The following is a 288,358-nucleotide window of genomic DNA, read 5'->3' as shown; positions in this document are numbered from 1 at the left end:
ACTTTTCTCAAACCGTAAACCAACCAAGGCGTTTTTCTTATGGAAATGTTTTTCTTAAGCTGTGTTAATGAACTATGTATATACCTTAGACTCAGTCTTTCTTCAAGTCGGTTCTGCCTAAGACTCAGAACCAATAACAGCTCAACAGACCAGTACGTTTTACTCATGGAAATGTTCTCTTCAGCTATATTAATGAAGTTCTGTATTTGCTTGGAAATCTGCCTTTCTTCAAGATTCATGTCAATTATTTTATGACCCAGGATGACTCACCTTGTGCCAATGTTATTTCAAAATGCATGTTGTGAGTGAGGTGCCACTCTCTGAGTTTTGAGACATTTCCCTTTCTCTAATTAGCAGCTTGCTAATAGTATGTAACTTCTTGCTAAAAATTAGCGAGAGAGTACTCTTTCTGCCCCCATCTGATGTCTGTGTCAGAAGCGCCCCCGTCTGATGTCTGTGTCAGAAGCTTTCCCTATCTTTTTTATACTTTAATAAAGCTTTATTACACAAAAGTTCTGAGCAGTCAAGCCATGTCACTGGACCCAGATAGAATTCCTCTCTTCGGGAGGCCAAGAATCCCAGTATGATTCACAGCTCATAGTGGCAAATTTTCAATACATTATGAAAACTTGCAGTGAAACAGAATATATTCAGACAATATGACATATAATAAACATATTCAGATATGTGTTTCTATATATATGTATATTTGAAAGATTTGCTGTACACTTGAATATAACACATTTTAAATCAACCAGATTTCAATAAATATTTTAATTATAAATAAATAAAATTAATTTTTTAAATGTCATTAAATTTGATAGGGATTACATTGAATCTGTAGGTTGCTTTGGGTGGTACAGTGATTTTCAAAATATCCATTCATTCCAGTCTCACAATTGTGTCTCACTGTTTGTGACCTCATGGACTACTCCATGCCAGGCATCCCTGTCCAACATCAACTCCTGGAGCTTGCTCAAACTCATGTCCATTGAGTCGGTGATGCCATCCAACCATCTCATCCTCTGTCATCCCCTTCTCCTCCCACCTTCAATATTTTCTAGCATCAGGGTCTTGTCCAATGAGTCAGTTCCTCACATCAGGTGGTCAAAATATTGGAGTTTCAGCTTCAGCATCAGTACTTTCAATGAATATCCAGGACTGATTTCCTTTAGGATTGACTGGTTGGATCTCCTTGCAGTCCAAGGGACTCTCAAGAGTCTTCTCCAACATCAAAGTTCAAAGGTGTCAATTCCTTGGCGCTCAGCTTTCTTTATAGTCCAACTCTCACATACATGCATGACTACTGGAAAACCCATAGCTTTGACTAGTAATGTCTCTGCTTTTTAATATGGTGTCCAGGTTTGTCATAGTTTTTCTTCCAAGGAGCAAGCGTTCATTAATTACAAGTGGCTGCAGTCACCATGTGCAGTTACTTTGGAGACCCCCAAAATATAGCCTATCACTGTTTTCATTGTTTTCCCATCTATTTGACATGAAGTGATGGGACTGGATGCCATGATCTTCGTTTTCTGAATGTTGAGCTTTAACCCAACTTTTTCACTCTCCTCTTTTACTTTCATCAAGAGGCTTTTTTTTTCTGCCATAAGGGTGGTGTCATCTGCATATCTGAAGTTATTGATATTTCTCCTGGCAATCTTTTCTCCAGCTTCTGTTTCTTCCAGTCCAGCATTTCTCATGATGTACTCTGCATATATGGTAAATAAGCAGGGTGACCATATACAGCCTTGACGTACTCCTTTTCCTATTTGGAACCAGTCTGTTGTTCCATGTCCAGTTCTAACTGTTGCTTCCTGGCCTGAATACAAATTTCTCAAGAAGCAGGTCAGGTGGTCTGGTAAAACCATCTCTTTCAGAATTTTCCACAGTTTATTTTGATCCACAGAGTCAAAGGCTTTGGCATAGTCAATAAAGCAGAAATAGATGTTTTTTTCTGGAACTCTCTTGCTTTTTCGATGATCCAGCAGATGTTGGCAATTTGATCTCTGGTTCCTCTGCCTTTTCTAAAACAAGCTTGAACATCTGAAAGTTCACAGTTCACATATTGCTAAAGCCTAGCTTGGAGAATTTTAAGCATTACTTTACTAGCATGTGAGATGAGTGCAATTGTGTGGTAGTTTGAGCATTCTTTGGCATTGCCTTTCTTTGGGATTGGAATGAAAACTGACCTTTTCCAGTCCTGTGGCCACTGCTGAGTTTTCCAAATGTGCTGGCATATTGAGTGCAGCACTTTCACACCATCATCTTTCAGGATTTGAAGTAGTTCTACTGGAATTCCATCACCTCCACTAGCTTTGTTTGTAGTGATGCTTTCTAAGGCCCACTTGCCTTCACATTCCAAGATGTCTGGCTCTAGATGAGTGATCACACCATCGTGATTATCTGAGTCATGAAGATCCTTTTTGTACAGTTCTTCTGTGTATTCTTGCCATCTCTTCTTAATATCTTCTGCTTCTGTTAGGTCCATACCATTTCTGTCCTTTATGGAGCCCATCTTTGCATGAAATGTTCCCTTGGTATCTCTAATTTTCTTGAAGAGATCTCTAGTCTTTCCATTTTGTTGTTTTCCTCTATTTCTTTGCATTGATTGCTGAAGAAGGCTTTCTTATCTCTTCTTGCTATTCTTTGGAACTCTGCATTCAAATACTTATATCTTTCTTTTTCTACTTTGTTTTCGCTTCTCTTCTTTTCACATCTATTTGTAAGGCTTCCCCAGACAGCCATTTTGCTTTTTTGCATTTCTTTTCCATGGGGATGGTCTTGATCCCTGTCTCCTGTACAATGTCACGAATGGTCTGGTATTCCCATCTGTTTTAAGAATTTTCCACAGTTTGTTGTCATCCACACAGTCAAAGGCTTTAGCCTAGTCAATGAAACAGAAGTAGATGCAATTCTGGAATTCTCTTACTTTTTCTATGATTGAATGGATGTGGCAATTTGATCTCTAGCTCTTCCTTTTCTACATCCAGCTTGAACATCTTGAAGTTATTTGTTAATGCACTGTTAAAGTATAGCTCGGAGAATTTTGAGCATTACTTTGTTAGCATGTATCCATTCTTCTGCCTCAGTAATTCTGCTCTTGTTTTCTCTAGTATATTTTTAATTTCAGTAGTTTTGTTGTTTGTCCCTGTTTGCTTATTCTTTATTTCTGCTAGATCCTTGTTAAATGTGTTAAATGTTTCTTGCATTTCCCTCATTCTATTTTTGAGATTTTGTGTCATCTTTACTATCATTACTCTGAATTGTTTCTTGTGTAGTTTGCCTGTTTTCACCTCATCTATTTGGTCTTGTGAGTTTTTACCTTGTAACTTCATCTGTTTAATATTTATATTTATTTTCATTTTGTCTTCCTGTTTTTGAGGTCTCATTTCCTCAGGCTATAAGATCATAATTCCTCTTGCTTTTGGTCTCTATTCCTGGTGTGTGAGATTTGTTCTGTGGCTTGAGTAGGCTTCATATTGGGAGGGATTTGTGCTTGTGTTCTGGTTGGAGCAGTTGAGATTTTTCCCTCTGATGGCCAGGGCTATGTTAGGTTGTGTGTCTGGGGATGTATGTGGGCAACCTGTCTGCTGATTATTGTGTTTGTGGTCTTGCCTTGCTTGTTATTTGATTTTGGCATCCAGTGCTGGGTACTACAAGCAATTGGGTGGTTCTGGGTCCTGAAATCAGGTGGATGCTTTTCTGGGAGTTCTCACTGATTAATACTTCCTTGGGTAGGAATTCTCTGGCAGTCTAGTGTCCTGGACTCAGTGCTCCCACCCCAGAAGCTCAGGCCCAACTTCTGTTCAGGGAACCAAAACCCCACAAGATGTTTCATATGTCAATAAAGGGCATTAAAACAAATAAGCATACAAAAATTTTAAAAAAAGAACAAAAAACACAGAACACACACACATACACCAAAAAAGAAAAAACCCACAAGCTCCAGAAAAAAATTGTAAAATGAAAATTAGACAAATAGAAACAAAACAAAAAAACATACAAGCATGGCGAAAAAAACAACCAGAAAGGCAAAGTTAAATAGAAATATATAGAAAGATCTATGCATATTAAAGGAAACCTGCAAAAAGGAAAGAACCAAAAATCCCCCACGAAAGTGCAGAAAGCCAAGTTACAAGTAGAAATATATAAAAGAAATAAAAGTGTGATTTTTTAAAAAACCTTCCCAAAATCTTAAATAAAGATAATAATAAAACAACAACCACAACAGAGAAAAAAGAAGAGAAAAAAATCCAGAACCAACTACTGCAGGAGTCAAAATAGTAGAATAATGATAATGCTTCTCTCAGGTCTCTGCTGTCAGTGTCCTTTCCCTGCACTGTGCACCACAGTCCACTTCTGCCTCCCTAGTGTTCCCTCCAGTGCTAAAAAGGGATGGTTTCTGGGTCCCCTGTAATGACAGCTCAAACTCTGTTCTGGCCCTTCTCCTGCATGTGCTTGCCTCCATTATCCATTCCTGACAGAGCTAGAACATCGTCTTTTGTAGAAACTCTCATTTTTCAAATATATTCCTGAGTTTTCCTATTAAATTATGTGGGTTTAATTTGCAGCTGTATAGCTGGTGGAAAGTTTATTGATCCTTTTCTTTAGTCACTCTGCCCCTGTGACATCATGCTCAATTGTGGCATTATCCCCAGCTCTGCAAGTGAGTCATCCACAGGAGTTTGCTCCCAAGGCTGCCCTGGCATCTTGGGTCTGCCCCAGTAAGGACCAGGTGGAAGGTGGCATGGCAACTTGGATTACAGGGACCCTAGCAGTGACAGGTACACAGGGAAGCTGGCAGCCACAGGTGCAGGAGATATGACTCTATCAGGGTTCTGTTCTAGCTTTGACAGCTGGTGCTAAAAGGGCCTCCCTGACTGGCTACAGCAGGCACTCAAGGGATGACCCTGGCTGGCTATGCACATTAGGTCCTCAAATAGTCACCCTCACTGGGGTCTTTATTGGTCAGCTGCCACTGCCGGTGTATGGGGAGAGAGAGGCTACAGTGATGGCTCCCCCTTCTGTATATGATGCAGCAGTAGCTTTCTGTCCCTCCAACGGCATTCCTGGCTGTAGATTTCCTCCCTCCTGTCCCCTTGGGTTGTCTCCCCATAGTCAACAGCAGTCCTAACCTCAGGATTCCTCTCCAATCTTCACACTCCAGCTCCCAGCCACTGTTCATTCTGGTGGACTCACATTATTGTCCTGGGTACATAAGGCCATGGCATGGATCATCTGTGTGATTCTCACTCCATTCAGACTGTCAAAGATAAGCTATCTCAGAGAGCTTCAAATGTTTTCCTTCTGTCCTGAGCAGTTGTCATGGATGCAGGGATCTCTTTGCTACTTCAGTTCCCATACTCCTGGGTGCAGGTCAGATCCTGCTTGCTCTCCTCCTCCTTCTCCCTTTCTTTCATCCTACCAAGTTGTGCATGGATCTACTATATATTCCTTTCTGGTGGTCAGGAATGCCTGCCAGTACTCACCTGGTGCTCTGTGAGGACTTCTGCATCTGACAGTGTATTCCTGTACATCTATGCAGAGAGGTCCACTTACTCCTCCACCATCTTCTGTTGAGGCTGGTTTATATTTTTTAATTCATAAAATCTAATTTTATTTAGTTTTAAATATTTTTTCAGCTTTACTGAGATACAATTGACAGATAACATTTTGTAAGTTTAAGGTGTACAACAATGATGATTAGAAATGATTACCACAATGGAGTTATTAAACTTATCTATCAACTCACATAATTACAATTTGTTTATGTGTGACTAAAATATTTAAGATATATTCCCTTAGCAACTTTCAGCATATAATACAACATTGTTAACTATTGTCACCTTGCTTTACATTAGATCCCCAAAACATATTCATCTTATAATTGGAAATTTATATACTATGTCCAACATCTCCCCATTTCTCCCACCCTCCATACTCAGGCAATCAACATTCTACTCTCTGCTTCTGAGGTTTCTATTTCACATGTAAGTAGGATCACACAGTATTTGTCTTATCTGCTGATTTCATTCAACAACATGTCTTTAGTGTCCCTTCATATTTTCACAAATGACAAGCTTCCCATCTTTTATATGGCTAAATGATATTCCAAAGAATCTTCCCATTTTTACAGTGAATTATTTGTTTTTTGTTACTGAGTTGTAGAAATTTCTTACATATTTTACATATTTGCTTCTTATGAGATATAGGATTCTCAAATATTTTCTCCCTTTCCATAGGTTATCTTTTCATTGTGTTGATTATTTCCTTTCATTGCAGAAGCTATCTGGGTTTAGAAATTAAAGTCCTTGACTTCAAGTAGATGTCATGATAGGATGAGATTTAACTTGCCTGATAACTTTTGATTACTCCCTCTTGGAGGCATGAGTTTCCATTTTACAACTTTGACCACCTCACTGGACAGACATTGTCTACAATAGTCTTCTATCTAAATAAAGAAGGAGAGTCAAAAGAGCCTGACTGTTTTGCCATTCCTGGCAAGGCACATTTATATGAGTGAAGTCTTAGAAGCCCAACAGTCAGATGAATACCAGAGACTGAACTCAGTCCATGCCATGTGGAACAGAACTGTTAAGTCAAGTTGTATCTAGATTAATACACAGTCAGATACAAAACAGTTTATGGTGAGATATAGTCCTGTATGCAGACAAACAGGATTGTGTATCCTTTTTTAATATAAATTTATTTATTTTAATTGGAGGCTAATTACAATATTATATCTTCAAACATAGACCTGTATATAGCAAGATACAGCCCTGTGTGTACAGATACAGGCCCGTGTGTCATCATATGGAATACATATGCATATACATATACAAGTAGATCCATATAGGTAATCAGATACTGATTGATCCATGTGTTGTCAGACATAGACCTGTGTTCACATATGTGAAATTGAATACAGATTAACATATCATTGAATATATATATACATGTGGTCATACAGATCCACATGAGACTGTTTACAGATCTGAGCATGTGGTAGGATCACACTTGTTTACTGGCGAATACAGCTCTATTAATGTTTGGATACAGATGATTGCAGACATGAACATCACCAAATGGACATTAAAAGAATCATATTGATTACATTCTTTGAAGTCAAAGATAGATAAGCTCTATATAGTGAGCAAAAACAAGACCTGGAACTGACTGGCCCAGATCATCAGACTTATTGGAAAACTCAGGCTTAACTTGAAGAAAGTAGGGGAAACCACTAGGCCATACAGGTATGACCTAAATCAAGTCCCACATAGTGGAGGTGACAAATAGATTCAAGGGATTAAATCAGGTAGACAGAGTGCCTGAACTATAGACAGAGGTTAGTAACATTGCACAGGAGATGGTGACAAAAACCATCCTAAAGAAAAAGAAATGCAAAAAAAGCAAAAGGTTTCTCTGAGAAGGCTTTGCAAATAGCTGAGGAAAGAAGAGAAGCAAAAAGAAAGGGAGAAAGGGAAAGATATACTAAACTGAATGCAGAGTTCCAGAGAATAGCAAGGAGACATAAGAAGTACTTCTTAAATGAACCAAAGAAGTAGAGGAAAGCAGCAGAATGGGAAAAACTAGAGATCTCATCAAGAAAATTGGAGACATCAAGGGAACATTTTATGCAAGGATGGGTATGATAAAGGACAGAAATTGTAAAAACCTAACCAAAGCAGAAGAGGTTTAGAAGAGTTGACAAGAATGCACAGAAGAACTATACAAAAAAGTCTTAATGACTGGGATAATCATGATGATGTGGTCACTCATTTAGAACCAGACATCCTGGAGTGTGAAGCCAAGTGAGGCTAAGGAAGCATTACTACAACCAAAGCTAGTGAAAGTGATGGAATTCCAGCTGAGTTATTTCAAGTCCTAAAAGATGATGCTGTAGAAGTGCTTCACTCAATATGTCAGTAAACTTGGAAAACTCAGCAGTGGCCAAAGGACTGGAAAAGTCCAGCTTTTATTCCTATCCCAGAGAATGGCAGTGTCAATGAATGTTTGAACTACCGAGAAATTGCATTCATTTTGCATGACAGTAAAATTATTCTCACAATCCTTCAAGCTAGGCTCCAGCAGTATGTGAATCAAGAACTTCCAGATGTACAAGTAAGGTTTAGAAAAGGCAGAGAAACCAGAGATCAAATTGTCAACATCCATTGGCTAATAGAGAAAGCAAGAGAATTCCAGAAAAACAATTCTGCTTCATTGACTATGCAAAAATATTTGTGTGGATCACAACAAACTGTGGAAATTATTAAAGAGATGGGAATGCCAGACAACCTTACCTGACTCCTGATAATCCTGTATACAGGTCAAGAATCAACAGTTGGAACCAGACATGGAACAACCAATTGGTCTAAAATTGGGAAAGGTGTATTATAAGGCTGTATATTGTCCCCCTGATTACTTAATTTATAAGCAGAGTACATTATACAAAATGCCAGTCTGAATGAATCACAAGTTGGAATCAAGATTTCTGGGAGAAATATCAACAACTTCAGATATGCATATGATACCACAATAGCAGAATGTGAAGAGGTACTAAGAAATTTCTTGATGAGGGTGAAAGGAGAGTGAAAAAGCTGGCTTAAAATTCAGCATTCAGACGACAAAGATCCTAAGAAAATTTAGATCATTTCATGGCAAATAGAAAGGGAAAAAGTAGAAGCAGTGACAAATTTTCTTTTCTTAGGTTCCAAAATCACTATGGCCAGTGACTGCAGCCAAGCAATTAAAAGATGCTTTCTCCTTGGAAGTAATGACAAACCTAGACAGCATATTAAAAAACAGACATCACTTTGCTGACAAAGGTCGATATAGTCAAAGTTATAGTTTTTCCAGTAGTCAGGTACAGATGTGAGAATTGGACCATAAAGAAGGCTGAGTGAAGAATAATTGATGATTTGAATTGTGGTGTTGGAGAAGACTCTCAAGAATCCCTTGGACTGCAAGGAGATCAAACCAGTCAATCATAAAATAAATCTACTCTGAATATTTATTGAAAGGACTGATGCTGAAACTGAAACTCCAGGACATTGACCACCTCGTGTGAAGAACTGATTCCCTGGAAAGGACTGATGTTGGGAAAGATTGACAGCAAAAAGAAAAGTGGGCAGTAAACAATGAGATGGTTAGACAACATTACCAAATCAATGGCCATGAATTTGAGATAACTCTAGGAGATAGTGAAGATCACAAAAACCTGGTGTGCTTCAGTCCATGAGGTTGCAAATAGTCGGACACAACTTAGCAACTGAAAAACACAACACACATATATCCACGGTTTTGTGGACTGTGCTGTAATTTATGCCAGCAAAAGACAGTAGGCTCTTTCGGCCCAACTCGCTGAAAATGTTAATCTAATGTAAATAAGAGAATTCTTTCTTTATATAAGATAACGAAAATTCAGGACTTAAGTACAATTGATGGAGGTAATTACAAAATTTTATTGAGACATCAATCAATTCATCACAATATATTTTATTTTGGGTGGGAAACCAAGATATTAAAGCATGCAATTTTTCTGAAAAATATTTAGAATAATGATATTATAAATGTATTCATTTTGTTGATGAAAGAAATTGAAGATGTCACAAAGAAGATAAACTATGTTCTTGAACAGAAAGAATTAATATTGCGAACATAACCATGATATATATAACAATCTACAGATTCATTGCAATCCCTATCAAATTACCAAGGGCATTTTTCACAGAATTAGAACAAAAAAATTAAATTTGTATTGAAAATAAAAGACCCTTTCTCGCCAAAATAATCTTGAGAATGAAGAGGAGAACTGGAGGAATCATACTTCCTGGATGTAGACTATACTATAAATATACAATAATCAAAACAGTATAGTACTGGTACAAAAACAGACATACACACCAATGGAAAATTATCAAAAGCCAAGAAATAAATCCACCCACCTCTGGTCAAGTAATCTACAACAAAGGAAACAAGAATATACAATGGGTAGAAGACCATCTCTTCTGTGTGTATGCCCAGCAGTGGGATTGCTGGGTCATATGGCAATTGTATTTCCAGATTTTTAAGGAATCTCCACACTGTTCTCCATAGTGGTTGTACTAATTTGAACTCCCACCAACAGTTTAAGAGGGTTCCATTTTCTCCACACCCTCTCCAGCATTTATTGCTTGTAGACATTTGGATAGCAGCTATTCTGACTGGTGTGAAATGGTACCTCATTGTGGTTTTGATTTGCATTTCTCTTATAATGAGTGATGTTGAGCATCTTTTCATGTGTTTGTTAGCCATCTGTATGCTTTCTTGAACCGCCAGTCCAAGTTCGATTCATGATACAGTGTGCTTGGGGCTGGTGTGCTGGGATGACCCAGAGGGATGGTATGGGGAGGGAGGTGGGAGGGGAGTTCAGGATGGGGAACACGTGTACACCCGTGGCAGATTCATGTTGATGTATGGCAAAACCAATACAATATTGTAAAGTAATTAGCCTTTAGTTAAAATAAATGAATTTATATTTAAAAAAAGAAAATAAAAAGACCATCTCTGCCAACATCTGCTGGATCATGGAAAAAGGAAGAGACTTCCCAAAAAACATCTACTTCTGCATTATTGACTATGCCAAAGCCTTTGACTGTGTGGATCACCAGAAACTGGAAAATTCTAAAAGAGATTGGAATACCAGACCACATGACCTGCCTCTTGAGAAATCTATATGCAGGTCAGGAAGCAACAGTTAGAACTGGACGTGGAACAACAGACTAGTTCCAAACAGGAAAAGGAGTACATCAAGGCTGTATATTGTCACCCTGCTTATTTACCTTATATGCAGAGTACATCATAGGAAACGCTGGGCTGGATGAAGCACAAACAGGAGTCAAGATTGCTGGGAGAAATATCAATAACCTCAGATATGCAGATGACACCACCCTTATGGCAGAAAGTGAAGAGGAGCTAAAAAGCCTCTTGATGAAAGTGAAAGAGGAGAGTGAAAAAGCTAGCTTAAAGCTCAACATTCAGGAAACTAAGATCATGACATCTGGTCCCATCACTTCATGGGAAATAGATGGGGAAACAGTGGAAACAGTGGCAGACTTTATTTTGGGGGGCTCCAAAATCACTGCAGATGGTGATTGCAGCCATGAAATTAAAACACACTTACTCCTTGGAAGAAAAGTTATGACCAACCTAGATAGCATATTGAAAAGCAGAGACATTACTTTGCCAACAAAGGTCCGTCTAGTCAAGGCTATGGTTTTTCCAGTGGTCATGTATGGATGTGAGAATTGGACTGTGAAGAAAGCTGAGCACCGAAGAATTGATGCTTTCGATCTGTGGTATTGGAGAACACTCTTGAGAGTCCCTTGGACTGCAAGGAGATCCAACCAATCCATCCAAAAGGAGACCAGTCCTGGGTGTTCATTGGAGGGACTGATCCTGAGGCTGAAACTCCAATACTTTGGCCACCTCATGTGAAGAGTTGATTCATTGGAAAAGACCCTGATGTTGTGAGGGATTAGGAGCAGGAGGAGAAGGGGATGACAGAGAATGAGATGGCTGGATGGCATCACCAACTTGATGGACATAAGTTTGGGTGAACTCCAGAAGTTGGTGATGGACAGGGAGGTCCGGCGTGTTGCAATTCATGGGGTCACAAAGAGTTGGACACGACTGAGTGACTGAACTGAACTTCAGTTATTGGTCCTTGGAAAATTGGACAGTTTCATGCAAAAGAATAAATTTAGAACATTCTCTAACTCCACAGAAAATAATAAGCCCAAAATAGATTAAATACCCCCATGTAGGACTAGATACTATAAAACTTCTAGGAGAAAACATAGCTAGAACACTCTTTGACATAAATTGCAGCAAAAAGATTTGGATCTGTCTCCTAGAGTAACGGAAATAAAAACAAACATGAACAAAATGGTCCTAACAAAATTAGAAAGCTTTTCTCCAGCAAAGGAAACCATAAACAAAACAAAAACAAACGAACAAACAAACAAAAAACAATCTACGGACTGCGAGAATATATTTGCAAAAAATGCCACAAAAAATGAATTAATTTTTAAAATATACAAATATATACATCAGTACCAAAAAAAACCTAGACCAATGAAAAAAGTGGACAAAATACCAGTGGGCAGACAGAAGAAGCTAGAACTACAAACCTGCAGTCTGCTGAACAAAAACCACAATCATAGAAAGTTAGACAAATGGAAAGGCAAAGACTTATGTCTCAGACGAAGAAACAAGATGAATCCTCAGAAAAACTTAAAAAGGTGGAGATAGGCAAGCTTCCAGCAAAAGAACTCTGAATAATGATAGTGAAGCTGATCCACTATAGAGGCAAAGATTGAAAAGATGCAAGAAATTGTTAACAAATATATAAAAGAACTAAAGAACAAACAAACAGAGATGAATAATATAATAACAAATTTAAAAATACACTCTAAGGAATCAGTAGAATAACTGAGGCAGAAGAACTGATAAGTGACCTGGAGGGAAGAATGGTGGAGATCACTACAGTGTAACAGAATAAATAAAAACAAGAATTAAAAGAAATAAAGACAGCATAAGAGACTTTGGGACAGCTTTAAATGCACCAACATTCACATTATATGTGTCTCAGAAGGAGAAGAGGGAGATAAATATCTTGAAAAAATATTTGAAGTGATAATAGCTGAAAAATTCCCTAAAATGGGAAAGGAAAACAGTCTGCAAAATCCTAGAAGTGCAGAGGGTCCCATGCAGGGTAAAGCCAAGGAGGAACATGCTGAGACACATAGTAATCAAACTGACAAAAATACTAAGAAAAAATATTAAAAGCAACAAGGGGAAACTGACAAATAACATACAAGGAAACTCCCATAAAGATATAAGCTGATTTTTCAACAGAAACTACCCAAGCCAGAAGGAAATGAGAGGGTAACAGGCAGGAAGGCTAGGGATCTCCAAATGGAGGAAATAGGCTGCAAGTGTCAGACATTTTTATCTCTCTTAAGCAGCAGGAGGAAACAAACTAGTGACATTTTTTTTTTCCTCCTCTATACAAATTTAAAAGGAGGTGTCTCTTAAAATACTGTGTTGCCATAATGACACCTGGTTTCACCTGAAGTTAACTATTCTCAAACCTTGAGTTAACCAATGCATTTTTCTTATGGAAACGTTTGTCTTAAGCTATGTTAATGTACTATGCATTTACCCCGGACTCTGTCTTCAAGTCGGTTCTGCCTCATGGCTCAGAACCTACTTGACACACCAGTGTGTTATACTCAGACATTGTTCCCCTAATCTATGTAAACCAAACTATTTCTATGGTAATCTGCCCTTCTACAAGATTCAAGTCAATCATTTTATGGCCCAGGATGAATCATCTGGTGCCAAGATTATGCCAAAATATATCTTTTGGATGAGGGTCCTGGTGCCATTCTGTTTTAAGATATTCCTTTCTTTCATTAACAGACTGCTAGCGACTATTTAACATCCACCTGAAGACTAGCAGGGGGGGTACTCTTTCTGCCCCCTTCTGATGCCTATGTCAGAAGTTTTCTCTATCTCTTTTATACTTTAATAAAACTTTAATACACAAAATCTCTTCATGATCAAGCCTCATCTCTGGCCCCAGATTGAATTCTTCTCCACCAGAGGCCAAGAATCCCGGCATCTTTTCACTCAGCAACAATCTTTCAGAAACATTACAATATGTTTAAAGTGATGAAAGGGAAGAACCTACAAGAAAGCATAACTTACCCAGCAATGAGCTCATTAAGATTTGACAGATAAAAGTCAAAAGCTTTACAAAGAAACAAAATCTAAGATATTCAGCAACACCAGGCCAACCTTGGAACAAATGACAAATGAACTCCTATAGACGGGAAAGAGATTGGTAACTTAAAAAATTAGAGAAACCAAGGGAACATTTCATGCAAAGATGGGCTCGATAAAGGACAGAAATGGTATGGACCTAACAGAAGCAGAAGATATTAAGAGGTGGCAAGAATACACAGAAGAACTGTACCAAAAAAAAAAAACATCTTCATAACCAAGATAATCACGATGATGTGATCACTCATCTAGAGCCAGATATCCTGGAATGTGAAGTCAAGTGGGCCTTAGAAAGCATCACTACAAACAAAGCTAGTGGAGGTAACGGAATTCCAGTTGAGCTATTTCAAATCTTGAAAGACGATGCTGTGAAAGTGCTGCACTCAATATGCCAGCAAATTTGGAAAACTCAGCAGTGGCCACAGGACTGGAAAAGGTCAGTTTTCATTCCAATCCCAAAGAAAAGTAATGCCAAAGAATGCTCAAACTACCGCACACTTGCACTCATCTCACACTCTAGTAAGGTAATGCTCAAAATTCTCCAAGCCAGGCTTAAGCAATATGTGAACTATGAACTTTCAGAGGTTCAAGCTGGTTTTAGAAAAGGCAGAGGAACCAGAGATCAAATTGCCAACATCTACTGGATCATTGAAAAAGCAAGAGAGTTCCAGAAAAAAACATCTATTTCTGCTTTATTGACTATGCCAAAGCTTTTGATTCTGTGGATCACAATAAACTGTGGAAAATTCTGAAGGAGATGGGAATACCAGACCACCTGACCTGCTTCTTGAGAAATCTGTATGCAGGTCAGGAAGCAACAGTTAGAACTGGACAGGGAACAACAGATTGGTTTCAAATAGGAAAAGGAGTACATCAAGGCTTTATATTGTCACCCTGCTTATTTAACTTATATGCAGAGTACATCATGAGAAATGCTGGGCTGGATGAAGCACAAGCTGAAATCAGGATTGCCAGGAGAAATATCAATAACCTCAGATATGCAGTTCACACCAGCCTTATGGCAGAAAGTGAAGAAGAAATAAAAAGCCTTTTGATGAAAGTGAAAGAGGAGAGTGAAAATGTTGACTTAAGGCTCAACATTCAGAAAACTAAGATCATGGCATCTGGTCCAATTACTTCATGGCACATAGATGGGGAAACAGTGGAAACAGTGTCAGACTTTATTTTGGGGGGCTCCAAAATCACTGCAGATGGTGACTGCAGCCATGAAATTAAAAGACGCTTACTTCTTGGAAGGAAAGTTATGACCAACCTAGATAGCATATTGAAAAGCAAAGACATTACCTTGCCACCAAAGGTCCATCTAGTCAAGGTTATGGTTTTTCCAGTAGTCATGTATGGATGTGAGATTTGGACTATAAGGAAAGCTGAGCACAGAAGAATTGATGCTTTTGAACTGTGGTGTTGGAGAAGACTCTTGAGAGTCCCTTGGACCGCAAGGAGATCCAACCAGTCCATCTTAAAGGAGACCAGTCCTGGGTGTTCATCAGAAGGACTGATCCTGAGGCTGAAACTCCAATACTTTAGCCACCTCATGCGAAGAGTTGACTCATTGGAAAAGACCCTGATGCTGCAAGGGATTAGGGGCAGGAGGAGAAGGGGACGACAGAGGATGAGATGGCTGGATGGCATCACTAACTCGATGGACATGAGTTTGGGTGAACTCCAGGAGCTGGTGAGGACAGGACAGGGAGGCCTGGTGTGCTAACATTCATGGGGTCGCTAAAAGTCAGATACAACTGAGCGACTGAACTGAACTAAACTGAACCTTACATATGAAGCTACTAGAGAAAGAAGAACAAACAAAACCTAAAGTTAGTAGAAGTAAAGGATGAAAAATGAATAGAGCAGAAATAAATGAAATACAAACAAAAAGAAAACAATAGCAACAATCAACAAAACAAAAAACTGATCCTTCTAAAAGATAACCAATATATTTTTGGCCAGCCCCATCAAGAGAATCAAATCAATAAAATCAATAAAATTAGAAATGAAAAAGGAGAAGCAACAACTGACATGGAAATACACAGTATCATAACAGACTACTACAAGAAACTATATGCGAATAAAAAGGACAGCCTGGAAGATATGGACAAATTCTTAGAAAGGCACAGTCTCCTATGACTAAACTGGAAGAATAAAAGTATAAACAGTCCAATCATAAGCACTGAAATTGAGTTTGTGATTTAAAACTCCCAACAAACCAAATCCAAGGCCAGATGGCTTCACAGGCAAATTCTATTCAACATTTAGAGAAGAGATAACAGCTATTTTTTCAGTGTTTTAATGTGGGAGCATCCCATGTGTAGTGTGTCCAATAGTTTTAGTATAAGGACTGGTTTCGGTATGGATGCCAGCCACATCTTTCCGCAGAGTGTGCTGGCTGTTATTCCCTTGATAGGGATGTGGTTGCTGGTGTTGTGTCCAGAGCCTGTGCTGGATATGAAGCAGGGCTTCCTCTTTGCTTCGTGACTGTCACTGTCCCTATACCTTGTTGAATATAGTGTCTGTTCCCCACTTGTTAAAGTACAAACCCTGAGGGTTGGACTCCAGTAGGCTCCATTGTCCTTGAGTGCATGCCCTACCTTAAAGGAAGTGATTGCTGAAGCCAGTGAGGCAGGTAAAGTCACAGCAAACCTATGCACTGCCTGTGGATGTGTTTATGGTTCTGCTCAGAAGCAGTCCCAAATTAAATCCTTTCTCTGTTGTGTTTGCCCCAGATCTAGTGAAAGGCTGTTGGGTGGAAAGGTTGGGGTTTGGGATTGGGTGTTGTGTCTGTGGGAATTGAGGTAACTGTTCTGCTTTCTGAAATCTAGGCTGCCAAAGTTGCAATCTTCTCCCAGGAGCTGTCAGCCCCGGATCTAGGACTAAGTTCTGGCATGGAGTGGGCAGAGCCAAGGTGCTCTTGCTGGGAAAAGAAACACTACAATTCCTGTTCATGGCCTGTCCAATATTCGGTGCTTAGCACATTCTGGCACCAACCAATGAGTGCACTGACAGTGTCTAGATTCACCTCCCTGTGCAAAAGACTAACAATGTTTATCCAGTTAGATTTGCCACTCCAGAGCATGCACTGACAATGTAGTTCATGGCTCTGCCTAAATCACACCCAGACACCTGGGTCTGCCTCTTTGTAGCTAGACTGAATCTTTCCTTTTATCTTGTGCCAGGTTGTGATGTGGAATGAGCAGGGCTGGTGTGTTCACTCCTCCAGATTAGAAAATGTGATGAAGAGGCAGCAGTCAGTGCAAGGTTTCCCCCACCCTTATTATCAGGAAGGCAACATGCACATACTCCTCATGAATAGAATCTGTGTTTCATCAGCCATTCTATTTGTCTCAGTAGATTTCACAGCTGGCAAGAGAGCTTGTCTTCTCCGTGCAGGATCTCAGGACTGGGTTTCCCAGATTGTGAGTTGACCTACTCGCTCCCCAGAGTGATAGTCAACCTCCTTACAGATCTCTTCCAGGGTGACACATCCTGGCATGATGCCTTTACTTTTCTGTCCTATTTGGTTATTTAGAGATCTTTCTTGCAGCTTTGGTGTTATAGGAGGTCTTCTGCCAGTTTGCAGTTAGTTTTCCATAAGAATTGTTCCACATGTAGGTGTATTTTTGATGTATTTGTAGGGAGAGGTGAGCTCCACATCCTCCTATTCTGTAGTCTTGACCCCCCTCTCAGTAGTTATTTGAATAGTCATCTTCATTATGTGAATATACTGCAATGCACTTAAGTCTTTTCATTTAACATTCAGTTTTGTTCTTAATATTTGCTTTTGATTCACTTGATGAATATTTAATGAGTATCATATAGTAGATGTTTGTGTGTGCGTGCTCTACATAATGCTTCAATTAAAGCTATTATAAATAATGTAGCAGCAAAAAAAAACTCGAAGAACAATTCTATATCTGATTTTTCTCAGTATCTCTTTTGCATAAATTCTTAAGAGTTGAATTGCTAGTTTAGAGGATGTGAACATCACAAGGCTGTTAATATAAATTACCAAATATCTCATTGGAAACACATCATTTTATGAGTTGGTAAAAATTTTGCAGGCAGGATGGGTTTGATCCCTGGGTTGTGACGATACCATGGAGGTGGGCATGGCAACTCACTCCAGTATTCTTGCCTAAAGAAGAATCCATGGCTCAGATCACAAACTGCTTATTTCAAAATTCAGATTTAAGTATGACCTAAATCAAACCCTTTATGATTATACAATGGAAATGACAAATGATTCAAAAGATTAGATCTGATAGACAGAATGCTTGAAGAACTATGGATGGAGGTTCATAACACTGTACAGGAGATGGTGATCAAAACCATCCCCAAGAAAAAGAAATGCAAAAAGGCAAAACGGTTATCTGAAGAGGCCTTAAAAATAGCTGAGAAAGGAAGAGAAGTGAAAGACAAAGGAGAAAAGGAAAGATATACTCATCTGAATGCAGAGTTCCAAAAAATAGCAAGGAAAGAGAAGAAAGCCTTCTTAAGTGAACAATGCAAAGAAATAGAAGAGATCAATAAGATGAGAAAGACGGCAGATCTCTTCAAGAAAATTAGAGAAAGCAAGGGAATATTTCATGCAAAGATGGGCACAGTAAAGGACAGAAATGGTATGGACCTAACAGAAGCAGAAGATATTAAGAAGAGGTGGCAAGAATACACAGAAGAACTGTACAATAAGAGTCTCTTATGTCTCCTGATATGGCAGCATCAACTGGGAATCCAGACATATAGTAAGCACTCAATAAATGTTAACTCTATTATTACCTTTAAAAATTCTATACTGAAAGACTTAATTTGCCACTATAGTCTCTTATTGTTATAAGTGAATTCACTTGATCATGATTATATATACACATATGAGTTGTAAAGTTACTTTTATTGATTTGTATGCATTCTGAGTTTAAAAAAAAAGATAAGACAAGCAAACAAACAGACTCTTGAGTCGAATAGATCTTGTTTGAATTCTGATTCTGCCACTAACTTTGTGAACCTGAGTGAGGTAATTAACTTCTTTGTGCTTCCTTTATGTCATCTATATCATGAAGATAGCAAGAATGTCTATCTCAAAATGCTTGCTAAAGATTAAATGACTTATACCTACAAAGGACTTTTAAACTTCCAGATATATAGTAATGGCTCATTCAATGTTATTTTTTCCTACCTCTCACCAAGACTGTGACCCTCCTCTTATTTCAAATCACTTTCCATTCCTATTCCTTTTTCCGTACTACTTCTAGACTAGTCTTAGAAAGGACAGCATTGCTTGTAATATTTACCCATCTGTGATCAAAAATCTTCACTGCCTCCCCATACTTCTTAAACTAAGTCCAAACTTAGCCCACTGTTGTTAATCTTTCCACTCTCTGATTTCAAATTATCTTTGCAGCCTCTCTACATCAACACCTCTTCCCGATCCTGGACCCCTTGCTATTTTGTGAATCATCACTTTCACTTTGCCACATACTTACTGTGATGGACTGAGCATTTGTGTGCCCCCAAAATTCACATATTGAAGACCCAACCCCCAGTGTAATGGTATTAAGAGGTAGGGCTTTGGGGGAGGTAATTAAGTTTAATGTGGTAATGAAGATAGAATCCCCATGATGGTATTAGCACTCTCATGAGACGAGGAAGAGACATCAGAGCTTCTTATCTCTCACCATGTGGGATACAGCCATCTGAAAGCCATGAAAAAGGCTCTAACCAGGAACCAAAACTGACTGATACTTTAATCTTGGACTTCCAGAACTTCAGAACTGTAGAAATAAATGTCTATTTTTTAAGCCACCTAAGTCTATAGTATTTTGTTATGGCAACCCGAGCTGACCCAAGATATTTACTCATGCTAATCATTTTGCTTGACATGGCTTTTATTTCGTCCCTGTCTAGTAAAATTCATGCAATTCTGATTCAGATGCCATCTTTTCCAAGTAAGATTTCTTGTCCCCTGGATGAAAGGCTGTGTTTAGTGCCTCCCCTAAAGAGAAATTGCAGTACTTTTTATGTGGGCGTTATCCTCCATAGGACAATAAGCTGCCTAAAGCAGAGACCTTGTCTCCTTTATCCACCAGTGCTAAGCACACAATAGGTGCTCAATATCATCTTCAAAATTGAAATTCTGGTATTTATAACTGCAGTACTTAAAAGAAGACTGATTCCTGCTTGCTTTTCAGAATTCCAATATTAAGTTCCTTTCTTGGAAAGTAGGTGGCTATTGAAAATGTTTTAGGAAGAAAATAAAAAGATTATTGAGACTATTTTTAGAAATGAATTTATTTGGTTTAAAAAAGGTTTATGAAGAACCAACTGTTATAACTAAGGTGACTGTGTTGTAAGCATGGTCTTTGATCCTAAAAGCTTAAAGCTTCTCAGACTAACATATTTCAACTCATTTTCCAAGCAAGAGAGAAAGGGAGGCAGAGCAAGTATGCAGGCAAGAATGGGTTAAAAAAAATTGCCAAAAGTTTTATAAAGATTCAATAGAATTAGAGGGAGTAAAACAAACACAAAATGAAAACTTGAATGAGATAACCAAATATGGAGAAAAACACAGAATTTCTCCCTTCTTCCTACCTTGGTAGCCTAGCCTGAATCACTCATTCATCTTTTATTCATTCATTTATTCTGTTAAACAAACCTTCACTGAGTGACTACTGTGCTTGGCCTATAGGGGAGACAAGGGAGATCACAGTCTGGGAGCAGAGGTAACTACATAAATAACAATCATACTAGCCAGACAGCATAAAGAATGTGTTCTGAGAGATCAAGAGAACCAGGGGCCATTGGGCTGGAGTTAACTCACAGAGTGAAGCAAATAATACAAAGATTCTTCTTGCTGCTACCAGTTCACTGGCAGCTCCAGAAACCATGAAGAGTACCTCAGATTGGCATTTGTGGAATTTATGGCATTTGTGATCCTTTGACCGCATCTTTTCTTGTCAATTTTTCTTCAAACTGGTGCAAAAAGGATTGGGGATGGCATTTGGCATTTTACTTCTCTTTGTAGTCATTTTCATTCTTAAATTTGAATTAATTATAAGTGTTGTCCATTCTTTCTCTGAATATGGTTTCCAAAATTTAAAAATGAGTGTTGGTAGGAATAATACCTTGCCATATGTGTATGTGCTCAGTCGCTTTAGTCATATCCAACTCTTTGCGACCCCATGGACCATAGACTCCTCTATCCATGGGATTTTCCCAGCAAGAATACCGGAGTAGTTTGCCATTCCTTCCTCCAGGGGATCTTCCTGACCCTGGGATTACACTCGTGGCTCCTGTGTATCCTTCATTGCAAGTGGATTCTTTAGTGTTGAGCCACATGGGAAGCCCACAGTACCATATACTACACAGCTTTTGCTTTACTGCCAGTGCTTCTGACACAGTCTTGGATACCTTATTATAAAAGCCTATCTGTCCAGTTTTCCTGTACATCTGAGAGTTTGATTCATCTTAATAAGTTGCCAAATAAATTCTTATACAGTAATTCCTATTCAAAGAAGGTGTTTCATTTCTAAGAGTTTTATATCTTATGAGTCAGTCAATAGCATTTGTGGCACAGTTTCTAGGTGACTAATCATGTGTTGAGTGCATTGGGGAATTTTTGAAATGGTACATGCAGCCCATGTGCACAAACAGCAAACCTTCATTGCTGTATTCAGCCATAGGTTGCAAAAGATTCAGGATGAAGGGAGAAAGCAAGCTTGGTCAAGCTAATGGAACTACTAAGCTGATCACAGATCGCTATTTGGTGGGCACCAGTATCTCAGCACAAAGACAACTAAACTTTCAAGTTACATAGCTCTTCTCCTTCTCAAATCATTAGAACAAATAGTCTCCATTCCTTAAGCTCTTTGCTTCTAGAACATGGCCTGAAGAAAACAGCTCTGGTGTTGGAATCAGGCTGATGAAAATGTGAATCCTGGCTCTGCTATGTATTAGCTCTGTGACTATGAGTAACTAACTGATTTCCGTTCTCTCACCATGAGGAATGGAGATGATAATCACACCTGCTTTACATAATTATTTTGAAAATTCAATAAAATTATAAATACAAAGTGCATAGAAAAGAGTTTTATGCACCGAGTAAATGCAAGCTCTTTTCTTTCTGCCCTTTTCATGCGATGCAAAAAACACAGCATTTAGGAGTCAAAAGATATCAACTAGTTATGTGAATCTGGTCAAAAGATATCAACTAGTTATGTGAATCTGGTCAAGTCATCTAAACTTTCCAGGCCTCAGTTTTCTCACCTTCCAAAGTTTTTGGAAGTGTTCCAGATCAAAATAGACAGGAATATAAAAGCACTTTGCAAGACCATAATGTAATGGAAAATGTAAGGTGTTCTTATATTTTATTTTCAGGAGCACGTCTAGAACTATGAAGAAGATATCTGGTTATTGACACTCTGAAACTACCCTCACTCAATCTTCCTCCCTCCTAAATGTATTTTCTAATAGAATAAGTAAAACCTGCTAGTGTTGCTAATTAAAATGTTCTTATAGCTGAATGAATATATCAGCTGCTGTGTGTGCTTTGTGTGTGGTGTGTGAATAGGAGACTGAGGTGTGTGTGTGTGGCTGGTATATCAATCTACTGTTTTAAAAACTTCATTTCCTGGAATTTTTAATATTAGGCCACTTTTCCCTCTAAGGCTCAGAGTAAACTAATTAGATTTCTTTTATTCAGTGTGTGTGCATGTTTCTTTTTCTTATAAATGTATTTTATTGCATAAGAAACAGTACTACATTATAGAAAGTGAGAATGGATACATGTATATATATGGCTGAGTCCCTTCCCTGTTCACCTGAAACTATCACAATATTGTTAACTGGCTATATCCCAATACAAAATGGGCTTCCCTGTGGCTCAGATGGTAAAGAATCTGACTGCAATGGGGGAGACTCAGGTTCAATAGCTGGGTTGGGAGAAGAAGAAGGGAATGGCAAACCACTCCAGTATTCTTGCTTGGGAAATCCCATGGACAGAGGAGCATGGAGGGCTGCAGTCCATGGGGCAACAAAAATTTGGACATGACAGTGACTTTCACTTCAATGCAAAATAAAAAAATAAATAAATAAAAGAAATTCCTGTGGTTACTGTGGAGTTAGCAGTATATATGTAACTTCAAATTAGCACATTTGTAATTTGTCATTTATAATCTGTCTACAAGGAGGTTAATTTGGAATTTTCCATTAAACATCTGACTCCCTACATTTCACATGTGTGAACTAAACTATATGAGTTCATTTGGGCAGTATATTCTTAAAGATTTGGGAATATTTAATTCATTTTGGATCCATTTCATATTTCCAATCCCAGATATACTGCATATGCCTGCATTTAACAGTAGGTGTAAAACAAAGAATGACAGTATAATGATTATAAACATGAAGAAAAACAATTTGAATTATTTCAATACTGTCATTCTAAGCTATCAACTTCAGGTTGTATTTTTGTTTAAATGTTTTGACTGTGAAACAACTGAAACCTGCCTAAATATATTCTGAAGATAAAATGAGATGCACAATATTGCACTTCCTGGATTTTATTGTGTGAAATGTGATTTTATGAATTGTTGCCAGATTGATCTTTTAAGACTTCTTTCAACTATCTGTATATCTCTTGAAAATTTTGAAAGTTAAAATTAATTAAAAAGTTCTCTAAAAATGAAGAGACAGAACCAAAGCAAAAACAACACCCAACTGTGGATGTCACTGGTGATGGAAGCAAGATCCCATGCTGTAAAGAGTGATATTGCATAGGAACCTGGAATGTTAGGTCCATAAACCAAGGCAAATTGGAAGTGGTCAAACAGGAGATGGCAAGAGTGAACATTAACATTTTAGGAATCTGCAAAATAAAATGGACTGGAATGCATGAATTTAACTCAGATGACCATTATATCTACCACTGTGGACAAGAATCCCTTAGAAGAAATGGAGTTGCCATCATACTAAACAAAAGAGCTTGGAATGCAGTATTCGGATGCAATCTCAAAAATTACAGAATGATCTCTGTTTGTTAACCAGGCAAACCATTCAGTATCACGGTAATCCAAGTATGTGTCCCGACCAGTAATGCTGAAGAAGCTGAAGCTGAACAGTTCTATGAAGACCTACAAGATATTCTAGAACTAACACACACACAAAAAAGATGTCCTTTTCACCATAGGGGACTGGAATGGAAAAGTAGGAAGTCAAGAAAAACCTGAAGTAACAGGCAAATTTGGCCTTGGAGTACAGAATGAAGCAGGACAAAGGCTAATAGAGTTTTGCCAAGACAAGAGAATGCACTGGTCATAGCAAACACCCACTTCCAACAGCACAAGAGAAGACTGTACACATGGACATCACCAGATGGTCAACCCCAAAATCAGATTGATTATATTCTTTGCAGCCAAAGATAGAGAAGCTCTATACAGTCATCAAAAACAAGACTGGGAGCTGACTGTGGCTCAGATCATGAATTCCTTATAGCCAATTCAGACTTTAATTGACGAAAGTAGGGGAACCAATAGACCATTCAGGTATGACCTAAATCAAATCCCTTATGATTATGAAGAGGAAGTGACAAATAGATTTAAGGGACTAGATTTGATAGACAGAGTGACTGATGAACTTTGGATGGAGGTTCGTGATATTGTACAGGAGACAGGGATCAAGACCATCCCCAAGAAAAAAAATGCAGAAAGGAAAAATGGCTGCCTGAGGAGGCCTTACAAATAGCTGTGAAAAGAAGAAAAGTGAAAAGCAAAGGAGAAAAGGAAAGATATACCCATTTGAATGTAGAGTTCCAAAGAATAATAAGGAGAGATAAGAAAGCCTTCCTCAGTGATCAATGCAAAGAAATGGAGGAAAACAATAGAATGGGAAAGACTAGAGATCTCTTCAAGAAAATTAGAGATTGCAAGGGAATATTTCATGCAAAAATGGGCACAATGAAGAACAGAAATTGTATGGACCTAACAAACAGAAGATATTAAGAAGAGGTGGCAAGAATACACAAAAGAACTGTACAAAAAAGAACTTCATGACCCAGATAATCACGATGGTGTGATCACTCACCTAGAGCCAGACATCCTGGAAAGTGAAGTCAAGTGGGCTTTAGGAAGCATCATTACCAACAAAGCAAGTGGAGGTGATGGAATTCCAGTTGAGCTATTTCAAATCCTAAAAGATGATGCTGTGAAAGTGCTGCACTCAATATGCCATCAGATTTGGAAAACACAGCAGTGGCCACAAGACTGGAAAAAGGTCAGTTTTCATTCCAATCCCAAAGAAAGGCAATGTCAAAGAATGCTTAAACTACTGCACAATTGCACTCATCTCACATGCCAGTAAAGTAATACTCAAAATTCTCCAAGTCGGGCTTCGCTTCAACAATATGTGAACTGTGAACGTCCAGATGTTCAAGCTGGTTTTAGAAAAGGCAGAGGAATCAAAGATCCAATGGTCAACATTTGCTGGATCATTGAAAAAGCAATAGAGTTCCAGAAAAACATCTATTTCTGCTTTATTGATTATGCCATAGTGTTGTTTGAGTGTGTGGATCACCATAAACTGTGGGAAATTCTGGAAGAGATGGGAATACCAGATGCCCTGACCTACCTCCTGAGAAATTTGTATGCAGGTTAAGAAGCAACAGTTAGAACTGGGCATGAAACAACAGACTAGTTCCAAATAGGAAAAGAAGTATGTCAAGGCTGTATAGTGTCACCCTGCTTATTTAACTTATGTGCAGAGTACATCATGAGAAACGCTGGGCTGGAGGAAATACAAGCTGAAATCAAGATTGCCAGAAGAAATATCAATAACCTCAGATATGCAGATGACACTACGCTTATGGCAGAAAGAAAAGAAGAACTAAAGAGCCTCTTGGTGAAAGTGAAAGAGGAGAGTGAAAAAGTTGGCTTAAAGCTCAACATTCAGAAAACTAAGATCATGGCATCCGGTCCCATCACTTCATGGCAAATAGATGGGGAAACAATGGAAACAGTGACAGACTCTATTTTTCTGGGCTATGAAATCACTGCAAGTGGTGACTGCAGCCATGAAATTAAAAGGCACTTACTCCTTGGAGGAAAAGTTATGGCCAACCTAGACAGCATATTAAAAGTCAGAGACATTACTTTGTAGACAAATGTCCATCTTGTCAAGACCATGGTTTTCCCAGTGGTCATGTATGGATGTGAGAGTTGGACTATAAAGAAAGCTGAGCACCAAAAATTGATGGTTTTGAACTGTGGTGTTGGAGAAAACTCTTGAGAATCCCTTGGATTCTAAGGAGATCCAACCAGTCCATCCTAAAGGAAATTAGTCCTGAATATTCATTTGAAGGACTGAGGCTGAAGCTGAAACTTCAACACTTTGCCCACCTGATGAGAAAAACTGAGTCATTTAAAAAGACCCTGATGCTGGGAAAGATTGAGGGCAGGAGGAGAAGGGGACGACAGAGGATGAGATGGTTGGATGGCCTCAATGGACATGAGTTTGCATAAACTCAGGAGTTGGTGATGGACAGGGAGGCCTGGCATGCTGCAGTCCATGGAGTCACAAAAAGTCAGACACTACTGAGCGACTGACCTGAACTGAACTATGAGTGAAGCAATATTGACAAATCTACTGTACTGTCTATTAAACATGATTATGTGAATAAGATCAATTTTGATTTTGACAAATTTGCAGAATTAAGGCTCAGAAATAGAGACTATATTATTATCCATTACTTCAATAACCAATATTCAGGTATAGTTTTCTGCATTTTTATAAAATACATTACTACATTTTAGATATATGAAGCAATTCTTTTTTTCTCATAAACCTAATTTAATTTTAAATCATATATTATTTAATTCTAACATTACTTTGTAAATGCACAATTCAATAAAAACATTTTTCAGTGTTAAAAAAAAGAATAAATTAATGCATCCACTCTTGTTTTTGGCATCTTAGATGAATTTGCCAAATGTTTCTTTCCTTTGTGAGGATAGAAATAAAATTCAAAGGAAAGAACAATACACAACTTAATAAAAATTAACAGCCATTCAGGAATCTTTTTGCACCTTATCATGAATAGGAAAAGTTAAAATTTACTTTTTTTTCTTCCTGCTTGTTCTGCTTCTGTAATTTAGCTTGCTCCTTGTAATGTCTGGATCACATAGATCATATAGCCTTGGAAAATGGAGACAATGCTAGGAACTGAAACTTAACTCACTCACCCTTGCCCTGCTTTTGCAATTGCCTAGTCCCTGTAATCTTGTCCATGTAAAGTTCAGGCATTCACCCCCATCCTGACTGCTGTTCGCATGCATGTAAAACCCCTAGTTTAAACCAGCCTCGTAAAAGTTAGTGTTTCTCACTATAGTCTGACGTCATGCACTGTCTATAAAAACTTTGTAACCCCTTTGTTCGGGGCTCTGAGCTTGGAGTGTTAACTTCTCTGGGCCTGCTGGTGTAATAAACCTTGGTTCTCCAACTCTCCGAGTGTGGTGCCTAGTTTCTTGATTACTGGTTTCTGCAATAATCATTCTGCTCTATGCTCACAGGCAAAGACTCTTTTACAATCAGGATGTTCCTTAGAAATGCACTTCTCAAAGTCTGATCTTAGAACCCCGTGCATCAGAGTAATCTAAGAGCATATTTAAAATGGAATGCTACAGGCCCCACTCAAGACCTACTGAATTAGAGTCTCAAGCAGTGGTGTTGCCAAACTATACTTTATCAGGCTCCCAGATGATTCTATATATTTAATAATGAATGTCACAAATAATTAATAGAAAAAATTTTTAAATATGTGCAAACATAGTAAAAAATTCAGAGTATACAATGAAGAATAAATCTTCGTATATCTGTCATTCTACTCTGCTCTCTGACCTAGACACAACCATTTTTACTCATTTACTGAGTACCCTCCTAGAAGTATTTTTGGGCATATATAAGCATTACAACTATATATATATGTGTATGTGTATGTGTGTATATATATACACATATACATATGTTTGATAACCTTCCTATCAACCTTATGCTTGATAACTTTCCTATCAATAAACTTCCTAGGCAATTGTGATACACACTCCAGTTAGACAATCATAGATACTGCCTAGTATAGTGCTCAGCATGGAATAGCTTCCCTAAATACTTTTCAAACTGAGATATAATTATAATATCATACATTTCACCCATTTAAAGCATAAAATTCAGTGGATTTTAATATATTCACAACTGTTAACACTATCTAACTTGAGAACATTTTTATCATTCCCCCAAAGAAACACCATACTCATTAGCAGTCATTCTCCATTCTTCTTTTCCCTAGCCCCTGGCAACCACCAATCTACTTTCTGTCTCTATGGAATTGCTTATTCTTGACATTTCATGTAATTGAAAACATGCAATAAGTGACCTCTTGTGTCTGGCTATGTACACTTAGTTTTAAACATTAATCCTCATTGTACCATGTACTAGTACTTTATACTCACTTGCCTCAGCACCATTTGTTTAAATAAATTTGTCCCCTATCAAATTATTTTGGCATCCTAGTTGAAAATCATTTGACCAAAAATACATCATATTATTTCTAGACTCTCACTTTTATTCCACTAATCTACAAATTTATTTTTATGCCAGTACCACACTATATATATTACTGTGGCTTTGTAGCAAGTTTTGAAACCAAAAGGCATGAGTCTTCCAATTTTATTCCTATTTTTCAAGATTGTTTTGGCTATTCTGAGTCCCTTACATTTCATATATATGTATTTTTTTTCCCATTTAGGTAGGTCTTTAATTGACGTCAACAATATTTGCATCTTTTTCCTTAAAGTTTAGTTGATTTATAATGTTTCAGGTGCATAGTATTTTATATATATATATAAATATATATGTGTGTGTGTGTGTGTGTATCTATATTCTTTTTCAGATATTTTTAAATTGTAGATTATTACAAGACATTGAATAGTCTTTCTTAATCTATTCAACAAGTTCTTGTTTATCTATTTTATTTATAGTAGTGTGTATATGTTAATCTCAAATTCCCAATTTATCCCCCCCGCCTTTCTCCTTTGGTAAACCATAAGTTTGTTTTCTATGCCTGTGAGTCTTTCTGTTTTGTAAATAAGTTCATTTGTATAATTTTTAAGATTCCACATATAAGTGATATATGTTATTATTCTTTGACTTACTTCACTTAATATGATGATCTCTGGATTCATCCATATTGCTTCAAATTGCATTATTTCATTCTTCTTTATGGCTGAGTAATATTACATCCCTATTTACCACATCTTCTTTTTCCATGCATTTGTTGATGGACATTTAGGTTACTTCCATTCCTTTATATTGTAAATAATACTGCTATGAATATTAGAGTGTGTGTATTTTTTCTAATTAAAGTTTTAATTTTTTTTTCTAGTGTATGCCCTGGAGTCAGATTGCTGGATCATATGGTAGCTCTATTTTCAATTTTTTAGGGAACTTCCACACTGTTCTCCATAGTGGCCAAACCAACTTACATTCTCACCAACAATGTACCAGCCTTCATTTTTTTCCACATCCTCTCCAGTATTTATTGTTTGTAGACTTTTTGATGATGATTATTCTGACCAATGTAAGGTGGTACCTCATTGTAATTTTTGTTTGTATTTCTCTAATAATTAGCAATGTTGAACAACTTTTCATGTGTCTGTTAGCTATCTTTATGTCTTCTTTGGAGAAATGTCTATTTAGGTCTCCTGCCCATTTTTTGATTAGGGTGTTTTTTTCTTTGATACCAAGCTATATAAGCCACTTGTATATTTTGGAAATTAATCCCCTGTCAGTCTAATTGTTTGCGAACATTTTCTCCCATTCCATTGGTAGTCTTCATTTGGTTTATATCCTTTGCTGCACAAAAGCTTTTAAGTTTAATTACATTCCATTTGTTTATTTTTCTTAGTTTCTATTACTCTAGGAGGTTGATCCAAATAAATATTGCTGCAATTTTCTGTTTTCTGTGTACACATTTTGAAGTTCCTTTGCCTAATTTATCTCTGTATCTTTAATTATTTTTAAGTTACAGTAAATGTAGTTTTTCTTAATTTTGTGTTTGAATTGTGTATTCCTAGTGTATAGGAATATAATTGATTTTTGTATACTCATCTTGTATCTTTCTGCCCTGATGAACTCATTTATTAGCTCTAATAGTTGTTTAGTTAATCTCTATGATCTTTTTTATACTCAAGATCATGTCACCTGCAAATAGAGATAGTTTTACATCTTCCTTTCCAATCATGGATTAATTTTACTTTATTCTCCTTCCTAATTGTCCTAGTTAGAATCTCTAGTACAATGTTGAATAAAAGAGTGTTCATCCATGTCTTGTTTCTAATCTTACAGGGAAAGCATCTAGTCTTTACTATGAAATTTTATGTCAGGTGTGGGTTTTGTGTGCATGCACTCTATCAGTTTGAGGAAGTTTCCTTACATTCCTAGTATGTTGAAGGCTTTGATCATTAAAGGGTGCTGACTTTTGACAAATTTTTTTCTGTGTCTATTGAAACGATCATATTGCTTTTATCCATTATTATAATAATATGGTGCTTATTCTTAGTCGCTCAGTCATGTCCAACTCTCTGTGTTTCCATGGACTCTAGCCTGTCAGGCTCCTCTGTCCATGGGATTCTCCAGGCAAGAATACTGGAGTGGGTTGCCATGCCCTCCTCCAGGGTATCTTCCCAACCCAGAGACTGAATCCAGGTCTCCTGCATTGCAGGCAGATTCTTTACCATCTGACCCACCAGGAAAGTCCAATAATATGGTATATTACATTAATTGATTTTCATAGGTGGAACCAACCATGAAATCCAGGGATAAGTCCCACTGAGTTATAAATATAATCTTTGTATATTGCTGATATATTTGATGTGTTAGTGTTTTGTTGATAATTTGTGTCTACATTCAAAAGGAAATTGGTCTGTAGTTTTACTTTTTGATTGTTTTGATATCAGAATAATACTGTCCTTATAGAAAGAATTGAGCGTCATTCTCTTTTCTTCTATTTTTTTGAAGAATGTGTGAAAACTTGGTATTAATGATCCTGTTATTGATTTCTAGTATCATATCATTATGGTCTGGGAAGATATTTGGTATGATTCCAATCTTCATGAATTTGCTAAGAATTGTTTTGTGGCTTAACATGTGGATTATGCTAGAAAATATTCCATACGAAATTGAGAAGAATGTGTATGCTTCTGTTATCTGGTGGATTGTTCTATATATATCTGCTAATATTATTTGGTCTATAGTGTTTTTCAAATTTGCTGTCTCTTTATTGATTTTCTGTCTGGATGATCTATCCATTGTTAAGAATGGGGTATTAAAGTTCCTAACTATCACTGTATTATTGTTTATTCTTCTTTTGGCTCTGTTAGCTTCTGCATTATATATTTAGGTGCTTGATTTGGTGCATAAACATTTACAATTGTTATATCTTCTTGATGTATTGTTTCTTTACCATTATATGATCTTCTTTGTCCCTTTTTACAATTTTTAAGGTCTATTTGTCTGATATAAGAGTAGATACCTCCTCTTTATTTTTGGTTAACATTTGCTTAAGTATCTTTTTCCATCCCTCCACTCTTAGTCTATCTTTGTTTTTTTTTTTTTTAATTAATGTATTTATTATAATTGGAGGCTAATTACTTTACAATATTGTGGTGGGTTTTTGCCATATATTAACTTAAATCAGCCACAGGTGTATGTGTCTCCCATCTTGAAATCCCCACCTGCTTCCCTCCCCATTCCATCCCTCTGGGTTGTCCCAGTGCACTGACTTTGAATGCCTTGTTTCATGCATCAAACTTGGACTGGTCATCTACTTCACATATGGTAACATATATGTTTCAATGCTATTCTCTCAAATCATCCCACCCTCACCTTCTCCCACAGAGTCCAAAAGTCTGTTCTCTATATCTGTGTCTCTTTTGCTAGCTCTCATATAGGGTCATCATTACCATGTTTCTAAATTCCATATATATGTGTTACTATACTGTATTGGTGTTTTTCTTTTTATGACTTACTTCACTCTTCATACACCTCATTAGAATTGATTCAAATGCATTCTTTTAATAGCTGAGTAATATTCTATTGTGTATATGTACCACAACTTTCTTATTCATTCATCTGCCAATAGACATCTAAGTTACTTCCATGTCCCAGCTACTATAAACAATGCTGTGATGAACACTGGGGTACACGTGTCTCTTTCAGTTCTGGTTTCCTTGGTGTGTATGCCCAGCAGTGGGATTGCTGAGTCGTATGGCAGTTCTACTTCCAGTTTAATAAGGAATCTCCACACTGTTCTCCATAGTGGCTGGACTAGTTTGCATTCACACCAACAGTGTAAAAGGGTTCCCTTTACTCCACACCCTCTCCAGCATTTATTGTTTGTAGACTTTTTGATAGCAGGCATTCTGACCAGTGTGAGATTGTACCTCATTGTGGTTTTGATTTGCATTTCTCTGATAATGAGTGATGTTGACCATCTTTTCATGTGTTTGTTAGCTATCTTTGGCAAAATGCATTGACAAGCTTAGAATACTTGATTGATTAGTTTTCTAATATTTTGGATATATCATCTCATTTTCTCCTGACTTGAAACATTTGTCATAAAATCTACTGATAGTCTTATAGGTGTTCCTTTGTATGTACTATTTCTTTCCTCTTGTTGCTTTCAAATTATTTCTTTATCTTTGAATCCTAAATTTTAATTATAAAGTGTTCAATGTAACGTTATTCAGGTTCAATCTATCTGGCATCTTTTGGGCTTCATGGATTGAATGTCTTCTTCAGGTTTGGGAAAATTTTGGCTACTATTTCTTTAAATATACTTTCTGTCCTGTTCTCTTTTCCTTCTCCTTTGGGAATTCACATAATGTGGATATTGTTTCTTTTGTCTCCCATAAGTCCATAGGCTTTCTTTACTCTTTTTCATTCTTGTTTCTTTTTGTTCTAAGTAATTTCAAATGTCCTGTCTTCTGGGTTATAGATTCTTTCTTTGTAATGGTCAAGTCTGCTTTTGAATTCTTCACTCCAGTCATTGTATTTTTTCAACTCTGGAATTTCTATTTAAATTTTTTATTGTTTCCATTTCTTTGTGGAACTTCTCATTTTGCTCAGTTATTGTTTTCCTGATTTCATTTAATAGTCTGCCTGTGTATTCTTACAGTTTACCAAACATCTTTAAGAAAATTAGTCTGAATTCTTGGTCTGACAGTTCATAGGCCTCCATTAGGGTAAATTATTAAAGAGTCATTAACTTTCTTTTGTGCTATCATATTTATCTTATTTTTCATGATCTGTTATTTCTTAAATTGCTATCTGGGAATCTAAATAAGTGGCCTCCTCTTTCAGACTTCTGAATTTTGCTTTGGCAGAGACAGTTCTTCAGTAGACAGCTCAGTTTCTATACATATCTGCTGATAATGTCCTTGGGCAGGCGGGATTTGCTGTAAAGGACTATTTAATGGTGAGGCTACTGACCAGGCTCTGAGATACGGGGGAGGGAGCTCTGCTGACTGAAAACAGTTGCATAGGACTGCTGGATTGATTCTCTGTCCCAGTGAGGATGTAGGATGAGCTCCAGAGTTGCCTAGGTTCTCTCATTGGGTTTTCTATACTGTCAGAAGTGGATACTGTATTCAGAGGCAAGTAGGGCTATGAATTGTCTTTGGTACTATGGTATGGCAGCAGGACAGACCCCAGGGCCTGAACATGTTGTTTGGAGACCAGAATTAGGCAGGACTCTCCACTGAATTCTTTAGCTAGACAGGTCCACTAGTTCTTCTCTTCAGATGAGGAAAGCTACAGGTTGTGCTCTCTGTCCAAGTGCCATTGTAAGTAGTGTAGTTGAATGGGCTACACAGCTTTGGCTATTTTCCTGGTCAGGATGTAAAAGACTATTCAGTTATGGGAGGAGCTTGGGTGGAGGAGGAGAACCAGATCTAAGGCTGCCAAGATTTTGTTGTTGTTTTCCTGACGCAAGCAATCCTGTGCCCCAAGTAGCCTGGCCAAACAAGGATATTGACCTTGTTCTATAGATAATAAGCTCTGCCTACTGAACTTTCAGTGTCACTGAGCTACACAGCTTCCAGTTGTGCTGACCAGCCTTTTTGGTCTGGTAAAGCTGTAAGTTACATGCAGTAGTTGACCAGGCTATGACTCAGGTTCCCTGCCTAAGTGGGAATGGAAGGCTAGTTCTAGGCAACGTACCAGCTATTCCAGATCAGGCTCTTTGGTCAGGATGGGCCAGAAGCTATGCTCAGCAGTGGCAGGAATAAGAATTAGCCCCCCTGCCTGGATGGCATGGGAGGGCCCACAACAAGCAGACTCCCAGTTGTTCCAGATCAGACTTTCTGATCAGGAGGGGGCAAAAACCACTCAGCAGTACATGGGACAATGAATTAACTCCTGTTCCTGGGCAGAGCAAGTGAACTGACTCCAAGTCCAGCAAGATTCTTTGCTTGTGGTCTTGAATAAAGCCAATCTGATTCCCACATGCCCTGGCTGAACAGGGTACTGGCTTTACTCTGTGAATGATCAGTTCTGCCTGTTGTACTCTCTACTTGAAAGGTCAGTTTTCATTCCAGTCCCAAAGAAAGGCAATGCCAAAGAATGCTCAAATTACTGCACAATTGCACTCATCTCACAGGCTAGCAAAATAATGCTCAAAATTCTCCAAGCCAGGCTTCAACAGTATATGAACCATGAACTTCTAGATGTTCAAACTGGATTTAGAAAAGGCAGAGGAACCAGAGATCAAATTGTTAATATCTGTTGGATCATTGAAAAAACAAGAGAGTTTCAGAAAAACATATACTTCTTCTTTACTGACCATGCCAAAGCCTTTGAATGTGTGGATCACAACAAACTGTGGAAAATTCTTACAGAGATGGGAATACCAGACCATTGCCCCACCTCCTGAGAAATCTGTATGCAGGTCAAGAAGCAACAGTTAGAACTAGACATGGAACAACAGACTGGTTCCAAATAGGAAAAGGAGTAAGTCAAAGCTGTATATTGTCACCCTTCTTATTTAACGTATATGCAGAGTACATCATGAGATATGCTGGGCTGCATGAAGCACAAGCTGAAATCAAGATTGCTTGGAAAATATCAATAACCTCAGATATGCAGATGACACCACCCTTATGGCAGAAAGCGAAGAACTAAAGAGTCTCTTGATGAAAATGAAAGAGGAGAGTGAAAAAGTTGACTTAAAACTCAACATTCAGTATCATGCATCAAACCTGGACTGGCCATTCATTTCATATATGATATTAAACATGTTTCAATGCCATTCTCCCAAATCATCCCACCCTCTCCTTCTCCCACAGAGTCCAAAACACTATTCTATACATCTGTGTCTCTTTTGCTGTCTCGCATACAGGGTTATTGTTACCATCTTTCTAAATTCCATATATATGAGTTAGTATACTGTATTGGTGTTTTTCTTTCTGGCTTACTTCACTCTGTATATTAAGATCATGGCATCTGGTCCCATCAGTTCATGGCAAATAGGTGGGGAAACAATGGAAACTTTGAGAGACTTTATTTGAAAGGGGGGGGGGCTTCAAAATAATTGCAGATGGTGACTGCAGCCATGAAATTTAAAGATGCTGCTCCTTGGAAGAAAAGTTATGACCAACCTAGACAGCATATTAAAAAGCAGAAATATTACTTTTCCAACAAAGGTCCGTCTAGTCAAGGCTATGTTTTTTCCAGTAGTCATGTATGGATGTAAGAGTTGGAATATAAGGAAAGCTGAGCACCAAAGAATTGATGCATTTGAACTGTTGGAGTGGAGAAGACTGTTGAGAGTCCCTTGGACTGCAAGGAGCTCCAACCAGTCAGTCTTAAAGGAAATCAGTCTTTAACATTCATTGTAAAGACTGATGCTGAAGCTCCAATACTTTGGCCACCTGATGCGAAGAACTAACTCACTGGGAAAGACCCTGTTGCTGGGAAAAGTTGAAGATGGGAGGAGAAGGAGACGACAGAGGCTTAGATGGTAGGATGACATCACAGACTCAGTGGACATGAGTTTGAGTAAACTCCAGGAGTGGTGATAGACAAGGAGGCCTGGCATGCTGCAGTCCATGGGGTCACAAAAAGACACAACTGAGCGACTGAACTGAACTGAACTGAACTGAGGCTAAAAACTTCCAGGTGTTCTGGCATCTTTTCTCGGTCAGGTAGGGCTTATATTCAGTAAGTTGGTAACTCAGGGAGTTACACTCAATTGTTGATGAGGCTATGACTCCGTTCCCCTACCTTGATGGGGGCCAACTAGACTCCAACGTTGATAATATTCTTCTAAGGGCTTGAATCAAGCAGGCCTGCACCATGCCAAGCTCCCTGGTCAGACTGTGCCAACATCTTGACTTTGTAGATGAGCAAAGCTGCTGTTTGTGACTGCTACTTGGCTGCTGCAGGAAGGGACTTGATTTGCCAAAATTTGAAGTCTGGTTGTTTCAAGCACCCTCCACATTCTCTGTCACACATTCCTAGTTGTCAAATCCTGCAGATTCTGCCACACTCCCCATGGGGCAAGTCCAAAGTTGGAGCTCCCACTAGAAGTGACAAACACAATGCTGAGGGATATGGATGTCCACTTTGAGCTCTTTTTTTCCCACTGGAGGAACTGTAGGTTCAGGGAAGCCTTTCTCATTGCAGTGTTGCATAAGCCTGGGGGAGGAGAAAATATGTTAGCATGTAACCACTACTCTTAGCTTTTTAACTCAGTCTGTCTTGGTCTCTGTGGTGCATGAGGGTGCTTCAGCCTCACTGGAATGTTATAAAATTTTCTCAGTGGTGTCTTGTCCATGAATAGTTGTTAGTTTTTCTTCCTGTGAGGGGAAATGAAGTTGGGAACAGCCTATATTGCCAGGTTGGTGACATAATGCCAGTATTAATCTTTTTTAAACATTTGGCAGAACTCACTAGTGAAGCTCTCTGAGCCTGGGCTTTTCTTTGTAAGTAGTTGTTTTGATTAATAATTCAATATTTATACTTACTATAGTTCTATTCAGATTTTTTTATTTTTTCTTGAGTCAGTTTTAGTAGTGTGTTTTTCAAGGAATTTGTTCATTTTATCTATGTTATCTATTTCATCAACATGTAGATGTCCCTTATTATACTTTTTATTTTGTAAGACAAGAAATAATGTCTTCTTTTTCATTCCTGGTGTTAATAACTTGAATTTTCTTTTTTTTTAGTCAGTATAGCAAAGGTGTGCCAATTTTGTTCAACTTTCCAAGTACTAATTTTTTGTTTCTTTTATATTTCCCTATTACTTAAAAAATTTGCTACTTCACTTATTTCTGATCTCATCTTTATTGTTTCCTTCTTTCTACTTACTTTGGGGTTAGTAGCTTGCTCTGCTTCTTTTAGTGTCTTAAGATGGAAAATTAGGTTACTGATTAGGAAGCCTTCTTTTTAATACAGTTTCTTTAAAGCTATACATTTATTCCTAAGCCCTATTTTCACTGCATCCATAAGATTTGTTGTACTGTGTTTTTATTTTCATTCAGCTTAAAGTATTTTCAAATTTTCTTGATTAATTATTTACGTGTTATTTAACTTCCAGAATATTTTTGAATTTCCCAAACTTCCTCCTGTTGTTGAGTTCAAATGTCATTTTCGTGTGGTCCAAAATTATACATTGTATGACTGTAATCTTTAGAAATCTATTAAGACAGCATTGTTTAAAATAGCCAGGACATGGAAGCAACTTAGATGTTCATCAGCAGATTAATGGATAAGAAAGCTGTGGTACATATACACAATGGAGTATTACTCAGCCATTAAAAAGAATACATTTGAATCAGTTCTAATGAGGTGGGTGAAACTGGAGCCTATTATACAGAGTGAAGTAAGCCAGAAAGAAAAACACCAATACAGCATACTAATGCATATATATGGAATTTAGAAAGATGGTAACGATAACCCTGTATGCGAGACAGCAAAAGAGACACATATGTATAGAACAGTCTTTTGGACACTGAGGGAGAGGGAGAAGGAGAGGGTGGGATGATTTGGGAGAATGGCATTGAAACATGTATAATATCATATATGAAACCAGTTGCCAGTCCAGGTTTGATGCATGATACTGGATGTTTGGGGCTGGTGCACTGAGACGACCCAGAAGGATGGTACGGGGAGGGAGGAGGGAGAGGGGGTTCAGGATGGGGAACACGTGTATACCTATGGCAGATTTATGTTGATGTATGGCAAAACCAATACAATATTGTAAAGTAATTAACCTCCGATTAAAATAAATAAATTTATATTTAAAAAATCACTAAAAAAATGTTAAAAGCAAGTTCAGCTCAAAAATAAATAAATAAAAGAAACACATAACTTAAAAAAAAAAAGGTAAACTTTTTTAGCCTAATATATGGTGTATGATGGGAATGTTTCATGTGCACTTGAAAAGAATGTGCATTATGCACAAGTTATTGGGTAGAGTGTTCTATCAATATCTATTTGGTTAATTTAGATATAATGTTTTTCAAGTCTTCTCCAAGAAATTTTTTAAGCTGAATTTCTCATTAAATCTTTTACTAAACCTTTCACAATCATTTGCATTGACGTTTGATACTACTGGCAACAAGACACTTGATGGTAAGTTACCCTTTTTTTTATTTGTGTATGTTTTCTAAAGTGTAATAAGTCAGTTTTAGATATGGCTTCAGCCATATCTATCAATCAAACTAAACTAGAGAAACAAAGCTGAGAAAGAGCTATCCAATCTGGATATCAAAATTCAGAAGAGGTAATTTAAGCTTTGTAAAAATTCCTTCAGACCATTTCAGTGAAGAGAACTAGCTCTTTAGAAAATGAAGAAGGTAAGGGGCCTTTCCAATCTATGGCTATCATGTAAATTAGTGAGTTTAAAGGCCTATCAGTTCAGTTAAGTTCAGTCGCTCAGTCGTGTCCAGCTCTTTGCGATCCCATGAATCTCAGTACACCAGGCCTCCCTGTCCATCACCATCTCCCGGAGTTCACACAGACTCACATTCATCGAGTCTGTGATGTCATCCAGCCATCTCATCCTTGGTCGTCCCCTTCTCCTTCTGCCCCCAGCCTCTCCCAGCATCAGAGTCTTTTCCAATGAGTCAACTCTTCGTATGAGGTGGCCAAAGTACTGGAGCTTCAGCTTTAGCATCACTCCTTCCAAAGAAATCCCAGGGCTGATCTCCTTCAGAATGGACTAGTTGTATCTCCTTGCAGTCCAAGGGACTCTCAAGAGTCTTCTCCAACAACACAGTTCAAAAACATCAATTCTTCGGCACTCAGCCTTCTTCATAGTCCAACTCTGACATTCATATATGACCACTGGAAAAACCGTAGCCTTGACTAGACGGACCTTAGTCAGCAAAGTAATGTCTCTGCTTTTGAATATACTGTCTAGGTTGGTCATAACGTTTCTTCCAAGGAGTAAGCGTCTTTAAATTTCATGGCTGCAGTCACCATCTGCAGTGATTTTGGAGCCCCCTCAAAACAAAGTCTGACACTGTTTCCACTGTTTCCCCATCTATTTCCCATGAAGTGATGGGACCAGATGCCATGATCTTTGTTTTCTGAATGTTGAGCTTTAAGCCAACTTTTTCATTCTCCTCTTTTACTTTCATCAAGAGGCTTTTTAGCTCCTCTTCACTTTCTGCCATAAGGGTGGTGTCATCTGCATATTTGAGGTTATTGATATTTCTCCTGGCAATCTTGATTCCAGCTTGTGTTTCTTCCAGTCCAGCATTTCTCATGATGTACTCTGCATAGAAGTTAAATAAGCAGGGTGACAATATACAGCCTGACATACTCCTTTTCCTATTTGGAACCAGTCTGTTGTTCCATGTCCAGTTCTAACTGTTGCTTCCTGACCTGCATACAGATTTCTCAAGAGGCAGGTTAGGTGGTCTAGTATTCCCATCTCTTTCAGAATTTCCCACAGTTTATTGTGATCCACACAGTCAAAGGCTTTGGCATAGTCAATAAAGCAGAAATAGATGTTTCTCTGGAACTTTCTTGCTTTTTTGATGATCCAGAGGATGTTGGCAATTTGATCTCTGGTTCCTCTGACTTTTCTAAAACCAGCTTGAACATCAGGGAGTTCACGGTTCATGTATTGCTGAAGCCTGGCTTGGAGAATTTTGAGCATTCCTTTACTAGCATGTGAGATGAGTGCAATGGTTCAGTAGTTGGAGCATTCTTTGGCATTGCCTTTCTTTGGGATTGGAATGAAAACTGACCTTTTCCAGTCCTGTGGCCACTGCTGAGTTTTCCAAATTTGCTGGCATATTGAGTGCAGCACTTTCACAGCATCGTCTTTCAGGATTTGAAACAGCTCAACTGGAATGCCATCACCTCCCCTAGCTTTGCTCATAGTGATGCTTTCTAAGGCCCACTTGACTTCACATTCGCAGATGTCTGGCTCTAGATTAGTGATCACATTATCATGATTATCTGGATCATGAAGATCTTTTTTGTACAGTTTTTCCATTTATTCTTGCCACCTCTTCTTAATATCTTCTGCTTCTGTTAGGTCCAGACCATTTCTGTCCTTGATCGAGCCCATCTTCGCATGAAATGTTCCCTTTGTATCTCTAATTTTCTTGAAGAGATCTCTAGCCTTTCCCATTCTGTTGTTTTCCTTTATTTCTTTGCAATGATTGCTGAGGAAGGCTTTCTTATCTCTCCTTTCTATTCTTTAGATCTCTGCATTCAGATGCTTATATCTTTCCATTTCTCTTGCTTTTCACTTCTCTTCTTTTCACAGCTATTTGTAAGGCCTCCCCACACAGCCATTTTGCTTTTTTACATTTCTTTTCCATCAGGATTTTCTTGATCCCTGTCTCCTGTTCAATGTCACGACCCTCATTCCATAGTTCATAAGGCACTCTATCTATCAGATCTAGGCCCTTAAATCTATTTCTCACTTCCACTGTATAATTATAAGGGATTTGATTTAGATCATACCTGAATGGTCTAGCGGTTTTCCCTACTTTCTTCAATTTGAGTCTGAATTTGGTAATAAGGAGTTCATGATCTGAGCTACAGTCAACTTCTGGTCTTGCTTTTGCTGACTGTATAGAACTTCTCCATCTTTGGCTGCAAATAATATAGTCAATCTGATTTTGGTGTTGACCATCTGGTGATGTCCATGTGTAGAGTCTTCTCTTGTGTTGTTGGAAGAGGGTGTTTGCTATGACCAGTGCATTTTCTTGGCAAAACTCTATTAGTCTTTGCCCTGGTTCATTCCACATTCCAAGGCCAAATTTGCCTGTTACTCCAGGTGTTTCCTGACTTCCTACTTTTGAATTCCAGTCCCCTGTAATGAAAAGGACATCTTTTTTGGGTGTTATTTCTAAAATGTCTTGTAGGTCTTCATTAAACCGTTCAATTTCACTTTCTTCAGCCTTACTGGTTGGAGACGAACAGAGATCATTCTGTCGTTTTTGAGATTGCATCCAAGTACTGCATTTCAGACTCTTTTGTTGACCATGATGGCTACTCCATTTCTTCTGAGGGATTCCTGCCCACAGTAGTAGATATAATGGTCATCTGAGTTAAATTCACCCATTCCAGTCCATTTTAGTTCACTGATTCCTAGAATGTCGATGTTCACCCTTGCCATCTCTTGTTTGACCACTACCAATTTGCCTTGATTCATGGACCTGACATTCCAGGTTCCTATCCAATATTGCTCTTTATAGCATCGGATCTTACTTCTATCACCAGTCACATCCACAACTAGGTATTGTTTTTGCTTTGGCTCCATCCCTCCATTGTTTCTGGAGTTATTTCTCCATTGATCTCCAGTAGCATATTGGGCACCTAATGACCTGGGGAGTTCCTCTTTTGGTATCCTATCATTTTGCCTTTTCATACTATTCATGGGGTTCTCAAGGCAACAATACTGAAGTGGCTTTCCATTCCCTTCTCCTGTCGACCACATAGACTAGAATTCTAAGTGGACTTTAAGTCACAGTAGTTAATTAACTGAGTACATGAAAGAGAAAGAGACCAAGTTGATTTATTACAAATTTATGAAATCACAATTAAAAAACCTGCTTTCTTAATAAAAAATAGTTATTAATAGACTATGAATAAGCAAGAACATATTGTTATAAGTTAATTAGGGAAAATATGAAATCATATGTTGATACTTATCATTGTTTCTTTTGCTCTATAATAGCATTTTTTAGCATTTTTAATATCAGTTAAAAGTGAATGGTTTAATTGAGATTTTGACTGTACATTTTATTTTTTTTAACAGAGTCCCGATATAGTGAGAACCTGAAGTTTCTTTTAGCCCTAAACATCAACCTAAACAAGCTGTATCACTTATTAGCTTTAACTCTTTGCTAGTATAAACTTAAACAGAAGCTTTACTCACTTCTTGTGGAAGTAAAACAGAGAAAAGTCAGCATTTGCAGACTTTGAGAACTGTACTGCCAAAAGGGACTCACAACTATGACACTCAGAGAAAGAAATAAGGAAAATGTTCCCTTCTTCTCCATTATAAGCTAATATCTTTATAATTAGGCTAGTGAGAGATTTTTAGCTTTCAAAACTCTGTGTCCTGAATTTATCTCCACTATGCAAGGCTTCCTACTTTCACTGGTGCGTAAGAATAAATTTTATTACTTTCAAAGCTCAAGAAGAGGTTTGAATTTTTTGTCCTGTCAAATACTTTTCTTTCCTTAATTTCTTGAATTTTCTTCTTATTGTTTTGATTTTCCTCTGGTGAGGATAAAAGAAAAGTGTAGGTTTTTTTTTTTTTTTTTTTACTATAAGCCATAAATCATTCCTCTGCATTGACCATTGGATATTCTTAGTGAACCATAAGAGTAGTGTTTATGAGGTAGAAATACCTGGGTCATTTTTCATTATAACTTATGTAAAACTAATCCCTCTGTGGCCACAATACCCTAGGCATATAGGAGGTATTCTGATACATAATCTTAGAAGCTTGCTGCCATTTTTTCCTGCTTTGTTAATTGCTCTAAATGATTTACCTAGGATTTTCTAAGAAAGTTCTCAGTGGAAGGTCAATCCAATAATAATTCTCCAAGGATAATTACATTTATAAAAGTAACTTCTACTTTTGTTTTTATAAGATGTAGGAAGGGCACAACTGTAATAAAATCTCATGCATAAGTGGGCAACTCACAAACTGGAAGAGTATTATACCAAAGAAGTTCTCCCACAGGAGTGAAAGTTCTGATTGAGATCCATGTCAGGCTCCCCAGACTGGGAATCTGGCAATGGGAGGAGGAGCCACCAGAGAGTCAGGATTTTAAGGCCAGCAGAGTTTGAGCACAAAAATTCCACAGGAATGAGGAAAACAGAAACTCTGCTCTTGACATTTCTAACGGTAGGCCTAACAGTCTACCACTATTTTAATGACTGAAACAACTTACATCTGAAGCTCCAGGAGTGGAGCCCAGATATCTGAACTAAATCCCCTGACAACTTCCAGTGTCCAGATTCCTGTTTTGCTTCTGTGCCCTAAGCCTATCTGTCTTCAGTACTACCAGTGTGAGACTGTCTTTTTAAATGGGATACAGCAGAGTGAGAGCCGAATGCTGGCTGCAAAATTCATAGAAAAGAAAATAAAAAGAGGAGTGGTCCACAGGCTTGGAGATAATGTAAATATCAGACCCCTGTGGGGGAAGAAGATCCAACAAATAAAATATTTAGAGAAAACTTACACAGGCCACAATCCAGAAGCCAGTGTGTGCATGCATGCTAAGTCACTTCAGTTGTGTCCAACTTTTTGTGGTCCTATGGATTGAAGCCTGCCAGCCTCCTTTGTCCATTGGATTCTACAGGCAGGATTACTGGTGTGGGTTGCCATGTGCTCTTCCAGGGAATCTTTCTGACCCAAGGATTGAACCCATGTCTCCTGCAGCTCCGACACTGTAGGTGGATTCTTTACTGTTGAGCCACTGGGATAGTGCCTCTAGGAGTCAATGGAAAATCTTTAAATACTTGGCCTTTTCACCAAGACTTAGCTCAACTCAACAGCTTGCAAGCTCAAGTTCTGGATGCCTTAAACCAAACAACCAGAAAGATGGGACCACAGCTCCACTGAAAGTAGACAGGCTGCTTAAAGTCATATTAAACTCATAGACACCCCCAAATACAAATCTTGATAAGGACCTGCCCAACAGAGGAACAAGACCAGCTCCACCTATCAGAGCACAGGTGCAAGTCATTCCCACCAGGAAGCCTATTCAAGCCCCTGGACCAATCTCACTCACCAGGGAAGCAGATAACAAAAGCAAAAGGAACTACAGCCTTGCAGCCTGTGGCTGGAGACAAATGAACAAGATAAAAAGCTACAAGATCAATTAAATGAAGAGGTGATAAACTATCTGAAAAATAATTCAGAGTAATGATTGCAAAGATGAACCAAAATCTCAAAACAGAATGGGCACATGGATCAAGAAGATGAAAGAAATGTTTAATAAGGACCTGGAAGAACTAAAGAACAAGCAAACAATGGTGAATAGTACAATGACTGAAAAATACTCTAGAAGGAATCAATACCAAAATAACTGAGGCAAAAGAATGGATAAGAAGACATAATGGTGGAAATCATTGCAGCAGAACAGACTAAAGGAAAAATAATGAAAATAAAAGAAAACAGTATCAGAGACATCTAGGAAAACATTAAACACACCAACAGTCGAATTACAGGGGTCAGGAAGAAGAAAAGGCAAAATATCTGAGAAAATATTTGAAAAGATTATAGTTGAAAACTTCCACAACATAGGAAAGGAAATAGTAACCCAAGTATGGGAAGAGCAAAGAGTTCATTACAAAGTAAAGCCAGGAAGAAATGTGTTGAGACACATATTAATAAAACTAACAAAAATGAAATACAAAGAAAAATATTAAAAGCAGCAAGGGAAAACCAATAAGTAATATACAAGATAGCCATCATAAGTTAATCAGTTGAGTTTTCAGCAGAAACTCTGAAGGCCTGAAGGGCTAATTTAAAGTGCTGAAAAGGAAAAACCTATAACCAAGAATACTCTACCCAGCAAAGTTTTCATTCAGATTCAATGGAAAAGAAAAAGCTTTATAGACAAGCAAAAGTGAAGAAAATTTAACATCATTAAACCAGCTTTACACAAGAGAAGAAACAGGTCCACAAAACAAACACAAAACAATAGAGAAAATGGCAATAGTAACATACATATTAACAATTACCTTAAACATAAAATGAATAAGTGCTCCAATTAAAAGATACCAACTGGCTGAATGGACACACACACACACACACACACACACACACACACACACACACACACAAAGACCCATATATATGCTACCTACCGGATACCCACCTCAAACGAAGGGACACATAAAGACTGAAAATGAGAGGATGGAAGAAGACATTGCATGCCAATGGAAATTAAACCTGGAGTAGCAATAATCACATCAGAAAAACATAGACAAATAGATTTCAAGGAATTAGATCTGATCTGAATAGTCAGAGGTTCATAACACTGAACAAGAGGCAGTGAACTATACCATCTTCAAGAAAAAGAAATGCAAGAAGGCAAAACTGTTGTATGAGGAGGCATGACAAATAGCTGAGAAAAGAGAAGTGAAAGGTAAAAGAGAAAGACAAAGATATACTGAATTGAATGCAGAGTTCCAAAGAATAGGTAGGCGAGATAAGAAAGCCTTCTTAAGCATTACTATGAACAAAATTAATGGAGGTGATGGAATTCCAGCTGAGCTATTTCAAATCCTATTAAAAAAAAAAAAAAAAAAAGAAAAAAAGAACATCAACAACAACAAAAAACCCACTGTTAAACTGTTGCCAACACACTTGGAAAACTAAGCAGTGGGCACAGGACTGGAAAAGGTCCGTTTTCATTCCAGTCCCAAAGAAGGGCAATGTGAAAGAATGTTTAAACTACCACACAATTCTCTCATTTCATCTTGCCTGGCAAATCTCATCGATGGAGGAGCCTGATGGGCTGCAGTCCATGGGGTCACTAGGAGTCGGACACGACTGAGCGACTTCACTTTCACACATTGGAGGAGGAAATGACAACCCACTCCAGTGTTCTTGCCTGGAGAATCCCAGGGACGGGGGAGCCTGGTGGGCTGCCATCTATGGGGTCGCACAGAGTTGGACATGATTAAAGCGACTTAGCAGTAGCAAGCAGCAGCAGCAGATAATAATCAAAATCCTTTAAGTGAGGCTAAGGATTTATGTGAAATGAGAACTTCCAGATATACAAACTGGATTTAGAAAAGGGAGAGGAATCAGAGATCAAATTTCCAATATTTGATGGATCATAGAAAAAACAAGAGAATTCCAGAAAAATAACTACTTCTGCTTCATTGATATGCTAAAGCCTTTGACTCTGTAGATTACAACAAACTGTGGAAAGTTCTTAAAGAGATGGAATACCAGAGAATCTTACCTGACTCCTGAAAAACCTGTATGCAGGTCAAGAAGCAGAACTAGACATGGAAAGTGGTAAGGTTCAAAATTGGGAAAGGAGTATGTCAAGGCTATATATTGTCACCTTACATATTTACCTTATATGCAGAGTACATCATGTGAAATGCCAGGATGAATGAAACACAAACTGGAATCAAGATTGCCAGGAGAAATATCAATAACCTAGGATATGCAGATGACACCACCCTAATGGCAAAAAGTAAAGAGGAACTAAATAGCCTCGTGATGAAGGTGAAAGAGGAGAGTGAAAAAGCTGCCTTAGAACTCAACATTCCAAAAATGAAGATCATGGCATCTGGTCCATCATGGCAAATAGATGGGGAAACAATGGAAATAGTGACAGACTTTATTTTCTTGGGCTCAAAAATCACTGTGGATGGTGACTGCAGCCATGAAATTAAAAGCCTGCTCCTTGGAAGAAAAGCTTTGAGGAACCTAGACAGCATATTAAAAAGCAGAGACATCACTTTACATATAGTCAAGGCTATAGTTTTTTCCAGTAATCATGTATGGATATCAGAGTTGGACCATAAATAAGGCTGAGCACTGAAGAACTGATGCTTTCAAACTGTGATGCTGGAGAAGACTGTTAAGAGTCCCTTGGACAGCAAGGAGATCAAACCTGTTAATTCTAAGGAAAATCAACCCTGAATATTCATTGGAAGGACTGATTATCAAGTTGAAGCTCCAAGAGTTTGCCCACCTGATGGGAAGAGCCAACACATTGGAAAAGACTCTGATGTTGGGAAAGACTGAGGGCAGGAAGAAAAAGGGAGGACAGATGATCAGTTGGTTAGATGGCATCACCGACTCAACTCCAGGAGGAAGCCTGGCATGCTGCAGTTCATGTGGCTGCAGAGAGTCGGATACAACTGAGTGACTTAACAACAACAACAAAAATACTATTTCAAGAGACAAGGAAGGAAACTAAAGAATGATCAAGGGACAGATCCAAGAAGAAAACATAATAATTGTAAATATATACACACTTAACATAGTAGCACCTCAATATGTAAGGCAAATGTTAACAGCCATAAAAGGGGAAATCAGGAGTAACACAATAATAGTGGAGGATTTGAGCACCCAACATACATCAATGGACAGACCATTCAGACAGAAAATTAACACAGAAGCAGAATAGACACATAACACAATAGACCGGATATGCTTAATCAATATTTATAGGACATGCCATCCAAAATAACATAATAAACTTTCTTCCCAAATGCTCACGGAATATTCTTGAGGATGGATCACATCGTGGGTCACAAATTAAGCCTTGGTAAATTTAAGAAAATGGAAATCATATTAAGCATATTTCTGACCAAAACACTGTGAGATTAGATATGAATTAAGAAAAAAAATAATAAAAACAAATACATGCAGATTAAGCAATGTGTTACTAAATAATCAATGGATCACTGAGGTAATCTAAGAGGAAGTGAAAAATATCTACAGACAAATGACAATGAAAACACAACACAAAATCTATGTGCTGTTGTGCTGAGCTGTGCTAAGTTGCTTTAGTTGTGTCCAACTCTGGAACCCTATGGACAGAAGCCTGCCAGGCTTCTGTGTACATGGGATTCTCCAGGCAATAATAATGGAGTGGGTTGTCATGGCTTCCTCCAGGGGTTCTTCCTCACCCAGGGGTTAAACATGTATCTATTATGTCTACCTGCATTGGCAGGCAGGTTCCTTACCACCAGTGTCACCTGGGAAGCCCCCAAAAGCTATGGGACAGAGCAAACCAAGTTCAAAGAGAGAAGCTTATAGCAATAAAATCTTACTAAAGAAGCAAGAAAAATCTCAAATAAAGATCCTAGACTTACACCTAATGCAACTAAAGAAAGAAGAAAAACAAAACTGAAAATTAGAAGGAAGGAAATCATAAAGATCAGATCAGAAATAAATGATGAAGAAAACAATAGAAATTTGAAAGTAAAAGCTGATTCTTTGAGAAAATGAAATTGACAAACCTTTAGCTAGAATCATCAAGAAAAGAGAGAAAGGACTAAAAAAATAATAAAGCTAGAAATTAAAAAGGAGAACTTACAGTGGTTAAGAAAGAAAGAGAAAGTATCACAACAAGTACCTTGTTGCTTGTGGTATGCTTGTATTGCTATGAACTTTCCCCTTAGCACTGCTCTTACAGTGTCCCACAGGTTTTGGGTTGTTGTGTTTTCATTTTCATTCATTTCTATGCATATTTTGATTTCTTTTTTCATTTCTTCTGTGATTCATTGGTTATTCAGCAGCGTGTTGTTCAGCCTCCATATGTTGGAATTTTTAATAGTTTTTCTTCTGTAATTGAGATCTAATCTTACTGCATTGTGGTCAGAAAAGATGCTTGGAATGATTTCAATTTTTTTGACTTTACCAAGGCTAGATTTATGGCCCAGGATGTGATCTATCCTAGAGAAGTTTCTGTGTGCACTTGAGAAAAAGGTGAAATTCATTGTTTTTGTGTGAAATGTCCTATAGATATCAATTAGGTCTGAATGGTCTATTGTATCATTTAAAGTTTGTGTTTCTTTGTTAATTTTCTGTTTAGTTGATCTGTCCATAGGTGTGACTGGGCTATTAAAGTCTCCCACTATTATCGTGTTATTGTTAATTTCCCCTTTCATACTCATTACCATTTGTCTTACATATTGCAATGCTCCTATGTTGGATGCATATATATTTATAATTGTTATATCTTCTTCTTGGATTGACCCTTTGATCATTATGTAGTATCTTTCTTTGTCTCTTTTCACAGCCTTTGTTTTAAAGTCTATTTTATCTGATATGAGTATTGCTACTCCTGCCATCTTTTGGTCTCTATTTACATGGAATAAATTTTTCCAGCCCTTCACTTTCAGTTTGTATGTGTCCCTTCTTTTGAGGTGGGTCTCTTGCAGACAACATATATAAGGGTCTTGTTTTTGTGTCCATTCTTTTGGTTGGGGCATTCAGACCATTTAAGTTTAAGGTAATTATTGACAAGTATGATCCCATTGCCATTTACTTTATTGTTTTGGGTTCATGTTTATACACCCTTTTTGTGTTTCCTGTCTAGAGAGTATCCTTTAGCATTTGTTGGAGAGCTGGTTTGGTGGTGCTGAATTCTCTCACGTTTTTCTTGTCTGTAAAGCATTTGATTTCTCCTTCATATTTGAATGAGATCCTTGCTGGGTACAGTAATCTAGGCTGTAGGTTATTTTCTTTCATCACTTTAAGTATGTCTTGCCATTCCCTCCTGGCCTGAAGTGTTTCTATTGAAAGATCAGCTGTTATCCTTATGGGAATCCCCTTGTGTATTATTTGTTGTTTTTCCCTTGCTGCTTTTAATATTTATTCTTTGTGTTTGATCTTTGTTAATTTGATTAATATGTGTCTGGGGTGTTTCACCTGGGGTTTATCCTGTTTGGGACTCTCTGGGTTTCTTGGACTTGGGTGATTATTTCCTTCCCCATTTTAGGGAAGTTTTCAACTATTATTTCCTCATGTATTTTCTCATGGTCTTTCTTTTTGTCTTCTTCTTCTGGGACTCCTATGATTCGAATATTGGAGTGTTTAATATTGTCCCAGAGGTCTCTGAGATTCTCCTCATTTCTTTTAATTCGTTTTTCTTTTTTCCTCTCTGATTCATTTATTTCTACCATTCTATCTTCTATTTCACTAATCCTATCTTCTGCCTCCGTTATTCTTCTATTTTTTGCCTCCAGAGTATTTTTGATCTCATTTATTGCATTATTCATTATATTTCTTCTAGGTCCTTGTTTAACCTTTCTTGCATCTTCTTGATCCTATCTCCAGGCTATTTATCTGCGATTCCATTCTTATTTCAAGATTTTGGATCATTTTCACTATCATTATTCGGAATTCTTTATCAGGTCGATTCCCTATCTCTTCTTTGTTTGGTTTGGTGGGGATTTATCCTGTTCCTTTACCTGTTGGATATTCCTCTGTCTCTTCATCTTGTTTATATTGCTGCATTTGGGGTGGCCTTTCTGTATTCTGGCAGTTTGTGGAGTTCTCTTTATTGTGGAGTTTCCTCGCTGTGGGTGGGGTTATATGGGTGGCTTGTCAAGGTTTCTTGGTTAGGGAAGCTTGTGTCGTTGTTCTGGTGGGTGGAGCTGGATTTCTTCTCTCTGGAGTGCAATGAAGTGTCCAGTAATGAGTTATGAGATGTCAATGGTTTTGGGGTAACTTTGGACAGCCTGTATATTGAAGCTCAGGGCTGTGTTCCTGGAGAATTTGCGTAGTATGTCTTGCTGTGGAACTTGTTGGCCCTTGGGTGGTGCTTGGTTTCAGTGTAGGTATGGAGGCATTTGATGACCTCCTATTGATTAATGTTCCCTGGAGTCAGGAGTTCTCTGATGTTCTCAGGATTTAGACGTAAGCCTCCTGCTTCTGGTTTTCAGTCTTAGTTTTACAGTAGTCTCAAGACTTCTCCTATACAGCACCATTTATAAAACATCTAGGTTAAAAATGTAAAGTTTTTCCACAGGGAGTGACACCCAGAGAGGTTCACAGAGTTACATGGAGAAGAGAAGATGATGGAGGGAGTTAGAGGTGACCTGAATGAGATGAGGTGGAATCAAAAGAGGAGAGAATAAACTAGCCAGTAATCATTTCCTTATGTGTGCTCCAGAGTCAGGACCACTCAAAGATTTTCACGGAGTTATACAGAGAAGAGAAGAGGAACGAAGGAGACAGAGTTGGCCAGGAGGATAAAAGTGGGTAATGAAAAAGAGAGAGACAGATCCACCCAGTAATCAGTTCCCTAAGTGTTCTCCACCGTCTGGAACACACAGAGATTCACAGAGTTGGGTAGAGAAGAGAACGGGGAGGGAGGGGACAGGCGACCTGGTGGAGAAAAAGGAGAGTCCAAAGGAGGAGAGAGCAGTCAAGCCATTAATCTCACTCCCAAGTAAAAATGGGTACTTAATATTGGGTTTTTAAAGGTACAAAATTTACAACAACTACCAAAAAGCAAAGATTAAAAATCTAGAGTAGAGGTTGGATTTTCAAAAATACAACATTATAGAAAAGAAGAAGTAAAAAAAAGTCACAAAAATTATTAAATATATATATATGAAGTTTGCTTTAAAAATAGGGTCTTTTTTTGAAAAGTAAGTAGGTTATAAAAATGAAAATTAAAGGAGTAATAGAGGACTTAAATTTTTTTTTAAAAGTTAAAAGAAAAAAAGACAAAAAAAGAATGATCGTAAAAATAGTAAAGATATATCTAGGACTTTCTCTGGTATGGTTGTGGGCAGTGTGAGGTCAGTTTATTTTCGGATAGTTCCTTGGTCTGGCTTATATTTCTCAAGGTCTATAGGCCCCTTCCTATGTAGTCTGTACTAACGACAGGGTTTTAATCTATTGCACCTCTCACTTCCAAGGTGGTTCCCTCTGTTTTAGCTTCTTCTGTTTGCTGGTCTCTTCAGTGTCTAATTTCTGCCCTGGCACAAGGGGGCGGTGGTGGACACTTTTTTAGGCTCAGTGGTTCAGTAGTGCTGTGGGGAAGGAGGGACGCTACAAACAAATAACACTGGCATGTGCTGGCAGTGTCTCAGCCACACTGGGCCTGCCCCCGCTCATTGCACACACAGGTCAGGCTCTAGGTTGCTCTGCCAGGAACTGTCTGAGCCTGGCCCTGGGCTGCATGCACCTCCCAGGTCTAAGCCACTCAGGTTCAGGCACTCAGGTACTCCACAGAGGCGCAGACTTGGTTGGGCCTGCATTTTGTGCCCTTCCCAGGTCCGAGTAGCTCAGGTGTTTGGCGAGTGCAGTCACTGCGACTTATAACCTCTCCCATTCCTGCTGCTCGGTTTTCTGGGTGTACAACTGGCGCACCTGGATGATGACTGTGCAGAACCCCAAGAAGTCTTAGTTAGCAAAGGATCCTGCTTGCCATTTGGTAGATAATGTCTTTCTGGAGCTGCGATTGCCGCCTACCAGCCCTTCTGGCTCTGGCTGCCTGTCACCAGAGGGGGATGGTCTGCAGCTGGCTAATTATGTTCTGTCCTTTGTTCTGTGGGTGGTCTTGGTGGTGTCTTATTTTAGAGCTTTTCACTTGGTAGCTATCCCACAGTCTGGTTTGCTAGCCCAAGTTAGTTATCTCTGATTACGCATGGGGCATTTGGGCCCGATTCTTACTCTAAGCATTGCAGCCCGGGCCTCCCTGCCCAGCCACCACTGGGTGCAGTGGTGGGTGCAGGCGTCAGGCTGCTTCTCCACTGGGGGAGTTACCACTGGGCTCATAATCTGTGGGTTTTAATTATTTATTTATTTTCTCCTCCGTGTTATGTTGCCCTCTGCGCTTCCAAGGCTCACCCCAGACTCGGCAGTGAGAGTGTTTCCTGGTGTTTGGAAACTTCTCTCTTTTTAAGACTCCCTGGGACAGAGCTCCATCCCTAACTCTTTTGTCTCTTTTTTTGTCTTATATTTTTTCCTGCCTCTTTTTGAAGACAATGGGCTGCTTTTCTGGGTGCCTTATGTCCTCTGCCAGTATTCAGAAGTTGTTTTGTGGGATTTACTCAGCGTTTAAATGTTCTTTGGTGAATCTGTGGGGGAGAAAGTGGTCTCCCCGTCCTATTACTCCACCATCTTAGGACCGCCCCCCTCTGCCTTGGTAAGTTTAAACCAATTGAAATCATTTAGAGCATCCTTTAAAAACACTTGCTCTAAGATTAAATGCCAACTACAGGGGGGAAAAAGAAATTAAAAATACAAACATACAGAGGCTAAACAACATGCTTCTGAATAATCAACAGATCACAGAAGAAATCAAAAAGGAAATCAAAATATGCATAGAAACAAAAGAAAGTGAAAAAACGACAACTAAAAAATTACAGGATTCAGCAAAACAGTGCTAAGAGGGAGATTCATAGCAATACAAGCCTACCTCAAGAAACAAGAGAAACATCAAATAACAATCTAACTTTACACCTAAAGAAACTAGACAAAGGAGAACAGAAAAACGCAAATGTTAACAGAATAAAAGAAATCATAAAAATGAGAGCAGAAATAAAAGAAAAAGAAACAAAGGAGGCTATAGTAAAAATCAAAAAAAAAAAAAACTAAAAGCTGGTTCTTTGAGAAGTAAATAAAATAGACAAACCATTAGCCAGACTCATCAAGGAAAAAAAAAAAAAAAACGAGAATAATTAAATAAATAAAATTAAAATTGAAAATAGAGAAATCGCAAGAGACAACACAGAAATACAATGGATCATGAAACTAGTATGAGCAAATATATGACAAAAAATAGACAACTTGGAAGAAATTGAAAAATTCTTAGAAAAGTATTCATATCTGTTCAGTCGCTCAGTCATGTCCGACTCTTTGCGACCCCATGAATAGTGGCCAGGCCTCCCTGTCCAACACCAACTCCTGGAGCCCACCCAAACTCATATCCATTGAGTCGGTGATGCCATCCAAACATCTCATCCTCTGTCGTCCCCTTCTCCTCCTGCCCTCAAACTTTCCCAGCATCAGGGTCGTTTCAAGTGAGTGAGCTCATCCCATCATGTGGCCAAAGTATTGGAGTTTCAGCTTCAACATCAGTCCTTCCAATGAACATTGAGGACTGATCTCCTTTAGGATGGACTGGTTGGATCTCCTTACAGTGCAAGGGACTCTCAAGAGTCTTCTCCAACACCACAGTTCAAAAGTATCAATTCTTCAGCACTCAGCTTTCTTCACAGTCCAAAACTCACCTCCATACATGACCACTGGAAAAACCATAGCCCTGACTAGATGGACCTTTGTCAGCAAAGTATGTCTCTGGTTTTCAATATGCTGTCTAGGTTGGTCATAACTTTCCTTCCAAGGAGTAAGAGTCTTTAATTTCATGGCTGCAATCACCATCTGCAGTGATTTTGGAGCCCCCCAAAATAAAGCCTGACACTGTTTCCACTGTTTCCCCATCTATTTCCCATGAAGTGATGGGACTGGATGCCATGATCTTAGTTATTTGAATGTTGAGCTTTAAGCCAACTTTTTCACTCTCCTCTTTCACTTTCATCAAGAGGCTTTTTAGTTCCTCTTTGCTTTCTGCCATATGGATGGGACTGGATGCCATGATCTTAGTTATTTGAATGTTGAGCTTTAAGCCAACTTTTTCACTCTCCTCTTTCACTTTCATCAAGAGGCTTTTTAGTTCCTCTTTGCTTTCTGCCATAAGGATGGTGTCAACTGCATATCTGAGATTATTGAGATTTCTCCCAGCAATTTTGATTCCAGCTTGTGCTTCTTCCAGCCCAGCGCTTCTCATGATGTACTCTGCATATAAGTCAAATAGGCAGGGTAACAATATACAGCCTTGACGTACTCCTTTTCCTATTTGGAACCAGTCTGTTGTTCCATGTCCAGCTCTAACTGTGGTTCCTGACCTGCATACACGTTTCTCAAGAGGCAGGTCAGGTGGTCTGGTATTCCCATCTTTTTCAGAATTTTCCACAGTTTATTGTAATCCACACTGTCAAAGACTTTGGCACAGTCAATAAAGCAGAAATAGTTGTTTTTTCTGGAACTCTCTTGCTTTTTTGATGATGCAGCAGATGTTGGCAATTTGATCTCTGGTTCCTCTGCCTTTTCTAAAACCAGCTTGAACATCTGGAAGTTCACTGTTCATGTATTGCTGAAGGCTGGCTTGGAGAGTTTTGAGCATTACTTTACTAGCATGTGAGATGAGTGCAATTGTGTGGTAGTTTGAGCATTCTTTGGCATTGCCTTTCTTAAGGATTGGAATGATAACTGACTTTTCCAGTCCTGTGGCGACTGCTGAGTTTTCCAAATTTGCTGACATACTGATTGCAGCACTTTCACAGAATCATCTTTGAGGATTTGAAATAGCTCAACTGGAGTTCCATCCCCTCAACTAGCTTTGTAGTGATGATTCCTAAGGCCCACTTGACTTCACATTCCAGGATGATTTGCGTTAGTTGAGGGATCACACCATCGTGATCGACTGGGTCATGAAGATCCTTTTCATACAATTTTCTGTGTATTTTTGCCACCTCTTCTTAATATCTTCTGCTTCTGTCAGGTCCATATCATTTTGGTTCTCTATTGAGCCCATGTTTACATGAAATGTACCCTTGATATCTCTATTTTAAAAAAAATATATATATATATATTAATTATAGGCTAATTACTTTACATTATTGTACTCGTTTGCCATACATCAACATGAATCGACCACAGGTGTACACGTATTCCCCATCCTGAACCCCCTTCCACCTCCCTCCCCATATCATTCCTCTGGGTCATCCCAGTGTACCAGCCCCAAGCATCCTGTATCCTGCATCGAACCTGGACTGGCGATTTGCTTCTTATATGATATTATACATGTTTCAATGCCATTCTCCCAAATCATGCCACCCTCTCCCTCTCCCACAGAGTCCAAAAGACTGTGCTATACATCTGTGTCTCTTTTGCTATCTCACATACTGGGTTATCACTACTATCTTTCTAAATTCCATATATATGTGTTATTATACTGTATTGATGTTTTTCTTTCTAGCTTACTTCACTCTCTATAATCGGCTCCAGTTTCATCCACCTCATTAGAACTGATCCAAATGTATTATTTTTAATGGATGAGTAATACTCCATTGTGTATATGTATCACAGCTTTCTTATCCATTCATCTGTTTATGGGCTTCTAGGTTGCTTCCATGCCCTGGCTATTATATACAGTGCTGCTATGAACATTGGGGTGCACGTATCTCTTTCAATTCTGGTATCCTTGGTGTGTATGCCCAGCAGTGGGATTGCTGGGTCATATGGCAGTTCTATTTCCAGTTTTTAAAGCAATTTCTACACTGTTCTCCATAGTGTTTGGACTAGTTTGCATTCCCACCAACAGTGGAAGAGGGTTCCCTTTTCTCCACACCCTCTTCAGCATTTATTGCTTGTAAAGTTTTAGATCAGAGCCATTCTGACTGGCGTGAAATGGTACCTCACTGTGGTTTTGATTTGCATTTCTCTGATAATGAGTAATGTTGAGCATCTTTTCATGTGTTTGTTAGCCATCTGTAAGTCTTCTTTGGAGAAATGTCTATTTAGTTCTTTGGCCCATTTTTTGACTGGGTCGTTTATTTTTGTGGAATTGAGCTGCAGGATTTGCTTGTGTATTTTTAAGATTAGTTGTTTGTCAGTTGCTTCATTTGCTATTATGTTGTCCCATTCTGAAGGCTTTCTTTTCACCTTGCTTATAGTTTCCTTTGTTGTGAAGAAGCTTTTAATTTTAATTAGATCCCGTTTATTTCTTTTTATTTATTATTTATTATTATTATTATTTTACTTTACACCCATTTGTTTAATTTTGCTTTTATTTCTAATATTCTGGGAGGTGGGTCATAGAGGATCCTGCTGTGATTTATGTCAGAGAGTGTTTTGCCTATGTTCTCCTCTAGGAGTTTTATATTTTCTGGTCGTATGTTTCAATCTTTAATCCATTTTGAGTTTATTTTTGTGTATGGTGTTAGAAAGTGTTCTAGTTTCATTCTTTTACAACTGGTTGCCCAGTTTTCCCAGTACCACTTGTTAAAGAGACTGCCTTTTCTCCTTTGTATATTCTTGCCTCCTTTGATGAAGATAAGGTGTCCATAGGTATGTGGATTTATCTCTGGGATTTCTATTTTGTTTCATTGATCTATATTTCTGTCTTTGTACCCATACCATACTGTCTTGAATTAGATTTAATTGATATCTATAGGACATTTCACCCCAAAACAATGAATTTCACGTTTTTCTCAAGTGCACACAGAACCTTCTCCAGGATAGATCACATCTGGCCTTGCTAAATTCAAAAAAATTGAAATCATTCCAAGCATGTTTTCTGACCACAATGCAGTAAGATTATGTCTCAATTACATGAGAAAAACTATTAAAAATTGCAACATATGTAGCCTGAAAAACACGCTGATGAATAACCACCAAATCACAGAAGAAATCAAAAGAGAAATCAAAATATGTACAGAAATGAATGAAAATGAAAACACAACAACCCAAAACCTGTGGGACACTGTAAAAGCAGTGCTGAAGGGAAAGTTCATAGCAATACAGGCATACCTCAAGAAACAAGAAAAATTCAAATAAATAACCTAATTCTACACCTAAAGCAACTGGAAAAGGAAGAAATGAAGAACCGCAGGGTTAGTAGAAGGAAAGAAATCTTAAAAATTAGAGCAGAAATAAATGCAAAAGAAACAAAAGAGACCATAGCAAAAATCAACAAAACCAAAAGCTGGTTCTTTGAAAGGGTAAACAAAATTGACAACCATTAGCCAGACTCATCAGGAAACAAAGGGTGAAAAAATCAAATCAATAAAATTAGAAATGAAAATGGAGAGATCACAACAGACAACACAGAAATACAAAGGATCATAAGAGACTACTATCACCAATTATATGACAATAAAATGGACAATGTAGAAGAAATGGACAAATTCTTAGAAAAGTACAACTTTCCAAAACTGAACCTTTAATAGACCCATCACAAGCATGGAAATTGAAACTGTACCCAGAAATCTTCCAGCAAACAAAAGCCCAGGTCCAGATGGCTTCACAGCTGAATTCTACCAGAAATTTAGAGAAGAGCTAACACCTATCCTACACCTATCCTACTCAAACTCTTCCAGAAATTTGCAGAGGAAGGTAAACTTCCAAACTTATTCTATGAGGCCAGCATCACCCTAATACCAAAACCTGACCAAAATACCACAAAAAAAAAAAAAAAAAAGAAAAGAAAAGAAAACTGCAGGCCAATATCACTGATGTACATAGATGCAAAAATCCTTAACAAAATTCTAGCATTCGGAATCCAACAACGCTTTGAAAAGATCATACACCATGACCAAGTGGGCTTTATCCCACGGATGCAAGGATTCTTCAATATCCGCAAATCAATCAATGTAATACACCACATTAACAAACTGAAAAATAAAAGCCATATGATTATCTCAATAGATGCAGAGAAAGCCTTTGACAAAATTCAACATCCATTTATGATAAAAAGTCTCCAGAAAGCAGGAATAGAAGGAACATACCTCAACATAATAAAAGCTATATATGACAAACCCACAGCAAACATTATGCTCAATGGTGAAAAACTGAAAGCCTTTCCCCTAAAGTCAGGAACAAGACAAGGGAGCCTACTGTCACGACTACTATTCAACATAGTCCTGGAAGTTTTGGCCACAGCAATCAGAGCAGAAAAAGAATATAAGGAATCCTAATTGGAAAAGAAGTAAAACTCTCACTGTTTGCAGATGACATGATCCTCTATATAGAAAACCCTAAAGACTCCACCAGAAAATTACTAGAACTAGTCAGTGAAATAGTAAAGTTGAAGGATATAAAATCAACACGCAGAAATCCCTTGCATTTTTATACACTAATAATGAGAAAACAGAAAGTGAAATTAAGGAAACAATTCCAATCACCATAGCAATGAAAATAATAAAATACTTAGGAATATATCTACCTAAAGAAATTAAAGACCTATATATAGAAAACTATAAAACACTGGTGAAAGAAATCAAAGAGGACACTAATAGATGGAGAAATATACCATGTTCATGGATCGGAAGAATCAATATAGTGAAAATGAGTATACTACCCAAAGCAATTTATAGATTCAATGCAATCCCTATCAAGCTACCAACAGTATTTTTCACAGAGCTAGAACAAAGAATTTCACAATTTATATGGAGATACAAGAAACCTCGAATAGCCAAAGCAATCTTGAGAAAGAAGAATGGAACTGGAGGATTCAACCTGCCTGACTTCAGGCTCTACTACATAGTCTCTAATTTTCTTGAAGAGATCTCTAGTCTTTCCCATTCTATTGTTTTCCTCTATTTCTTTCCACTTATCGTTGAGGAAGGCTTTCTTATCTCTTCTTGCTACTCTTTGTAACTTTGCATTCAAATAGAAAAGTATAACCTTGCAAAACTGAACCAGGAAGAAAAGAAAATTTGAACAGACCCATCACAAGCACGGATATCAAAACTGTAATAAAAAATCTTCCAACAAGCAAAAGCCTAGGCCCAGGTGGCTTTGAAGTTGAATTCTACCAAAATTTTAGAGGAGAGCTAACACCTATCCTACTCAAACTCTTCCAGAAAATTGCAGACGAAGGTAAACTCCCAATCTCATTCAATGAGGCCACCATCACCCTAATACCAAAGACTGACAAAGATACTACAAAAAAAGAAAACTACAGGCCAATATCACTGATGAACATAGATGCAAAAATCCTTCACAAAATTCTAGGAAACAGAATCCAGCACCAAATTAAAAAGATCACAAATAATGACCAGGAGGGCTTTATCCCAGGGATGCAAGGAATCTTCAATATTTGCCAATCATCAATGTGAAACCATATTAACAAATTGAAAGATAAGAACCACATGATTATCTAAATATCTGTAGAGAAAGCCTTTGACAAAATACAATACCCATTTATGATAGAAACTCTCCAGAAAGCAGGAATAGAAGGAACATATATCAACATAATAAAAGCCATACATGAAAAACCCACAGCAAACATTATGCTCAATGTCAAAAAACTGAAAGCATTTCCTCTAAAATCAGGAATTAGATAAAGGTGCCCAGTCTCACCACTACAATGCAACATAGTTTCGGAAATCCTAGCTGCAGCAATTATAGACAAAAAAGAAATAAAAGGAATCCAGAATGGAAAATAAGTAAAACTCTCACTGTTTTCAGATGGCATGATCCTGTACATAGAAAACCCTAAAGACGGAACCAGAAAATTACTAAAGCCAATCAATGCATATAGTCCAGTTGCAGGATATAAAATTAATACACAGAAATCCCTTGCATTCCTAAACACTAACAGTGAGAAAACTGAAAGACAAATTAAAGAAAAAATCCCATTTACCATTGCAACAGAAAGAATAAGATAGTTAGGAATAAATTTAACTAAAGAAACAGAAGACCTACATATAGTAAGCTATGAAATACTAATGATGTAAATCAAAGATGGCACAAATAGATGGAGAAATATACCATGTTTGTGGATTGGAAGGATTAATATAGTGAAAATGAGTATACTACCCAAACTAATCTATAGATTCAAAGCAATCCCTATGAAGTGACCAACACTTTTCACAGAACTACAACAAATAATCTCACAATTTGTATGGAAACACAAAAAACCCTGAATAGCCAAAGTAAACATGAGAACGAAGAATGGAACTGGACTAATCAACCTGCCTGACTTCAGAGTATACTACAAAGCTACAGTCATCAAGACAGTATGGTACTGGCACAAAGACAGAAATATAGATCAATGGAACAAAATAGAAAGCCCAGAGATAAATCCACGCACCTATGGACACCTTATCTTTGACAAAGGAAGCGAAAATATACAATGGAGAAAAGATGATCTCTTTAACAAGAGGTTCTGGGAACACTGGTCAATCACCTGCAAAAAAAAAAAAAAAGAAGAAGAAGAAGAAGAAAGTAGATCACTTTCTAACACCATACACAAAAATAAACTCAAAATGGATTAAAGATCTAAATGGAAGACCAGAAACTATAAAATTCCTAGTGGAAAACAGAGGCGGAACAATCTGACATAAAACAGCAAGATACTCTATGATCCACCAGCTGGAGAAATGGAAATAGAAACAAAAATAAACAATGGGACCTAACTAAAATTAAAAGCTTTTTCATAATGAAGGAAACTATAGACAAAGTGAAAGGGCAGCCTTAGGAATGGAAGAAAATAATAACAAATGAAACAACCAACAAAGAATTAATCTCCAAAATATATAAGCAGCTCATGCAGTGTAATACCAGAAAAATAAATGATCCAATCAATAAATGGGCCAAAGAAATAAACAGACATTTCTCCAAAGAAGATATACAGAGGCTAACAAACACATGAAAATATGTTTAACATCACTCATTATTAGAGAAAAGCAACTGAAAACCACAATGAGGTACCATCTCACGCCAGTCAGAATGGCTACCATCAAAAGTCTACAAACAATAAATGCTGGAGAGGGTGTGGAGAAAAAGGAAGCCTCCTACACTGTTGGTGTGAATGCAAATTAGTACAGCCACTATGGAGAACACCATGGAGATTCCTCAAAAAAATGGAAATAGAACTGCCATAGGACCCAGCAAGCCCACTGCTTGGAATTCACACAGAGGAAACCAGAATTGAAAGAGACATGTGTACCCCAGTGTTCATTGCAGCACTGTTTACAGTAACTAGGACATGGTAGTAACCTAGATGTCCATTGGCAGACGAATGGATAAGGAAGTTGTGGTACATATACACAGTTGAATATTACTCATCTATGAAAAAGAACACATTTGAATCAGTTCTAATCAGTTCAGTTCTATATATATGCATGAAATTTGGAGAGATGGTAACAACGACCTTATATACAAGACAGCAAAAGAGACATAAAGAACAGACTTTTGGACTATGTGGGAGAAGGTGAGGGTGGGATGATATGAGAGAATAGCATTGAAACATGTATATTACCATATGTAAAATAGATGACCAGTACAAGTTTGATGAATGAAGCAGGGCACTCAGAGCTGGTGCTCTGGGACAACCAAGAGGGATGGGGTGGTGAGGGAGATGGGAGGATGGTACAGAATGGGTGGACACCTGTATACCCATGGTTGATTCATGTCAATGTATGGAAAACCACCACAATATTGTAAAGTATTTAACCTCCAATTATATTAAATAAATAAATTTAAAACATACTGGGAACTGACTGTGGCTTAGATCATGGACTCCTTATTGAAAATTCAGACTTAAAATTGAAGAATGTAGAGCAAACCACTAGGCAATTCTGGTAGGACCTAATCAAATCCCTTATGATTTTACAGTGTAAGTGACAAATAGAATCAAGGGATTATATATGATAGACGAGTACCTGCAAATCTATAGACAGAGGTTAGTAACATTGTACAGGAGACGGTGATCAAAATCATCTTCATGAAAAAGAAGTGCAAAAAGGTGAAAGGTTGTCTTAGGAGGCTTTACAAATAACTGAGAAAAGAAGAGAAGCTAAAGGCAAAGGAAAAAAGGGAAGATATACACATCTGAATGCAGAGAATAGCACGGGGGTTCTAAAAAGCCTTTTTAAAGTGAACAACGGAAGGAAATAGAGGAAAACAAAAGAATGGAATGACTAGAGATGTCTTTAAGAAAATTAGAGATACCCAGGGAGCATTTCATACAAAGATAGGCACATTAAAGGACAGAAAATGTATGGAGCTAACAGAAGCGTAAGATATTTAGAAGAGGTGGCAAGAATACACACAAGAACTATACAAAAAAATCTTAGTAACCCAGATAAACATGATGATGTGATCACTCACCTAGAGCCAGAAGAAAGCTAGTGGTGGTGATGGAATTCCAGCTGAGCTAATTTAAATCCTAAAAGTTAATGCTGTTAAAGTGCTAAACTCAATATGCCAGCAAATTTGGAAAATTCAGCAGTGGCCACAGGACTGGAAAAGGTCAGTTTTCATTCTAATCTCAAAAAAGGCAAGGCCAGAGAATGTTCAAACTACTGCACAGTTGCAGTCATCTCCCATGCTCGCAAAAGAATGTTCAAAATTCTCCAAGTGAGGTTTCAACAGTACGTGAACCAGGAACTTCCAGATGTTCAAGCTGGATTTAGAAAAGGCAGAGGAACCAGAGGTCAAACTGCCAACAACTGTTGGACACAAAAAAAGTAAGGGAATTCCAGAAAAACATCTAATTCTGCTTTATTGACTACAGCAAAGTCATTGACTCTATGGATCAGAACAAACTGTGGAACATTCTTTTTTTTGGGGGGGGGCGGTTAAAATTTATTTTTTATTGAAGGATAATTGCTTTACAGAATTTTGCTGTTTTCTGTCAAACCCAACATGAATCAACCATAGGTATACATATATCCCCTCCCCCCTTTATTTCTTTCCCTTAAAAAAAATTTAATTGGAGGCTAATTACTTTACAATATTGTGGTGGCTTTTGCCATACATTCACATGAATCAGCCATGGGTGTACATGTGTTCTCCATCCCTCAGGGTCATCCCAGTGCACCAGCCCTGAGCACCCTGCCTCATGCATTGAACCTGGACTGGTGATCTAAGGAACATTTTTCAAGAGATCAGAATACTAGACCACCTGACTTTCCTTCTGAGAAACCTGTATGCAGGTCAAGAAGCAACAGTTAGAACCAGACATGGAACAACAGACTGGTTCCTAAATTGGGAAAGGAGTATGGCAAGGCTGTATATTTTCACCCTGCTTATTTAACTTATATGTAGTATAAGTACATCATGAGAAATGCCAGGCTGGATGAAGCACAAGCTGGAATCAAGATTGCCAGGAGAAATATCAATAACCTCAGATATGCAGATGACACCACCCTTATGGCAGAAAGCAAAGAGAACTAAAGAGCCTCTTGATTAAAGCAGAACAGGAGAGTGAATAAGCTGGCTTAAAACTCAACATTCGAAAAACTTAAGATCATGGCATCTTGCCCCATCACTTCATGGTGAATAGATGGGGAAACAATGGAAACAGTGACAGACTTTATTTTCTTGGGGTCCACAATGCTGCAGATGGACTGTAGCCATGAAATTAAAGGACACTTCCTCCTTGGAAGAAAAGCTACAACCAACCTAGACAGCAAATTAAGAAGCAGACACATTACTTTGCCAATAAAAGTCCATATAGTCAAAGCTATGGTTTTCCCGTAGTCATATCTGGATGTGAGAGTTGGACCATAAAGAAACCTGAGCACCAAAGAATTGATGCTTTGAACTGTGAGAAGAACTTTTGAGGAGACTCTTGAGAGTCCCTTGGACTGCAAGGAGATTCAATCAGTCAATCAATCCTCAAGGAAATCAATCCTGAATATTCATTGGAAGGACTGATGCTGAAACTGAAGCTCCAGTACTTTGGCCACCTAAATGCAAGCCTAATGCACCTAACTGACTCTGATGCGAGGAAAAGACCCTGATGCTGGGAAAGATTGAAGGCAGAAGGGGACGACAGAGATTGAGTTGGTTGGATGGCATCACCGACTCAATGAACAGGAGTTTGAGCAAGCTCTGGAGCTGGTGATGGACAGGGAAACCTGGCGTGTTGCAGTCCATGGGGTCACAAAGGGTCAGATGTGACTGAGTGACTGTGTAGGGAGCAAGGTATAAGGAAGGTTGAGAAGTGCTTGCAAACGAGACTCTCAACCAGGGCTGAACATTCTTGCAAATGAGATGTTCAGCTAAGAATCCTCTGCTTGTTCCCGTGGGAAAAGAACATTTCTTGCACACAAGGATGTTTCTCTGATTCCTCAAAAGGAACAGACCCAGGGACAAACGGATTCTAAGTTGATAAAAAAGTTCCCCAAAACAAAGTCTTAGCTGCAGTAAATAAGTTAAGGTAAAGGTTATCTCACCCTGCACCTGCGCACTGTATAGTCTCTGAATCATAGTGCTTGGCAACTTGCCCTGTAGATTGTTGTGCAAGGGATATAAAATAAAACAGCTGTAAAAAGCGAGTGTTAAAATACAAGGATTCAAACCACTCTGCGGTGTTGTGTTTCATTCCGTCGCCAGCATCTGGCACCCAATGTGGAGCACGACAGAACCAAAAGGGTAAGCACCCCGGGGCAAAACGCTGAAAGGGGGACTTTCGGGAAATAGAGAAAAAAGAGAAAAAGAGAAAAGAAAAAAAGAAAAAAAATCGGAAAGGGTGAGCACCCTGGGGCTAAACGCTGAAAGGGGGACTTTCGAGAAAAAGAAAAATTATGGGGAATTCCCCGTCTTTAAAGTCACAATATATGGAGCTGGTTAAGGGGCTCCTGCATTCTATAGGAATTAAAATGTCTACTTGCCGCTTGAGTGAGTTCTGTCTTATAGAGCAGCATTGCTATTGGTTTCAATATCAAACAGAAGTACAGCTAAATTTAAAAAAAATGAAAAGTGGTGCAAAAGGAGTTAAAAAGGCAGCATCAAAAAGGAAATGTGATTCCTTTAAGGCTGTGAACTCTATGTAGCGCTATAACACAGGCTTTAAAATTAATGGCTGCTGACAGTGAGGCCGCCTCATGTTATCTTGAGAAGGGGGCTTCATCTCGGCCTCTGCCCAAACCCCCAGATGATAGTAAAGATTCATCCACCGAAACAGAGATGTGAGTTCTGGGGAGGATTCAGATTCTGTAGAGGCAATGACTGCTGACTTTCAAAGGGTTTTATTAAATAGAAAACAAACTTCTAAGGCTGTTAACCCTTCTGCACCACCTTACGCATCCCTATTTCCAGTAGCTGCCGACAAGGCTGAGGTAGGGAGAGAGAGTCATTTGAAAGTACGGGACAAAGTATATTTTAGAAAATGCTTATTAATGACTTTCGTCCTTTAATGTCACTGATTATTAAAGGTAAACAGTTTGAAGGATTAGTGGATACAGGAGCAGATGTTTCAGTTATTTCTCCCCAGCAGTGGCCTAATGACTAGAAAAAAAAAATTCCACTTGTTTTAACAGGCTTTAAGATCAATAGCAGATGTGTAGAAAAGCGCTCAACCTTTGTCATGCCAATTGTCTAATAAAAAAGAAGTATTTATTTCTTTTTACCTTGTTAATATACCTATTAATATCTGGGGAAGGGATCTTTTATTTTCTTTAGGAACAACGCTCACCATCTCGTTGGAAAACTTGTAGCCACTGCTCAGATTCCTCGAGCTCTCCCATTGAAATGGTTAACTGATGTCCCTAAATTGGTTGAGCAGTGGCTGCTTCCAAAAGTGAAGCTCGAGGCTTTAGAACAATTATAAGAACAGCTTCAAGTTGGCCATATCGAACCTTCCACGTCTCCGTGAAATTCCCATTTTTGTAATTAAAAAAAAAAATCTGAAATTTTGTAATTAAAAAAAAAATGAAAAATGTTGACTGATTTAAGGGAAGTTAACAAATGTATAAAACCTATGGGAGCTTTACAATTAGGTCTCCCTTCTCCTGCTTTGATTCCACAAAATTGGTCTTTGATGGTTTTAGATTTGAAAGATTGTTTTTTTAATATTCCTTTGCAAATAAAAGATAGAAATAAATTTGCTTTTACTATTCCAGTGTATAATCATGGGCAGCCCATAAAACGTTATCAATGGACAGTATTGCCTCAAGAAATGATTAATAGCCCTACACTTTGTCAGGAGTTTGTTGATCGTGCTCTTATTACTGTGAGACAACAATTTTCTAATTGTCTTCTCTATCATTATATGGATGATCGATCTTCTATTGGCAGCTCCTAGTAAAGAGGAAAGAGATAAATTTTTTATTCATGTAAAGGAAGTTTTAAGTGATTTTAATCTTCAAATTGCTCCTGAAAAAATTCAAACTGAATTTCCTATTTCATATTTAGGTGCTATTTTGGAACGACAAAAAATAAAACCTCAAAAAGTCCAAATTAGACAAGATAATTTGAAAACTCTTAATGACTTTCAGAAGCTTTTGGGTGATATTAACTGGTTACGTCCCATGTTAGGGATCCCTACACAACAATTGCATCATTTATTTTCTACTTTGGAGGGTGATGCTGCTCTTAACAGTCCTCGATCTCTTACTTCTCAAGCAAAAGAGGAATTACACTTTGTAGAGCAACAGTTAAATGAAGGGTTTACTTATCTACAACAGGATCAACCTATATATTTCATAGTGTTCCATACTCCCTATTCTCCTACTGGAGTTATTGCTCAATCTGCAGGGTTGATTGAGTTGGTATTTTTACCCAGTAACTATACAAAAAAGCTTACTACTTATATGGATAAAATTGCTTTCCTTATTTTGAAAGGTCGAGGCTGTATTACTGAGTTAATTGGAAGTGACCCTCAAACAATTATTACTCAACTTACTTCAACCCAAATTTCTAATTGCTTACAGTTTAATAAAAAATTGGCAGATAGCTCTTGCATCTTATTCAGGGACTTTTTCTAATCAATATCCTCAATCTAAAATGATAGATTTTCTTTGACATACATCAATGGTTTGTAAATCTCCTATATCTAATACTCCAGTTGAAGGAAAAACTATTTTTACAGATGCCAATAAAAATACTGCTGGCTATTAGACTGATACTATTTCTAAAGTTGTTCCACATTCCTTTTCTTCCGTGCAGCCTGCTGAACTTTGGGCCATTTGTTAGGCATTACAGGATTTTTTCATATTCCTATTAATATTGTTTCTGATTCTAAATATGCAGTCTTTTCATGTATTTATCTTCCTGAAGCCACACTACCGGTAACTTTAAAAACTAATATTGATAAATTATTTTTTCAGGTTCAACAGTTATTAATTAGGTGAACTAACCCTGTCTGTTTTACTCATATTCGAGCTCATTCTTCTCTCCCCAGACCATTATCTCAAGGAAATGCAAATATAGATGCCTTACTTTATCCTTTACAGTCTGCAACACAAAAACATTGCTTACATCATACTAATTCTAAAGGGTTACAAAAAACTTATTCGTTAACACGGAAACAAGCTCAACACATTGTTCATTCTTGTTCCATATGTGCACCATTTATTTTGCCCTTTGCCCCTCCTGGAGTAAATCCCAGATGATTACAATCTAACCAAATCTGGCAAATAGATGTTGTTTTTATTTCTTCATTCGGTAAACAAAAATATGTTCATCATACTATAGATACTTATTCTCATTTTCAATGGGCTACAGCTTTAAGTTCACAAAGGGCAGATTCTGTTATTACTCATTTACTATTTTGTTTTGCTATTATGGGCATACATATAAAATTAAAAACTGATAATGCTCCCGCATATCAATCCTCTAAATTATCTCAATTTTTAAAACAATATCATATTAAGCACACTTTTGGTATTCCTTATAATAGTCAAGGACAAGCTATAATTAAAAGAGCTAATCGGACTCTTCGAAAATACATTGAAAAAATAAGAAAGGGGAAGAAGGGTGTGATATCACCAAGGGATGTATTAAATAAAACACTATTAACTCTTAACTTTTTGAATGTCTGGGGAAAAAGTAAGATGACTCCAGCAGAACAGCATTTTGGCAATTAAGAAAAGACAAAAAGCTTTGAACATTCCCAGGTATGGTATAAGGATGAGATAAAGGGATGGATTCCAGGAGTACTTCACTTCTTGGGGCGAGGGTATGCTTTTATTTCTGTAAATAATTCCAGGATCCGGGTTCCATTGAGATTGGTGAAGCTGCAGGATGAGCGACCCGTTTGTGCGCCAGTTTCAGGAACTGTCAATGCAGAGGACTTTCACCTTTGCGACAAGAGAGGCAGGTCCACCGACATGGGGACAGTTGAAGAAACTGACTCAAGAAGCTGAGAAAACGTTGCAGAAAGCAGGACAACCATTGAATCCTACTAATCTTTTGTTGGCCATGATGGCGGTGGTAACTTGTCAGTCTACCTGCGCTGGCAAAAAGAAAAACAATTAAAAAAAAAAAAGCTTTGCATATTCAAGTGCTTATTCAGCATCTCCAAGAAAAGAAAGGGGGAGATGTAGGGAACAAGGTATAAGGAAGGTTGAGAAGTGCTTGCAAACGAGACTCTCAACCAGGGCTGAACATTCTTGCAAACATATGTTCTGGCCAGTGTAGGGAACTAGGTATAAGGAAGGTTGAGAAGTGCTTGCAAATGAGACTCTCAACCAGGGCTGAACATTCTTGCAAACGAGATATTCAGCTAAGAATCCTCTGTTTGTTCCCGTGGGAAAAGAACATTTCTTGCACACAAGGATGTTTCTCTGATTCCTCAAAAGGAACAGACCCAGGGACAAACGGATTCTAAGTTGATAAAAAAGTTCCCCAAAACAAAGTCTTAGCTGCAGTAAATAAGTCAAGGTAAAGGTTATCTCACCCTGCGCCTGTGCACTGTATAGTCTCTGAATCATAGTGCTTGGCAACTTGCCCTGTAGATTGTTGTGCAAGGGATATAAAATAAAACAGCTGTAAAAAGCGAGTGTTAAAATACAAAAATTCAAACCACTCTGCAGTGTTGGTGTTTCATTCTGTCGCCAGCAGACTGAACTGAATTGATTAAATTTTGAATTTCTGTATTGCAAAAATTATTGTTCTTTGTCTTTTACTTCATACTTCTAAGAACCTTATGACTGTAATTTTGGACTTACTACACCTTCAGCCGTTTGGAATCAAACTGAATTTTAGATCAAGCTTCATCATTTCATTAAGATTATATGATGGACTTCACTATATTTTAAAACTAAAACCTGGAACAATGCACCCATGAGTATAATGTATTTGAAAATAGTCACTATCAGTGACACTACACTCTTGCATAGGAAGGGAGATAGCACCACATTTCAGTAATCAGTCACTTTGTGATACATACCAAAAATACTTGAATATGCTTTGAAATGTAAAAAAAAAAATTTCTAAATATTTTAAAAGTAACCAATCTATATATACTTAATATAGTTTGCATTCTTCTTGAGGAATAACATTATGATAAATAGGTTTTCTGTGTCCTGACATCTATAACAAAGTATCTGGAGACTTGGCACTGATAGTTTGCATTTAATCTTTCTGTGCTCTTGCTTCGTTATCAATAAAATAGGAGTAGGGACTGGGGTCTGCAGGGAGACTACTTATATGTTATATGGACTATATAATATGAGTAATAAGAACATGGATAAATATAAGCTGAACAACTGTTTCCTCCACACCATTCTGTCATAGTTCATTGTGATGTTCACTTTGAGGAAAAAGCTTGGACGTTTTTAAGAGAAAACATAGACTGAGAAGCAGTAAGGAAGGAGCCATGCAAAAAAAATAAAACACATATACACACAAAAAACACTACTGTTTTAGTATAATCTGATACTAGGGGTACACTGTGCAAGTTCCTTGCTGTAAAATATCTTCCCTGATAATAACTGATTTAAAAATTATTATCATCGTTTTAGACTGCCTTAATATCCAGCAAGAAGAAACTCATTTGATTAATAGACATCTTCCTTGAAAATGCCAATAATTTATTAGTCACCAGAAAAATGAATTAATAAGATATCTTTCCTCTCACTTTTTTAGCTGAAAATAGCTACTCTGTGAGAATGCAATTTCTGATTCAGGGAAGGGAAAGGGTGAGAGGTCCTTTTAGAGCACAGAATCCTCCTGGAGTAAGCTTTAATCATGGAGTTCTGTGTGAGGTACTCAAGTAAGATTGCATGTGGAAGCTGGAAAGCCAGGAGAAAGAGAATGCAGAGAATGCCAAGGACATATTTTGCCTAGTTTAAAGCCTAAGTTGTCTAGTTGATCTTAAAGCCAAGGTAAGTGGTTCTTTTCCTTCATATACAAAGGGTCACTTATGTTAAGAAAACACAATTCAGACAGAATAAATATGTTTCTGCAGGAAGTACTATTTTAACATGATGTTGCAAAGAGGAGATATCAGAAACACCAAGCATCTGTTCTTAAAGTTTCCAGTTGCCTATACATATAAAATCCCTTTGGGCTAACCAGAGGTGCTATCAAAATGCTTTACTATGCTTAATTATCAATGGCAACAAATGACAACAAATGTTTAGCTATTCATGGATTTAAGAAAATAGGCTAAAGTTTGATTTTCATAAAAGAACTAAAATCATTTTTTTCCCACAAAATCACCAATACCAGCAACACATATTAACTTTCATACAATGGTTTCCTGAGTTTATTCATAATACTATGTGCTTTAGGACAATAGATTGTTCAATCTACCTGGGCAAATCTGGTGTTTTTTCTCTGAGAAAAAAATATTATTACAATAGCTTCTCTTTTTGACAATAAAACCCCCAACTTTATTATTAAATACTATCAAGAACCATCAACTAGAAAGAAAAGCAATATAAAATAATTGTTCATGAATCCATTAGAAATCAAAGTGTTAAGTCTCAAAGAAAGGATTTGCTTTTATTGGTTAAGAATTAATAGAAACCACATCAAAAAATGTTCCATTCACATCTGCTTTTGTTGTTCTAGAGTTCTAGCCAAAAAGGACATGATTATGCATCCCTACCTGGGTTCCTTTTGCAGAATGAAGGTGTAATGTATAGCTTTCCCTTATAATAAGGTTGCCCCCTACTACTGTTGTTAAGCCACCATGTTTGAATTTTCCAGAAGAAAACTCACAATTATTGGGATAATCCACTAACATCTACATCTTTTATACCTTTTCAACTTTCACTGAGTGATGAGAAATTGTGCTGTTTGTTGCTTATTTCTGACCATGTTCCTTTCATGAAAGGAGTGTGTGACACAACCTTTTTGAGCAAACTCATTGAAAAATTAAGATCATCTATTTAAAAACTATTGCTCATGTAAAGACAAAGTTATTTCGTGATCATTTTTCATTTTCCAACTTTACTTACTCTAATTCTACTACTACAAAAGCATATATAGAAATGGTATCTCTGTTCTGAAAAGTTACATACCAAAATCACATCTCTAAGTGTGTCATATCAATTTTGATAAGAAGGCATTACAACACAAACAAGAGGAAAATAAGTCAATATAATGACACAAGTACTTATAGTAATAAAGAAAAATGAGGAAAGAAAAAGCTGAACTGGGACAAAAAATCCACAAGATATGATCCCAGTGTCTTTCTAAATAATATATTCCATGTAATATTAAGACATTCTTTAATGTCTTTCAACTATTGCAAAAGACATCTCAAAATATGGACACATACTTTTAATAATATCACACAAATGAAACAGACCTTTGTGTGCGGAATATACATCACTTACATTATAAAGAGAATTATGTATAGTTTCTTTTATTAAATACTGAAGTTACAAGTCTTCTAGCCTAAACTGTACACTTCAGAGCTCAGTAATCACCCCTCTCTGAACTAAGCAAAATAAAATACACAGTAAACAGTAAAACAAGCACACATAAGTAGATCACTTATATTCAGTAAAGAAAAGTGTAATATCCTCAAGTTTACATTCATGAGTTCTATCTGTCAGTAGTTGTAGCAGCAGCAGTAGTAGTAATGCTATTTAAAGTAGTAGTAATGGTATTTTCTTCAACAGCACAAAAAGATTCTTTCAAATTCAATCATTTAGAGAAAACAATATATACTACGCAGTGGTTCTGAATCATAAAATTTAACAATAGGACCAATTTGGCCAGACCTTTTTATTATAAATATTAATTTAAAATGTGTTCAAATTTTATGCATATCATTAATATTACTTCCTATTTAAAAAGACAATTTATCTTATTGAAGTATAACTATTATGTAGTATTATCTAAAGTTTACTGAAATGCATTATAACTATATCATGTGTGCTAAGCTCACAAGTTCATTACAGTAATATTTCAACTATATAACCATAGGATTAAAGATAAATATGCTACACTGTAATTCAAAGCACAGGGTAATCAAAAAAACAAGAGTGTAGTTCATTATAAAAGGACAGATGATAATTAAATCCAATTGGTTAACCTCAAAGTTAGTTTACATAACATCAAGTTAGTGCCAACACCATATACTTTATTTTCAAAGGCTTAACTATGACATATTTAGTAGATTATAATACCAATATAAGACCTTTGGCTAAAATTTCTTCACTTTTACTATAATTCCATTCGACGTAAATTTTACAGAAGCCTTTATTTCTAGATGAGGCCATTTATGGACAATATACAGGTTTGTCGGCACACATTATCTATGATTTAATTCTTCTGTAAAAACTTTGGCATCAACCATATGAGGAATTCACATATGAGCACAAATGATTTTTGCTCTGGCCCCAAACTACTATGTTTACATTTTAGTAACTACAGAGAGTCAAATGAATGGAGTTTACACATAATGACAAGTTTCTACATTTTTTTTTTTCACTTTCCTTAAAAAAAAAAAAAAGACGTCTAACCTTTCAGGATCTAATGTTAAAAAATATTGACATTGCTTGGCATTATACTATTATACTTGCATCTTGACTGTTGGTAATGATTCCCCAAGCCATTATTTTACATAACTAGAAATCTGAAAGAAACTGTAAAAGTTAGTATGTAGAGAAGTTGGTAGGACTTTGTAGACACCAATTATATACTTAAATAAATACTTGGACAACATTGAAAAGCAACATAGTATGAAAATTGTGGACCTATATATGTTCTTTTTTTTAATCTTACTCCTCCTTAAAAAAAGGAAGCTTAATCAGAATATTCAAGTAATGTAGTAAAAAACAATGCCTTCGATATACGATTAGACAAAAAGCCACACATTTAATCTTTTCTTCATCCAGATTGGCTGAGGAGCCCTAAAACTTTCAAAGGCCAGTTGATGTTCGCTTTTTCATGCTTCGTCGCTGAGCTAAGCTTGAAGCAGCAACAGGCTCTAGGACTGGTTGAAAAGTCTTGTGAGTCAGGGCAGAATATGTGGTGACCACTGCTCCCTAAAATAATGAGAAATATTACAAACTGAATAACAATCTCTGAAGGTAAGAAAACTTCCACATTGTATCATGAAAAATTTAACTAGAATAGAACCTTTCCCCCCAGGAAAGTAATTGAGAATCCATAATATTTGTGTTGATGCTCCTTTGATTAACATCTGACTACTTATACATTTTTTATTTCAATAAATATATTTCTTACAAGTTTTTAAAACTAAAATGTATTATTTTTTCGGTCTTTCAAAACTCATAAAATTTGTTTTTTAATATCTTTTAAAAAATTTTTAAAATATAAATTTATTTAAGTTGTATATATTTAAGGCATACAACATGTTATCTTGATATACACAGTAAAATGACTACTATAGTCAAGCTAATTAACATATGTCCTCTTTGCATAGTTATCATTTTCATGTGTGATAAGAGTATCTGAAAAACTACTCTTAGCAAATTTCAAGCATTCAGTATAGTATTATTTATTACCTGTACTTAACATCAGACTTCACATTAGACCTCTAGGCTTACTCATCCTACATAACTGTAATTTTGTATACCTTGATCAATATCTCCCCATTTCGACCTTCTCCCTGTCTACTGGTAACCACTGCTCTACTCTCTGCTTTCATATATTAGGTTTTTTTTAGATTCCACATATAAGACAGATGATGCAGTTTTTTTTTTTTCTTTCTGTGTCTACATTATTTCACTTTGGGTTCATCTCTGTTGTGGCAAATGCAAAGATCTCCTTTTAAAAAGTTGAACAATATTCCATTGTATATAATATATTCCATATATACACACCCCCACAATTTATTCTCACATAAATTTTCACTCCCATGATCATTCTAACAATATTCAAAACAGCCAAGATATGAAAACACACCTTAGTATCCATCAACAGATAAATGGATAAACCACTAAACTTCAAAATCTAGGTTCAATGTCTATAAGTATGGAAACTTTCACCAATGGCTATTAATTCAGGAACCAATAGGCATCTTTTCTCTTTCCCATGTGAAACCTGAATTTAGTCTGCACCAAGCCCCAGTATCTCTTAAAGCAAACCAAATATAATCAAGAAAATTTTATGTATCATCAGTAAGGCTGTACATAAAGAAGGCTGTTATTTAAAAAAACACTCAAAACAAAAGAATCTATAAATATACTTACAAAAATAAAGACACTATAAAGTAATTATATGTGTCATCATTGAATGGCATGCAATGGCATGGCATTTAGAAGGTGCTTAAAAGTATGTTGGTTTTACCTTAACAACATGTGATGTACCATTTCTATTTGGCTGATCATCTGGCAACTGATCTCTGTGGGTTATCCATGAGTGTTTTAATACTTGCTCTGTAGTGTACCGCTGCTGTGGGTCCATATGTAGCATATGGGAAAGCAAATCCTAAATTAAAATGAAAAAGAAAAAAAATATATATATATATACATACATATATACAAAAAACTACATACTACATATCATTAAAGGTTTAAGTAAAATACATAATTTCCCATTTTCTCAAAACATGAAAGTATTGATAGTTTTGGAATCTGTTTAATTTGACCTGTCATTAGGGGAAAAAAATCCCATATACTGCATAGTTAACTGTTAAAAGAGAATGTTGAAACATACTTTTAAAAACATAGCATATACTTATTTATCATTCTAAAATCAAGAAATATCAATTTAGTGGAAGTGGAATGTCATCAGTAAGGGAGAAGGAAAAGGTAAAGCAGCAGGAGCTACACTGGACTTCACTAGACAGGCAAGCGGATAAAGGAACTATTGATCTTTGCTGGCAATCTGGGCCCCAAAGTATAAGGTTATCTGTATACAGACACAAATTCATAGAAGGGAGAGTCTCATGTTGATAATATACTCAGTAACTGATGGTTTCCTGTATAAAATACTAAAGAAAGCAAAATATAAACACAAGGTTAGCAGCTGACTGTTAGCACAGCAGTGGTCAGAATATCATAAGTTTTTCATCAACGTAAATGTGAATATGCTTATTTTCTCTATGCTGTAATATAAACTTCTGTAGTAAAATCTCATAGTAAAATAGAATTTTAAATCTATTAAAAGATATAACATTAAAATTAAACAATCTCTATCAAGCATCTTTTATAGAAAGGAGAATTAAACTCTCCTTAACAAGCACCCTCTAAAATAGAAACAAAAGCATTTGTTAAATTACTATCAATAGCAGAAGCAATGAGAAACTAAAGACTATATAGTAATACCAGAATATGAAGAACAGTGTAACTGATTGAAACTATGTAGAGAAGTAGAACAACCAATCAAAAAACTATTGGAAAAAGAATGTATGAACAGAAATAAATTAAAAATATTATATTAAAAAGAATACAATGGTGAATTATATAAATAAAACAGACAAATGAAAATCATAAAAATGATTAAAGTTCTAAGGACTTCTGATTCTGGCCAAGATGTAAAACTAGGAACTGAATTTACCCCCCCACCTCCACCTGAAACTCAGCTCCTCCAAAAAACTCCCATAAAATGTAAGAAACAACAGTTTTCAAGAGATCAGATATTAGGCAATGATGAAAAGTAATCCCTAAAAGATGGGAAACAAATCAACTAAGCCCTATGATTGCTCTAGCTTAGAACCATGAAAAGAGTTTTCAGGACGTCAGGTAGGTAAGGAAAACTCAGGTAAAGCCTGGCAGATTCCCTGTGTTAAAGAGACAGAAGTGAGAATCAGGGGCAGAGAGAACCCTTGTGGGGGTCTCTTTCAGGTGTTTCACCGCAAACCATATGTGGTTAAAAACAACAACAACAAAACAAAACAGAAGTAATGGGAAGAAGCACATGCAAGGATTAGAGGGAAATGGGAGTCCATGCAGGGTGAGGTATAGTACCTATTCCCACCAGTCAGACAGGAAAACCTCAAATTCATGACGTATTTGTTAGAGAAACTGAAAGAAACCTGCTTGAGTAGTAGTGACTATTCCTAGATTAAACACTGCTTTAGCCCTGCCTAAAATATCTTAAAAGGAAAACCCAGAAGTAACACATTGTTTCCCCTAATTTAACTGCGGTACAGAAAACAGTTAAAGATTAGTAATTCAAAAGCATTTAATACTCACTAAGGTAAAATTCACTATGTTGTGCTTCTTATCCAAAATTATAAGGCATATAAGAGAAGGAAAATAGAATGTGCAATGAAAAGAAAAAAATTAGTCAAAATTGACCCTCAGCTGACATATATGTTCAAAAGTTAAGTAGAGAGACACAGAAGATATAAAAACAAATAAAACAAATGAAAATTAAAATGTGAGACAAAAAAAAAAAAGGACCAAATAAGATTAATGGCAAATTTAATATGGCAGGTCAAAAGATTGGTAAAGACATAGCAATAGACACTATAAAAAAGTATAAAACAAAAAAGCAAAAGAGCGGAGCATCAGTGAGCTATGGGACAACAACTGAAAAAGTACACAAACACAACTGGAGTCTCAGAAAGTAAGAGAGAAGAAAAGAATACATGAAGAAATAATGCCACTAAAATTACCAAATTTTAGGAAAACTATGAACCCACAGATCTAAGAAGCTAAGTGAACCCCAAGTACAAGAAATAAGGAAAATTACATCAAGGAACATCAAACCAAATTGCTCAAAACAGAGAAAACTTTAAAAACTGAGTAAAGAAGGCTTGTTACATATAATGAAACAAAGATAAAAATAAAAGCCCAGTAGGCTGCCCTATGCATCAAGCTGCCCTGATATATGACCCTGCCCATCAGTGGTGGGGTGCCAGTCCTAGGTTTCCCCAGGTCCTGCAGACAGCCACTCTGGCCCCTGGTCCCACCCACTAGCAAGCCAGCAGCAGCTCTAGGACTATTGGGGCTGAACAGCCAGTCATGCCAGGACTGAGCTCTGCTCAACAGCAAGCCATCAACAACCACATGAGATGGCCTGGCAGCCAAATGGGCTGGAAGCCAGCCTGGTTACCAGTATGCCCAGAGTGGATGGTTTTATAATAAGAGAAGGACCTACACAGCACACATATGGGTCATGTGTAGGGTATATAGCTCTTGTGAATAGAGTGGAGTATGCTGATTGGCACCATAGGCTATCTGCTACGTAATTCCACTTTGTAAAGACGAACAAACATAATTGACCTACTTAACAAATACAAATAGATACAGAGAACTGGACAAAATGAGGACACAAAGGAATATGCTCCAAACCAAAGAACAAGATAAAACTCAGAACTAAACAGAGTAGAGGAGAGAAATCTATCCAACAAAGACTTCAAGGTAATGATCATAAAAATGCTCAGTGAACATGGGAGAGAATAATGGATGAACAGGGCAAGAAGTCTAACAAAGAGTTACAAAATACAAAGAACCAAATGGAACAGAAGAATACAATAACTGGAAAACATAAAACTAGAAGGAACCAAGAGTACATCACATGATACAGAGAAACAGATAAGTGAACTGAAAGATAGAATAATAGAAACCACCAAAGCTGAACAGAAAAAAGGAATTTAAGAAATGAGGATAACTTTTTGGAACAATACAAAGAGTAATAATATATGCATCATATGGATCCCAGAATGAGAAGAGAGAAAGGCACAGAGAATTTATTTGAAAAAATAATAGCTGAGAATGCCCCCTCTATGGAAATGGAAATGGACACCCAGGACCAGGAAGCAAGAGTCCAAAACAAGCTAAACAAAGAGAGACTTTCACCAAGCCTCACAATAACCAAAATGGCAAAATTATAGATGGAGAATCTTAAAAGTGGCAAGAGAAAAGCAACTAGTTATATACAAGCGAATTCACATAAGACTTTCAGTTGACTTTTCAGCAGACCCTGCAAACCAGGAGTGCCTTAAAGTGATGAAAGGACAAAACATACAACCAAGACTACTATACCCAGAAAGGCTATCTTCAGATCTGAACTGGAGAGAATGTTTTAGGTAGAAGCAAGCACTAAAAGAGTTCAGCACCACTAGACCAACAGCTCTCCAAGAAACGCTAAAGGGATTTCTCTAAGTAGAAAAGATAAGACCCAAACTAGAAATATAATAATCACAGAAGGTAAAATCTCACCAGCAAAGGAAAACATAAAGATCAGTCACTTATAAAACTACAAGGAAGGTTAAAAGATAAAACTGGTAAAATACACACACAAACTAAGAAATACAAAACACAGGCAAAATATGATGTTTAAAAACACTAAATGTAAGAGGAGTAAAAATGCAGAGTTTTTAGATGAGTTCAAACTTAAGAGATCATCAACTGAAAATAATCATATATATTATAAAATATAAATATCATGGTAAGAAAGCAAAAACGTGTAATAAATGACATAAACACTCACACAACGAGAGACAGAGATAGAAAGTAAGGAATCCAAATATAACACTAATTATAGTCATCAAACCTCAAGGGAAGAATGCAAAAGATGAAGATAAAAGGACAAAAACAACCAGAAAAAAATTGACATGATAGCAGTGAGTACATACCTACTGATAATTATTTAAAATGTAAGTGTTGCAATCAAAAGACATAGCAAGGGGCTGAACGACTAAAAAACAAGATCCACCTATATGCTGACTCTAAGAGACTCACTTCAGATGTAAACACTGACAAAAACTTAATGTGAAGGGATTTTTAAAAAGCATTTTATCCAATTGGGAACAAAAGAAAGCTGGAAATTCTGGAAAGATGGCAGAGGAGCAGGTGGATGTGGAGTACATCTCTATCCACAGATGCATCAGGAACACACCTTCAGATGCATATTTCACAGAACACCAGCTGAGAGCAGGCAGGAGTCCCTCACCCCTAGAAAGGAATACACAGATCCACACAAATCTTGGCAGGATGAAGGGGGGAAGGGAAAAAGAGGAGAGTGAGCAGGACGACCTATATCCAGGGGGTGAAGGAATTGAAGTAGGGGTCAGATCCCCACATCAGGGCAATTGTTTGGGACAGAGGAGAAACATTTGAGGCTGTGGGAGAGTGCAACAGCTGATCTGTGACAGTCTAAATGGAGTGAGAACCACACAGACAATCCTTGCTGCAACACTACATTCCCTGGAAAGGGACCCAAGTCCCCTGGAATGCATGGTAGCAGGGGACTGGGGCATAGGGATTGGAAACCAATCTCAGGGCAAAAGTTGCTGTTGATTGTGCTAAGAAGGCCTGAGGGGAAGTAAGGGAGGAGATCATAGTGGGGAATGCCTTTGGTGGAAAGCTGGGCAGCAATGGAGGCAAAGTGATACTGCTGAGTAATGTGCAGACAGTGAAGCCAACAATGTAGCCTCTCCCCCGCCCCCCACATGCCAGTGCTGGCAGCTGACCAACAAAGACCCCAGAGAGGGTGGCCCTTTAAGTATTTGACAAGCTGAGCAATAAAGATCCCAACCTAGGAGATCCTTGAGAGCCTGCTGCACCAAGCAACAGAGAAGGAACAACCAGGGAGGCCCTTGGAATGTCAGCTGCCAGAGGCTAGAAAAAGACTCTAATATTGCCACAGCTGCAGAACCTCAGGCTGCCAGTGTTCATGCATACTTGGCGCTAACAGGGTCCCTGTGATCCAAGCACTGTACCACCTCCACATCTGGTCCTCACTAGGCAAGTAAGTTCCAGCACAGCCTCAGGAACAAGCTACTGTGGATGACTCACATGCAGAGTTGGGGATAAAACCACATTGAACTCTGGGGGCAGTGTGGCTAAGGAAGAGGATCAAAAACCTTCCCACCAGCTGTACAAACTACAGATGAAATTCACACAATCAACTAGGACAATGTGAGTTCCCACAAAAGAAAACCACTAGCTCTAGCAGCTGTGGACACTGGAGGCAGTAACACAGAGTGGTAGGTCCAGATTAGAGTCTGAGCTGCCCCCACAGCAGGCCCAGAGACCAGCCCATTATCAGAGGATACTCTAAGGATGAGGAGGTGAACTTTGACTCAGTGAGGGAAAGGACAGTCAGCTGTGAAAAATATTTATTCTTCTTCTTATATTTTGATTTGTTCTATAGTTGGTTCTGGATTTTTTTTTCTTTTTTCTTCTCTTTTGCTGTGGCTGTTGATTCATTTTTACTATTAATTCTATTCAAGCTTTTGAAAACTTTTTTTAATCACACATTTTATTTCCTTTATATACTTCTACTGCTATGTGGATGTTGCACTTCTGTGGACATTTTTATTCTTTTAAAAATTTTTGTTCTTATAGTTTTTGTTTGCTTTTCTTATTGTTCTTGATGTAGTTATTCATTGATATATATATATATATATATATATATATAAATCTTTTTATACACTTCTATTTAACACAGACTTTCTACTGTTTTCTCTGTTTTCTTTTCTTTCTTTTCATTCTTTATTTCACCACATTTGTTAGTTTGTTTTGTTTTCTTTATTCCCCCGTTGGCACTCTGCTTTGGTTTTATTTTCTGGTTTGCATTTTAGCTTTATTTTTAATTGATCAATAACATTTTTGGTTTTCTTTGCTCAGCAGGTCACTCTCTTGTACTTTCTTTCCTTTGGACTGTTTTGGTTGGGTTTGTGTGTGTGTACATGTGTGTGTGTTCCTTTGTTTTTGTTATTATTTGTCTGATTTTGTATTTACCATTTGTCTGGGGTTTGTCTTCTATTTCTTGTTTTTGTGTGTTTGCTTTAATCCCCTTTAATGCCATAACAAACAGATTATGAAATTTTGGTTCCCTGGCCAGAGATCAAGCCTGAGCCTTTGGAGAGGGAGCACTATCCACTACACTAGACTGCCAGAGAACTCCTGACCCCAGGGAGTATTAATAAGTGAGAACTCCTATGAAGGTCTCCACCTGGTAAGACTCAGCATCACCCAAATGCTGGAAGCACACAGAGCAGGATGCCTCATGCAAACAAGGAAGACAAAAACACAAACTCAATCATCAGCAGACAGGCTTCCCACAAAAACCCCAAAACATAGCCCCTCACACAGCCTTGCTCATGAGAGGGGAAAAAAAAAAAAAGCATCTCTGCCCACCAGAATGCAGGCACAAGTTCCTCCCAACACAAAACCTACCCAAACTACTGGACCAACCTCACCCACTGAAGGCAGAGACCCAAAAGAAGAAGGAATATGACCCTAAAACTTGGGAAAAGGAGAACTCAGAAGAAGTTAAAAATAAAAATGAAAAGGCAGAGAAAACTGAAGGAACAAGGTAAAAACTCACAAGACCAAATAAACGAAGAGGAAACAGGCAAACTACCTGAAAAACAATCCAGAGTGATGATAGTAAAGATGTTCCAAAACCCTGAAAACAGAATGGAGAAAATGCAAAAAACAATTAACACACTTAAACAAGGACCTAGAAGAAATAAAGAATAAACAAACAGAGAGGGATAATAAAATTACTGAAATAAAAACTACTCTAGAAGGATCAATAGCAGAATAACTGAAACAGAAGAATGGATAAGTGAACTGGAAGACAGAATTGTGGAAGTAACTCTGCTGAACAGAAGAATAAAGGTAAAGGAATGAAAGAATCAAAAGAATTGAGGATAGTTTAAGAGACCTCTGTGACAATATTAAATGGACCAACATTCAAATTATAGAGTTCTCAGAAGAAGAAGAGAAAAAGAAAGGATCAGAAAAAATTTCTGGAGATTATAGTCAAAAAGTTCCTTAACATAAGAAAGGAAGAAATGGTCAATCAAATCCAAGAAACACAGAGTCCCATACAGGATAAACACAAGGAAAAACATGTTGAGAAATATATTAATCAAGCTAACAAAGACTAAACACAAAGAAATAATATTAAAGGCAGGAAGGGAAAAGCAACAAGCAACATGCAAGGGAAACCCCATAAGATTAACAGCTGATCTTTCAGCAGAAACTCTGGAGGCCAGAAGGAAATGGCAGAATATACTTAAAGTGAAAGTCACTCAGTCCTGTCCGAGTTTTTGTGACCCCTAGTCCATGGAATTCTCCAGGCCAGAATACAGGAATGGGTAGCCTTTCCCTTCTCCAGGGGATCTTCCCAACCCATGGATCTAAACCAGGTCTCCTGCATTGTAGGTGGATTCTTTACCAGCTGAGCCACGAGGGAAGTCCCTCGTGGGGCTTAAAGTACTGAAAGGGAAGAATCAACAGCAAGATTATCCAGCAAAGATCTAATTAAAAATTCATGGAAACACCAACAGTTTTACAGACAAGTAAGGGTTACGAGAAATTAGCACCACCAATCAGCTTTATAACAAATGTGAAAGGGACTTCTATAGGCAGGAAACACAAGAGAAGGAAAAGATATGCAAAAACAAACCAAAATCAATTAAGAAACAGCCAAGAGAAACATACATATCAGTAATTATTTTAAACGTAAATGGATTAAATACTCAACCCAAAAGACACTGACTGGCTGAATGGATATAAAAAAGACCCATATATATGCTGTCTACAAGAGACCCATTTCAGACCTAGAGACACATACAGACTGAAAGTGAGAGGATGGAAACAGACAGTCCATGCAAATGGAAATGAAAAGAAAATTGAAGTGGCAATTCTCATATCAGACACAATAGACTTTAAAATAAAGAATATTATAAGAGATAAGGAAGGACACTTCACAATAATCAAGATATCAATTCAAGAAGATGTAACAACTGCAAATATTTATGTACCCAACACAGGAGCATACACTCCTCAATACATAAGGAAAACACAAATAGACAAAAAAGGGGAGATTGACAGTACCACAATAATAGCCTAGTATTATAGTGGGACTTTAACGACCCACTTAAACCATTTTACAGATCTTCAGAACAGAAAAGTAACAAAGGAACACAAGCTTTAAATGACACATTAGACCAGATGGACTTACTGATTTCTTTAGGACATTTCATTTGAATGAAAAGAATATACTCTCTTTTCAAGTACAACTGGAACATTCTCCAGGATAGACATTTTGCATCACAAGTCAAGCATCAGCAAATTTAAGAAAATTGAAATTATATCAAGCATCTTTTCAGACCACAATGCTATGACACAAAATATTACAGGAAAAAAAGAACACTGAAAAAAAAGGACATAAGAGGTTAAGCAATACGTTTCTAAACAGTGAACAGGCTACTGAAAAAATTAAAAAGGGAAATCACAAATTTCCTAGAAACAAATTACAATGAAAACATGATGATTCAAAATCTATCAGTTCAGTTCAGTTTAGCCGCTCCATTGTGTCTGACTCTTTGTGACCCCATGGAGTGCAGCACACCAGGCCCTCCTGTCCATCATCAACTCCTAGAGTTTACTCAAACTCACGTCCATTGAGTTGGTGATACCATCCAACCATCTCATTCTCTGTCGTCTCCTTCTCTTGCCTTCAATCTTTCCCAGCATCAGGGTCTTTTCAAATGAGTCAGTTCTTCACATCAGGTGGCCAAAGTATTGGGGTTTCAGCTTCAGCATCAGTCTTTCCAATGTATATTCATGACTGATTTCCTTTAGGATGGACTGGTTGGATCTCCTTGCAGTCCAATGAATTCTCAAGAGTCTTCTCCAACACCACAGAGTTCAAAAGCTTCAATTCTTCAGTGCTCAGCTTTCTTTATAATCCAACTCTCACATCCATACATGACTACTGGAAAAACCATAGCTTTGACCAAACGGACCTTTGTTGGCAAAGTAATGTCTCTGCTATGCTCTCTACGTTGGTCATGAATTTTCTTCCAAGGAGCAAGTGTCTTTTACTTTCATGGCTGTAGTCACCATCTGCAGTGATTTTGGCCCCTCCAAAATAAAGTCTGTCACTGTTTCCATGGTTTCCCCATTTATTTGCCATGAAGTGATGGATGAAATGCCATGATCTTAGTTTTCCGAATGTTGGCTTTAAAAAAGATAACATTTTCACTCTCTTCTTTCACTTTCATCAAGAGACTCTAGTTCTTCGCTTTCTGCCATAAGGGTGGTGTTATATGCATATCTGAGGTTACTAATATTTCTCCTGGCAATCTTGATTCCAGTGTGTGCTTCATCCTTCCTGGTATTTCACATCTTGTACTCTGCATGTAAGGTAAAAAAGCAGGGTGACAATACACAGCCTTGACATACTCTTTTCCCAATATGGAACCAGTCTATTGTTCCATGTCCAGTTCTAACTGTTGCTTCCTGGCCTGCATACAGATTTCTCAAGAGGCAGGTCAGGTGGTCTGGTATTCCCATCTCTTTCAGAATTTTCCAGTTTGTGGTGATCCACACAGTCGAAGGCTTTGGCACAGTCAATAAAGCAAAAGTAAATGTTTTGCTGGAACTCTATTGCTTTTTCGATGATTCAGCAGACGTTGGCAATTTGATCTCTGGTTCCTCTGCCTTTTCTAAAACCAGCTTGAATATCTGGAAGTTCATGGTTCACATACTGTTGAAGCCTGGCTTGGAGAATTTTGAGCATTACTTCGCTAGCATGTGAGATGAGTGCAATTGTGCAGTAGTTTGAGCATTCTTTGGCATTTCCTTTCTTTGGGACTGGAATGAAAACTGACATTTTTCAGTCTTGTGGCCACTGCTGAGTTTCCCAGATTTGCTGGCATATTGAGTTTAGCACTTTAACAGCATCATCTTTTAGGATTTGAAATAGCTCAATGGGAATTCCATCACCTCTACTAGCTTTGTTTGTAGTAATGCTTCCTAAGGCGCACTTGACTTCGTTTTCCAGGATCTGGCTCTAGGTGAGTGATCATACCATTGTGATTATCTGGGTCATGATCATCTTTTTTGTATAGTTCTTCTGTGTATTCTTGGCACCTCTTCTTAATATCTTCTGCTTCTGTTAGGTCGATACCATTTCTGTCCTTTATTGAGCCCATGTTCGCATGAAATGTTTCTTTGGTATTTCTAATTTTCTTGAAGAGATCTCTAGTCTTCCCCATTCTATTGTTTTCCTCTATTTCTGTACACTGATCACTGAGGCAGCCTTTCTTATCTCTCCTTGCTATCCTTTGGAACTCTGCATTCAAGTGGGTATATCTTTCCTTTTTCTCCTTTGCTTCTCTTATTCTCACAGCTGTTTGTAAGGTATCCTCAGACAACTATTTTGCCTGTTTACATTTCTTTTTCTTGGGGATGGTCTTGATCTCTGCCTCCTTTTGCAATGTCATGAACCTCCATCCATAATTCTTCAGGTACTCTGTCTATCAGATCTAATCCCTTGAATCTATTTTTCACTTCCACTGTATAACTGTAATGGATTTGATTTTGGTCATATTGGAATGGTTTAGTGGTTTTCCCTACTTTCTTCAATTTAAGTCTGAATTGGGCAGTAAGGACCCAGGAATCAAGATCAAAAGCAACTGCTTCTTAGAATAAAATGACAAACCATTAGCTAGACTCATCAAGTAAAAGGGGAGAACAATCAAGTCAACAAAATTAGAGACAAAAAAGACGTTACATGAGACAATGCAGTCATATAAATGATAAGAAATTATTACAAACAAATATATGCCAATAACCTTTTATTTCTTATTCTTCTCTAATTGTCTTCTCTGATTGCCTGATTTCTTCCAGGTTGTTGGACAACCTGGAAGAAATGAAAAGATTCTTAGAAATGTTCAACTTTCCAAGACTGAACTGGGAAGAAACAGAAACTATGAATAAGCCAATCACAAGCACTGAATTTGAAACTGTGATAAATAAATCTTCCCCCCAAAAAAAGCCCAAGGCCTGATTACTTCACAGGTGATTTCTATCAAGCATTAAAGAAAAGCTATCACCTACTGTTCTGAAACTCTTTCAAAAAATTCCAGAGGAAGGCACACTTCCAAACTCATTCTACAAGACCACCATCACCCTGATACCAAAATCAGACAGAGACATCACATAAAAATAAAATTACAGGCCAATATCACTGATTAACATAGATGCAAAAGAGCTCAACAAAATTCTAGCAAAGAGAATTCAACAACACATTATAAAGATATTACACTATGATTAACTCAGGTTTATCCCAGGGATTCAAGGATTCTCCAAATACAAATCAATCAATGTGACACATCATATTAACAAACTGAAAGATAAAAGCCATAATATTATCCCAATAGATCCAGAAAAAGTTTTCAAGAAATTTCAGCACTCATTTATGATTAAAAACTCTTCAAAAATGGGCACAGAAGGAACCTACCTCAACATAATAAAGGCTGTATATGATAAACCCACAGGAAACATTATTCCCAATGGTGAAAAACTGAAACCATTTCCTCTAATATCAGGGGAAAGAAAAGGGTGCCACTCTCTCCAGTATTAATAACAAAGTTTTGGAAGTCCTCACTAAGGCAATCAGAGAAGAATAAGAAATAAAAGGAATCCAGACTGGAAAAGAAGATGTAGAACTCTCCCTGTTTGCAGATGATATAATACTATACATAGAAAACCCTAAAGATACTACCAGAAAATTACTAGAACTAATCAGTGAATTTAGTAAAGCCACAGGATACAAAAGCAATACATAGAAATCACTTGTATTCCTATACACAAACAATGAAAAGTCAGAAAGAGAAATTAAGAAATCAATTCCATTTACCACCACAACAAAAACAATAAAATACCTAGTAATAAACCTACCTAATGAGGCAAAAGAGCTCTACACAGATTATTACAAGACACTGATGAAAGAAATCAAAGATGACATAAACAGATGGAGAGATAGTCCATGTTCCTGAGTTGGATGAATAAATGTTGTGGAAATGACAATACTACCCCATGCGATCTACAGATTCAATGCAATCCCTATCAAACTACCAACAGCACTTTTCACAGAACTAGATGAAAATATTTCACAATTTGTATGGAAACACAAAGAACCCGAATAGCCAAAGGAATCTTAAGAAAGAAGAATGGAGCTGGAGGAATCAACTTTCCTTATTTCAGACTATACTACAAAGTTACAGTCATCAAGACAGTATGGTACTGGCACAAAAACAGAAATATAGACCAGAGGAACAAGATAGAATGCCAGGAGATAGACCCATGCACCTACAGACAACTTATCTTTGACAAGGGAGGCAAGAATATACAATGGATAAGGTAAGATCTCTTCAATACATGTTGCTGGGTAAACTGGACAGCCATGTGATATGAATGATATCAAAGTATTAAAAGAGTGATATCTGAATCCTTCCTAAGAAGATACACAAAGACAAACTGAAAATGGGTTAAAGACCTAAATAAATGTAAGACCAGCCTATTAGAAACTCTTAAAGGAGGACATTCTTTAAGGTAAAATAGTCTGTGACAGAAATCATAGCAAGATCTCCTATGATTTTTAGAGTAATGAAAATGACAACAAAAATAAACAAGTGGAACTGAATTAACCTTAAAAGCTTCAGCACAGCAAAAGAAACTAAACAAAGTGAAAAAAACCCCTCAAAATGGGAGAAAATAATTGCAAATGAAACAACTGACAGAGAATTAGTTTTCAAAATATACAAGCAGCTCATGCAATTCAATACCAGAAAAACAAGAAACCCAATTAAAAAGTGGGCAGAAGATCTATACAGACATTTTTCCAAAGAAGACATACAGATGGCTAATAAAGACACGAAATGATCCTTAACAACTCTCATTATTAAAGAAATGCAAATGAAAACTACAATGAGGTATCACCTCAGACCAGTCAAAATGGCCATCATCAAAAAATCTACAAGCAATAAATGCTGGGAAGAGTATGGAGAAAAGAGAACCCTCTTGCATTGTTGGTGGGAGTGCAAACTGATACAGCTGATAGAAAGGACAGTATGGAGATTCCTTAAAAAAACTAGGAATAAAATCACCACCTGACCCAACAATCCTACTATTGGGCATATACCCTGAGAAAACCACAATTGAAAATGACACATGTACCCCACTGTTCATTGCAGAACTATTTACAATAGCTAGGACATGGAAGCAACCCAGATGTCCATCAACAGATGAATGGATAAAGAAGCTGTATCATATATATACAAAGAAATACTACTCAGCCATAAAAAGGAATGCATTTGAGTCAGTTTTAATGAGGCAGATGAACCTAGAGCCTCTTATACAAAGTTAAGTAAGTCAGAAAGAGGAAAATTTTGTATACTAATGCATATATATGGAATTTAGAAAGATAGTACTGATTAACATATTTGCAAAGCAGCAATGGAGATGCAGACATATAGAAGAGACTTGTTGACACAGAGCAGGGAAGGAGAAGGTGGGACAAATGGAGAGAGTAGCAGGGAAACATATACATTATGATATGTAAAATAAATAACCAGTGGGAATTTGCTGTATGATTCAGGGAGCTCAAATTGGCACGCTGTGATAACCTAGAGGGGTGGGATGGAAGTTCAAGAGAGAGAGGACATATGTATATCTATGGCTGATTCATGTCAATTTATGGCAGAAACCAACACAATATTGTAAAGCAATTATTTAAATTGAAAATAATTAAAATGTCAAAATTTTAAAAAAAGACCTAAGTTCTAATAAGTGCAAAAACTGTACTATTGATGAATCTTTTGAAAATGAAATTAGAAATGTAAAATAACTAGTGCTATTAGCCTCTGAGGGCCTTGAAAATGTAAAAAAAAGTCTTTAAGAACAGGCTAGAGTCCATGGGGTCACAAAGAGTTGGACACAACTTAAACGACATAGCATACACACACAAGAAAACAACTATAAAAAAAAAACCCCATGTGGAGTCTAAACAACATGCACTAAACAACCAAGAGATCATTGAGGGAATAAAAACATAACTAGAGACAAAGGAAAACAAAAACACAATCAACAATTCATAATCTACAGGCTATAAGGAAGTAAGCAATAAAAATGGCAAACAATCTACCTTTACATTTAGAAGGATTAGAAAAGGAAGAAATGAACAAATTCTTAGAAAGGTACAACCTTCTGAGACTGAACCAGGAAGAAAAGGAAGAAATAGAAAATATGAAGAGATCAATTACATGTGTAGAATCTGTTATTTAAAAACTCTCAACAAAATAGCAGTGATATTTTCAAAGAACTAGAACAAATGATGGCAGCAGGGGTGTGCTCAGTGGTAGAGCACATGCTTAGTATACACAAGGCCCTAGGTTCAATTCCCACCATCTCCATTTAGGAGTTCTCCCTCAATGGGGGCCACTGGAAGAGACATTTAAAAATTCCCAACAAAATGTTCATGGTATTTTTCAAAGAACTAGAAAAAATGATACTACTAAAATTAATACGGAATCATAAAAGATCCAGAATTGCCAAAGCAACCCTAAGGAAAAAGAACAAAGCAGGAGGCATAATCAACCTTCTCAGACTTCAGACAATACTTCACAGCTACAATAATCAAAACTTTATGGTACTGGCACAAAAACAGACATACAGACCAGTAGGACAGGACAGAAAGCACAGAAACAAATCCATGTACCTATGGAAAATTAATCTTTGACAGAAGAGTTAAGAATATACAATGGGGAAAAGACAGTCTCCACAGCAAGTGATGTTGGGAAAGCTGGACAGTTGCACATGAATCAATGAAGTTAGAACACACCCTCACACCATACACATATATAAACTCAAAATGGCTTAAAGAATAAATATAAGACAAGACATCATAAAACTCCTGGATGAGAACATAAGCAAAACATTCTATGACATAAATTGTACCAGTGTTTTCATAGGTCAGTCTCCCAAGGCAACAGAAATAAAAGCAAAATTACATGCATATGACCTAATCAAACTTATAACCTTTTACACAGCAAAGGAAACCCTAAAAAATAAAAATAAATAAAAGACAACCTACAGACTGGAAGAAAATATTTGCAAATGATGTGGCCCAAAAGGCTTTAATTTCTAAAATATACAAACAGCTCCTACAATTTAGTAACAAAACAAATAACTCAAATGGAAAATGAGAAGAATGCCTAAATAGAGTGGTCCACAACATTTTTGGCACCAGGGATTGATTTCATGGAAGACAATTTTTCTACAGACCAGGGGTGGGAAGGATGGCTTGGGGATGATTCAAGTGCATTACATTTTTTTGTGCTTTATTTCTAATCTAATGCTGCAGATGATCTGACAGGAGGTACCAGTCTGAGGTCTGGAGGTTGGGCACTCTTGCCTAAATAGAAATTTCTCCGAAGAAGACATGAAGATGGCCAAAAGGCACATAAAAAGATGCTCATCATCACTAATTATTAGATAAATGCAAATCAAAACTATAATGAGGTGTCACTTCAAACCAGTCAGAATTAAAATGTCTAAAAATAATAAATCCTAGAGAGGGTGTGGAAAAAAGAGAACTCTTATGCTGCTAATGAGAATATAAATTGGTGTAGCCATGATAGAAAACAGTATAAAGGTACTCAAAAAACTAAAAATAGGGGTGCCATATGATTCAGCAATCCTGGGCATATACCCAAACAAAAGTATAACTCAAAAAGATACATTCACCTCTATGTTCATAATAGCACTATTTAAAATATCCAAGACAGGGAAGCAACCTAAGTGTCCATCAAGAGATGAGTGGGTAAAGAAATAGTGGTATATATACACAACAAAATATTACTCAGCCATAAAAGGAATGAAATATGCCAACTGCAGCAACATGGATGGTCCTAGAGATTATCATGCTGAGTGAACTAAAGAGAAAGACAAATATCACTTGATATCACTTATATGTGGAATTTAAAATAACAAATCCACAAAAAAAATATGACTCACAAATATAGAGACTTCTGGTTTCCAAAGTAGGTGGGGCAGGGGAGGGAAGGATTGGGAGTTTGGGATTAACAAATGCAAACTACTGTAAACAGAATGGAAAAAACAAGGTTCTACTATGAAGCACAGGGAACCTCCTAGGAACTTCCCTGGTGGTCCAGTGGTTGAGAATCTGCCTGCCAATGCATGGGAAATGGGTTCGATCTTTTCTCTGGGAAGATTCCACATGCCACAGAGCAACTTAATCAACATGCCACACCTACTGAGCCTACACACTCTAAAGCCTGTGCTCTGCAGCAAGAAAAGCCACTGCAAAGAGAAGCCCATGCACCACAACTGGAGAGTAGCCTCCACTCACTGCAACTAGAGAAAGCCTGCATGCAACAATGAAGATCCAGCAGAGCCATAAATAAATATTTTTAAAAATCCTAAAAAGGCTACCAGAAAACAACTAGACCTCATCAATGAATTTGGTAAAGCTGTATAATATAAAATTAATATAAAGAAATCTCTTGCATTCCTATATAACAACAACAGAATATCAGAAATAGAAATCAAGGAAATAATCTCACTGGCCATCACATGAAAAATAATAAATTATCTAGGAGTAAACCTACCTAAGGAGGCAAAACCTGTACTCAAATAACTACAAGAAACTGTTGAAAGAAATGGAAGATGATGCAAACGGATGGAAGTATATACAATATTCTTAGAATGAATCAATACTGTGAAAACAACTATACTACCCAAGTCAATCTGTAGAGTCAATGCAATCCATATCAAATTACCAATGGTATTTTTCACAGAACTAGAACAAAAAATTTTTAAATTTGTATGAAAACACAAAAGACCCCAAACAGCTCAAACCATCTTAATGGATCTGAAGCAATAACATGTCCTGACTTCAGGCTATACTACAATGCTATAATCTTCAAAAAACCATGGTATGGGCACAAAAGTGGACATATATTGGGTTTGCCAAAAAGTTCCTTGGGATTTGTCCGTAAGATGATTCTAGTTGCACTTAGTTGTTTTTAACCTCACTTGAAACAATTTTATTAGACTGTATTGCACAAGCTTTCATATTAGCAAGCATTAAAAAAAATGGTGAATTTTTCTATAGCCATTTTAATATTGAAGAGAAGAGAAAGAAAAAAAAAACATTTTTAACATATTAGGCTTTATACTTTCAAGAATGGTAAAAATGCAACAGAAACTCAAACAAAAGATTGGTGCAGTGTATGGAGATGGTAATATGACTGAACACATCCAAAGTGGCATGTGAAGTTTTGTGCTGGAGGTTTCTTGCTAGACGATGCCCCACAGTCAGGCAGACCAGTTTAAGTTGATGTCAAATTGAGACATTAATTGACAACGAGCAACATTATACCACATGTGAGAGAGCCAACACACTCAAAATATCCAAAATAAGTGTTGAAAATCACTTGCACAAGCTTGGTTATATTAATTGCTTGACGTTTGGGTTCCACATAAGTTAAATTAAAAACAAACAAACAAACAAAAAAAAACAAACCTTCCTGACCTTATTTCCACATGTGATTCTCTACTGAAACATAATGAAAATGTTGCATTTTAAAAATAAATTGTGACAGGTGATGAAAAGTGGACACTTTACAATAAAGTGGGACAGGAGACTGCGGGGCAAGTGAAATTACCCACCACCAACCATACCAAAGGCCCACTTTCATCCAAAGAAGGTGATGAAGGGAATCCTCTATTATGAGCTCCTTCCAGAAAACCAAATAATTAATTCCAATAAGTACTGTTTCCAATGAGGCCAACTGAAAAGCACCTGTAATCAATCAACAGAAAACGTGTAATCTTCCATCAGGATAATGCAAGATGCATGCTTTTTTGAGGACCAGGCAAAACCCATTACAGTTTGGCTGGGAAGTTCTGATTCATACCGGAGAAGGCAATGGCACCCCACTCCAGTACTCTTGCCTGGAAAATCCCATGGATGGAGGAGCCTGGTGGGCTGCAGTCCATGAGGTCGTGAAAAGTCAGACACGACTGAGTGACTTCACTTTCACTTTTCACTTTCATGCTTTGGAGAAGGAAATGGCAACCCACTCCAGTGTTCTTGCCTAGAGAATCCCAGGGACGGGGGAGCCTGGTGGGCTGCCGTCTATGGGGTAGCACAGAGTCGGACACAACTGAAGTGACTTAGCAGCAGCAGCAGCAGCAGCAGTGGAACAAAGCAATGAATATGTTGTTCAATAAAGTTCTTGGTGAAATTGAAAAAATATATCTTTTATTTTTACTTTAAAAATGAAGGAACTTTTTGGCCAATCCAATAATAGATCAATGGAATAAGATAGAAAGCCCAGGAATAAACATGCACATCTATGGTTAATTAATCTATGACAAGGGAAGTAAGAGTACAGAATGGAGAAAAGACAGTCTCTTTAATAAGTGGTGCTGAGAAAATGGGACAACTATATTCTTTTCATTTAAAAGAATAAAACTAGGGCATTTTCAAACAATATGCATAAAAATAAACACAAAATGGATGAAAGATCTAAATGTAAGACTGGATACCATAAAACTCTTTGAGGAAAACACACAGAACACTCTTTGACATAAATTGCAGTGATTTTTTTGGGATCTATCTACTAGAGTAATGGAAATAAAAACAAAAATAAACAAATGGGACCTAATGAAACTTAAAAGCTTTTGTACAGCAAAGGAATACATAAACAAAATAAGAAGACAAACAATGGACTGAGAATACAATATCTGCAAATGATGTGACCAACATAGGATTAATCGCCAAAATAAACAAACAGCTCAATATCAAAAAAAGCAAACAATGCAATCAGTAAATGGGTAGAATATCTATAGAGACATTTATCCAAAGCAGACATTCAGATGTCCAAAAGGCACATGAAAAGATGATCAATATTGCTAAGTAACAGAGGAAATAAACATCAAAATTATAATGAGGTATCACCTGACACCAGTCAGAATGGTCAACAAAAAGTCTACGAATAATAAATGCTGGAGAGGGTGTGGAGAAAAGGAAACCATTCTACACTGTTGTTGGGAATATAAACTGATGCAGCCATAATGGAGAAGAGTATGGAGGATTCTCATAAAAACTAAAAATTAGTATTGTCATATCATCCAGCAATCCCACTCCTGGGCATATATCAGGAGAGAACCATAATTTGAAAAGATACATTCACCCCAATGTTCACTACAGCATTATTTAATGTAATAGCCAAGATATGGGAATAACCTAAAGGTCCATTGACAGATGCATGGATATGGATGTTGTGATACACACACACACACGTGCACACACACACATGTATATATACATAATGAAATAGTACTCAGCCATGGAAAAGAATGAAATAATTCCATTTGCAGTAACACAGATGGAATGAGACATTATCATACTAAGTGAAGTAAATCAGACAGAGAAATACAAATACCATATTATATTATTTATGTGTGGAATCTAAAAAATACAAATGAATTTATTTACAAAACAGACTCACAAACATAGAAAACAAACATGGTTACCAAAGGAGAAAGGTTGGGGGGAGGGACCAACTGTGAGTTTTGGAGTAACATATATATACTACTAAATATATATGATTTTTCCATACACATCACATATGGATGTGAGAGTTGGACGATAAAGAAAGATGAGCACTGAAGAATTGATGCTTTTGAACTGTGGTGTTGGAGAATACTCTTGAGAGTCCCTTGGACTGCAAGGAGACTAAACCAGTCAATTCTAAGGGAAATCAGTCCTAAATGTTCATTGGAAGGACAGATGCTGAAGCTGAAACTCCGATACTTTGTCCACTTGATGTGAACAACTGACTCATTGGAAAATACACTGATGATGGTGAAGACTGAAGGCAGGAGGAGAAGGGGATGACAGAGGATGAGATGGTTGGATGGCACCACTGACTCGATGGATATGAGTTTGAGCAACCTCTGGGAGTTGGTGATGGACAGGGAGGCCTGGGGTGCTGCAGTCCATGGGGTTGCAAAGAGTCAGACATGACTGAGTGACACAACTGTGACCAAATGTGATTTCTGGAGTAACATATATATACTACTAAATATATATGATTTTTCCATCCACATCACATATGGATGTGAGAGTTGGACTGTGAAGATGGCTGAGCGCCAAAGAATTGATGCTTTTGAACTGTGGTGTTAGAGAAGACTCTTGAGAGTCCCTTGGACTGCAAGAAGATCCAACTAGTCCATTCTGAAGGAGATCAGCCCTGGGATTTCTTTGGAAGGAATGATGCTAAAGCTGAAATTCCAGTACTTTGGCCACATCTTGCGAAGTGCTGACTCATTGGAAAACACTCTGATGCTCGGAGAGATTGGGGGCAGGAGGAGAAGGGGACGACAGGATGAGATGGCTGGATGGCATCCCTGACTTGATGGACGTGAGTCTGAGTGAACTCCGGGAGTTGGTGATGGACAGGGAGGCCTGGCGTGCTGCGATTCATGGGGTCACAAAGATTTGGACACGACTGAGCGACTGAACTGAACTGAATGCATATATATGGAATTTAGAAAGATGGTAATGATAACCCTGTATGAAAGACAGTAAAAGAGTCACAGATGTATAGAACAGTCTTTTGGACTCTGTGGGAGAGGGAGAGGGTGGCATGATTTGGGAGAATGGCATTGAAACGTGTATAATATCATATGTGAAACTAATTGCCAGTCCAGGCTCGATGCATGATACAGAATGCTTGGGGCTGGTGCACTGTGATGCCCCAGAGGGATGGTATGGGGAGGCAGGTGGAAGTGGGGTTCAGCATGGGGAACACATGTACACTTGTGGTGGATTCATGTTGATGTATGGCAAAACCAATACAATATTGTAAAGTAATTAGCCTCCAATTAAAATAAATAAGTTTATATTAAAAAAATGAAGATATCCTTTATCCTTTAACTGAAAGAATTATTACTATTATAATTTCCATACTACCCAAAGTAATACCTTTAGTTAATACAATTCCTATATTCCTATCAAAATACCCATGACATTCCTAAGAGAACTAGAACAAATGACCCTAAAATTTGTATGACACTGGAAAAGATCTCCAACTGCCAAAGCAATCTTGAGAAAAAATAACAAAGCTGTCAATATCAGGCTCTGTGGTGCAAAGTTACACTACAAAACTACAATAATCAAAACATTACGGTATTGGCACAACAGACACACAGATCAATGGAAAAGAACATAGCCCAGAAATAAACTGATGCACATATAGTCAATTAATCTCCAATAAAGAAGGCAAGACAATACAGTGGGTGAAAGATAATTTCGTCAATAGAAGATGATGAGAAAACTAAATAATTACATGCACAAGCATCAAACTGGACTACCCTCACACCATATACAAAAATAAACTAAAAATGGATTATATAATTAAGACCTGAAACCATAAAATTTCTAGAAGAAAACATAAGCAGTAAACTCTTTGACATCAGACTTAGCAATATTTTTTGAACATGTCTTCCTCAGGAAAGGGAAACAAAACTAAAAATAAACAACTTGTAGGATATCAAACTAGAAAAAAAGCTTTTGCATAGCAAAGGAAACTATCAAGCAAACAAAAAGGAAGCCTAATGAATGGAAGAAGATATTTGTCAATAACATGACTGCTAAGGGGTTAATATCCAAAATAAACAAGTAAATCATGTACTCAACATCAAAATAACCCCAAACAACCTAATTAAGAAATGGACAGAGGACCTAAACAGACATTTTACCAAAGACCTACAGATGGCCAGCAGATGAATGAAAAGATGCTTAACATCACTAATGACCAAGGGAATGAAAATCAAACCAACTGAGATATCACTCCTCATCTATCAGAATGTCCATTAACAAAAAAGACAACAAACAATGTGCTGGCAAGAATGTAGAGAAGAGGGAATCCTCATGCAATGTTAGTGTGATTGTAAATTGGTATAGCCACAAAGGAAAACAGTATTAAGGTTCCTCAAAAAATTAAAAATAGAACTGCCACATGATCCAGCAATTTCATCTGTGTATTTACTTGAGGAGAACAAAAACACTAATTTAAAACCTATATGCATTCCAATGTTCTGTGCAGCAATTTTTATAATAACCAACATATGGAAACAACCTACATGTCCATCAATGACAAATGCATATAGATGTGTATCCCTAGAGGAGGGCATGACAATCCACTCCATACTCTTGTCAGGAAAATTCCATGGACAATGGAGCCTGACAGGCTATAGTCCATGAGGTTGCAAAGAGTCAGACATGACTGAAGTGATTGAGTACACAGATATGTTTGTGTGCATATACATATATTCGATGGAACATTAATATACCATTATAAAAACTTTGCCATTTGCAAAAATATGAGTGGATCTACAAGGTACTATGCAAAGTGGGATAAGTTAGGGAAAAACATACAACATGATCTCACTTTTATGTGGACTCTAAAACACAAAATAAATGAACACATATAACAAAACATAAATGGTACTACAGATACAAAGAACAAACAGGTATTTGTGAGAAAGGACGTGAGTACAGTGAATAAATAGGTAAGGGAGATTAACAGGCACAAACTTCCAGTTGTGAAATAAGTGAATCATGGGTATGAAATGTACAGTGTGGGGAATATAGTCAGTCTTTGGTTACATATTGTACCTAGACTTATCATGCTGATCAGTTTCAAGTGGATAGAAATATTGAATTACCATGTTGTGTAACAGGAACCAACACAGTTTTGCAGGTCAATTATATTTCAAAAATAAATTCATAGAAAAAGAGATCAGATTTGTGGTTACCAAAACCAGGATGTGGGAGAAATAGAATCAGATACAGCAGCCAAAAGTAAAACTTCTAGTTATAAGTAAGTACCAGAGATGCAATATTCAACATAAGTATAATTAAGACTCTGGAAGAAACACAAGCTGGAATCAAGATTGCCGGGAGAAATCTCAATAACCTCAGATATGAAGATGACACCACCCTTATGGCAGAAAGTGAAGAACTAAAAAGCCTCTTGATGAAAGTGAAAGAGGGGAGTGAAAAAGTTGGCTTAAAGCTCAACATTCAGAAAATGAAGATCATGGCATCTGGTCCCATCACTTCATAGCAAATAGATGGGGAAACAGTGGAAACAGTGTCAGATTTTATTTTTTGGGCTCCAAAATCACTGCAGATGGTGACTGCAGCCATGAAATTAAAAGACGCTTACTCCTTGGAAGAAAAGTTATGACCAACCTAGATAGCATGTTCTAAAGAAGAGACATTACTTTGCCGACTAAGGTCTGTCTAGTCAAGGCTATGGTTTTCCCAGTGGTCATGTATGGATGTGAGAGTTGGACTGTGAAGAAGGGTGAGCGCCGAAGAATTGATGCTTCTGAACTGTGGTGTTGGAGAAGACTCTTGAGAGTCCCTTGGACTGCAAGGTGATCCAACCAGTCCATCCTGAAGGAGATCAGCCCTGGGATTTCTTTGGAAGGAATGATGCTAAAGCTGAAACTCCAACTTTGGCCACCTCATGCAACGAGTTGACTCATTGGAAAAGACTCTGATGCTGGGAGGGATTGGGGGCAGGAGCAGAAGGGGACAACAGAGGATGAGATGGCTGGATGGCATCACTGACTTGATGGACGTGAGTCTGAGTGAACTCCGGGAGTTGGTGATGGACAGGGAGGCCTGGCATGCTGCGATTCATGGGGTCGCAAAGAGTTGGAAACGACTGAGCGATTGAACTGAACTGATGTCTTCTTCACAGAAATGTCTACTTATTGACTTACCTTTCACCCATTTTTTGATTTTTTGTTTAATATTGATTGGTTTATTTTTTTTTATGTTTGGCTGCATGAGCTGTTTGTATATTTTGGAGATAAATCACTTATCAGTTCCTTTGTTTGCAAACATTTTCTCCCCTCCTGAGGGTGGTCTTTTTTTTGCTTATGGTTTCCTTTGCTGTGTAAAAGTTTTTAAGTTTAATTAGATCCCATTTATTTGTTTTTATTTTCATTATTCTGGGAGGTGGATCAAAAAAATTTTTGTCGGAATTTATGTCAAAGTGTGTTCTGCCTAGGTTTTCCTCTAGGAGTTTTAAAGTGTCTGGTCTTATATTTCAATATAGTGTTTTAACTGCAAAGCTGCTATGCAATATAGATTAAGTAGAAGAAATGGAGTAGCCATCATGGTCAACAAAAGAGTCCAAAATACAGCACTTGAATGCAATCTCAAAAATGACAGAATGATCTCTGTTCGTTTCCAAGGCAAACCATTCAATATCACACTAATCCAAGTCTATGTCCCAACCAGTAACACTGAAGAAGCTGAGGTTAAACGGTTCTATGAAGACCTAGAAGACCTTTTAGAACTAACACCCTAGAAAGATGTCCTTTACATTATAGGGGACTAGAATGCAAAAGTAGGAAGTCAAGAAACACCTGGAGTAACGGGCAAATTTGGCCTTGGAGTATGGAATGAAGTAGGGCAAAGGCTAATAGAGTTCTGCTAAGAGAACACACTGGTCATAGCAAACACCCTCTTCCAACAACACAAGAGAAATCTCTACACATGGACATCACCAGATGGTCAACACTGAAATCAGATTGATTATATTCTTTGCAGTGAAAGATGGAGAAGCTCTACACAGTCAGCAAAAACAAGACCAGGAGCTGACTGTGGCTCAGATCATGAAGTCCTTATTGTCAAATTCAGACTTAAATTGAAGAAAGTAGGGAAAACCACTAAACCATTCAGGTATGACCTAACTCAAATCCCTTATGATTATACAGTAGAAGTGAGAAATAGATTTAAGGGCCTAGATCTGATAGAGTTCCTGATGAACTATGGATGAAGGTTTGTGACACTGTACAGGACACAGGGATCAAGACCATCCCCATGGAAAAGAAATGCAAAAAAGCAAAATGGCTGTCTGGGGAGGTCTTACAAGTAGCTGTGAAAAGAAGAGAAGCAAAAAGCAAAGGAGAAAAGGAAAGACATAAGCATCTGAATGCAGAGTTCTAAAGAAGAGCAAGGAGAGATAAGAAAGCCTTCCTCTGTGATCAATGCAAAGAAATAGAGGAAAAAAATAGAATGGGAAAGACTAGAGATTTCTTCAAGAAAATTAGAGATATCAAGGGAACATTTCCTCCAAAGATGGGCTGATAAAGGACAGAAATGGTATGGACCTAACAGAAGCAGAAGATATACAGAAGAGGTGGCAAGAATGCACAGAACTGTACAAAAAAGACCTTCATGACCCAGATAATCACGATGGTGTGATCACTTACCTAGAGCCAGACATCCTGGAATGTGAAGTCAACTGGGCCTTAGAAAGCATCACTATGAACAAAGCTAGTGGAGGTGATGCAATTCCAGTTAAGCGATTTCAAATCCTGAAAGATGATGATGTGAAAGTGCTGCACTCAATATGCCAGCAAATTTGGAAAACTCAGCAGTGGCCACAGGACTGGAAAAGGTCAGTTTTCATTCCATTCCCAAAGAAAGACAATGCCAAAGAATGCTCAGACTATTGCACAATTGCACTCATCTCACATGCTAGTAAAGTAATGCTCAAAATTCTGCAAGCCAGGCTTTAGCAATACGTGAACCATGAACTTCCACATGTTCAAGCTGGTTTTAGAAAAGGCAGAGGAACCAGAGATCAAATTGCCAACATCCTCTGGATCATGGAAAAAGGAAGAGAGTTCCAGAAAAACATCTATTTCTGCTTTATTGACTATGCCAAAGCCTTTGACTGTATGGATCAAAGTAAACTGTAGAAAATTCTGAAAGAGATGGGAATACCAGACCACCTGACCTGCCTCTTGAGAAATCTGTATGCAGGTCAGGAAGCAACAGTTAGAACTGGACATGGAACAACAGACTGGTTCCAAATAGGAAAAGGAGTATGTCAAGTCTGTATATTGTCACCTTGATTATTTAACTTATATGCAGAGTACATCATGAGAAACGCTGGGCTGCAAGAAGCACAAGCTGGAATCAAGATTGCTGGGAGAAATACCAAAAACCTCAGATATGCAGATGACACCACCCTTATGGCAGAAAGTGAAGAGGAACTAAAAAGTCTCTTGATGGAAGTGAAAGAGGAGGGTGAAAAAGTTGGCTTAAAGCTCAACATTCAGAAAACGAAGATCATGGCATCTGCTGCCATCATTTCATGGCAAATAGGTGGGGAAACAGTGTCAGACTTTTTTTGGGGGGGCCTCAAAATCACGGCAGATGGTGATTGCAGCCATGGAATTAAAAGATTCTTACTCCTTGGAAGGAAATTTATGACCAACCTAGATAGCATATTCAAAAGCAGAGACATTACTTTGCCAGCAAAGGCTATGGTTTTTCCAGTGATCATGCATGCATGTGAAAGTTGGACTGTGAAGAAAGCTGAGTGCCGATGTATTGATGTTTTTGAACTGTGGTGTTGGAGAAGACATCAGGCACCCAGAAAAGCAGCCCATTGTCTTTGAAAGCAGGTAGGATAAAACATAAAAGACAAAAAGAGAGACAAAAGAGGTAGGGACGGAGCTCCATGCCAGGAAGGGAGTCTTAAAAAAGAGAGAAGTTTCCAAACACCAGGAAACATTCTCACTGCCAAGTCTGTGGCAAGCCTTGGAACCACAGAGGGCAACAAACCGGGAGGAAAAATAAATGAATAATTAAAACCCACAGATTACATGCCCAATGGTAACTCGCCCAGCAGAGAAGCAGCGCAAATGCCTGCATTTGCCACTAGCAAGCCGGGGCTGGGTAGGGAAGCAGGGGCTGCATTACTTAGAGTAAGGACCCAGCCTGAATGCCCTGAGGGCAACAATCTAAGGGAACTAACTTGGGATAGCAAACGAGACTGTGGGATAACTACCACATGAACAGCCCTAACCTGAGACACCACCAAGCCTGCTCACAGAACAAAGGATTTAACAGAGGCAACTGGCTGCAGACTGGTCCATCCCCCTCTGGTGACAGGCAGACAAGGGCAGCCAGAGCCAGAAGGGAACAATCGCAGCCCCAGAGAGGCATTATCTACCAAAATGCAAGCAGGTTTCTTTGCTAACCAAGACTTGTAGGATTCTGGACAGTCAATATCCGCCTGAGAAGGTGCGCGGGTTGGTTGTACACCCAGAAAACTGAGTGGCAGGGACAGGGAAGGCAATAAATCGCAGTGACTGTGCTCGCCAAACACCTGGTCACCTGAGCTTCTTGGACCTGGGAAGGGCACAAAATGCAGGCCCAACCAAGCCTGCACCTCTGAGGACTACCCGAGTACCTGAATCTGAGTGGCTTAGACCTGTGAAGTGCATACAACTCAGGGTCGGCCTCAGACAGTTCCTGGCAGAGCAACTTACAGCCTAAGCAGTGTAGACTGGGAAAGCACACACGCTGTGAGCGGGGGAAAACCAGTGTGACTGAGACACTGCGAGCACACGCCAGTGTTATTTGTTTGCAGTGTCCCTCCTTCCCCATAGCACGACTGAATCAGTGAGCTTATAAAAGTGTCCACCACCGCCTCCTTGTGCCAGGGCAGAAATTAGACACTGAAGAGACCAGCAAATAGAAGAAGCTAAACCAGAGGGAACCTCCTTGGAAGTGACAGGTGCAATAGATTAAAACCCTGTAGTTAGCACCAACTACATAGGAAGGGGCTTATAGATCTTGAGAAATATAAACCGAATCAAGGAATTATCCAAAAATGAACTGACCTCACACTGCCCACAACACCAGAGAAAGTTCTAGATATATTTTTACTACCATTCTTTAATTTTTATTTTTTTTAAATTTTAAGTCCTCTATTACTCCTTTAATTTTCATTTTTATAACCTACTATTACTTTGCAAAAAAAACAACAAAAAGAGACCCTATTTTTTAAAGCAAACTTCATATATACATTTTATAATTTTTGTGATTTTTTTTCTTTTTCTTTAATATTGTATTTTTAAAAATCCAACCTCTACTCTAGATTTTTAATCTTGCTTTTTGGTATTTATTATCAATTTTGTACCTTTAAGAATCCAATCTTCAGTACCCATTTTTACTTGGCAGTGAGATTACTGGCTTGACCTCTCTCTCCCTCTTTGGACTTTCCTTTTTCTCCACCAGGTCGCCTCTATCTTCTCCCTACCCCTTCTCTTCTCTACCCAACTCTGTGAATCTCTTTGTGTGTTCCAGAGGGTGGAGAACACTTAGGGAACTGATTACTGGCTGGATCTGTCTCTCTCCTTTTGATCCCCCCCTTTATCCTCCTGGCCACCTCTATCTCCTTCCTACCTCTTCTCTTCTCTGTATAACTCCGTGAACAACTCTGAGCATTCCAGACTGTGGAGCACACATAAGGAAGTGATTGCTGGCTAGCTTGCTCTCTCCTCTTTTGATTCCACCTCATCTCACCCTGATCACCTCTATCTCCCTCCTCCCTCTTCTCTTCTCCACATAACTCTGTCAACCTCGCTGGGTGTCCCTCACTGTGGAGAAACTTTTCATCTTTAACCTAGATGTTTTATCAACAGTGCTGTATAGATGAAGAAGTCTTGAGGCTACTGTAAAAATAAGACTGAAAACCAGAAGCAGGAGGCTTGAGGCCAAATGCTGAGAACACCAGAGAACTTCTGACTCCAGGGAACATTAATCGACAGGAGCTCATCAAATGGCTCCATACCTACAGTGAAACCAAGCACCACCCAAGGGCCAACAACTTCCAGAGCAAGACATACTACGCAAATTCTCCAGCAACACAAGAACACAGCCCTGAGCTTCAAGATACAGGTTGCCCAAAGTCACTCCAAACCCACTGACATCTCATAACTCATTACTGGACACTTCATTGCACTCCAGTGAGAAGAAATCCAGCTCCACCCACCAGAACAACGACACAAGCTTCCCTAAGCAGGAAACCTTGACAAGTCACTGATACAACGCCACCCACAGCGAGGAAACTCTACAATAAAGAGAACTCCACAAACTGCCAGAATACAGAAAGGCTACCCCAAACACAGCAATATAAACAAGATGAAGACACAGAGGAATACCCAGCAAGTAAAAAATGCCCACCAAACCAAACAAAACAGGAAGATATAGGGAATCTACCTGATAAAGAATTCCAAATAATGATAGTGAAAATGATCAAAAATCTTGAAAACAAAATGCAATCACAGATAAATAGCCTGGAGACAAGGATTAAGAAGATGCAAGAAAGGTTTAACAAAGACTTAGAAGAAATTAAAAAGAGTCAATATATAATGAATAATGCAATAAATGAGATCAAAAACACTCTGGAAGGAACAAACAGTAGAATAAGGGAGGCAGAAGATAGGATTAGTGAGGTAAACATAGAATGTAGAAATAAATGAATCAGAGAGGAAAAAAGAAAAACGAATTAAAAGAAATGAGGACAATCTCATAAACCTCTGGGACAATGTTAAATGCCCCAACATTCAAATCATAGGAGTCCCAGAAGAAGAAGACAAAAGGAAAGACCATGAGAAAATACTTGCAGAGATAATAGTTGAAAACTTCCCTAAAATGGGGAAGGAAATAATCACCCAAGTCCAAGAAACCCAGAGAGTCCCAAACAGGATAAACCCAAGGCGAAACACCCCAAGACACATATTAATCAAATTAACAAAGATCAAACACAAAGAACAAATATTAAAAGCAGCAAGGAAAAAACAACAAATAACACACAAGGGGATTCCCATAAGGATAACAGCTGATCTTTCAATAGAAACTCTTCAGGCAAGGAGGGAATGGCAGGACATACTTAAAGTGATGAAAGAAAATAACCTACAGCCTAGATTACTGTACCCAGCAAGGATCTCATTCAAATATGAAGGAGAAATCAAAAGCTTTACCAACAAGCAAAAGCTGAGAGAATTCAGCACCACCAAACCAACTCTCCAACAAATGCTAAAGAATACTCTCTAGACAGGAAACACGGAAAGCATGTATAAACTTGAACCTAAAACAAAAAAGTAAATGACATCGGGATCATACTTATCAATAATTACCTTAAACGTAAATGGGTTGAATGCCCCAACCAAAAGACAAAGACTGGTTGAATGGATACAAAAACAAGACCCCTATATATGTTGTCTACAAGAGACCAACCTCAAAACAAAGGACACATACAAACTGAAAGTGAAGGGCTGGAAAAAGATATTCCACACAAATAGAGACCAAAAGAAAGTAGGAGTAGCAATATTCATATCAAATAAAATAGACTTTTTAAAAAGGCTGTGAAAAGAGACAAAGAAGGACACTACATAATGATCAAAGGTTTTATCCAAGAAGAAGATATAACAACTATAAATATATATGCACCCAACATAGGAACACCACAATATGTAAGACAAATGCTAGCAAGTATGAAAGGGGAAATTGACAATAACACAATAATAGTGGGAGACTTTAATACCCCACTCACACCTATGGATAGATCAACTAAACAGAAAATTAACAAGGAAGCACAAGCTTTAAATGATACAGTAAACCAGTTAGACCTAATTGATATCTATAGGACATTTTACCCTAAAACAATGAATTTCACCTTTTTCTCAAGTGCACATGGAACCTTCTCCAGGATAGATCACATCCTAGGCCATAAATCTAGCCTTGGTAAATTAAAAAAAATTGAAACCATTCCAAGCATCTTTTCTGACCACAATGCAGTAAGATTAGATCTCAATTACTGGAGAAAAGCTATTAAAAATTCCAACATATGGAGGCTGAACAACATGCTTCTGAATAACCAAAAATCACAGAAGAAAGAAAAAAATAAAACAAAATATGCAAAGAAATGAATGAAAATGAAAACACAACAACCCAAACTGTGGGACACTGTAAAAGCAGTGCTAAGGGGAAGGTTCATAGCAATACAGGCATACCTCAAGAAATAAGAAAAAACTCAAATAAATAACTTAACTCTACACCTAAAGCAACTAGAAAAGGAAGAAATGAAGAACTTCAGCGTTAGTAGAAGTAAATAAATATTAAAAATTAGGGTATATGATATTATACATGTTTCAATGCCATTCTCCCAAATCATCCCACCCTGGCCCTCTCCCACAGAGTCCAAAAGACTTTTATACATCTGTGTCTCTTTTGCTGTGTTGCATATAGGGTAATTGTTACCATCTTTCTAAATTCCATATATATGTGTACAGATTCATGGTGGCAGATTCATGCTGATATATGGCAAAAACAATACAATACTGTAATATAATTAGTCTCCAATTAAAATAAATAAATTAAAAAATTCCATATATATGTGTACAGCCATGGCGGATTCATGTTGATGTATGGCAAAACCAATACAATACAGTAATGTAATTAGCCTCCAATTAAAATAAATAAATTTAAAAATTAGGGTAGAAATAAATGCAAAAGAAACAAAAGAGACCATAGCAAAAATCAACAAAGCCAAAAGTGGTTCTTTGAGAGGATAAATAAAATTGACAAACCATTAGCCAGACTCATCAAAAAACAAAGGGAGAAAAATCAAATCAGTAAAATTAGAAATGATAATGGAGAGATTACAACAGACAACACAGAAAGACAAAGGATCATAAGAAACTACTAACAGCAATTATATGCCAACTAAAATGGACAACATGGAAGAAATGGACCAATTCTTAGAAAAGTACAACCTTCTAAAACTGAACCAGGAAGAAATAGAAAATCTTAACAGACCCATCAAAAGCATGGAAATTGAAACTGTAATCAGAAATCTTCCAGCAAACAAGAGCCCAGGTCCAGACGCCTTCACAGCTGAATTCTACCAAAAATTTAGAGAAGAGCTAACACCTATCCTACTCAAACTCTTTCAGAAAATTGCAGAGGAAGGTAAACTTCCAAACTCATTCTCTGAGGCCACCATCACCCTAATACCAAAACCTGACAAAGATGCCACACAAAAAAAGAAAACTACAGGCCAATATCACTCATGAACATAGATGCAAAAATCCTTAATAAAATTCTAGCAATCAGAATCCAACAACAGATTAAAAAGATCATGCATCATGACCAAGTAGGCTTTATCCCGGGGATGCAAGGATTCCTCAATATCTGCAAATCAAACAATGTAATATACCACATTAACAAATTAAAAAATAAAAGCCATATGATTATCTCAATAGATGCAGAGAAAGCCTTTGACAAAATTCAATATCCATTTATGATAAAAAACCTCCAGAAAGCAGGAATAGAAGGAACATACCTCAATATAATAAAAGCTATATATGACAAACCCACAGCAAACATTATCCTCAATGGTGAAAAATTGAAAGCATTTCCCCGAAAGTCAGGAACAAGAAAAGGGTGCCCACTCTGACCACTACTATTCAACATAGTTTTGGAAATTTTGGCCACAGAAATCAGAGCAGAAAAAGAAATAAAAGGAATCCAAATTGGAAAAAAAGAAAAACTCTCACTGTTTGCAGATGACATGATCCTCTACATAGAAAACTCTAAAGACTCTACCAGAAAATCACTAGAGCTAATCAATGAATATAGTAAAGCTGCAGGATATAAAATCAACACACAGAAATCCCTTGCATTCCTATACACTAATAATGAGAAAATGGAAAGAGAAATTAAGGAAACAATTCCAATCACCATTGCAACGAAAAGAATAAACTACTTAGGAATATATCTACCTAAAGAAACAAAAGACCTATATATAGAAAACTATAAAACACTGGTGAAAAAATCAAAGAGGACACTAACAGATGGAGAAATATACCATGATCATGGATCGGAAGAATCAATATAGTGAAAATGAGTATACTACCCAAAGCAATCTATAGATTCAATGCAATCCCTTTTAAACTACCAATGGCATTTTCCTCAGAGCTAGAAGAAATAATTTCACAATTTCTATGGAAATACAATAAACCTCAAATAGCGAAAGCAATCTTGAGAAAGAAGAATGGAACTGGAGGAATCAACCTGCCTGACTTCAGGCTCTACTACAAAGCCACCGTCATCAAGACAGAATGGTACTGGCACAAAAACAGAAATGTTGATCAATGAAACAAAATAGAGAGCCCAGAGATAAATCCACACACCTATGGACACCTTATCTTTGACAAAGGAGGCAAGAATGTACAATGGAGAAAAGACAATCTCTTTAACAAGTGGTGCTTGGAAAACTGGTCAACCACTAGTAAAAGAATGAAACTAGAACACTTTCTAACACCATGCACAAAAATAAACTCAAAATCGATTAAAGATCTAAACATAAGACCAGAAAGTATAAAACTCCTAGAGGAGAACATAGGCAAAACACTCTCTGTCATAACTCACAGCAGGATCCTCTATGATCCATTCCCAGAATATTGGAAATAAAAGCAAAAATAAACAAATGGGACCTAATTAAAATTAAAAGCTTCTGCACAACAAAGGCAACCATCAGCAAGGTGTAAAGACAGGCTTCAGAATGGGAGGAAATAATAGCAAATGAAGCAACTGACAAACAACTAATCTCAAAAATATACAAACAACTCCTGCAGCTCAATTCCAGAAAAATAAATGACCCAGTCAAAAAAACGGGCTGAAGAACTAAGCAGACATTTCTCCAAAGAAGACATACAGATGGCTAACAAACACATGAAAAGATGCTCAACATCACTCCTTATCAGAGAAATGCAAATCAAAACCACAATGAGATACCATTGCACGCCAGTCAGAATGGCTGCTATCCAAAAGTCTACAAGCAATAAATGCTGGAGAGGGTGTGGAGAAAAGGGAACCCTCTTACACTGTTGGTGGGAATGCAAACTAGTACAGTGACTATGGAGAACAGTGTGGAGATTCCTTAAAAAACTGGAAATAGAACTGCCATAAGACCCAGCAATTCCACTGCTGGGCATACACACCGAGGAAACCAGAATTGAAAGAGACACGTGTACCCCAATGTTCATCATAGCACTGTTTATAATAGTGAGAACATGGAAGCAACCTAGATGTCCATCAGCAGATGAATGGATAAGAAAGCTGTGGTACATATACATAATGGAATATTACTCAGCCATTAAAAAGAATACATTTGAATCAGTTCTAATGAGGTGCATGAAACTGGACCCTGTTATACAGAGTGAAGCAAGCCAGAAAGAAAAACACTAATACAGTATACTAATGCATATATATGGAATTTAGAAAGATGGTAATGATAACCCTGTATGTGAGACAGCAAAAGAGACACAGATGTATAGAACAGTCTTTTGGACTCTGTGGGAGAGGGCGAGGGTGGGATGATTTGGGGGAATGGCATTGAAATCTGTATAATATATGTGAAACCAATCGCCAGTCCAGGTCCGATGCATGATACAGGATGCTCGGTGCTGGTGCACTAGAATGATCCACAGGGATGATACGGGGAGGGAGGTAGAAGGGGGGTTCAGGATGGGGAACATGTGTACACCCATGGTGGACTCATGTTGATGTATGGCAAAACCAATACAATATTGTAAAGTAATTAGCCTCCAATTAAAATAAATAAATTTATATTCAAAAAAAAACAAATACAGACATAAAACACCATCTGATACTCTGCAAATGCAGACTAGGCTACAAACTTAAAATATTTTGGCAATTAACAGTTCAACAAAACAAAACGTATTTATAATTTATACCTTTGCTCCATCTGAAATACTGTCCCAGTTTCCACCACTCAAAGAGAACTTTCCATTGCCTATACGCAGCAATATCTCTTCAGGAGTATCATTGGGCCCATTAGCAAAGGGAGTGTAGCTATCAAAAAAAAGATTTAAATATACATGCGGCCTAAATACATATTAAATCTAATTGAAAATGATGAGTATAGAACTACAAGCATATTTACTGTAGCAAATTAAGAATATCACCTAAAATTTCCCTTTATTGTTCATATAAAATTTTACGTTTCAAACAATGAACTTAATGAGTTATATAATGAAATGAGTCTTGCCTACATCAATCTATTTTTTTTTACCTTTGATCTGTGAATCAATGTAAAATAAAGGTAGTTGCATGTAACTACATACTGAAAATCAACACAAATTTTGAATTCACATGCATAAGTTAGGAACCCAAATATACCTACTATGAAGAAAGTAATTTTATACATTTATTGAATAGGCTCAAATTTATCAATATTATCAGTGAAAACAAAGTAAATATTTTAAACTAATGTCTATGAAAAACTGGTTAAATATATCAATATAACAGAAAAATCCTTATAGCCATTAAAATTCGGAAAACAAATACATTGTTTGAAGTTAAAGTGGTTTAGAAAATTATTATAGAATGACAAAAAGTGGTCACTTTTGTACCATTTTAACAAATGGTACCATTTTAAAAATGGTATTCAGATTTGGGGATAGAAAGATTTATGGCTAAAAAGTATGAGAAAAATGCCTTAATATGTTAATTCCCTCTAGTTGAGATAACACTAAACACACATACCTATCACATACACACAAAATGCTTTGTTTAGTCATAAGTAAATATTTGGAAGTAGCTATCTAGAAATGATATCCAATGGTTTGAAACCAATACTGCTGACTGCTGTTCCCATGCAAACATTAGCTACTTTTAACTTTTAGCACTTCCTGTGGTATATGACTGGAGAAGGCAATGGCACCCCACTACAGTACTTTTGCCTGGAAAATCCCATGGATGGAGGAGGTAGGCTGCAGTCCATGGGGTCGCTAGAGTCAGACACGACTGAGTGACTTCACTTTCACTTTTCACTTTCACGCATTGGAGAAGGAAAGGGCAACCCACTCCAGTATTCTTGCCTGGAGAATCCCAGGGATGGAGGAGCCTGGTGGGCTGCCGTCTATGGGGTCGCACAAAGTTGGACACGACTGAAGTGACTTAGCAGCAGCAGCAGTGGTCTATGACTAAATGTTTTGCACATATTTAGAAGTACATGGAATATACTGACATATGTGATTATGATCAATCCAATAAATAACTTGGAGTCACTATTTTCATAACTTATCCTTATAAGTCTCCTGCTATGGCAAGCATATTTAATTATCAGTTCAGTTCAGTTCAGTCACTCAGTTCTGTCTGACTCTTTGTGACCCCATGTACCACAGCACGCCAGGCCTCCCTGTTCATCACCAACTCCCGGATTTCACCCAAACTCATGTGCATCGAGTTGGTGATGCCATCCAACCATCTAATCCTCTGTCATTCCATTCTGCTCCTGCCCTCAATCTTTATATTTAATTATACTAAATGCCTTTTTAAAGCTGGAGAAGGAAATGGCAACCCACTTCAGTATTCTTGCCTGGAAAACTCCATGCACCGAGGAGCCTAGTGGGCTAAAGTCCAAGGGGTCTCAAAGAGTCGACCACAACCGAGCACATCAGCACAGCCTTTTTAAAAAAGTTATACCTAAGGACATTTTGATTACATTAAAATTCTTCAAATTCTATTTTATGCATTATACTTTGCTAAACCTAGCCTTTATCTACAGTTATAAATGTTTACTTCTAAATAAAAGTGCTACTTATTATTAAGAATAAAATAGCACTTATATTATTTATAAACTAACAATATTCAACATAATCCAATGGCTACATTTTTTAGTATTTCTTTATTCTTTTAACACATCTGCATGTGTTTCTGTATTTTAATATTCTATTACTATTTTGTGTAGGTTTGTTATAAAGCTCAATCACACTGAATCTCTACTGCCAAGAAAACCAAAATTCAAGTACTTAAAAAAAAAAATCAGCAAGTGCAGTGGGTAAGCACCTGCTTAACTGTTAAATGATTTTATGCTAAGGTAAACATTTTGAAAGTATAATACACTTAAACATAAAATATCAAAATAAGAATATATGCTTTATTTTTATAAGTTTTTGTCCCAGTTGAACAATGTTTTAACTATGTGTCTAAATAATGCCTCATTAAACACCTTATTTTTTTTAAATTTTATAAGTATACAATATATAATATTTTAGAATAGTGATAGCATTTTCCTTAAGGTAATTTTCATCTGTCCTCTTTCTAGATGAAAATATACAAGTGAAATTAAAATAATGATGTGAATTAATTTGAATATATAAATTCCTTACCCAGCCAACATTGTATAAAAAAGGACTCCCAGACTCCAAATATCACAAGCAGCATCATAGCCTTGTTGCATAAGAACCTGAGAAAGGAAATACTCATTATCTGGTACTACTCAGTATAACTCAGTTTCATCATCTAAAAAAACGTTGTGTTTCTAATAATCTCACAGTGCTCACAATTAAAAAACTTAGCTCATTTTAATCTTTTCAAAATTAATTAACTTAAAGGCAAAGTTTTCTGCAATTAACAAACATCCAATAAGTGACTATTAATAAGGTGATTAAGCAATATGAATGATACAAAAAAATCCTTTTTTAAGATATGATTCCTGATCTCAATGAACTTTCACTCCATCTCTTAGGAAAATCAGACATATCACAATTTAAAACATGTACAGAGAGCTTCATATATTCTACACAGAATATTGAATTTTAACCCTGACACTGACTCTATGAGATAGATATTATTTCCATTTTGCAGATGAAAAAACTGGGGCAAATGTTAAGCAATTTGCCTGATATCACAAACCTAATGAGTGGTGGAGCAATTACTCTAGAGCCTGTGCCTTTAACATCTATGATAATTGTTTCTCTATTGCACAGGAGATGGTAAGATCATATATAATCTTATGAAAGCAAGATGAATTTATATTTTACAAAAAAGATTCATGTCTTTAAAAATTAGTATATTTCTGGATCAGAAACACACATCTGATAAATTCTGAATGGTTTTGTTAATTTTTGATATCATAATTTAGGTAGCTCTTTTTTCTCTTGAGGCTAGCATTAAATAAACACGTTAAATAAATAACATATTCATTATATATTCATGTGAATTTTCCCTGTGAATTTAATAGCTAGTGTGAGGTGAAATGAGGTCTTTTTATTAAATTTAGAAAAACAAACCCACTGATAAAGCCTTTGTAAATAGAAACAAAATAGAAACATTATTAATGCATTAATACTGGGGACTGCATAATCACCAGAATGGATATTTCATTTATAAAAGTCTAAACATATTAATACTTGGCTATGACAATGGCCAAACATGAATAATAAATATCTACCTTAAAATCCAAGGTAGATATTTATTATAATTTCTGTATTTATTCATATAAATATTTATATTTATAAAATTTATATATCATTAAATTTTATATAAAAATTAAATTTATATATTTTACTAAATTTCTATATTTATAAGTTTATATAAATTTATAAAATTTTAATATAAATTCATAAATATATAAATTTATTATAATATATATTTATATTTATAATGGTTTTTCTATGGTCAAAGTATATAAGAACACACATGTGTACAAACCTGAGAAGCTGAAGAGGTTATCAAAATACCTATATAACTGGCTAATATAAATAACACAAGTGGAGACTACAAAGGCCCTAAAAATAATAAGGTAGAGCTAAAACAGTTCACATCATAAGTCTAACCTGGCATCCTCTAGTGAAACATAAACCTCTTTTGCTTTATTCCCCTTCTATCTTTCCCTTTCTCATGACTGCTCACAGTTCTGGGCATCACCATGTTTTCTCTGGTTCCCTTAAGACAGTATTTTTAAAGGTTCCCAGATGATCCAGTGCACAACCAAGATTGAGGGACTGCTTAGGAACCTGTTGTACAGGCAAGGTTTAAACAGTGAGTCAGCACTAGGTATTGCATACTCCCATAACCTTCCAAGTTAATGAGACAAAAGGCACTGGAGGTGTCATATTGCTTAATGTAATTAAGGCCAACCATGAAAAACCTATTTCAGTTTTACCACACACAAACCCAGTTTGTCTGAGTAAAGAAGAGGTAGCCTACTTTTGTTCTAGAGCAGGTCTCAAAGTCCTATAATAATATACAGCCATAAAAGAAACAAGACATTGTGGCGGGATGAATGAAAGTGCTAAGTTGCTTCAGTCCTGTCCGACTCTGCAGCCTTATGGACATAGCCCGCCAGGTTCCTCTGTCCACTAGATTATTCAGGCAAGAATACTGGAGTGGGTTGCCATGCCCTTCTTCAGGGGACCTTCCTAACCCAGGGATCAAATCCAGATCTCTTATGCCTTCGGCATTGGCAGGCGGGTTCTTTACCACTAGAACCACCTGGGAAGCCCAAGAATGAAAGTACTGTGTAAAAAGTAACATGTTTCACACCTTCTTATTTGCATAAAGTTAAATACAAAGAAGATGGAAGTCACAATTAAAGTAGTTAATGACGTTACCTTCTCTCTCATTTGGCTTCCCAAATCAGCAAAATGTAACAGAGATTCTCATTCCCTTTGCTCTGAAGTTCAAATTAATTCATATTTGGAGCAAAATACATGAAAGCCCAAAGCCAGAGCAAGGCAGAGTAATTTCACATTGACTTTTTTTTTGGCTGTGTTGGGTCTTGGTTGCAGCATGTGGGATCTTCATTGCAGCAGGCAGGCTTTTGGTTGCAGCATGAGGGATCTCTAATTCCCTGACCATGCCCCCTGCATTAGGGAGCATGGAGCCTTAACCACTGAACCACCAGTGAAGTCCCTCACATTTACTTATGTAAAAGAGTTACAAGCACAGCATCCATCCAATGTATTGTAAATTCCTTAAGTTCAGGATTATTCTTAGACTTCAGTAGGCATTAAATATTGGTTGAATAATAAGATAGATTTGCTTTTTAAAAAAGAACAAAATATTTTTGAGATATACTAATTTTTGTGAAGTAGCCATAATAGAAAAGTACATCTATTAAGTAAGTAAGTCTTAGAAGGTGACTAAATTGATGCATATCAAAAAAGAAATGAATTTTTCCTTACTAAGCTGAAATTGTACTACTAATTTGTTTCTCTCTTAGTAAGTAAGGGCTTTTTATGCACTGTGATGAAATAATGAATTTATATTCTCACAAATGCTATTACTGAACTTCCCACATGGATCAGTAGTAAAGAATCCACCTGTCAATGCAGAAGGCGCAGGAGACAAAAGTTCAATCCCTGAGTCGGGAAGATCCCCTGGAGGATAAAACAGTAACTCACTCCAGTATTCTTGTATGGGAAATCCCATGGAGCCTGTCTGGCTACAGTCCATGGGTCCGCAAGGAGTTGGACATGACTGAGAAACTGCATATGCATGCACAAATGCTATTATTTATTCAAATATCTACATGGACATTTGAATCTTTCTGATTCTGGTTTAAAAGATGACACATTTCATACAATTCACTAATAATTTTTGAAAGAGTCTGAAATTTAAGAAACAAATCTTACCCCAAACCTCTGTTTTTTTATTCATAACCATCAATAAATATGCATTCATTGCTGGCAGAGACCTCAGACTTGATAATAAAACTTTTCAAAACATTTTGAAGATACAAGTAATATCCTAGCCAAAGGCACTTCAGACATTAGAGGCATTGGTTACAGAGAAGTGGTCTCTACTTGCCTAGACCTTCACTATTACAACGCTGAAAGTGTCTAACTACAATGGAAGTCTATTAGGATAAAAAACATCAGTGAGCTATATCCTACTCTGCAGACTTGCACTCACTTGAAAATGTTTATCTAACCATTAATCTAAACATAGACATGTATATTTTTCATTTTACTGTCTGTTTTTAAGATCTTTATTTGGGACACATTCATTCTTAACCTTTTCCAGGGAAAAGTACCCTTTATACCAAGGAATCTAGGTTCACAAGATTAAGTGAATATTAAAAAAATCAGCTATTAAAGTGCCTATTCTATACTCTACTGTTGTGTCTACTGCATAAATATTCTATAACATTTATGACAATATACTCTATATTTTATAGAAGAGCCTTATCCTCAATAGTCTATATTTCTATTCTATAAAAATATTAAAATGTCCTAGAAAAGCTAATTTTTTTAATGTCTAAGTTATATACCTTACACCTGAGGGCCTTACAATAACCCCTTCTTGGTTCATGCATCCATATCAATTTTCTATGAATATACTTAAAACAGATTAAAGCACATCCTCTGGACACATACATAATTTCTTATAGGGCAAATCTTATCATTAAAACCCTATAAAGCAGATGTTATATTTCTTCCTCAACATTAACATCTTAAAGGAAGATTAAATAAATTTTAACATGGGGATTTCTCATTATAAGAAAGTTACTTTCCCACTTTCTACATTTTTATTTTCAACACTAGAAATATTATTTTTCTAATAGCTACATTAAATACGGACTTATTGATATTTAAATATAAGAAATATGCTTATATTTTTATAGAAATATAAGAAGTATAAAAATATTTTATATCTGATGTGCAATATTTTCCAGAAGAGCTAGTATTTAGTGTAAAATAAATAAAAATATGCACATGAGATAAGAATTCATCCTCAAATTATTTTATTCTTCCTCTGACTTGATAAATTCTATTTTTCAAATCTGAGGATATCTGTGGACTTGAATTTATGTTAAACATATGATAATTCATGAGTGAGCATTGTTTGTAACATTTAAGAATAATTCTTGACTTTTAAGAGCAAAACTTATAAAGAATCTGTATAACCAATGCCATCCCTGATTCACTTTTTTATCAATCATACTTTTATTGCAGTGGGAACTGTTACCATCAAAGCTTCCATCCCCATTATCAGAACTGACAAGACTGCTGGAGCTTGCCAAATGTTGAACATGCACCCCTTGACTTCCTCAGCATCATCTTTCTGGACTCTATTCTTTAAGATCTACATATGAATGTTACCTGCCAAGAAAACCCCCCCCCCCTTTTTTATAAAAATCCCTGTAAAGCCATTTTCTTCACGAATTAGAAGACCTTACAGACAATCAGGGATGGCACTGCCCATGTTATGTATAATTCTAAACAATATAAACCATCTCGTTCAGCACAAACCAAAATATCTGAAAACCTATCCTAACTTTGTGAATGCTGGGTCTTGAAAAAATCATTTAAGTACTTTGAGTCTCAGTGTCCTCATTTAGAATATTTAATATGTTGAAGGTAGAGTTACCTCTACTCTCTGACCAGTTCTAAAATGGTATGATTCTGAAACCATTATAAAACCCAACAGAATAGAACAATGATTATTATATTCAGGTTGGTTGCAGATGCTAGTTATTAGTCTAAATATTTATATTGGGCATTATCAGAATTCAATGATTTAAAGAGCTTTATAGTTGGGAAAGGGCTTCTCTGGTGGCTCAGACAGTAAAGAAGCTGCCTGCAAGCAGGAGACTTGGGTTAGATCCCTGGGTTGTGAAGATCCCCTGGAGGAGAAAATGGCATCCCACTCCAGTATTCTGCCTGCAGAATTCCATGGACAGAGGAGCCTAGCGGGCTACAGTACATGGGGTCACAGAGTTGGACATGACTGAGTGACTAACACAAAGGACAAGATCACTTGGCTTTTACTACCTACCATAAAGCTGACATATAAGACACCAAATGCAGTCAACTAAAGGAAAAGAATAAAAGGCAAATACTGAAGTTTTAAAGAATACCTCAGGTGCTACAAAGTTTGCAGTATAGCATGGAGTTAACAGAAGTCCATTTTCTCCTCGAAGTTGTTTTGCAAACCCAAAATCACAGATCCTAATGGAGTCTGCATTGGCTGATTCATCCATGTATAAAATATTACTAGGTTTAAGATCACGATGAACAACCTTGAACATTAAAAAAAAAAAAAAGGATGACATTTCTATAGCTAACTATTATAAGTTAATATATTTCCAGGAAAAGAAACTCTCAATCATGAAATTTTGAAAATAACACTTTCTCCAACCTTGATAGCCTTGACAACCTGAAGTATATAGGTGAATTATCCCTATCAGATAGATGTGCCAGTTTTTATCAGGCCATCAGTTTTTTTAATCATTTTCAATCTCAAAGCTGAATTCTCAATTCCACTTGTAGATATAATGAACTAAGACCCTATTCAAACCTCCTCACTATGGTAACCAAATATGAAATCTGAGTTAAAAGAAAAAAAAAAAACTACCTTGAAGATATTGGAGAATGAGCAAAAGGAGATAAGATTCTGGTGGGGAATACATACTTGGCTGAAGGAGGGAGTTGCATGAGTAGGTTCCCATATCTGTGGCTTTTAGCAGAAAGCTATGTACAGTTCCTATGGCACACAGTGGTAGTGAAGGAATGCAGAAAAGCCCATGATCTTTCTGGCCTGAAGCACCAGAAAAGAAATGCTGGGAAACCATGAATGCTGAGTGGAGGAATACAGTAAGGTAAAGAGCCAAAATGGACCCTTGAATAAAAAATGTGTAAAGGAAGCTCAAATGACAAAAGATATAAACAGAAACCACAGCTGCTGCTGAAAGACCAGAGCTTTCAGTGCAAACCTTAAGAAAATCACCCACTGAAAACAAAAGAAAACTAAAATAATCATTGGAGAAAAAAATAACAGAATATAACAAATCTCCACAAGTTAAAATTCAAATGTGCAGTACACAATCCAAAATTTTCTGATATATGAAGAACACTCTTCCAAAAAAAGGACAGAGCTTCAAGAAAAAAGAACATCTATTCCAACTCCAAGATAAACCATGTTAGGCTTAACAGCAAGTGTCTTAAAGTGCCTATTATTATATGTGATATGATAGATATGCTAGCTAATGCTACGATGGTAATCATATTTTAGTATATACATGTCTCAAATCAACATGTATATCTTAAACTTACACAACGTTATCTGTCAGTTATAGGTCAACAAAATGTATTGTTCAAAACTGAGAAGACTAAATACTAAAAATTTTAAAAATAAAGTCACTATTATAACTATCTTCAATAAAGTAAAACAAAACATGCTTTCAATGCATGAAAAGTGAGCAGAAAAATAGAAACAATAAGAGCTAAATAAAATGCTAGACATACATAAATAAAATATTCCAAAATTCTTCATGTGGTGATTTTTCTACTGATACTATCCACTTCATTTCATTTAATCCTATATTTAATCAGCTGTTTACTACATTACAAGATCTTTCGAGACAAGGATCAAGACTTAAACTCATGGTTGAATCTGCAACACCTTTTGCATTGTCCAGCATGTAGAAATGCTCAATAAATGTCTGTCATTAATTTATTTAATTGATGCATTAATTTATTTCTAAAATAAAAGATACTTATCATCTTCTTCTCAAAAATTATGGCCATCCTTTATTTTAGAGAATGTTGATAAAGACAATCAAATAATTAATTATAGAACTATCATACAATTTATATTTCAAAGTGCTGAAAATATACTCTATAAAACCATAGTGAAAAATGAATACTCGCCCATGTAGAATTTTCACTAAGCCAATTCTGAGTTGCTCATTTTTTTAGTTTATACTTAAGTGGGTATGTGTCCACTAATACAACTGATTCAAACTTAAAATTTTAAGTTATTTGTGACTTTGTTTCCTTGTGTAGCTATATATATAATAGAAGTGACCTTTTTTGGTAATCCAATTAATTTGTTTTATGAAGAGATAGGAAACAAAATAACAGACCTGCTCTTTCAATAGAAATTTTAATGTATACTTCAAGTGTTTAGAATCAAAAATTCTTACTGTATTGGGGAAGGGATTGCTAACAATTAAAATAAACAGTTCTGCCAGAACTTTATGTGATAGGCATAGTATAATTTGCTAATTAGTCTGTGTTTCACTTTCAAGTCTGATGAGGTTTAATAAATTAAAAGGCAAGGTTAGATATTTATATAATTCAAACCACTTTAAAATTAACATGCTATTAAATTGGTGCCAACAGGTAGAGAGAAGAAAATTTATAATAAGGTATTACCCAATTTCCTAAACTTATAACCTTCACTACATAATGAATTTTATTAGGCTATTCCATATAAAAATATGTGATAGAAAAAGTAATTCATTTTAGGTATCATCTTCTATATAAAATTTTATGAAGATATAAGTCCCAGAATTAAAAGGAAGACTATAACTACAACTTACTCCTTGACAATGAAGATAGTCAACTGTCTTAGTTATTATAAACAGTACATCACTAGCTTCCCGTTCTGAAAAACATTTCTGTTTGAGAATACGGTCAAGTAGCTCTCCTCCTTTCATCAAATCCGTAACAAGGTAAACATATCTACCATCATCATAAACCTAAAAAAAGAACATATTTTTAAAATGTTATTGTTTATAATTCTGAAAAGTTTTCAATTATATTTACTTTGATTTTCGAATGAACCTCTACTGTTAAAAATACACTATTTAGTATTAATATAGTACAGACCCTACTGAAGATTAAACTGGCTAAACAGACTCAACACCATTCTATGAGACCATGTGAAACATCTAATTTTATTAACTTTTGAAGATATCTGTTATAATTCATCAAGGAGTATAAGTGGAAAAACAGAACTCTGTGACTCTCAAACAGCACCTATGACATTTCTGACTGTATTATAGCCACTTTCCTTCCTTAATAATGTAAGCTTCCTTTTGGCAGTAAATATGTTGTTTTTTAATATCCTCCTCACATTCTACTATCTGACCTGGCAACTTAAATATCTGTTGAATTCAAATGTTGTATCAAGGAGAACAAATAAACATGTATACCCTTTCACTCAAAGCACATGATATCTACATCTACACATATAAACACACACATGTAGACATATATCTACCTACATACACATATAGCATATATTTATATACATGTATAAAGTACTATATAAGGATTATAAATCAAAATGTATATCATATTATCTGAAACAAACTGATCAAGGAGATGGTTTGTCAGCATTCAGTAACATCTATTAATATGAGTTCACTTTAAAAAAAACTACAGAATAATATTTCACCCAAGCAACAATCCACAGTGCTACAGTCAACTGCTGTACAATCAAAGAAATAAAGTCTCCTAGAATTTGGCAGATTCGTAATCTCTTCTATCTTGTATATTTGTATTACTAGAGAATAATAAATGCTGCTGGTGATGTTGTCAACTAGTTAACCAGTTAGAATATATTCAAGTAATCAGGACACTCTCATTTGCCAACCATCATAGTTCCTTTCTGATATTCTACAAGGAGGGTAAGAGTGCAGAATCATAGGGATAAAAGAACTGAAGTGGAAAATTTAAGAGTCTTAATATTTTATGGCATGAAAGTAAAGATACCATGGATATGGAAAGTTCAAAGTCATAACTTCATTAGCTTAACAGATACGTAGATTTTTAAATACCTACATCCTTTAAAGTGATAATGTTGGGGTGTTGTCCATAGCGCATTAAAATTTCAATTTCTTCTGAAGGGTCTCTCTTAATTTTGTCAATGATCTAAGAAACAAGAAAAATCACAGAGGAAAATTATTTTCTTTGTCTAAAAATGACTTACATGATTTTAATTTGGTTGTATTTTCAAGCAAATAATAAAACTCAAGAGTGATACTTACCTCACATTATTTAATATTTAAAAATTTCCTATAACTGAAACTTAATAAAAAACAACATAGTACTTTCCTCAACATTATATTCCATCTAACTGAAAATATACAAACTGATAATTTGATCAAAATATGATAGTAATTGTCACAATTGCTCAATCTTAGCATACTATGTGACAACAAAATTATTCAAAAGCAAGACATTCAAAAAACATATTGCTTCTCCAAAATAACATCTTTTCTACTGAACAAAATAAAGTCTTCATAAGAAATTCAAAATGAAATTATTAAGTCAAGAGGTTTACTTCGTCATTTTATCTTTGCTTTCTCTATTTGCTCCACTGAAAAAATGTCAGTTGGCAATTTAACTTACACATATTAAACAAACAAAAAAATAATGTTAGCCTCAGAGACAATACCTTCACTGCAAATTCCATGTTGGTAGTGGTGTGTATGCATCGCTTGCAAACAGAATAGGAGCCAACACCAATATCCTCTTTCAATTCATACACTTCACCAAACTGTGCAGCATTTCCGTTTACCTGTTTTTGTTAAAAAGTAAAATACAAAACAACAATATGGTTTCACATTTTTTTCTTTTCTCCTAAGTATATGTTCATCTTAAATCTTTAAAAAATCAAGAGTAAGTCTAGAGAAATTTTATCAGTATTTATAAATGGCTTACACAGTTTCTAGGTGATCTGAGCATACAGATTCTGAAGGCCTTCTAGATTGCCAAAGCCAATATGATAAATCAACTAGCTAATGTATCACCCATTACATTTTCTTGACAAAAGACATCACATAAATACATAATTAAAAGTTACTACTGTCTGCATTTTTCCCAAAACATGGAAAGGTCTTTAATTCATCATACATAGATAAATGAAGAAGTTAAAAATCACTGTAAATCAATCAGCAATAATGGGAAGAAATAATTATCCCTAATCTGAATAATCTACGTGTAATTTACCTGAACAATTGGTAACACATTTGCACTTGTGATAGGAGTGATTTTATATTCTTCTGCAATAGAAGTTGCAACAAAGCTGAATCCTTTGAAGAGTTGATGAGCATTAGCACTGGCTGGCAAACCAGGAGAATCTAATGTCCAAATAATTAAATTTAATTAGAATTAACAATTTTATGATATGAAATACCAACATTTCTTTGAGTATAAAGGAAACTATTAAATGTTACCATCTGGCATACTATATTATGTATTTGATTTATTGTATATTATCTGTTTCCCAATCAATGGACATGAGTTTGAGAAAGCTCCAGGAGATGGTGAAAGACAGGGAAGCCTGCCATGCTGCAATCCATGGGGTCGCAGCATCGGACATGACTGAGAGACTGAACAACAACAATAATACTAGTATGCAAGCTCCATGTAGATTATGATTTTTGTCTGTTCAGTTCAGTTCTGCATCATCACTGCTTAGTATTTACATAGTAGGTATTCAATATTTGTTGAATGAATATATGAAACAGATGTCAATAAAAGTAAACCACATTAAATTCTGAACCATAAGAGTTAGAGAGATATATCTCATATCTTACTTCCTACTCACATTCTCTAATGCATTATCATGTCAAAAACATTCACCCTTTGCTCTAGTCCCTGCTTCCCTAATGAACATTAACCATATAAAACCTCTACTTGAAACGTGTCCAAGCAATGCTAAATAGGATCTACACTTCTACACAGGGCAAACTTAATTCTTTCAGTTTTTAATCTAAGAAGCTAGTTTATTTTTTTAACCATCTAAATGAATAAAAGCCCTGATTTTCACACATAAACATGCATTACCTTTAGGTGTTTTTGCAGTAAATTCAGGATCAAAACAAAAAGCATCATCTGGTTTTCCAGAAGCAGGTTTGAAAGGAGGCTGGATTTCTCTTTTATATAATTTCTAGAAGAAATGACAGAATGATACAAAAACTTATTAACACTTGAAAAACTACTAAAGCAGAATATGTTATTCACAGTCCTTAACAGAAGACTCACAATTTCTTAAATGAAATTTCAACAGGGTTCAGATACGTATAAACCAAACTCTAAATTCTACCCTATTAACCAAATTTTGTATATCATCTAAATTTGAGATATCAAATACAGAATCAAATGAGACCAAGGAACACAGCAGCAATGCCATAGGTTGTATCCACAAGGAAAAATGCAGTTCGGTTTTGGATTTCAAAAACTGACTTGGATTCTCACTGGTAAAATAATCATAAAGAATATCACAATGTTACCAAGAAGAAATAACAATGACATTCTAGGATTTTAAAATGAATTACTCTATCCCCAAGAAGTATGCATTCTACCTGAAGTAACTTGCTTTCACATAAACAATATGCATGTAAAAAGAATTCAAAAATTTAAACTTGTCTAATAATCTAACTTCCTAAAACTTATGTTTTTGAAAGACATATAAAATAGCTTAAAATATATGCAAGTCTACTTTTTTATGGAAGCATAGTTTTTCAAAAGCTCACAGTCCCACAGTGAGAGAAAATAAATAGAAGACTATTGTAAACTAATTTTCCTTTAAAGGCCATATATGACAAACCTATAGCAAACAACATTCTCAATGATGAAAAACTGAAAGCATTTCCTCTAAGATAAGGAATAAGACAAGGATGTCCACTCTCACCACTTTTATTCAATGTAGTTTTGAAGTCCTAGCTAAGATAATCAAAGAAAGAAAATTAAGGAATCCAAATTGGAAAAGAAAAGGTACAATTCTCACTGTTTGCAGATGATATGAAACTACACACAGAAAATCTTAAACAGGCCACCAGAAAACTACTTGAGCTAATTAATGAATTTAGTAAAGTGGCATGATACAAAATTAATGCACAGAAATCTCCTGCTATACACTAAGAACAAAAGATCAGAAAGAGAAATTAAGGAAACAATACTATCTACCATTGAAACTAAAATAATAAAATACCTAGGAATAAAAATACCTAATGAGAAAAAAGACCTGTACTCAGAAAACTATAAGATGCTGATGAACAAATAAAAAATGATGCAAATAGATGGAGATATACATCATGTTTTTGAATTGCAGAAATCAATATTGTGAAAATAAATGTACTACCCAAAATAATCTATAGATTCAATACAATCCATATCAAACTACCAAGGGCATTTTTCACAGAATTAGAACAAAATATTTTCTAATTTGTATGGAAAGAAATAAATACCAAGTATACAGTCAGAAAAAACAAGACCAGGAGCTGACTGTGGCCCAGGTCATGAATTTCTTATGGCAAAATTCAGACTTAAATTGAAGAAAGTAGGGAAAACCACTATACCATTCAGGTATGACCTAAAGCAAATCCCTTATGATTATACAGTGGAAGTGACAAGTGATTCAAGGGATTAGATCAGATACACAGACTGCCTAAAGTAATATGGACAGAGGTTCATGACACTGTACAGGAAACAGTGATCAAGACAATCCTCAAGAAAAAGAAATGCAAAAAGGAAAAATGGTGGTCTGAGAAGGCCTTACAAATAGCTGAGAAAAGAAGAGAAGCAAAAAGCAAAGGAAAAAAACAAAAGATATACCCATTTGAAAGCAGAGTTCCAAAGAACAGCAAGGAGAGATAAGAAAGCCTTCCTAAGTGATCGATGCAAAGAAGTAGAGGGAAAAAATAAAAGGGAAAATATTAGAGATCTCTTCAAGAAAATCAGTGATATGAAGGGAACATTTCACCCAAGGATGGGCACAATAAAGGACAGAAATGGCATGGACCTAACAGAAGGAGAAGATATTAAGAAGAGGTGGTAAGAATACATAGAAGAACTATAAAAAAGATCTTCATGACCCAGATAACCACAATGGTGTGATCACTTACCTAGAGCAAGACATCCTGGAAAAAAGTGGGCATTAGGAAGCATCACTATGAACAAAGCTAGCTGAGGTGATGGAATTCCAGTTGAGATACTTCAAATACTGAAAGATGATGCTGTGAAAGTGCTGCACTCAATATGCCAGCAAATTTGGAACACTCAGCAGTGGCCACAGGACTGGAAAAGGTCAGTTTTTGTTCCAATCCCAAAGAAAGTCAATGCCAAAGAATGTTGAAACTACCGCAATATTGCACTGATCTCAGTTCAGTTCAGTCACTTAGTCATGTCCGACTCTTTGCAACCCCATGAATCGCAGCACACCAGGCCTCCCTGTCCATCACCAACTCCCGCAGTTCACTCAGACTCATGTCCATCGAGTCCGTGATGCCATTCAGCCATCTCATCCTCTTTTGTCCCCTTCACCTCCTGCCCCCAATCCCTCCCAGCATCAGAGTCTTTTCAAATGAGTCAACACTTCGCATGAGGTGGCCAAAGTACTGGAATTTCAGCTTTAGCATCATTCCTTCCAAAGAAATCCCAGGGCTGATCTTCTTCAGAATGGATTGGTTGGATCTCCTTGCAGTCCAAGGGACTCTCAAGAGTCTTCTCCAACACCACAGTTCAAAAGCATCAATTCTTCAGTGCTCAGCTTTCTTCACAGTCCAACTCTCACATCCATACATGACCACAGGAAAAAACATAGCCTTGACTAGACAGACCTAGTCGGCAAAGTAATGTTTATGCTTTTGAATATGCTATCTAGGTTGGTGATAACTTTTCTTCCAAGGAGTAAGAGTCTTTTAATTTCATGACTGCAATCACCATCTGCAGTGATTTTGGAGCCCCAAAAATAAAGTCTGACACTGTTTCTCCATCTATTTCCCATGAAGTGATGGGACCGGATGCCATGATCTTCGTTTTCTGAATGTTGAGCTTTAAGCCAAAGTTTCACTCTCCACTTTCACTTTCAACAAGAGCCTTTTTAGTTCCTCTTCATTTTCTGCCATAAGGGTGGTGTCATCTGCATATCAGAGGTTATAGATATTTCTCCCGGCAATCTTCATTTCAGCTTGTGTTTCTTCCAGGCCAGCATTTCTTATGATGTACTCTGCATATAAGTTAAATAAGCAGGATGACAATATACAGACTTGATGTACTCCTTTGCCTATTTGGAACCAGTCTGTTGTTCCATGTCCAGTTCTAACTGTTGCTTCCTGACCTGCATACAGATTTCTCAAGAAGCAGGTCAGGTGGTCTGGTATTCCCATCTCTTTCAGAATTTTCCACAGTTTATTGTGATCCACACAGTCAAAGGCTTTGGCATAGTCAATAAAGCAGAAATAGATGTTTTTCTGGAACTCTCTTGCTTTTTCCATGATCCAGAGGATGTTGGGAATTTCATCTCTGGTTCCTCTGCCTTTTCTAAAACCAGCTTGAACATCTGGAGGTTCATGGTTCACATATTGCTGAAGCCTGGCTTGCAGAATTTTGAGTATTACTTCACTAGCATGTGAGATGAGTGCAATTGTGCGGTAGTTAGAGCATTCTTTGGCTTTGCCTTTCTTTGGGATTGGGATGAAAACTGACCTTTTCCAGTCCTGTGGCCACTGCTGAGTTTTCCAAATTTGCTGGCATATTGAGTGCAGCACTTTCACAGCATCACCTTCCAGGATTTGAAATATCTCAACTGGAATGCCATCACCTCCCCTAGCTTTGTTCATAGTGATGCTTCCTAAGGCCCACTTTTTTCACATTCCAGGATGTCTGGCTCTAGGTGAGTGATCACACCATCATGATTATCTGCATCATGAAGATCCTTTGTGTACAGTTCTTCCGTGTATTCTTGCTACCTCTTCTTAATATCTTCTGCTTCTGTTAGGTCAATACCACCTCTGTCCTTTATTGAGTCCATCTTTGCATGAAAAGTTCCCTTGGTATCTGTAATTTTCTTGAAGAGATCTCTAGTCTTTCACATTCTGTTATTTTCTTCTATTTCTTGGCATTGATTGCTGAAGAAGGCTTTCTTATCTCTTCTTGCTATTCTTTGGAACTCTGCATTCAGATGCTTATATCTTTCCTTTGCTCCTTTGCTTTTTGCCTCTGTTCTTTTCACAGCTATTTGTAAGGCCTCCCCAGACAGCCACTTTGCTTTTCTGCATTTCTTTTCCACGGGGATGGTCTTGATCCCTGTCTCCTGTACAATGTCACGAACCTCATTCCATAGTTCATCAGGCACTCTATCTATCATATCTAGGCCCTTAAATCTATTTCTCACTTCCACTGTATAATCATAAGGGATTTGTTTTAGGTCATACCTGAATGGTCTAGCGGTTTTCCCTACTTTCTTCAATTTAAGTCTGAATTTGGTAATAAGGAGTTCATGATCTGAGCCACAGTCAGATTCTGGTCTTGTTTTTGTTGACTGTATAGAGTTTCTCCATCTTTGGCTGCAAAGAATGTAATCAATCTGATTTCGGTGTTGACCATCTAGTGATGTCCATGTGTAGAGTCTTATCTTGCATTGTTGGAAGCGGGTGTTTGCTATGACCAGTGCACTTTCTTGGCAAAACGCTATTAGTCTTTGCCCTGCTTCATTCCGCATTTCAAGGCTAAATTTACCTGTTACTCCAGGTGTTTCTTGACTTCCTACTTTTGCATTCTAGTCCCCTATAATGAAAAGGACATCTTTTTTGGGTATTAGTTCTAAAAGGTCTTGTAGGTCTTCACAGAACCATTCAACTTCAGCTTCTTCAGCATTACTGGTGGGACATAGACTTGGATTACTGTGATATTGAATGGTTTGCCTTGGAAATGAACAGAGATCATTCTGTAGTTTTTGAGATTGCTTCCATGTACTGCATTTCAGACTCTTTTTACCATGATGGCTACTCCATTTCTTCTGAGGGATTCCTGCCCACAGTAGTAGATATAATGGTCATCTGAGTTACATCCAGCCATTCCAGTCCATGTTAGTTCGCTGATTCCTAGAATGTCGACGTTCACTCTTGCCATCTCTTGTTTGACCACTTCCAATTTGCCTTGATTCATGGATCTGACATTCCAGGTTCCTATGCAATATTGCTTTTTACAGCATCGGACCTTGCTTCTATCACCAGTCACATCTGCAGCTGGGTATTGTTTTTGTTTTGGCTCCATCCCTTCATTCTTTCTGGAGTTATTTCTCCATCGATCTCCAGTAGCATGTTGGGCACCTAATGACCTGGGGAGTTCCTCTTTCAGTATCCTATCATTTTGCCTTTTCATACTGTTCATGGGGTTCTCAAGGCAAGAATCCTGAAGTGGTTTGCCATTCCCTTCTCCAGTGGGTCACATTCTGTCAGACCTCCCCACCATGACCCGCCCGTCTTGGGTTGCCCCATGGGCATGGCTTAGTTTCATTGAGTTAGACAAGTCTGTGGTCCTAGTGTTATTAGATTGACTAGTTTTCTGTGAGTATGGTTTCAGTGTGTTTGCCATCTCTGATCTCACACACTAGCAAAGTAATGCTCAAAATGCTCCAAACCAACCTTCAACAGTATGTGAACCATGAACTTCCAGATGTTCAAGCTGGATGTAGAAAAGGCAGTGGAACCAGAGATCAAATTGCCAAATTCAGTTGGATCATCGAAAAAGCAAGAGAGTTCCAGAAAAAACATCTACTTCTGCTTTATTGACTATACAAAAGCCTTTGACTGTGTGGATCACAACAAACTGTGGAAAATTCTGAAAGAGATGGGAATACCAGACAACCTGACCTGCCTCCTGAGAAATGTGTATGCAGGTTAGGAAGCAACAGTTAGAACTGGACATGGAAGAACAGTTAGAACTGGACATGGAAAAACAAATCAGGAAAGGAATACATCCAAATCAGGAAAGGTTGTATATTAGGAAGCAACAGTTAGAACTCAACATGGAAAAACAAATCAGGAAAGGAATACATCCAAATCATCAAGGTTGTATATTTTCACCCTGCTTATTTAACTTATATGAAGAGTATATCATGTGTAATGCCAGGCTGGATGAAGCACACACTGGAATCAAGGTTGCTAGGAGAAGTATCAATCACCTCAGATACACAGATGACACCACCCTTATGACAGAAACCAAAGTAGAACTAAAGAGCCTCTTGATGAAAGAGGAGAGTGAAAAAGTTGAAATAGTGACAGACTTTATATTTTTGGGGCTCCAAAATCACTGCAGATTATGGCTGTGCCCATGAAATAAAAAGACACTTGCTCCTTGGAAGAAAAGATATGACTAACCTAGACACCATATTAAAAAGCAGGGACATTACTTTGCAGACAAAGGTACATCTAGTCAAAGCTATGGTTTTTCCAGTAGTCATGTATGGATTTGAGAGTTGGACCATAAAGAAAGCTGAGTGCTGAAGACTTGATTCTTTAGAACTGTGGTGTTGAAGAAGTCCCTTGAGAGTCCCTGGGACTTCAAGGAGACCAAACCAGTCCATCCAAAAGGAAATCTGTCCTGAATATTCATTGGAAGGACTGATGCTGAAGCTGAAACTCCAATGCTTTGGCCACCTGATGCCAAGAACTGATTCACTGGAAAAGACCCCGATGCTGGGAAAGATTGAAGGTAGGCTGAGAAGGGGTCAACAAAGGATGAGATCATTGGATGGCATCTCCGACTTGATGGACATGAATTTGAGCAAGCTTTGGGAGTTGGGGATGGACAGGGAAGACTGGCGTGCTGCATTCCATGGGGTCAGAAACAGTTGGACATGAATGAGTGAGGGAACTGACTGATGGAAACAAAAAGCCTCCAAATAGCCATAGCAATCTTGAGAAAGAAAACTGAAGTTGGAAGAATCAGGCTTCCTGACTTCAAACTACACTACGAAGCTACAGTTCAAGACAGTATGATAATGGCACAAAACTGGAAATATACATGAAAGAAATAGGATAGAAAGAACAGAAATAAATGCATGCACCTAGAGTACATCATGAGAAATGCTGGGCTGGAGGAAGCACAAGCTGGAATCAAGATTGCTGGGAGAAGTATCAATAACCTCAGATATGCAGATGACACCACCCTTATGACAGAAAGTGAAGAGGAACTAAAATGCCTTTGATGAAAGTGAAAGAGGAGAGTGAAAAAGTTGGCTTAAAGCTCAACATTCAGAAAATGAAGATCATGGCATTTGGTCCCATCACTTCATGGGAAATAGATGGGTAAACAGTGGAAAGAGTGTCAGACTTTATTTTGGGGGGCTCCAAAATCACTGCAGATGGTGACTGCAGCCATGAAATTAAAAGACATTTACTCCTTGGAAGGAACGTTATGACCAACCTAGATAGCATACTGAAAAGCAGAGACATTACTTGGCCAACAAAGGTCTGTCTAGTCAAGGCTATGGCTTTTCCAGTGGTCATGTATGGATGCGAGAGTTGGACTGTGAAGAAAGCTGAGTGCTGAAGAATTGATGCTTTTGAACTGTGGTGTTGGAAAAGACTCTTGAGAGTCCCTTGGACTGCAAGGAGATCCAACCAGTCCATTCTCAAGGAGATCAGCCCTGGGTATTCTTTGGAGGGAATGATGCTGAAGCTGAAACTCCAGTACTTTGGCCACATCAGGCGAAGTGTTGACTCATTTGAAAAGCCTCTGATGCTGGGGGGGATTGGGGGCAGGAGGAGAAGGGGACAACAGAGGACGAGATGGCTGGATGGCATCACCGACTCAATGGACATGAGTTTGGGTGTACTCCGGGAGTTGGTGATGGACAGGGAGGTCTGGCGTGCTGTGATTCATGGTGTCACAAAGAGTCAGACATGACTGAGTGACTGAACTGAACCTATGGTCACCTAATCTGTTACAAAGAAGGCAAAGGAGAAAAGGCAGTCTCTCCAATACATGGTGTGAAGATAGGATTCTCCATTTTACATTTTATTTAAACTTTTTATTTTTTACAGCAGCATAGCTGATTATCACCCTTGTGACAGTTTCAGGTGGACTGCAAAGGGACTCAGCCATAAATATACATGTATCCATTCTCCCCCAAACTCCCCTCCCAATTTTCAAATCTAAAATTACAATCTAACAAAAAACAACATCAGCAAAAATCGTGGTGTGAGGGTAACTGGACAGTTACCTGTAAACAAATGAAATTAGAATATTGCCTAACACCATACAAAAAAAAATAAACTCGAGGTTCCCTAATGGCTCAGTGGTAAAGAATTTGCCTGCCAATGCAGAAGACATAGTTTGGAACTCTGCTCTGGGAAGATCCCACATGCTTTAGTGCTACAGAATCCCTGCACCACAACTACTGAGCCTGTGCTCTAGAGCTGGGGAGCCACAATCGCTGAAGCCCACGCACCTAGAGCCCATGCTCCACAAAAAGAGAAATCACTGCAATGAGAAGCCCAAGCACCGCAACTGGAGAGTGGTCACCACTCCCCATAACTAGTGAAAATCCCATGCAGCAATGAAGACCTAGCACAGCCAAAAATAAATAAAATTATTTAAACAGAAAAAAACAAAACTCAAAATGTATTAAAGACCAAAATATAAGGCTGGATACTATAAAACTGTTAAGAGGAAAATGTAGGAAGCCATACTTTGACATAAACTGCAGCAAAATTTTTTTGCCCCAGGTCGTAAAAAAAAAACAAAAATGGGACTTAATTAAACCACCCATAAAGAAATGAAACTAGAACACTTTCTAACACCATACACAAAAATAAACTCAAAATGGATTAAAGATCTAAACGTAAGACCAGAAACCATGAAACTCCTAGAGAAGAACATAGGCAAAACACTCTCCGACATAAATCACAGCAGGATGCTCTATGATCCACCTCCCAGAATACTGGAAATAAAAGTAAAAGTAAACAAATGGGACCTAATTAAAATTAAAAGCTTCTGCACAACAAAGGCTACTATCAGCAAGGTGAAAAGAAAGCCTTCAAAATGGGAGAAAATAATAGCAAATGAAGCAACTGACAAACAACTAATCTCAAAAATATACAAGCAACTCCTGCAGCTCAATTCCAGAAAAACAAACGACCCAGTAAAAAAAATGGGGCAAGGAACTAAATAGACATTTCTCCAAAGAAGACATACAGATGGCTAACAAACACATGAAAAGATGCTCAACATCACTCGTTATCAGAGAAATGCAAATCAAAACCACAATGAGGTACCATTTCACGCCAGTCAGAATGGCTGCTATCCAAAAGTCTACAAGCAATAAATGCTGGAGAGGGTGTGGAGAAAAGGGAACCTTCTTACACTGTTGGTGGGAATGCAAACTAGGACAGCCACTATGGAGAACAGTGTGGAGATTCCTTAAAAAACTGGAAATAGAACTGCCATAAGACTCAGCAATCCCACTGCTGGGCATCCACACCAAGGAAACCAGAACTGAAAGAGACATGTGTACCCCAATGTTCATCGCAGCACTGTTTATAATAGCTAGGACATGGAAGCAACCTAGATGTACATCAGCAGATGAATGGATAAGAAAGCTGTGTTACATATACACAATGAAGTATTACTCAGCCATTAAAAAGAATACATTTGAATCAGTTCTAATGAGGTGGATGAAACTGGAGCCGATTATAAAGAGTGAAGTAAGCCAGAAAGAAAAACACCAATACAGTATACTAACGCATATATATGGAATTTAGAAAGATGGTAACAATAACCCTGTATGCGAGATAGCAAAAGAGACACAAATGTATAGAACAGTCTTTTGGATTCTGTGGAAGAGGAGAGGATGGCATGATTTGGGAGAATGGCATTGAAACATGTATAATATCATCTGTGAAATGAATTGCCATTCCAGGTTCGATGCAGGATACAGGATGCTTGGGACTGGTGCACTGCGATGACCCAGTGGGATGATAAGGGGAGGGAGGTCAGAGAGGGGTTCAGGATGGGGAACACCTGTACACACCCATGGTGGATTCATGTTGATGTATGGCAAAACCAATACAATATTGTAAAGTAATTAGCCTCCAATTAAAACAAATAAATTTAAATTTAAAAATAAATAAATAAACTTAAAAGTTTCTGCACAGCAAAGGAAATGATAAACAAGATGAAAAGACAACCCTCAGAATGGGAGTAAATATTTGCAAGTGAAACAACTGACAAGGAATTAATCTCCAAAATATACAAGTACTTCATGTGTATCAATATAAAAAAAATCCAATCAAAGAATGAGTGGAATATCTAAGTAGACATTTCTTAAAAGAAGACATACAGATGGCCAATGAGGCACATGAAAAGATGATCAAAATCACTAATTATTGGAGAACTGCAAATTAAAATACAGTGAACTACCACCTCAAACCAGTGAGAATGGCCATCATGGCTTTTATCAAAAAAATCTACAAACAATAAATGCTGGAGGGATATGTAGAAAAGGGAACCCTCCTACACAGTTGGTGGGAATATAAACTCATAGAACCACTATGGATAACAGAATGGAGGTACCTTGAAAAACTAAAAATAGAACTGCCGTATGACTCAGAAATCTTACTGCTGCTGCTGCTAGGTCACATCACTCATGTCCGACTCTGTGCAATCCCATAGATGGAAGCCCACCAGGCTCCCCACTGCCTAGGATTCTCCAGGCAAGAACACTGGAGTGGGTTGCCATTTCCTTCTCCAACGCATGGAAGTGAAAAGTGAAAGTGAAGTCACTCAGTCATGTCCAACTCTTCGCAACCCCATGAACTGTAGCCTACCAGGCTCTTCCATCCATGGGATTTTCCAGGCAAGAATACTGGAGTGGGTTGCCATTGCCTTCTCCAGAAATCTTACTACTGGGTATATATGTGGAAAAAATCGTAATTAAAAAATATACATGTAACCCAATGTTCATCACAGCACTATTTACAATAACCAGGACACAGAAGCAATCAAAATGTCCATCAACAGAGGAATGGATAAAGAATATATGGTACATAAAGCCCAATGGAATATTACTCAGTCATAAAATAGAATGAAATTGTGTCATTTGCAGAGATGTGGATAGATCTAGACACTTTCATACACAGTGAAATTAAGTCAGAAAGAGAAAGACAAATATTCTTTAATATCTCTTATATGTGGAACCTGGAAAAATGGTATGCTACTGCTAAGTCACTTCAGTCATGTCCGACTCTGGGCGACCCCATAGTTGGCAGCCCACCAGGCTCCCTCATCCCTGGGATTCTCCAGGCAAGAACACTGGAGTGGGTTACCATTTCCTTCTCCAATGGAAAAATGGTATAGGTGAACTTATCTGCAAAACAGAAATAAAGACACAGACACAGAGAATAAACATGTGGATGGATACCAAGAGGGTACGGGGAAAGGTATACTGAACTGGGAGATTGATATTGACAGGTATACACTATTATGTATAAATAGATGACTAATGAGGACCTTCTGTAAAGCAGAGGGAACTCTACTCAATGCTCTGTGGTGACCTATATGGGAAGGAAATCCAAAAAAGAGGGGATGCATAGCTGATTCACTTTGCTGTACAACAGAAACACAACATTGTAAAACAACTATACTCGAGTAAAAATTAATTTTAAAAGACACAAAAAATAATAATATCTGTTTTGCAAAAGACAATGTCACTATCTCAAAAGACATCTGCACCATCATGTTTATTGCAGTATTATTCACAATACCCAAGACATGGAAATAACCTGTGTCCATCAACAGAAGAATGAATTAAGAAGAAATGAGTCAGACAGAGTAAGACAAATACTGTAGATCTTACTCATATGTAGAACCTTAAAAAAACAAAACAAAACAGGTTGCTCTTGCCTTCTAAGACAGACTGCATTCTGCCTATGGAACGTTACTCTCTCTCAATAAACCTACTTTCACTTTATAGAAAAGTAATTTTCATTTATTCAAATATATAAACATTCTACTTTTTTGTTATTTAAGAACAATAAACAAACTTTATATATAAAAATAATGGAAATTAATTTCTAGCTTTTTCTAGTTAAGGAAAAAGGAAGAGTAGAGAAGCATTAGAAAAAAATGACAAGGAAATGCAAGAATACTGAAAGAGGAATGCACACAGATAAGACAAATGCAACGCAATTCCTATGTTCATTACAAGGCTTTTCAGGTGTTGCAGTTTTATAACTACTAAAATAAATCAAAATATTGGGCTACTGAAACTTGTTCTACAAGCCAGATGAAATGATAATTTGGTCAGTGAATACTGGTTCTCTGCCTCTGCCTTAGAAATCAAGAGACATGTTTTCTTTGAGGATAATTTTCAAATCAATGTTAGAAGTAAATAATCAAAAATGCTTACCTATGATGATTAATAGTACATAAAATACATAAAGCTGTGTTGTAAACAACAATAAGAAAAAGTGAAAAGCTCACTAGTCTGGGAGTTGCAACTTAAAAAATTCAATAAATGACTTAGCAGAATTTCACTATGTTTTTGTTTTCATGCCCTCTCAAAATTTAGTGAAATAACTATACAAAGATTCTTACTTCTTAGCAAATTTAAATTGTTCTAATACATGACAAAGGATCATTTGAAATTAAATAACATCTTCTTTACAATTCATTTTTTCTATAAGAATCTGCCCTTTCATTCATCCCCTTTCTCCTTTTTCTTCTTCCCACCCATATTCTTCAACCTAGAATAGAAGAGAATATTAACCATACTTCACAGGTAAGACAAATGAGAAACAAAAATTTACTATATATCATCCACTCATCTGCTGGTTGAAGGTAACTGCATGATATGCTATACTTGTAAATAAAAATCTCACACTAAATATGAAACAAATGGATTAAGTTTATCAGCAAAGTCCACATATTACGATTTACTCTTGAGTTTTTGCTCTTCTTAAAGTTATTCAGTACCACACTTTCTACTATACTTACATTCCAGTCAATATTTGTAAAAAAAAGATGTCTTTTGATTTCATCAACTCCTTCTGAACCTACAAAAATGGAAAGAATTCTTTTACCAGTTTGATTTTTAAAAATCTGGTTACTTGGTCTCCAGATTATTATCTGTAAAACAGGAATACACATATTTTATAGATTTCTTGCAGTAAAAAGTTTATGATTTCTTATCTGATGTTTTATTAATTGGTCCTTTGAATTTAATATGATAAAAAATATCTGGTGTTCATGTTGAAGCACATAGGGTATCATGAAATACTGAAATGCCTTCTGAATCAAATAAAAATCATGTTTAACATAATGTTAAACTTTAGTTAAAAATAGAAAAATAATTTAAGTAGTTTTATTTTCTTCATAATTTAACTTATGACCTCCTATTTATATATCAAATTAAAAATGCAATGAATAAAGTGACTTTGAAATTTCAATACATGGACATAAACAGGATAATAGAATCATATTTGGATCCAGAGAAAGACTACATGAAAGTAGCCAAATAATGAGCAGTTATGGAAACATAATATTTATCTTCATGAATAATAGAAGGAACAAAATAATTATTTTCAAATATATAAAAGGATTTTTCTATACAAGGGAGAATTCTGTGAATTATGTCAAAAGAGACACTCATATGATACACATAATGATATGATATATATTAAATATAAGTCTTGCATAACTAGACTACTTCATTTTTTAATCACAGATAGATTACTGGAATCTTTACATATATAAAATGTAAAAGTCTAGGTATAGATACATAGCAGCAGTAAATGAAGTTAAGCCAGAAAACATAAAGTTGTAATTATCTTCCCAATATAATTATACCTCCCAGTATTTTGTTATAAAAACTAAGAAAATAAACAATACCCAATCTATTTGCTGGATTCCTTTTGAATAGCATCCTTAGAAGACTTTGTGCTTCAGCACTAAGAAACTGAGGCATTCCAAGTTTTGCTCTGGAAAAGAAGATTTCAGAAAATTTCATTTCAATCTAGTCATACTTCTAAACAGAAAAATTCCCCCCAAAAATTAATGAATGCTTTCACAATGGCAAATAATATCCCCTATAAGGTGAAAGGGAAGGAGACAGTGTGAAAATGTTCTTTTGTGTCAAATGGAAACTATAACAAGCTTGTCAAAACTGAAAGCAAGACATTTTTCCCCAAAGGAAAAAAAAGCTTCCACTTACTTTAATATCATATTCATGGTCTCATTTCTGTCTTTACCTTGAAATGGCAGAGTACCAGTAAGCATTTCAAACTAAAACACATAAACACAAAATAAAACAAGTTTAGCACAACTTGGAATATACAATGAAATTCTTTAGGGAAAAAAATGAGATTTGTAAAATGTGATCATCAAATCATGCAGGATCTATATGACAGCAATCAAAAAAGACCAGAAAAGTAGGTCACTTAAGGAAATACACCTCTGGTACCCCACAATACATAGCCTAAATGAGAGATGACACATAGCAAATGAAACCAACCATTATTTCAGTCCTAATTTGGCTAAATTTCCCAAACCAAAGCAATGTGGAAATAGACACAAGGTGTGCATGCTCAGTCGTGTTCAACACTTTGCAAGCCCAGGGACTGGAACCCACCAGGCTTCTCTGTCCATAGGATTCTCTAGGCAAGAATACTGGAGTGGGTTGCCATTTCCCCTCCAGGGGATCTTCCTGACCCAGGGATCAAACCCTTGTCTCCTGCAGCTCCTGCATTAGCAGGTGGATTCTTTACCACTGAGCCATCTGGGAAGCCCTAAACATGAGGCATTATCTTTCAAAACAAAGATAAGCTTTTAAAGAAAACATTTAACAATGAAAGAAACGTAAAAATATTCACTGAGCCATTTCAATTTGTACATGGCATAATGAAAATATTTTCCCTAAAGAGAGTTAACTGCAATGCAGATAACTAGAACATTAAAGAATGGTATTTAAAAAAGTAATTCTATTGGAAAAAGAAAGATCTGAAAATGAAGCTCATTAAAGAGAAAAGTTTTTATATCCCTAATATTTAAATTTCAAGCTGAGATTCAATAATGGGTTTGGCCTCAGTCCTCTGTTGATACTGAACTTAAAACTGCTACTGCTAAGTCACTTCAGTCGTGTCCGACTCTGTGCGACCCCATAGACGGCAGCCCACCAGGCTCCCCTGTCCCTGGGATTCTCCAAGCAAGAACACTGGAGTGGGCTGCCATTTCCTTCTCCGATGTATGAAAGTGAAAATTGAAAGTGAAGTCACTCAGTCGTGTCTGACTCTTGGTGACCCCATGGACTGCAGCCTACCAGGCTCCTCCATCCATGGGATTTTCCAGGCAAGAGTACTGCAGTGGGGTGCCATTGCCTTCTCCGAACTTAAAACCTTAGTTATCTTATCCATTCAACTCTCCTCTTGACGACTGATGACTCAAATTGGTTCCAGTTTCAATCTCCTTCAATCCCCAGCTTTCCCTTCCAAATCTACAGTAGTGTTTCTCAACTGAAGACTGAAGTGATAGGGGTAGGAGTCATAGAAAGGGAATGAAGAAGCAAAATATGGTGTATGGGAATCATCTCTCTCAAGTTCCAGTCCCCTGTCTCCAAACCTAAAGTAATGGTTCTGTCCCAGGAACTGGAGGATTAAAAGGTGGAAATGGAAAGAACAAAAAGAGAAAGAGGACAGTATATTGGAATCACACCTTCCCCTCAAAAAAACTATATACTGGCTGGCAGAATATTTGCTTGTTGTTTTTGTTTCTTTCTGCTTTGTTTTTTTAAGGTCTTCAGATGATTCTGATGCTCTCTCCACTGCCCTCTCCTAATTCATTACTATCAAGGGGTTAAATACGAACCCACAGTAACCTATGCAACATGTTAAAAATAAATTATTTCCTCACTTTCAAAATCAGCTATCCTTCCCAACTATCTTTTCTACTGAACTATCTTTCTTTCAATCCCCTAAAGTTTTAAAGATATCTTTGTTTTTAAACCTTTCTCTCTGCTTTATCTGTGACATTTAATCTGCTACTAAGGTCAGTCATTTCTTCCTTTGAAATGTCTTGAAGATTTCCTTTTTTTATTTTGTAATCTTACAACTGTCTTGCAAGGAGAACTTCTTCGTCTTCCTACTTTTAGTTTCCTCCATTTGCAATCCATATACATAATGCCACCAAGGCTAGTATTAAAATACAATTTTTCTCTAACTACCATCCTGTTTAAGACTTTACAAAAGTTTACAACTCAGAAAATAGCATACAAATGCTTATAGGTTTATAGCTTAATTTCCTCCACCTTCACCCTCATTCTCTACTACTACTCTAGTTAAACTACTTCTCCAGATCTTTCCTAATATTATCACAATATCATCCTTGAGACACAATTATCTGAATTTTATCCATCCTTCAGGGCTTAATTTAAGTTCTGTCTCCTCTGCTTTCCCTATATCAACTTGAATGAATTCTTGTTTGAACTCATAAGGTACTTCCAGACAATTTACTTAGCTATTACGTTTGTTTCCCCAACCAGATGGCATGTCTTCTTAGGCCAAGGAAAATGTCAAATACTGTACTTCCAGACTGTTCCCAATCCATTGCCCTTACCAAATGTCAGGCTTATAATATGCACTTAATATACTGATAAATCATATAGTAATTCACTATATGATAAATCATATAGTGATAATTAGGTAAAAATGGATTATCAAGTTTCTAAAGCAAACTGTATTGCATTCAATAGCTATTCATTTATCGCCCTACTTAACACTACAAACTCTATGATTAATCTTTTACCAAATTAATCAGTCTATATGCTCAATATACTACATATTGTGGAAAAGTAGAACAAGTAGAAGACAGGATTGCTTTCCTTAAGAAGTTTATAATCTTTCTACAGACATGCTTGAAATAATGTGACAATAGATAGTAAACAGTAAGGTGCTACATTCAGTGATACCTAATTAAAATATTATGTACTAATAAACACAGTAGTCTGAAATTTAAAATCTAACAGCTTTTTTTTCTAATTTTTAAATTTGAATAACTTATAAAAGAATGCTGCCATTTACCTTTTAATCAAGCTACTTTAAAACAAATCAGAACACCAAAACCCTAATTCTTATTGTATGACAGCTAGTCAATCACAAATTCTTTAAAAACAATTATGAACTTTTAAAACCCTATTCTCAATAAACACATTCCAACAATCAGATTAAAATTCTAAACAATATTTAATTTATATTGACATAATTTTAAAAACATGTCACTTACCATAAGTACACCATATGACCACCAATCAGCACTCTGGGAATGACCTCTCCTATTCACTACTTCAGGAGCCATATACTCCACTGTACCACAAAATGAGTAGGCTTTCTTCTCTTGATCGACTGATTCCTTGCTGAGTCCAAAATCTATAACAATATTGCACAAAACTATATCTAAAGATTTTCAGAAAATAGAAATACCAAAAGAAACGAAACTATGAATTAAATGTATTCATGGATGGCCTACGATTACCAGTAAGAAAGCTCTTGTGAGACCAATTGACGGAAAGAATGGAGAAAAGCTTGGATTTTACAATACTCTATCAGAGCATTTAAAATTGTGCAATTAAACCTCATTCTAAAAATACATGTTTTCATGTTTATATTAGAATATGATTCAACAACTTTGAAAAGACAAAAATTAAGTCAACACTGTTATAGTAATTTGATTTTTAAAATAGACTAAGTCAAAAATAGATGCTAACTTGCAGATATTAGAAAAGCAAATTTTGCTTTGACATTGGAGAACTTCCATTTTTGCTTTTGGTCTTCAAAGAGCTAAAGTGAGTGAAGTCACTCAGTCGTGTCCGACTCTTTGTGACCCCGTGGACTGTAGCCTACCAAGCTCCTCTGTCCATGGGATTCTCCAGGCAAGAATACTGGAGTGGGTTGCCATTTCCTTCTCCAAGGGGATCTTCCTGACCCAGGGATCGAACCCGGCTTTCCCGCATTGGAGGCGGATGCTTTAACCTCTGAGCCACCAGGGAAGCCCTCAAAGAGCTAAAGGTACATAAAAATCAATCTTATCTCCATATACTTACAATAAAAATAATAATAATAAAAGAAAATTTTAAAAAAATACACTAAAAAATGGAAAGGTGAAATTTTAAAAGTCCTATTTGTAATACCACCAAAAACTCACATTAAATCCCATAAAAGCATACAAAGTATGTATATGCAAGATCAGCATGATAAAAACTATAAACATCAATGAAAGGAATCAGAGTAGATCTAAGTAAATGGAGAGAGATATTGGTCACAGTTTGGAAGATTCAATGTTGTTAAAGATGTCAATTCTCCCAAAACTGATCTACAGAGTCAATGAAACATTAATAAAAATCTCAGCAAGATGTTTTTTGCAAAAATCAACAAGCTGAATTTAAAATTTATATAAAAAGACAAAGGAAACAGAAAAGCCAAAAAAATGTGGAAAAAAAAAAAAGGAAATTCAAGGAATCATACTACCTGACTTCAATACTTACTATAAAACTATAGTAATCAAGACAGTGTTGTACTGGAGAACTGACATACATACTTAGTTCTGCTATGATGCTCGTCTTAAAAATGCAAATTTGTTCCAATATAATTTATATCTTACTGTTACCTTTCAGAGATTTGCACCACTCCACAAAGGTCCTTTGCTGTACTATTTTCTGACAAAACTAATATTTAACACTAGAATTTGCTTGGTGACTAACATGAGTTTAATTTTTCAGGTTGGTTTATGTGCAATTTTATCCACAAGAAACACTGGGTAAAACACTAGAAAACTGTACCTAGTTAAACCAAGCCAAGCAGAAATACATACACGAACATCAGCATATCACATGTGTTATGAGCTACTCCTGTATTAGAACTCCCAATTCCAGATAATCTACCTTCCACCTTTTTACAATAATGTACAATCTGCAATCTTTCCCATTTTACAAGCAAATTTCAAGATTTTTTTCAAGGTAGTATACCATATTTATTGCTGTTCAGTTGCTCAGTCATGTCGTGTTAAGGATGCCATAGACTACAGCACTCCAGGCTTCCCTGTCCTTCACCATTTTCTGGAGCTTGCTCAAACTCATGTCCATCGAGTTGATGATGCTGACCAACCATCTTATCCTCTGTCATCCCATTCTCCTACCTTCAATCTTTCCACATAAGGGTCTTTTCTAATGAGTCAGCTCTTCGCATCAAGTGGCCAAGTACTGGAGCTTCAGCTTCAGCATCAGTCTTTGCAATGAATATTCAGGGTTGATTTCTATTAGGATTGACTGGTTTGATTTCCTTGCATTCCAAGGGCCTTTCAGGAGTCTTCTCCAACACCACAGTTCAAAAGCATCACTTTTTTGGCCCTCAACCTTCCTTAAGGTCCAGCTCTCCTATCCATACATGACTTCTGGAAAAATCAGAGCTTTGACCATACAGACCTTGGTCAGCAAAGAAATGTCTCTGCTTTTAAATATGGTGTCTAGATTTGTCATAGCTTTTCTTCCAAGGAGCAAGCGTCTTTTAATTTCATGGCTGCAGTCACCATCTGCAGTGATTTTGGAGCCTGAGAAAATAAAGTCTGTCACTGTTTCCATTGTTTCCCCATCTATCTTCTATGAACTGATAGGACCAGATGCCATGTTCTTCATTTCTTGAATGTTGAGTTTTAAGCCAGGATTTGCACTCTCCTCTTTTCACCTCAATCAAGAGGTTCTTTAGTTCTTCTTTGCTCTCTGCCATAAAGGGTGGTGTCATCTGCATATCTGAGGTTATTGATATTTCTCCCTGTAGTCTTGAATCCAGCTTGTGATTTATCCAGACAGACATTATGCATGATATACTCTGCATATAAGATAAATAAGCAGGGTGACAATATACAGCCTTGACATACTCCTTTCCCAATTTGAAACCAGTCCATTGTTTCATGTCTGGTTCTAACTGCTACTTCTTGACCTGAATACAGATTTCTCAGGAGGCAAGTCAGGTGACCTGGTATTCCCATCTCTTTCAGAATTTTCCACAGTTTGTGTGATCCACACAAAGGCTTTAGCATAGTCAATGAAGCAGAAGTAGATGTTTTCCTGGAATTCTCTTGCTTTTTCTATGATCCAACAGATGTTTGCAATTTGATCTCGGGTTCCTCTGCCTTTTCTAAATCCAGCTTGAACACCTGGAAGCTTTCAGTTCACATACTGTTGAAGCCAAAATCACTATAGATGGTGACTGCAACCATGAAATTAAAAGATACTTGCTCCTTGGAAGAAAAGATATGACAATTCTAGATACCATATTAAAAAGCAGAGATATTACTTTGCTGACAAAGTTTCATCTAGTCAAAGCTATGGTTTTTTCAGGAGTCATGTATGCATGTGAGAGTTGGACCATAAAAAAGCTGAGCACCAAAAAATTGATGCTTTTCAATGGAGGTGTTGGAGAAGACTCTTGAGAGTCCCTTGAACTGCACAGAGATTCAACCAGTCAATCCTAAAGAAAGCAACCCTGAATATTTATTGGAAGGACTGCCACTGAAGCTGAAACTCCAATAATATGGACACCTGATGCAAAGAACTGACTCACTGGAAGAGACCCTGATGCTGGGAAAGTTTGAAGGCAGGAAGAGAAGGGGATGACAGAGGATGAGATGGTTGCAAGGCATCACCGACTTGATGGACATGAATTTGAGCAAGCTCTGTATTGGTAATGGACAGGGAAGCCTGGTAAACTGCAGTCCATGAAGTCACAAAGAGCCAGACACAACTGAGCGACTGAATTGATAACAGAACTGGGTATATATTGCCAGCTGATTTCTGACAAAGGTGTAAAAGCAACTTCATGGGGGAAAAAATGGTCAGTCTTTTTAACAAATAGTGCTAGAATAACAGGGTATCAATATATAAAAGTCTGCTTAAAGGCAGAAACTGGAGAGGAACGAGAGACACCCTTGAGAGTGTGAAAGGGAAGAGTGAGAAAGCTGACTTGAAATCCAACATTTTAAAAACTCAGATCATGGAACACAATCCTATCACTTTATGACAAAGAGAGGGGGAAAAAGTGGAAACCATGACAGATTCTATTTGTTTGGGCTACAGAATTGCTGTGGACGGTGATTGCAGCCATGAAATTAAAAGATGCTTGCTCCTTGGAAGGAAAGCTTTGACAAACCTAGACAGCGTATTAAAAAGCAGAGACATCACTTTGCTGTCAAAAGTCTGTATAGTCAAAGCTATGGTTTTTCCAGTGTCATGTACGGATGTGAGAGTTGGACCATAAAGAAGGCTGAATGCTGAAGAATTGATGCTTTTGAACTGTGGTGTTGGAGAAGACTCTTGAAAGTTCCCTGGACTGCAAAGAGACCAAACCAGTCAATCCTAAAGGAAATCAATCCTGAATATTCATTGGAAGGATTGGGTGTTGAAGCTCCAATACTTTGGCCACCTGTTGTGAAAAGCTGACTCATTGGAAAAGACCCTGATGAAAGATTGAAGACCAAAGGAGAAGCGGGAGGCAGAGAACAAGATGGTTAGATAACATCACAAACTCAATGGACACAAATTTGAGCGACCTCTGAGACACAGTGGAGGACAGAGGAGCCTGGTGAGTTGTAGTCCATGAGGTTGCAAAGAGTCAGACACAACTCAGTGACTGAAAACAACAACACAAAAATCCATCCTCTACCATAAATAAACATTAACTCAAAGTGAATCATAGAACTAAGTGTAAAACTTAAAACTGTAAAATTTTTAAAAAGAAATATAGAAGAAAATCTTTGTTATCTTTAGTTAGGCAAAGATTTCTTAGATACAATTGTAAAAGTATAATCCATAAAAGAAAAAAGCTGATAACTGGATTTTATCAAAGTCAAAACATGCTCTTCAAAATACACTGCTGAGAAAATTAAAAAGAAGCTACAGACTGGGAGAAAATATGTGAAAATCACATATTATACAAAGTACTTGTACTCAGGGTATATTTTTTAAATCTCATAAGTCAATAATAAGACAAATTGTCCAATTTTTTAATGGGCAAAAATTCTGAACAGATATTTCTACCAAGAAACACATGAAAGATGCTCAATGTCACCATTTATTAAGGAAATGCAAATTAAAATCACAATGAGATATTACCATATGCCTTTTAGAGGAGGTAAAGTCAAAAATACTGACCATGTAATGGCAAGGATACAGAGTGGCAGAGCTCTCACACATCACTGATAGATATGCAAAATGATACAACTACTCTGGAAAACAGTTTAGTGGCTTCTCATTAAGTTAAACATACACTTCCCATATGACCAACTAATCCCACTACTTTGGTAATTACTGAATGGAAATAAAAATTTATGTTCACATAAAATCTGTACAAAAACATTTATAGTGGCTTTATTTGCCACTGTCTAAAACAGGAAACAACCCACATGCCCCTTAATTGGGAACTAGATAAGCGATCCATGGTACCATCATAAAATGGAATACAACTCAGCAATAAAAAAATTTATTGATACACACAATATGTATGAATCTCAAATGTACTATGCTAAGTAAATAAAGCAAGATTCAAAATATTTTATACTGTCTTCCTCTAACTATTTCATTTTGTGGAAAAGCCAAAACTACAGAGCCAGAAAGCAGATTTGTGGTTGTCAAGGGTAAAGGGAGAACTAATTTATAATGTTAAATTCTAGGAGGTGAGATAACTGTCTTCTATCTTGATGCTGGTGGTAGTTATAAGACTGTATTTTCTCAAAGCTTGCAGAACTGTACACAAAAAACATAATTAAAAAAAATAACCTTTTCTATTTTGAGACAACTGTAGGTTCACATGCAATTATATGAAATACTACAGAAATCCTATTTACCCTTAAGCCAGTCCCCCCCATGCTAATATCTTACAAAACTATGTTATGACATTACAACCACAATAATGACAATGATGCACTCAAGATATGAATTCCATTATCACAAGAATTTGAACAATATGCTTTAAACTATGTAAATTATATATTCTATAAATGAAAAAAGTTATAAACCCTATATTTTTATTGTAAAATGAAAAAAATAATACTTAATTTTAAGGCCCCTTGAAAATGATTTTCTAACCATATTCAATATTTTCATTTAAAAATTACTTATTCTTATATAATAATTGAGTGCATTATGATTTTCACTGTAATTTTTAAAAATCTTTTTATTGTACTACCAGGTTCTTTTTCTATATTTTAAGGCTCTTTAACTCTACAATTCCATTTCAAAATTAAATGTAATAAAACCCAGTCTCTAAGGTCAGTTCAGCTGAATATAACAACATAGTTTATGGAAAAGAACATTGGCTTATTTGGCCATTCCGGAGAGAGGGAAGAGGGGGATAAAAACTATCTCTGTTACTTTTCAGAGATTTACATCACTCTGTAAAGGTCCTTTGCGGTACTACTTCTGACAAAACCGGCATGTAACACCAGAATTTGCTTGGTAATCAACTGACAAAATTTTTTATACTAAAGGTTAGCTACGAGATTGAATAAGACATATGTTAATCAGCGGTTTTTCCAAACCACTAATTTGAAAAGAAAATGAAGAAATAAGCTATATAAAGGGTTCAGGGTGGGGCTATGTTTGAGGAGGGAGTATATCTTTGTTTCTTTACATGACTCTTTTAAAGACTTTAAATTTCTAAGTGAAAGTGAAGTCACTCAGTCATGCTCCACTCTTTGCGACCCCATGATATGTAGCCTGCCAGGATTCTCCATCCATGGGATTTTCCAGGCAAGAATACTGGAGAGGTTATCATTTCCTTTTCCTGGGGATCTTCCCAACCCAGGGATGGATCCTGTGTCTCCCACATTGCAGGCAGACTCTTCACCATCTAAGCCACCTTCAAAAGCATGCCCAAAATACAGTATGAGTATCTGCTGCTGCTGCTAAGTTGCTTCAGTCATGTCCCACTCTGTGCGACCCCACAGACGGCAGCCCACCAGGCTCCCCCATCCCTGGGATTCGCCAGGCAAGAATACTGGAGTGGGTTGCCATTTCCTTCTCCAATGCATGAAAGTGAAAAGTGAAAGTGAAGTCACTCAGTTGTGTCCAACTCTTAGCGACCCCATGGACTGCAGTCTACCAGGCTCCTCCATCCACTGGATTTTCCAGGCAACAGAACTGGGGTGGGGTGCCATTGCCTTCCCCGTATGAGAATCTACTATATGTAAACTATTACAGATGAATGCATTTGCAGGGCAGGAATAGAGATGCAGATGGAGGACTGGTGAAAACAGCAAGGGAAGGAGAGGGTGGGACGAGCATTAACATATAAATACTTCCATGTGTAAAATAGAAAGCTACTGGGAAGCTGCTGTATAGCACAGGGAGTTGAGCTCAATGCTTTGTGATGGCCTAAATTCTGAAAGATGACGCTGTGAAAGTGCTACACTCAATATGTCAGCAAATTTGGAAAACTCAGCAGTGGCCACAGGACTAGAAAAGGTAAGTTTTCACTCCAATCCCAAAGAAAGGCAATGCTAAAGATTGCTCAAACTATCGCTCAATTGCACTCATCTCACACGCTAGTAAAGTAATGCTCAAAACTCTCCAAGCCAGGCTTCAGCAATACGTGAACCATGAACTTCCAGATGTTCAAGCTGGTTTTAGAAAAGGCAGAGGAACCAGAGATCAAATTGCCAACATCCCCTGGATCATCAAAAAACCAAGAGTTCTAGAAAAACATCTATTTCTGCTTTATTGACAATGCCAAAGCCTTTGACTGTGTGGATCACAATAAACTGTGGAAAATTCTGAAAGATATGGGCATTCCAGACCACCTGACCTGCCTCTTGAGAAACCTATATGCAGGTCAGGAAACAATAGTTAGAACTGGACATGGAACAACAGACTGGTTCCAAATAGGAAAAGAAGGACGTCAAGGCTGTATATTGTCACCCTGCTTATGTAACTTATATGCAGAGTACATCATGAGAAACGCTGGGCTGCAAGAAGCACAGGCTGGAATCAAGATTGCTGGGAGAAATATCAATAATCTCAGATATGCAGATGACACCACCCTTATGGCAGAAAATGAAGAGGAACTAAAAAGCCTCTTGATGAAAGTGAAGGAGAGTGAAAAAGTTGGCTTAAAGCTCAACATTCAGAAAACGAAGATCATGGCATCCGGTCCCATCACTTCATGGGAAATAGATGGGGAAACAGTGGAAACAGTGCCAGACTTTATTTTGGGGGGCTCCAAAATCACTGCAGATGGTGACTGCAGCCATGAAATTAAAAGACTCTTACTCCTTGGAAGAAAAGTTATGACCAACCTAGATAGCATATTCAAAAGCAGAGAGATTACTTTGCCAACAAAGGTCTAGTCAAGGCTATGGCTTTTCCAGTGGTCATGTATGGATGTGAGAGTTGGAGTGTGAAGAAAGCTGAGTGCCGAAGAATTGATGCTTTGGAACTGTGGTGTTGGAGAAGACTCTTGAGAGTCCCTTGGACTGCAAGGAGATCCAACCAGTCCATTCTGAAGGAGATTAGCCCTGGGATTTCTTTGGAGGGGATGATGCTGAAGCTAAAACTCTAGTAGTTTGGCCACCTCATGCAACGAGTTGACTCATTGGAAAAGACTCTGATGCTGGGAGGGATTGGGGGCAGGAGGAGAAGGGGATGACAGAGGATGAGATGGCTGGATGGCATCACTGACTCGATGGACATGAGTCTGAGTGAACTCCGGGAGTTGGTGATGGGCAGGGAGGTCTGGCGTGCTGTGATTCATGGGCTCGCAAAGGGTCGGACACGACTCAGTGACTGAACTGAACTGAACAGAAAAGGGTGGGATGGGAGTTTAAAGAGGGAGAGTATATATGTATACATATAGCTGTTGCACTTGGCTGTACAGCAGAAACACAAATGTAAGGCAATTATACTCGCAATAAAAAATAATAAATGAAAAACATAATTTCAATGACTAATTTTCAGATAGCCATAAAAATTACTTAAAACTTTTTGTAATGTACACATTTTTCCTTAAATATTCAGCTCAAGTACTGTGTGATTTAATTTTTGACACTGTATATTTTTTCTTCTCCTTTCTTTATAGAAATTACTTCTGAATTTTGTCTCTCAGAAGTGATTCTGGTGACTCCAGATTACCTTTCCTACCCAGATTTGTGATACTGTAACACCCATCCTTGTTCAAATCCCTGACCCATCCATGGCACCTTCTCCTCACACTAGATTCTCAGTCTGCCCCTTCATGTATTTTCATTTCCAAGACTAAGGGTTCTTAATCGAGCTAATGTCTTAGAGTTATTAGTTCCTTTGCCTAAAAAGAGACCAGACCACCTTACCTGCCTCCTGAGATATCTGTATGCAAGTCAAGAAGCAACAGTTAGAATGGGACATGGAATAAAGGATTGGTTCCAAATTGGGAAAGGAGTACATCAAGGCTGTATTATACTGTCACTCTATTTATTTAACTTATATGCAGAGTACATCATGCAAAATGCCAGGCTGGATGAAGCACAAGCTGGAATCAAGATTGCAGGGAGAAATATCAATAATCTCAGAAATGCAGATGACATCACCCCTATGGCAAAAAGCAAAGAGAATTAAAGAGCCTCTTGATGAAAGTGGAAGAGGAGAGTGAAAAAGCTGGCTTAAAATTCAACGTTCAAAAAATGAAGATCATGGCATCCAATTCCATCACTTCATGGAAAATAGATTGAGAAACAATGGAAACAGTGACAGACTTTATTTTGGGGGATTCCAAAATCACTGCAGATGGTGACTGCTGCCATGAAATTAAAAGATGCTTGCTCCTTGGAAGAAAAGCTATGACCAATCTAAACAGCCTATTAAAAGGCAAAGAGAGATACTACTTTGCCAACAAAGGTCCCTTTAGTGAAAGCTATAGTTTTTCCAGTAGTCATATATGGATGTGACAGTTGGACCATAAGGAAAGCTGAATACTGAAGAATTGATGCTTTTGAACTTTGGTGTTAGAGAAGACTCTTGAGAGTCCTTTGGACTGCAAGGAGATTCAACCAGTCCATCCTAAAGGAAATCAGTCCTGAATATTCATTGGAAGGGCTGATGCTGAAGCTGAAGCTCCAATCCTTTGGCCACCTGATGTAAATAACTGACTCACTGGAAAAGACCCTGATGCTGGGAAAGATTGAGGGCAGGAAAAAAAGGGGACAACAGGATGAGATGGTTGGATGGCATCACCAACTCGATGGACATGAGTCTGAGCAAGCTCTTGGAGTTGGTAATGGACAGGGAAGCCTGGCATGCTGACAAAGAGTCGGACACAACTGAGCGACTAAACTGAACTGAATTGAAAAAGAGAACTTGAATGGCTCACTGAAAGTACTATATATGACTCAGGACTTTTACCAGACTGGCCAAAGCATGCAAACCTGAAAAAGAAAAGCTGAAATCAGGAAGAGACAGCTGTGGAATGTTTCTGTCTGCAGACAACATGACTTATGTTTCATCTATAAATTCCACAGGTTGCTGATAAAAATGAGTAACACAGTTCACCAAATAAAAGACCAGAATAGTGAAAAGCAGAGATAAGGGATGACTTACTCTTCCAGATCAGATTTTAAACTGTATTATAAGCAGTTGTATTTAAAACCTGAGTGTCTAAAAAGCTATTAAAGTAGGTATTTAGAAGTTTTAAAAAGAAAACATAGCAACCAGAGACAGTTCAAATCAACTCTGTTCAATTTATAATTTTTAATAGGAAGTAATGAGTAAACTTTTTTCTAAACCAGGCAAGTCATGTAATATAGTTTATTTTTACAAAAACTAGTAGATGGTATTCCAGCAAAAAAAAAGAAAAAAAAAAAGAAAGGCTAAGACATAAAAACAATATAAATAATATATTAGGAAGTATACATATATTTCGGGAACATTCACTGTCATTCTACTGATCTTCACTATACAAACATAATTCCAGTATGAGGTTAATCAGGCTCAAAGCACAGTCATATAAAGGAACTTTTCTATAGTCTGCTGCTATTCCAGAGTAATCTGTTAAAAAGTCTATTCCTCTTTGGATGATTTTTAAAGTGAACAGGTAAAGAAAAAAAAGTATCTTCTAAAAAAAAGATAATCTTCTAATATTATTCTTGGGAAACTTAGAATGCTGAGGAAGACCATAACTAGAAAAGACATTCCTAAATCACTTGGGATCACTGGTATCAAAGACAAATAGCAAATAGCACTTTTGATGACAGTATTCAAAACGGAAGGAAGGGGAGGGAAGGAAGGAGGAAACAGGCACAGCACATAAGAAAGGAAGAAAAAAGAGAAAGAAAGGAAGAATAAAAAGAAAAAGGAAAGAAAAAACTGAAATGTCTTAAAATACATGCTTGCTATGAGGTATCTTTAACCAACCACACTGGATTATGGAAAGGTTAAACTCCAAATTAGGTTATAATCATTAAACTGTAAATTAGCTAGTATTTATCCTTGCGCACTTTCTTTAAAGAAATATTGGTGTCACTTTAAAGGAATACAGACTGAATTATTTAAAAATATACATAAATTACAGTTTCTTTCCATTATAAGCCTTGAGTCCTTTGCTTATAAATTAACATTGATTCTAAACATTTTTTACTCCTAAGCCAATTTAAGCCCAAAAGATATAACAGCAAAGTTCATATTATAAGACTAAATATTAATCGAGTTGATATCATTATTCACCCAATTAACCTTAATGTAGAAGAGAGATAAAGGTAGAATTTATTCTACTCTTTCCCCACTTTCCTTCCTCGCCTGAGACACTACAAGCATAATTTATTAAGAAAAATGAAAAGAATTAAATATAATTAGCTTTGAATTAAAGATTGTTATAAAATTAAAAAATATATATTTTGTATAAAATTTCAAAACTCTGCTGTTCTCTCTTCATATTTTTCTTCCTTGTTCTCTTGTGTGTGCATGCTAAATCACTTCAGTCATGTCTGACTCTTTGCAACCCTATGGATTGTAGCCTGCCAGGCTACTTGCTCTGTCCATGGGATTCTCCAGGCAAGAATACTGGAGTGTATTACATGCCCTCCTCCAGAGGATGTTCCTGACCCAAGGATCAAACCCACTCTGAATCTGTTTAAATCTGCTTTGATTGTCTCATGTATGAGAAAGATACCCAGGCTGTGAGTCAGTAAGATTTACTACTTTACTTGAACTTTGTCACATTTACTTGAGCTTTCAACAACTTCATACTTTACTTTTACACTGAAGTGGTATACTTAAGAATTTAAAGCAAAATTCTGAAAGAGATGAGAATACCAGACCACCTGATCTGCCTCTTGAGAAATCTGTATGCAGGTCAGGAAGCAACAGTTTGGACTGGACATGGAACAACAGACTGGTTCCAAATAGGAAAAGGAGCATGGTGAGGCTGTATATTGTCACCCTACTTATTTAACTTATATGCAGAGTACATCATGAGAAACGCTGGGCTGCAAGAAGCACAAGCTGGAATCAAGATTGCTGGGAGAAATATGAATAACCTCAGATATGCAGATGACACCACCCTTATGGCAGAAAATGAAGAGGAACTAAAAAGCCTCTTGATGAAAGTGAAGGAGAGTGAAAAAGTTGGCTTAAAGCTCAATATTCAGAAAACTAAGATCATGTCATTTGGTCCCATCACTTCATGGGAAATAGATGGGGAAACAGTGGAAACAGTGTCAGACTTTATTTTTTTGGGCTCCAAAATCACTGCAGATGGTGATTGCAGCCATGAAATTAAAAGATGCTTACTCAGTGGAAGGAAAGTTATGACTGTTAGGGACCAAACGACAGTCTCTAGGACCTGAGTCATGTTTACCAGAAAGAGACAGGATATGCGCTCATCCTGCCTGGCCAATCATGTAACGCCAGCTACTCCTGTAACTGAGACAAAGAACTGCCTGTATATAAGCCGCCATACTCCTTTGTTCGCGGCTCTTGTCAGAGTCCCTTGTGTGGGATGAGACTTGGGCCCTAGTGCGCTAGGAATAAACAAACTCCCTTCTTGCGTTTGCAATACTGTGGTGGACTTGCTCTCTCGGTCGGTTCGGAGATACGGGCTCAGAGCATAACATCCGGGGGCTCGTCCGGGATCTCCGTCCCGCCGGGGAGGACAACTCTCCTGGTAGAAGGGAATAACCTCGTTAGGAGATAAGAGCTCTGAGCACCGGTGCTAACGTTGCAGAAACCCAGATTAAGTCCAGGGCCTAGTATCTTACTGGGGAGGCATCTGGCTGTAAAGTGCAGAGGCAAGTCAGCATAAGGCTGGGGCCTGGTTTCGTGCTGGGGAGGCAGCTGGCTCTGATACTGGATTAAGTCAGCGTAAGGCCGGGGCCTGGCTTTGTGCTGGGGAGGCAGCTGGCTCTGATACTGGATTAAGTCAGCGTAAGGCCGGGGCCTGGTTTCATGCTGGGGAGGCAGCTGGCTCTGTGAACATCCTGCAGGTAAGATTGAGTGCATTGTCGGTGGCCACCTTGTGTTTGTTATCTGTTTGTCTATTTGTGGTGTCTGTGCTGCTCTTTGTGTGCTCTGTTGGCTCCCAGTGTACTTTTCTGTGATCATGGGACAAACAACTTCTACTCCTTTATCTCTTATGATTAACCACTTCTCTGATTTCAAGTCTAGAGCTAATCTTTCGTTACTGGTAAAGAAGAGCAAACTGGTGACTTTCTGTTCTGTCGAGTGGCCCACCTTTGACGTCGGATGGCCACAAGAGGGAACCTTCAATCACCAAATTATCCAGGCAGTTAAAGAGAGGGTGCTTACTCCTAGTCCTGCCGGGCACCCAGATCAGACTCCCTACATTCTGGTCTGGCAGGATCTAGTGAGGAACCCGCTGGAATGGCTTAAACCCTTTGTTCTCGCTCCTCCTAAACCTCCCCGTCCCTCTTCCCCAACTCCAACCTCACCAAGCCCACAGGTGTTAGTAATGAAGGCTTCTGAAGAAAAAGAAGAAAAAAAGGACGAAAATTGACCAAAGCCGGTATTCCAGGAATCTTCTCTGTATCCTAATCTGATAGATCTGGAGACCGAATTGTTCCCACCCCCGTATGTGGATCCACATCCACCCTTGCTTTCACAGGTTTCATCGGGAGAAGCCAGGAGGAGAACCGAGCCTTCAGCTCATCCCAGAGAAGGGGGCCCCGCCCAGGGAACTCGGGGAAAAACAAGAGAAATGGCCAATGTAGCAGAAGAAGACCCAGAAGTCCCCTCCTCCACTGTTCATGTGTTTCCGGTCCGGGCGGGACCAGCCAGAGAAGGTGGAGAGCGGACGTATCAGTATTGGCCCTTTTCCACTAGTGATTTGTACAATTGGAAAACCCAGACACCCTCCTTCTCTGAAAAACTGCAGGGTCTTATTGATCTTTTAGAGTCTATCCTTTTTACTCATAATCCCACTTGGGATGATTGTCAGCAACTGTTACAGGTGCTTTTCACTACAGAAGAGCGCGAGCGGATCCTGTCAGAAGCTCGAAAGAATGTGCCAGGGGTGGATGGGAGGCCCACAATACAGCCTAACCTCATTGAGGAAGGATTCCCCTTGGTGCGACCCAACTGGGACTTTGTACGCACTCAAGGTAGGGAGCGTCTCCGGGTATACCGTCAGACTCTTATGGCCGGCCTTAGAGCGGCCGCCAGAAAGCCAACTAATTTGGCCAAAATAAATTCAGTGAGGCAGGAACCAAATGAGAGCCCAGCAGCCTTCCTTGAAAGGATAATGGAAGCTTTTAGACAGTATACCCCTATGGACCCACAGGCAGATGAGTCACGAACGGCAGTTATGTTAGCATTTGTAAATCAAGCAGCCCCTGATATTAGAAAGAAAATTACAAAAGATAGAGAGGTTAAATGAACAATCCTTGCAAGATCTAGTGAGGGCAGCCGAGAGAGTTTTTAATCATAGAGAGACCCCAGAAGAGAGAGAGGACCACATTAAAAAAAAAAAAAATTTACAGCTGAAAAAAACCGTAAAAATAAAAAAGAGCTGGCCCAGATATTTTTTGCTGGGGTTGAAAACAAAAACAGTTCCAGAAAGGAAAAAAACTGGACTCAAAAACTGAAGAAAAAATGACAAGGCGTAAGTTTGAGAAAAACCAATGTGTGTTTTGTAAAGAGTTTGGACATTGGAAAGATAAATGCCCCAAGAAAAATCTAAAAGAGGGGCCCAAGAACCCCAAGAACGAGACTCCCTCTCCAGACAGTCATATCCTCTACGCGGGTGAGGATAGCGACTAGGGGGGTCAGGGCTTGAAGCCCCTCCCCGAGTCCTGGGTAACTATAAATGTGGAGGGGAAACCGGTTGGCTTCATGGTGGACACGGGAGCCCAATACTCAGTCCTAAACCAAAAAGATGGACCCATGTCTAAGAAAAGTAGCTGGGTGCAGGGAGCAACTGGGACTAAACGATATGGATGGACTACAAAATGGCATGTGAACTTGGGGGCCCACCAGGTGACCCATTCTTTTCTAGTGATACCTGAGTGTCCAGCGCCCTTGTTGGGAAGGGATTTACTGTCTAAAGTAAATGCCCAAATTCATTTCGACCACGGACAAGTGTCGGTTTTAGATGGGACCGGGCATCCTCTTCAGGTCTTGTCTCTGGCATTAAAAGATGAATACAGACTCTACTTGCCAGAGGCCCCAGCGACAATAAGCCCTGAAGTACAACCATGGGTTCAAAGATACCCTCAGGCCTGGGCTGAAACTGCAGGAATGGGACTAGCCAAACAGAGGCCCCCTATCATTGTGGAACTGAAAGCCAGTGCTTCCCCGGTGAGGGTACGGCAGTATCCCATGAGTCAAGAGGCTCGACAAGGAATTACTCCTCATATACAATGCCTCATAGACGCTGGGGTCCTGAAAGGGTGCCGGTCCCCATGGAACACTCCCCTGTTGCCTGTGAAAAAGCCTGAGGGAACTGATTTTAGACTGGTTCAAGATCTACGAGAAGTCAACAAACGGGTGAGTGATATTCATCCTATGGTTCCTAACCCTTACACATTGCTAAGCAACTTGCCTCCAAACTACATTTGGTACACTGTTTTAGATTTAAAAGATGCCTTTTTCAGTTTGCCTCTTGCCCCTGCAAGCCAAGAGATCTTTGCCTTTGAATGGCAGGAAGACGGTGGTCAGACCCCTGTGCAGCTGACATGGACTCGCTTACCAGAGGGTTTCAAAAACTTGCCCACGTTATTTAATGAGGCCCTGGACGAAGACCTCTGTGAGTATCGGGTTGAACACCCTACCATTGTTTTATTACAATATGTTGATGACCTTATGCTGGCGGCGGCTACAGAGAAAGAGTGCCAAGAGGCAACAGGTGACCTTCTCCAAACCTTGGGGACTTTAGGTTACCGGGCTAGTGCCAAAAAGGCCCAGATTGCCAAGCAAGAGGTTACATACCTCGGTTATAAGATAAAACAGGGCCAGAGGTGGCTAACACAGGCTATGAAAGAAACCATCCTCCAGATCCCTGAGCCGGCTAACCCTAGACAAGTGAGAGAATTTCTGGGAACGGTGGGATATTGCCGGTTATGGATCTTGGGGTTTGCAGAAAAGGCCAAGCCCCTATATGAGGGGACCAAAGAAAACAAGGACTGGAAATGGACTGAGCCAATGAAAGAGGCCTTCCAAGAGCTCAGGTGAGCCTTGCTAGAAGCTCCTGCCCTTGCCCTCCCTGATCCATCTAAGCCTTTCCAATTATTTGTAGATGAAAAGTGGGGGATAGGAAAAGGGGTACTAACACAGAGATGGGGACCATGGAAGCGACCTGTAGCTTACCTTTCCAAGAGACTGGACCCAGTGGCAGCCAGATGGCCACCTTGCCTCCGTATCATCGCGGCCACCGCGCTCTTAGTCCACGATGCTGATAAACTGACTTATGGACAGAGACTCTTGGTCTACACTCCTCATGCCATAGAGAGAGTTTTAAAGCAACCCCCAGGTAAATGGATTTCTAATGCCCGCTTGACGCACTACCAGGCCTTGCTACTTGACACCCCACGGATTCATTTCCAAACGCCCTGCACTCTAAATCCGGCCACTCTTTTGCCCAATCCGGGGGAAAATAGCCCCCTCCATGATTGTGATGAGATACTGGCCGGGGTAACAGCAATGCGAAAGGACTTAACCTATACTCCACTGGATAACAGTGAGCTAAAATGGTTCACAGACGGCAGCAGTTATGTAAAAGATGGACAGAGACGGGCGGGAGCCGCAGTAGTAGATGACTCTGGACAGACGATATGGGCAGAGGCCCTTCCACCGGATACCTCAGCACAAAAGGCAGAGTTAATTGCCCTGATTCAAGCATTAGAGAGAGCCAAAAGAAAAAGAATAACTATTTTCACTGACAGTTGCTATGCTTTTGGCACGGTACACATCCAGGGCCCGATATATCGGGAACGGGGGTTTTTGACAGCTGAAGGAAAAGAAATTAAAAACTTGCCTGAAATCCGTAGACTTTTAGAGGCTGTACAGATGCCTCAGGCTGTGTCAATAGTACACGTACCTGGACATCAGAAGGGTGACAGCCCCACGGCACGAGGGAATTGTGCTGCAGACCTGGCAGCTCGAAAAGTAGCTGATAAAGATTTCATCACCCCTGTGTTGGCGATCGGACTTCCACCTCCAGGTATGGGAACTCTGCCCCCAACCCCTGAGTATTCATCCACAGACTTTGCTTGGATCCAAAAACACACCAACCTTCAAAAAGATAAAGATGGATGGTACCGAGACTCAGACGGCTACTTGATACTCCCTGCTCAGTTGGGATGGCAACTATGTGAGCATTTGCACTTGTCTACTCATCTGGGAGAAAAGAAGACTCTGATGCTCTTTCAAACTGTGCACCTGCGATTTCCCCGGCACCAGACAACTGTAAAGAACATAGTGCATGCTTGTAAGGCGTGTCAACAGATGAGGCCAGGAAAAGGACAACATGCAGGACTGAGGTATCAGGGAGAAGGACCAGGGCAACACTGGGAAATAGATTTCACCGAGGTAAGGCCAGGCAAGTATGGTTACCGGTACTTGTTAGTGTTGGTGGATACCTTCTCAGGGTGGGTGGAAGCTTTTCCTACAAAGGGAGAAACCGCGATGATAGTGGCAAAAAAGATTTTAGAAGAAATAGTTCCCAGGTTTGGCCTGCCAGTGACCATCGGCTCTGATAATGGACCTGCCTTTGTGAGTCAAATAGTTCAGAGCCTTGCCCTAGCCCTGGGGACTAAATGGAAGTTACATTGTGAATACAGTCCACAGAGCTCAGGGCAAGTAGAAAGAATGAATCGGACTCTAAAAGAAACTTTAACTAAATTGGCTATAGAGACTGGCGGGGACTGGGTGACCCTCCTTCCCTTCGCCCTCTTCCGTGCGCGTAATACTCCTTATCAACTTAATTTGACCCCATTTGAGATTCTGTATGGGAGACCTCCCCCTGTATGTCCAATATTTGAAGGGAAGAAACTACCGCCTCCCACGTTGGGGCAACTCCAAGAGGCCTTGATGGCCTTAAGCAAGATGCACTCTCGTGTCTGGAAACTGCTCCGGGAAATACATGTGGGTCAAAATAAGGGAACTATTCCCTCACATGACACTGGCCCAGGAGACTGGGTGTGGGTCAAAAGGCACCAAACCAAGGCAATAGAACCCAAATGGAAGGGTCCTTATGTTGTTCTTCTTACCACCCCAACTGCCCTAAAGGTTGACGGTATCGGGCCTTGGGTGCATTGCAACCACGTACGCCCAGCTGCTTCAGTAGAGCAAGAAGACGCTAAGAAAGAATGGGAAGCATCTCTGCACCCGTCCAACCCCTTGAGGCTAAAGCTTCGAAGGCGCCAACAGGACCAGGACAACTCGGCTGGGCCCTCTTGTGGATGACCCAGTTACTCTGCTCCAGAGTTGCCAGCGTGAACCCGCATCAACCTGTCAAAATCACCTGGAAGCTGCAAAATGGACTAACACGAGAGGTGCTAAACTCCACTACCGCAATACATCCACCAAACACATGGTGGCCAGACTTGTACTTTGACCTTAAGCCAATGGTAAATGTGCCTTGGGCTAGGGGTTATATCCGAGAACAAGGGTTCTGGGCATGCCCAGGCACACCCAGGCATGACTGGAAGACCTGTGGGGGGGCACAAGACTCTTATTGTAAAACTTGGGATTGTGTTACTTCTAATGATGGACCTCGGCGCTGGGAAGTAGGAAATCGAGATTTACTTAATTTTTCATTCACCAAGCCCCTCCCTAGGGTCCTCGGAGATCCAACTTTTAGCTGAGAAAGTTGCAATTATGCACAAGTCAGAATAGGGTTCAATCCAGAAAAAAGCAAAAAAGAGGGGACCTGGATCTCTAGCTTATCTTGGGGGCTACAGACGAGGGAATCAGGAGGGTTTGGGGTTGATGGGAAAGGGATTATAGTAGTGAGCCAGGTCTTAGAGCCAATTCTTGTACACAGTATCGGGCCCAACAAAGTAGAAAAGCTGGCTGTAACCCCCCGCTTAACGACTTCCATGCCAACATCTTTGGCAGTGAGTCCCGAAGCAGAAGCGCTCGCTGAAATAGATCCCCTATGGAAGCTGATTAGGGTAGCTTATGCCACCCTGAATCAGACCCATCCTGAGGCAACTAAATCTTGTTGGTTATGTTACAACTTAATTCCCCCTTATTACGAAGCAGTAGGCCTCAATGCCTCTTATGACTTGGGCAACAGCACCGATCCTCCTCAATGTCATTGGGGGGACCGAAAGGTGGGTCTGATGATGAAAGAGATATGGGGAAAGGGCTTATGCATGGGCACGGTGTTTCCAGCAAACTCTCCACTTTGTGTGCATGTCGTCGAGCCTGATGATTTGCCTGTAGCTAAATGGTTAATACCTCAAATGGGGGGATGGTGGGTCTGTTCACACACAGGGCTAACTCCTTGCCTGCATAGCTCAATCTTTGACCCCAAAGAAGAATTCTGTGTTATGGTGGCTGTCATGCCAAAGATTCTGTACCAACCAGAAAAAGCAATATATGATTATTGGGCCGAGAAATTAACTCTAAATCCTCCAAAAAGAACTTATAAAGTTAAGAGGGAACCTCTTACCGCCATAACCATAGCAACTATGTTCAGTCTTGGAATAGCCGGGGCTGGAACCAGAATAACAGCTCTGTCCCTGCAAGGCCAAGGATTTAACTCCCTGAGAGCGGCCACAGATGAAGACATTACCCGTATAGAGCAATCTATTAGTCATTTAGAATCATCTCTAACTTCTCTATCTGAAGAAGTTCTGCAAAACAGGAGGGGATTAGATCTGCTCTTTCTGCAACAAGGGGGACTCTGTGCTGCCCTAGGAGAAGAGTGCTGTTTCTATGCGGATCATACAGGAATAGTTAGAGAATCTATGGCCAAAGTGAGAGAAGGACTAGCCCAACGTAAACGAGAACGTGAGGCTCAACAGGGATGGTTTGAATCTTGGTTTCAACAATCCCCTTGGCTGACTACTTTAATCTCCACCTTGCTAGGACCCCTGCTAGTACTTTTACTAATGCTTACCTTCGGCCCATGTATTATCAATAGACTTGTAGTCTTTGTAAAGGAACGCATAAATACAGTACAGCTGTTTGCGCTTCGACAACAATATCAAACTGTGTCTCAGGACTGAGAGGAAGATTCCTCTATATGATCTAAGGACAGGGGGGAATGTTAGGGACCAAACGACGGTCTCTAGGACCTGAGTCATGTTTACCAGAAAGAGACAGGATATGCGCTCATCCTGCCTGGCCAATCATGTAACGCCAGCTACTCCTGTAACTGAGACAAAGAACTGCCTGTATATAAGCCGCCATACTCCTTTGTTCGCGGCTCTTGTCAGATTCCCTTGTGTGGGATGAGACTTGGGCCCTAGCGCGCTAGGAATAAACAAACTCCCTTCTTGCGTTTGCAATACTGTGGTGGACTTGCTCTCTCGGTCGGTTCGGAGATATGGGCTCGGAGCATAACAATGACCAACCGAGATAGCATATTCAAAAGCAGAGACATTACTTTGCTGACTAAGGTCCGTCTAGTCAAGGCTATGGTTTTTCCAATGGTCATGTATGGATGTGAGAGTTGGACTGTGAAGAAAGCAGGGTGCCGAAGAATTGATGCTTTTGAACTGTGGTGTTGGAGAAGACTCTTGAGAGTCCCTTGGACTGCAAGGAGATCCAACCAGTCCATTCTAAAGGAGATCAGCCCTGGGTGTTTTTTGGAAGGAATGATGCTGAAGCTGAAACTGCAGTACTTTGACCACCTAATGTGAAGAGTTGACTCATTGGAAAAGACTGATGCTGGGAGGGATTGGGGGCAGGCAGAGAAGGGGACGACAGAGGATGAGATGGCTGGATGGCATCACCGCCTCAATGGACGTGAGTTTGAGTGAACTTCGGGAGGTGGTGATGGACAGGGAGGCCTGGTGTGGTGCGATTCATGGGGTCGCAAAGAGTCGGACACGACTGAGCGACTGAACTGAACTGAACCTTTAAAGTGTACTGGTCCAAACTTGTTTGCAAAGACCATATCTTCATTTTATCTCTTTTTTAACATTCTGATAATTAAATACAGAATTTACTACCTATTTAAAACACAAGTAACCTTTTGAGATTGGCTCACTCAGTGTAATGCCCAGTCCAAGTTGCCGCATATACTGCTGGGTAGTATTCTACTATATAGATGTACCCATCCATTCACTCTGTGAAGGACGTCTTGGACATTTCTAGCCTTGGGCCATTTCAAATAGAGCTGCTATGAGAATTCATGTATAGATTTTTTAATATAAATTTATTTTCATTGGAGGTTAATTACTTTACAATATTGTATTGGTTTTGCCATACATTTATATTAAAAAAAAGAAAACTCACGTATAGATTTTTTGTGTGCATGTAAGTTTTTATTCTTCTAGGATAAATGTCCAGGTATGTGACTACTGTACAGTTCTATTTGTATCATATTCTTAAAGTAACAAACTGGGAAATGTAGAGCAGATAAATGGTTGTTAAAAGTTAAAGAAGGGGGTAAGAATGTGATTATAAATGGACAGATATGGTTGTAGATCAGTTCTGCTTATTGATAATGATGATGGTATTCAAATCTACATATATGGATATAATGTCATGGAGACAAACAAAAAAAAATGAATACATGCAAAAACCGGTGAAATCCAAGTAAAGTATATAGTCTAGTTAGTTCTACTGTACCTATCAATTTCCTGAGTTTGACAACACAGTAGTAATTTTATAAAATGTCATCATATGGGAAGCTGGGTAATGGCACTATTTTTGCAACTTATTGTCAGTCTATAATTATTTGAAAGTAAAAGATTTTAATGGTATAATAAGGAGACTTTATGCCTAAGAGTCCTGAGAGAATTAGCAGAGTGTGTTATATACTGTAAACACTCAGCATTCAAAATAAAGTAAAAAATAAAACGTGTTTTTACGAAAAAAAAAAAGAATAAAATGAACCTCTGATTATGAAACACCTGGTTTAAAAGTTTATAATTCACTATATTTCAAATGTGGTAGCTACTTATGATAAATCTTTCAGTCTAGACTGAAACAAAAATGATGTGCTTTCACCTAGAAAACCAAATGTCATTTCTTAATGAGGACAATGACACTATTGTATAATTTTTTGTATTACAATTAGAGCATATTGAGTGTTATCTACCCTTTAAATGAACTTTAGTTCACTAAAGAAATGAATAAAATGCAAATTAAATCAAGAGGAAAAACAGGCTTAGACAAATATACATATTAATAAAAACAGAAAACAGGCTTAGGATAGAATAAGAAAATTTGCATACCTGTTAACTTGATATGTCCTATTTCATCAAGCAAAATGCTGTAAATCAAAATTCATATTCAATAACACAGGATAAAATATTCACATAAAATTTGATGTACCAGAAAATTTTGAAATGACTAATTTAAAATCAATGGGTATCTGATGAAGATTACTTTTTAAAGTATGTTTCATATAATTGTATAATTCATGTATATTTTCATAGAATCTTTAAAATAATAGACTTAATGAAGAAAAAAGTAGTAGAAATACTGGGAACAGGTATACATAAAAAGAATACAACTTTACTTTTCTGGCTTCAGGTCTCTATATACAATTCCTAATCGATGTAGATGATCCAAAGCAAGGGCTAGTTCTGCAAGGTAGAATTTCACATCTTCCTCTGTAAACAGAACCTAGAATAAAATAATAATTTACCATTTAATCTTTTTTTCAATGTTGCAATTATTTAAATTTTGTTCTTTTAAAAACAGGAAACAGACAAATCTAGGCAAACAGGAAAATAAAACAAGTATACAGATGAAATTAACTTCTTTAAGAATGCTTCTCTCACTATTAATCATTTTAATGTGGATCTTCCTAAAATATATTATACAGTTTGTATATCTATTTACACTGAATGTACCACACAGATTTACCTTTTAAAAAATGATTTATTATCATAATTTAATTATTAATTTTAGTATACTAATATATAGGGATATTCTCAGGATCTTTACAATATATTGGTTATTTTGTTTTAGTACTGGAATTCCACTATTTCTACTATTTTCTCTTTCATTTTCTACTATCACTTCTCAGTGATAATTTTGCTTTTATCAGGTCTACTAACCTAAAGCTTCTATTACTAATATAAGTTGTCAATTAGTAACTCTTACATTAAACACAATTCTAAATCCAATCCCTGACCTAAGGGGTAGCTCCAGGACTCTTCTGCCAGCAAAATATATGGGTCTGCTGCTGCTGCTGCTAAGTCACTTCAGTTGTGTCTGACTCTGTGCGACCCCACAGACAGCAGTCCACTAGGCTCCCCTGTCCCTGGGATTCTCTTGGCAAGAACACTGGAGTGGGTTGCCAATATGGGTCTAAAGGCACTGAATTCCTAAATCTTTTGTGCCTGGGAATAGAGTTACTATGATAAAGTGAAAAGTGCACTGGACTTAGAATTAGCAGTATAAGGTCTGACATGTCACTTAGCCCTCTAGGCTTAAGTTTCTAAACCTGTAAAATAAGGATAATAGTATCTGCTACATCTATTTAACAAGATTGTTTTAAGAGTCAGCTTAGTTTATGTGGGGAAAAAAAGCTTTGTAAATTATAAAATTCTATGTATTCAACGATGAGGTGGTATTATTAGAGGTCTACATCTATATTCATAAGTAAGTGTTATTTAAACACAAAATTGAGCACTATACAACCATTAGATGTAATTGTTAAGATTTAGCAAGGTCTTCTAATTGGCAAAACAAATAACTTATCTAGAAATTTTTTATTTTCATTAAAGAAATATATAGATTATTAAGAAAGTTCAAAATTTGAATGACATATCATAAAATCTTGAAACTGGCTTTTCCACTCAGAAACATGGCCACTGAATTATATTATGCCAATTAAGGTTACTAGTAAAATTGCTGAGAATGAGCAATTTAAGATAAATTTTGATACTCCACTCACTTTTTAAAATAATCTGCAGATAAACAAAGACTTTCATTATCTAAGTTTCAGGAGAATTCATTTGACTATTATAATGGTAAAAGTACAAGAACATTTTCACATGATATTTTATTAAGAAGAAAAACAGATGTTACCTATTTCACCTTTGAATAAGGCTAATCAAAGCGTTCACTGCAATTTAACACATAAGAAAACCCTAAACAAAAATCTTTGAAACTCTAAAAGAAGAAACAGTCTATAGTTTAGTTTGTTGTTGTTGTTTTAGTCATAAATTGTTTGGGACGCTTTGTGACCCTATGGACTGTAGCCCACCTGGCTCCTCTGTCCATGGGACTTCCCAGGCAAGAATCTGGAGTGGGTTGCCATTTCCCTCTCCAGGGACCCTGTGTCTCCTGCACTGGCAGGCAGATTCTTTACCACTGCACCACTAAGAAAGCCCAGTTTATAGCTTACGGCAATTATATGTTTTTCTAGGCAGGTTAGTTTATAATTCTGAGTGTCCTTATGTAAGGTGGTGATAACACTGACCTCATAAGGTTGTTTGGAAGATAATGAATGAAAAGTGACTAGCACATAATAGTAAGTTTCTTTATGTCCCTCATGAGGTTTTCCTCAAAGACAATTTCATAACAAGATAATATACTCGCCAGTTTATAGTTTAAACTTTTCATTCATTATGTTATTACAATCTTCCAAACAATCTTACAAGGTTCGTATTATCACCACCTTATGTATGGACACTCAGAGTGATAAACTAACCTGCCCAGAAAAACACAGTAAGAATGCTCAGGATTTGAACTCAGAAATAACTGTCCCTAAGAACTCCCTGTTCCCCAGAATCCACTTTTGCCATATGCTATGTTAAAACTTTTATAAGTTTCAGGTTCACTACCACTAATGTTTTCCTAGTCACTAATTACCCTGAGTCTTCTCCCAAATAAAAATCATGTAAAACCCCAGCACCCTGAGTTAAGAAATGCTAGTATTTTCGTTTGCTCTTCAAGACATTCATGTATATGAGTGTGTACATTTCAATATATTTGAGATCACACTATATACATACTAGTTAGTGGACTCCTTTTCTCCCACTTAATATCACAGGGATTCTTTTAATATCTTTAAAACTTATTTATAAAGAGTTTTCAATAGCTATACAATATTAACATACTAATTTACTATAGTCTACCTAATGTTTATTTAGGTTATTTCAATTTTTCACCATTATAAATAAATCAGCAATATGCATATATATTTCTGATACTTATGGTTACTTCCCCAAAATGGATTTTATGAGAAATAAAAAAGCAAATACTATACAGTCAAGGAGAATAAACAGTCCAAGATTCTTGACATACATAACAAAATTATTTGTCAAAGGGTTATAATAACTTACACTTCCATCAGCAGCTTATGAAAGCACGTGTCTTACCATAGTCATGGCAGCACTGAAAATTACCCTTTTAAAAAATATTTTCTAAACTGACAAACAAAGATGGTATCCACTGTCTTAAAATTTTATTCTTAGGCTATATATTTTTCCATGTCTAATGACCTTTCTAGATTTTTAGTGAACTATCAGTAATGTTTTTCCCTATTTCCCATTATCTGTTGTTTTTTTTCAATTGGTAAAAATTCTTTAAATAATAAAAATGTTAGTTCATCATATTATATGTAGATATTTTCCCAACTTTGTGCTGGTTTTTGATGTTTAGTAATTCTTAATTTTATGTACACAAATTTAAATATAATTTCTGTATGATTTTACTTCATCACTTTCATGATCAATAAGACCTCCATTTAATAATCAACTACATGTGCTGTGCTGTGCTTAGTTGCTCAGCCATGTCCGACTCTTTGTGACCCCATGGATTATAACCCACCAGGCTCCTCTGTCCATGGGGATTCTCCAGGCATGAATACAAGAGTGGGCTGCCATGTATTCCTCAATCAACTACATATTCAGCTGCATTTTCTTTCAGGATGAATTTTTTTCCAGATTTACCTCTTCAATGTAAGTAAGATTTATCCTTGTAAGTGGTAGTGATAATTTAAAATGTTTTCTTTTTTTTCTTTCTGAAATATCTAACCAATTTCTCATATACTGTTTACTGAACAATCATTCTCTTTGCCATTACCTTGTGATTCTTCTTCTACTACAATATATGATAAATCACATATACCAGAATTTTCCTAGAATATGCAGTATGTTTCTAATCTTGTGTTGATACTATGATGGTTTGCTTATAGTAGCAGCTTAATAAAGTTTTAAACAAGTGATAGAGCAAGGAGAGGGTGTTCTTTATTTTCAAAACATCTTAGTTCTTTTCATTTACTTTTCCAAGCACACTGATAAAATCATCTTTCAATTTCATACAAGAATTCCTGTTGGGACTTTGTTTGAAATCTTGTTAGGTCTACAAGTTAATTCTGGAAGAACTAGCAGCTTTATAAGTATCAGTCATTCATCTCTTTATATTTTCTTGACATTAGCAAAACATGGTATGGCCTAAGAGTGAGGGGTGTGTGTGTGTGTGTGTGTGTGTGTGTGTGTGTGTGTGTGTGCGTGTGTGTGCATGTGCACATGTGTGTGTGTTTGTGAGGAAAGAAATTTGGGGAGGTGTCATTCCCATATATATATATATATCACAAAATAAAATTCTTTTTGACACTAGCCAGTTTATTTTTTATTTTTTAATATAAATTTATTTATTTTAATTGGAGGTTAATTACTTACACATACAAAAATGTATTTTTAAAAGTGTCTTTCTAAGACTTAAAGAGTAAGTAAGTTCTCATTTTTGGTGATATGATATAGCAGCTTTTTTGTACAGATACATGAAGTAAAACCAATAAAAAAATTATTAACAAGCTGTCTATAGAAGTAACCATTAAATCATTTCTTAGAAGCCTGCTTAATGATTATACTAATTTATTGTCTTTGGGAAATGAATTTTAAATGCTTGTTATTACCTAATATTCCAGACTTAGGAATCAAAACTTACTAACTGCATTTCTGTGCTAGTATGAGTTTAGATAGTCTCACAGTGAGAATAGAGGTCTGAAGGGTTTAAAAGAAAATCAGAAACAACTACAAGTAAGAATGTCTCAATTATTATTGTCACTTCTACAGTCTAATATAAGAAATCATGAATATCTGTTATACTGTTGAGAGAGTAATTTCCTAGGCAGGTTGATAAGAAGTCTAGGGGTCCCTAAGGAGAGAGGGGTCTGGAATTCTCAAGGAGGAAGAAAGGACAAACTTTTTTCCCCTCTCCATTCCTTAAGATTATATAACAATAATGTATCCTACTTGAGGACAGTCTCTGGAAAAAACCTTCTGGCTAACCTTGTTATCTTAAAATGTAAATTATGGGAGTAGGTCTAATGAGGTCTTTACAACCTCCAGATATTCTTTTGATTCATTGCAATAACTAATTAGAGAGTATATAATTTCATTGCTAACACTAGCAAGGGGATACTCTTTCTGCCCCCTTCTAATGCCTATGTCAGAAGCTTTCTCTATCTCCTTTATATTTTAATAAAACTTTATTACACAAAAGCTCTGAGCGATCAAGCCTTGTCTCTGGACCTGGATTGAATTCTCCTCCAGAGGCCAAGAACCCCGGCGTCTTTGTGTGGTTCAACAACAACCTTTCACTTTGTCCCACTATATCTCAGAACTGTGTTTTAATAAGGTCCTTTAACAACCCTCTGGGAAGGGGTCCTAGACAGACCCTATCATACAGAGAATTCTGTTCTATAATAATACATCAAAGTCACGGTCTATGCCCATGCATGGAATGTTCTACACTGGAGATAAGCAGATACAAGCCAGAGACCTCAGCCATTTAAGCAATGGCTAGCATCCCAGAAGCACATTGTTCCTTTCTCACAGCAAGTTTTGGAGCTCTGGGAATCAACAGTAGCTCTCCCACATTCAACATTTTAATTCTGGAAGTGAGATGTTGAATCACTATCACCCAATTAAAATTCTACTTATTCTTAAGACTATCACTTCAAGACAAAATTAAGTAGATAAGGGCAGGATTTATTCTCCCATCAGAAACAACTAAACACCGGACAAAATATATGAAATGACACGTTTCAAGACATTAGACATCAGGCAACAAAGGATAGTGAATACTGATTGAGAGATGAAAATAGCCTACAGTGTCCTAGCTTACTACCTAGAAAGAGGTCCTAAGCAGTAATACAAGGAGGGTAAAGTCAGACAGAGCCTGGAAGACTCCTAAGTTGATGAGATGGATCTGAGAGACTGGGGAGACATGATGGAGAGAATTCAGAAGATAGAGTACAGAAGGGATAAATACAGAGAGAAGTGTAGAGTTATATAGATGGTATTCCTCAAGTACTCAGCATCTGTGAGTGAAGAAACTAACCTGAGCCAGGAAAATAATCAAAGGATTAGAGTGACTAATCCATGGAACTCATACAGGGTCAGGAATAGTTCATGTTACCTCCAAAGAGAGCAGAAAACTTTGTAATTCACAAGGCACTGGATGGAGGAATCAGATGGATTTTGTTTCCAAGTAGAGTAAAATCAACCACTGAAAAATGTTGCTCTGGTCCAGTTTCTTCTGAGGGATTCCTGCCCGCAGTGGTAGATACAATGGTCATCTGAGTTAAATTCACCCATTCCAGTATATTTCAGTTTGGTGATTCCTAGAATGTCGACGTTCACTCTTGCCATCTTTTGTTTGACTACTTTCAAAATGCCTTGATTCATGGACCTGACATTCCACGTTCCTATGCAATGTTGCTCTTTACAGCATCAGACCTTGCTTCTATCACCAGTCACATCCACAGCTGGGTATTGTTTTTGCTTTGTCTCCATTCCTTCATTCTTTCCGGAGTTATTTCTCAACGAATTTCCAGTAGCACATTGGGCACCTACTGACGTGGGGAGTTCCTCTTTCAGTATCCTATCATTTTGCTTTTTCATACTGTTCACAGGGTTCTCAAGGCAAGAATACTGAAGTGGTTTGCCTGCGGGCAAGAATCCCTCAGAAGAAATGGAGGAGCCATCATGGTCAACAAAAGAGTCTGAAATGCAGTACTTGGATGCAATCTCAAAAAAGAAAGAATTATCTCTGTTCGTTTCCAAGGCAAATCATTCAATATCACAGTAATCCAAGTCTATGCCCCAACCAGTAATGCTGAAGAAGCTGAAGTTGAATGGTTCTATGAAGACCTACAAGACCTTTTAGAACTAACACCAAAAAAAGATGTCCTTTTCATTATAGGGGACAGGAATGCAAAAGTAGGAAGTCAAGAAACACCTGGAGTAACAGACAAATTTGGCCTTGGAATGCAGAATGAAGCAGGGAAAAGACTAATAGAGTTTTGCCAAGAAAATGCACTGGTCATAGCAAACACCCTCTTCCAACAACACAAGAGAAGACTCTACACATGGACATCACCAGAGAGTAAACCCCAAAATCAGATTGATTATATTCTTTGCAGCCAAAGATGGAGAAGCGCTATACAGTCAACAAAAACAAGACCAGGAGCTGACTCTGGCTCAGATCATGAACTCCTTATCATCAGATTCAGACATAAATTGAAAAAAGTAGGGTAAACCGCTAGACCATTCAGGTATGACCTAAATCAAATCCCTTATGATTATACAGTGGAAGTGAGAAAAATAGATTTAAGGGCCAAGATCTGATAGATAGAGTGCCTGATGAACTATGGAGTAAGGTTCATGACATTGTACAGGAGACAGGGATCAAGACCATCCCCATTGAAAAGAAATGCAAAAAAGCAAAATGGCTGTCTGGGGAGGCCTTACAAATAGATGTGAAAAGAAGAAAGGTGAAAAACAAAGCAGAAAAGAAAAGATATAAGCATCTGAATGTAGAGTTCCAGAGAAAAGCAAGAAGAGATAATAAAGTCTTTTTCAGCAATCAATGCAAAGAAATAGAGGACAAGAACAGAATGGGAAAGACTAGAGATCTCTTCAAGAAAATTAGAGATACCAAGGGAACATTTCATGCAAAGATGGGCTCGATAAAGGATAGAAATAGTATGGACCTAACAGAAGCAGAAAATATTAAGAAGAGGTGGCAAAAATACACAGAAAAACTGTAAAAAAAAGATCTTCACGACCCAGATAATCACAATGGTGTGACCACTCATCTAGAGCCAGACATCCTGGAATGTGAAGTCAAGTGGGCCTTAGAAAGCATCACTATGAACAAAGCTAGTGGAGGTGATGGAATTCCAGTTGAGCTATTTCAAATCCTGAAAGATGATGATGTGAAAGTGCTGCACTCAATATGCCAGCAAATTTGGAAAACTCAGCAGTGGCCACAGGACTGGAAACGGTCAGTTTTCATTCCAATCCCAAAGAAAGGCAACGCCAAAGAATGCTCAAACTACCGCAGAATTGCACTCATCTCACATGCTAGTAAATTAATGCTCAAAATTCTCCAAGCCAGGCTATAGCAATACATGAACTGTGAACTTCCTGATGTTCAAGCTGGTTTTCAAAAAGGCAGAGGAACTAGAGATCAAATTGCCAACATCTGCTGGGTCATGGGAAAAGCAAGAGAGTTCCAGAAAAACATCTATTTCTGCTTTATTGACTATGCCAAAGCCTTTGACTGTGTGGATCACAAAAAACTGAGGAAAATTCTGAAAGAGATGGGAATACCAGACCACCTGACCTGCTTCTTGAGAAATCTGTATGCAGGTCAGGAAGCAACAATTAGAACTGTACATGGAACAACAGACTGGTTCCAAATAGGCAAGGAGTATGTCAAGGCTGTATATTGTCACCCTACCTATTTAACTTATACGAAGAGTACATTATGAGAAACGCTGGACTGGAAGAAACATAAGCTGGAATTAAGATTGCCGGGAGAAATATCAATAACCTCAGATATGCAGATGACACTACCCTTATGGCAGAAAGTGAAGAGGAACTAAAAAGCCTCTTGATGAAAGTGAAAGTGAAGAGTGAAAAAGTTGGCTTAAAGCTCAGCATTCAGAAAACAAAGATCATGGCATCCAGTCCCATCACATCAGGGGAAATAGATGGGGAAACAGTGGAAACAGTGTCAGACTTTATTTTTTTGGACTCCAAGATCACTGCAGATGGTGACTGCACCCAGACGCTTACTCCTTTGAAGAAAAGTTATGACCCACCTAGATAGCACATTCAAAAGCAGAGACATTACTTTGCCGACTAAGGTTCGTCTAGTCACGGCTATGGTTTTCCCTGTGGTCAAGTATGGATCTGAGAGTTGGACTGTGAAGAAGGCTGAGTGCTGAAGAATTGATGCTTTTGAACTGTGGTGTTGGAGAAGACTCTTGAGAGTCCCTCGACTGCAATGAGATCCAACCAGTCCACTCTGAAGGAGATCAGCCCTGGGATTTCTTTGGAGGGAATGATGCTGAAGCTGAGACTCCAGTACCTTTGCTACCTCATGTGAAGAGCTGATTCATTGGAAGACTCTGATGCTGTGAGGGATTGGAGGCAGGAGGAGAAGGGGACGACCGAGGATGAGATGGCTGGATGGCATCACTGACTCGATGGACATGAGTCTGAGTGAACTGCGGGAGTTGGTGATGGACAGAGAGGCCTGGCGTGCTGCGATTCATGGGGTTGCAAAGAGTCAGACACAACTGAGCGACTCAACTGAACTGAACTGAACTAGTCCATTTAAACAGCCTGAAAGAAACTAGTTCACAATAAACTACACAAATTCCAGAACAAAGTTCAATACTATTTAGAGGAATACAAAAACCAAAATATAAAAATAACCATCACCTAACAAGGTGAATTTCAGGATGTCTGTCATCCATGAAAAATTACTATTTATAGATCTAAGGAAATTATCTGAGTCCAACAAACGAACAACACTAAATTAAAAAAATAAAAAGAAACCACACAGCTCACAAAGGATCAGGATAAGTCCTGTACCCACAAGTGAGAGTGAAAAATCACTTAACTGATAGTATGTTGGTTAGAGTACTAAGAAGGGTCATTTCAGTACTAGAAAAAAATTAATCCTAAATTCTGCTCTTGTCTCACATAATAAAGTTAAAAGCAAGACTCAACAGGTCAACTGCATCCCAGAAAAAAGCTAAATACTTTGTAAGAAAACACAAGTATCTAGAGTACAAGAAAATTAAATTTAATAAAATTAAGTAAAAATGACCATACAATTATGCTGCAATTGAAGCACAAAAGCAACCATAAACAAATCTTAAACACATGGGTGTGGTTGTGTTACAATAAAACTATTTACAAAAAATATCAGCAGGCCATATTTGGCCTGAGACTATAGATCCCTGGCTGTTGAGTTAAAGAATTATACTACAAACCCTAAAAGAATTACTAAAATAACACAATGCAATGCTATTTTGATAAAAAGCTAACTGAAGATAAAATGATAGCAGAGAAAAAGAGAACACATGTACACCCGTGGCAGATTCATGTTGATGTATGGCAAAACCAATATAACATTTTAAAGTAATTAGCCTCCAATTAAAATAAATAAATTTATATTAAAAAATAAAAAAGTGAAATAAAAGAACAGATGGAACCAAAAGAAAAAAAAAACCCACAAATAGAAAGATGGACTATTTAAACCGAATCATATCAAAAATCATATTAAATGTAACAAGTCTGACACACCTATTAAAAAGCATAAATTGTCAGACTGTATTAAAAAAATAAAATAATTATATGCTGCCTTAAGTACTGTATATTAAATATAAAGACAAATTAAATAAAAATGTGAAAAATACTATATTAAACTAACAATAATTTTTTAAAAACCTGGATTAACATCAATGTAGATTTCAAACAAAGAATGTTAGCAAGAATAAAGTCAGTCATCTCATAATGATAAAGGGTAAATTCACTAAGACGGAATGATAATCCTAAGGTTTACGCACTTAATAACAGAAATTTGACATATATGAAGCAAAATTTGACAGAAATTCAAAAAGAAACAGATAAATCCATAATTATAGTTCAAATTTGAACCACTGTCTCTTAAAAATTTTTAAGACATATAGACAGAAAGTTAGGAAAAATACCAACTATCAAACAACTTAATCTAACTGATATTTACAGAACTTTCCAGTACCCCAAGTCATAATACGCACTCTTCTCAAGTACACATTGAACAATTTCCCAAGATATACCATACTGTGAAGCATAAAACAATTTAAGGGAATTAAGTCATACAAACTGTGCTGTTCGACTAAAATAAAATTTAATTAGAAATCAATAATGGAAATTTATCTGGAAGCTGCCTAAATATTTTAAAATTAATTTGCATACTTGTAAATAGTCTATGAGTCAAAGAAGAAATAAAAGGAAATTGGAAAACATGTTGAACTAAAGGATAATAAAAGCATCATAAATCATCCATGGGATTTTCCAGGCAAGAGTACTAGAGTGGGTTGCCATTTCCTTCTCCAGAGGATCTTCCCGACCCAGGGATTAAACCCAGGTCTCCCACATTGTAGGCAGATGTTTTACCATCTGAGCCACCAGAGAAGCCCTCAAAATTTGTGAGATGATGCTAAATTAGTATTTAGAGTGAAACTTATACCACTACACACTTATATTAGAAAAGAAGCAAAAGTCTTAAATCAATAACTTCTATGTCCATCTTAAAAACCACAAAAGCTAGTGAAACACAAATTAAGCACAAAAAAAAATGAATAAAGATTAAAGTATAAATAGAAAACAGAAGAAATACAATAGAGAAAAATCACTGAAACCCAAAGCTCCCGGTTCTTTGAGAAGAAAAATAAAATTGGTAACAATCTACCAAGCCTAAGCAAGACAGAAAAAGGAGAAGACACAAAATACCAGTATTAGGCATGATGATATCAACAACAATAATGATTCTATACCTATAAAAATCATAACAAGAGGATACTATGAATAACTTTATGCCAAGGAATTTGGTAACTCTGATGAAATGCATAAATTCCTTAAAAGACATGATACAAAAACTCATTTAAAAAGAAAAGATGAACTGAATAACCCCAAGTAACTTTTAAAAAACTGAATTTATAATTAAACACTGTACCACTGAAAAAAAACCCTTCAGGCCCAGATAGCTCCACTAGTGAATTCTATGAATCATTTAAGGACAATGTAACATTGAGCTTTTGCAGAAAACTGAAGGGGAGAAAATTCTACCCAACTCATTCTATGAAACCAGAATTGCTCTGACACCAAAATTAGACATGATCAATAAAGAAAACTACAGTCAAATATCTCTCATGAAAATAGATGCAAAAATTCTTAACAAACTTTTAGTAAATATCATCCAATAATATACAAAAAGGATAATACATCATTACTGCATGGAGTTCCCCCACAGATGCAAGACTACTTCAACATTTGACAATTAGTTCAATGTAATTCACCATATTAAAAGATTAAAGAAGAGGACTTGCCTGGTGGTCCAGTGTATAGAATCTTCCTGCCAATTCAAGGGACAAGGGTTCGATTACAGGTCTGGTGACATTCTATATGCTGTGGGGCAACTAGGTCCTGTATGCCACAGCAACTAAGCTCATGCTCTAGAACACATGTGCTGCAATTACTGAGCCAACATACCACAGCTACTGAAGTCTATGGGCCCTAGAGCCCATGCTACACAACAGAAGAAGGCATCACAATGGGAAGCCTACACACCACAACTAGAGAAAGCCTGTGCAAAGCAATGAAGATCCAGTAGAGTCAATAAATAAAGATTAAAGAAGAAAAAAACATACGATCATCATCTTAATAACTGCAAACAACAACAACAAAAGTGTTTCACAAAATCAAACATGCATTCCTGATAAAAACTTTCAACAAACTAGTAATAGAAGGGAAATTTCTCAATCTGATAAAGAACTTAACTTTGTAATTCATGGTGAACATATGCTTTCCTCATAAAATCAGAAATAAGGCAAGGATGTCTCCTTTTATCAATACTTTTCAAAAGAACCTGGAGGGTCAAGTCAGTGTTACAAAGACAAATAAATGAGTCCATAATGGAAAAGAAGTAAAACTCCTTATGTGGATTAAAAATAGAAACTTCTATTTGTAGTCTATCAAAGTGCTGCTAGATAAAGTAAGTTTAGTTATATTTTAAAATACAAAATTCAATATCAAAAAAGTAGTATTTCCATCCATTTGAAAATAAAATTAAGAAAGTAATTCCACTTACAACGGCAGTATTAAAAAGAAAAATATTCAGAGACAAATCTGACAAAACACGTAAAAGATCTGTATGCTGAAAATGACAAGATACTGGTGAGAGAAATTTTAAAAGACTTAAATAAATGGAGAGCGGTACTGTCTTCATGGATTAGAAGACTTAACACTGAAAATGTCAATTATATAAAAACTGAACTATAGATCCAATGCAATCCCAATCAAAATCCCAGCAGGCATTTTTGTACAAAGTGAAAAACTACTTTATAAATCAATATGGAAATGCAAGAGATCTAGAAAAGGCAAAACAACTTTGAAAAAGATGAGCAAACCTCAAGGACTTGCACAACCTGAGTTTTTATAAATACTTATATTTTATAAATATAAAGGAATCAAGAAAGTGTTGTATTGGCATAAGGATAGACAAATAGAAGAGTGTCTAAAAAAAAAAAAAGAAAAGAGTGTCTAGATGTATTAATAGATCTTCATGTACACGATCAACTGATTGTCACCAAAAAATACAAGGTAATTAAACGAAGAAAGCATTTTTGTTGTTCAGGTACTACATCATGTCTGACAATCTACAGCCCCATAACGGAAGCACTCCAGGATCCTCTGCCCTTCATTATCTCCAGAGTTTGCTGAAATTCATGTGCATTGAGTCAGTAATATTATTCAACTATATCATTCTCTGCCACCCTCTTCTCCTTTGCCTTCTACATTCCCCAGCAACAAGGTCTTTCCCAATGAGTTGCTCCTTCACAACAGGTGGCCACAGACCTGAAATTTCAACATCAGTACTTCCAGTGAGTATTCAGGTGATGATTTACTTTGGGATTGACTGGTTTGATTTCCTTGCAGTCCAAGGGAGTCTCAAGAGTCTTCTCAAGCACCACAATTTGAAAGTATAAATTTGTCAGTGCTCAGCCTGCTTTATAGTCCAAATTTCACATCTGTAAAAGATCTTCATTGCCAGGAGCCAGCACGGGAGATCCCACCCATGGCAAAGGTGGGACAGGACTCAAGAGACTCCCCGACCCCACCCATGACAAGGTCATGTAGGCAAGGCAGATCAAGAACTCAAGAAGCCCCTTAGATCTGCTCGAGCATCTACCCCCCAAAACCAAAATCTGTCTGTTATAATGCACTGTTCTGACATTAACAGGGGCTATCCCAGACCACCTTTCTCTGGAAAATTAACTTAGAGCTCCAGTTAATAGTCTTCTGCATATAAAAGGAGTGTCTCAGCTCAAACCTCTCTGCTGGCAGACTAGCTTGTGTGATAGGATTATCCACACTCTTGCTACTATATACATGATTGTTTACAACCTCTCAACCATAAACAGCACAGAGAGTTTGGAGTATTTTGAAAGTCTTTGTTAGCATAGGGTTTTTCTAAAGATAAAAATCATGTTGATGAAGTGTTTCATTGCTGAGTTAATGACTGCCGCCAGGCCTCCATATCCTTAGGCATCTGGGAGTATGTTAATCAAAGTAATTGGAATGTAGAAAAAGAAATATAGTAGTTTTGATGTTACCAATACTAGATTTTTGAGTTAATGAATTTTCTCTTTGTTATAAATCACTGTACTCCTCTTTCTTTGTTATAAATCATTGTGCCCTTGCTATGTAAGAATGTAACTTTATCACTATCTTAAGACTAAGTAGATCTTAAGGGAACTCAAGTTTTCTGATTGACTAACCTTTATCAATAGAAAGAAAGATGGGGCCATAAAATGTTAATAGGTCTCCAGACCAGAAGATATTGTAAACCAACGTAAGACCCTTGTAAGAACAAAGATATGCAAAGAACACTGTCTTTAGATAAGGGTCAGAGCAGCTGACCCTGTGTGACTCTGTGTACAACTAAAAGTATAAAAGCTTCCCTGAAAAATAAAGAAACGGACCAGTTCCTGGAAAGACTGGTTTCCCCCGTGTCATCTTTTTTCCTTTTCTGGCTGAATTCCCATCTGGAGCGTGGAGGCTCGCCAGGCCTACTAATTTTGCCTGGGCTTCTAAGATCTGAACAGGGAGGCACTTTGTGTCTCTGCTCCTTCGGGGGACCAGGAAGACACCTGTGGCCTAGGTAGGTGGTGCAAACCCCTTGTCTCGGGATTTTATTGGTTCTCCATGTAAACCAAGTTATTCAGCCTCTTTTCTCCACTAATTTTCCTACTACACTATTCTTTTCTAAACTCTCTCCATAGCTTTAATTCAACAATTTTCCTCTAGACGCCAACTCCATCTCCGCTTCGTATTATCCTGGATCCACTGGGGTTGGACCCCGGCACTTCATGACCCAGATTAACCACAATGATATGATCACTCAACTAGAGCCACACTTCCTGGAATGTGAAGTCAAGTGGGTCAAAGCATCACTGCGAACAAAGCTAGTGGAGGTGATAGAATTCCAGTTGAGCTATTTGAAATCCTAAAAGATGATGCTGTGAAAGTGCTGCACTAAATACGCCAACAAATTTGGAAAACTCAGCAGTGGCCACAGGACTAAAAAAGGTCAGTTTTCATTCCAACCACAGAAAGACAATGCCAAAGAATGTTCAAACTACCACAAAATTGTACTCATCTCACACACCAAAAATGTAATGCTTAAAATTCTCGAAGCCAGGCTTCAACAGTCCATGAACCGTGAACTTCCAGATGTTCAAGCTGGATTTAGAAAAGGCAGAGGAACCAGAGATCAAGTTGCCAACATGCACTGGATCATCTAAAAAGCAAGAGAGTTCCAGAAAAACATCTACTTCTGCTTTATTGACTATGCCAAAGCCTTGCACTGTGTGGATCACAACAAACTGTGGAAAATTTTTCAAGAGATGGGAATACCAGACCACCTGACCTGCCTTCTGAGAAATCTGTATGCAGGTCAAGAAGCAATAATTAGAGCCAGACATGGAACAGCAGACTGGTTCCAAATTGGGAAAGGAGGACGTCAAGGCTGTATGTTGTCACCCTGCTTATTTATCTTATATGCAGAGTACATCATGCAAAATGCCAGGCTGGATGAAGCACAAGCTGGAATCAAGACTGCTGAGAGAAATATCAATCGCCTCAGATATGCAGATGACACGACCCTTATGGCAGAAAGCGAAGAACTAAAGAGCCTCTTGATGAAAGTCAAAGAGAAGAGTAAAAAACTTGGCTTAAAGATCAATATTCAAAAAATGAAGATCATGGCTCCTGGTCCCGTCACTTCATGGAAAATAGATGGGAAAACAATGAAAACAGTGAGAGACTTTATTTTGGGGGGCCCCAAAATCACTGCAGATGGTGACCGCGGCCATGAAATTAAAACACGCTTGCTCCTTGGAAGAAAAGCCATGACCAACCTAGACAGCATATTAAAAAGCAGAGACATTACTTTGTTGACAAAGTTCCGTCTAGTCAAAGCTATGGTCTTTCCAGTAGTCATGTATGGATGTGAAAGTTGGACTAAAGAAAGCTGAGTGCCAAAGAATTGATAATTTTGAACTATGGTGTTGGAGAAGACTCTTGAGAGTCCCTTGGACTGCAAGGAGATCCAACTAGGCCATCCTAAAGGAAATCAGTCCTGAATATTCACTGGAAGGACTGATGCTGAAGCTGAAACTCCAATATATTGGCCACCTGATGTGAACAACTGAATCATTTGAAAATACTCTGATCCTGGGCAAGATTGAAGGCAGGAGGAGGAGAAGGAGATGACAGAGGATGAGATGGTTGGACGGCATCATCAACTCAATGGACATGAATTTGAGTGAGCTCCAGAAGTTGGTAATGGACAGGGAAGCCTAGTGTGTTGCAGTCCATTGGGTCACAAAGAGTAAGATATGACTGAGTGACTGAACTTAACTGAACAGGACTATTGGAAAAACCATAGCTCTGATCTTTATCAACAAAATAATATTTCTGCTTTTTAATACGCTATCTAGGTTTGTCACTTCTTTCCTTCCAAGGATCAAGTATCTTTAATTTCATAGCTGCAGTCACTGTCAGCAGTGATTCTGGAGCCAAAGAAAAGAAAATCTGTCTTGGCTTTCTTTTTTCCCCCCTTCTATTTGCCATAAAGTGTTGGGACCAAATGCCATGATCTTAATTTATTGAATACTGTTTCAAGGAAGGTTTTTCACTCACCTCTTTACCTTCATGAAGAGGCTCTTTAGTTCCTCTTTGTTTTCTGCCATTAGAGTGGTATCATCTGCATATTTGAGGATGTTGATATCTTTCCTGGCAATCTTGATTCCAGCTTGTGAGTCATCCAGCCTAGCATTTTGCATGATGTACTCTGCATATAAGTTAAAGAAGCAGGGTGACAATATATAGCCTTGATGTACTCCTTCCCAATTTCAAACCAGTCAGTTGTTCCAAGTCTGGTTCTAACTGTTGATTCTTGACCCACATACAGGTTTTTCAGTCGACAGGTAAGGTGGTGTGGTATTCCCACCTCTTGGAGAATTTTCCATTATTGTGATCCACAATGTCAAAAGCTTTCGCATATTCAATGAAACAGAAGTAGAGGATTTTCTGGAATTTCCTTGCATTCCCTATGATCCAATGGATGTTGGCAATTTGATCTCTGGTTCCTCTGCCTCTTCAAAACCCAGCCTATACATCTGGCAGTTCTTGGCTTATGTATTGTGGAAGCCTACCTTGAAGGATTTTGAACATTACCTTGCTAGCATGTGAAATGAGAGCAGCTGTGTGGTAGTTTGAACATTTTTTTTGGCATTGTCCTTCTTTGGGATTGGAATGAAAACCGATCTTTTCCAGTTCTGTGGCCACTGGTGAGTTTTCCAATTAGCTGTTAAGGCATTCAGCACCTTAACAGCATCATCTTTTAGGATTTGAAAGAGCTGAGCTGTAATTCCATCACCTCCACCAGCTTTGTTAATAGTAATACTTCCTAAGACACAACTGACTTCAAACTCCAAAATGTCTGGCTCTAGATGAGTGACCACTTCACTGTGATTATCTGGGTCATTAAGGCTATTTTTCCTAGTTTTTTCTGTGTATTCTTGCCACCTCTTCTTAATCTCTTCTGCTTCTGTTAGGTGAACAACTTTGTCCTTACAATTTGTCAACAAATTGTTCTTACAATTTCTGTCCTTTATCATGCACATTCTTGCATGAAATATTCCCTTGATAGCTCCAGTTTTCCTGACGAGATCTCTAGTCTTTCCCATTCTATTGTTTTCTTCTGTTTCTTTGCATTGTTTATTTAAGAAGGCCTTTTTATCTCTCTGGGCTATTCTCTAGAACTTGCATTCTGTTGGGTAAAGATTTCCCTTTCTCCCTTGCCTTTCATTTCTCTTATTTTCTCAGGTATTTGTGAAGCCTCCTTGGAAAACTACTTTGCCTTCTTGCACATCTTTTTCTTTAGGTTAGTTTTGGTCACTGCCTCCTGTACAATGTTACTAACCCCCATCCTTCAGGCACTCTGTCGACCAGATCTAATCCCTTACATTTATTAATCACTTCCACTATATAATCAGAAAGGATTTGATTTAGGTCATACATGAATAGCTTCCCTGGTGGCTCAGATGGTAATGAATCTGCCTGCAATGCAGGATACCTGGGTTCCATCTCACCTGAGTCAGGAAGATGCCCTAGAAGAGAATGGCAACTCACTCCAGTATTCTTACCTGGAGAATTCCAAGGACAGATGAGTCTGGTGGGCAACAGTCCATCAGATCACAAAGAGTCAGACACGACTGAGCGACTCACACTTTGAATGGCCTAGTGCTTTTCCCCACTTCTTAAATTTAAGCCTGAATTTACAATAAGGAGCTCATGATCTGAGCCACAGTTAGCTCCATGTCTTGTTTTTTCTGACTGTATAGAGCTTCTCCATCTTAAGCTTCAAAGAACATCATCAATCTGATTTTGGTATTGACCATCTGGTGATTTCCATGTATAAAGTTGTCTCTTTGGTTTTGGCAAAAGGTGTTTGCTACAACCAGCATGTTCTCTTAACAAATCTTCACCCTGCTTCATTTTGTACTCCAAGACCAAACTTGCCTGTTATTTTGGGTATCTCGTGACTTCCTACTTTTGCAGTGCAATCCCCCTATGATAAGAAGGATATCTTTTTGATGTTAGTTTCAGGTGTTGTAAGCCTTCATAGAACCAGTCCACTTCAGCTTCTTTGGCATCAGTGGTTGGGGCACAGACTTGGATTACTGTGATGTTGAATGGTTTGCCTTGGAAATGAACCAAGATAATTCTGTGGTTTTTGAGATCAAACCCAAGTACTGCATTTTGGACTCTTTTGTTGACTATGAGGGTTACTCCATTTCTTCTATGGGATTCTTGCCCACAGTAGTAGATATAATGGTCACACCCATTCCCATCCATTTTAGTTCAGTGATTCTGAAGATGCCAATGTTCAAACTCACCATCATCTGCTTGACCATGTCAAACTTCCCTTGAAATAATATCCAGGTTCCTATGAAATACTGTTGTGCATAGAACTTTCACTTTCACCACCAAACACATCCACAACTGAGCATCTTTTCCAATTTGGTGCAGTCGCTTCATTCTTTCTGGAGCTATTAGTAATTGCCCTCTGCTCTTCCCCAATAGCATAATGGACACCTTCCAACCTTGGGGGGCTCAGTTTCCAGTGCCATCTTCTATTTCTTTTTTTCCCTTTTCATAGTGTTCATGGGATTCTCAAGGCAAGAATACTGGCACTGTTTGCCATTTCATCCATCAGTGGATTACATTTTGTCAGAACTCTTCACTATGACCCGTCTATCTTGGATGGCCCTGCACAGTATGGCTCATAGTTTCATTGAGTTACACAAGCCCCTTTGCCAAAAATGACTGTGATCCATAAGGGGGAAGAAAGCAAAGGCTTTTCCAATGATGATGCTAAACCAATAAGATATCTATATGCAAAAAGAGGACAAGATGTATGATTGAGTTCCTTCAGCTGTTCACCTGAAACTATCACAACATTTTTAATCAGCTATACCCAAATTCCAAATTAAAAGTTTTTAAAAATGCCTGAAATAAAAAGGATTCTAATTTCAAAACTCAAATACAGTTCAACATTTCTTATGTATCAGTAAAATATGGATAACTGTGAAAAAATAACTAACACTTATCACCATATATGAAAAGGAACTCAAAATTGATTATAAACATAAATGTAAAACCAAAAACTTGAAAATTTCTAGAAAACATAAGAGAAAATCTTTGTGACCTGGGACGAGGCAAACATTCCTTAAACAGGACACCAAAAACGATCATTCATAAAAGGAAAAATGTATTATAAGTTTGACATCATCAAAACTAAGAACTTCTGCTTTTTGAAAGACACAGTTAAAAGAGAATGAAAGGATAAACAATAGACCAGAAGAAAATATTTTCAAGCATACATGATAAAGGACCTAGCATTCAAAATATATAAAGAGTTTCAAAGTTCAGTAACAAAAAATAGTCAATAAAAAATGGGCCAAAGATTTAAACAGATATTTTATCAAAAAAGATACATACATGTCAAATAAGCACATGAAGAGATGTTCAACATCATTAATCATTAGGGCTATAAAAATTCAAAACCACAATAAGGTCATCATACACTTATCAGATATACAAAATTAAAACAAGGCTGACCATACCAAGTGTTGGTAAGAATGTGGAACAACTGAAACTCTCATATACTGCTGGTGAGACTGTAAAAATTATACAACCTCTTTGGAAAATAGCTTGACAGTATCTTTAAGTTAAAATATAGACCTACTATATAACCCAGTCATTATATTCTTAGATATTTAACCATGGAAGAAAAAAGCATATGTCCATACATGAACGCTTCTAGTAGTTTTATTAGTATTATCCAAAAACTGCAAAAAAAGTATATCCATCAACAAGTGAATGAATAGACAAATCACTGTGTACCCATACAGTGGAATACCACTCAGCAATAAAAATGAACTACTGATGCATGCCACAACTTGAATGAATCTCGAAATAATTATGCTAAAATAAATAAGCCAGACAAAAAACCAATACATATCATACGATTTCATTTATATGAAGTCCTAGAACATGAAAACCAAATAGTAAAGAAAGCAGATTCAGTAGTGGTGGGGCAGGAGGGAAGCATTACAAAAGAATACAAGAAAACTGTTGGGGACGATGGATAAACAAATTATTTTGATTGCATTGATGGTTTTATAAATTTACACAAATGTCAAAATTTATCAAAGCATGTACTTTAGTAAGTACAGTTTGTTGTATGTCACCTATACCTCGCTAAAGCTGTTTTAAACATGAATAAATTAAAGCTTACTCTCAAAGGCATTTTGGTAGCTTGAGTAGCCAAAGTCCTAGGCTTGCCCCTATCTACTTCATCCAGTTATTTTTACTGATCTTATTCCTAAGAGAAAAATGAGTAACGCATTGAAATGATTTACATGACAGTCAGAAAATGCCATTAACTGGCACATTCATGAAATATTATGCAACCAAACAAAAAAGAATATTTAAAATTTCCATAGCAAAAGTAATTAGCAAAACAACAAAAACAATGTCTTAGTTTTGTTTCAATAAAATATAGCAAAAATTTACAAATACTCACCTCTTTGGATAATCTTGTGAAGACATCTCCTCCCCTGAGAAAATCCAATATTAAATACAGCTTCCCTTCAGTCTGAAAGGCTAGTTAGAAATTAAAATGCAGATGTAACAATTTTTAAGGCTTACAAAGCTTAGTACACTTTTTATTTAATATAGCTGTTTAGAATTTTATCACTGAACACTATACTGAAATTAACCATTTACTTACATGGTGCATTATTCAATAACATCATTTCAAAATTAAAACTAGTGTTGAAAAGTTATAAAAGCCTTTCCACAATATATCAGATGTTCTACATTGTAGCTTTACACAGAAACTTGTAACATCATCATTTTCCTCATTTATGAAGCACAATAATCTACTGCAATTGCCTGAATTCTACCTTCCCATCTATTGAAAATCTACTAATTCTGTCAGGCTCAACAAAATGTCACCCCCTGTTTCTTCTATTAAGAGACTTTCTTCTATTAAGGACTTCCGCCTTTTCACATTTCCCCACAGTGTCCCTACACTCTTCCCCATCAGAATTACTTGCTACTACTTTTGAGATCCCGTTGTACTTTATTTATATCTCGATACCTTAATCTATTTTGATTTATAAGATTAATTGGTCTTATATGTCTGTGTTCCCTATACATTACAAATTTCTTAAGAACAGAGATTATATCCCCTCTAGAGCCTACTGATTTTAACAGAATATTTTGCATAAAACTGGTGTTTAGTGATTAATCTAACTAATCTCAGAGATTCAAGGAAGGAGATCTTTGGATACTACTACTACTTTCATTTCATTTGGGTAATGGGGAATGAAAGAATAATGGGTGAAAAATTCTAGATTTTTGTTAGTTAAGTAATGCTCAAAATTCTCCAAGCCAGGCTTCAGCAATATGTGAACCATGAACTTCCAGATGTTCAATCTGGTTTTGGAAAAGGCAGAGGAATCAGAGATCAAATTGCCAACATCCACTGGATCATCAAAAAAGCAAGAGAGTTCCAGAAAAACATCTATGTCAGCTTTATTGACTATGCCAAAGCCTTTGACTGTGTAGGTCACAAAAAACTGTGGAAAATTCTGAAAGAGATGGGAATACCAGATCACCTGACCTGCCTCTTGAGAAACCTGCATGCAGGTCAGGAAGCAACAGTTAGAACTGGACATGGAACAACAGCCTGGTTCCAAATAGGAAAAGGAATATGTCAAGGCTTTATATTGTCACCGTGCTTATTTAACTTATATGCAGAGTACATCATGGGAAACACTGGACTGGAAGAAGCACAAGCTGGAATCAAGATTGCTGGGAGAAATATCAATAACCTCAGATATGCAGATGATGCCACCCTTATGGCAGAAAGTGAAGAGAAAAAAAAAGCCTGTTGTTGAAAGTGAAAGAGGAGAGTGAAAAAGTTGGCTTAAAGCTCAACATCCAGAAAACTACTAAGATCATGGCACCTGGTCCCATCAATTCATGGGAAATAGATGGGGAAACAGTGGCTGACTTTATTTTTGGGGGCTCCAAAATCACTGCAGATGGTGATTGCAGCCAGGAAATTAAAAGACGCTTACTCCTTGGAAGGAAAGTTATGACCAACCTAGATAGCATATTCAAAAGCAGAGACATTACTTTGCCAACAAAGGTCCGTCTAGTCAAGGCTATGGTTTTTCCAGTGGTCCTTTATGGATGTTAGAGTTGGACTGTGAAGAAAGCTGAGTGCCAAAGAACTGATGCTTTTAAACTGTGGTGCTGGAGAACACTCATGAGAGTCCCTTGGACTGCAAGGAGATTCAACCAGTCCATCCTAAAGGAGATCAGTCCTGGGTGTTCATTGGAAGGACTGATGTTGAAAGTGAAACTCCAATATTTTGGTCAACTCATGCGAAGAGTTGACTCATTGGAAAAGACCCTGATGCTGGGAAAGATTGAGGGCAGCAGGAGAAGGGGACGACAGAGGATGGGATGGTTGGATGGCATCACCAACTCAACGGACGTGGGTTTGGGTGGACTCCGGGAGTTGGTGATGGACAGGGAGGCCTGGTGTGCTGTGGTTCATGGGGTTGTAAATAGTCAGACATGACTGAGTGACTGAACTGAACTGAACTGCATTATTTGTCAAAATTACCTAAAAATAAAAGCAATGGCTTCTATTCGTCTAAATTTCAAAAACCAAGAGCAACATAGAAAAGTGGATCAGTAATTTTTGCCTTTGAATTCCCCAGGTAAGTTAAATGCCATAATCTCATGCATACAATAATTTGGCAATGGAGCCATTATTAAAATTCAGAATGGCATGCATTGGAAGAATTAATAGTTAAAATGACCATACTGCACAAAGCAATCTAAAGATTCAATGCAATCCCTACTGAAATACCAATGGCATTTTTCACAGAACTAGAACAAATAATTTAAAAATTTGTATGGAAATACCAATAGCCAAAACAATCATGAAAAAGAAGAAAAAAGCTAGAGGCATCATACTCCCTGACTTCAGACCATGCTAAAAATTACAGAAATCAAAATAATATGTACTGACATAAATAGAGACATATAGATCAATGGAACAGAATAGAGAGCCCAGAAATAAACCCACACACCTATGATCGATTAACCTGTAACAAAGGTGACAAGAATATTCAAAAGAGAAAAAGGGATTCTCTTCCATAAGTGGTGCTGGGAAAACTGGAGAGCTGCATGTAAAAGAATGAAATTTTCTAACATCATATATAAAAATAAACTCAAAATGGATTAAAGACCTAAATGTAAGACCATAAACCATAAAACTTCTAGAACAGAACATAGGTAGAACACTCTTTGACATGAATCAAAGCAATGTTTTTTTTGGGATTTGTCTCCTAAGGCAAAGGAAACAGAAGCAAAAATAAACAGATCAGACCTAATTAAAATAAAAAGCTCTAGCACAGCAAAGGAAATCATCAACAAAATGAAAAGACAGCCTACTAAATTGGAGAAAATATTTTCAAATGATATGACTAATAAGGAGCTAATATCCAAAATATATAAACAGACCATATATCTCATCACCAAAAAAAACAAACAACCCAATTTTAAAAATGGGCAGAAGACCTGAATAGACATTTTTCCAAAGAAGACATACAGATGACCAACTAGCACATGAAAAGATGTTCAGTATCGTTAATCATCAGAGTATCAAAACCCCAATGAGATACCATCTCACGTCTATCAGAAATGTATATGATGAAAAAGACTACAAATAACAAATGTTGGAAAGGGTGTAGACAAAATGAAACCCTTGTACACTGTCAGAAGTTATGTAAATTGGTGCAAGCACTGTGGAAAACAGTATGGAGGTTCCTCAAAAGAATAAAAATGTAACTCAGCAATTCCACACTTGGGTATATATCTGAAGAAAATGAAAATATTCCCACAAAAATATATGCACCACAATGTTCATAGCAGAATTTTTTATAGTACACAAGATATGGAAGCAGCCTAAGTATCTAACAGGTAAATGCATTAAATAAAGATGTGGAAAATATATATGTGTATATATATACACACACATACATACATCTACACACACACACACAATGGAGTATTACTCACCCATAAAAATAATGAAATATTGTCATTTGCAACAACATGGATGGGCTTAGAGGGTATTATGCTTAGTGAAATATGTCTTACAAAGACAAATATTGGATGATATCAGTTACATTTGGAATCAAAAAATAAATTAGTGAATTTAACAAAAAAGGAACAAACTTTTGGAGAACAAACTACTGGTTACCAATGGGGAAAGGTAGGGGAAAGTGGCAAGACAGGGGTACGGGATTAAGAGGTACAAACTACTATGTATAAAATAAATAAGCTACAAGGATATATAATATAATACGGGGAATAAGTATAAATGGAATATAACCTCGAAAATTGTGAATCACTATATTGTACACCTGAAACATATAATACTGTAAATCAACTAGACCTCAATTAAAAAAAAAAATCTCAGAATTCTTTGACTCCAAATTCATGTTCTTTCCATTGTACCTATTGCTTCCCACTAGTATCCCTCTCTCTCTAAATATAAGAAAAAGTAACTCAAATAGACTAGTATACCATATGGTCCTCTTCAACAGGATGAGGAAATAAGACTAATATGATCATTATGAACATGTAAGAGGAACCCATTCAAACACAAGAAAGTTTTGAATAAAGAGGAACCCATTCAAACACAAGAAAGTTTTGAATAAATTATCACAGTAGTTTATAGCCTAAGATCCCTAGAGTTACAGCCTAATAGATACAGAAATTCTACTAGACAAGTAGTCAAAAGACACTATCTTGTTACCTTAGACAAGTTAACCAACAAATACAGGAAATACATCTAAAAGCTGGATATTAATTCTTATTTCAGATAAGTATGTTTTACATAGCTGAAAGTATTAAATCATTCCATATTTATTTCCTGTTTGAAGTATTTATCTTATGTTACATTATTGTCTGAAAGGAAATCTTAGTTCTCCAGTTCAATATTTTTTTTAAAAAGATTACATACCATAGTGCAATTTGACAATAAATGGATGATTTACTTCCACCAGTATATCCCTCTCCATCTTTGTCCGAATTCTGTCTCGAACTAAAAATTACAGAAAGGTAGAGTATATTGTTCTTGTACATAATTTCAGTAGAGATCCCATCAATAATTCACCAAACACAAATATAGAAATTTAAAATATAACTTTGTAAGTGCCTGAATTTGAAGTCAATATTCCTAGGCAGTAATTACCATAGTCTAAAAGCTAACAAATTCAGTTTAGATCTAGAGATGGGTTAAGTGCCACAGTGTTATTTGGTGGATAAGAATTATATATTAGTATTCAAATGAGTTCACTGATTAAAACTGAGCACAGTGTTGTTGTTATCACAGCCTAGAAGACAGTGTATATAAGTGTATGCAGGTGGTTGTGCCTTCTCAATATGTAATACCAACAGATGGAACAGAAAAAATAAGAATCTTGAAGAAAAAGAATATAGTTTAATAAAACAAGTTCACTTTAAATTAAATAAAATGTATCACTTTTTATCCCATTAATTCTTTTTTACCAGGATACACTCACTAAATTCAAACCTAGAAATATCAATTACCACTAGAAAGCTGTAACAATTACTAATGTTAAAAGGGAACTAAAAAAAAAAAAGGAAACTAAATCTACTCATATAGGCAATACATAGCACATTTCTTAAAACAAGCTTTGCCATGTTTTATTTTAATAAGCTTTCTGATCTTCTACCTTTTAAAGAAGCTTTTTTTAACACCTTCATTGCATAGAGTTGTCCAGCATCAGGACCGGTCTTCTTTCTAACGAGAAATACCTAATAAGAGAATTAAAATTTAAAAAGTGAAATTCACATCCCAAGCCATTCCCGCTATACATATATATTAACATATACAATTAGACTTACATATTCTCTAGTTGTATAAAGATATACCTTTCCCTATAAATTATACTTAGTTTACACTTTCTCACTTTCATTCACTTAGTAAATCACATGCTCATACATCCTAATGTGGAAAAGAAAAGTTAAAAGAACATTTGAGAAGTTTGTGATATAAGAGATAAATAATATAATGAAAGACAATTTGAGCTAAGGGAGCTCCTTATAAGACACAAGCTCCTTTTTGTTTTCTTAATATGGAGCAAACAAATGTAATTACTGTTAATTTGACACCTTCATTTCTAGTTTCCTATTGGTCCATTTTGTAAGTTACCAGGTATTTTATTTTCTAATAGGGCTTCCCTGGTGACTCAGATGGTAAAGAATCTGCCTGAGATGCAGGAGACCCAGGTCGACACCTGGGTCATGAAGATGAGGAGGAAAATGCAACCCACTTCAGTATTCTTGCCTGGAGAATTCCACGGACAGAGGACCCTGGAGGTCTACAGTCCATGGAGTCGCAAAGACTCAGACAGGAATCAGTGACTAAAATTTTCAATTTATTTTCTAAGAAGATATTAGAGGTGATTCTTATCTACCTGCCAAGTGAAAGAATCATAATGGTGAATATTTCAATAAAAAAATGAAAGTTACTGATTAAGCTTAAAGTAATAATTTCTCACATTTTCAAACCAATAAACGATTCATTAAAAGGTAAGTTTTAAAAAGCCTTACTTATGAAGATAAATATATTATAGTTTCATAGCAGGTATTTACTATTAAAGGGTTGTTTCCAGTTTTAAATTAGTGTTCACTGCCTCAACCTGCCATCCTCAACTCTAACAAGCTCTATTCAAATGGTGATAAATTTAAAATGTGATCAAATTAACTAATTTATATACATAAAACTGCAGATTGGAGAGCTTCTAAGTAATTTTTGTCTTTTTCCTATGGTAGAGCTTAAAATTCTTTATTCAAAATATTCTATGTGATAATTATATATCAGCCAACTGGGCAAGTGGGGTGGTTCATTTAATCATTACTTCATTTAATCATTACTTCATCTCTCCTTCTCCTATTCTTGTATCAGACCTAAACTCTAAGAACATTTCAGTTTTATTGATTTTCACACTATCTATTGTAGTGCTTCTCATACTTTGTGTGTAGACCAAATAGTCTTTTTTTCCCCCTTTCCTCCAAATCCACTGTATACCATTACTTAGTATTTCATCAGTGAAAAACCATGGACTTATATGTATTTGTATAGCTTGTTTCAGTCAATATCAGTTTTTAAAAAGCAGATTAAATTAACTGCCATAATATACACACAAAAGCTTCAAAGTTAAGTAAATGGCATTAACTCTAAGTACCAGACTTAGTTTTCATCCAATTTTAATGACATGGACAAACAAATGTTGATAAACAGTCTTTTTTCTAATCAATATCAGGTGATCAAGATATTGACAACAAAGGAGTCAAGTCATTTCATGAGTGATGACTCCACTACAAGTAGGAGAACAATCTTTCTCAGTTTCTTCCAAGAAAGCAGTTCTCAATTATTTTTGGTCTCAAGAATTCTTTTACAAACTTAAAAATTAGTGATCACTCCAAAGTACTTTTGTTTTTGTGGGTTATAACTACTGATATTTACTGTATTAGAAATTACAGCAAAAAATCAACTATGTATTTATTGATTAAAAATAATAAAATTACATGTGAATATAAATATTTTTTTAAAAAATGACTATTTTTTCCAAAACAAACCAAAAACAACAACAACAACAACAACAACAACACTGAGAAGACTGACACTGATTTACATTTCTACAAGTCCCTAATATCTGGCTTAACAGAAAATAGTTGGATTCTCGTATCTGCTTCTACATTCAATCTGTTGCAATTAAACTGCTTTGCTTAAATTATAAGAAGAAAATCAGGCTTCACACAGTTACATAACTGGAAAAGGAAGAAGTATTTTAATAGTCTTTTGATATAATCATGGTTATTCTTCTTTGATATGACACAAGAATTTGACAAGTAGAAGTTTCTTAAAGATTAGCTGCAGTGAAAAAATCTGAAACCACGTCAATTAACTGTCCATATTCTTTTACATAATAACCCACTGGTCTATGGGACATGTTGAATGGATTTTGCACTGATGGCTGATTTGATAACATCATGTGTTTGTCAACTCAAAAGCACTGGTTCACTGAATTATGCAGATCTTCCAAATGTTGACAGCAGCAATCTCATCAGGAAAGTCTTTTGAGTACTGAGAACATGTTGAGCACAGTGGCAAATAAAAATTGGCCAAAATTCTAACTGTTTCCTTTGAAGCTCAAATTTTATCATTGGCTAAAATGCTAAGTTGTTTTCCATGAAATAACTGGTTCACTCTATTCATTTCTGAGGAGAACATCTACCAAATGCCCAACTTTAAATAATCACAGTTTGTCAATCATTCTTTCACGGAAAAATGACATTTCATGAAAAAAGTGTATAGTGTAGCTCACAATTCAAAAAACTTCACAAGTATTCTGTCTTGAGACAATCATATTTTTTGATGTGCACCTAAAGTACTGTAGGTACTTCTCATTTCATCCCACAATATTAAAAAGAAGCATACTCAAGGATTGATATTTGATAAATCTAATAACTGTTAACACCTCATCAAGGACATTCTTAAGTAAAACTTTTATTTTTCTAACTATGTGTGGCAGTGAAGGTCATAATGATTACTGATAGTTTAAAATAACTTCCTGGATTGTGCCAAAGTGCCAAAAAATTTACAAATAATATCTTAGCATTATTATAACACAGTCTTGTTCTTAAGGACTCCCTGAAAGTGTCTTGTGGATGTCCAAGGGTAGTAAGATCACACTTTGAGAACTACTGTTCTAGAACACAGCCTTTAGTGGGGCTGAAAAGAATGGAATACAGAGGGTAAAAAGAGGCAATTAAGGAAGGAAGAAAACAGTAGTCCAGGTTTTCTGAAAAGACACACAAAGCGGCCACTGTTCCCCTATCTCTTAAAACACTCACTAATATCTCAATATGGCATCTAATAGAAGCCATCATTCACAGTCTAGGGAAGTAATTGTTTATTTTTTCATTACCTGATTTGTTCTTCTCAGGTCTAATGGATGAACCTTCCAGCATAAGAAAACATCATATCACTCTACTCTCTTCCAATGATCAACTACAGAAGCTGGGTGATTTCAAATTACTGTTATCCAAAAATGTATCTCTCCTGATAAGAGAGGTTTCTTTACAACCACCCTAATCCAATTCTCAGAAATTGTTCAAGAGAGAAATGAATGAGTGAATTACTCCAACATACTTTCTCTCTGTCATATGGACTTCATTAAGAAATATTTGCTGGCTGAAGTGAAGTGAAAAACTGTACAGTTTTAACACAATTGGAAAGAAAGGACCAACTGCAAGAAATTTTAAGTTGTAAACACATATACTTAATCAATTATTAAGGAGGGCAAGGGTTTGATATTTTCAAAACTTCATTTTTAAGTCCTATAGTTAAAGGTTTTACTATCACAAAAGCAAAAACAAGAAAGGAATGTTAAAATGTATGCTTTATGTAAATATGACTTGACATGTGAAATATATGAAAGGCTAGTCTGATAATGCCAAAGATGTTTTCATGTGTTTTATTTTATTGTGTTTTAAAATAAATAAGTTATTTAGTATACTTTATTTCAATTCACACATTACTTAATGTGTTTATTACAGAATCTTATATGCGTCTTTTGGTGGCTCAGTGGTAAAGAATCTGCCTGCCAAAGCAGGAGACATAGGTTTGATCCTGAGGTTGGGAAGATCCCCTGGAGGAGGAAATGGCTACTCACACCAGTATTCTTGCCTGGGAAATCCCATGGAGACAGGAGCCTGGTGGGCTATAGTCCATGAGGTCACAAAAGAATCAGGAATGACTTAGCAACTAAACAACAACATAAGTTGTTTGGTATACTTCATTTCAATCCACACATTACTTGATGTGCTTACTACAGAATTTTATATGCATCTTTTATGATAATACATGCATCTTTAAAATACAATTTTACAACTGATTTTCATAGTATTTTTCCTGATTAAATAGATTGTACAGATATTTAATGTCACAAAGGTTTATATATGCTAAAATACGTTTATTGCATTTTAACAATGGAACTTTCATAGGAAAACTTATAAATAAGACTACAGCACAAAGCTTCTTGGAATTGCTCCTACACTTATCTGATTCACAGCTTTGGCCAAATTCCTGACTAGGTTTGGCATATAACAAGTCCCAACCACACAATGCCTACACAAATGATGTAATACTGACAAGCAAGTGTTTTCACATCCTAGGAAGGAAAAAATAAGCCACTTCCTTAATATTTCTTTGGTTGATGACCTACACAAGGATTACTATTCTGTATTTTAGTATTAGGAATTTTTTAAAGGGCTTCCATGATATCCCTATTAAATCAAAGTGCCTGCACAAAGCTGAACATTCCCTGAATTTTTTAAGGACCACATTGACAACTTGTCAGCATGTTTCTACATTTAGTGTGAAGATATTATTGAAGATATCTCATTATGTTATACTGTATTTTCTTTATGAAGCTCTATAAAAAAAATTTCTCTGGTCTGTTTGATGTATTTCTTAAAGATTCTGTCAATAATCACACAATTAAATGTATCAGCCTCTTTATAATGCGGCCAAAAATTTTGAGGCCATTAGACCATGTATTTGTGAACAACAGAGTTTATTCCTGGCTTCAACTCATCTTTCCTGTTCTAATTTTTCTGCTTCCATCATCATCCCCACTTATTTTTATTTTCTTTAGTATTCATTTATGACAGCCTTAAATACTTTCTGGAACAAAGCTGGATATAAATAAATACACATATGGATAAGTGTGTGTGTGTATCAAATAACAAGGCAGATACTTTTAGTGGCTTGAAATGTTTGCCTGATGAGATTTGATTTAAGTCAATATGCAAGCATTTATATATTGGGGATATAAAAGAAATTCATCTCTGTTCTTCTAAAATTAATATCATAGAAATATTTTTTAAATATTTTTTAAAATATTTTTTAAAAATACTGTACTTTTAGTAACTTTAAAAAATAAAGGTATTCAGGATGCACATGCCTCCTCTACAGGTCAGTTCTATAAATACACTCCCCCCCACACACACAGATACACACATCTATTAAAAGCTCCTTCTAGTTTTACTCTCCCCAGCATAACTATTCAAGTCCTATCTCCTTGTCATCATATACCTCTTGTACCAATTCACTAGCAAACAATAATCCACCTCAGTTTGTCCTTTTTGTGTCCTGAAAAATGTTTCTCTATATTTTACATGTTGCATTTTATACTGCACAGATATCAGATTACTTTAAGACAATTAACGTCTACTTTATATTCATCAATGTTACTTTAAAAGTGGTATACACAAACCCGCTGTTCAATAGATGCCTTTCTTTTAAAATATTTCAGAGCATAATAAATAAGCAATGCTCAACTGCCTTACTTTCCTCTTTGAAACTAAATCTCAGCCACCCTAAAATTAGAAATTAGTAGTTTTCTCACTATCTTCCTTCCCTTAAATTGCTGTTGTTGCTGTTTCCTACATGCTGTTACTTAATACCTGTATGTAATATTTTTCGTATCTTAGATGCTAGGTATACAAAACTCAGGAACCAGACCTACAAACTTCTTTTCTAATAATCATGTACCAGTAAGCACTGGATAATCAATTTTAATAATGAGTGTCAGAGTTTATCCTCTTCAATTTTGCTTTTTCTCTTGAAATTAAAGCCTTTTGAAGGTAGGAGTTTTATATAATCCCTATATTACCCAGTACTTACCATAGCTGTACGTTCACATATTTTTATAACAGATGATAGATTAATAATTCATGCATTCATACATGAATTGATACATGCATTCTGACTTCTGTGATAGAGCTAAGGAAAAAATCACCAAGAGAAAGCTGAGATCATGACAGCATGTGAACAGAGAAAGAAGACCTCTTTTACAAAACTCAAACTTTCTTGATTTAGGCAGCAAATAAATAGCAAGTTATACATTGTCCTGTAGAAATCAATTATCCGACAAGACTAGCAAACATTGAAATGACAGAAAGGAGTGAAATTAGACTTTCCTTTGGGTGTATCATTTGATAATTTAGAAATAGCACATTTACCAGATCTCTACCTATGTGTTCAATTTTTTGCTAAATGTTTAAAAGAAAAACAAATGAGGGAAAAAAGCATTCATTACCTTTCCAAAGGATCCCTGACCAAGAACTTTGAGTAACTCAAATTGTGCAGGATCTGCTTTCTCATATCCTTCCTTAACATGGTGAGTAATAGGGATTTCTTTAACAACTCCTTCATCCTGTAAAAAGAAATCCAAGCAATACTCAAATATAGTTACAACATCTTATGATTAGCTCCATTTAGAACCAGAAATCACAACAGAAATAATTGAATGCCTAACTCCTTCAATCTAGCACAGAGTTTAATGGGCTACTGCTGCTGCTGCTAAGTCACCTCAGTCATGTCCGACTCTGTGAGACCCCAGAGACAGCAGCCCACCAGGCTCCCCTGTCCCTGGGATTCTCCAGGCAAGAACATTGGGGTGGGCTGCCATTTCCTTCCCCAATTCATGAAAGTGAAAAGTGGAAGTGAAGTTGCTCAGTCGTGTCTGACTCCTAGCGACCCCATGGACTGCAGCCTACCAAGCTCCTCCATCCATGGGATTTTCCAGGCAAGAGTACTGAAGTGGGTTGCCATTGCCTACTAGCATCCCCATTTCCTGGGTTTTGTAACACAGAAATAACACCACAACCTCTATAATTTCATGTAAACAGAAGCATACAATACCTGTGCTTCAGCTTCTGTTCCAACTAAGTAGATATAGAAAAAAAAAAATCAACAACTGAAAGAGTCGCCTTTTAAGACTTTCACAAGTACATGCAGAGAAAGTAAAAAACCTTGTAAATTGTGATATGACAAAAACTGTGAACCTCAAGAATTCTTTCATTATACCATTTTAAATAGTCACTGTATACAAATATTTAAATGTCCAGCTATTCATATCATTGGAAAAGAAACTGGCATGGATAAACAAAATCTGCAAAGCCCAAAGATGTTTCCAGGCCATACGCCTACTTTTATTGAAATTTTACATACACTGATAAATTATATGCCAGATTTCCCACCAACTGGGTCAGGCAGAAGGCAAGCCACCCTGAAACTATTTCTACGCCTTGATATAGGACTCTATATATCAAGACTACACTCAGGTGAACTGTAATTCTAGCCCCCAGCACAGTAGTAAGGAAAAAAAAAAATTTCAGATGTATTACGTATCACAAAATAACAAGAGCTGGGATATATTATCCAAACTTTTGACTGTATAAGGGAGAAAACTGAGACCCACAGAGTTTAAGTTCACATGACTAGTTAATCACGATGTCTTGAAGTCGTGGTAGCTTTCCATTATATGGTATTAATTCTGGTCTGGATGGCAAAAATGTTCTCAATCAATTCACCTTTTAATTAACTCATTAACCAATGGTGACTGTGGCCAAAGTGGACAAGAGTATGGTCCCAAGTAAGTTAGGCTTCATGGTAGCTAAAATAACTACCATGTTATATAATCCAGCAGAGTAATTTTAGCTTTAGGTATTAGGACTCATTAATCAGTCAGAAATGAAGTATCAGTTCTGAAAAATATGCCCCTGGATGTTCCTTTTTCTAAATATTTACTTTTAATTGATTGATGATTGCTTTACAATATTGGTTTGATTTCTGTCATACATCACCATGAATTAATCATAGGTGTACATATGTCCCCTCCCTCTTGAAACTTCCTCCCACTTCCCGCCCATTCTCATCCATCTAGGTTATTACAGAGACCCAGTTTGAGTCCCCTGAGTCATACTGCAAATTCCCATTGGTTATCTATTTATATATGTTAGTTTATATGCATCCGTGCTACTCTCCCCACTCACCTCACCCTCTCCCTCTTCTCCCCAACCCTTGTCCATAAGTCTGTTCTCTAGGTCTGGATCTCCATTGCTGCTCTATAAACAGATACGACAGTACCATCTTTCTAAATTCCATATATATGTGTTAATACACGGTATTTGATTTTCTCTTTCTGACTTACTTCACTCTGTATAATAGGCTCTAGGTCCATCTACCTCATTAGAACTCAAATGCATTCCTTTCATGGCTGAGTAGTATTCCATTGTATATATGTACCACAGCTTCTTTATCCATTCCTCTGTCTATGGACTTCTAGGTTCCTTCCATGCCCTGGCTATTGTAAAGACTGCTGAAGTGAACACTGGGGTACATGTATCTTTTACACTTTTGATTTCTTCAGGGTACATGACTAGAAGTGGTATTGCTGGGTCATATGATGGTTTTATCCCTAGTTTTTAAGGAATCTCCATACTGTCTTCCATAGTTGCTGTATCAATTTACATTCCCACCAGCAGTATAGGAGGGTTCCCTTTCCCCCACATCCTCTCCAATACTTCCTGTTTGTGGATTTTTTTTATTATGGCCATTCTGTGTGGTGTGAGGTGATATCTCATTGTAGTTTTGATTTGCATTTCTCTAATGAGTGAGGTTGAGCATCTCTTCATGTATTTATTAGCCATTTGTATGTCTTCTTTGGAGAAATATCTAGTTAGGTCTTTTGCCCACTTTGAATGGGTTGTTTGTTTTTCTGGTACTTACCATTGCAACTAAAAAAATAAAATATCTAGGAATAAACCTACCTAAGGAGACAGAAGAACTATATACAGAAAACTATAAGACACTGAGGAAAGAAATCAAAGATGATATAAACAGATGGAGGGATATTCCACGCTCCTAGGTTGGAAGAATCAATATTGTGAAAATGACGATACCACCAAAAGCAATCTACAGATTAAATGTAATCTCTATCAGATTACCAATGGCATTTTTCACAGAACGAGAACAAAAAATTTCACATTCATATGGAATTACAAAAGACCCCAAATAGCCAAAGCAATCTTGAGAAAGAAGAATGGAACTGGAAGAATAAGCTTATCTGATTTCACACTATACCACAAAGCTACAGTCATAAAGACAGTATGAGAAGTACAGACCAATGGAACATGATAGAAAGCCCAGAGATCACCTCCCGGATATATGGGCACCTTATCTTTAACAAAGGAGGCAAGAATATACAATGGGAAAAAGACAGTTTCTTCAATAAGTGGTGCTGGAGGACCTGGACCACTGTGAGCAAAAAAATGAAATTAGAATACTTCCTAATATCACACACAAATATTACCTCAAAATGGATTAAAGACTTAAATGTAAGACCAGAAACTACAAACTCTTATAAGAAAACATAGGCAGAACACAGTATGACATAAATCACAGCAACATCCCTTATGACCCACCTCCTAGAATAATGGAAACAAAAACAAATAAGTGAGATCTAATTAAACTTAAAAGCTTTTGTATAGCAAAGGAAACCAAACAAAGTGAAAACAGAACCCTGAAAATGGGAGAATATAATAGCAAATGAAACAACTGACAAAGGATTAATTTCCAAGATATATAAGCAGCTTGTCCCTGGATGTTTCTTATACATCGAAAGAGTATTTCACAAGACTCTTTTAAGTAGCTATGAGAGTGAGTTTCCTCTTTGAAAAGGAGTCTTTTCTGTAAAAATGTTAAGGACAGTTTTTAATGCAAATACATGTTTTGTAATTGACATTTTGGGATTACATTAAAATATGGCATATCTTTATGCATCTTTGCAATATATGTATACCAAAAGAAACATCAAATTGCATACTCATTAATACTACAACTAGCTGATTTTATACCACATTTTATGAATGCAGTAAAAGTCTTCAAAGTATGGACTGTAAGAAAAACATAACTTATTGGGAGTTTTCTCTAGTGGAAAGAACACTGGTGGAAAAGTCACAGACTAAGTTTTGCTTCTAGCTCTGTCATTCGTAAACTAAGCAGCCTTGGCCAAATCATAGACCACTCTACCTCAGTGTTCCCACATAACAAAAATTACATTAGATTGTTCTTTAAGGTCTTCTCCAAGTCTGTGATTGAACACAATACAGTATTTTTATATTTAATAAGGTACTTCAGTTTCTGCCACTTTTACAATCAGCATCAATACCTGGGTCATAATATTATTTTTTAAAAATGTTCAGAGCTAAGAAACAGCTATACTCTATCCTACTTTCAGTTCAGTTTAGTTCAGTCATTTGCTAAGCAAGTCTTTGAACGGAAATGTCTGTCTAATGCCTCTTCTAATTAAAATCCATACATGCCTATCATTTAAAAATCCATTATGTCCTTCAATTTTTAGCAGTATTACACAATAAAATTTCTGACGTGAAAATGCTCTAGATTAGAAAAGACTTTTCCCAATAGGCAGCCATCATATAACTAACAGCTTATTACCTTGTCTTTCCCACTAGACAATGAGCTTCCTGTATCCGGGTAATATCACATTCAACTCTGCATTCTTAATGCTTAGCACAATAATTGTTTGACCTTATGGGAGTGGACAGTCCAAAAAAATTCAACCAATTTCATAAAATTGGAATGGAAAAAAAACACTTATTTTTAAGAAGAATAAAATCAGTAAGAATCTTCAATATTATCTTTAATTACCTTTTAAAAAACAGAAAAATATGTATGAAGAACTTATTTTTTAAAATACATAAAGGAAATGGGGAAACAGCAGATTCATTTAGAATAATGGAATTATGTCAAATTTGAATAGAACTGACTTTGTGATAACAATATATCTAAATTTAATAATATAAACATTTTTCCTTAGAGTGTGAGGAATATAAATAATTTTCCATGTTATTCATGATCAGTATTTTTTCTTGGCCAGGTCATGTGGCGTGTAGGATCTTAGTTCCTCAACCAGGCATTGAACTCGTGTCCCCTGCACTGGAAGCATGGAGTCTTAATCACTGGACCATCAGGGAATTTCCTGTGATTCATATTTTTATTATACTGTGCTATATTCAACACATATAAAGGGTATAATGACCCCAGAATCTGCACTTTTAAAAATTGCTAATATTACCTTATTGACTGGCCATCTGCCTTTTATAGATATATGTCCCAGACAAATAGCTATATGTATTACATTACTAAATTATGGCTAGTTTGCCTTTTAGACAGTAATTTACAAATGTTTTAGTTTTAAAAAATTACTTTTAGAGTATTTATTCTATACACAAGTGTGGGTCACACTCTCAGAGATTATGGTTCATTAGAACTAAAAACGGAATTCAGGCATATGTATTTTTTAAGGCACTCCCTTGGAGGATGAAATGGCCACCACTCCAGTATTCTTCCCTGCAGAATCCAATGGACAGAGGAGCTCAGCAGGCTATAGACCATGGGGTTGCAAAGAGCTGGACATGACTGAGCAACTGAGCACCAAGATATACATAGTTAGATAACATGTGCACACAAATACACACACACACACACAACTGGCTAATTATTACAAAATTATTTTAGTATTTGTATGCAACTAGCTCTTTGGCTCTGTCAAATTATCTGGTACCCTCTGGTGTCATCACTTCCAATTCTGGTCTTTCTTATTTCATCTACTCCCTGCCCTATTATTGTCTATTGCTCAACACTTCTCAGCTTCCCCAAGGTTACATTTATTAATGCTTACTATTTAAATGTTCTCCCCCCCCATCTTCAATACTCCTTCCTTCCTCCACTTCGCTTTCTGCTGGTTCTATACCATTCTGAAAGCTTGAGAGTGGCAGCAATTTAACACAAAATAAAGTAGTAATGAACTTATCAGTGAGCCATTTGTTTTTCCTAAGAGTGAATCATCTTTGAAAAAATTTTCCTATCCTGGTATAATAATGTTGTATTATTATTATCTTATCTTATCATGATACTTAGCTTCTCATAATACTCTTTTTTTTATTTACTCACTCAAAAAAATCATGAACACTCATAAAGCACATGCATCCCTGGTGCCTCAGATGGTAAAGCACCCACCTGCAATGAGGGAGACCTGGCTTCGATTCTTGGGTTGGGAAGATCCCCTGGAGAAGGAAATAGCAATCCACTCCAGCACTCTTGCCTGGAAAATCCTATGGACTGAGGAGCCTGATAGGCTACAGTCCATGGGGTCGCAAAGAGTCAGACATGACTGAGCGACTTCACTTTCACTTTCATGCATTAGTCACTAAGCTATATACTGGGACTTGAGGACTTGGGGAAAGCGAATGCTGTCAGAAATATCATTTTCCTTAACATGACAAAAAGGTATATAATATATAGTGGGCTGAAACATGTCCCCTCAAACACATATGCTGAAGTCCCACAGTACCTCAGAATGTAACTGTATTTGGAGATAGGGTCTTTAAAGGTCAATAGGGTGGGCCTTAGTCTAATATGACTAGTGTTTTTATAAAAGGAAGAAATCAGGGCACAGATACACACACAGGAAAAAGCACATGAAGGCACACGGATCTACAAGTCAAGACAGCCATATACAAGTCAAGCAGAGATGCCTCAGAAGAAACCACTCCTGCCAACATCTTGAACTTACAGTCTCCAGAATTGAAAGAAAACAAATTTGTTGTTTAAGTCACCTAGTATGTGGCACTTAGTTATGACAGCCCTAGAGCACTAATACACAGTACCTAATTTTAGTTAATCTGCATAAATAAAGTTGGTAATGTAAAATTAAGATTTAATAACTTTGAAATAGGGACTGCTATTCTTTCAAACATCAAATGACAAATTTTAGGCAAGGATAATTATGAGTTAGAAATTTTTTTGGAACATCATAGTAATTATTGATAAACAGAAAAACTATAAAGGTTCAACTGCAACCAAAATAATATGCTCTGACATTTAAAATTTGTGATCTTGTTTTTCAATATAGGGAGCCAACAATGTTCTAACACTGGTAAAACATACTGATAAAGTATAAAGCAAACTACCAAATACACTACTGCTCCATTTTTTGACAACTGATTTTATTAGGAGGAAGAAATCACATGTTAATCAGAAGGAGAAAGATCTGTTGACAATCTATTAGGAAACCATACTTCTATTACAACAGTTTAATAGGACCTGTGGAACTGAGCATTGATATCCCCAGAAAACACATCAAAACAAAAGAGAGATTTTTAAAGTCTAAATTTGGGGTTTTAATGTAATAATGCAACATCCACTTGTTTGCTTTATTGGTGGGTTGATAGGCCAGTTTGATCAATCTGAAATTTCAAGAAGCACTTAAACTACAGATCTGTTAAAACATACATGCAAAAATCTAGAAAAGAATCTCGATGTACCCTTCTCACAGAGTAAATAATGCAGGGTCACTGTAAACCAAATCAAGTATCATCATACTTCGAAATAAGAATAACGGCAATAATGTAAATGTCAAAACACCACTAGAGTGACCTAAACAGATGAGATGATGTACATGTTGGAAAGTAATTGTAGAATACTTAGCCTTGCAAAATTGTATCAATTTGTATTGGTGACTGAAAAGTGTGGCAAACTGGTTCCCACCTAGGTCAGTTTATTCTACTTTTTTATTAGAATTGGCTTTTTAGTTCCCTCATATATAAAATGGGAATAACAATGCCCAAACCATTTCAGATCTTGGTTATAAGATTCAACTAATAATTTTGAAAACCACAAAACATCTATAACAAATAAACTTATTAAACTTATTGGTACTATTAATCTTTGCATCCGTCATGGTGCAGCATGTAACTCCACCTTACAGTAGGTGTCCATTAACATTTAGCTGAAACATAATTTTCTTTAAGAGTTTTGTGAGTTTGTAGTATAGTGGCACCATTTAAAAAAAAAAAGGTGGGAGGGGAATAAATGAATAAAAAGCAGAAGCAAGCATCAAATTTGAAAGGGAAATACTGAAGCACTATAAAGCTAAATGGAAAGATAAACAGAAGGAAAAACAAAACATATAGGAAAAAGGCACTTTAACTTAACATATTCCCCACTTATGGCTACATATAAGTTTAAGTAAAACACACTTCCGAGAGAGTATTTAAAGGATTCTTATGTGAGAAACATGTCAATATCGGTTTCTAAAATTAGAAACTTAGGGCTTAAAAATATCAGGAATCAGTTTTGTCCTTTTGAATATGATTTTCAGTTAAATGTAACATTTACATCTCTGTAATAAAAATGTAAATCAATTTAAAGTCTTTTGAAAAGGGGGAATTAGCTCAAGATGGCAGAGTAGAAGGATTACTCTCACCCTTACTGTGCAAGCACTGGAATCATAACTAACTGCTGAGCAACCATCAATACAAAAAAGTTCAGTTCACTTCACTCACTCAGTTGTGTCCGACTCTTTGTGATCCCATGAATCACAGCACGCCAGGCCTCCCTGTCCATCACCAACTCCCGCAGTTCACTCAGACTCACATCCATCAAGTCAGTGATGCCATCCAGCCATCTCATCCTCGGTCGTCCCTTTCTCCTCCTGCCCCCAATCCCTCCCAGCATCAGAGTCTTTTCCAATGAGTCAACTCTTCGCATGAGGTGGCCAAAATACTGGAGTTTCAGCTTTAGCATCATTCCTTCAAAAGAAATCCCAGGGTTGATCTCCTTCAGAATGGACTGGTTGGATTTCCTTGCAGTCCAAGGGACTCTCAAGAGTCTTCTCCAACACCACAGTTCAAAAGCATCAATTCTTTGGCACTCAGCCTTTTTCACAGTCCAACTCTCACATCCATGCATGGTCACAGGAAAAACCATAGCCTTGACTAGACAGACCTTTGTTGGCAAACTAATGTCGCTGCTTTTGAATATGCTATCTAGGTTGATCATAACTTTTCTTCCAAGGAGTAAGTGTCTTTTAAATTCATGGCTGCAATCACCATCTACAGTGATTTTGGAGCCCCCAAAAATAAAGTCTGACACTGTTTCCACTGTTTCCCCATCTACTTCCCATGAAGTAATGGGACCAGATGCCATGATCTTCGTTTTCTGAATGTTGAGCTTTAAGCCAACTTTTTCGCTCTCCTCTTTCACTTTCATCAAGAGGCTTTTTAGTTCCTCTTCACTTTCTGCCATAAGGGTGGGGTCATCTGCATATCTGAGGTTATTGAGATTTCTCCTGGCAATCTTGATTTCAGCTTGTGTTTCTTCCAGTCCAGCATTTCTCATGATGTACTCTATATATATGTTAAACAAGCAGGGTGAAAATATACAGCCTTGACGTACCCCTTTTCCTATTTGAAACCAGTCTGTTGTTCCATGTCCAGTTCTAACTGTTGCTTCCTGACCTGCATACAGATTTCTCAAGAGGCAGGTCAGCTGGTCTGCTATTCCCATCTCTCTCAGAGTTTTCCACAGTTTGTTGTGATCCACACAGTCAAAAGCTTTGGCATAGTCAATAAAGCAGAATTAGATGTTTTTCTGGAACTCTCTTCCTTTTTCCATGATCCAGTGGATGTTGGCAATTTGATCTCTGGTTCCTCTGCCTTTTCTAAAACCAGCTTGAACATCAGGAAGTTCATGGTTCACGTATTGCTGAAGCCTGGCTTGGAGAATTTTGAGCATTAATTTACTAGCATGTGAGATGAGTGCAATTATGCAGTAGTTTGAGCATTCTTTGGCATTACCTTTCTTTGGGATTGGAATGAAAACTGACCTTTTCCAGTCCTGTGGCCACTGCTAAGTTTTCCAAATTTGTTGGCATATTGAGTGCAGCACTTTCACACCATCATCTTTCAGGATTTGAAATAGCTCCACTGGAATTCCATCACCTCCACTAGCTTTGTTCATAGTGATGCTTTCTAAGGCCCACTTGACTTCACATTCCAGGATGTCTGGCTCTAGATGAGTGATCACACCATCATGATTATCTGTGTCGTGAAGATCTTTTTTGTACAATTCTTCTGTGTATTCTTGCCACCTCTTCTTAGTATCTTCTGCTTCTGTTAGGTCCATACCATTTCTGTCCTTTATCGAGCCCATCTTTGCATGAAATATTCCCTTGGTATCTCTAATTTTCTTGAAGAGATCTCTAGTCTTTCTCATTCTGTTCTTTTCCTCTATTTCTTTGCACTGATCACTGAAGAAGGCTTTCTTATCTCTACTTGCTATTCTCTGGAACTCTACATTCATATGCTTATATATCTTTCCTTTTCTACTTTGTTTTTCACCTCTCTTCTTTTCACAGCTATTTGTAAGGCCTCCCCAGACAGCCATTTTGCTTTTTTGCATTTCTTTTCCATGGGGATGGTCTTGATCCCTGTCTCCTGTACAATGTCATGAACCTCATTCCGTAGTTCATCAGACACTCTATCTATCAGATTTAGTCCCTTAAATCTATTTCTCACTTCCACTGTATAATCATAAAGGATTTTATTTAGGTCATACCTGAATGGTCTAGCAGTTCTCCCTACTTTCTTTAATTTAAGTCTGAATTTGGTAATGAAACCTACCCAAAAAGATACCCCAAAACAAAGGAGAAACCACAGCAAAATGGAAGGAATGACACAATCACAACAGAATCAAATCCCATACCCGCCAAATGTGTGACCCACAAACTGGAAAACAATTACACCACAGATGTTCTCCCACTAGAGTAAAGGTTCTGAGCCCTCTGTCAGGCTTCCCAACCTGGGTTCAGCAATTAGAAGGAGTCCCCAGCATCTGACTTTGAAGGCCACTGGGATTTGACTACAGGAATTCAGCAGGAAAGGGGAAAACAGAGATTCCACTCTTAGAGGGCACACACAAATTCTTATGTGTACCAAGACCAAGGGGGAAAAGGTGATAACCCCATAAGGGACCAGGTCAAACCTATCTGCTAGTATTAGAGGGTCTCCTGCAGAGGTGAGGGGTGGCTGTGGCTCAGTGCAAGGACAAAGATGCTAATAGCAACAGTTCTGGGAAGGATTCATTGGCATGAGCCCTCCTCAAGGGCACCATTAGCTCCATCAAACAACTTGTAGGTTCCAGTGCTGGGCAGTGTTAGGCCAAACAACCAATGTGAAGGGAACAAATCTCCAGTCATCAGCATTCAAGCAGATTAAAGTTCTACTGAGTATAGCCTTACACAATAGGGAAACAAAACCCAGCTCTACCCACCACCAGTCCCTCCCATTAGGAAGATTCCACAAGCCTTTCATATAGCCTCATCTATGAGAAAACAGACAACAGAAGCAGAAGTACTACAATTCTGAACTCCGTGGAGCAAAATCCACAACTGAAGTGAGTTAAACAAAATGAAACAGCAAAAGATTATGTCCCAGATTAAAGAACAAAATAAAATCCCAGTAATCAACAAGTGAAGTGAAGATGGGCAACATTCTGGAAAAAGAATTCAGAAAAATGATAGGGAAGATGATCCTGGATCTCAAAGAAAAGAGGCAAGGATTGGGAAGATGTAAAAATTGCTCAAAGACCCAGAAGAACTAAAGAACAAATAAACAGAGATGAATACAATACAATAACTGAAATGAAAAATACTCTACATGCAATCAATAACAGAATAACTGAGTCAGAAGAACAGATAAGTAACCTGGAAGACAGAATGGTAGAAATTATTGCCATGAAACAGAATAAAGAAAAAAGAATGAAAATAAATTAAGACAGTCTAAGACACCTCTAGGACAACATCACACAAACCAACATTCACATAAGAAGGGTCCAAGGAGAAGGGAGAGAGAAGGACCTGAGAAAATGTCTGAAAAGATAATAGCTGAAAACATCCTTAACACAAGAAAGAAACAATCACCTAAGTCCAAGAAGTGCAGAGTCCTAACCAAGATAAATCCAAGGAGGAACATGCCAAGATACACAATAATCAAATTGACAAAAATTAAAGACAAAGAAAAAATATTAAAAGCAACAAGCGCAAAACAAAAAAATAACATAACATGGGAACACCAATAAGGTTATGAGCTGATTTATCAGCAGAAATTCTGCAGACCAGAAAGGAGTGGCAAGATATATTTAAAGTGATGAAAGGGAAGAACCTACAACCAAGAATACTATGCCCAGCAAGGCTATCATTCAGATTTGATGGAGAAATCAAAAATTTTTCAAAGAGCAAAAGCTAAGAGAATTCAGTACTACCAGACCAGCTTTGCAACAAATACTAAAGAAACTCCTCTAGGTGGAGCAGCAAACCCCAAAACTACAATAGATACACACATATAAAAGAAAAGGCAACCTAAGCACAACACAAAAATGGCAATCAAACAAAAAGAGAAAAGAATAAAACAGGAGAAGAAAACGACCTACAAAAAAAAAAAAAAAACCCAAAACAACTTAAGAAAATGTCAGCAAGAAGATACATACCAGTAATTACCTTAAAAGTAAATGGATTAAGTGCTCCAACCAAAAGAATCAGCTGAATCAATACAAAAACAAGACCTGTATATATGCTGTCTACATGAGACAGACCTACCTCAGATCTAGGGACACATACAGACTGAAAGTGAGGGGACAGAAGAAGGTAGTCCATGCAAATGGAAATCAAAAGAAAGCTGGAGTAGCAATACTCATAGCAGACAAAATATACTTTAACATTACTATTATAAAAGACAAAGAAGGACATTACATAATGATCAAAGGATCAACTCAAGAAGATATAAGAGTTGTAAATATATATGCACTCAACACAGGAGTACCTCAATGTATACAGCAAATACTAACAGCCATAAAGAGAGAAACTGACAGTAATACAAGGATAGTAAGGAACTTTAACACACCACTTTTATCAATGGACAAATGATCTAGACAGAAAATAAGTAAGGAAACACAGGCCTTAAATGACACATAAGACTAGATAGACTTAACTGATACAGAACATTCAATCTAGAAGCAGAAGAATACAAATTCTTCTCAAGTACACAGGGAACATTCTCCAAGACTGACTACATGCTGGGTCACAAAGTGAGCCTTGGTAAATTTAAGAAAACTGCAAGCATATCAAGCATATTTTCTGACCAAAACACTATGAGATTAAAAATAAACTACAAGAAAAAAACCTGTAAAAAAATCACAAACACCTGAAGGCTAAACAACATGCTATTAAATAACCAATAGATCACTGAAGAAATCAAAGAGGAAATCAAAAAACACCAAGAGACAAATGAAAATGAAACCACAATAATCTGAAACCTATGAGATGCAACAAAAGCAATTCTGAGAGGGAAATTTATACCAATAAACAGTTACCTCAAGAAACAAGAAAAATCTCAATTTACTATCCTATCCTAACCTTACAATTAAAGCAAGTAGAGAAGGAACAAACAAAACCCAGTTCAGTAGAAGGAAAGAAATCGTAAGTTTAGAGCAGAAATAAATGAAAGAGAGACAATGAAAACAATAAGAAAAATAAATGAAACTAAGAGCTGGTTCTTTGAAAATATAAAACAAAATTGTTAATCCTTTACTGGGATCATCAAGAAAAAAAGGGAGAGGATTCAAATCAATAAAATTAGAAATGAAAAAAAGAAAAGTTACAACTGACACCACAGAATTACAAAGGATCATAAGAGACTACTACAAGTAACTGTATGCCGATAAACTAGACAACCTGGAGGAAAAGGATAAATACTTTTGACAAAATTCAAAATCTGCTTACAAGAAAGTAGGCAAAGAGGGAATATATCTCAACATAATAAAGGCCATCTACAACAAACCTACAACTAACATACAACTGAACCTACAACTAACATCATACTCAACGATGAAAAGCTGAAAGTATTTTCTCTAAGATCAAAACAACACAAGGATGTCCACTCTCAGCACTTTTACTTAACATAGTTTTGGACGTACTAGGTAATGCAATCAGAGAAGAGAAAGAAAGAAAAGGAATCCAAATTGGAAAAGAAGTAAAACAGTCACTATGTGCAGATGACATGATACTATACATAGAAAAGCCTAAAGACACTATGAGAACACTGTTAGAACTCATCAATGAAATTGGTAAAGTTGGAGTTTACAACAGAAAGATTTCCTAGGCATTTCTATACATTAACAATGAAAGATCAGGAAGAGAAATAAAGGAAACAACCCCATTTAGCATTGAAACAAAAAGAATAAAATGCCTAGGAGTACTTTGGCCACCTCATGCAAAGAGTTGACTCATTGAAAAAGACTCTGATGCTGGGAGGGATTGAGGGCAGGAGGAGAAGGGGATGACAGAGGATGAGATGGCTGGATGGCATCACTGACTCAATGGACGTGAGTCTGAGTGAACTCCGGGAGTTGGTGATGGACAGGGAGGCCTGGCGTGCTGCGATTCATGGGGTCACAAAGAGTCAGACACGACTGAACGACTGAACTGAACTGAAGGAGACAAAAGACCTGTACTTCTAAAACTATAAGATGCTAATAGAAGAAATAGAAGATAGCACAAACAGATGGAAAGATAAACTATGTTCTTGGACTGGAATAATCAATACTATGAAAATGACTATACTATCTACAGATTCAATGCAATCCTTAAGAAATTACCAATGGCATTTTTTCACAGAACTAGAAAAAAAAAATAAATTTGTATGGAGACACAAAAGACCCTGAATAGCCAAAGGAATCCTGAGTGGTGGTGGTGGGTGGTGATGGTGGGAGGACCTTGAGGAATCAGGCTCCCTGGATTCAGACTATACAATAAAGCTATAGTCACCAACACAGTATGGCACTAGAACAAAAACAGACATATAGCTCAACAGAATCAGATAGAAACGCCAGAGATAAACCCACACACCTACAGTCAATTAACCTATGACAAAGGAAGGAGTCAAGGTTATAGAAAGCTATATGCAAAAAATGAAATTAGAACTTCCTTTAGTACGATACACAAAAATAAACTCAAAATGGATTTAAGATCTAAATGTGAGACCAGACACCATAAACCACTTAGAAGAAAACATAAGCAGGACACTCTCTGGCATAAATTGAGCAATGTATTTTTCAATCCATTCCCAGAGCAATGAAAATAAAAACAGAAATAAACAAATGGGGCTTAATTAAATTCAAAAGCTTTTAAACAGCAAAGGAAATCATAAACAAAACAAAAAGACAACCCGCAGATTGGGAGAAAATATTTGCAAATGATGTGACTGACACTGCATTTGTCTCCAAAATTTATGGACAGCTCATGGAGCTTAGCATCATGGAAACAAACAACCCAAACAAAAAATGGGCATAGTGCCTAAATAGATGTTTTCCCAAAGAAGACACATAGATGATCAAGAAACATATGAAAAGATGTTGAACACTGCCATTTATTAAAGAAATGCAAATTAAAACCACAATGAATACCAACTCACACCAGCCAGAAGGGCTATCAACAAAAAATCTACAAACAGTAAATGTTGCAAAGGGTGTGGAAAGAAGGGAATCCTCCTACACTGTTGGTGGGAATGTAAATTAGTATAGCCATTATGGAGAATAGTATGGAGGTTCCTTCCAAAACTAAAAATTGAGGTACCATATGACCCTGAAATCCCACTGCTGACCATATATCCAGATTAAAACATGACCCAAAAGGATATGTGCATCTCAATGTTCACTGCAGTACTGTTTACAATAACCAAGACATGGAAGCAACCTAAATGCCCATTAACAGAGGAATGGATAAAAGAATGAAATAATGCCATTTGCAGCAACATGGATGGACCTAGAACTTTTCATACTGAGTGAAGTAAGCCAAACAGAGAAAGAGAAATATCATGATATTGCTTATAAGCAGAATCTAAAAAGAAATGATACAAATGAATTTACAAAACAGAAACAGACTCACAGATTTAGAGAAGGAATTTATGGTTACCTGGACAGAAAGGCTCCTCTATCCAAGGGATTTCCCAGGCAAGAATAATGGAGTGGTTTCCATTCCATTCTCCAGGAGATCTTTCCAACACAGGTACTGAACCCATGTCTCTTATATCTCCTGCACTGGCAGGCAGGTTCTTTACCAGCTGAGTCACCAGGGAAAGGGTGAGGGAAAGGGATAGTTTGGAGTTTGGGACTGAGATGTACACACCGCCATATTTAAAGTAGATAACCAACAAGGACCTACTGTATAGCACTCTTCTCAATATTATGCAACAACCTAAATGAGAAAATAATAGACATACATGTGTGTATGTATATAGATATATAGATATACATATAGATATATAGATACACAAATACAAATAGCTGTGAAAAGAAGAGAAACTAAAGGCAAAGGAGAAAAGGAAAGATATACCCATTTGAATTCAGAGTTCCAAAGAATAGCAGGAGAGATATGAAAGCCTTCCCCAGGGATCAATGCAAAGAAATAGAAGAAAACAATAGAATGGGAAAGACTAGAGATCTCTTCAAGAAAATAAGAGATCCCAAGGGAGTATTTCATGCAAAGATGGGCACAATAAAGGACACAAATGGTATGGACCTAACAGAAGCAGAAGATATTAAGAAGAGGTGGCAAGAATATACAGAAGAACTATACTAAGACCCAGATAATCACAATGGTGTGATCACCCATCTAGAGTCAGAATACTGGAATGTGAAGTCAAGTGGGCCTTAGGAAGCATCACTATGAACAAAGCTAGTGGAGGTGATGGAATTCCAATTGAGCTATTTCAAGTGCTAAATGATGATGCATGGCAAAATCAATACAATATTGTAAAGCAAAAAAAAGTAAAAATAATAATAATAAATAAATAAATGATAAATGGCTAAAAAAAAAGATGCAGTACTGCTGCGCTCAATATGTCAGCAAATTTGGAAAACTCAGCAGTGGCCACAGGACTGCAAAAGGTCAGTTTTCATTTCAATCCCAAAGAAAGGCAATGCCAAAAAATGCTCAAACTACTGCTAATTGCACTGATCTCACATGCTAGTAAAGTAATGCTCAAAATTCTCCAAGCCAGGCTTCAACAGTACGTGAACCATGAAGTTCCAGATGTTCAAGCTGGTTTTAAAAAAGGCAGAGGAACCAGAGATCAAATTGCCAACATGCACTGGATCATGGAAAAAGCAAGAGAGTTCCAGAAAAACCTCTATTTCTGCTTTATTGACTATGCCAAAGCCTTGCACTGTGCAGATCCCAACAAAATGTGGAAAATTCTTCAGGGAATGGGAATACCAGACAACCTGACCTGCCTCTTGAGAAATCTGTATGCAACAGTTAGAACTGGACATGGAACCAACAGACTGGTTCCAAATCGAGAAAGGAATACGTCAAGGCTGTATATTGTCACCCTGCTTATTTAACTTCTATGCAGAGTACATTATGAGAAATGCTGGGCTGGATGAAGCACGAGCTGGAATCAAGATTGCTGGGAGAAATATCAATAACCTCAGATATGCAGATGACACCACCCTTATGGCAGAAAGTGAAGAAGAACTAAAAAGCCTCTTGATGAAAGTGAAAGAGGAGAGTGAAAAAGTTGGCTTTAAGCTCAACATTCAGAAAACTAAGATCATGGCATCCAGTCCCATCTCTTTATAGCAAATAGATGGGTGAACAGTGGAAACAGTGACAGACTTGATTTCTAGGGGCTCCAAAATCACTGCGGATGGTGACTGCATCCATGAAATTAAAAGACACTTGCTCCTTGAAAGAAAAGTTATAACCAACCTAGACATCATATTAAAAAGCAGAAATATTACTTTACCAACAAAGGTCCATCTAGTCAAAGCTATGGTTTTTCCAACTGTCATGTATGGATATGAGAGTTGGACTTTGAAGAAAACTGAGTGCCAAAGAATTGATGTTTTTGAACTGTGGTGTTGGAGAAGACTCCTGAGAGTCCCTTGGACTGCAAAGAGATCCAACCAGTCCATCCTAAAGGAAATCAGTCCTGAATATTCACTGGGAGAACTGATGCTGAAGCTGAAACTCCAATATTTTGGCCACCTGATGCAAAGAACTGACTCATTTGAAAAGACCCTGATGCTGGGAAAGATTGAAGGTGGGAGGAGAAGGGGACAACAGAAGATGAGATGGTTGGATGGCATCCCTGACTCAATGGACATGAGTGTGAGTAAACTCCAGGAACTGGTGATAGACAGGGGGGCCTAGTGTGCTGCAGTCCATGGGGTCACAAAGAGTAGGACATGACTGAGCGACTGAACTGAACTGAAACATCTATATGTATATCTATATAGATACATAACTGATTCACTACACTGTATAGCTAAAACTATCAAAACATTGTTAACCTGCTATATTCTAATATAAAATAAAAAGTTAAAAAAGATTCAGAGACTAAAAATATTGCTGACTTTGTGCTAATGAAATCAACAAATCATCACCTTTGGAAATTCCTAAAGTACTATGCTATGCTATGCTAAGTAGCTTCAGTCATGTCCGACCCTGTGTGTTCCCATAGACAGCAGCCCACCAGGCTCCTCTGTCCATGGAATTTTCCAGGCAAGAGTACCAGAGTGGGGTGCCATTGCCTTCTCCATCCTAAAATACTGGTAGCATTAAAATTGTATATTTTATTTAAGGGAATAATAAGCATTCCATACAAATTTAAGAAAAATGCAAATCAAAACTACAATGTGGTATCATCTTACACCAGTGAATGGCCATCATCAAATGTTCTACAAACAATAAATGCTGGAGAGGGTGTAGAGAAAAGGGAAATGTCTAAAACTGCTGGTAGGAATGCAAACTGGTACAGTCACTATGGAGAACAGTGTCAATATTCCTTAAAAAACTGGGACTAGAACTGCCATACGACCCAGCAATCCCACTGGTGGGCATATACTCCAAGGAAACCATCACCAAAAGAGACACATGTACTCCAGTATTCAATGCAGCACTATTCACAATAGCTAGGACATGGAAGCAACCAAGATGTCATTGGCCAATGAATGGATAAGGAAGTTGTGGTACATATACACACTGAAATATTACTTAGGTATACAAAAGAATACACTTAAGTCAGTTCTAATTAGGTGGATGAACCTAGAGCCTATTATACAAAGTGAAGTAAGTCAGAAAGAGAAAGACAAATACTGTATATTAATGCATATATATAGAATCTAGAAGGATGATACTGACAATCCTATGAACAGGGCAGCAAAGGAGACACAGGTGTAAAGAATAGACTTTTGGACTCTGTGGGAAAAGGAGAGGGTGGGATGATTTGAAAGAATAGCATTTAAACATATACATTACCATATGTAAAATAGATGACCAGTGCAAGTTTGATATTTGAAGCAAGATATCCAAAGCCAGTGCTCTGGGACAACCTAGAGGGATAGGGTGGGAGGGATGTGGGTGGATAGGGTGACACATGTATACCTATGGCCAATTCATGTTGATGTATGGCAAAAAACATCACAATATTGTAAAGTAATTATCATCCAAATAAAATAAATAATTCCTTTAAAAAGTGAATATAAATGGTTCAAAAGCTACCAAATATGATCATGCTTATTTTGACAACATAAAAAGTTAACTCATTTCAGTCATCTACTAAAGAAGAATTCTAACATATTTTTTCTAACCTGGACAGTTTTCAGAGAAGTATAGGACTTAGGTGGTGAAATATCAGATATCTTTTACTAGTGACCTATTACTGAATACTTACCAAATGTAAAGGCTGTCTTGAGAAATGGAACAATTCTTTGTAACAAATCTAGATATATTAAAACTACATTAACTATAATTCAGCTTTGCTAATCATATGCTAGATATATAGACTGTGTGAAGCATTTTATTTAATTTTGTTTGTTTTAATTGAAGAAATCTAATTACCATGAAAGTCTACAGCTACCATAAATGAGATTTAGCAGACTGGCTATCTAAATTAGCCAAATACAAAACAGCATCAGGCCACATAGGCAATAATATATAAAGCTCGAATTTGAAGAATACTGTTTAAAGAATCTAAACATCATAGAGCAGTCTCTATAACCCACCATCACTTTTTTAAGCCAATCAAAAAAAGACACAGCTGCCAAAATCACATTGGAATAGGTGACCACAAACGCCCCACTAAAACAATCCTATATATGAAAACATAAAAAGAGGGATGAATAATTTATATTGTTAGTGTGTCTTATCACCTGTATCATTTAATTGTCACAAAACAAATGTCTAAACTATCACACAGCAAAAAATACATGTTTTAAGTCCAGAAAACTTAGGCCACAAATTAAATCAAATCCTTGAAAGTGATTCTAGGTGCGTTGTTCACCAAAATTTTAGATTCCCCTTTCTAGCCACTGAAGTTGATTGCCTAATATAAATGACATTAGAATCCAACACTATATTTTTACTGTCTTTCCATTAAAACTATATGTCTTCCCTCATGTTTTAAAAATAATTATATTAGAGTACATTTGACTTACAATGTTGTGTTGTGTTAGTTTCTGCTCTACATCAAAGTAAATCAGCTATACATGTACATATACCCACTCTTTTTTAGATGCTGTTCCCACATAGGTCATTACAGAGTACTCAGTAGAGTTCTCTTAGTAGGTTCTTATTAGTTATCTACTTTATATATAAGAGTGTGTATAGGTCAAAGTCAATCTCCCAATTTATCCCTCCCCACTCTTTCCCCTTTGGTAACCATAAGTTTGCTTTCTACATCTGTGACTCTATTTCTGTTTTATAAGTAAGTTCATTTGTACCACCACTTTTAATTAAAATTAGTATTTAACTGAGTCCCTTGAACTCCAAGGAGATCCAACCAGTCCATTCTGAAGGAGATCAACCCTGGGATTTCTTTTGAAGGAATGATGCTAAAGCTGAAACTCCAGTACTTTGGCCACCTCATGCGAAGAGTTGACTCATTGGAAAAGACTTTGATGCTGGGAGGGATTGAGAGCAGGAGGAGAAGGAGATGGCTGGATGGCATCACTGACTCGATGGACGTGAACCTGAGTGAACTCCGGGAGTTGGTGATGGACATGGAGGCCTGGGGTGCTGCGATTCATGGGGTCACAAAGAGTCGGACACGACAGAGTGACTGAACTGAACTGATAACCCTGTGTATATTTATATGTGTTTACATTGGCTACACATGTACACATGCATAGATACATATACACACATACAAACATCTTTTCTTCCTCCTGTGGTGTGAGGCACGGTATTTTCCCGCTAATTTATTAACACTAAAATGCACCCTTACTCATTACCTTTGTATTTCCTTACACTATTTTATAAACTTCCAACATAAATATTACTATGCCTTAGCCCATATGATCTACAGATACAGCTCGATATGATTTTGGTATAAGTTTACATTTAATTATACTCAAAATTAACATAAAAATTATTACATAAATTACAAAAGCTAAAATGACAACATTTTACCTCCCACCTTGTTAACCAAAACTGATATTATTGTTACATCATCAGTATCTGCAGAGAAAGCTCATTTTTGCATAAAACATTTCAAAAGAGAGTGTTGGACAAACCCAATTTAAATCTCTCTGCTGGTTCCTATCTGAGAAAAATTCACTTTAACCAGTTTCTGGGGTATAAAAGACATGAAAGATGATTTTATCCACAACTATAAAAGATAAAAACAGTGTTTTCCTTATTTTCCACGTCTTTGCATCTGCACAATGCACAACTGACCTAATATGAGGCACACTGGGTCATTAAGTCTTGATTCTGCTACCTGTTAGTCTTATGGCCTAGTATAAATCACAGTAACTTCTACAGGTCTCAGGAGACTTATCTATACAATGAAGGTATTATAGAATACAATGTCTGAGTCTCCTTCCAGGTTTAAAAGAACTACAATTCTCTGACATATATCATAGAAATGATAATCAAAATATCAACATCCATGGGAATGTCTACTTTAGTCAAAAAGTACAAATGGAAGTATTAGTTGCCCAGTCATGTCCAACTCTATGTGACTCCATGGACTGTAGCCCTTTAGACTACTCTGTCCCTGGGATTCTCTAGGCAAGAATACTGGAGTGGGTAGCCATTCCCTTCTCCAGGGGATCTTCCTGACCTAGGGATTGAACCCAGGTCTCCTGCACTGCAGGCAAAATCTCTACTGTTTGAGCCACCAGGGAAGCCTACTTAAGTCAGACCCTTCCTAAAATCTTAAGAACACTCTTCTATGTAATGAGATCTTGTAAAATGAGAAACTAAGATTACACTCCTTGCATAGCATGGTCTAATATTAAATAGTTAAGCAATCTTTTAAAATAGTTAGAAATTTCTGAAATAATTTACATGCAATTCTTTTTGAAAACCAGGTAATAGCTATCAAATGAACTCAGGTTATCCTTTTAGTTAAGTATTTTCATGTTAGATCTCCTTTCTACCCTATAGTTAAACACACAGTCTTGTTTAATTCAGAGGACTCTGAATTTTAATCCAGTTACTCATATATTGGCAATAAATATTTCATCTGTTAAACTTAAAATGGGTAAATTTCATGGTATGTAAATTATGCTCCAATAAAGTTGTTAAAAAAATTATGGATAAGAATTTCTACCAAACATCAACATGAATCCTCCAATTAAAATAAATAAATTTATATTTAAAAATAAAATAAATAAGTTGCAAGGATATATTGTACAAGACAGAGGATATAGCCAAGATTGTGTAATAAGTATAAATGGAGTATAATCTATAAAATTTTTGGATCACTATATTGTATACCTGAAACTAATATTGTAAATCAATTATACTTATACCTCAATTAAAATAAACAGTCCACAGTGCTTAAAAAAAAAAGAATTTCTTCCAAGAAAATCTGTCCTATACTTTGAACTATTTTATTAAGAATTGGATTTGCTTATTAACTCACCTAAATACATTTCTTTAATTGACATAAGATTTTCTCCTTTCATACTATTCTTTGCCCTTATATTTGAAAAATGTAGCTTAATAATGTGAGTACTTACTTGGCAAGAATCTGCTTCTCCCTCTTCCATTGGCTCATCGACCATTTTAAGACCATTCACCTGAAAAATATTGTTCAAAACTGAAGTTCAAGAGTACGAGAACAAGAGTAGTAACTAAGAAAAAAATACAACCCTAAGCTGCCCTTCACAATTTAACAAGACCCACACTTAAGGAAACACAAAAGGACAAAGAACACATAGAAAGTAGTTAGAAAAGGAACATTATTAATATGATTTCTGGGTTATCTTTAAAAATTCTTGACTTTCAAAGCTGTGTATTTCATTTCATATTGTTTAGAGCTTTGTTATGATTAATGAATATATACTAAACATATGACCTGTATACTTTCATTAGGACTGTTCAAAATCAAATATTTATAAGACAGAAAAAATGCCTCAGAGGAAATTTATTGTGAGGATATAGTCTAAGTAAATAAGGACGGGAAAGGTATCATATAATTACACTGTTGTGAATTCCTTTCCTTTCAATAAGTTCAATTAAATTTTGAATTACTCTACAGAAGATATAATGAAGTATAGGAGAAAAATATAAATGGCCAAGGAAACAAAATTATTTCAATATACAAAGTTCAGTGGGTAATAATACTCTTCAAGCAATACCTCAGAAAGGACTAAGCATGGAGCACTTAGATTAAGGGTCTGCAAGCTGTAGTCCATGGTCCAAACTGGCCCACTGTTTTTATAAATAACAGTTTACTGGAACACAGAGACATCCATTTGTTTCCATATTACCTATGGCTGCTTTCTCACTTCAACAGAAGTATTGAACAGTTCACAGAGAACCTATGTCTGCAAAGCCTAAAATATATACTATTTGGCCCTTTACAGAAAAACTCTGTCAACCACGGGTCTCTTAAAAAAGATATTTGAAAATTAAGCAACAGCAAGATGGCCTAAAAATTAAATTTTACCATTGTCTATTTATAAGAGTCCTCAATTTTTTTTTTTAATTAAAAAGAGAAGAAAGTAAACTAAACTAAATAGAGCTTCTGGTGACAGCCAAGATGGAATAAGACTATCTCTCCTCTGATTATTAACTAAAAACTGGACAAAACATAAAAAGCAACTACCTGAGGCCTTTAAAAACTAAATAAGAACAAGCAGATTAGAGGGGGAAATCAAAACTTGAATAATAACTCGTACTCTAGTGAGTTTCTTGGGTTTATTTTCTACCTTTATTTCTTGATTTTGACCCAAGGATAGACTGAGTCATGGAACTACATGAAGAAAAGTTCGAGAGGACAAGAAAAAGACATAGTTTTCAGCTGGTGAGGATAAAGAAAACCTCAACTTTATTTCCCCACTTTTGTTTTTCTTTTTTGATTATCATTCTCACTCCAAGGCAAGCCTCATTCATGAGAAAACCTCTGTCTCTGATTGGAGGAACCAGAAAAAGAGGTTCCTATAAGAATATTATAGGGGGTAATACTTGTTTTTCTTCACTCTCTCCTTCATTTCACCCCAACAGTGCAAAGCTACGTAACAGCATGAAAGGCTAAGACTGAGATAAACTCAAATTTCTGGTCAGAGGAACAAGAATAAAAGGTCCTTGCCAATTGGTGAATCCATAAAAGAAATCACAGAGATGATACGATGGGAAAAGGAGATTCCTTAATACTGTGTATGAACAGACACAAGCCCTGGTCTCAACAACAAACTGCACGTATGTGGAAAAGAATCAGAGAAGTCTAACAAAGGCTTTGAAAACTGAACTTCTCAAGCCTCAGACTAAACTACTGAGTTAGCAAAGGCACTGTGTGTGGCACTGTGTGGCACATGCCATCGTGCTGACCCAAACACTCTGAAAACATATTTAACACAGGAACCATCAACCAGAGAGGGTGAGACAGAACTTCGGAGTCTGAATCTAACCACACCGAATGCTGAAACAATCAAAATCAACAGGTTTCAATTCCAGAATAACACCTATGTTGAAATATCTGACAAGCACTTTAAGCAGCTATTATAATTATATTCTTTGGGTTAAAAATAAACACACCTGAATGGGAAGGTTTAAAGTTATAGGCAGAGAAAAAGAAACTATAAAATAATCAAATATAAATAACTTTAGAAAAAAATATTATGATGTATGTGTTCAGTTCAGTTCAGTTTAGTCTCCCAGTCATGTCCAACTATTTGCAGCCCCAAGGACTGCAGCATGCCAGACCTCCCTATCCACGACCAACTCCCAAAGCTTACTCAAACTCATGTCCATCAAGTCCGTGATGCCATCCAGCCATCTCATCCTCTGCCGTTCCCTTTTCCACCTTCAATCTTTCCTAGCGTCAGGGTCTTTTCAAATAAATCAGTTCTTCACATCAGGTGGCAAAAGTATTGGTGTTTCAACTTCAGCATCAGTCCTTCCAGTGAATATTCAGAACTGATTTCCTTTAGGGTGGACAGACTGGATCTCCTTGCAGTCCAAGAGACTCTCAAAAATCCTCTCCAACACCACAGTTCAAAAGTATCATTTCTTCAGTACTCAGCTTTATTTATATGCTAACTCTCACATCCATACATGACGACTGTAAAAACAATAGCTTTGACTAGGTGGACCTTAGTCGGCAAAGTAATGTCTATGCTTTTTAATATGCTGTCTAGGTTGGTCATAACTTTTCTTTCAGGGGTAAGTGTCTTTTAATTTCATGGCTGCATTCATCATCTGCAGTGATTTTGGAGCCCCCCAAAATAAAGTCTGCCACTGTTTCCATTGTTTCTCCATCTATTTGCCATGAAGTAATGGGACCAGATGCCATGATCTTCATTTTCTGAATGTTGAGCTTCAAGCCAACTTTTTCACTCTCCTCTTTCACTTTCATCAAGAGGCTCTTTAGTTCTTCACTTTCTGCCATAAGGGTGGTGTCATCTGCATATCTGAAGTTACTGATTATTTCTCCTGGCAATCGTGATTCCAGCTTGTGCTTCATCCAGCCCAGAGTTTCTCATGATGTACTCTGGATGTAAATTAAATAAGCAGGGTGACAATATACACATTTGATGTATTCCTTTCCCTATTTGGAGTTTCCCAGTTTTTTGTTCCATGTCCAGTTCTAACTGTTGCTTCTTGACCTGCATACAGATTTCTCAGGAGGCAGGTCAGGTGGTCTGGGATTCCATCTCTTGAAGAATTTTCCACAGCTTGTTGTGAAGCAGAAGTAGATGTTTTTCTGGAACTCTCTTGCTTTTTCAATGACCAACAGATGTTGGAAATTTGATCTCTGGTTCCTCTGCCTTTTCTAAATCCAGCTTCAACATCTGGAAGTTCACAGTTCATATACTGTTGAAGCTGGGCTTGGAGAATTTTGAGTACTACTTTGCTAGCATGTGAGATGAGTGCCAATTGTGTGGCAATTTAAACATTCTTTGGCATTGCCTTTCTTTGGGATTGGAATGAAAACTGACTTTTTTCAGTCCTGTGGCCACTGTTGAGTTTTAGAAAATTTGCTGGCATATTGAGTGCAGCACTTTCACAGCATCATCTTTGGGGATTTGAAGTAGCTCAACTGGAATTCCTTCACATCCATTAGCTTTGTTCGTAGTGATGCTTCCTAAGGACCACTTGACTTCTTATTCCAGGATGTCTGGCTCTAGGTGAGTGATCTCACCATCGTGGTTATCTGGATCATGGAGATCTTTTTTTGTATAGTTCTTCTGTGTATTCTTGCCACCTCTTCTTAATATTTATTGCTTCTGTTAGATTGGCATCATTTTGTCATTTATTGTGCCCATCTCTGCATGAAATATTCTCTTGGTATCTCTCATTTTCTTGAAGAGATCTCTAGTCTTTTCCATTCAATTGTTTTCCTCTATTTATTTGCACTGATCACTGAGGAAGGTTTTCTTACCTCTCCTTGCTGTTCTTTGGAACTCTGCATTCAAATGGGTATATCCTTCCTTTTCTCCTTTGCCTTTCATTTCTCTTCTTTTCACAGCTATTTGTAAGGCCTCCTCAGACGACCATTTTGCCTTTTTGCATTTCTTTTTCTTGCAGATGGTCTTGATCCCTGCCTCCTAGACAATGTCATGAACCTCTGTCCATAGTTCTTCAGGCACTCTTTCAGATCTAATCCCCTGAATCTATTTCTCGCTTCCACTGTATAATCGTAAGGGATTTGATTTAGGTCATACCTGAATCGTCTAGTGGTTTCCCATACTTTCTTCAATTTAAGTCTGAATTTGGCAATAAGAAGTTCATCATGTGAACCATAATCTTGTTTTTGCTGACTGTATAGAGCTTCTCCATCTTTGGCTGCAAAGAATACAATCAATCTGTTTGGTACTGACCATCTGGTGATGTCCATGTGTAGAGTCTTCTCTTGTCTTGTTGGAAGAGGGTGTTTGCTATGACCAGTGTGTTCTCTTGGCAAAACTCTATTCGCTTCTGCCCTGCTTCATTCTGGACTCCAAGGCCAAATTTGCTACTTTTGCATTCCAGTCCCCTATAATGAAAAGGACATCTTTTGGGTGTGTTAGTTCTAGAAGGTCTTGTAGGTCTTCATAGAACCGTTCAACTTTAGCTTCTTCAGCATTACTGGTCGGGGTATATGCATGTGTTACTGCGATATTGAATGGTTTACCTTGGAAACAAAGAGAGATCATTCTGTTCTTTTTGAGATTGTATCCAAGTCCTGCCTTTCATACTCTTTTGTTGACTATGATGCTACTCCATTTCTTCTAATGGATTCTTGCCCACAATAGTAGATATAATGGTCATCTGAGTTAAATTCACCCATTCCAGTCCATTTTAGTTTGCTGATTCCTAAAATGTTGATGTTCACTCTTGCCATCTCCTGTTTGACCATTTCCAGTTTGCCTTGATTCAAGCACCTAACATTCCAGGTTCCTATGCAATATTGCTCTTTATAGCATCAGACTTTACTTCCATCACCACTCACATCCACAACTGGGCGGTGTTCTTGCTTTGGCTCTGTCTCTTCATTCTTTCTGGAATTATTTCTCCACTGATTTCCAGTAGCAAACTGGACACCTACCAACCTGGGGAATTCATCTTTCAGAGTCTTATCTTTCTGCTGTTTCATACTGTTTGTGGGCAATTCAATAATGGCAATTCAATTCATATTAAATGTTAAGGGGAAAGTCTTTAGAGATAGGAAGTATATTAGTGGTTCCTTAGGGCTAGAGGATGGGGAGATGCAGATAACAACTACAAGGTAGATGGTTTCTTTTTGATGTGACAAAAAATGTTCTAAAATTGACTGTGGTGATGGTTATACATATCTGTGAATACTGTATACTAAAAACCATAAGGATGTGCATTTTAAGTGAGTGAATTATGTTTCCATAAAGCTGTCTTTTTTAAAATGGCTGGGAATTTCCCAAATTTGGTAAAAGACATAAATTTACAATTTCAAGAAGCTCAGGGAAACCCAAAAGGTAAAATTAAAGAAAGCCATCCCAAGACGTATCTTAATTAAACAACACTAAATCAAAAGAAGTTTCTAAAGCAATGAGAGTAAAACACATTACATAGACATCACATTGAATAACAGATTTCTCTTTTTTTAAAACTATTTCTCTTTTTTTTAAACTATTTCTTATGAGACATCATGGACATTGAAAGACAGTAAGAATATTTACCTGAGATAAATGGAAACTTATGTTAACACAAAAGTCTACTCATGAATGTATATAGCAGCTTTGTTTCTAACTGCTTTAAGGAAACATTCCAGATATCCTTCAACATGGAGAAAGAATAGAATACTACTCAGCAATGAAAAGTGGAATACTACCCAGCAACACATAAAGAACAATCTACTGATATATTCAACAATATAGATGAATCTGAAATACATTATACAATTAATGGGAAGAAAACAGCCTCAAAAGCATACACACTGTATGACTCTATTTATCAGACATTATGGGAAAGGTAAAATGATAACGCATGGAGAAGGGATTAGCAATTGTCAGAGTTTAGGCCTAGTGGTAGGCAGCAATGAGAATTGAGGTCAGGGGATGATGGGAATAATCTGACTCTGGTGGTGGTTACACAACTCTATTCATCTCAGAACCTTACATGAAAAAGAGTGAATTTTATTGTATGTAAATTTGAAAATAAACTTATTAAAGAGTAATTCACCCAGCATTATTTACTTGACTAGCATCTTTATAAAAAAAAAAAAAACTCAACAAAAAACAAATAAAATCATCAACAATCCTTATCTTACTTGATCTTACATGTCACTGCTGACCAACCACTCCCTCCTGTTTGAGTTTTTTAAAACCGTACTTTCATTTCCTTTTACTCAAATTTCTTTGCTCTTTTCAGTATCTTTGAAAAATTGTAGGTCCTCAGGAAATGGACTTGGGCCACAATTTCATCTTACTTCACATCTGTCCCCAGATAGATAATTTACTGACATGATTCACATTTACTCAGACACTACTCTTCTGAGCTCCTGATCCATATAATCAACTTCCTACTTGACATTTCCACTTGCTCATCTGTCTTTCAAAAAAAATAATATAAAAACAAATTAGTGATCCCCCTCCAACACACATACATCTTTCCTCCAGGGCAATAGGACCACTATTTGTTGTCTTAACTCAAAAGCACATATAGACTATGAGGGATGAAAGAATGGTAATGAATTCATGACCAGCATATAGGAAGAGGTACATTCAGCAAGAGTCCACAAACCAATATTAGGACAGAATCCTGATATGTGAAATTTTATGACAAAATGACTTTCAGATTATCCACTTTTTAAAAAGGTAATACTGCACTCCTCTGTTACCTCAGTCGCTGGTTACTTCCAATTCATACCATCTTATGATTAATTTAGCATGAACCTGTGTGTGTGAAGTGACTACAAATAAAATTAATCTGAATGAGTTTAAAAGATGACTATATCCTAAAAAACAACACAGTCTACATAAATAGGCTTTAAAAAGAAAACACTCCAGTACTCCCACCTCATCTACCTTCAACAAGATACCAGGTTTTCAACATAAGAATATTCATTTCTCTAAAGGACTTTAGTATTCAGTGATATTTATTGTAACAAGTAATATTTATCTGCATGAAAACATTTTCAGAATTATCTGGGTCAATAAACCTTTTTTTCAAGAACAAAATTTATATTTTGAAAAAACAAGCAGATATGCTGTTTCCCCCAATTAAATGCTGCTGCTAAGTCACTTCAGTCGTGTCCAACTCTGTGCAATCCCATAGACGGCAGCCCACTAGGCTCCCCCGTCCCTGGGATTCTCCAGGCAAGAACACTGGAGTGGGTTGCCATCTCCTTCTCCAATGCATTAAAGTGAAAAGTGAAAGTGAAGTCGCTCAGTCGTGTCCGACCCTCAGCGACTCCATGGACTGCAGCCTACCAGGCTCCTCCACCCATGGGATTTTCCAGGCAAGAGTACTGGAGCGGGGTGCCATTGCCTTCTCCAAATTAAATGCTAAGCAGGGAATTAAAAAAATTCCCTACAGAAGATTCTGAAAGCTAATCAACAATTACAAAGATACTAAGAACTTACTTAAATACTCAAATCCAAGTGAGTACATCAAAGCCCAGTGAATAATTTTTTAAAATTATTTTCAATTTCTCAAAAAATAAATAAATCACTTTAAAAGATTCTGGACAAACAGAAATACTAAACTTGAGTCACAGTACTCATCTGATCTCAGAAAATCACATAGGTAACCCAAAAAATATCATTTTCTCACTAATAATCACAAAAGTACCTCATCATGGAAAATTAAACTGACAAAATATATTTTCCCTTCAGATCCTTAGAATTGGAGGTGGTGTGGGAAAATGAATGCATAAGTGCACAGAGCTTTTAAAAAGACTGTAATCTGATCATGATTAACACTATTAAGCATATATCTGTTCCTCAGTGTTAAATCTGAGAAGTTCACGACTTGGTACTGACAAGAATACTGAACAAAGATGCAGAAACATAAATTATGCAAGGAAGGTAAAAAGTAAGTGAGAAGCATGGAAAATGTAAATCACTAACAAAACATACACAGCTTCCCTGGTGGCTCAGACCTTAAAGAATCTGCCTGCAATGCAGGATATTTGGGTTCGATCCCTGGGTCGGGAGGATCCCATGGAGGAAGGCATGACAACTCACTCCAGTATTCTTGCCTGGAGAATTCCAGCAACAGAGGAGCCTGGTGGGCTATAGTCCACAGGGTTGCAAAGAGTCGGGCATGACTGAAGTCACTTAGCACACACAACAAAACATAAATATTCACAACAAATTTGACAGTATTATAAACTTTCAAGTAGTCTCCAGGATCACCAAATTCCACCTAAAAAACAAAAGCACTATATTTATATAGTACCTAATGTTAAAAAGGAGATCTAACTAGTCCATTCTGAAGATCAGCCCTGGGATTTCTTTGGAAGGAATGATGCTAAAGCTGAAACTCCAGTACTTTGGCCACCTCATGCGAAGAGTTGACTCATTGGACAAGACTCTGATGCTGGGAGGGATTGCGGGCAGGAGGAGAAGGGGACGACAGAGGATGAGATGGCTGGATGGCATCACTGACTCAATGGACGTGAGTCTGAGTGAACTCCGGGAGTTGGTGATGGACAGGGAGGCCTGGCGTGTTGCGATTCATGGGGTCGCAGAGTCAGGCATGACTAAGCAACTGGACTGACTAACTGACTAGACTTCTTCTGGACTAAAGAAAACATACCTTTTCCAAGCAATGAATGAGATTTGTTCCATAACCCATAGAAAGTAAAGAACAATGTTACCCTCCAATCCAAACTCTACATTAACTTCCCTCTTTTTCCTATAAAAATTCCTGCTACTTTCTTTCAGTGAGACAATATTCAGTGTTCCTCCAGAACCTGTGATCCCTTAATTGGAATTGTATTTCCACAAATAAAGTTTTCTTTTTTTTTTTTTTGGCTTCTTTACATTTCATGGTACTTTGTGCTACATTTTTGATGTCAAAAGTGGGATCCAAAACAGTCTTCCTCCCATCTCCAAGCCACAGTGGATTTAAACAAGTTACTTGCAGAGCCCCTTATGCTCTATCACCTCCCCAGCAGTACTGAGTCTGAGTGAAAAGTCTTCTAAGTCCCGAACTTCCCTCCTAGGTTGAGGATGAGGCCCTTATTCTTGGTGTCTTCTTTGATCAATTGCTTGCTCCCTTTTGTTTAGTACACTATAATGGGATGGTCAATGTCTAAGACTGTTTATGGGGGAGGATTCTCACCCATCTGGGACTCTTGCTGGGTAACTGAATAAAAACTATGGCACCACCCCTTATGCTTGTCTAGGTAAACGGCAATGGTATACCAGAGATGACATAAAATTTATCTGGTCACAATGGGTAACTTCTGAAATTTCAAAACTGGGCTTTTTGTCCACAATTAGAAACTAGATGGAGATTACATAAAATTTATCTGTTCACAATGGGAAACTTCTGAAATTTCAAAATTGGTCTTTTTTGTGCACAATTAGAATCTAAAAGGTTTCAGTGCAGTTCAGTCACTCAATTCTGTCGGACTCTTTGTAACCCCATGAACTGCAGCACACCAGGCCACCCTGTACAGCACCAACTCCCAGAGGTCACTCAAACCCATGTCCATTGAGTCAGTGATGACATACAGCCATCTAATCCTCTGTCATCCCCTTCTCCTGCTTCCCTCAATCTTTCCCAGCATCAGGGTCTTTCCAATGAGTTACCTCTTCACATCAGGTTGCCAAAGTACTGGAGCTTCAGCTCCAACATCAGTCCTTCCAATAAACACCCAGGACTGATATCCTTAAGGATGAACTCATTGGATCTCCTTGCAGTCCAAGGGACTCTCAAGAGTATTCTCCAACACCACAGTTCAAAAGCATCAATTCTTTTGTGCTCAGCCTTCTTCATAGTCCAAATCTCACATCCATACATGACCACAGGAAAAAACCATAGCCTTGACTAGACGGACCTTTGTTGACAAAGTAATGTCTCTGCTTTTGAATATGCTATCTAGGTTGGTCAAAATTTTCCTTCCAAGGAGTAAGTGTCTTTTAATTTGATGGCTGCAATCACCATCTGCACTGATCTAGGAATCCAGAAAAAAAAAGTCAGCCACTGTTTTCACTGTTTCCCCATCTATTTCCCATCAAGTGATGGGACCGGATGCCATGATCTTCGTTTTCTGAATGTTGAGCTTTAAGTCAACTTTTTCACTCTCCTCTTTCACTTTCATCAAGAGGCTCTTTAGGTCTTCTTCACTTTCTGCCATAAGGGTGGTGTCATCTGTAAATCTAAGGTTATTGATATTTCTCCTGGAAATCTTGATTCCAGCTTCTGCTTCGTCCAGGCCAGTGTTTCTCATGATGTACTCTGCATATAAGTTAAATAAGCAGGGTGACAATATACAGCCTTGACGTACTCCTTTTCTTATTTGGAACCGGTCTGTTGTTCCATGTCCATTTCTAACTGTTGCCTCCTAACCTGCATATAGGTTTCTCAAGAGGCACGTCAGGTGGTCTGGGATTCCCATCTCTTTCAGAATTTTCCAGTGTATGGTGATCCACACAGTCAAGGGTTTGGCATAGTCAATAAAGCAGAAATAGATGTTTTTCTGGAGCTCTCTTTATTTTTCCATGATCCAGCAGATGTTGGCAATTTGATCTCTGGTTCCTCTGCCATTTCTAAAACCAGCTTGAACATCTGGAAATTTATGGTTCATGTATTGCTGAAGCCTGGCTTGGAGAATTTTAAGCACTATTTTACTAGTATGTGAGATGAGTGCAATTGTGCAATAGTTTGAGCATTCTTTGGCATTGCCTTTCTTTGGGATTGGAATGAAAACTGACCTTTTCCTGTCCTGTGGCCACTGCTGAGTTTTCCAAATTTGCTGGCATATTGAGTGCAGCACTTTCACAGCATCATCTTTCAGGATTTGAAATAGCTCAACTGGAATGACATCACCTCCTCTAGCTTTGTTCGTAGTGATGCTTTCTAAGGCCCACTTGACTTCACATTCCAGGATTCTGGCTATAGGTGAGTGATCACACCATCTGGATTATCTGAGTCGTGAAGATCTTTTTGTATAGTTCTTCTTTCTATTCTTGCCACCTCTTCTTAATATAGTCTGCTTCTGTTAAGTTCCTACCATTTCTGCCCTTTATTGAACCCATTTTTGCAAAAAATGCTTCCTTGGTATCTAATTTTCTTGAAGAGATCTCTAGTCTTTCCCATTCTGTTGTTTTCATTTATTTATTTGCATTCATCATTGAGGAAGGCTTTCTTGTCTCTCCTTGCAATTTTTTGGAACTCTGCATTCAGATGCTTGTATCTTTCCTTTTCTCCTTTGTTTTTCACTTCCCTTCTTTTCACAGCTGTTTGCAAGCCCTCCTCAGACAGCCACTTTGCGTTTTTGCATTTCTTTTTCTTGGTGATGGTCTTGATTCCTGTCTCCTGTACAATGTCACGAACCTGTGTCCATAGTTCATCAGGCACTCTATCAGATCTAGTCACTTAAACCTATTTCTCACTTCCACTGTATAGTCATAAGGGATTTGATTTAGGTCATACCTGAATGGTCTAGTGGTTTCCCATACTTTCTTCAATTTAAGTCTGAATTTGGCAATGAGGAGTTCATCATCTGAGCTACAGTCAGTTCCCAGTCTTGTTTGTGTTGACTGTATAGAGCTTTTCCATCTTTGGCAGCAAATAATATAATCAATCTGATTTTGGTGTCGACCATCTGGTGATGACCATATGTAAAGGCTTCTCTTGTGTTCTTGGAAGTGGGTGTTTGCTATGACCAGTGTGTTCTCTTGGCAGAACTCTATCAGCCTTTGCCCTGCTTCACTCTGTACTCCAAGGCCAAATTTGCCTGTTTCTCCAGGTGTTTCTTGACTTTCGACTTTTGCATTCCAGTCCCCTATAATGAAAAGGACATCTTTTTTGGGTGTTAGTTCTCAAAGGTCTTGTACGTCTTCACAGAACTGTTCAACTTCAGATTCTTCAGTGTTACTGGTCGGGGCATAGACTTGAATTACCATGATATTGAATGGTTTGCCTTGGAAATGAATAGAGATCATTCTGGTTTTGTGTGTGTGTGTGTTGTTTTTTTTTTTTTTTTTTTTTTTTTTTGAGATTGCATCCAAGTACTGCATTTCAGACTCTTTTGTTGACTATGATGGCTACTCCATTTCTCTAAGGGATTCCTGCCCACAGTATTAGATATAATGATCATCTGAGTTAAATTCGCCCATTCCAGTCCATCTTAGTCCACTGAATCCTAGAATGTCAATGTTCACTCTTCATCTCCTGTTTGACCACTTCCAATTTGCCTTGATTCATGCACCTAACATCCCAGGTTCCTATGCAATATTGCTCTTTACATCATCGAACCTTGTTTCTATCACCAGTCCCATCCAGAACTGGGTGCCATTTTTGCTTTGGCTCCATCCCTTCATTCTTTCTGGAGTTATTTCTCCACTGATCTCCAGTAGCATATTGGGCACCTACCGACCTGGGGAGTTCATCTTTGAGTGTTCTATCTTTTTGCCTTTTCATACTGTTCATGGGGTTCTCAAGGCAAGAATACTGAAGTGGTTTGCCATTCCCTTCTCCAGTGGACCACATTCTGTCAGACCTCTCCACCATGACCCATCCATCCTGGGTGAACTGACATGGCATGGCTTAGTTTCACTGAGTTAGACAAGGGTGTGGTTCATATGACCAGATTGGCTAGTTGTCTGTGACTGTGGCTTCAGTCTGTCTGGCCTCTGATGCCCTCTCTCAGTGCCTACCATCTTACTTGGTTTTCTCTTACCTTGGATGTAGGCTATCTCTTCACGGTTGATCCAGCAAAGCACAGCATTCTAAATACTCCAGAAAAGGCTGTATTTCTAAATATTCCAGAAAAGGCTCAAGAGCCCTCTTCCTCTTCTCTTTCTCCATTGCCCCCTCTGTATCCTAAACTTGCTGAGCTGTCATTCTATATTTCTTCTTCTATTCTTCCTCTAAAATCTTTACCCCTACCTCCTCAGTCTCCCATAAAAACTTTTCCCTTTATCACTACTTTGAACACTGATAGCATTTTCTATCTGGTAGACTATATGCCTTCATGCCCTGCAGAATTATGGGTCATAGCCAAGGATTTTCTCAAGGTCCCTGAGGACCCCCTCCACTTTGCAGAAGAATTTAACCTTGTGTTATAAACCTATGGTCCAGGATTCTATGACTTGTATCAACTAAACTGAATATTAGCCAGAGAAAATCAAGCCAGACCCTGCAAACTAATGCCAGCTGGCTTCACCCTTTAGATGGTATCCACAGAAAGGACATCAGTGTGATAGCACCAGCTTCTCAGTTGGCTTGAGTGCTTCATGAAGCAGTTCCTCAGGCTTTTCCCTGCCCCATCAACTGGAAAAAGATTCAGCCTACTACATAAAGACTTGATAAAACTGTTCAGATTATCATTCACAGCTAACAATAGTATTCTGGGAAAACTCCAGACTATTTGCTAGGGTAAACAATACTCAACCCTCTTTAATTCAGTCTTTGTTAGGGACCAGATGAGAAACTTGGACTGCTGATGAAATGGGCACAATCAAATTGGGAAACAGTGGCCATACCTGATCTAGTTAACTTGACTAATTAGCTATCTAAAACAATCAAATGTGCCGAAAACTGTAAGACAACTAAAATCATGAATTTGCAACTGCATCAACTGGTGGCTGCTGCTGCTCAGTAGCTACCTCAATAGAAAGAACACAGAGTTCCCATAACGTCCCCCTTGCAGAAGCCAAGCGCCTGCCATTACTGTAAGTGAACTGGCCACTGGAAAAATTGCCTAAACTTAAAAAGAAGGTCCTATTAGCAGCTCAAGGCCCCTTGCTCTTTTATCAAGAACTTTCTGAGAAATGTGAGAAGTGCCCCCTTTTTGTATACTCATGAATAGGGATGCTCCAAGGAAAGTGTTCAGGGTCTTCCTAGTACTCCCACTGAGAGAACTGTACCTTTTTATAGGAGCTGAAGCTATTACTGCCATTATGAACACAGGAGCAATTTTGTCTGGCTTGAACCCCACCAGGCTCAAAGCCCCACTTCCTCAGAATACAGAAAAGGTACAAATGATGGGAGTTTTGAGCAAACAGACCCCTCATCTTTCAAGATAAGCCCTTTTCAGGAAACTCTACTGTTCCTTCTTGCTCCTTCTGTTCATGTACACCTTTTCAGTCAAGATCTCCTGGAAAAATTACAACCTAATATTTCATTTTCCCCAAAAGGGGAAATACACTTATAAATCCTTGACTTCTCAAGGTCTACTTTTAACTCCAGTCCTAATATAGAGATTTCCCTCCTTGCTCCTGTCTTGTCAACACTCATTTACAAGGATCTAATAAATTCTGTTCTTATCTATGGTCCACCTCTTTAACATAGAAAGCATTCATTCAGTACCTCCAGTTAAGATCTAGGTAGACCCAAATAAACCTTTGCCTCAAATGATAACTTCTTAGGCTTGAGGACCTGGAAGGAATTCATCTCACTATCAAGGCACATCTCCAGAAGGGCCTCAAAATCCCATACACTAATTCCAGTAATGCATTAGTTCTTTCCATACAAAAGTCTTATGGCCAAACTGGCATTTTGTTCAAAATCATCAAGCCATAAACAATACAGTCAAACAATGTCACGCTGTGGTCCCCAACCCTCACACCATTCTCAAGTTAGTCCCTCTAAACACAAAGTTTGTTTCTGTTTTTTTGGGGGGGTTCTTTTTGTTTTTTTAATAATCAGAAACATATGCAATGCTTTCTTCAGCACTCCTATACATCCACATAGTTCAGTACCTGTTTGCCTTTGTGAGGTGCATGTGTGCACGCTGAGTAGCTTCAGTTCAGTTCAGTTCAGTTCAGTTCAGTCACTCAGTCGTGTCCGACTCTGCAACCCCATGAATCGCAGCACACCAGGCCTCCCTGTCCATCACCAACTCCCAGAGTTCACTCAGACTCATGTCCATCGAGTCAGTGATGCCGTCCAGCCATTTCATCTTCTGTCGTCCCCTTCTCCTCCTGCCCCCAATCCCTTCCAGCGTCAGAGTCTTTTCCAATGAGTCAACTCTCTGCATGAGGTGGCCAAAATACAGGAGCTTCAGCTTTAGCATCATTCCTTCCAAAGAAATCCCAAGGCTGATCTCCTTAAGAATGGACTGGTTGGATCTCCTTGCAGTCCAAGGAACTTTCAAGAGTCTTCTCCAACACCACAGTTCAAAAGCATCAATTCTTCGGCGCTCAGCCTTCTTCACAGTCCAACTCTCACATCCATACATGACCACAGGAAAAACCATAGCCTTGACTAGACGGAACTTAGTCGGCAAAGTAATGTCTCTGCTTTTGAATATGCTATGTAGGTTGGCCATAACTTTTCTTCCAAGGAGTAAGCGTCTTTTAATTTCACGGCTGCAGTCACCATCTGCAGTGATTTTGGAGCCCCAAAAAATAAAGTCTGACACTGTTTCCACTGCTTCTCCATCTATTTGCCATGAAGTGATGGGACCAGATGCCATGATCTTCATTTTCTGAATGTTGAGCTTTAAGCCAACTTTTTCACTCTCCTCTTTCACTTTCATCAAGAGGCTTTTAGTTCCTCTTCACTTTCTGCCATAAGAGTGGTGTCATCGGCATATCTGAGGTTATTGATATTTCTCCCAGCAATCTTGATTCCAGCTTGTGTTTCTTCCAGTCCAGTGTTTCTCATGATGTACTTTGCATATAAGTTAAATAAGCAGGGTGACAATATACAGCCTTGACGTACTCCTTTTCCTATTGGAACCTGTCTGTTGTTCCATGTCCAGTTCTAACTGTTGCTTCCTGACCTGCATACAGATTTCTCAAGAGGCTAGAGTTTTGCCATGAAAATGCACTGGTCATAGCAAACACTCTCTTCCAACAATACAAGAGAAGATGCTACACATGGACATCACCAGATGGTCAACACCGAAATCAGATTGATTATATTCTTTGCAGCCAAAGATGGAGAAGCTCTATACAGTCAATAAAAACAAGACCAGGAGCTGACTCTGGCTCAGATCATGAACACCTTATTACCAAATTCAGACTTAAATTGAAGAAAGTAGGGACCATTCAGGTATGACCTAAATCAAATCCCTTATGATTATACAGTGGAAGTGAGAAACAGATTTAAGGGCCTAGATCTGATAGATAGAGTGACTGATGAACTATGGATGGAGGTTCATGACATTGTACAGGAGACAGGGATCAAGACCATCCCCATGGAAAAGAAATGCAAAAAAGCAAAATGGCTGTCTGGGGAGGCCTTACAAATAGCTGTGAAAAGAAAAGAAGCGAAAAACAAAGGAGAAAAGGTAAGATATAAGCATCTGCATGCCGAATTTCAAAGAATAGCAAGAGATAAAAAAGCCTTCCTCGGTGAATAATGCAAAGAAATAGAGGAAAAGAACAGAATGGGAAAGACTAGAGATCTCTTCAAAAAAATCAGAGATACCAAGGGAACATTTCATGAAAAGATGGGCTCGATCAAGGACAGAAATGGTATGGACCTAACAGAAGCAGAAGATATTAAGAAGAGGTGGCAAGAATACACAGAAGAATTGTACAAAAAAGATCTTCATGACCTGGATAATCCCAATGGTGTGATCACTCATCTAGAGCCAGACATCCTGGAATGTGAAGTCAAGTGGGCCTTAGAAAGCATCACTACGAACAAAGCTAGTGGAGGTGATGTCATTCCAGTTGAGCTATTTCAAATCCTGAAAGATGATGGTGTGAAAGTGCTGCACTCAATATGCCAGCAAATTTGGAAAACTTAGCAGTGGCCACAGGACTGGAAAAGGTCAGTTTTCAATCCAATCCCAAAGAAAGGCAATGCCAAAGAATGCTCAAACTACCACACAACTGCACTCATTTCACATGCTAGTAAAGAAATGCTCAAAATTCTCCAAGCCAGGCTTCAGCAATACGTGAACTGTGAACTTCCTGATGTTCAAGCTGGTTTTAGAAATGGCAGAAGAACCAGAGATCAAATTGCCAACATCTGCTGGATCATGGAAAAATCAAGAGAGTTCCAGAAAAACATCTATGTCTCCTTTATTGACTATGACAAAGCCTTTGACTGTGTGGATCAGTAGCTTCAGTCGTGTCTAATTCTTTGTGACCCTATGAACTGTAGCCCAGCAGGCTTTCTCTGTCCATGGGATTCTCCAGGCAAGAATACTGGAGTGGGTTACCGTGCACTCCTCCAGGGAGAAGGACATCAACTTACTTGGACCATTATGCTTCAGAGCTACACAGATAACTCTACTTACTTTTCAGAGATACTGAAACCAGACTTGGCTGATTTATATTGTGCCCATAGCTCTACTTAACTCTAACATGGGGATGACCTTTTATTATAGTCCCCTACTGAGAGAGCAAACCAGAAGTGTAGCCTACACTGACTCATTCAGCTAGCACACAAAAACGTTAGGTGTCAAGGGTTAAGTTTCAATTTTTGAAATTAAACAAAGAAAAGCAGAGTGTTCCTGCTCACTACCCAATTCTACAAGGATTACCTTACAACCCACTGAAGACAATGAACAACAGCACAATCTGAGAGGAAAGTAAGACAATAACAGGATGCTCTGTGCTTTGGACAAGAAGGTCCTTTAGCTAGTTAAATATATATCTCTGGGAAATTTTTAATGAACCCAGATTCTTGCATCTTCGCATACAGAGTGAATTGCTAAAGTCATTAACTTGAGATATCTGTTCTTCATGATTTGCAGTAAACTTTCAGGAAGATGTATGTTGGCCTGCACATACTCTCCAGCTAAGAAATCATATATATATTGGCTTCTCTCCTACTTCTGTGGGGCTTCCTTGGTCTCTCAGACAGTAAAAAATCTGCCTGCAATGTGGGAGACCCGGGTTTGATCCCCAGCAGTTCCCCCAGAACTATGGAGCGGCTGTCTCCTGGGTTCGATGCATGATACTGGATGCTTGGGGCTGGTGCACTGGGACGACCCAGAGGGATGGTATGGGGAGGGAGGAGGGAAGGGGGTTCAGGATGGGGAACACGTGTATACCTGTGGTGGATTCATGTTGATGTATGGCAAAACCAATACAATATTGTAAAGTAATTAACCTCCAATTAAAATTAAAAAAAAAAAAAAAGAGTGTCTAAGTATTTGAGTGGATTCAAACTCCATTTTGAGGGAAATACTGCTGTCACCTGCAGGAACCCTTGCAGCTTATCTTTGAGCAGAAATGAGATGGCAAATATACAAGTCATGTTCCTAAAAAATTGACAACAGAATGTCAACCTCATTCCCTGCACATCTGGTGTTGAAAGTGTATGGATAATCAACATCAAAGACTACTGGCACTTCAGGCACTTGTCAGCGAATTCAATCTTGAAGTGACCTGTATCTGTGCACTTGCCAAGGGCTCACCTAAGACATGATGTTGGAGAGATGATGAACAGGCGAGCCCTCCATTCCTCTTCTAAGGACTCTAATCTCTATGCCTGTGGTTTGTTGTAATATCAGGAAGCAGCATACCTGGGCCAGATCACCTCTGTTCCCAAAAGGAATGCTCTCATTGAGTTAAAAATTTAGTGTTATGCTCTGAGCTCTTATGAGATTCAATATAAGAATTTTCCATTGGTTCACCTGAATCTATCACAACAATGTTAATCAGTTATACTCTAATACAAAATAAATAAATACAAAGAATAGTTTATTGGGGGGGAAAAAAAGTGTTCATTATGGTTCCTGAATAAAACTTCAACTCATACTGATTTCGCGTGTTTTTCCTTAAGTCAACAAAACCCAGATAGAATACTTAAGTCATTTGTTTAAGATCCACCCCTCAACCAAATCTAATGCTGGATGGATCCTATAAGCATCCAAGGCATATCACAGTTTCCCTTTCCTGTCACCAAGTGCCAGTTGAGAGGCCTTCTCAGGCTAGCAGGTTATTGTAGAACTTCAGTTCACTCGCTCAGTCATGTCCAATTCTTGTGATCCCATGGACTGGAGCACACCAGGCTTCCCCATCCTAAATTACCATCTCCCAGAGCTTGCTCAAACTCATGCCCATCTAGTCAGTGATGCCACCCAACCATCTCATCCTCTATTGATCCCTTCTCTTCCTGCCTTCAATCTTTCCCAGCATCAAGATCTTTTACAATGAGTCAGTTCTTTGCGTTAGGGGGCCAAAGTACTGGAGCTTCAGCTTAAGCATCAGTCCTTCCAATGAATATTCAGAACTGATTTCCTTTAGGATTGACTGGTTTGATCTCCTTGCAGTCCAAGGGACTCTCAGGAGTCTTCTCCAATACCACAATTCAAAAGTATCAATTCTTTGGTGCTCAGCTTTCTTTATGGTCAACTTCTCACATCCATACATGATTACTGGAAAAACCATAGCTTTGACTAGATGGACCTTTGTTGCCAAAATAATGTCTCTTTTTTAATATGCTGTCTAGGTTGGACACAGCTTTTCTTTCAAGGAGCAAGTGTCTTTTAATTCCATGGCTGCAGCCACTATCTGCGGTGATTCTGGAGCCCAGGAAAATAAAATCTGTCACTGTTTCCATTGTTTCCCCATCTATTTGCCATGATGTGATGGGACTGGATGCCATGATCTTAGTTTTTTTAATGTTGAGTTTTAAGCCAGCTTTTTCACTCTCCTCTTTCACCTTCATCAAGAGGCTCTTTAGTTGTCTTCACTTTCTGCCATAAGGGTGGTGTCATCTGCATATATGAGGTTATTGATATTTCTCTTGGCAATCATGATTCCAGCTTGTGCTTCATCCAGCCTGGCATTTGCATGATGTACTCTGGAAGGACTGATGATGAAGCTGAAACTCCAATCTTTTGGCCACCTGATGTGAAGAACTGACTCATTTGAAAATACCCTGATGCTGGGAAAGATTGAAGGTGGGAGAAGGGGAAGACAGAGGATGAGATTGTTGGATGGCATCACTGACTCAACGGATATGAGCTTGAGTAAACGCTGGGAGGTGGTGATGGATAGGGAGGCCTGGGATGCTGCATTCCATGGGGTTGCAAAGAGTTGGACACGACTAAGTGACTGAACTGAACTGAACTTGCTCTGCATACAAGTTAAATAAGCAAGGTGACCATATATAGCCTTGTGGTGCTCCTTTCCCAATCGGGCACTAGTCCATTGCTTTATGTCTGGTTCTAACTGTTGCTTCTTGATCTGCATACAAATTTCTCAGGAGGCAGGTAAGCTGGCCTGGCATTCCCATCTCTTTAAGAATCTTCTACAGTTTGTTGTGATTCACACAGTAAAAGGCTTTGGCAAGGTCAATAAAGCAGAAGTAGATATTTTTTCTGGAATTCTCTTGCTTTTCCTATGATCCAGCAGATGCTGGCCATTTGATCTCTGGTTCCTCTGCCTTTCCTAAATCCAGCTTAAACATCTGGAAGTTCTAGGTTCGCATACTGTTGAAGCCTCACTTGGAGAATTTTGAGCATTACTTTGCTAGCGTGTGAGATGAGTACAATTGTGTGGTAATTTGAACTTCTATGGCATTGCCTTTCTTTGGGATTGGAATGAAAATTGACATTTTCCAGTCCTGTGGCCAATGATGAGTTTTCCAAATTCGCTGGCATAGTAAGTGCAGCACTTTCACAACAACATCTTTTAGGATTTGAAATAGCTCAGCTGGAATTCCATCATCTCCAGTAGCTTAGAAGTACTGCTTCATAAGGCCCACTTGACTTCACATTCCAGGATGTCTGGCTTTAGGTGAATGATCACAGCATCATGGTCATCTGGGTCATTAATACCTTTTTTGTATAGTTCTTCTGTATATTCTTGTCACCGCTTCTTAACATCATCTGCTTCTGTTAGATACATACTATTTCTGTCCTTTATCAAGCCCATCTTTGCATGAAATGTTCCCTTGGTATCTCTAATTTTCTTGAAGAGATCGCTAGTCTTTTCCATTCTATTGTTTTCCTTTACTTCTTTGCACTGATCACTTAGGAAGGCTTTCCTATCTCTCCTTGCTATTCTTTGGAATTCTGCATTCAAATGGGTATTTTTTTTTCTTTTTTCCATTGCCTTTCACTTGTCTTCTTTTCTCAGCTATTTATAAGGCCTCCTCAGGCAACCATTTTGCCTTTTTGTATTTCTTTTTCTTGGGGATGGTCTTGATCCCTGCCTCCCATACAATGTTGTGAACTTCCATCCATAGTTCTTCAGGAACTCTATCAAATCTAATCCCTTGAATCTATTTCTCACTTCTACTGTATAATCATAAGGGATTTGATTTAGGTCATACTCAAATGGTTTAGTGGTTTTCCCCACTTTCTTCAATTTAAGGCTGAATTTTGCAATAAGGAGTTCATGATCTGAGCTACAGTCAGCTCCTGGTCTTGTTTTTGTTGACTGTATAGAGCTTCTCCATCCTTGGCTGCAAAGAATATAATCAATCTGATTTCAATAAAGACCATCTGGTGATGCCCACTGTAGAAGTTGGGTTCCCAATTTCTCCTTTTATACAAAATCCATTTATTCCTTTTCAAATGATAAGAGACCCAATCCTCTTGTTTGGAATCATGACATTGAGTCAGCTTTTGAAACTTTAAAAATTAAATTGGTCACTGACCCTGCTATAGGAAACCCTAGTGATTCTCTTCCCTTTCTACTATGAAGTTAAATGAAGTTAACAGAAATACCCTTGGAGTGCTTGTTCAGCCCATGGGGAAAATGCTCACCTATCAGCTATTATAGCCTAAAGTTGGAACTCAAAACTCAAGGACATCCACCTTGCCTTTGAGCAATAGCCCACTGCTACTCTTCTGTGGACCACAGGAGAGAGAGTTACAGGGTCTTCTTTACAAGTGTTTGTCTCTCACTCTATTGCAGCATTCATGAACTCATACTACACACAACACTTAATCTGTTAGTGGACTGAAGCCTCATGAAATCTTATTGTTTTCCTCTCTAAATGTCATTTTTGTCTCATGGAAACTCCCTAAATCCTGCTACTTTCTTAACATCACCAACAGATGAGACCCCACATGACTGCATAACCACAAGTGATTTCTTGACTAGTCCACATCCAGATTTACAAGAAACACCTTTAGACAACTCTAGAGCTTAGTTTACTTATGACTCCTACCTATGAAATAATGATAGACATCTGAAAACTGGATACACTGTGTCTATTCCCTTCACTTTAATAGAATACAAAGCTTAGCCCTTTATTTCTTCAGCCCAAATTGAAGCTGACCTATAAGTACTCACTCATGCCTGCACTCAGGTCTCTGGCAAACATGCTAACAATTACACAGCAGGTATGCTTTTGGAGTAGCTCATGACTTTGGAATGCTTTGGAAACAGAGAAGTCTCCTGCTCCCAGGGCGAAATGAAATTGAAAGTGATCCCTTTGTTAACATCTTACTGGATGCAATCCTGCTGTCACAACTGGCAATAATAAAGCTCCTAGTGCATTCCAAAGACAACATTGAGGCAGAAAATGGAACCAGTTAAATAGATAAAACTACTAAGGTAGAAGCATTACAAGATTACAAGATTCAGGCTCCACAAAGGAACCTCCTGTTGGTCATTCTATTCACACCATGTTAGCTATTACTTGGACAGGCACCCAAGATCTAAAGGATATCATCAGAGATGGGCAATTGCATGCTACGTATAAGGAACAGAGGTGGGTTTCTGAAGGATACACATTTGATCAACATATTGGGCTTTGGTATGGGCCAAATGGCTGCTCTGCTCTTTCTGAAGTCATTCAAGCAACCATATTAAAATTAACATATGAAATGACTCAAGGCGGAACTAATAAAATGAAAACCTGTGGAAAACAATACTTTTGGAAACCTTTTTCACAGTAGTGACCAAAATACATCAGAGGTGTCAGATCTGTCCTAAGTACATTGAAGGAAAATCTACTAATACTTCTCAAGGCCACTTTCCTTTGCCTCCTGGTTCCTTCATTATCTGGCAACTAGATTCTATTCAGCTGCCTCTCTCTCAAGGATATAAATATACATGTTCTGGTGATGATTTGTATGTGTTTTCATTGGTTAGAATCATTTCCTTACAAACAAGCAACTGTCCTTTCAGTGGACAAAGGACTGTTGGAAAGGACTATTCCTACCTGAGGAATTCCCCTGGAATTATGTAGTGATAACAGCACCCATTTCACTGGAAAAATTCTAAATGCTGTTTGTGATCTGGCCTATACTACATTTCCACTGTGCCTATCATCTCCAATCTTCTGGTCTAGGGGAAAGACTAATGGCATAATTTACAAAACTCAATCAGCAAAACTCTCTAAGGCCTTTGGCTTTCCTTGGCTTAAATTGCTACTTATAGTTATATTAAACATTTGAAATAATTACTGGAAGACCCAAGATTTGTGAATCAGGATCACATGAGCCACTTCTAGTCAAGGAAGATCTTTTACATTATTGTCAAAATATCATTAAGACTCTGAAGAAAAATGAGCATCTGGTTGAAAAAGCTTTCCACATCCAGGGGATGAAGGTATAGAACACCACAATTTACACCCAGGAGACTATGTTTATTGGAAAAGACATCTTTTAACAGACTCCTTACAGATCAGATGAAAGGGGTACTATCACAATACTTTTAACCAATCCCTGTGCTGCTAAACTTTAAAGCATTGATTCTTGAATTTGTTTCACATTTTAAAAAGACTTCTCCAACTGAATGGGCCTCTGAAACCGTTGGAGACCTAAAGCTAAATTAGACCTAGAAATAAAGCAGATAACATCTGATACAGATGGTTCTTCCAAGACTCTGGACTAAGCCAATACTCTTCATGATCTCCATCAGTGAAATATCTCTGATTACCCTTGTTCTAATTGTGGTTACCACAGAGTTGTGATATGTCCTCTATTCTGTAATATCTGATGAAGCATCAACTTAACACTCATTATACTTCTAACATTATAGACACATTTTCAAGGAGTGAAAATTTTCATGAATAGGTGTATACCTAGAATGATAATTCAGAAGAACTGTCCCTGACCCTTTACCTCTTAATTTTGACAATGGAGGACTGAGAAGAATCTAACCTTTGGGACTCTTCCTTGTGGCTACAAGTTTATTAATGTTCTGTACTACAAGTTTATTAATGTTCTGTACTACAAGTTTATTAATGTGCTGTACTACATACCAGCAGGCATCCTCTGTTGGTGGTAATTCTAGGAAAACCACAGATCTTGCTTGAACTCTGCTAGGAATAAGCCTCTGGCTCCAATTATTGGGCATCTGATTAATCTATTCAGCTTGGGATTCTTTCACTAACCAAGGCCAATAGGCCACCCTTACTCCTCTATATTGTAAAATGGCTGACTTTTCTTGGGATAGTTCTTTCACTACAGTTATGTTATTATTATTTATCTTAATATCCATCCAGAGCCCTTACGCCTGGGAAAATAATCCCTTAGTTCACAATTCCCAAAGTCTAGCCACTATAGGAAATCTAACAAACCGTTGGATATATCATCAGTGTACCCCAAATTACTCACTGAATTCTGAGATCCCCTTACCTTAGCTATCTCCAATATTACTGGTATCACTGCACCATGTCTTGTGCAGAATTCATCTATTCTCCCAGCATGTCTGCTCACTTACTCAAATCCATAGCTCCCTTTTCCTGTACGATCAACAAACTTTGACAAATTTCTCAACAGTTCCTTAGGAATATTTGTTTCAAGGGAATCATGCAGTTACCTAGAAAACATCATATCCAGCTTCCAAACACCCACCTTTACCTCACTGTGTAACAACAAAACATATTATCATGAAAACCCTCATTTTTTTTTCAGGATTAATATTTATGTTCTTAAAGCAGCTGGCACAGTGTCACATGTGCTCAATAAATGCCTGATGCCAAAAGAAAATACAGGAAAAAAGTATATGGAACATTTTAGTTAACAATTAATCAAAGTTGAATAATGCTACCTATGTACAAAATAATATACCTGTGAATCAAAACTTACTGCTACATCATCATGTGCTACTAATTTAACAGATTTAGTTTTGACATACAATTGTGGGAACATTACTCTTAAATAATAATACAACTATTTTTGGTCAACTTGAAAACAATCTTCCAAGTCAACCCATAAAGGTACACACACACACACACACACACATTGCAGAGAGTCAGAACGACCAAGCAACTGAATTGAACTGAAATATATAGATAGATAGATAGATAGACAGATAAATAGATATAGATACATCCATGGATAAATGTCTTACTTGAAGAATCACAAACCAGAGAGAAGTGAAAACTATCTTTGTATATTTTTACTATAACACACTTTATCAGTTTCACTAATAGCCTTTTAGTTGGGCATGTCCAAAAATTATTCTTTTTGTTTTACTTTCCACATAGCAGGTTTAATCTCCATCCTGAGTTTTAAACTACTAAATACTTTCAAAGGTTTATTACTAGTTATGGTCATTTCTCCAGGAGATTTATGCTTTTAATTGTTTTAGATTGAATTTTATAGTCAACACATTACTTATAGAAAATTTGATAGCACCTGCAAACTTCATTTAAAATGATTTGTTTTGATCTTCCTGTTTTTTTTTTTTACCCCAATAGGTTAGTCCTTTAAAACATAACTACATAACTACTCACTGTCACTGCTTCACAGGTTTAAGAAAGGGCAATTGTGATTTATACTGTTCATGGGGTCCTCAAGGCAAAAGTACTCAAGTGGTTTGCCATTCCCTTCTCCAAGTGTGTATGCAGGTAAAGAAGCAATAATTAGAACTGGTCATGGAACAACAGACTGGTTCCAAATTGGGAAAGGAGTATGTCAAGGCTATATATTGTCACCCTGCTTATTTAACATACATGCAGAGTACATCATGTGAAATGCTGGGCTGGATGAAACACAAGCTGGAATCAAGATTGCAGGGGAAAATATCAAAAACCTTAGATATGCAGATGACATCACCCTTAGAAAGCAAAAGAACTAAAGAGCCTCTTGATGAAAGTGAAAGAGGAGAGTGAAAAAGTTGGCTTAAAACTCAACATTCAGAAAACGAAGATCATGGCATCCAGTCCCATCACTTCATGGCAAACAGATGGGGCAACAATGGAAACAGTGACAGACTTTGTTTTGGGGGGGCTCCAAAACCACTGCAGATGGTGGCTGCAGCCATGAAATTAAAAGACGTTTGTTCCCTGAAAGAAAAGCTATGACCAAGCTAGACAGCATATTAAAAAGCAGAGACATTACTTTGCAGAGAAAGGTTCGTATAGTCAAGGGTATGGTTTTTCCAGTAGTCATGTATGGATGTGAGAGTTGGACTATAAACAAAGCTGAGTGCTGAAGAATCGATGTTTTTGAACTGTGGTGTTGGAGAAGACTCTTGAGAGTCCCTTGGACTGCAAGGAGATCCAACCAGTCCATCCTAAAGAAAATCAGTCCTGAATATTCAATGGAAGGACTGATGTTGAAGCTGAAACTCCAATACTTTGGCCACCTCATGTGAAGAACTGACTCATTTGAAAAGACCCTGATGCTGGGAAAGATTGAAGGCAGGAGAAAAAGGGGACAACAGAGAATGAGATGGTTGGATGGCATCACTGACTCAATAGACATGAGTCAGAGCAAGCTCCGAGAGTTGGTGATGGACAGAGAAGCCTGGCATGCTCCAGTCCATGCGGTCACAAAGAGTCAGACACAAGTGAGCAACTGAACTGAACTGAATTCTGTTTCAATATATCTGTTCAGATATTGTGTGTGTGTGTGTGGCCACACTCCACAGGCCTGTGGGATCTTAGTTCTCTGATCAAGGATCAAAAGCACAGCTTTAACCACTGGACCTCCAGGGAATTCTCCTAAAAGAGTTACCTTTTAAAGAGATTCTCAGGATGAGCAAGAGTATACTGCCTCTAAGTTACTCTATTAGTCAGGTATTTAAAAACAATGATGAGACTCTGTTCGGCTTCCCAAGTGGGCACAGTCATAAAGAATCCACTTGCCAATGCAAGACATGCAAAAGCGTGGGTTCAAACCCTGGGTTGTGAAGATCCCCTGCAGAAGGAAATGGCAACCCACTCCAGTATTCTTGCCTGGGAAATCCCATGGACAGAGGAACATGGCAGACTACGGTCCATGCGGTTGCAGAGTTGGACACGACTTAGCATGCAGGCAGCCACAACAGACTCTGCTCTAAAGTAAATTAGCTGTTAAAACACACTCATGTTCAAATCAAAGCATAAAAAACAGAGTCCAATTTAACTATGAATCGTCTTTGAAGTATTTACCATTTCATGTTACCTGTGTTTTTGAACATCAGCTCATCTTTATCAAAACTCAATGTTATATCTTCCTTTTTTTTTCCTTCTACCTTAACAGACACAGACTTCTATCCATAAACACTGTCCTACATATTAAATATCTGTTCCATCCCTCAATCACACTATAAGCTCCCTGAGGAAAAGGATCATGTCTTATGATTCATTATAACCCCAGTATCTAGCATATTATTCAGAACATAATTAATCCTGGAAAAATTTGTGAAATGGAATGACTAAATTTATAATCTTATGAATTAAATGTAAAAAATAACTTCAGTAGTAAATAACTACCAGAGATTTTCCTTATTTTTTATTAATTTTCTTACTTGAAACATTTAAAAACTTTGAAACTTAATTTCATAAAGTATTTCCAGTAGTCATTCTGCTTATGATTTCTGACTCAATTTTAAATTCTAACAGCCAATATAAATTCAATTCTTTCAAAATCATTTGAAAAACACACAGCTTGCATCATTCATAAGATATTTTTCAAAATAAGTCTAAAAAAATTCTTGATACTTCATATATTCCATGGGATTTACTTCAAATGTTCTTTTGTTGTTTTTTTTTTTTTTTTCACTTAGACTTCTAACACTAAATTTTGTCAGGAGATTAGTACAAACAACTTTGTAAATGACATTCTAAAACCATTTGTCTAAACGGTGACACACAGGCAATTTTTTTTTTTTTTTACATTTTAAAGGACTGTTTTAAAAATATGTAATAGATGTTATAAAAAGCAAACAAACTCTAAAATATTTATTTGGCTCTTAACAGAAAAAGTTTACCACAACTTAGTCTAAACTATCTAATTTTTTAGTAATTAGAAGCATAACATTTAAAAATCCACAAGAGCACCAAGTTGGTCATATTTCATACTACACGGTGGACGAACAGGACAGAGAGAACACTTTCTCCCTCACAATTTCATCAAAAGATTATTTGTATGCTGAGCAACTTCCACAAAACAACTTCTGAACACTGGCGAGACAGCTGTCTGATGAGGCCTTACAAATAGCTGAAAAAAGAAGAGAAGTGAAAGGCAAAGGAGAAAAGGAAAGATATACATGATTGAATGCAGTGTTCCAAAGAACAAGGAGAGATAAGAAAGCCTTCCTCAGTGACCAGTGTGAAGAAATAGAGAAAAACAATAGAATGGGAAAGACTAGAGATCTCTTCAAGAAAATTAGAGATACCAAGGCACTATTTCATGCAAAGATGGGCTCAATAAAGGACAGAAATGGTAGGGACCAAACAGAAGCAGAAGATATTAAGAAGAGGCGCCAAGAATACACAGAAGAACTATACAAAAAAGATCTTCATGACCCAGATAACCACGATGGCATAGTCACTCACCTAGAGCCAGACATCCTGGAATGTGAAGTCAAGTGGGCCTTAGGAAACATCACTATGAACAAAGCTAGTGGAGGTGATGGAATTCAAGTTAAGCTATTTCAAATCCTGAAAGATGATGCTATGAATGTGCTGCACTCAATATGCTAGCAAATTTGGAAAACTCAGCAGTGGCCACAGGACTGGAAAAGGTCAGTTTTCATTCCAATCACAAAGAAAGGCAATGCCAAAGAATGCTCAAACTACCGCACAACTGCACTCATCTCACATACTAGTAAAGTAATGCTCAAAATTCTCCAAGGCCAGCTTCAGTAACATGTGAACTGTGAACTTCCAAATGTTCAAGCTGGTTTTAGAAAAGGCAGAGGAACCAGTGACCAAATTGCCCACATCCACTGGATCATCGAAAAAGCAAGAGAGTTCCAGAAAAACATCTATTTCTGCTTTCTTGACTGTCAAAGCCTTTGACTGTGTGGATCACAATAAACTGTGGAAAATTCTGAAAGAGATGGGAATACCAGACCACCTGACCTGCCTCTTGAGAAATCTGTATGCAGGTCAGGAAGCAACAGTTAGAACTGGACATGGAACAACAGACTGGCTCCAAATAGGAAAAGGAGTACATCAAGGCTGTATATTGTCACCCTGCTTATTTAACTTATATGCAGAGTACATCATGAGAACACTTGGCTGGATGAAGCACAAACTGGAATCAAGATTGCAGGGAAAAATGTCAATAACCTCAGATATGCAGATGACACCACCCTTATGGCAGAAAGGGAGAACTAAAGAGCCTCTTGATGAAACTGAAAGAGGAGAGTGAAAATTTTGGCTTAAAGCTTAACATTCAGAAAACTAAGATCATGGCATCTGGTCCCATCACTTCATGGCAAATAGATGGGGGAAACAGTGGAAACAGTTACAGACTTGACTTTCTTGGGCTCCAAAACCACTGCAGATGGTGGCTGCAGCCATGAAATTAAAAGACACTTGCTCCTTGGAACAAAGGCTATAACCAACCTAGACAGCATATTAAAAAGCAGAGACATTACTTTGCCAACAAAGGTCCATCTACTCGAAGCTTTGGTTTTTCCAGTAGTCATGTATGGATGTGAGAATTGGACTATAAAGAAAGCTGAGCACCGAAAAATTGATGCTTTTCAACTGTGGTGTTGGAGGAGACTGCCAAGAGATCCAACCAGTCCATCCTAAAGGAAATCAGTCCTGAGTATTCACTGGAAGGACTGATGCTGAAACTGAAACTTCAATACTTTGGCCACCTGATCAGAAGTGCCAACTTATTGGAAAAGATCCTGATGCTGGGAAAGACTGAAGGCGGGAGAAGAAGGGGATGACAGAGGATGAGATGATTGTATGGCATCACTGACACAATGGACATGAGTTTGAGTAGCTTCCGACAGTTGGTGATGGACAGGGAAGCCTGGTGTGCTGTATTCCATGTGGTTGCAAAGAGTCGGACATGACTGAACAACTGAACTGAACCAAGTTGGCCTAGCAAAGAAAGAACAAACTAAAATTATCTATGCTCTGGGCTTATAACTGCTGCAGTACACACAGAATATTGCTTTCCCCTGATTATGTTCACGATTTCATAACACTCAAGCTGTATTTTCAATTTACTTTTACTCCAATGTTCCTGTATCCTTGTAAATTAAAAGAAAATGCCAGCAGAATAGATACTTTTCCACGCTTTTTGAAACCAATAATTTTACTAGCAGAAACCTGTCATCTCCCTGAAGGAAGGAAGGAAGATTATGTTAGATTTTTAGATGCTGTTAACTCTAATAACAAACTAATGAATACTTAGTTCACTTTTTGGAACCAGCATTATTCACCCAAATCTTTTTTCAATATTTCACTTGTGCCATACTGTTACAAGTATTTAAAACAAATAAAGTCAAGTACACTACTTTTTAAAACATAGAATCTAAAAACGTAAAATCTGAAACAATGATGATGACATTTCTGTTCCTCTCAAATTAAAAAATGATAATGACTCTAAAGTTACTAAGTTTATTCAATTAGAATCAGTCTTCAAAGTAATACCCTAATTCAAGATCACTCTAAATCTTCAGAGACGTTATTCTAGAGAAACAGTCATGCCATGGCCTTTTAATAATCTTTCTGCAACACAGAGCCCAATAGGTTAAATAAAAAGGCTGAAGTCAGCCCTATTGTTATCTAGACAAACCCATGCTTCCCAGAGACTGCTTACATGTACAGTATGTTAAAATTGGTCACATAAGGTATTACTGATCTTGCTATCCAGCTTCTGAACAATCTCACTATGAAAATAATGAGGATAAAGGTAATTTCAAAATTTTACTAGTTATTTTAGTATACACCTCCAAAAAGTTAGAGGTGAAATACACAAAATCAAACACTAGTAACTTCAAGGATAACTTGTTAACCCAGAAAACCAACCTGTAGACTCTGTATTATTTCAACATCAAGAACTGAGAGATGCCAATTCAAAGGCAATTCATTAGGAATTTTTTTTTTCCTTTCCCATGCAGCAAAAAAGACTGTAGAAGAGCACTAAATAAAAGCAAAAGGGACACATGCCTCCAAAGAATAATCCCCTTTAACTGCCATAATCCAATGCCAGGAGTAAAGAGAGGTACCTAAAGCAAAAATAAGACACAAATAGAATTCCCATACATACCGAGGCTCTACTCTTGACAGCTGATTTGAATAGGAGGAAATCTATTACTATTTTTTAAAACTACCAATATTTTTGGAAAGCAAAGGAGAAGGAGTTATCAGTGAACTTGTGAGTAATTTCACAGGAGTATGGAATTAGAACATTACTATCCCAGAAAAAAATAAAATTTTAAAAAGTTTTCTATCAGCCTAAATTTGCTGGTTGTTGTGACATAATATACTGTCCCTTCCGACATTTCCCAGTTAATTGGTTTTCAGCTTTCAAGGTAGAAACCCAGAACAATAAGCAAATGAATTCTATCTAGTAACTAACACAACAATCTACACATGCAGGCATTTAATGATCATTTGCTGAATAAATGCAAAATAACATTTAGAATCAATTAAAACCAATCTGAGTATCATCATGCTTTTATTTTTTAATTTATTTTTTTATAGTAGCTAATTTTATTTTGTTTTGTTTTTTTTTGTTTTTATTTTTACTTTATTTTACTTTACAATACTGTATTGGTTTTGCCATACATTTTAAAAGGACTGGTAGTTGTGCAAATGATAGGTTACTATTAGTTGAACTAAGCATATCAATATTATATATACATTAGAAGGTATCTGTGGAACATTTTAAAACTTTGGTCCAATGACAGTAAAGCAGTTTCCCTGGTTACTGTTCAGGCAGGAATTTGTTTACTCTCCTTGGTCAAAATGACTTTAATGGTTCTAAATAGCTCCAAAATGTTCCCCATGCTAAGACACTGGTCATCTGGCCAGTCTAATGCAAACTACAACATATGCTTTGGAAAATTTTACTTTCAAAAGATACATGTATTGTGTGTAGTATAGATGAATGCACACTTTTACATGGCATGTGTACATACATGGTATTCTTTAGTAGCAATTCTCACTGTAGTAATTTCTTAGAGATATGAGGTCCTTATAATTTCATAAAAATACAACCTTGGGGAATGTGAAACAAGTTTAAATTGGCCATTGAGTTATTTATCAGAGTAAAAGAAGTCCTTTGTGTAAGACATCTAAATCTTATTTTGTTAAAAACAGCAATAACTTTATTATTCTTGTCAGAGAGTATATGCAAAGAACAATGATTTTATTTACTTCTCAAAATAATTAGAGATAAACACATTAATTTCCATTTTATATATGAGGAAACTGAAGACCTTTACTCTGCTTCTGCACTTTTCTCAGAAATCAGTTGAGCCTATTTGAGTGGACTATTTCTGGATTCCCTATTCTGTTCCACTGATCTATGTGTTTATTCTTCCAATACCACACTGCTTTAATTTGTTTTTACTGCCTTACTACCCTATATTGAGTGATTTCTTGCATTTTAGTTTTTTCAAAACTGTTTTAGATACTCTAGATCCTATGCTTTTATATATGAAATTGAGAATTAACCTGTCTATGTCTACATAAAACCTCCTTGGATTTTATTGACCTTTATTTTGAGTGAACATAGCTATTCAATCAGCAATTCTGATTTACTGATCTGATATGGTTGTCAACAACTTGTCTATGTCTTCTCATCTTCAATATAATCTTTATAAGGGGGACAACAATGTATACAGGGAAAAACATGAATTTAAAATGATCTCAGTTCAAATTCCAACTGTGCCTTCCACTGATTTTTGTCTTTCTCATCTGTTAAAAAGATACACCTTTTCACACCAAACTGTTTTGAAGAGTTAGTAAAACTGAAGAGATAATACATGTTCAATAAATGTTGTTTCTTTTTCCCTTAAGAGATACATTTAAGATGGAATGGATTCCAACGTCTTTTTGAGTAAAAAATTTAATTAGGTGCTAAAATTACTACATATCCTCTTAAAGTCTGTCCCCAACCACTTTACAGAAAAGAGAGATAGGAGTCATAGTAAGAATAATTATTTGTGGCCTTTGAAATTTTTGTTAATGAAGGGATATTTTATTCACAATGGAGTCACTATCCCCTTAGCTAGTAGTAAGGTATGCAGATTATTTAGCTTCAAAATTATAAGGTTAAAACAGGTCACTAAACTTTTTTTTCTCTTATAGAAAAGGAAATTCCTCAAATCTACACAGGAAGAGTATAAGATACTTCAAATACTTTCTCTGCTCCCATCATACTGTAGAACAACAGAATAAAACATACAAAAAACATAACTCACAGAAAATTTATTTTCCAGCTAATTACTGGCTTAGGAATTGACAGACGCTTTTTTTCCTGTTGGATAATGAGAACTACATGACTATTTTTTTTTTTTCCTTTTGGCATAGAGCTGTGGCTCTTTATCATTGGCTGTATATCACAATCACCTAGGAAATGATGCTCACACACTCACCAGATTAAATATGAATCTCTGTGAGTTAGGCACCATCATGGAAATTTTTTTTTTTAATTCCCAGATATCTCTGATCTAGGCTGTTGTTATTTAGTCGCTAAGTCGTATCCAACACTTTTGAGACCCCATGGATTGTAGCCCACCAGGCTCCTCTGTCCATGGGATTTCCCAGGCAACAATATTGGAGTGGGTAGCCATTTCCTTCTCCAGGGGATCTTCCTGACCCAGGGATTGGACCTGTGTTTCCTGCATTGGCAGGTGTATTCTTTACCACTGAGCCACCAGGGAAGCCCCATCCGATGTATGATCAAAACTAAAAACTACCAGCCCATGGAAATCAAGGACAAATTTGAAATTAAACTATATTTTAAATATGTAGCAGACCTTTAGAGCATCTTATCTGTGTTCTAGTTCACCCTCCAACCCCATCCTCCATCCTTCCCATCCTTTCTATGCTATTTCCTCTTATCCTGAATATCAAAATAATTTTTATTGGATCTTATCTCCTATAAACCATCTGAAATACTTTGTGAAATGGAAGCAAGGAATAAACAAAACACACTCTCCCTCTCAGTCTCTCTTTCTTTCTCTCACATACGAACACACACACACACACACACACACACACACACACAGCAGGACCTACTTCAAATGTACAGATAAGAGTTAAAATCTAGCAGCAAAACCAGTTACGTAGAATGCCTCCAGGGCAATTCAGAAAACACCTCTATTATCTACAAAAGCCAGTTCAAACTTAGCTCTAAATCTCTCTCCTGGGACCTCCCTGGTGGTCCAGTGGTTAGGAATCTGTCTGCAAGTGCAGGAAATGTGGGTTCAACCCCTGGTCTGGAAGGGTTCCATATGCCATTGAGGAGCAACTGAGCCTGTGCTCTAGAGCTCACGAGCTGCAACAACTGAAGCCCACTCACCTAGAGCCAGTGCTCTACAACAAAAGAAGCCACTGCCATGAGAAGCCTGAGTACCACAACTAGAGAGTACCCACGACTCACAGCAACTAGAGAAAGCCCACAAGCAGCAAAGAAGACTCAGTGGAACCAAAAATAAAATAAATTAAATCTCTTTTCAACTCTCTTCCCACCTAAAAATAAACCAAAAGAAAACAATATAGACAAAGAAAATAAAACCATCATCAAGAACAGTAAATTATCTTTGGAAATCACATAAATGTATAAACATTATACAGCAAATTTTGACAAAAGTATTAAAAAGTAAGACCTCAAGATTCCAAGTACTTTCCAGACTTTGAGAACTGCTGGCTAAAGATAATGACAGCATCCACCAAGAGAGAAATTACAAGAACAGAAAAAAAATATTATATTTCTCTCTCAAAATTATAGATGAGAGAGACTGAAAGGGGCGGTACTGAAACAATATAGCCAGAGAAAGCAATAGAACCAAGTCAGGCCTTATTTTGGAATGGTGAGGTAATGATTACCTCTCTTGAAGAAAAAAATCAAGGTAGGGAAATACAGAGGCTTTGCCCTGAAGGAACTGGCCTGAATATTTCCAGACCAGACTGGCTTAAAGTAAAATAGTCTTGGAAAAACTGGGAAGGCATCAGTGGTGGGTTGGGGTCAGGGCCCTGTTGGCCACTCCCGTCTTTCTAGTCCAAATAAACCTGGTGAGAGTATATAAGAAAAACAGATATCCCTGTTCTCTTTATTGCATTCTAGAAAAAAGCACCAGTCACTATTTTCAGCACAGCCCTCTGTACTCGTGGGCTGCTATTTAAGATGAATACTGATAAAGCAAAAATTTCAGGCTAAAGCACTATTTTAAAAGCACTGAAAAACTTTTCAGCTAGTAATAAGCGTATTCACCTTTAGAAGTAAGGATTTTAAGCATGCCAAGCATAGCCAGAAATCTTTAGAGTGGTTTGTTCTTGTTTAAGACACAACTGGGGCAGTGTTGTTTTAGCTTTCTATCTCCCTACGCTGCAAATATTTGTTTATCTTTATACTAGTCTAGTGGCTAACAGACACTTTTACTGGCAAGCATGCATTAAATATCTGTTATATTGAATTAAGTCCTACCACAATACTTCTAATTTCTCTTACTCCCTAATATCTGATCAGTTGTTAAACTATTTTAACTCTTCAAGGTCTCTCCCTCAGTATTCTCCTTTCTACTGCCTTCTGTCTTTGTTAAAAAAAAAAAAAAAACTCACTTTCACTAATTAAAATTCCCCACCCTCAGTCTCTCCTCAACTCCAATCCATCCTACATGCTGCCATCAGCTATTGCCAGCACAGATCTGGTCATGCCATTCATGATCTCAAAAATCTTCAGTAGCTCCCATTTACAGAACACTGACAACCTTTATACTAGCTTTAAAAGCCCCATACAATCTGGGCCTTGCCTACCTTTAGATGAATACCTCATATTTCACACTATATTCCCATTCTCACATCATAGACTTATATCCTACCAAATCATACTCCTCCTTCCTCCAAGGACACATCCATGCCTTTGCTTACACTGCCCTCATCCACCAGAAATAGGTTCCTTTAATCTGTGAAAATATTATCCACTCTCCAATGCCCTGCTCAAATTCCACCTCTTTCACAATGCCTTACTAAATCTATTCCCTAAACCACCATCACAGCCACCTCATTGTTGACAGTCTTGTAATTTGTATAATAGCAGTTTCTGCATATGACTATCTTGCCCACCTGAATGTAAACCCATGGGGATGGGGCAGGATTCAGGATGGTATATCTTTAGACATTTCACATTACAATGCTATGTACTGAACTGCCTTGTACCCAATAAACACTTCATGAACTGAACCAATTCCTACCATGACAAAAGTTCAAAATAGGAAAAATGTCAATGAAACATCTCATTAGCTAGTTATAACAAATTATTTGCCTCTCCTTATCCCCCAAAGTGTTCCTAAATATAACTTTGTATTTCATCTTTAATCATCCTATCATTACAAATGTGATCAATATACTTAAATGAAATGATCTAAGAAGGAGATCTTATGAAAAAACCACTCATAATAAGGAAAACTGAAGCTATGACCATGGTTATCTAAATCACAAGGTTTTAATATGCTGCTGCTAAGTCACTTCAGTCATGTCCGACTCTGTGCGACCCCATAGACAGCAGCCCACCAGGCTCCCCCCATGCCCGGGATTCCCCAGGCAAGAACACATGAGTGGGTTGCCATTTCCTTCTCCAATGCATGAAAGTGAAAAGTGAAAGTGAAGTCGCTCAGTTGTGTCTGACCCTCAGTGACCCCATGGACTTCAGCCTTCCAGGCTCCTCTGTCCATGGGATTTTTCCAGGCAAGAGTACTGGAGTGGGGTGCCATTGCCTTCTCCAGGTTTTAATATAATTGACAATAATTCAGAATTTAGGGGCAGAAAAAAGAGGTGACAATGGAGAAAGAGAAGGAACTGTATACATACTATGTGCAAATCATTTTGCTAAGGAATTAAATACAGCAAGGTATTTAGTTTTTATATAACAACTCTTGAAGACAGTTGTTCTCCCATTTAGAGATGAAGCTCAGAGAGGTTAGGTAACTTGCAGTGGAGCTAGTGTAAGTTGGATGTGAAACTGGAACCTAGATTAAACTGGCCTCCAAAGCCCATATTCTTTGCTCTATTACTACAGGGTCTCATGAATTTAATTAAAATTAGCAGTTTTTCCCAATCTGCCATATATCTGATGTCCTAGTTAAATTTTTAGAGTCAGTGGCTTTAGCCCCAAACTGTTTTAGCAATGAATTGTATTACTTTCAAAACTAACTTCCTTAAACATAAGCAGTATGCTAAAAAATAATATAAAAGTACCAATAAATATTTAATATAATATGGTGATATAATATACAATTTGAAAATTCTATAACAAACTCCATCAGGAATCAAGTAGTCTCTCACCAAAACAGAAAGTGCACAAACTCTGTACATGGCACTACTTCATGAAAAGTCCACTTTACTACTAAAACAGGCTACTCTTAATGACCTTTGTCCAGGAATGACCAATACCCATCACACCTCCTAATTCTTACTTGAAACCTCTGACACATTTTCCCATAGGACAATTTTACAGTGATTAGGGTTTTCATCATTATATCTCTTCCCTGACGCTGACAGAATTCAGGCAATAGCTAAAATTATGGCTGCCTGAGAGATAATATACTTTGAAGTCCCTATTCCCAATAGACCTAATTGAGACATTCTCTGCAAGAGCTCTCAGAACCAAAGCTTCTTGCTTATCCTATTTTCCCCTCTCCCAGGAACCCTCTTTCCCCTTTCAGGCCCATTCCCCACCTCTCACTGGAACCAATCTAATTCTTGTTTGAAACCTCTGACACATTTCCCATTGAACAATGTTACAGTGATTAGACGCTTCATCATTATACCTCATTACTGTGCACTGGTATAAAAACATAACTATCCTTAATAATTTTTTCCCGTGCAAAAACATGTTAAGAGGCTAAACAACCAATTATCACACTTCTGAATGATAATTCAAAGGTTAACAACTGCCCATGAAACAAGACAGCAAAAGATGTTGAAAAAGATTCCACAAAATATGATAGTGTATACAATCTTTTATTTTATCAGGATTTAACACACACAGAAATAGACATTAAAGTTTCCTGTAACATTAAAATTAACAGATTCATACTTACATTTTCTTTAAGGATTTCAACACATATTCAAAAAATATATTCTACAATGAAAGCACCCTTAGTCCTAAAAACTATCATGATTGAGGGCTGCAAAGTTCACATTCAATGGTTAACATTTCCAAAGCCAACATCAACAAACATGTAATTAAAATAAATATAAATTCTGGGAAGTAAAAGTGTCTCCTTATCAAAAGAAAGCCATTATAAACAAACATCAATAACAACAACAACAACAACAAAAACATAACCTGTTCTGAGTACTAAACAGGTCTAAGCAGGTCAGATGTAGTGGTTAGTTTTCACCTAGAATATTTGTTTTAGAAAAAAGTTTAATTAAGTCACTTGCAGGGTTAAATCTAACCACTCATAACTGTTTTAGACAAAGAAGGCAGAAATACTATCTTTACCACATTACCTTCACCTTTCGTTTTACTTCATAGGGATTAACAATTTCCACTCCAGTATTTTTCCAAATTGCTGAGGTAGAGAGACCCATTGTTAAATCTCTATAATACCTAAAACATACTGCAAACAATAAAAAAAAAAAAAACCATATGTGGTAATTACAATTTAAAACATTTCTACATTCAAAGTTAACAAAAATAATAGCAAGCATGCGAATGGTTCCCCCCTCCCATCCCAACCTTTTATCCAAGCATTTAACTGTTTTTATAAACCAGATGCCTAGAACTATAAGTCAAAAGATTACACACACAAATTAAACAAAATTCCTCTTCCCTTGAGTAATCTTCTAGAAAATTCTTGCAAGTATGAAACATTCCAAGAAGAAACAAACCCCTCTTAATTTATCCTGTTCTTAAGAGATGTAGAATATTAAAATATATCTAGGAATTCCTTAGTGTAATAGTAAAATATTTCCTATAAATAGAGAGGGTTCAACTTTAGACTTTTTCCATATTGCACTACATTTCTTATTAAATATTATTCTGGCATGTAATTTTAACCCCAGCTCAGTTGGAAATTTGAAAAGAAAAAGAACAAATTAAACAGACAGCAGTCTAACGTATATTTTTAAGGATGAAGCAAGTATTTAAAAGACAAGTCTGCACCTAGAGATGTGGAGGATTTCAAGTCCTACCTCAAAATATCCTACTGTGAATCAATTTGGCCTTCAAAATTTTCGGAGATCTGTAATCGTGATGGCCTCTACTGTACTACCAGGCTGTCAATAGATTAGGTTATCAGAAAAACATCCGACTTTCCAAAAAGTCTTGTTTTTGTTTTTAAACGCTGCCTGCTTCTAATAGTAACAACAAAAACAACAAAGCAACAATAATAAAAAAAACAAAGAACCTGTGCACATCTGAGTTCTCACTGCTCAGCTGACCAAAGCATAACCAGAACAGTTTCGGAAGTAAGAAGAGCGGGAAGAGAGGCGAACCAAAATATTTTGGTTGAACCTCGCTGTCTTACCAAAGATTCCTCTTATAAGGGCTGGAGTTTACTTTGCCTGTTCTTTCACTGACCAACGGGGCGGGGACAGCAGTTGGGCAAAGGGAGAAGGGGCGGAAGAGGGCGGTAGAATTCAGGAGACCGCCAAGGAGGCTGCAGAACATCACCTGAGTGTAGATAAAGAAACCTTGCCTCCAGTTAATCTCCGCTCAGGTTGTTACAAAGAACCACAACAAGCCACAAAGAAATGAGAAAAGTAACTAAGGAGCATTCATCCCTATGTGTAAATGTCCCCAGAGTTCGTCACCTTGCTGTTTCTGTTGCGCTGGGTTCCTAAAGCACCCGGTGTTCAATAGAGAGCTGGAGTCAGCAGCTGTCCCTCAAATTGGCAGCTAGCACACTTGGCGCAGCGGAGAAAGAGAAACATGCGGAGCCAGGCGCGGGCACCTGGCGTATCCCCCAGTTCCACTTCAGGTCGAAAAGTGAAGAAACTTAGTCACAACTCTGGCGTGGCCCGCAAGACAGATACTCCCCCGAGGCCAAGCCTGGCCGGGGCTGCACTTACTCCTGACTCCCAAGCCCGCCGCCCAATCCCCGCCGGCTCCCAAGAGAAAGCGCGGTTCGAGCAGAGCGTTGTCCGCCGCCCCGCAGCCTCAAGGGGCCTGGCCTGGCACCTCGCTTCCCAGCCCCATGCCCCTTCTCCCCCGGGCCCCCCAGCAACGGTCTTGAGAGGAGGAAGGGGGTGGCCCCAACCCCTCTTGGCCACCACACTAACCTCGCCGCTGCTTGCACTGCCGCCAAACACCTCCATTTCTTGGTCCCAGGGCTCGTCTTGAGGAGCGAACGGTAGCATCGCCCCTTCAGGAGCACTCGAACAGGAGCTGCCAACTGCCCGAGCGGCCGCGCATCCCGTTTTTGGAGCCTGCCTGCCACTGCGCCGCCGCCACCGCCGGGATCCCCAGCCTCGCCTTCAGCGACAGCTGCCTTCGCCGTGGGGTCCCTCAAAGACTCGAAGCGAGGGGTCGTCGCCACCGCAGGCTGCTGCTCCCCACGGAGAAGACAACTCTGTGCTGCCTCTCCAAGAGCTGCCGCTCGGTTTGTGCTCACCACTGCCGCCAACGCCGCGACAGTCGTTTGGCGGTGACTCCCCCCCCCCCGCCCCCCGCCCCGCCAGCTCCCCGCTCCCCGCCCCGCCAGCTCCCCGCTCCCTCGGGCCCCCTCCCAGCTCTGTCAATATGGCGGCAGCGGCGGCGTTACCTGTGCGGCGCCTGGAACTCCCGACCGCGGCGGCACGGCAGCGTCACCCAAACGTCAATGGAGATTCCCCAGCCTAGGGTGAAGCGAGGGGGGGTGGCGGCGGGGGGGTAGGCGGGGAGGTGCGAGGGATCGCGTGGTGGGGGTTGGGAGAGGGGGGTGCTTACTGGGCAGGGAAGGCGGGAGAGGCGTAGTAAAATCCTCTGCTAGCTCCTCGGTAAACCTGCGCGCTCCACGGAGCATGCGCGGCGCTGTTCACACATGCTCAGCAGGCCTTCGAAAGTCAACAGAACAGCCTTGCCGGCAGGAGTCCCGAAAAAGGTTTGGGAGCTGGGGTCCCTCATGAGCATTTGGAGGAGTCAGTGTCAGAGGAAGACTCCAGGAATACCTGCTTTCAGTACTTGCAAAAGCAGGTGCGCTATACACCCCGAGGCATGCCCATTTGGTATTTAGTGACAAATATTAAGGCAGGGATTTTAGTCCAGTGTACATTAGCCGGTAGAAGCTGGAGGCAGGAATAAAATCCGTTTAAAATAAAGTGGTACAACTGCTCTGCCTAACTCTCCCCTCTCCTTTTGTCCTGCTCACAGTGTTGGTATTTACTCTGGTTGTCTTCATACTATCGATGTCACCCCGTGTTTCCAGTATTCACATACATAACGTACACCACTTATTGGGCTCAACGTGAGGCAGTGAAGACAGAGTGTACGCAGCTAACTTCATTTCCACCCCGCTCTGAGGATATTGGACCTGTAGTGACAGAAATTATCATTTTTCTCTCTTCTCCAAATCATTTACTGCTTTGCTACTCTAAGCCACACACTGTACCATGCTAGCAATTTAACTGAGATGAAGTATAGCCTCATGCATGGGAGATGATCAATACATGGGAAATACTTCAAAACCTAGAGTAAAAATGTTATTCCACATTTAACACTTCAAAGAACTTGAAAGAACAACTGTAACAGCGACTAAGCCAGCTCAGTACCTTGGCGAGATTTCTAACGGTAGACATAAACTAACACCCTCTTCCACGTACTACACCTGGGACTGTGATACTGTGCTCCACGGAAAACGTTGAACGATGCTCTCTGTTTATTTCACCGTCTAGCTTCTAGCACTGGCAACGTAAAGTGAACCAGAGGTTGTACCTGAATTGCAATCAAAGATGACTGTTAGATCATTCCCACCTACTCAGCTTAAAACCCCAGGGAGAAATTAAGTTTTAAGAATATGTGTGTGTGTGTAGGCGCTTAGTCGTGTCCGACTCTTTGCGACCCCATGGACTGCACCTACCAGGTTCCTCCATCCATGGGATTTTCCAGGCAAGAATACTGGAGTGGGTTGCCATTTCCTTCTCCAGGTGATCTTCCCGACCCAGGGATTGAACGCGTGTCTCCCGCATTGTAAGCAGACGCTTTACCATCTGAGCCAGCAGGGAAGCTTTAAGAATATGACTCTATAAAAATGAAAGCTTTGAAAATAGTGGAGACATGGGGCTATAAACAGTGAAAATATGTGAGCGTGTACCCACATGCAGGTAGACTTCCCTTTGGCTGAACTGACCTTGCTTCCGCCAATGCTTTGAGCACTGGATATCATCTTTTCTTGCCTACTCAAAGGCCTTGTTCTGCAATTCTTCCACTTCCTGTCTGCCCCTTTCAAACCATCTATTTTTCTCCTCTACTGAACGTTTCCTATCAGCAAAAAGCATGCTGTTACTTACTTCAACTTGCTGAACCACTCATTAGTATTTGAAGTAGTTCATGTCTCTTAAAGCATTATCCTCACCTGGCCCCCAGGGCAAAACATTTGTTCATTTTCCTTCTACATCACTGGCCATTTCTTCTCCATGTCCTTTGCTATATCATCCTTCATCTTCCTAATCTCTAAAAACTGGAACTTCAGGGCTCAGTCCTTGACCTATACCTTCCCCAACATTTTAGGTATTCCCGTATCCCATCCTGTTCCACGGCTTTAAATCCCATCTGTATGGTGAAGACTGTCAAATTTTATCTCTAACCATAAACACTTTCTTGAAGTCTAGACTTGTACATGAAACTGCTTATTCTATTTGGATACCTAACTGAATTCTAGATTCGACCCTAACTAACCTGTTCCTTGCCTAATCTTCGAATAATTAATGACCTCTACCACCCACTAGTTTGTTGCTCAAATGTCATTTGAGTCTTTTTATGACCATCCGTTCTAAAACACCATTCCCATAACTATCTAGCCTCACCCTGCTTTTTCTTGATAATACTAATCAACATGTGATATATGATTGATTTATTTATTCCATCCAGCATCTAACATAATAATACACAGTAAATTTTTCTGAATGAATGAATTTGTCCTTTCCTCCTATGCATTTGATAAATATACCACATCAACTATATTAAGAAGCTTCCTCACTATGAATGTATTACTCTGCTTCTATATAAAATTTAACTTTCATGTATGTTCATTCATTTAACATTCCCCTTAAGATATAGACACGTGTGTGTGTTAGTCACTCAGTCATGTCTGACAGTGTGCAATCCCATGGACTGTAGCCCACCAGGCTCCTCCTCTGTCTATGGGATTCTCTAGGCAAGAATACTGCAGTGGGTTGCCATTTTTTTCTCCAATATATAAATATACATGTCTCATTAAAAAATAATTTAAATAATTAAATTCCCTTCCTCAATTCAATGGTTTTAATAGACTCATTTTTCAAATCTTTCCATTAGTTAACAAGTCTTTTCTCCTATCTCAATTATTTTTTAAATGTCTGCTCCATCCCCACTGCCATTGACTCAGTTCACCTCATAAAATATTTACTTGAACCAATTATAACAATGATTCCTCTTAACTGATTTTTCTCACTCTAAATTTATACTGTCTCCTCAAACCATCCTCCTCATTGGCAGCCAAGTGATCAAAATTTTCCGGTGATTATTTTATCATCTCCAGTAAAGTACCCAAACTCTTTAACTCTGAATACAGATGTTTAAATGTTTTCACCATCTGGCCTCTATCTTCCTAGCTTCATGTACCATTTCATATTCCAGTCAAATTTATGCACATGTTATTGTCTCTTCCCTATCCTAGTCTTTGTAGATAACTTCTCTTAATAGGAGAAGACAATGGCAACCCACTCCAGTACTCTTGCCTGGAAAATCCCCATGGACAGAGGAGCCTGGTAGACTGCAGTCCATGGGGTCGCACAGAGTCGGACACGACTGAAGCAATAGCAGTCAATATTAACTAATATTTACTGAGAAAAGAGCCGACTGTGCTCCAGGCTTATGCTCTTCATGGATTCATTTAGCCTACCTAAGAACTTGTAAAAACTTATATTATCTATATTTTACAGATGAGGTACCTGAGCCTAAGGTTCAATGATTTTCCCAAAACCTCACAGATAATAAAGGAAAAGTCTAGAATTAAAACGAGGTCTGCCTGGTGCCAAACCTTTTACCCCACTCTGCTGCTCTGTGAAGCCTCTTGGAGCTTAACTTCCCCTATTCATTCCTTCTTTCCACTCATCCCAGGGATAAATTAGCCACCCATTCCTCTGTACTTCCACAACATATACTAATTTCATATGTACTTCCATATACTAATTTCAGCATTTCTTTATCTTTACCAGTGAACTTTGAGCTTTTTGATGGTAGTGAATTAATTAAGCTCTGCATTCACAGCATATGGCTGGTGTTCAATAAACGTGCTGGATGGACAAACAACATTTCTACTTTAGCCAGACACTATGTTAAAACTGTGGTCTGTTATAAAAATGTACGACAAAAAATAAATAAATAAATAAATAAAAATAAAATGTACGACAGTACTTAACTCTTGAGAAGTTTAATGCCTATCTGTTCTGTGTTGACTTCTTGTATCAAAGACATATTACCTGATTTTAATTATTGGTTACCAGGGACTATTAGATCTAATTTCTACTAAATGAGAAAGCCCTTGAACTGTTGATGAAAAACATGATGACTTTATTTAAGCATAAAGGCATGTAGTAAGGAAGACTGGAACTTAAAATTCTAAATTTTCTATAAGTATACACAACAGAGTTTATTGCTTTCCCTTCAGTGATCAGGACATTTTTGCCTCAAAATTTCTATATACCTATGTATCTCTGGATTTCCATTATTGTAGCCTTAAAAGTTTTAAAAAGTATTTGGCAAGGTTTTGGTTGTTCTAGAACTGGGATGTACTTAACTAGTTTCTAAATAATATATTATTCATCATAAAGGATGATGCAATGGGTTCTACCACCATTAGAGCATGATTTCTGAGTATTTTCAGAACTAGGGAAAGGGTACATAAACCTCTACACTGACTTCTTTGCCCTGTGACAAATGGCACACATCAGATGACCAGGGTCAGGTGTAAAAGTGGGTGGTAATGCAATTTAGCTGAAAAAAGTTAACCAACCCATATGGAGATAAAAATAAACTCATCTTGGCCCCACTAAGGGGATGTGAAATATGAAGCAAGGACCTTTGATCAGCAGATCCCAGACCAGCCACAGATCCTACATTGTGGTTCTTATTCCTTGATTGTGACATATACAAATACTGCTTATTTGGGGTATAATTACAGAAAGAGCCACACAGTCCCTCAGCATTTTCTGCCTAGTTCCCCAGAGTTTATAATCCAAATAGCTGGAAATTGATGGATCAACATAGAGCATAAAAGCACTATTAGAAAAATATTCCAATATTTTATTTGGAGATATTCTGATTTAAATATATAAAAAATGGTATTTGTGTGCAGAAACAGGAAACTTTTAAGTTTTAGCAAATACTTATTATATTTAAGCTATTCCTCAGGAGTGTCAGATAACTTTTGTTCTCTAAAAATACTAAGTAACTTTGGTCCCCCTACAAATCAATTTCAAAAGGGCAAGCAAGTCACACATACTTGTGAAATATGTTTCATTTTTGTTGAGATGAATGAGATTAAGCAGTAAATAAATGATAAATATAGCTATAGTTTAGTTTTTCTCTTTGGACAGTAACTAAAGTTTACAGTACACAGAGAACAAAATCCCTTAATGATACGAGAGAGGGGGAAAAGTAGTTACCATTGTTTGTAGCCTAACTCCTAAGATTTTTATGAAAATTTATTATTATTATACTTTATGGTTTAGCTAGAATTCTAAGCCATTTAACAATGGCACATGTTACAAAGGAGTTCTGCTGTATTATATATAGGCAAAATATCAAGAAATAACATTTTATTTTATTTTTATTTCTAAATCTCTTCAAATCCAGCCAATATATTTGGTTATAATGATATTTTCTGGGAAAAAAAAAAACAGTTGTCTTACTGGTAGGTTTTCTAAATGTTAGAATGATGGATCTATGAAACAGGAAATTAATTCCTAGGATAACATACACAAATGTCATAACTACCTGTAGGTGACGAAACAGATACATTTTTATAAACCCAAGCAATAACACCAGATGTGAAGGTAATCTGGCTGCCCACATCCTTCACAGTATTATTCACCCAGGTAGAGCCAATTAATTTGAGCCACTCATTTGATGTCTCTTCCTTAACTCAAATTTTTCATTTGGGTCCCTGCAAATTTTAGAACTTTGTTATGGAAAGTTCTTCTGAGTTAAAGGTGGACCATTCTTTCATTAAGGATATGAGAGTAGCAATGTTACCCTACTCAGACTTCAAACATAACTCACAAATCTGTATAACAATAATAAAAATGTAAATTTGTGTACCTACCAATTTACCTAGTTTCAAACTGTCTTTTGCATGTAATTTGCAAAACTCTTGTCAACTGCAATAAAATATGTGTTTAGAGTTCCTATGACTGAAGTAATGATAAAAGATTTCCATGGTCATACAATTTAGCTGGAAAAAAGTTAACTGACTCACCTGGACCCATCTATACCTGTTCACTAGGTTTCCCTGGTATTTACAGTTTCTAAATAAGAATTGTTTTAAATGGAACCAGATAATTTCAGACTTATTGACATTGTACTCCAAGTCATTGGTAAGTGTGCATCAGAATAACCTGGAAGGCTTTGTCAAAACACAGATTGATGAGCCTCAGTGTTTCTGATTAATTAAATCTGGGTTGGGAACTGAGTGTTTGCATTCCTGCCAAGTTCCCAGGTGATACTACTGGTCTTGTTACCACACTTTGACAACTACTGTTTTAAGTTATAATTAGCCAAAGTAAGAGACATATTTTAGAGAGGAAATTTGTTCAAAAAGCCTACATGATTCATTCAGATTTCAGGTTTTAAAAATTCATATAAAAATTATAGAGAATTGGAAAGTGCAAATTTAAACTTCAAAATAAAAAAACAATCTACAAAGGAAATATTATATAAGATACAAACCCCAGTGAAGCACTTTAAAGCTTCATTATATAAAAGCAGTTGACATGCTAATAACAACTTATTATTAATAAACATAGTTGAGGTTAATAAAAGTGCCTTTTTTCCTGGTGCCCTCTATTAGGAGTTCAACAGGGAAAATAGGCAAATTTGGAGTTGGTTACAGAAGAAAAAATATGTATATATTCAGATTCAGATTCAGTTCAGTTTAGTTCAGTCGCTCAGTCGTGTCCGATTCTTTGCGACCCCATGGACCACAGCACACCAGGCCTCCCTGTCCATCACCAACTCCCTGAGTCCATCCAAACCCATGTCCATCGAGTTGGTAATGCCATCCAACTGTCTCATCCTCTGTCGTCCCCTTCTCCTGCCCTCAATCTTTCCCAGCATCAGGGTCTTTTCCAATGAGTCAGCTCTTCACATCAGGTGGCCGAAGAATTGGAGTTTCAGCTTCAACATCAGTCCTTCCAATGAACACCCAGAACTGATCTCCTTTAGGATGGACTGGTTGAATATCCTTGCAGTCCAAGGAATTCTCAAGAGTCTTTTCCAACACCACAGTTCAAAAATATCAATTCTTCTGTGCTCAGCTTTCTTTTTGTGCAACTTTCACATCCATGCATGACCACTGGAAAAACCATAGCCTTGACTAGATGGACCTTTGTTGGCAAAGTAATGTCTCTGCTTTGTAATATGCTGTCTAGGTTGGTCATAACTTTCCTTCCAAGGAGTAAGCATCTTTTAATTTCTTTTAATTTCATGCCTGCAATCACCATCTGCAGTGATTCAGATTGGTCACAGACAAAGACATATGACATGTTCCTAGGTTACTTGTGGTCAGCAGGTCAGAGATAAGCAAGTTGAAATTAGGAAGATATGTAGACACTGATAAGGGCAGAGCGTTCTTGTCCAATGGATCAGGAAAACTTCAGGTAAATGTGGTATAATACCCAGGATAGCTCCGTGGAGGAGAAGTTGCTTTAAGTCTGGCCTCACCTAAGTAAGCCTTTTTTTTTTTTTTTCCTATTTAGAGCCCCTCTCATTGTTAGAAGGGTTTCCCTGGTGGCTCAGAGGGTAAAGAATCTGCCTGCAATGCAGGAGACCCCAGTATGATCTCTGGGTTGGGAAGATACCCAGGAGAAGGGAATGGCAACCCACTCCAGTATTCTTGCCTGAAGAATTCCAGGGACACAGGAGCCTGGCGGGCTGCAGTCCATGGAGTCACAAAGAGTCGACCACAACTGAGCGACTAAGGCTTTCAACACTTTTCTTGTTACAATTCTGAATGTTCAAGGAGCCCAAACATTTATGCAGATTTGAGCCCCTGAATACTAGGAAGCAGAAGAACATTTTAATTTCACTAGTAACATTCAGAACCACTATCAGAGATATCTATAATCCCAAGTAGACTATGTCAGGATCCTGACATATTTAGACAAAAGAAGACTTTTAAAACCAAGAATTCGCTTTCTATTCTAAAGCAAAGTATTACTTTCATTATTTTCCTTCTGCAGTTACTGATTTAGAGTTCATTTACCTCTTAAGTTATTTATTGAATTGACCTAAAGTCTAGTTCAAGAGATTTTCAACATGAATGTAGTAGAAAATAATCTTATAACTTTTAGCATACTGCTAGAAAATACATTCTATATAATCATGAAAAGTTCTTTTTTAAAATTTTAATTGCAGGCTAATTACTTGGCAACACAGCTTCTACCTAACTTCTTTGCTTTCTACATCTTTGAGTATGTTCTAGTATATTTCATTGGACATTTAATTAAATCAAGATTAAAGGTTTTTTTTTAAAGAACTGTATATGCTTAGAATGTACTATATGATGATTCAATATACATAGTGCAAGGTTTACTACAGTCAAGGTAATTAACACATCCTCTCACAGTGACCATTTTCAATGTGTGATAAGAGGACGTGAAATATATTATCTTAGCAAATTTCCAGTATTCAATACAGTATTATTAACTAGAATCATCATGTTGTAGATTATCTCCAGAGCTATTCATCTTACATAACTGTAACTTTGTACTCTTTGACCAGCATTTCCTCATTTCCTTCACCTCTTTGCCCTTGGTAACTACTGTTCTCTTCTAAGCTTCTATGTATTCAACTTTCTTTTCTTTTAGATTTTACATATAAGTGAGATCATGAAAGTGTTTTTCTTTCTGTGTCTGGCTTATTCCACTCGGCATAATGTCCTTCAGATTCATCCATATTGTTATAAATGGCAGGATTTCATTATTTTTTATGATTGAATAATTTTCCAAATATCACATTTTCTTAATCAACTTATCCATTGATAGATGCTTAGGTCATTTCCATATCTTGACCACTATGAAAAATGCTGCAATGAACATGGGAGTGCACGTATCTCTTTGAAGTACTAATTTTATTTCCTTTGGGTATATGCCCTAAAGAGGGATTACTGGTTCATTTGGTAGTTCAATTTTTAGTAAAATCAATCCTTAACCAGAGGTCTCACAATGGCATTTCTTATCTTATGGATTTTAATACATTTCAAGAAAAGGTTTTAAGTTAAAGCTTTATTGGGAACACATGTACACCAGTGGCAGATTCATGTTGATGTATGACATAACCAATACAGTATTATAAAGTAAAATAAAGAAAAAATAAATAAATAAATAAAAATTTAAAAATTAAAAAAATAAAAAATAAAAAAAATTTTAAAAAGCTTTATTTAAATTAATAGCTATTCAAGATGAATCCAAAAAGCCTTTGTTGTTTATCAAATGACATTGCAATGAGGAAAATCTTATTAAAAATATAAATACTATAACTTAAGTCAGGGGAGGTTTGGAACGCTTTAAAAAAAAAAAACATTGACATAGCAATACATCTTAAACTAAAATAGATTGCTATGCCTATACACAGAAGACTCCTATATCCTATATGACCTCTCCCTAAACATTCTTCTAACAAATTGATTTTTTAAAAATATTTATTTATGGGGGGTGGGCCTAACATGGCAGAGGAATAGGACAGGGAGACCACTTTCTCCCCCACAAATTCATCAAAAGAACATTTCAACGCTGAGTAAATTCTACAAAACAACTTCTGAATGCTGGCAGAAGACATTAGGCACCCAGAAAAGCAGATCATTGTCTTCAAAAACAGAGAGAAGAAATCCAGCTCTACACACCAGAACAATGACACAAGCTTCCCTAACCAAGAAACCTTGACAAGCCACTGATACAACCCCACCCACAGCAAGGAAATGCATAATAAAAAGAACTCCACAAATTCCCAGAATACAGAAAGGCCACCCCAAATGCAGCAATATAACCAAGATGAAGAGACAGAGGAATACCCAGCAGATAAAGGAACAAGAGAAACGCCCACCAAACCAAACAAAAGAGGAAGAGATAGGAAATCTACCTGAGAAAGAATTTCAAATAATGATAGTGAAAATGATCCAAAATCTTGAAATCAAAATGGAATCACAGATAAACAGCCTGGAGACAAGGATTGAGAAGATTCAAGAAAGGTTTAACAAGGACCTAGAAGAAATAAAAAAGAGTCAATATATAATGAATAATGCAATAAATGAGATCAGAAACACGCTGGAGGCAACAAATAGCAGAATAATAGAGGCACAAGATAGGATTAGTGAAATAGAAGATAGAATGGTAGAAATAAATGAATCAGAGAGGAAAAAAGAAAAACGAATTAAAAGAAATGAGGACAATCTCAAAGACCTCCAGGACCATATGAAATGCTCAAATATTCGAATTATAGTAGTCCCAGAAGAAGACAAAAAGAAAGGCCATTAGAAAATACTTGAGGAGATAATAGTTGAAAACTTCCCTAAAATGGGGAAGGAAATAATCACCCAAGTTCAAGAAACCCAGAGAGTTCTAAACAGGATAAACCCAAGGTGAAACACCCCAAGACACATATTGATCAAATTAACAAAGATCAAACACAAAGAACAAATATTAAAAGCAGCAAGGGAAAAACAACAAATAATACACAAGGGGATTCCCATAAGGATAACAGCTAGTCTTTCAATAGAAACTCCTCAGGCCAGGAGGGAATGGCAGGACATACTTAAAGTAATGAAAGAAAATAACCTACAGCCCAGATTACTGTACCCAGCAAGGATCTCTTTCAAATATGAAAGAGAAATCAAAAGCTTTACATATAAGCAAAGGCTGAGAGAATTCAGCACCACCAAACCAGGTCTCCAATAAATGCTAAAGGATCTTCTCTAGGCAGGAAACACAAAAAGGGCATATAAACCCCAACCAAAAACAATAAAGTAAATGGCAATGGGATCATACTTATCAATAATTACCTTAAACATAAATAGGTTGAATGCCCCAACCAAAAGGCAAAGACTGGCTGAATGCATACAAAAATAAGACCCCTATATATGCTGCCTACAAGAGACCCACCTCAAAAGAAGGGACACATACAGACTGAAAGTGAAGGGCTGGAAAAAGATATACCATGCAAATAGAGACCAAAAGAAAGCAGGAGTAGCAATACTCATATCCGATAAAATAGACTTTAAAACAAAGGCTGTGAAAAGAGACAAAGTAGGCCACTACATAATGATTAAAGGATCAATCCAAGAAGAAGATATAACCATTATAAATATATATGCACCCAACATAGGAGTACCACAATATGTAAGACAAATGCTAACAGTATGAAAGGGGAAATTAACAATAACAAAATGATAGAGGGAGATTTTAATACACCACTCACATCTATGGAAAGATCAACTAAACAGAAAATTAACAAACAAACGCAAACTTTAAATGATACAATAGACCAGTTAGACCTAATTGATATCTATCAGACATTTCACACAGAAACAATGAATTTCACCTTTTTCTCAAGCGCTCAAGGAAACTTCTCCAGGATAGACCACATCCTGGGCCATAAATCTAACCTTGATAAATTCAAAAAAATTGAAATCTTTCCAAGCATCTTTTCTGACCATAATGAATTAAGATTAGATCTCAATTACAGGAGAAAAACTATTAAAAATTCCAACATATGGAGGCTGAACAACAGGCTTCTGAATAACCAACAAATCACAGAAGAAATCAAAAAAGAAATCAAAATATGCATAGAAACTAATGAAAATGAAAACACAACAACCCAAAACCTGTGGGACACTATAAAAGCAGTGCTAAGAGAAAAGTTCATAGCAATACAGGCATACCTCAAGAAACATGAAAAAAGTCAAATAAATAACCTAACTCTACACCTAAAGCAACTAGAAAAGGAAGAAACTGAGAACTCCAGGGTTAGTAGAAGGAAAGAACTCTTAAAAATTAGGGCAGAAATAAATGCAAAAGAAACAAAAGAGACCATAGCAAAAATCAACAAAGCCAAAAGCTGGTTCTTTGAAAGGATAAATAAAATTGACAAACCATTAGCCAGACTCATCAAGAAACAAAGGTAGAAAAATCAAATCAATAAAATTAGAAATGAAAATGGAGAGATCACAACAGACAACACAGAAATACAAAGGATCCTAAGAGACTACTATCAGCAATTATATGCCAATAAAATGGACAATGTGGAAGAAATGGACAAATTCTTAGAGAAGTACAACTTTCCAAAATGGAACCAGGAAGAAATAGAAAATCTTAACAGACCCATCACAAGCAGAGAAATTGAAACTGCAATCAGAAATCTTCCAGCAAACAAAAGCCCAGCTCCAGATGGCTTCACAGCTGAATTCTACCAAAAATTTAGAGAAGAGCTAACACCGATGATACTCAAACTCTTCCAGAAATTTGCAGAGGAAGGAAAACTTCCAAACTCATTCTATGAGGCCACCATCACCCTAATACCAAAACCTGACAAAGATGCCACAAAAAAAAGAAAACTACAGGCCAATATCACTGATGAACATAGATGCAAAAATCCTTAACAAAATTTTACCAATCAGAATCCAACAACACATTAAAAAGATCATACACCATGACCAAGTGGGCTTTATCCCAGGGATGCAAGGATTCTTCAATATCCACAAATCAATCAATGTAATTCACCACATTAACAAATTGAAAACTAAAAGCCATATGATTATCTCAATAGATGCAGAGAAGGCCTTTGACAAAATTCAACATCCATTTATGATAAAAACTCTCCAGAAAGCAGGAATAGAAGGAACATACCTCAACATAATAAAAGCTATATATGACAAAGCCACAGCAAACATTATCCTCAATGGTGAAAAATTGAAAGCATTTCCCCTAATGTCAGGAACAAGACAAGTATGTCCACTTTCAACACTACTATTCAACACAGTTCTGGAAGTTTTGGCCACAGCAATCAGAGCAGAAAAAGAAATAAAAGGAATCCAAATTGGAAAAGAAGAAGTAAAACTCTCACTGTTTGCAGATGACATGATAACCCTCAACATAGAAAACCCTAAAGACTCCACCAGAAAATTTCTAGAGCTAATCAATGAATATAGTAAAGTTGCAGGATATAAAATCAACATGCAGAAATCCCTTGCATTCCTATACACTAATAATGAGAAAGTAGAAAAAGAAATTAAGGAAAAAATTCCATTCACCATTGCAATGAAAAGAATAAAATACTTAGGAATATACCTACCTAAAGAAACTAAAGACCTATATATGGAAAATTATAAAACACTGGTGAAAGAAATCAAAGAGGACACTAATAGATGGAGAAATATACCATGTTCATTGAACGGAAGAATCATTATAGTGCAAATGAGTATACTGTCCCAAGCAATCTACAGATTCAATGCAAATCCTATCAAGCTACAAGCAGTATTTTTCACAGAGCTAAAACAAATAATTTCACAATTTGTATGGAAATGCAAAAAACCTCGAATAGCCAAAGCAATCTTGAGAAAGAAGAATGGAACTGGAGGAATCAACCTGCCTGACTTCAGGCTCTACTACAAAGCCACAGTCATCAAGACAGTATGGTACTAGCACAAAGACAGAAATATAGATCAATGGAACAAAATAGAAAGCCCAGAGATAAATTCACACACCTATGGACACCTTATCTTTGACAAAGGAGGCAAGAATATACAATGGATTAAAGACAGTCTCTCTAACAAGTGGTGCTGGGAGAACTGGTCAACCACTTGTAAAAGAATGAAACTAGAACACATTCTAACACCATACACAAAAACAAACTCAAAATGGATTAAAGATCTAAACGTAAGACCAAAAACTATAAAACTCCTACAGGAGAACATAGGCAAAACACTCTCCGACAAAGGTTTTAAGAATTGTTGTGTGGTTCCTCCATGCTCTCTTTTCCCTTCCTTCAGGTAAAGAACAAAGAAATGTGGAAGATATATCATTCTTGACCCTAAAAGTACTTGCAACTTGCATGAAAAATAAACTTCATTTGGCAAATCACTGAGACTTTTTAGATTTTTTTTTGTTATCACAACATTATTTAATTTCAGTTGAATGAAACAGACTATTAAAAAAAAAACAAAACTTTCCAACAACAAAAAAAATTAGGCCCAGATAGCTTGACTGGTGAATTCTAACACATATTTAATTAATAAATAATATCTATTCTACATAAGTTCTTTCAGAAAATAAAAGAAGAAAACACATACCAAGTTACTTTTAATTCCAATAATAACCTGATATCAAAAAGAGAAACTACAAGAAAATAAAAATACACACTAGTATACTTTACATAGACACAAATATATTCTCCAAAATATGAGCAGAGTTCACAAATAATTAAAAACCAAAAGGCATTATGGCCAAAAGATAGTCCTCATGAAAATTGAAGGTTAATCCAACACTGGAAAAACAATCAGCATAATTTAACAAATTAAGAGACTAAATAAGAAAAAAAATCATATCATTGTTTCAATGATGCAAAAAAGTATTTGACAAAACCTGACATCCATTCATGATAAAAACTGTCAGCAAATTAAGAACAGAAAGAAGTTTCCACAAACTGAATAAGGACATCTATGAAAAACATACAACAAACATCATACTCAATGATAAAATGCCAAATACTTTCCCCCTAAGATCAGGACCAAGATTATCAGCATTTTCACAATAGCCAATATATGGAAACAACCTAAGTGCCTATCAACAGATGAATGGATAAAGATATAAGATTAACACATGCACACACAATGGAACACTACTCAGGCATGAAGATGAAATCCTGCTATTTGTAACAATAAGGATGAACCTTTAGTGAAGGTGAAATTAAGTCAGGTGGAAAAAGACAAACATCATATCATTTCACTTGTAAGAAACAAAAACAAAAGCTCAGTCAAGATTCAGTGGAATATTCAGCCACAACAGGAATGGAATGCTGCAACACTCTGCAACATGGATGAAACTTGAAAACATAATAATGACCCAGCAATCCCACTGCTGGGCATACACACCAAGAAAACCAGAATTGAAAGAGACACATGTACCCCAATGTTCATCGCAGCACTGTTTATATTAGCCAGGACATGGAAACAACCTAGATGTCCATCAGCAGATGAATGGATAAGAAAGCTGTGGTACATATACACAATAGAGTATTACTCAGCCGTTAAAAAGAATACATTTGAATCAGTTCTAATGAGATGGATGAAACTGGAGCCGATTATACAGAGTGAAGTAAGCCAGAAAGAAAAACACCAATAGAGTATACTAACACATATGTATGGAATTTAGAAAGATGGCAATGATGACCCTGTATGCAAGACAGCAAAAAAGACACAGATGTGTATAGTGGACTTTTGGACTCAGAGGGAGAGGGAGAGGGTGGGATGATTTGGGAGAATGGCATTGAAACATATATACTATCATGTAAGAATCGAATCGCCAGTCTATGTCCGATGCACGACACAGCATGCTTGGGGCTGGTGCACGGGGATGACCCAGAGAGATGTTATGGGGAGGGAGGTGGGAGGGGGGTTCATGTTTGGGAATGCATGTACACCCGTGGTGGATTCATGTCAATGTATGGCAAAACCAATACAGTATTGTAAAGTAAAATAAAGTAAAAATAAAATTAAAAAAAAATAAAAAAATAAAGAAGCCAGACACAAAGGACCAGATATTTTATGAGTGAAATAAATGAAATAAGTCAGATGGAGAAAGACAAACATCATATGATCTCACTTGTATATGGAATATAAAAGACAAAAACTAAAACAAAATAAGTGAACAAACAAAACCAAACTTGTAGACATTTAGAATACAGTAGTAGTGGGACTTTCCCTGGCAGTCCAGTTGTTAATACTCCATGCTTCCAATGCAGTCGGCATGGCATTAATACCTGGTTGGGGAACTAGGATTCTACATGCCACACAGTGTGACCAAAAAAAAAAAAAAAAAATTAAACAAAATAAAAATAGACTAGAGTAGTGGTTACCAGAGAGGAAGGGGTGGAGAGGAGGGTAAAATGCAAAAAGGTGGTCAAACATATCGTGATGAATAGAAGCTAAAATTATGTGTGTGTGAGCACACTGCAATGTATACAGAAGTAGAAGTATAATGCTGTATACCTGAAAATTGTATACTGTTATAAACCAATGTTACCCTATTAAAAAAAAAATGATCAAGGACAAAAAAGTTAAGAATGTCTATTCTTGCCATTGCTATTTGACATTACACTGGCACTTCCAGCCAATTCAATATGAGGCGAAAAATGATTAAAAGGTATATAGGTTTGAAAGGAAAAAATAAAACTCTATTCATAGAAAACATGAGTGTCTACATGGAAAAAACAAAAATATATATTAAAAATCTACTAGAACTAATAAGTGAGTTTAGTGAGGTTACAAGGTACAAGGTCAATATGAAAAAATCGTTTTTATGTGTAAATACTATCAACAAACAATTGGAAATTAATATTAAATAAGTTGTAGCATTTTTAATAGCATAAAAGAATGGAAATACAGATTTAAACCTAACAAAATGTGTTCAAACTTTGTGTAATGAAACGACAAATCACTGATGAAAGAATCAAAGAAAACCAATACAAACGGAGAGATGGACAGCATTTGGATTCTGATTCAAAGACTTAATATTATTAACATATTAGTTTTATCCAATATGATCCATTGATTCAATGCAGTTCCGAAGAGAATACCAGCGTGATTTTTATAGAAATTTGTCAGTTGATTCCGCAGTTGATACAGAAAGGCAAAGGACCTATAATAGCCAAAACAACTCTTAAAAACAAGAATTAAAAGATGTACAGTATCAGACTTCAAGATTTATTATAAAAATACAGTAATAAAGAGAGTATATTATTAGAGACAGAAAAATGGAACACAATATAGACACAGAAATAGAACCATATATACATAATTAACTGACTTTGTTATAAAGTAGGAAAAGCAATTCAGCGCAGAAAGAAGAGACTTTTCAACAACAGGCAGGGTACACATTGGATACCCATGTGGAAGAAAATTACCTTCTATACACTCCTTGTAGTATAAACAAAGAGTAGCTCAATATGTACCATAAGGTAAAACACAAGGTATAAATTTTCTAAAATAAAGAATATAAAAAGAAGAAAAATTTTGTGATTTTTTAAAGGCAAATGTTTCTTAGATTTGACACTAAAAGCATGAAGAGCATCATTCCTTCCAAAGAAATCCCAGGGCTGATCTCCTTCAGAATGGACTGGTTGGATCTCCTTGCAGTCCAAGGGACTCTCTAGAGTCTTCTCCAACACAACAGTTCAAAAGTATCAATTCTTTGGCACTCAGCTTTCTTCACAGACCAACGTTCACATCCATACACGACCACTGGGAAAACCATAGCCTTGACTAGACGGACCTTTGTTGGCAAAGTAATGTCTTTGCTTTTGAATATGCTATCTAGGTTGGTCACAACTTTTCTTCCAAGGAGGAAGTGTCTTAATTTCATGGCTGCAATCACCATCTGCAGTGATTTTGGAGCCCCAAAAAATAAAGTCTGACACTCTTTCCACTGTTACCCAATCTATTTCCCATGAAGTGATGGGACCAGATGCCATGATCTTCGTTTTCTGAATGTTGAGCTTTAAGCCAACTTTTTCACTCTCCTCTTTCACTTTCATCAAGAGGCTTTTTAGTTCCTCTTCACTTTCTGCCATAAGGGTGGTGTCATCTGCATATCTGAGGTCATTGATATTTCTCCCGGCAATCTTGATTCCAGCTTGTGCTTTTTCCAGCCCAGCGTTTCTCATGATGTACTCTGCGTATAAGTTAAATAAGCAGGATGACAATATACAGCCTTGACGTACTCCTTTTCCTATTTGGAACTAGTCTGTTGTTCCATGTCCAGTTCTAACTGTTGCTTCCTGACCTGCATACAGATTTCTCAAGAGGCAGGTCAAGTGGTCTGGAATTCCCATCTCTTGAAGAATTTTCCACAGTGCATGGTGATCCACACAGTCAAAGGCTTTGGCATAGTCAATAAAACAGAAATAGATGTATTTTTGGAACTCTCTTGTTTTGACGATGATCCAGTGGATGTTGACAATTTGATCTCTGGTTCCTCTGCCTTTTCTAAAACCAGCTTGAACATCTGGAAGTTCACGGTTCACGTATTGCTGAAACCTGGCTTGGAGAATTTTGAGCATTACTTTACCAGTGTGTGAGATGAGTGCAATTGTGTGGTAGTTTGAGCATTCTTTGGCATGGCTTTTCTTTGGGATTGGAATGAAAACTGACCTTTTCCAGTCCTGTGGCCACTGCTGAGTTTTCCAAATTTTCTGGCATATTGAGTGCAGCACTTTCACAGCATCATCTTTCAGGATTTGAAATAGCTCCACTGGAATTCCATCACCTCCACTAGCTTTGTTCTTAGTGATGCTTCCTAAGGCCCACTTGACTTCACATTCCAGGATGTCTGGCTCTAGATGAGTGATCACACCATCATGATTATCTTGGTCATGAAGATCTTTTTTGTACAGTTCTTCTGTGTATTCTTGCCACCTCTTCTTAATATCTTCTGCTTCTGTTAGGTCCATCCCACTTCTGTCCTTTATCGAGCTCATCTTTGCATGAAATAGTGCCTTTATATCTCTAATTTTCTTGAAGAGGTCTCTAGTCTTTACCATTCTGGTGTTTTCCCCTAATTCTTTGCATTGATTGCTGAGGAAGACTTTCTTATCTCTTCTTGCTATTCTCTGGAACTCTACATTCAGATGCTTATATCTTTCCTTTTCTCCTTTGCTTTTCACCTCTCTTCTTTTCACAGCTATTTGTAAGGCTTCCCCAGACAGCCGTTTTGCTTTTTTGTATTTCTTTTCCATGGAGATGGTCTTGATTCCTGTCTCCTCTACAATGTCAAGAACCTCCTTCCATAGTTCATCAGGCACCCTATCTGTTAGATCTAATCCCTTAAATCTATTTCTCACTTCCACTGTATAATCATAAGGGATTTGATTTAGGTCTTACCTGAATGGTCTAGTGGTTTTCCCTACTTTCTTCAATTTGAGTCTGAATTTGGCAATAAGGAGTTCATGATCTGAGCCAGAGTCAGCTCCTGGTCTTGTTTTTTTTTGCCTGTATAGAGCTTCTCCATCTTTGACTGCAAAGAAAATAATCAATCTGATTTTGGTTTTGACCATCTGGTGATGTCCATGTGTAGAGTCTTCTCTTGTGTTGAAGAGGGTGTTTGCTATGACCAGTGCATTTTCTTGGCAACACTCTATTAGTCTTTGCCCTGCTTCATTTCTCATTCCAAGGCCAAATTTAGACTCTAGTTACTCACCTCTCCAGTTACCATGACATTTGGTCTATCATGCTTTCATTTGAGTACCCTTTCTGACATATACAGTGATAATCAAGTGTTCTGATTGCTATTATCCTCACAACAGAGTATAATACAGATTGAAGATATAGACTGCCTATTACCATATCTTTTTAAAAATTAATTTTATTGGAGTAAAATTGTTTTGCAATGTTGTTTTAGTTTCTTCTGCACAACAAAATGAATCAGCTATACTATACATATACCCCTCTTTTTTGGATTTTTTTCCAATTTAGGTCACCACAGAGCATGAGTAGAGTTCCCTGTTTTATGAAGTAGGTTCTCATCAGTTATCTCTTTTACCTGCAAAAATATAATAAAAAACATGAGGTGTAGAACATCTGAATCTGTTTTATCAAATGGGCAAAGAATTATTTAGAACATATTGCATGTTAAATAATCCAATTTCCAGTTTTTTTGTGTGTTTATTTCTTTTTTTTAAATTTTTATTTTACTTTATTTTACTTTACAATACTATATTGATTTTGCCATACATTGACATGAATCCACCACGGGTGTACATGCGTTCCCAAACATGAACCCCCCTCCCACGTCCCTCCCCATAACATCTCTCTGGGTCATCCCCCCGTGCACCAGCCCCAAGCATGCTGTATCCTGCGTCCAGTTTTATTAAGGTGATAGAAATAATATTCCCTTGCTGACCAACAAGAAGGCTTTTAATATAAGGAATTTGAAAAAAAAATGAATCACATCTGAAAATACTCTCGGTTTCAACAGAAGTGATTCATGTAATATCAAGTCACATATGGAAATCTTCCAATTCTACTCATGTTCTATGATAATGATTTATAGTGCCTGGATAAGATAGCATTATGAAATCTGAATACATGTCTTCTTTAGTCATTGATGTAGAGAATTGATAGTAGCCAAGGTATGTAAAACATAGAGATAATAATTTATGTAAAAGGAGAAATAATTTTGGGTATAGATGATTTTTTCAGGTAGAGAAAATAATGTAAGATAATGATGGATATATGTTACACATTTTTTCAAACCTGTAGAATGTACAGCACTAAGAGAGAACTCTATAGTAAACTATGGCCTTTGGGTGATTATGATGTGTCAATTTAGGTCTATCCTTGGTTAAAAAAAAAAAAAAAAAGGTACCGTTCTGGTGAGTGATGTTTTGTAATGGCAAAGTCTATGTATGTGTGGGGGCAGGGGATATATGGGAATCTGTACCTCCCTCTCAATATTGTTATAAACCTAAAGCTACTCTTTAAAAACTGTCTTAATAAAAGAAAATTCAATTTGGGGCCCTACTCTTCAAATTCATGAAAATGTAATGACTATCATAAAACCTCTGTTAAACAACTCATCTTTCAATACTGAGCTCCAGTTACCTGAGAGTACAGTACATATAGTCAGGAAAAATTTTCAGACAGACATCAGCAAATAAGCAAGGGTCATCAAATTATTAGGTCTTCATAATGCCCCACCCATGGCTACCATCTGCTGATGGCAAAGGGCATTCTGAGTCTATTTATCCACCCGTAGTATGTTTTCTTCCTAGCATACTGAATCTCTGTCCTACTACAGAGATTTCAGGCAGTTACTACTTTGGTAAATTCTACATAAATGACTAGACAGGTGAGTGGAGTCTTTAGAATTCATTTGTTCCTTGAATTCATGTTACCTCTTCAAATAATACTTTTCAGTCCTAACTGTCTTACTCTGATATAACTATCCATGTACTCAGGCCTGAATTAATGTAACTCATTTGTTTCATCTGAATTATAGAAAGAGAACAATGCACTATTGATCTCAACTTGATTAGAATCAGCACTAAAACTTTTATCAGAAGCACATCCATCTAGATGACAAGCTAACATGCTTGCAATTGTAAAAGCAAATTACTTTTTCTTTTCTACTTGTACTTATAAAAATAATTTGCATTTTTATTAACATGCCTAATGGACAAATTAGAGTTAAATCAATTATATATGGTAGATCCCATTTACTTGAACAAAGATCTTGATTAAGAAATATTCTTTCATTATAACAAATGATCCAATCTTGTTTTCAGAGATAAAAGTCAAGCTTCCAGAAAATATTTAATCAACCTGACCTTATAACAATTATAGAAATGAACTGTGTATCATCACTGACACATGTTCTGGCAAGTTTTCTTTTTCAATCATTGGAAGAATTTCTTTATAGCTAAAATATTTATGATTGTTCCCTGCTTTAGTCTATCTTAGAACTAAATGAATAAAATATAGACAATTTGTAGAAAGAAAAACATAAGCAAAATATCACAATATAAAACATTGGCAATTGTTGTTGCTCAATCACTAAGGTGTGTCCACTCTTTGTGACCTCATGAACTGCAGCTCACCAGGCTCCTCTGTCCTTCACTATTGCCAATACTATTCACTATCCTTCACATTGCCAGCTCTTCTCCCCATTGAGCCTGAGTTCTCAATATCGTGGTCAAATATAATGCTGCAAGGAGGCTGGCTTGACCCCAAAGGACAAATTAGAGAGTGACAATACCCAGGTCCTTCAACTCCTTTCTAGACTAGAATTTTTTTTTTCCTAAAACAGATTTTTTTTTCCCCTGAGGGCAGCAGGTAGGTAGGAACTCCTGTTCTAAAGAAGTCATAGACTCTTGTTCCCAAGGGGTAGCAGTCTTTAAAGCCAGAATAGCTCACTCTGTCCATAGTGTGTCAAGAGAAGGCCTTAAGCACCATATTGCCAGAAATATTTGGTTACAAACTTCTGTAAGTACAATGAATCCATTTGGGAAGTCCCCCCATTGTAGCATTTGGTCCAGGATAAGCTACTCTTTCTATAAAAACTTCAGTCAATCAAAGATATCTCTGCCAAACTCTACCCTCAATTCCTTTACTTTCACTTCCTGCCCATTTCTCTAAATAAAACCTTATTGCTACAGAAGATTCTTTTACTATTTATTCTCTCCAGACCTAATTTCTATGAGAGCTAATCTCTCCTAGTTAGTAATTATGTATCAATATCAGTTGTGACAAATGTACCTATTAATGTAAAATGTTAACAATAGTGGAGATTGGTGTAGGGTGCAGGATATATAGGAATTCTCTGTACTCACTTCATAACTTTTCTGTAAACCTAAAACTATTTTATTTTATTTAGGTGCCAAAGTTAATATTTATTTATAATAAGAAATCACAAGAAATTAATGAAATTTGAACAGCTATTTTACACAAAATATATCAATTTCCATATAAACAACATTTTATTAATTACTGCCTGGCTCACTTCTATAGTAAAAAGTTTCTTAAAAATGAAATGGTCTAATAGGAGAAGAATACTGGAGAATGGATAAATAAAAGTGTATCTGCATTATAAATCTTACAATTGTAGGTAAAATGTAATTTAGAAGCACAGGAAAGGTGACAATCCTCAGTGTTGTGGCAACCAGGGGACAGGCTGAGTGACAGAAATGTTTGGATAATTTCCAAAAAAAAACTAGTCTTTAAGGGAAAATGGGGACTTGAGTGTGTGTCCTGAGGATGGAGGGAGGGAGAGCAAGGAAAGGGGAAGATTAGTGAAGATAAGCATATTCTAAGCAAAGGAAACAGCACATACAAAAGTCCTGAAGCATGAGAAACCCTGTTTCTTTGGGGGAACTGAATATAATTTATTTGTGTGAAGCAAAAGGAGAGTTTATGTTTCTCTATTTGCATGCTTTGATATGCATGATATATAATGTTTCTGAAAAGTATGGATTTACAATGCAGTCACTTCTGCACATGTCCATTGTATTCACTCTATCAAGTTGGCAATTTTCTTTCAGTAGACCACTTGTTTTACCCTTTTCCTCTTCTTTCATCTACATATAATTATCCAAGTAGTTAAATAGTGGAAATTAGCAATATTTAGCACTGAACTGAGATAAATTATTTACTAAAGAATGAATGGTCATCTCCAAGAATAGAACTAATGAAAGGTGGGTTTGATAGACTTCTGAAAAATTCCAGACAAGTAGAGATTACAGATTTCTTCGGGGAGCAACATAATACAAATGTTTATGCCATACATATTGCTGATTCACTTAGTTGCACAGCAGAAACTAATGCAACATTGTAAAGTAATTATACTCCAATTAAAAAAATTTTATGCCAGAATGCTCAGATCAAACACTCAACAGGATAATCCATTTCAGATTGTGACTGAAAGGCTATAAAATAAGTTTAGACTTTACCATATATCATTTTATCTTCTCTCTCGATGTACCTTTTAGACCTGTCTTACTTTTTAGAGCTAAGAAAACTCTGTCTTCTGTGATGACTCCTCTTTGTCTGTTATGGAATAATAACCACTTATTATTCCATAGTCATATTATCAGGCTGATTTGCTTTCCTGTTTTGTTTTTTTTTTTAACTTCTTATTTTATTTTGGAGTATAGCCAATTAACAATGTTTGCAGTTAGCAAAGGGAGTCAGCCCTCCATATGCATGTATCCATTCTACCCCAAACTGCCCTCCCATCCGGACTGCCACATAGCATTGAGCAGAGTTCTTTGTGCTATTCAGTAGGACCTTGTTGGTAATCCACTTAAAATACAGTAGAGTATGCATGTCAACCCCAAACTCCCTAACTATCTCTTCCCCCCATCCTCCCCCCAGCCAATGGCAAGTTTATTTTCTATGTCTGTTTTTGTTTTTATTTGCTAAGTAATGATTTTAATTTAATTGTGTTGCATTTTCTAGTTTTTTAAGCCACTGTTCAGCAATAAGTGACTATTGTTGCTTTACTTCAGCTCACTGAAGTAATGATGCATGTTTGTAGTTGGAGAAAAGTGGAGAAAAGACCCTTCAATTATCCAGCTACCACTCTTTGTACCCACTTGTTAGTATGCTGTGTGTTATATGACTTGTCATTTCAAATGTTAATTTTATTGACTCTTTTCCCTTATTACATATTTTTGGTACAATACCGCATCAGTAACAATAGACAGCTTAGGATCTCTGTCACCTTTTCTCTTTTCTTAATAAGCTTGTTTTCACAAGGATAATTTAGAATTGTTATTTGTCTTTAAACAAAGCCTTTCTTATCAGGAATCAGTATACTCTGCATTGTATTAGCATTATTGCAGTTTACGTTCAGACACACATACACCAACACAGAAGTTGAGGATTTAGGCAGTTTCTCCACAAATTTTACATTTCTAAATGTTTATCAGCAACATCCTAACCAGTTTTAAAACAAAACTCACATTTTTCTTAAAATATTCAGGTACTATAATTGAGGTCAAACAAGTCACCTTTTTGTTTAAATCACATGGATAACTGTGCCAACTCTTAACTTCACTTTGAGTGAAACAACTAATTGAGTGAAATTTCCACTGAAAATGTCAGTGAAAAAAAAAATAGTCATAAGCTGATGTTGAGTATCTAAGTCCAAACGAGTTGCTAATTGCCTGAAATTACCAGTAGTTTGGTTATCAAGCCTTGGTGCATTTAGATATAGCCATGGTGAAATTGGACTAAAGAAAAATAAGCATACCTTTAGCATGCCTACCAGTGCACAGTCATATATACTCAGTGAGTCAGAACACTAAAAATTCATACTTTTCTTCAATTTCTCATTTTGTCTCTTGAAATGAGTTTCAGTTCAGTCTTTCAGTCATGGCTGACTCTTTACAACCCCATGGACTGCAGCGTGCCAGGCTTCTCTGTCCATCATCAATTTCTGGAGCCTACTAAAACTCATGTCCATCCTGTCGGTGATGCCAATCCAAACATCTCATCCTCTGTTGTCCCCTTCTCCTCTCATCTTCAATCTTTCCCAGCATCAGGGTCTTTTCCAGTGAGTTGGTTTTTTGCATCAGGTGACCAAATTACTGGAGTTTCAGCTTCAGCATCAGTCCTTCCAATGAATATCCAGAACTGATTTCCTTTAGGATGGACTGGTTGGATCTCCTTGCAGGCCAAGGTACTCTCAAAAATCCTCCCCAACACCACAGTTCAAAAGCATCAATTCTTCAGCACTCAGCTTTCTTTAAAGTTCAACTCTCACATCCATACATGACTACTGGAAAACCATAGCTTTGACTATATGGACTTTTGTTGGCGAAATAATGTCTCTGCTTTTTAATAAGCTGTCTAGTTTGGTCATAGCTGTTCTTCCAAGGAGCAAGCATCTTTTAATTTCATGGCTGCAGTCACCATCTGCAGTGATTTTGGAGCTCTCAAAAATAAAGTCTGGCACTGTTTCCATTGTTTCCCCATCTATTTGCCATGAAGTGATGGGACCAGATGCCATAATCTTAGTTTTTTGAATGTTGAGTTTTAAGCCAACTTTTTTCACTCTCTTCTTTCACTTTCATCAAGAGGCTCTTTAGTTCTTCACTTTCTGTCATAAGGGTGGTGTCATATGCATATCTAAGGTTATTGATATTTCTCCATCAATCCTGATTCCAGCTTGTGATTCATCCAACCCGGCATTTCACATGATGTACTCTGCATATAAGTTAAATAAGCAGGGTGACAATATACAGCCTTGACATACTCCTTTCCCCACTTGGAACCAGTCTGTTGTTTACATTAAGAAAATTTATGCCAACAAAGAATAAATAATGAGTTGAAGGGCAGTTTAGTAGCCCACTTGATTTTAGCAACTGCCACAAATGCCTACTTTGGACATAGAGACAAATTCTAGAGTTATAATACTAAACAAGAACTAGAATAATCTGATAACCCAGAAATGTAATGATTAAATAGAAATATTTTCACACATATCATGTTTATGTTGTTAGAACACTCAGTCTACGATAAACAGATGACAACTATGTAGGCACATTAAGAACTGGAAAAAAAAAGGTGAGTGTTAAATATTTAGAAATGTAAAAGAGTCTGGAAAGTCTGAAAGTCTATGAAACTGTTTAAAAACACCCTGAGGACAAATGCTATCAAAATTATAATGAGAAACAAAATGGATGTTTAGAAATCTAATTTTCTCCTTTGACTGTTGACACCAAGGTAAATGAACTTTATTTCACAGACTTCTATTTCTTAAAAGGCTTTCCAAACATCTACTGAAGAGATCCACTTTGCCATATGGCCAATTGACAATATAATAATTTCATAAAGTTAGCTGTTTCTTCTATGCAGAGAAATCTCAAAAGGGACATTCTTCTAATTTATCTTTACTTCTAAATAAGCCTACTTTTTGCATACTGTAGAGTGAGAAGTGTTATTAAATAAAAACAAACTTCTGAATTTCCCCACTATAATTAAAACTTATCTTCTCTGGTCTGACTTGAGTGGATACGTTGAACAGTTGCCTTTTCACTCCTCATATGATACATTCCCAATACTTGAAGACGTGGTTAAAATAACCCTTCCATTTTCTTAGGCCTCTTTCACAGGGGCAATTATCTAAATCTTTCAAAGGAATCATTTTGGATAGCTTATCCTGGTCCTTCTCTGAATACTCCATATAAGCCATACTTACTTAAATTATGATTATTCCATATAGAAGACATAATAAAAATCTAACTAATACACAAAGATTACATCTCAGCCCTTTCATGCTGTTAATATATCTCTATACCTATATAGGGCTTCACTGGTGGCTCAGTGGTAAAGAATCCACCTGCCAGTGTGGGAGATATGGGTTCAATCCCTGGGTCAAGAAGATCCCCTGGAGAAAGAAATGACAACCCACTCCATTATGCTTGCCTGAGAAATCTCATGGACAGAGAAACCTGATGGTCTATAGTTCATGGGATTGCAAAAGAGTTAGACATGACTTAGTGACTAAGCAACAGCATATTTATATAAGAGAAAATGTTCATCATTTTCAATCATATGACCTTTTATTATTAGTGTTTTTTACCTATAACTCCCACAATCCCAAAGCAATTGTTTCCTATACTTACACATAACCAATCAAGAACTATCTTACACTAATTTCTGTAAGCAGGTATTCCTCCTGAGTTTGCCTTTAATAAACTTTTTCTTGTTTATTTTTTACTCACTTTAGTTTTTCAAAATTGTTTGGAATCCCAATCTTATCCTACCTCCTCAATCCCCCACACCCATCCACAAAAGCAGACTTCCTTGACTTGTATGAGTTCCTTAGGGAAACTCTTAAACATAATAAACGTATTCAGTAGATCTGCATAGTCACGAGACTAAGACATTTAACATTTTCCAAACCTCTGCCCCTTAGTCACAACCTATAATACCCAGAGCCTTGTTTCTAGATGTTCTTACTTGATTCTTGAGGAGTCTCCAGTGATGTTCAAAGAATGGGAGGCAACAGTACAGAATTAAACTGAAGTTGGACCTATGATGTGTCCTTCTAGAACTCATTGTGCCTCAAATTGGATACTGTCTATAAGTGTGTTCCCCCTGGAGTACAGCCTGGAAAAACACATGTGACTGGGAAGGAACAGTAGTGGAGCTGGAAAATACAGCAATTCAATACATGGGAAGGGAGAAGGAATGGAGTAGGGGAAGAGGTATCCAGGAGAGGTGATCTTACCTTAACCCTTACTCTCTGGGGGTGCAGAAAGTTTTATGCTTGCTGTAACAACAACAACAACAACAATAATGCAACTCTTTAGGTCAACTCTTTCTCTTGGGCAAGGGGAAAAGAATGCAGAAGAAAAACTTAATGAGACTTTCAGTTCAGTTCACTTCAGTTCAGTCGCTCGGTCGTGTCCGACTCTTTGCGACCACATGAATTGCAGCACGCCAGGCCTCCCTGTCCATCACCAACTCCCG

At 37.3% G+C, this 288,358-nt stretch overlaps 1 protein-coding gene across 1 annotated transcript; it reads right to left on the bottom strand.

The window, feature by feature from the left end:
- Positions 1-73,485: 73,485 nt before the first annotated feature.
- RPS6KA6 (ribosomal protein S6 kinase A6) lies at positions 73,486-260,081 on the bottom strand. Its single transcript, XM_068962121.1, has 22 exons — positions 260,004-260,081; positions 219,428-219,487; positions 196,794-196,910; positions 190,356-190,437; positions 189,620-189,700; positions 185,090-185,169; positions 163,923-164,029; positions 163,636-163,673; positions 141,043-141,185; positions 137,981-138,051; positions 137,659-137,747; positions 136,765-136,823; positions 123,829-123,931; positions 122,989-123,119; positions 122,435-122,557; positions 121,819-121,908; positions 120,573-120,731; positions 118,107-118,268; positions 112,630-112,706; positions 110,191-110,308; positions 75,095-75,235; positions 73,486-73,827 (listed from the first exon to the last, which is right to left on the bottom strand). Exons 1-22 carry the CDS (start codon positions 260,079-260,081, stop codon positions 73,702-73,704), a joined length of 2,235 nt encoding a protein of 744 aa, XP_068818222.1. The 3' UTR covers positions 73,486-73,701.
- Between the last annotated feature and the right edge of the window lie 28,277 nt (positions 260,082-288,358).

The sequence above is a fragment of the Capricornis sumatraensis genome, chromosome X, assembly GCF_032405125.1.
Source record: "Capricornis sumatraensis isolate serow.1 chromosome X, serow.2, whole genome shotgun sequence".
Lineage (NCBI taxonomy): Eukaryota > Metazoa > Chordata > Mammalia > Artiodactyla > Bovidae > Capricornis > Capricornis sumatraensis.
Note: the sequence above shows the minus strand (reverse complement) of the source record. Positions and strands in the feature narration are given on the sequence as shown.

What these genes read in the sequence shown, in the direction of transcription:
- RPS6KA6 (XM_068962121.1), bottom strand. Translation starts at nt 260,081, where the DNA reads ATGCTACCGTTCGCTCCTCAAGACGAGCCCTGGGACCAAGAAATGGAG. An exon ending in AGAGACCTGAAGCCAGAAAA is followed by an intron (nt 163,674 to 163,922) that starts GTAAAGTTGTAT and finishes TTTGATTTACAG; the next exon opens with CATTTTGCTTGATGAAATAG. An exon ending in ACTATCTTCATTGTCAAGGA is followed by an intron (nt 118,269 to 120,572) that starts GTAAGTTGTAGT and finishes TTAATGTTCAAG; the next exon opens with GTTGTTCATCGTGATCTTAA.